Source organism: Rattus rattus, chromosome 7, assembly GCF_011064425.1.
Source record: "Rattus rattus isolate New Zealand chromosome 7, Rrattus_CSIRO_v1, whole genome shotgun sequence".
NCBI classification, from domain to species: Eukaryota; Metazoa; Chordata; class Mammalia; order Rodentia; family Muridae; genus Rattus; species Rattus rattus.
The window spans coordinates 95,976,167-96,238,734 of NC_046160.1; the positions used below are offsets into that span (position 1 = coordinate 95,976,167).

At 45.1% G+C, this 262,568-nt stretch overlaps 1 protein-coding gene across 1 annotated transcript; it reads left to right on the forward strand.

Moving 5' to 3' along the window:
* The first annotated feature begins 77,454 nt into the window (after positions 1–77,454).
* Pcnx1 (pecanex 1) lies at positions 77,455–211,628 on the forward strand. The gene is given in 38 exon segments (XM_032908069.1): positions 77,455–77,632; positions 108,811–109,019; positions 118,894–118,999; positions 124,713–124,758; positions 125,523–125,612; positions 130,816–132,528; positions 141,243–141,375; positions 146,513–146,697; positions 158,912–159,002; positions 160,355–160,412; positions 162,126–162,328; positions 164,591–164,744; positions 167,789–167,821; positions 170,541–170,712; positions 171,194–171,304; positions 173,845–173,936; positions 175,496–175,553; positions 175,556–175,604; positions 175,916–176,021; positions 178,608–178,700; positions 182,451–182,601; positions 184,391–184,532; positions 185,700–185,877; positions 186,541–186,649; positions 187,291–187,420; positions 190,722–190,780; positions 193,157–193,372; positions 194,206–194,459; positions 195,902–196,132; positions 198,074–198,174; positions 199,139–199,289; positions 201,068–201,298; positions 202,298–202,372; positions 202,375–202,574; positions 204,198–204,403; positions 205,716–206,158; positions 206,548–206,688; positions 206,825–211,628. Coding segments are annotated over 38 exon segments (7,014 nt in total). The 5' UTR covers positions 77,455–77,479; the 3' UTR covers positions 206,966–211,628.
* The last annotated feature ends 50,940 nt before the right edge of the window (positions 211,629–262,568 follow it).

Here is a 262,568-nt window from a genome sequence, read left to right on the forward strand (position 1 = left end):
GAAGGTGAGACCGAGTGTGGGTCCGAGAGGGCTGCAGAGCCCTGTCTTTGTCTGCGCCGGTTGGTCCTACGGGCTGCGCCAGTTCCCGGTTCAGATGACCAAGCTCTTGGATCTGCTGTTCCCCTGGTCAGCCCTGGGGACCAGCCTATGTACCCTGCCGCCGCAACGCACACTGACACTCCGGAACCTTATGGCTTGGAATGGAAGAACTCTTTCGATTGCTCTGCTGGCCTTTATGAAGACTGTGTTCATCTTTGTAAGAGGAGGCTCCTGGCCATTGTTATTAGAATTACGAAAGGGGAGGTCACCTAGTGGTGCTTCCGCAGGCTAGGGAAGTCGTGCGGAACCAGCTAGTCTGCGCTTGCCTTGTGGAGCTGGCTGTATCTAGGACCCTGGTGACAGGCTACACAGATCCCATCAAGGACTAAAGCAGAGTAAAGGCGGGTGCTGCTTGCCACTCTTGGGCAAGGACTGACCTACGCTGTGTCCTTTTGTTATCTCCCCCACCCTCAACCCCACCCCCGCCAAGATTGAGGAAGAGCAAAAAGACCTTAACCTCTCTTACATGCTTTGAAGCCTGTCATAGCAATGGCTTCCATATTTCAAAACAGCCATGGTATCTACCAAACCTTTTCCAAGACAGGAATAGATGTGATTTGTTTATCAAGAATTAGTGTTTCACTGTTTATTTGTTCATTTGTGGTTTTGAAGCAAGATCTTACTGGGTAGCCCAGGCTGGCCTCTCACAGTCTCTGGGGATGGAGATCCGGAAGTAAATTCCCTAACATGTTCAAGTTTATAGGAGGGTCTAACACGTTCAGTTCTCGGGAGGGTCAGTAAACTGGAAAAGATGTGCATACGATTCTCTGAGGTTAAGATGAAGCCACTCTACCTGCAAGACGGTGAGAGAAGGAAAAATAATTAGTGTTTTAACAAATATTTTACTTGATAATATTTTCATGTGTGGAAAAGGGAATTTTACAAAGTAGATGCACACACACACACACACACACACACACACACACACACACACACACACACGGCTGTAGGGATAGCTCAGAAGTTGAACGTTGGCTGCTCCTTCAGAGGACCCAGGTTCCGTTCCCATCCCTCACTAAGGCACCTCCTGTAACTTCAGGGGAAATGGCATATTTGCCTGGTCTCTATGGGCACTTGAATGCACATGGCGCTTAGCTCGCTCTCTCTCTCTCTCTCTCTCTCTCTCTCTCTCTCTCTCTCTCTCTCTCACACACACACACACACACACACACACACACACACACACACACACACACAGGCAAAATACTCAAATCATCGAATATTTTTACAAAGAAGAAAGCTAAAAGGAAGGATGTTGCCAGGATCTTCGAGTCGTAGGATTATTGAGCAATTGAAACTTTTTGAATTGATATTTTTCTCCTCTACTCACACATGACCGTTTCCACACACCCCTCCCTACAATCCAGGCTCCCTAAGAATAAAAAACAAAACAAAAACAAAAAACAAAAAAAATAAACAAAACCTAACTCCCTGCTCAATTTAAATATTTAATGCCTCAGCATGTGCTTAGAGCCTCATGAAGAGTTACTCACCAAACATTCCAAAAAGTCGCTCTGTCAATATTTGTTGAATGGATAAGTGCTAAGAATTCAAACTAGGGAAGATCCTTCAGACCACGGTTGCCCGGCAGAGCTTCATGGTAGAAGCAGAAACAGAGCTGGTCCCAGAGAGGTGCGGGGTGGAGCAGAAAAGGACAAGGAACAGAGAGAGGCGTGAGATCATGGGACTGTGAGCCCGTGTTGCTGGCGTGAGAGGATAAGAAAGAATGCTGGAAACGTATTGAGACCGGATTGCAGGAGGCTTGGTAACGATTTGATTCACATTAATAATTATTTAATTGATCATTTGAAATTATTTAATGACAAAGGTGTTTGCCGCAAGGGCAGTAACCGGTCTGACGTGTTCCTTACAGCTGTCCTGGCGTCTCAGAATGCCTGGCACACAGCTAGTCACCTCTCCGGACACAGTCACACCTGACTTGGCTATACGCCTAGGACATCTGGGTTTTGCTTAGCAGACCAAGGTTATCACAAGGCCAAGGGGATGGGTCTGTGGGTAGGGGTGCTTGCTGCACAAACATGAGGACTGAGTTCAAATCCCTAGCAGCGTGTAAAGAGCTGGCTGTGACTGTGTATGCCTGTAACCCCAGCATCGTAGAGCAGACGGGCAGATGCTGAGAGCTCCCTGTCTGGCATTCCTTGCTGAACCACTGGGAGGTACGAGCAGGGCTTTGGGGTCAAATGACTGAGATTTTGTCACCCTTGGGTTCCTCAGCCGGGGGTTGGTGAATGTCAGCCAGAAAAGCAACATTTCCTCTTCCACACCGGAAAGAATAGCATCGGGCAGGAGAAGACAGGTGTCCCTCAGTGAACAGTCGGCAGTCGATTTAGATCAGATCCTGACTGTATCTAGAAAAAAATCTGACCTGTACGAGACAAGGTTTTATTACTTTTTATTAGTTATATATCAATTATATTAAGTATATATGTTTCATTAGATAATTATATATTGTTTCATTAAATAATTATATGTTTCTTTATGACACTTTCATACTTGTATATATTTTTATCATCAATTCCCATTACCCTCTCTTGTTCCCTTCCCACTCCCAACTAGTCTCCCTTCTATATTCACCATTGTCTGTCTGTATGTATGTATGCATGTGTGTGTATATGTGTGGTGTGTGTGTGGTATGGGTATGTGTAGTGTGGGTGTGTGTTGTATGTGTGTATGTGTGTGTGTATGTATGTGGTATACACATGTGTATGGTATGTGTCTATGGTATGTGTGGTGTGTGTGGTGTGTGTGTGTGTGTGGTGTGTGGTATGTGTGTGTGTGTGTGTGTGTGTGTGTGTGTGTGTGTGTGTGTGTGTGTGTGTGTGTGTGTGTGTATGTGTGGTGTGTGTCTATGTGTGTGTGGTGTGTGTGTGTGGTGTGTGTGTGTGTGTGTGTGTGTGTGTGTGTGTGTGTGTGTGGTGTGTGGTGTGTGTGTGTGTGTGTGTGTATGTGTATGGTGTGTGTCTATGATGTGTGTGGTGTGTGTGTGGTGTGTGATGTGTGTGTGTGTGTGTGGTGTGTATGGTGTGTGGTGTGTGTGTATGTAGTGTGTACATGTGTATGGTATGTGTCTATGATGTGTGTGGTGTGTGTGGTGTGTGATGTGTGTGTGTGTGGTGTGTGGTATATGTGTGTGTGGTATGTGTGTGTGTGTAGTGTGGTGTGTGTGTGATGTGTGTGTGTGTGTGTGTGAGCACGTGCACCTGTGTGCGGTGTATGTAGAAGTCAGAGGACAATTTTGTGAAGCCCGTTCTCTCTTTCTGCCTTCCTGTGGGTTCCAGGAATCGAACTCAGGTTCAAATTTGCATAGCTGATTCCTTTACCTACTAAGCCATCTCACCAGCCCTGAAAATGACCTAATTTTGTCTATGGTTAAATTGAACTCTGCTGTGTGCATATCCCACACTTTGTCTATCAGTCCCCCTGTTGGTGGACATGAGGGCTGATTGGTAATTGGCTGTGGTGAATAAGGCCACACCAGACAGGATGTACAAGCTGCCTGCATCGCCAGCTCCACTCTCAGTTCTGAGGGGAGCCTCCATGTTGCCTTCCACAGGGTCTGGGCCAATATCACTCCTGCCAGCAGTGCGTGCGGGGAGAGCGTTTGGATGAGCACCTTGATGCCTAAATCCCTCAGGCAGACATGAACCATTCCTAACACAGTCAATGACAGATCCCTCACTCCCCATGTGTCCTCACCTCGGGGAAGGAGTTCCCAGCTCTGAATTCAGAAACGACTTGAAGCACATGTTTTGAGAGAGTTATGGCAGGGTAATGAACAGAAGTTTGGGGTCATCCAGGCACAGGCTCAGACTGGACAGGAGTCCTGTGAGGCACCTCCCCACTGTTTTCACTGGCAGGTGTAGAACATAGGGTTTCTGTATCAATGGTCCTCAACCTTCTAATGCTGCGACCCTTGAATACATTTCCTCATGTGGTGGTGACCCGCAACTATAAAATTGTTTTTGTTGCTACTTCTTAACTGCAATATTGCTATAGTTGTGAATCATAATGTAAGTATCTATGTTTTCTGATGGCCTTAGGTGACCCTGGTGAAAGGGTTGTTTGACCCCCAAAAGAGTTGAACACAGCTGCTGTAGACGAAGTCTCCACACAGTGCTGAGAAATCTCATTGTGGTTGATAGCGTGTTCCATTTTCTCTGCTGAGAATTAATGTGTTCAAATCATCGACGTGTTAACAAATCTCCCCTTTTCTTCTCCTTTCTCTCCCTGAAGACCTTTGTTTAGAAGAGAGACAGATTACAAGAGCTGTCTCGCTTGCCGCTTCTCCAGAGGGTCCTTTTTTTTTTTTTTTTTTTTATTAACTTGAGTATTTCTTATATACATTTCGAGTGTTATTCCTTTCCAGGTTTCCAGGCAAACATCCCCCTCCCCCTCCCTTCTTTATGGGTATTCCTCCCCATCCTCCCCCCTTGCCGCCTCCCCCAACAATCTAGTTCACTGGGGTTCAGTCTTAGCAGTGATCAGAGCCTTTAATCAAGGAGTGGGCGTCAAACAGAATGTGTGCTTCATCCAGACTCATGATGGAACCAGCCCCTGGGACAGCTCTCTATGAAATGAAATACAAGGCTTGGTAGGACTTCATGTAAGCCCTTCAGTCAAATAGGTCCAACCTATTTGGAGGGAGGGTCTGGGAGAAGGGGTCACCACATAATTAATCAGAAGGAAGAGGTAGTACCTGGGGAAAGAATCACGTAAAGGGAGAACAAGGTCACAGCCAGTCAAAAGTTTAAATTCAATAAATCTAGAGAAAATATATTCCTAATTTTGTGGAAAGTAGTGTTCATCAATATTATTGAAAGAAATATATCTGATTGTGGACTGTAGCTGCCTTCATCTAGATAAGGGGGTTAGAAGTGACCATTTTCCTTGGCCTGCCTTATTTAGTAGTTTCTATGTTAATACCTTCAGCTTTTCTAAGTAGAGAAGAATGTTAGACTCTGAAAAAACGCATACCTACATGATCCCAGTTACATGTGGACTCAGTTCAGTTCCTGAAACAGTATGGAGAACCAGGGAGAGTCTGGTCAGAGCACACACAGTTTCTGTTTAAAAAAGAGAAGAAGAAGAAGAAGAAGAAGAAGAAGAAGAAGGAGGAGAAGGAGAAGGAGAAGAGAAGGAGAAGGAGAAGAGAAGGAGAAGGAGAAGGAGAAGGAGAAGGAGAAGGAGAAGGAGAAGGAGAAGGAGAAGGAGAAGGAGAAGGAGAGGAGAAGAAGAAGAAGAAGAAGAAGAAGAAGAAGAAGAAGAAGAAGAAGAAGAAGAAGAAGAAGAAGAAGAAGAAGAAGAAGAAGAAGAAGAAGAAGAAAAGAAAAAAAAGAGGCAGTCTACTTTGTAGCAGGGTGAATATTAGTTAGTCACACTTATACCTGAAATTGTTGAGTACGTGGTGTCCTTACTAGTGGCAAGAGCGTGCAGCAGAAAATATATTTGCTAATCTGATTTACCCTGTCTACAAATTCTACCAATGGCAGAATATGTTATTCATCCTAAGTATAGAAGTTTTTGTCAATTGAATTTTTAGAGGTGGGGGCTGAAGAGGGAACTCAGAGGTTAAGAGCTCCTGCTATTCTATTGTTAAAGAAAACCAGTCGGGTTCCCAGAACCTAAATCAGAAAGCTCCTGGGCTCACAACTGCCTGTAACGCTGGCTCTGACGCCCTCTTCTGGACATAGCAGGCACTGCACCCTTGCATACACCTTATCCCTGCCACCAAATAATTTTTTAAAAAACTAATAAAATTTAAAGATGCTGGGCATAAGTGGCGCACACCTTTAACCTCGACATTCTCAAAGCAGAGGCAGATGGATCTCTGAGTTTAAGGCCAGCCTAGTCTACATGGAGAGTTCTAGGACAGGAAGGGCTGCACGGAGACACCCAAATAAATAAATGTTTGCTTTGTTTCCTTCCTTCCTTCCTTGAAAAGACAGGCTATCACCAAAAGGAATAATATTTATTATAAAACACTTAAAAGACACGGCAATGTGCACAATATGATCACTAAAGATTAGCGAAAAAATACTGTGTAAGAACATGAATGTATGTGGTACCAAAATCTTAGATTTCTGAATTCAGTGATAGGATGTGAGTGACTTTTTAATTTTGCAAACTTTCCATATAGCTAAAATAACCATGGAAGGCTTGTATAAGTAGGATAATGCGCCACAAAAATCCCTTTTAGTGCTGTGTGTATATACTAAAAGCATTGTCTGCTGGAGAAGAGGCGGGAGAGAGAAAAACAGCCCAGCCAAGAATGACACTAATAGTATTTTACGGTTTTTGTTTTTGTTTTTTTTTTTTTTTTGGTTTAGATTGATTTATTTATTTAATGTATAAACACCCTGTTGCTGTCTTCAGACACACCAGAAGAGGGCATCAGATCTCATTACAGATGGTCGTGAGCCACCATGTGGTTGCTGGGAATTGAACTCAGGACCTCTAGAAGAGCAGTCTGTGCTCTTAACCGCTGAGCCATCGCTCTAGTCCGACACTAATAATATTAAATCAACATTAAAAACCATGGCAAAAGCCACTACTGACTGCAGGCTCACTGGGTGTCACAAACTTTGTTTGTTTGTTTTTTCAACTGATCAGAGATTTAAACTCTCACAGGTGAGCAAAAGGCCCTGGAATCTTGATGCTCCATCCTTTACCTAAGCCTCCCGCCTCATGGAGGGAACGAACACTCTTGGTTGGGCATACAGATGTGTGGGCTGATTTAGGACGGTGTATCATTCATTGTTCATTTGATGCTGAAGTTTTCAGCTTTTCCTCCCTTGATTCTAAATCGCGGTGTTCTGAGGGATGTGGGGCAAGTTTTAGTTTAAACATCAACTTACTGTTTGGTTATGAGATTTACGGTTGCAACATTACTTTAAAAAAAATTATTTGCTATTTAACAACGTAATCTGATGAATCAGCAAGTCTCACAGGTCTCTACGCATTTTAGGGTGGCCACAGCTGTTTCCTAAAGGACCTGGTACGGCAAAACCACGATACTCACAGGAGTGGACGACAGCGCCGCAGTGTGGCGCTGAGGGATATGGCACCTCTCTGGGGTTTTGTCTTCTGGTTTTTCAATTTTAAGTTCTACCACTGACTTCAGCAGTCACTAGGTGGCACCCTTCCGGTTTGTTAGAAATCAAGTTCCAGACAGGCAATCGACGCTGCTGGAGCTTGAACCAAACACTTTGCCTTCACGGCAACTGCAGTTTATCTCCGGTATGCCTGGAGGAACCCTCAGAACCAGATACACAAGTTTTCACGTCCAGAAACCAGAGTCCAGGCAGAGTAAATGACTTGCTAATGTATCCACAGTTAGTTTGAGGTTCCTAATTTTTGTTTTGTTTGTAAGGGTCCATAGTTTGCTGAAGAATGATACCTCAGACTCAAAGAGCATGTAAACGAAAAGAGTGTTTTAGTCTGCAGAAGTCCAGCAGGCTGGGGTCTCCCATTGCCAAGATAGACACCCAAGTGAGCTTGCAGGCCTGATTACATTAGGGAATTTCAGGGTAGGTGACCTCTGTGTTAATCTGTTGGGTCCATCTCTACCCATTTCATTTCCGGGGTATCAGGGCTGGAAACCTGCAGGGGAAGTCTGGAAACTGGTGCTGACCCATTGTCCTTGCCTCAGGCCAGGTGTCAGGGCAGCTTCTGGGGCCTGGACGTGCCTGGACTTGCCCAATTCTTGGAAACAGAGATTTAGGCCTAGTCTCCTTAACTGCCAATCTGAAGCCTGTTATGGAACCAGCTTTGCCTTCTCAGTTTTGTTTCTATTTATCATTTATGTGCTGCTGCACCCATGGGCGGAGGTCAGAGGGCATCCTGCATGAGTCAGCTCTCTCCTGAACTGTGTGAATCTCCTGGGATTCAGCTCAGGTCGTCTGGCTTGGTGACAACTGCCTGTCACGCTGAGTCAGGTCTCTCATTCTTTACTCATTCGTTTACTTACCAGATATTTATACACAGGAATACAGTGGATACGAAAGCACTTGGTTTTAACAATAATGAATAAAACAGTCACACACACACACACACACACACACACACACACACACACACACACGCACGCACGCACACCACAAACAACGCATAAAGCTCATGTTCCAAAGGGAGCCATACAAGACTTAGAGTATGTGAAAAGCAGAGCAAAACTGTGGGGATGGAGAGCATAAAATGTTACCTTTCAGGGTGGCCATAAAAGGCCTCTTGACAAAGCAACCTTAATACAGGCCCCAAAGAACTGAACATGTGGGATAGGTAATTGATTATGTAGGTCTGGAGTTCAGGCAAGGACTGTTGAGTCATAACACTGCCGTCAGGGAAGACTCTGGCTTTGTAAAACTACCATGGGCTCAAGTGGTAAAAAAATAAAGTTTGGATGTTATTGTGTGGTTTTTCCATCCGTCTACCCAATGAAGTGATTTTAAATGTCTCTGCCTCTCTTGGCTGAAACACTTAAAACACACAGGTCTTAGTTACTTTTCCAGTGTGCTGATAAGACACCATGACCAAGGCAAAAGGAAGCATTTATGTGTGGCTCCCAGGTTCAGGGGACTAGAGTCCATGCCGTCATGAAGGGGTGTGGCAGCTGGTACACACAGCCCTGGAGCAGGAGCTGAGAGTTTGTATCTACAAGCTCAACCCCAGTGACACATCTGCTCCAATAAAGGCATGCATCCTTATCCTCCCCAAATAGTTCCACAACGTAGCAACCAAGTATTCAAACAGATGAGCCTGTAGGGACCAGTCTCATCCAAACCATCCCAAAGCGAGTCTCCTAACACCGGCCAGCCTCTCAGGACATTATTCTGTCACCTGGACATCCGGATAGAGCCTGTGGCTTGGTTTCACTAAGGGTGGAGAATGTAAAGACCTGAAGACCCACGTTTCTTCTGTGTTTGCATTCTGTTGGTGTCCAGGTCAGGTGCCATTGCTTCCAATTGTGTAATCTCTTCTCTCCTAGTGTATTACCCAGGGTAGCACAGTGACTTCCAGCTTACTGAGGACCAGGTAGCGGCTAATTGACATATATACCCTCCGTTAGTCTGAAAAGACAGTCAGCTACCACAGGTCTAATAACAACCAGCATTCTAGCAGTTCAGAAAACCCTTCATGGGGCTGGAGAGATGGCTCAGAGGTTAAAAGCACTGTCTGCTCTTCCAGAGGTCATGAGTTCAATTCCCAGCAACCACATGGTGGCTCACAACCATTTATAATGAGATCTGGTGCCCTCTTCTGGCACCTTCTACATGCAGGTGGAATGCTGTATACGTAATAAATAAATCTTAAAAAAAGAAAAGAAAACCATTCATGAACGGTTGCTAAGCAAAAGCATGGGCTCTGGAACCCAGTTGCTGGACTTGACCTGCTCTTTCTAGGTCTTGCTTATGTGCCCTAGAAGGGGTACCTGCCCAGACTCAAGTGTTCCCCACAAAGAATGTGCTGTAGCTTCAACCCCACCCTCACCCCCTTCCGACAACTCACATGTAGGAGACTTACTCCCCATCTGGAGATGAAGGATAAAATAGTTCACTCAGACATTAACGAGCCCCCAAGGGGAGGGGCTTTCCTGTAAAAGCCAGCTCTCTCTGTGTCACATTTACTGTCTTCCCTGTGTGACCGCCTGAGACTCTGCAGTCTCCACAAGTCAGAAAAGTCACCAGATGTGACTCACTCACCAGGAGTTGCCCAATCTTCAGAAACTTGAGCTGACTCAACCTTCATTCTCTATAAATTACCCAGCTTGCAGTGTTTGGTTACAGCAGCAAAAACAAATTACAGGTGTATGCCCTTCAAGAGTGCTCATTTTGTCTTAAGCCAAGCTTTATCATGTGTCTATCAACCACTACCTGCTGCCTTTGTCTTGGTGTAAAAATTTGCCGGAGTTGGTGGGGAATAATAGCAAAATCAACCTTCTAGAGGGCACCCAGTCTGTGTGTCAGGCCAGTACCGAACATGTCACATACTTTTCTGATCACCGATTAAAAGTGGTACACGGAGTGTGATGGTTTGTATATGCTTGGCCTAGGGAGTGGCACTATTTGGAGGTGTGGCCTTGTTGGAGTAGGTGTGGCCTTGTTGAAGGTAGTGTGTAACTGTGGGCGTGGGCTTTAAGACCCTCATCCTAGCTGCCTGGAAGCCAGTCTTCTGATAAAGATGTAGAACTCTCAGCTCCTCCTGCACCATGTCTACCTGCCTGGATGCTGCCATGCTCCTGCCTTGATGATAATGGACTGAACCTCTGAACCTGTAAGCCAGCCCCAATTAAGCGTTGTCTTTATAAGAGTTGCCTTGGTCATGGTGTCTGTTCACAGCAGTAAAACCCTAACTAAGACACAGAGCAACTCAGTAAAAGGAGTATGGGCAGGACCAGAATGGGATCTCAACGATTTCTGACACGTCCTAGGGTTTAGACAAAGGAAGCTTGATCTGCCATAGCTGAGCTCCATGCAAAGTCACCATTTACTCTGGAGGCTCCTTTTAGGACTCCATGTGAATGGGAAGCACTAGATTGTTCTGCGGCCTTTTAACCCAAACCCAGCCAGCCTGGAGGCCAACTGTGGCATCACACCTTCCAACCAGCCTTAACCCCAGAAACAACCCTTCCCTCCCCCAACCCCAAACCTGCAGGACAGTTCACCCCAGTCCCAGCCCTCCCCTTCTACCTTAGAGTCCTCAGCAACTAAATTCTACCAGTGTGGGGACAAGCTGGGACTGGTCAGATCTTGCCTGCCCCTCACACCTTGTACTGACTCATAGAAGGCAGACTAGAGTGTGTGTTTTATTGCCTTTGTGTTTCAAGACCCAAAGCTTCCAAGACCCAGGATGGAACAAGTAGAGTGTCACTTAAAGGGGACAGTTTACTCCCCCATGAGGCTGGAGGGAGGAGGGAGAATGGAACCACAGAGCCAGCTGGCTAAACTTAAGTTCAGCACCCTCCCCTCTTCCTGCTCTTGTTCCTCTTCCTCCTCTTCCTGCTCTTCTTCCTCTTCTTCCTCTTCCTGCTCTTCTTCCTCTTCTTCCTCTTCCCCTTCCCAGCTTCCTCCCTCCCCCAGAACAGCAGCACAGAGCCTGAGCAAACACCCCCCAAAATTTTTGCTTCTGCTGCCCAATGGCCTAATGGACTCTGGGTTGAGAATGCTCACTTTGCAAGCTTGGGGTGTCTTTTGCGTGGGTCCCAGATACATCTAGGTGACTGTCCTGCCCTTCGTTTGGATCACTGGTTGTAAATGTATGTTCTCGTCCCTATCAATAGCCCACGCGGCACACACACTTGCCTCCTGTCACTCCATCTAATTCCACGGCGGCTCTTCTCTTCCCTCCTCTCCTCCCCATAGCTCTTTCCACACAGAGTGAGGAGCTGTAGTAGCTCCTAGGCCCCAGCTGGGTCTAGGTATTCTGTCCTGTTCTGCTAAGGCTTCCTCTCTCATTTTCCTGTCCCTGTCCCTGGGGCTGTGACAGCAGACAGTTGACTGGAGGTGGGGCCAGGGGGCACACAGGAAGTGAGAGACAAAGGAGAAGATAATACAGTAGCAGTTGTTCTCATGAGCCCTCAGCATTACTCACCCTGGTTCCTTCTATTTGTTCTGAGAACGCCAGTCCTGTTTCTCAGAGCTCCGCAAAAGTCTCTATAGTCTGCGTCGGGGTAGAATTACTCCCCATGAGGGGTCCACCACCAGTCTAGGCAGGGGATCTGCTTGGTTGTGAAGCCTTGGCCTCACTCTCGCCTCTCCTCCATTCTGCTTGCATCTTCCCTGCCTCTGCTCCCCTCTTTCTATAATGACACCGAAAGGGCTCGAAACTTCAGGGGCAAATACATTCTAACCCAAATAGGACCTGAGGCGGGGACTCGACATCAGAAAGTGAGACTCAAAGAGAAGACTCTTAGTGGAAGTCAGAGCGCTGCAGAAGATGCCACCCAGACTCGAGTCCCCATCGCAGGGAAAGCATCTCCTTCCTTCAGTTGGTTCCCCATAGCAGGGGAAACTCTCGCTGTGGAGACTGGCACATCTGTAGCACAGGGACTCCCATCCACACCTGCGGTGCAGAGGATTGCACCCCACTCAAGGTCTTGCCAAGCTCTGAAAGAGGGATGTAGAGTGGAGCAAATGTTTCCGGCTACTAGGGAAGAGAAACCCGAGAGTCTGTGATTGCAAAGAGACTTTTTGCTGGGGCCCTGAGATAAGACTCCAAATGCTGCCACAACACCTTTGTCTCCTCATTCCCTCACATCACCCACGTAGTGTTTCCCTGCCTCCTGCAAACACACGGGATCCCACTAAGATGTCAGAGACCTCCTGGGATGATGGTTCCTTAGTTAGGAACCTTGTGGACTCCACTATGTAGCCACTGCATCTTATCTCTTTGACCAGATACCCTGAAGCAAGGCACTTAGTGCCCAGACCTCACTGGATTCACCTGGACAACAAGTTCAATGTAATCAATGCCTAACACAGGCAGAGACTGAAGCAGAGAGATCCAGAGGCAAAGGTAAGTCAGATATGGTCTCCCCCCGCCCAATTCAGGAGGTGGGCGTTAAAAGAAAAATGGAACCTAAGGGGTGGAATAAGGTTGACCTAGAAGGAAAACCTCTGCTAGCTGGACACAGCACAGATCCCTCTAATCCTAGTGTCTGGGGCTTGACTCTGCAAGTCTGAGGCCAGCCTAGGCAACATAGTGCCCAGTCACACACATCAGTGAATATCCGCTTTTCCCACTCCTAGAGGTTACTCCAAGAATCAGATGAAAGGAAGGATAAGTCCTTGTTTGTAAAGCTCTATACAAGTGTAAGCTAATACTATGGCTTCTTTGGGAGACACTGGCTGAGTTATTGGAGCAAATCTCTTTACAAAAAGCAGCTCCCACAGCTGAATCTACAAGGTAACAGAAGTCCCTCCCATCCCTCGGGCGTCATCTTGGCCATTTGGTTAACTGAGCTGAGTGCATGGGGCTGAATCAGGCTGAGCCCCTGGGGGGTCCTTGTTCTGGATTTGGAACAGGATGAAGGGAATCCAATCTCAGTGTGGATGGGATGAAAGTCAAAAAAAGAAAGAAAGAAAGAAAGAGAGAGAGAGAGAGAGAGAGAGAGAGAGAGAGAGAGAGAGAGAGAAAGAGAAAAAAAGCCAGGAGAAGAATAGAACACAGAGGTTCAGAGAGGAAGGGAAACAAGAAGCACAGATTTCCTGGATCTGCCTCATGTCTGCCCCTGCCTGCTACAAACCATACCCCCCAAAGAGGCTGTCTTTGGCTCAGGGCAGCTGTGGTGTGCTTCATGCAGTCCTAACAAAGGATGTGTAATCAGTTTCTAAGCAAACACGTTGAAGCTTACATGGAGCTCAAGAGCTGTGCCACTCAGCCGCTCAAAGACTATCACTGGATGCCATCTGTGTCTAAGCCTTCCATGAGGAAGAAAAGATGGATTCACCCTCAATGGTATAAGCCAGCCCACTGGGTGTCGGCCTTCCAGCTAGCTTGTTCTCAAAGCTCCCCCAAATCACCCAGTTTCGTCCTCAGGAACACTTGGCTGGCACTTGGAGCTCTAACTTGTGCGCATCCCTGAGAACGTCTGTAGCCTCGCATATCATGGTGCTGCTTTGTCCATCGGTGGGTAACAGCCACTCCCACTGTACACGCTTTGGGGGGCCCCCTCATCCTTTTCTGTGTGCTTCAGGCAATGCCCCTACCCTAACCGCAGAGTCAATGCAAGACTCATACAGGTTGGGGATGGAGAGAAGGAGCACTTGCTGATCAGGCACCCACATTGTGTCTCACAGCTGTCATTAGCTCTGACTCTAGGGCACCCGATTACAGGGGTCTCTGTGACCTTAATGGGATGCAGAGATATGAGCTGCTAGAAGCAAGAAGGCAGCTTTGCTCAACGTGACTCCATAGCTGGTGTTGGTTTAAACTGGAGTTCCACTCCACGTGGTTTATTTAGACATATTTAAGCACAGCACATTTGGCGAAAACTATTCTCGTGATAATTAACTCAATCCTATAGTCACAACAAACCACACACAAAACCGAGCTAAATACAGATCAGATATGAAACTGATATAGATATGATATAGAATACAGGTTCTATAGATTGACTGAGACAAACAATTTTGCATTAAAGGTCTAGGGGAGGATCCAGTGCCAGAGAAGTCTCTAGCTACACAGATAGCACAAAGGTCACTAGGTCAGAAAGCATGTCCACTTTCAGCCTTCTAGGCAGAGGACAGGTATTGTATTCCTTCCCTTGAAGGAACAACCCTGTGTGCTTAACATCCCAGGTTTCTCCGGTGCTTATCTGTGAGCACAAAGATAGCTGTACTTCCTATATCTCCCCCTTTTCAGTTTTAAAAGAGATTTTGTGGCTGTAGCAGTATAAGCCAAGGTTGGCTGCCTAGCCTGCATGGCTGGTCTAACATTATAGGCAAGTGTAACAGAATTGTAGGAATACCAGCAGAGGACCAAGGAAAGAGGAAGTCATCTTAATCAAGATGGCCTTCAAAGGTTACTGGAGAGATTGTGTCTTTCTCTTTATGCAGATCATCGATTTGAATATGAGAGAAATATGACACATTAAAGCAGCACATGCCAGAAAGTAAAGTATTTGGATTTTGCACAATCTGAGAATGAACATATAATATAGTCAATAAGCATGATGTCACCATTTGGGGGGTCAATAGTATTGGGTCCTTGTCTCCCCAAGGTCTCAGCTTGATGAATTAAAGTCTTGATGCCTCCCCCAAGTCATCAGCTTCTTCTTCCTCTTGGGATGCCTCCTCTTGGTGTGTTTATTGTCTTTCTTCAGATGCTTCACTGTCCAGTGGTCTCTGGGATGGTGTCTTGGTCAGGTGCATGGGGCAGATATCATCTGGGATTTCTTTCATTTTCCGGAAAGACATGAGTGTAACCCTGCTCTGATGTTTGAAGAACATGAGGCCCTTTCGACTGATTGGTTCCTAGATCTTTCATTTAGCATACACTGTGTCCATGTCTGTGTCTCCTTTAGGGAAAAAATGCTTTCGGGTATCAGAGGAAACATTATCCTTTAAAGTGAAAAAAATTAAAGTAACCATGGCTAAACACCCAAAGCATTGAGCGTTTAGGTGAAGACATAGTCCCCATTTTTATTTTTAAAATTTGTTGTTTAAGTATTTGATGGTGGTGTTCCACACTGTGAGTTGAAAGGGGTTCCAGCAACATGATTAGGATTTTATGAGCTGTAAAAGTTGTTTGCCAGTACAAGCAGGGCCATTACCAGTTTTTCGTTGCAATGGGCATCCTGGAAAGAGAAAGGCATATAATAAACGATGACAGCATTCAAGGTCGTTCTGCAAAAAAGCAACAATCATTTTCTTTTTAAAGCATCCATTGATACAGGAGTATATTTTAAATGTCAAAATTCAGAGATTTGAGTAATATCTGTTTGCCCCAGTAGCATTGGAGTGTAACGCTCAAGGATTCCACCAGCAGGTGGCAGTGAGGGCAAGGAACACGAAGAGCAGGCAAGCTTGTTCCTGAGGAAGAGAATTATCCTTGTAATTTTGTCTTTTGATGAAGAAGTTCACGAGATTTTTAAGTAGCGAGAAATGAAAGTATTAGGGATGAGAAGGAGGCCAGGGTATCTTCTTGAGCAATAGCGGATGTTAACGGGCCTGGCGTATGGGAATGTGCTCAAATATGTGTTAGGAAAAGAATGTTGATATTGTTGTATAGACCCCTGTAGGGACAGAAATAATTGTGAAATAGCATTGATAGTGGGGTTGTGTTTAAGTCTTGCATATCTCTCTCTCTCTCTCTCTCTCTCTCTCTCTCTCTCTCTCTCTCTCTCTCTCTCTCTCTCTCTCTCTCGTTTGTTTTTTCATTTTGGTTTTCCCAGACAGGGTTTCTCTATGTAGCCCTGGCTGTCCCAGAACTGTCTCCGAAGAACAGGCTAGCCTCAAACTCCTCGAGATCTACCTGCCTCTGCCTCTCAAGTTCTAGGATTTAAGGCGTGCACCTCCACTGCCTGGCTTAGTCTTGCAGTTTCTAAAACAGTAACAGTGGGAGCACCAATGGAGAGTGTGCTAAAATATCCAACGGCTGAGAAACATGGAGCAAAAGCTGTTGGTTACAGCAAGTTCAGACTGTTGAGCTGTTCAACCAGGGCTGGGTGTATGTGGAGGGCATGGAATTTGTACATAAAGCATCTGTAACAGCACTAAAAGTGGCCTCTACAGGATGTTTAGATGTAATTTTAAGGAATACTCGTGGGGTATCTTAAAAAATTCTTGAAAGGGGAATCTTTAGGATGATGAATATCTATAGATCCCAAGGAACATGCATGCTACCTGCCGATTGTGATCAACGTGGAACAAATACTCAGCCAGAGTTCTATTTAATGGCACAGTGATTTCTGTAGGCTCTCTACTAACAAGTGGCTCAAGACATCACCTTCCCATCATTATTAAGTCTATAATTTCTCATAAATAGGGAGTTACAGGTCTTTATGGAGAATTACAACATGCGCAAACTTCTATTATACACTGCTGGCTTATGACTCCAGTCGATGATGGGAAAGAAAGAGAGTCATCCTATGAGCCACCTTTACACAGCACCATTATTAAATAAGCCAAACACTCGCTCTGCTTTGGCTAGTGTGTTTCTTACAGAGTTTAACTGAGGCTCTCCAGAAAGTAAATTAAAAAGCAGAGCAAAAGCTTTGGCAGTGTCAGGCAGCTAAGAACACATCCAATTGACGTGGCCGAAAATCTTTTCTAAGTATTTGAGGGTACGTTGCTTGGGAAGATTTAAACTGAGAGGGGATAATGGCAAATTTGTCGTTGAGTGAGAATATATCTTAAATAATTATAAGGGGACTGCTTCTGTCTTTTATCTGGAGTTGCATTTAAGTTTTCTTCTTTTGGTTTATTTACCATGAAAGTTAGGCATCCACTTAAGTATTGATTAGGGGAACATGAGAGGAGAGTGCCATTCATGTAATGAGTGACTAATACCTCAGGAACTGTAATCAGCACCAGCTTAAGTGCCTCATATGCATAGCATTGACATATAGTGGGGCAATGTTTTTATCCCTTGTGGCAAAACGTTTGTTCCACCGGTATAGGGTCTTTGGCTGTTGATTGTTTAAAGTAGAAACAGAGAATGTAAAACTTTTCTTATCATCGGGATATAAAGATAGAGAGAAAAATCCAGTCTTTTTCAAGTCAACTATAACAATGAAGTATCCTTGAGGAATCAATCACATTTCACTTGGAGCCCTGGCTGGGGGTGGAATGGGGGGGGGCATTGTTTTCATAGTAGCATTTATGCCCCTGAGATCCTATAGCAGCTGACATTTTTTTTGTCTTTTTATTTACAAAATTATTTAACGTAATTAATTACAAAAGTAGGGGAATTCCAAGGACTCATTGAAGGTTCTGTATGTCCAAGTTGCAATTGTGCCTGTAATAGAAGCTAGACCTGTCTTCCCCCCACCTCCCACCCCCCACCCCATGAGGGGCCACTGATCAATCCATACTGGGTCAATTTTCCCCTTGATTCTGGGGCTATGGGTTACCCTATTGGGAGTTTAAAAGCTTGCCATCCCTGTCAAATTTGGATCCGTATTCCTTAGCCCAGTGTTTTTCCCTTTTTACATCATGGGCAAAGGCAAACAGCCTTGGGTGGGGGTGGGGAGGGGAGTGCTGGGGGCAGCCTCAGGGCATCTTTGGGAGCCACCCGGCCCCTTAGCACAACTCACCCTGCCAAGATGTGTCCAGAGGGTCCTTTTGGTCCTTCTAAAGAGGGTTCAAGAAATATATCACTGCAGTCCAGATTGCAAAATAACAGACAGGGGCTTTATGCCCCTTCTCATGTGGTCTTTTTACATTAACTCCTATGTGACTCCAATTGTGGACATCAATGGTTCCTTGATGGAACCCCAGGATTGAATGTTACCCTCCCTTGTACAAAGCTGCAGAACAGGTTTTCGTTTGTTGTTTGGTTTTGTTTTTCTGGGGTTTTTTGTTTTTGTTTTTGTTTTGTTTTGTTTTGTTTTTTGGTTTTTTTTTTATGTTTGCTCCCCAAGATCTTAACAGATAGTTCAGATAATTGTATAAAAGGCTTCGCCTAATAGGACTGGGAAAAACCCGTGCTATTTCACTGCCTCACTTACAGTTGTGACTCCTTTGGTTAGAGAATTGAACTCCCACTCTCTGCTTCTACTTAAAGAAAACATTTTCGTGCCTTTTCCAAGGGTCAAGTCCCATGTCGAGCACCAGTCGTGGGGGGCTCTGCAACCCTAATGGGCTACACAGAGATGAACTGCAGGAGGCAGAATGTCGATTTGGCGCTACGTGACTCAGTAGCTGCATTGGCTCAAACTTCTGAAGTTTGACTTTGAGTAGTTTGCTTTAAGCATGTTTAAGCACAGCACAACTTGGTGGAAATGATTCTGGTGACAATTAATTTAATCCTACATGCACAACAAACCACACGTAGATCCCCTAGAGGAACAAAGTAAGCGAAATAAAGATCAGATGTGACTATATTGAAACTCTTTGTAAAGTCCATAAAGCTAGGTTCTATAGATTGAGAAAAACAAATTACAAGAAGGATCTGAGGGAGAATCCAGTGCCAGAAAAGTCTCTGGCAACACGGATAGCACAAAGGTCACTAGGTCAGAAGGCATGTCCACTTTCAGCCTTCTGGGCAGAGAACAGGTATTGTATTCCTTCCCTTGAAGGAACAACCCTGTGTGCTTAACATCCCTGGTTTCCCTGGTGCTTACCTGTGAGAACAAAGACAGCCATGCCTTCTAAGCCCAGTACCTGGAAGGCTGGCCTCCAAGGGTACCAGGCAAGCACATGGCCATATATGCAGATCATACTCATCCACATGAAATGAAAAAAAAAAAAAAAAAAAAAAAGACCCATACTGGTCAACCAAAATTTAGAGGGGATCTAAATCAAGCTGAGCTGAGGGGCAAATATGGAGACCTTTGGAATCGGGCCCCTAAGACAAAATAGCTCCCTTTTCTGGTCTCAGTCGTTCCTTTCAATCTATAGTCATCACTCAAAAAATAAACATCTTTTGACACAGATGAACCAATAAGCTATTTTTAACCTCTACGCATCAAATAAAAATTCTCCCTCATAAGTGAAGAGAGAAGAAGGGAAGGGTGGAAGAGCCACGCTGCATCGTATTCCCCTACCCAAGTTGCCGTCACAGCCAGGCTCCTATTTTAAGACCCCTTAATGGATCTATATTTACCATGTTTTTTACATTTTTATTCATGGGAATTTACACAAGTCATTTGGCTGAAGGCTGAAACTTCTTTCGGGGCAGTGTGTCTGGTATTTGTGCGAAGGCCCCCATCAGCCTTCTCTGCACCTGTTCTCTCTGCTGCCAGGCCACCTGTGCTCATCTCCAAAGGGGGAAAAATCAGAACCCAGATTGCAAAGCTGGACTTAAGCAGACTCAAGCCAGGTATGGTGATGTACACCATAGTCCACCGTCCTGGAGGAGGCCAAGGTGGCCGAACCCAGAGATACACAGTCTGTCCGAGCATTGGAGACTTGGAGAGTGAAAGTAAGGGAGGGAGGGAGAGAGAGGGAGAGAGAAAGGGGGGAAGTAAGAGAGAGGGGGAAAGAGAGAGAGAGGGAGGGAGAGGGAGAAGGGGAGAGACTACTTCAAAACGGCATTGTTGTGTACGCTTGTGATCCATCACTTGGAGTAGATGCAGGAAGATTAGACGTTCAAGGTCATTGTAATAGCCATGGTTCTCTAAAGAAACAAATTGCAGGGGTTGGGGATTTAGCTCAGTGGTAGAGCACTTGCCTAGCAAGCACAAGGCCCTGGGTTGGGTCCTCAGCTCCAAAAAAAAAAAAAGAAAGAAAAGAAAGAAAGAAAAAAGAAGAGAGAGAGAGAGAGAGAGAGAGAGAGAGAAAAGAAAGAAAGAAAGAAAGAAAGAAAGAAAGAAAGAAAGAAAGAAAGAAAAAAAAGGAAAAAAAAAGAAAAGAAATAAATTGCAGAATAGAATGAACATATGGAATTTACTAGAGTGGTTTCTGGCCTTTGGTCTATGGCTGCTCGTAAGGATCCTGTAGTTATTCAGTGGACAAGACAGATGTCTCAGCAGTCCCAGTCTGCTAGAGTCCAGGAAAGTCCTAGAGAGCTGTGGGTTTCAGTCTACATTTTAATATCTAAGAAGCAGGTTCTAACACCAGCGAAGGAGAGATGAACTTGACAGTGAGAGCAAAGGCAAGCAGGCAGAACCCAGAGGCTTCCTCCTTCCATGTCATCTATAAAGGCTGCCACCAGAGAGTGTGTGATTTAGGGTGGCCCTTCTAACCTCAAATGATCCAACCAAGAAGAGTCCTTCACAGGTGTGTCTAGCTGCTTGGGTTTTAGTTAATTCCAGACTTAGTCAAACAACCAAGATAAACCATTACAAGTCATCCTCAAACATGACAAACACAGCCACCTTGAGGTTGAAGGGCCTCCCTTGTTTGATGCTTTTAAGATAGGCTGACAAAGACATAGTGTCACAGCACATACCCAGGCTAGAACATGCCCTGACACAGTATCCTAGGCAGTAGGACATACTGTGGGTGGGGGTCGTGACAAAGCAAGGAGTCTTGGCTCATGCACTACAACCTCAGAATTCCGGAAGCTGAAGTAGGAGAATTGCCACAAGTTCCAGCCCAGCCTGAACTTCAGCACGAGGGCCTGTCTCTAGGGCAAGCAAATACGGCATAACCACTGTTTATTGACCTTTCACACGGTGCCAGCTGCTGTCCTAAGCAAGATACGCAGATGGCCCTTCCCATCAGGCCTTGTAAGATATCGATATGGGGGTAATTAGTGGAGCGTGGACTTAGACACTGAGCCTTCAGCTCCACACTCCACACTTTTCATCAGAGTGAAGAGCCACCATGTATAGGTCAGTTTTCTGTTGCTGCAACAAATAACCTGAGGGGGGAAATGGCATAAAGGAGGAAAGGTTTACTTTGGCTCACGGCTACAGAGGTCTTGGTCTATGACTGGCTTGCTCCATTGGTGTGGGGCTCATGAGGACAGCAGGAAGGCCTGGTAGAGCAGAGCACCCACCTCACAGGAGCCAGGTGAAAGGGGAGGGAACTAAGGACAAGATACCCTGCCAACAGTGAACCCCCACCCCCACCCCGCTTCCACCCAGGTACCAGCTTCCACTGCCTAACATTAATGACGTCAAATTCTGATTCCTACTGTGGTCATAGCCTACATGACACAATCACCCCTCAGTGGGTGGATCTACCAACTAGCTAGCAAGCTTCAAACTGACCCTTTTGGAAGGAAGCATCATCTCCAAACCATAACAGGAATGAAGAAAAAGGCCACTCACCATGCCAGATTTCAGCTCCTGGCTGCTACCACGTGGGGCGGTCATTCCTCCAGACTCCTAGGCTCCTGAAATTCCAACTTGTATCACTTGTAAAGATGATTATTGCTCCCAAGCCCACTCCAGGGATGAGATGCTGGGTCAGGAGAGCTTCTAGCCTTCATTCTGACCATACTGGCCTTTCTAATAGGTGTATTGAGCCAAATTCACCTATTTCTTGCTATAGATTTAGCTTGCCTTTGGGGGAGTCTAGACATCCTTTTCTACCTGCTGGGACAAATCCAGGCATCAGAAAGGATGAATTCATGTTAAACCTCATGTAGGAAGTAGTCTGGTTGTCACCAGTTCCACCTCACTCTCTCCCCAAGTTAATTTACATACCAGAGGAGAAGTCAATCTTAGCCATATAACTTAGCCTGCTTGCTGGACTCCTCCAGGGCAGCGGGCAGTCGCTTGCTTTTACTCTACATAACCTAAGAGCTGACAGTGGGCACTTCTTCAGAACAGGATCTGAGCCCATTCCAGACGGTAGCTCCCACAGAAAGCTCTGTGTAGTGAAATAATTAAATCTCTACCCTGTTTGAGGCCTTCTACTCCAGCTTGGTAGCCGAATGGTCTAATTCATTCAGCTCACGTGCGCACACAGCCCCAGTACTGTGCAGCATCCTCCTAGGAGCCCAAGACAGAAAAGAGATACAGGCAAGTGAAGAGGACAAAGGGCAGCACAGACATCAATCACAGGATGCTCCCAAGATGTCAGGAAGGACACGGGGAGGAGAAGGGGGGAGAACCAGGCATGTGAGGAGAGAGGGGGCAGTCACAAGAAGTCTGGAAACTATCTGCGAGTCATACCCGGCACAGCCTGACAGTGAGTCTATTTAAGGATAGCCCCAACAAAGAAACCTTATTAGCCAAAGCTATCAAAATAGACACACTTACTAAATATGTAGCCAGACTTCTCACTCCCACTGAGCTCCATATAGAAACATCCTACAGAAATAATGTTTTTTAATGTACTCTGAGACACACAGTGACATTCCGGTTTGAAAAGTAAACTAGGCAGGTATAGAGGCATACGGCTGTCACCTCAGCCTTCGGGAGGCTGAGGCAGGAGGATTGTCATAGTAAGGCCCTATCAAAACAAAAGAACAGGGGTGGAAAGTTCACTTAGTGTTTCAGAGCACTTGTTCTTGAAGAGGAACCTAGTTCAATTCCCAGATCCACATGGTGGCTCACAACCATCTGTGATGGGATCTGATGCCCTCTACTGGTGTGTCTGAAGATGTGCTACGGTGTACAGTGTTCTTGAAGAGAAACCTGGTTCAATTTCCAGATCTGCATAGTGGCTCACTGTGAAGTACAGTCCCAGGGGGCTTCTTCTGACCTCTGTTGGCACAACCATACCTGTGGTGCACGTACATGCATGCAGACAAAACACTCATGCACATAAAATAAAAAATACATATAAATAAAATATAAATAAAATGAAGAATGCATCTTTTTTTAAAAGCAAACTAACTGAGGTGCAGATGGCAAGCAATTTGCCCATTATTAGAGAGAGGCGATGAGAATAGAGACACAAGTTCTTAGGCGTCTTCCTGGGAACCTGCCAGCGATTCCACAAATGGCTGGCCCATTTGTTATGTTTCACTGCATACCAGCCTCTCCAAAACTCACTCACCACTTAGAACAATAACCATGCATTTGCTTAGGGCTCTGTACTCCAGGATCACCTGAGTCTCACCCAGCATCCCTCATGTGTCCGATGTCTTCTAGAGCTACTGGGTCAGGGTTATCGAAGGCGCCCTCCCTGACTTGCTGGCCTGAGGGCTTGGCGCTCTCTGACGTCAGCTGCTCTGCTCAGCTGATGTCATTCTATAGCCTGGTTCTGTCTCATGCGGTTGCAGGAGTGAGCCCAGAGGAACTTTTCAGAAGCTACAAGGTCTCTGCCACTCTCCCAGAACATGCTCAGAGGGACAACCCTGTAAGGAAGCCATCCATGGGGCCACAAGGAGGCCTGGAACAAAGACTTTGTTAGACTCTTCAACCTTTTGGACTCTAAAACTGAGAACATTAATTTCTGGGTTTGTTTTTTGTTTGTTTGTTTGGCTTTGTTATTGTTTGAGACAGGGTCTCTCTGTGTAGCCCAGGTTATCTTGCAGCTCACTCCGTAGACCAGGCTGGCTTCAAACTCAAAGAGATCCACCTGCCTCTACCCGAAAGCGCTGGGATCAAAGATGTGCGCCACCACGTCCAGCTGCAGTTTCTCTTTTTTAAGCCACGTGACCTGTGCTATTTTGTTATGGCAGCAACCTATTCAGGCCTGGGCTCTGAAGCTGCTAAAACATTTGTGAATGAGGTTTTGTGTGGAGATGGACTTCCATTTCTTCTGGGATACGTTTATAAAAAAGCGGGATAATCTAGCACATGTGCACCTTTCAGAGAAGTCGACTGATCCTTCCAACCTTTCGTAGCATCAGAGAATGAGCTGTGACCTCATCACCTTGCCAACCTTCCCTTTTCATTGTGGCCGTGCTGCTGACTACATAGTGGGCTTAATTTGCACTTTCCTAACGACTCGTGGTGTCTGTCAGCTTTGCATGCACTTCTGTTTTTCGTCTTCTTCCTACATCCTTTGGTGAACTCTCTGTTCAAATCCTTTGCCCTTTAGATATTGGTTCAGAGTTAATTAAATGTAAATTTGAATAAATGTTCGTGTGGAAATCAAATCCAGAATCTTACTGCCTCTCCAGGTTCAGCAGGCTCAGGAGACCAGAGCTTCTAGAAAGAGGCAGCAGCATGGAAACCTTGGAGGGGATCTGAGGGTGAAGAGAGCATGCGGGTCTGAAGATAACTTCCGGCATCTTCATGCTTTTCTCCAAGCTGACCCCTGAGGCTTTCCTAACGCCCCTGTCACCATGAGCACCAACTTCCTCCAGTTCCTCCGACAGCCCCATCCTTCTGACCCTTGACAATTTCCTGAGCCAGGAGTACATCAGCCTTTGTCCTTCTTCCTGGAAACTCACCAAGCCAGAGCCACTGGTGAACAGAGCCTAGATAAGATTTGGCCCAGCATGTTGTCTGGGAGCATCAAGCAGGGTCTAGGGAGGACCTTGGAAGGGAGGAGGGATGAGGAAGGAATGAGCAGAGATAGGAACCAGCCGGCACCACAACACTGAGGGCTAAAATCAAGGACACTGTGTTCAGCCGTGGAGAGCACCAGGCTGGAGGGAGATAAGCGGGAAACCGTGCCGGCCAGAGCAGAAGAAATGATTAAGGAGCAGGCGGCTGAGTTATGAGGCTGATTTAATAGAATTCACTGAAGCTCATCCATTTAGCAAAATGTCGCTGGAGCTAATTTTCCATCAGAGCCTAAAAGGAAACACTGGTAAAAGATGAAAGCTAGGAGAACGGCATACATAAACGACAGCTTGTCTGGCAGAGATGAGTAAAAAGACCATGTTTTCCGCATTAAGAAGACAGACTTTGATCTGAACATGTCTCTCTGTGTTGTAACAAGCCTCTGGGTGACACTTTTCTATTCTCTTCCACAATCCTCTTTTTTTTTCTTTTTTTTGTCCTCTCTCATACAGTCCTCCCTACCAGCAGCCACCCCTCCCTCCACTCCTCCCAGTTCCTCCCAGCTCCACCCCCATGCCCCGCCCATCCACTGCTCCTCTGTTTCCCTTCAGAAAAGAGCAGCTTTCTATCCATGTCAATCGAACACAGCATAAAACAAAAGATGCAGCAAGACCAGGCACAAACCCTGAAGTCAAAGCTGGAGACGAGGCAACCCAGTAGGAGAAAGGAAAGGGGGTCCCAAAAGCAGGCAAAAGAGTCAGAGATACCCCCATTCCTACTGTTATTGAGTCCCGCAAACACCCCAAGCTAAACGACCACAGCAGAGGACCCAGCGCGGACCCATGAAGCATCCACTGTTGCTGCTTTAGTCCCTGTGGGCCCCTGTGAGTCCTGCTAGTTGATTCTTCTGTTCCACGTCTCTCACCCTTTTTTCCGTTTTAGGTTTGATGGATGCTTAGTTACAGGTGAAGCCTCAGATCTCCGAGTTCTTATCTCTGTACCTTTCAGAGAAATCTTTCTGCCTGAGCCCCGTGCTTGAGTCCTAACATACTCTTTCTGCTCCCCGCAGTTGTCAGCGTCTGAGGTGTATCACAATACCCCGTCCCCCACCCCCACTCCGTTCCTCCTCAAGTCAGGAGCTCAAGAAAGATAATAAACGATCCTAATTTCCCCTCTCAGAGCAATCTCCCAGAGCATCTGGGACATTTCCTCCTCCTTGTTGTTTTTTAATTATTATTCGTTGGAACCACTCTGGGCCAATCACATTGCCTCGGTGAGCACGCTTTGGAGATAACGATTTTGTTAATCTGCCAACTTGGACGAGCCAAGCTGGGCTTTTCTGTGAGGGTGTTTTTGGATCAGCTTTCCATTTAAATTGGTGTACTTTGAGTGGAGCAAATTAGTCTCCAGCCTGTAGTAAGCCTTGCCCCAATCTGTTGAAGGCTCAAGGAGAGCAAAAGGCTACCGTTCCCCGTTCCCCGGGCAAGAGTGGGTCCTCCGCCATACCGCCTCTGAACCTCGTCCAGGTTGCCTGCTCTGGGATCAAAGGCGTGCACCACCACGCCCAGCAGTCTCTTTCTATTTAGTCATTTCTCTCACAGTTAAAAGATCTTATTTGAAAAGAAACCCCAGTGACAATTTCACATGCAATTATCAGCCTTGTCAAGAAGAGATATTTATAAGAGTGTCCACCTCCTCAGCCGATTGCTTTATCACGTGTCTGTCCTTTTACATGTGATACTGGTTACATGTAGTACAAAGGGCTTTTCACCCTGGGACCTTGCCTAGGTTGTTGTTAATGACGTGCTACAGATGACATTTTTTTCACTCAGGAAAGACCATGCAGTTAGAGAGCTGGAGCCTTGGACTTGTGCTGAGAGTCAACCATAGAGCTTGGGAGGAGGGCAGGAGTTAATTACATGACTGGTGTCTGGTGCAACCATGAAGTGAGAAAGTTTAGCCAGTCATACCATCCTGCAGGTGCAGTCATGGAACGGAAGCTAGGCAATATCACTCAGGCCTGGTTAGTGCTTGGGCAGCGGGGACTCTGACAGTGTTGCTCAGCTGGACTTCCTGGCTGAGAGTCAACTGCTGCGAACTGGAGGTTACATCCGTCTGGAATGGGTAGATTAGAGTCCAAATTCTCTGTATGGTGGTACTTAATACCACTGAATTGTATGCTGTAGAACTGTAAACACAATCGCATTCATATGTACCATATTTAAAACCCTACAATCTGCACACATGAATGAATCACAGATACACCCCACTGAGGGCAAGAGTTACAAGGCCAAGCGCTGTACGACGTCCTTGGCGTGGCATGCTAACACAGGTATGTGTTGTGTGATGCTGGTACCTGGGCAAGGGCTGACTATCAAAACAGACTCCCCAGAGTCAGGAGGAGTACGACACTCGTCTGTAGCAAGTACGATTGCTAAAGCTCAGAACTGGAGTGGGAGAGGCCACGCGTAGCCCTGCAGTGACTTGATGTGCTGAGGTGGGTGGGGAGTTACCTAGAGTGGGCTCCCCATTCTCAAAGGAGAAGGGGAGCGAGGAATGGGGGAGAGGTTCTGCCTAAGAGGGTACTGGGAGGAGAGAGGGAGCTGCTATTGAGATGCAAAGTGGATAGAAATTTTAAAAACCCCTCACAACTGTACGCGAAATCAAGTGCGTTTACTATGAATACATTTTACTATAAATAGATCTGCGCTATCCATTTTCAATATCTATAACAGAAGAGCCGAGACACAGATCATTTATTTTAGAGCTTATTTGACTCATAGTTCTGGAGGCTGGAAGTCAAAGAACATGATGTCATATCTGCTCGACTTCTAGCAAGGGCTTCATGACGCTTCAGCTTACGGTGAGAAGAAATGAGACAACCAGAAGCTGTGGAGGAGGGGGAGGGTGTTGGCTAGCTCGTCTGAGGGAGGAGAGTACTGGTCCACTCGTGAAGGCTCCATTTCCAGGACCCAAACATATTCCACATACCCTCCCATTGAACACTGCTGCACCAAGAACACAGGCTGCAAATGCATACACTATCAGGTGGGGTGTGTGTGGGACCTCGAACCACCGGGGTAGAGAGCCTCAGTGAGGAATCCTCTATGTTGTCCGCTGGCGGCGTGTCTGTGAGGAGCTGCCCCAATTAAGTTAATTGATGTGGGAAGATCCAGCCCGCTTTGGGGGGCATTGATTCCTGGACGAGGGGTCCCTAACTGTATGCCGGTGAGCAAGTTGAGCTGGACACCAGCCAGCAAGTGCGTGCACGTGTGTGCGTTCCGTTCTCTCTGCTCTGCACCGTGGATGTGCTGTGGCTTGTTTGAAGTCCCTGCTTTCAGTTCTCCACAATGATGACCTATAGCCTGGACTTGAAGCTGAAATAAACCCTATTCTCTCACAGGCTGCTTTTTGTTAAGGTCCCCCCTAGCCCCCATCACAGCAATAGAAATAAAACTAGGACAGGAGGACTTTTCATTTCAATAGCAAAAATGACGCCTTAATAAAAAAAAAAAACTGTGTGTACGGTGAGTGTGTGTGTGTGTGTGTGTGTGTGTGTGTGTGTGTAGGGGATGGTTCAGTGACTTGAAGTGCTTGTTGCACAAGCCTGATGATCTGAGCTCAGTCCATGGATGCACAGTGGAAGGAAAGAACAGGCCCCCCTCTTCCCTTGCACTCTGACACCACACACCCACTGTTGTCACACACAAATACACACACATACATACATACACACTCACACATACATTCATACGCACATATACACACTCACATACACTCATACACACATATGTTCATACACATACTCACACGTACATTCATACACACATATACACACTCACATACACTCATACTCACACGTACATTCATACACATACTCACACGTACATTCATACACACATATACACACTCATGCATACATTCACACACACTCACATATATACTCTCACACATATGCTCACACACACACACACACATATGTTACTGGCCTCTGAAACACTACGCTTGTCCTCTACAGCAATATATATTAGCTAATATGAGGGAAGGGTAAAGATAAGAGATATGAAGAATTGAAAAATCACAGTGTTTGATTAAATGTCATCATCATCATCACCACTACCACATCATTATCAACCTCAACCTGTCACTACAGTCTCATGATTTGTCCCTCCTGGTTGTCCTCTCCTGCCTTAGTCCCCACTTAGTCAAGCATGTTGAGTCATCTACACTGTCACTCACCCAGAGGATGTCAAGGTTGGTGCCGTGGTAGCACCTGTGACACTCTTCATGATGATGTCAGAGAAGAGCTGGCTCTGTGCAGAGGCTGCGTAAGGGGCCTCCCTCTTGAGCAGCTCTCTATGCTGGTCTTGGGCTGACTCCATTAGTAATGGTGATATTGCATAAGAACCTGTCATACTTTTAGGGACCCAGGAAATACTTTTAATTTCTTCTAAAAAGTGGAAGAAAGGCATCCACTTTCGAGAGCAAAAATAAAGTTTAGTAGGTACTATATTTCAGATATTGAGTGCTTCCCTAGGCCTAAGTGCTAAAGGTTTGCTCTCTACATTGAAGATGGAAAAAGGGTAAGACTTTGAGATGGAGGGTCTGATAGGAGGTCCTTAGGTCACTGGAATTTACCCTTGGAGAGGAGAGTGGGACCACAGCCTGCTCCGTGGTTCATGACATGAATAGTTTTGCTTCACCACATACATACTCCCACCGCATTGTCTGACTTGATACAAACCAAGACATATCTGGGAAGAGGGAATCTTTTTTTTTTCTCCATCTTTATTAAATTGGGTATTTCTTATTTACATTTCAATTGTTATTCCCTTTCCCTGTTTCCAGGCCAACATCCCCCTAACCCCTTCCCCTCTCCTTCTATATAGGTGTTCCCCTCCCCATCCTGCCCCCATTACTGCCCTCCCCCCAACAATCACATTCACTGGGGGTCCAGCCTTGGCAATACCAAGGATTCCCTTTCCACTGGTGCCCTTACTAGGCTATTCATTGCTACCTATGCAGTTGGAGCCCAGGGTCAGTCCATGTATGGTCTTTGGGTAGTGGCTTAGTCCCTGGAAGCTCTGGTTGGTTGGCACTGTTGTTCATATGGGGTCTCAAGCCCCTTCAAGCTCTTCCAGTCCTTTCTCTGATTCCTTCAGTGGGGGTCCTATTCTCAGTTCAGTGGTTTGCTACTGGCATTCGCTTAGGTATTTGCCATATTCTAGCTGTGTCTCTCAGGAGAGATCTACATCCGGTTCCTGTCAGCCTGCACTTCTTTGCTTCATCCATCTTATCTAGTTTGGTGGCTGTGTATGTATGGGCCACATGTGGGGCAGGCTCTGAATGGGTGTTCCTTCAGCCTCTGTTCTAAACTTTGCCTCCCTATTCCCTCCCAAGGGTATTCTTGGGGAAGAGGGAATCTTAATTGAGAAAAATGTCCCCATAAAACTAGCCTGTAGGCAAGCCTGTAGACATCTTTTGATGGATGACTGATGTGTGAAGTCCCAGCCTGCTCTGGGCAGTACCATTACAAGGGTGATATAAAAAAACAGGCTGAGTGAGGAGTTGTCAGCAGTAAACAGGACCCCTCCATGCCTCAGCTTCAGGTTTGGACTCCAAGGTTTCTGCCTTGGGCTCCTTGTGTGCACACAATTCCTTCCGTGGTGGGCTGTGATGTGCCTGGAAATGGAATGAACCCTTTCCTCTCCGGTTGGCTTAGGGTCGTGATCCCCGAGACACCATTATACCATGCTGTCTAATCTCAAGCTCAAAGATCATGGACTGGCATGCCCAAACTGTAAGCCCAAAGCGGACCTTTTATCTTTATAATCTGATGACTCTATGCACTTTGTTATAGTAACTGGAAGTTGACTCTGATAATATGTAATATAACTGTATTCACCTTTGTACAAATGTGGTTATAAAATGCATGTTTAAAACTATTTCATGTTGTGGTTCCATGTCCTCTGCGTTCTCCTTCTCTGGGTGTCCAGATGATGAAGCACATCTGGAAGGATGAAGCAGAGTCCTAAAAGGGCAGGATTCTAGTCTGACTGGGAGCAGGTGAAGGCGGGAGGAAGGCATCTCCCCTTCTCCAGTGATCTTCAATAAAACAGCTCTCAGAGGCATTCTTAGCTTGTGCGTATACCTTCGTTCGGCGTGGGCTTGAACACGTACACTTTTTTCAGGGTGACCCAAGGGTTATGTGGTTTAGGGGGAGGAGGTGAGAATGTCCAGGGTGGATAAAGGTCACTGGCTAACGTTTTAAGGTTACCGAGATGCCTCAGGAGTATGGGGAGGCATTCCAGAAATCTCCTCAGGTGCAGGACTATGTGCCATTTTTCAGGTAGACGATGCGGAGGGTCTGGGATCCCTCAGAGAATAGGCAGCCCCGCGGACAAAGGGAGTCTGAAGCTTTGTACTCAGCTCAGGGCTGTCTGGTCATGTCAGACTTCAACCTTAGCAGCAGGACTTCCCAACATTGTATATGTGGAAGAAGGGCTCCAAACCACAAATGTACCCCAGGTTCTTTTAAAATCATAACACAGTTCTTCCTAAAGCAGCTCTCTGTGTGTCTGTAGCTTACAAAACCTCTCTGAAATAACTAGGTCAGCTTTTAGCTGTCTACCATTCAGTCAGAAGGGGCCAAACCTGATCAGACAGTGCTGCTCTGGCCTCTCCATAGCCTCCCACTCCCACCCCACGATTCCTCTAGACTTCTCAGATTTTAAAGCGAAACTCGAGCCAGCAGACAAATGATTCTCTCCATGCACTCCTTGCTTTTAGCTGAGATGTTGCTATACCTACAGCCTTTCAGCTTGAAGTCTTATACCGAAATTAAATACAATTATTTAATTAAATTAGTGCAGTGTTTTCCTCTGATTCTCCTGATTCAGAAAATGATTCTATTAATGTTAATAACCACACCCTTTCTCTCCTAATTTAAATCCAAATACTAGTCATTTCTCCAAGTGGCCTGACCCAGTCACTTGCTTGGGACCAGTATGCACAGAAGCCTAGGGGAGGTATGTAAGGCTTGGGGTTTCCTAACATCCATAGAGAAGGAAAAAAAAGGAGAGAGAGAGAGAGAGAGAGAGAGAGAGAGAGAGAGAGAGAGAGAGGAGAGAGAGGAGGAAGAGGGAGAAAGAGGAGAAAGAAAAAGAAAAAAAAGAAAGAAAGAGAGAGGGAGGGAGAAAGAAAGAACAGAAGAGAGAGAGAAAGAGAGAAATAAAGGAGGGAGGGAGAAGGAGAAAGGAAAGAAGAAAGGAAGGAAGGAACAAGAAGGGAGGAAGGTAGAGGGAGGGAGGAAGGGAGGGAGAGGGAGACAGAAGAAGAAAGGATTCTCCTGTGTCAGGTGGAGACCCCTGAGCTAATTGTGGAGAGACTCAAGGCAGGGTCCAAGCAGAGTCAGGAGTGAAGAGATGACTAGATCTTCCTCTTCCCCAGGGAGGGCAGCCATAGGCAGCAAGTTGGGTCCTAGGAAAAGCTGATGGGAAACAGGACAAACAGACTGAGTTCTTTCCTGCTCAGGATGGTAATTCTAAGGCCGTGAAGACTGTATCAGAGAGGCTCCCCCATCACACCCAACACGTCACATGACCTGATAGAGGAGCAACAGTGGGCAAGTGAGACACTAGTTTAATTAGTCTTCTTGTTGCTATGACAGAATACTAGGCAGAAACGGTGTCAGATTCATTTTGGCTCTTGGTGCAGGAGAGGGTTCGATGAAGATTGTGGCAGCAGGAGCCTGAGGCTGGGGCTTCTCACATCCTAACAGATCAGAAACAGTGGCGAGGATGCTGACAGCTGGCTTCCTCCTCCTCCTCCTCCCTTTTGATATAGCCTGGGATCCCAGCATATGGGATGATGTCGCCCACATTCCGGGTGGAGTTTCCCCTCCCACTTAATCCTCCCTGGAAAGAGACACCGCCACACTCAAATACACTCAAAGGTGTTTTGACACGTTTGAGTTTAACACTAACACTCTAGGTGTGTCTTAATGCAGTCAAGTTAACAACTGCCATTGCAGGCAACTATTAGCTACCTTAGCTCAGGAGCTCCCTCTTCACCAAAATACCAGACTCTCCTAAGAGAAGGCACCCTGTTGGAGATGAAATGGTCCTTGGCCTTCTCAAGAAGTAGCCCCTGTTTTGCCCATCTTCATATATAAGGAATAATGTGGATACATAATCCACTAAAACCTCACGGAGTTCTGGTGGCTCTTTGAACAATTAGTCACCAAACACAAGTCAAGTGAATGCGTTTGCTCTGAAAGTTAGAGCACAGCACACCAGGCTCCATCTGAAGAGCAGAGCCTTGCTTTAAATGATTAAAATCTAGCAGGGGATTGTAGGCGACAAGGCAGGGGTAGCATTTCTCCACCATTTTCACCCAATGATGGAAGTCTACTGAGATTAGTAAGACCAGCTACAGGCCAAGGGTAATCTGGGAACTCAGAGTGCTGGTTCCAACTGGTTGTGACTGCGTGAGTGCTGTCACTGTTTGAGCTTTGGTCTCTGCACTGGAGCCATTAGGACTGTGTTGGAGTCCACCTACTCCATTGTGTTATCTTCCTGGGTCTGTTTCATGAAGTACTCATAAACTGGGTGGCTTAGCCAGCAGACAGTTTACTGTACCTTGTACTTCTGGAGATTACAAGTCTGAAACCAAGATGTGTTAGGGTTGCTCTCTCCCAAGGACCTTGAAAACCTGTTTCTTGCCCTTTGCTGGTCCCTAAAGCCTTGGAAATTCCTTAACTTGTAGAGATGAACATCTTTGCCTATGACTTCATGTTGCTGTCCCTCTGCATAAATCTTTTGCTTTTTTTTTTTTTTTTTTTTTTGTAAAGACGCCATTTGTATAGGATTGATGGCAGCCCTGGTGATCTCATCATGACCTAATTATCTATAAAAATACCATGTTCACTGTCTCATTCATTTTTATGGTATGCGTATGGGCGTTCTTGGCTGCATGTATGCCTGTGTACCATGTGTGTGCAGTGCCTGAAGAGGCCAGAAAGAGGTGTTAGATCCTTTGGCAAGTGTTTGCAAGCCACCATGTGGGTGCTGGGAGGCAAACTTGGTTTCTCTGGAAGAGCAGCCAGTGCTCTTAGCCACTGAGCCATCTCTCCAGACCCAAAAATATAATTCTCAAATATGGAGACATTCATAGGTTCTGAGGATTAAGACTTCAACATCAAAAAAAAAAAAAGACTTCAACATCTTCTTTTTTCCTTGAAACAAGGTTTTTCTGTGTAGACCTGGCTGTCTGGGAACTCAGAGATCCAACTGCCTCTGTTTCCCTAGTACAGGGATTAAAGGCCTGGGCCACCACTGCCTGGTGAGACTTCAACATCTTTTAATAGGAACAACATTCAATTAATATATTAATTTTCAAGAGAGAAGGGAAGGGAGGAGGGGGGCATGATCCCACATGTACCTTGAACCACCTATAAGAAGAAGGACCATGGGTGGGAACCCTAAGAGCTGTTCTGTATGGCACATGTATATAGCCAGTAGAGCGGTGTTTCTCAACCTGAGGATCACAACCCCTCTAAGGATCTAACAACCCTTTCATGGGAGCTGCATATCAGAAATCCCGCTTATGAAAGTATTTATATGCTCTCTTCCAGCTGAGCAAGATGCCTAAAGGAAAGGAGGCCAAGGGGAAGAAGGTGGCCCTGGCCCCTGCTGTCAAGAAACAGGAGGCCAAAAAGGTGGTCAATCCTTTGTTTGAGAAAAGGCCCAAGAACTTCGGCATTGGGCAGGGCATCCACCCCAAAAGAGATCTCACACGCTTCATCAAATGGCCCCGCTACATCAGGCTGCAGCGGCAAAGAGCCATTCTCTATAAGCGGCTCACAGTACCTCCTGTCATTAACCAGTTCACCCAGGCCCTGGACAGGCAAACAGCGACTCAGCTGCTTAAGCTCGCCCACAAGTACAGGCCAGAGACAAAGCAGGAGAAGAAGCAATGGCCCGCACTGAGAAGAAAGCTGCTGGCAAAGGGGGTGTCCCAACTAAGAGACCACCTGTCCTCCGAGCAGGGGTCAATACAGTCACCACCTTGGAGAACAAGAAGGCTCAGCTGTCCATGATGTAGACCCCATTGGGCTGGTGGTTTTCCTGCCTGACCAGTGTCGAAAGATGGGGGTCCCCTACTGCATCATCAAGGGAAAGGCCAGGTTGGGGCACCGGGTCCACGGGAAGACATGCACCACTGTTGCCTTCACACAGGTTAACCCGGAAGACAAGGGTGCTCTGGCTAAGCCGGTGGACACTATTAGGACCAATTATAATGACAGATCTGACGAGATCTGCCACTGGGGAGGTAATGTTCTGTGTCCTAAGTCTGTGGCTTGCATTGCCAACTGGAAAAGGCAAAGTCTAAAGAACTTGCCACTAAACTGGATTAAATGTACAGTAAGTTTTCTGTACATAAATATAATTACAAAATTAAAAAAAGAAGAAAGTATTTATATTACGATTCATAACAGTAGCAAAATTACGGTTATGAAGTAGCAGCAAAATAGTTTTATGGTTGGAGATCACCACGACATGGCTGTATTGAGGGGTCACAGCCTTAGGAAGGTTGAGAGCCACTGTAGTAGAGGGAGACTCTCCTGAGGACCCTTCACAATGCAAGGCATACGAATGCAGGAGCGCAGAGGCAGGCACACACGGGACTGTTTGTCCTGTGCATGTAAATAGGCAGCAATACTCAAGCACTTAAACCCACACTTTCATACTAGAGAAGCCAAAGTTTTGTTCATTCATTAACAGGCTCCTTCTGTCTACAAAACCCATCTTGATTTTGCCCGGTGGGTGAAAATGGTAATCACGTTGGCTTGCCCAATCCCACAGACCCCTTTCGTGAGCTGTTTGTTCAAACCAGCACCCAGAGAATGTTCTGGGTCCTGACCAAAGGTCAACTCCCTCTCTGCCTCTGCCTTTCCCCTGGGCTTTACCATTGCCTCCTTGGCTCAGTGCTGTGTGAGTTTGTCACGTCTCCCTGCCTTAACCATATGATCTCCGAGGAGAAAAGCAACGTCTTTGGTAGCAACCTGTATAACAATGAAAAAAAAAATCCTCCCAGGAAGACTTGGGACAGATGGGAGCCAAACCATTTCCTTCAGTCCCTGAGCACATTGTTTCTCCCCAGTGACTTCTGTGATCCAGAAAGAGCTTCAAATTCCAGGAAGACAGTGTTCTGATCCAATCCCTCCCCCACATTTACCCTTTTGTTTTGCTTTCTGGAGATAGGAAGGGAGTTGGGGGGAGATCCTTGAAACACTGCCAGATACAGTATTCCCAAGCGTGTGCGAACGGAGGTGTGAGTCCTGCAATCTTTTTGTTGTTGCTGTTGTTGCTGTTTTTGTTTGTTTTTATTGGAAGAAAGGAAAGAGGAAAACTAAGAGACTTTTAAGATGATGGAACTGGGTGTGGAGAAGAATCCAGGTCAGTGGAGTAAAGCTGCACAGAGGAAAGGAGGCAGAATGAAAGCATTGCTCGAGCAATGAAAAATGCTGCTTCCCCCCTGCTTAGCTCACTGGTCGCTCACTTAGTGTGAGCCAGGCAGTTGGTCAAGTTCAATGTTTCATTGGACCATTCTCAGCTGACTCTGACCTAATTAAAGGAGATCGTGATGTATAAAAATGATACCACATAGTGAGGATGCTACTAAAAAAAAAAATCATTTACTCTTGCAATTTGTGACCGCTAAAATATATCTAAACAGCGTGTCAATTTACAACACGGTCTTTCGATTGCCTTTTGAGAGACACTCTGGCTTTCTTCATTCCCTGCTGTGTCTGGCTAACTGGTTTTTATGGGTGGAATACCTTCTGTTTGGGGCTAACTGCAAGCATCCTCAAGAGATGAAAACGTACAAAGGATGTTAGTCTTTGTGACTATCCCTGATGGGTCACCATGGTTGGCTATTTCTCTATATCGAAGACCACAACTTCAGTAGGGGGAGGGGAACGTCTTCTTGCAGCCTCAGCCTGGCCCTTCTGCTCACCCCATGTGCTTGGGTTTACACAGTTGCATGTTCTTTTCTGGCCTTTCTGGCACTCTTATAAGATTAGCCTTTGAACAACTTAGTAAGTTGTCCGGTGTGAGTGTACTCTGTACTTCCAAGAGGTGTCCTGCCTATTACAACACATGTAGTCTCCTAAGTGTCACCCGACTGAACGGTCTGGTCTCCTTGAAGCCTTGCATTTGTAACTCATACTGTTGATGACTTGAGGGGAAACTCTTTTTCTTGGTCTGTCTCCTCTTTCCAAAGTCATACATCCAGACCCACTTAGAGAATCACACAAGAGTCTACCCATTTATACAGAGCTTGAAGACTTATATGGGGGTCTATCTGGTCACATATGAGACTATTTAACAATGGGTGATCACTATTATTGCCCAGTACCTCCATTGAATGAAATTTTGCTGAGTACAGTGAGTGATGGGATGAAATAGGTGGTTTAGAGCCTAACTGTCCCAGACATGCCTCTTGTCAATACAACTTGCTAGTTGAGTCCCAAGAGGAAAGCTAAGGAAAATCCCAAGTGCCAGTGAATAAACAATGCATTTAAGAGAGAAACATAAAAGGTGACCACAATTACTTCCACCCTTTGGCTGAGTGGTTCGTGGTAATTCCTAAGTTCCATTGATATTGAAATTTAACTTCCCAACTCTGCCAAAAAAGCAAGGATCATAATGCAGAACTCAGGGCTCAAGTTGCTTTGCTCTTTGTGTGTGTGTGTGTGTGTGTGTGTGTGTGTGTGTGTGTGTGTGTGTGTTCTAGATAAAGGCACTAGTTATCTTCGTGGAGCAGACGAAAGCGGTCTCCAGCATCCCAGCAAGGCAGGCTTGTATGGATTGAAAGACACTTCTAGGGAAGAGGAGAAGGGCGTCCTATTAGACACTGGGCTCAGAGTGTCTTTGGGTTGTGATTCAGTGTGTTCAGGCAATGGGCCAAACCTATGTGCCTGCCTGGATGTTGCAAAGAATCACCACAGGATGGCTGGGATTCTGACACTCTCTTCAAAGGGTTGACACGAACTACTCCAAAAAGAACACACAGATACACAGACACACAGACACACAGACACACACACACACACACACACACACACACACACAACCTAGCATTCAGCATAGAGCTGGCACTGTGCACATTTTCTTTTACTGGAATTTACAACCTGTGTACAGTTGAGACTGTGTTTTTGTCTTTAATTTGTGGAATCATTATGGTTACCTTTCTGCTAGTTGTCATACCAACTGTGTCAATGGCTCCAAAAGGCTTGTTTTCTACCTCCCTCCCCTGCTGAGGCCTTGCATCCATGACAAATATGAAGGGGACCTGACAACAATCATTATACCACATGGTATAATAGAGTTACAGTACAGAAACATTTAAGTTGTTTCAACTCAACTATATGCTCAGCAAAAGAATATATACATGTAGCTGTAACCCCCCACCCCATTCCTACAATATGGCCCTTAAATTCAAGCCAATGACTTCATCTGGTTCTCAACCAAAGAAACAGCCTGGGCCATCTGTTAAAGTTTAGAGGGAGAGCTGGCTGTGCTGAATTTACTGAGATGGCACGGAATGCATAAATCGGTGTGATCTGTGCCATGTGGGTGATACAAAGGGTTCCAGTGACTCTTTTTCTATACATAAGTATCACCATCCATGTTGACTTTAGAAGCCAAACTAAGCTTAGTTTCACATCGGTCCATGTACACTTTACTGTGTGTCTTTCGACTCGACAGACTCTGAGGGTCTATGAAGAATGCAAGGACTGTTTACACAGGGTTGTAACCATAAATCTGTGTGTAATCTTGCTCCTTTCCAATCAATTCCTTCTGCCAAATATTTCCAATTGTTTAGTTAAAAAATACATCACTTCCTGATTCTCTGGGACCCACTGGGACCTTGGCTCAAATCTAGGAACACTAGAATGAATAAGGCTTGATATTCGGTCTTCTTGTGGAGCTCACGTAGGTAATCTGAAACATTGATCAGTTGGTCACAAGAATTCATACAGTCATCATTCAATAAATATTAATATTAAAAGCCAACCATGTGATAAGACATATTAGAGGTATTGGGGTGACATATTAAAAACTTCAAAAACCATATTATAGAAGATTTATGAAAGACAGATGAATATGTAAACCACATTGTAGATACTCACAAATCCTGAGGGGAGAACACTAAATTAAAAAGGTTATTTTAGGCCGGGGCAGCCATCTTCCAGTAACTTGCCAAAATGACGAACACAAAAGGAAAGAGGAGAGGTACTTGGTATATGTTCTCTAGGCCTTTTAGGAAACATGAAGTCGTTCCTTTGGCCACATACATGTGAATCTACAAGAAGGGTGATTGATATTGTAGACATCAAGGGAATGGGCACTGTTCAAAAAGGAATGCCCCATAAGTGTTACCACGGCAAAACCGGAAGAGTCTACAATGTCACTCAGCATGCCGTGGGCATCATGGTAAACAAGCAAGTTAAAGGCAAGATTCTGGCCAAGAGGATCAATGTGCGGATTGAGCACATCAAGCACTCAAAGAGCAGAGACAGCTTCCTGAAGCGGGTGAAGGAAAACTATCAGAAGAAAAAGGAAGCCAAAGAAAGGGCACCTGGGTTCCGCTTTGAGCGCCAGCCTCGCCACCAGAGAAGCCCACTGTGAGGACTAACGGAAGGAGCCTGGCTGCTGGAGCCCTCCATACGATTCATGGTCTAATGGACACAAAGGAAATAAGGGACCTGGACTGCAAAAAAAAAAAAAAAGTGATTTTAGGGACTGAAAAGAGGGCACAGCTGTTAAGAGCTCATGCTGCCCTTCCAGGGGAACAGGTTCAGTTCCCAGCACCCAGCAGTGACTAACAACTGCCTCTAATTCTAGTTCCAGGGGACCTGACATCTTTTTCTGGCCTCCCCAGACACAAGGTACATGTTGTGAACATGTATGCATGCAGACACTCACACATATGCACAAATAAAGGTAGAAATTAAAAGGAGATTGAAAATGGTACAAGGATGGTTTATTTTGGATAGGAAGGCCCGAAAGCCTCTCTCGAGATGGAGGGCTGGTTTTGTTGTTGCTATTGCTGCTTTGCTTGTTTTGTTGCTCTTCATGTTTTTTCTTGTTGTAGCCTTTTTTGCTTTACTGTTGTTTATTTGCTTGTTAAGACAGGATCTTGCTGTGTAACCCAAGCAGGCCTGGATTCATGATCTTCCTGCTTCCTGCTCCCTAGTGCTGGGACTATAGGCAAGAACTCCTATCTCCCAGAAGCAGTTACTCTTACAAGTAAAAGCCTGAAGGAAGGGACTCCTTCAGCCCTGTGGCTATCAAAAACATCCAGGAAAAGAAGGCAGTCAGTGGAAACTCACCAGTACTTAGCATGGAGGGAATGTGTAACCAAGGTTGGATGATTCAGATTCAGTGGTGGGGGGAGGAAGGGTAAGGGGGAGAGAACTGGCTCTTCTGGGGCTGTAAAAGGAGAACACAGAGGGGCCTTAAGTAAGGGATCAAATAATCTGTCCCATGTATTCAACCCATCACACTCACTGCCAGAAACGAGGGGCAGAAGTCAAGTTTCAAGGAGAAGGCTGTCACAATAACTCAGGCAAAATGTGACGGTGGCGCAAGCAAATGGAGTGATAAGATGTGGGTGATTAATGGCTATGTTTTGAAAGTGGAGTGGACAGGCCTTGCCAATAAATTAAAAATGAACAAGGGGTGGGAGAGGATCACCACAGATGCCATCAAGAAATCTGCCGTTGGGGCTGGGGATTTAGCTCAGTGGTAGAGCGCTTACCTAGGAAGTGCAAGGCCCTGGGTTCGGTCCCCAGCTCCGAAAAAAAAACAAAAAAAAAAAAAAAAAAAAAAAAAGAAATCTGCCGTTGAAGAATAAAGGAGCCGGTTCCAGAGGCAGAATGAACTGGGCTGGGCCTATAGTAGCCTGAACTAATACCGTGGACAGTCTATCAGACTGTGGCATAGGTGGGGTGGGGTTCAGAGGTGTGGACTGGAAAGCCACGAGAATAGAAGTGGTACTTAGAGGTCTGAACCTGAATGAAACCCCAAGAGACAGGGCACAGAGAGAAAGTCCAAGATTGAATAGGGGTGGGTAACGCTTAGGGACCTAGAGGTAGGATGAGAAGCCAGTGAAATAATGCCGAGAAGCATAGCTGGGAAGGTAGAAATAAAACCACGGGACTCCCTCAAGGCTAAGAGTAAAGAGTCTATTAGAAAGGAGACATTGATTACTGGCCAAGTTTTCATTAGATCTACTTGGAAAGGCCTATGGTTCCAAGAAAGTGTGTCATGGGTGACTCAATTTAGATGGAAGACCCATGGGACTGATGTTTAAGTTGAAGGTTAAAGGATGAAGGCCAGTGCTGCTCACCCACCTGGTCTACTTCCTCACCTCATGCCAGCAGTGTCTCTGGTCAGCTGTACATACAGTCTGCCTATGGATCTATAAGCGGCCATCTTCGTCACATGTACCATCTCAGAGAGCAGAGCAAGGAAGAAGCTTGGAAGACAGCCCTAAACACGAATGGACGTTCAGCCTGGCATTTTCCGGTGGAACGGGAAAAACAGCCTTTCCCATCCTGGCATGTGGGCACTTACCTGGGAGATGACGCAAGGGAATTGCAACTCTGAGGTCAGCTGGAGCTGCAGAGTGGGACCGTCTTAAAAATACAGGAAAGGAAAAAAGAAACACTCAACCCCTTTCAACCTGAGAGTCACTGAGATATGACTTCCGGCAGTATCCATTTGTCCCCTCAACCTCATTCAGGGGCTCCTCCTGTGGTTGGCTGAACACCCTAGCCAGCAGTGAGCAGACCTAGATGCTACCAGTAGTTGGGGTCACTATTTGGACTGAGTACTTCCACATTCTCAATGTTGTATTCAATAGTGGAATAAAAGCCACATAGACTGTGAAGTAACACGGAAAATATATACTGATGTGCACACACACACACACACACACACACACACACACACACATGCCAGAATAAAGCTACAAGGGAGTAGTGAGCATGTGAATGGCATACACCAAGGCCCTCAGGTTCCTGTCTGGGCCTCTTTTTGAGGTCTAAGGATAGGAATAGTTTGGGTGTCTCTCTATTCTCTCCGATAGGCCATGCAATCATTTCTCTACATGTCCCTTCCTGTAACATGCATTTAGGTATGATACATAGGAACTTCTTCCTAAAAGTTCACTAAATAATAAAGTCTTGTCTTATTGCTCATGCATCCATCTCAAAGCAGTTCAAGCTAGCTATGCCTTTCCATCTTTCTACCCAGACGTGACACGAGTAAGATTCTATAGGATCTGTCAGAGTTAAACTGTCCCTGGGGAGGAAAAAAGTTCCTCCGTTATTTAGAGAGGAGTGTTTGTGTGTGTGTGTGTGTGTGTGTGTGTGTGTGTGTGTGTGTGTGTGTGTGTGTGTATAGAGAGGTGTGTGTGTGTATATTAGAGAGGAGTGTGTGTGTCTATTTAGAAAGGGGTGTGTGTGTGTGTGTGTGTGTGTGTGTGTGTGTGTCTTAGTGTGAGTATCTATGTGTGTCTTGTGTTACTGAGCACATTGTTTAAAGATGATATGTACACAACACACATAGGTAAGGGGTCTCTGCCAAGTGCATTATTACTAAAAGATGATTGTATACGACCCAAGTAGAATCCAAAGTAGGATTTCAACTGTTACTTATGCTCGTAGCTTCACAGGTGCTGCAAGCTGGACTCAGTTTTCTCTAGACAAGAGACCAAGAAGCTAAGAGAGGAAAGAATACTCAAAGGCAAGTTACACAAGATAAATGGATAGAGACACTCTCCAAGTCTGCACCCATGGCTGCTAGTATAAGGAAAGGATACCTGGGTACCATTTCAACCCCCAGAAGAAATCAAAATCAATGATGCTGACACGGGTGGTTGGGTTAAGAAGGGGCTTTATGTACCTTCTGTGGACAGGACTACTAAGTTAGAAGATGCCATGACACACTCTGCAAAAAGGAACATTCTAGATTGAAAAATGTCAAAGTGGCCATCAGTCCCTTTGGAAAAGCTTGCATATTACCAATGATCAAAGAGAAACGAGAAGTTTTCACAGCCATGTTCAAAATGGTACAAATACCAAGAGGTTGAAGCAACCCAAATGAGGTCTATACATATAATGGAAAATTATTCCAATTTAAAAGTAGGAAAAACCTATAGCATGCTCTACTAAGGCTAAACCTTGAAGACTGTATGCTAAGCAAAATGAGTCTGTGTGTGTGTGTGTGTGTGTGTGTGTGTGTGTGTGTGTGTGTGTGTGTGTGTACATTTGCTTGCTCCCATATATGGGTGTATAGACAGGTCTGAGGTTGAAGTTGGTTTTTTCCTCAACAACTTCTGCATAGTTCTTTTCTTGTGACAGAGACTCACTGAACCTAGAGATTACAATTGTCTAGAGAGCTGTCCAGGAAGCCCCAGGGCTCTGCTCATCTCTGTCTCTCCAATGCTGTGTATTGCAGGCACGCATAGGCACAGCTGGCTCTCCACAAAATGCTGCAGATTGGAACTCAGTTCCTCCACTTGTTCTGAGCCATCGCCCCAGCCCCTGGTTTTGTTTTTGAGCTAAGATCTTAATGTAACCCAGTCTGGGTTTGACCAACTGTGAAGATGAAGCTGGCCTTAAACCCTTGATCCTCCTGCCTCTACCTCCCAAGTGCTGAGATTTCAGGCACATCCTACTATGCCTGACTTAGCTTACTTTTGAGGGTCATGAAGTCCCAAAAGATAAAGATTTTTTTGTACAAATCTGGAAAAGCTCACCTTGATCACTGAAGGCATTGGCTTGCTGTGAAATGCATATGTAAACCAATAGGACTCCCACGTTATTCTATCCATATTCTTCTCGAGAGCATGTGGAGAATGTCTTCTTTCCATCTGTGTTAGAAATACGGCTTCCCTCCAATCTCAACCCTCTAACTATTTTAGAATTTGAAAGACCAGGGTTGTGGTGTAACACAGTCAGTCTCTGATTCCCGATCACTGGCTACTTGATAGTTGCGTAGCTGTCTAATTGCTATTAGAGAGAAGCTATGCTGGGAAGAGGAGAAACAGCAGGCACGAGGAAGTTCCCGTATGAAGCATTGCTGGCTATTGTTCTAATCCATGTAGATAGAGGACATTTTTCACCTGGACTCTAGGCAGAACTGAGACATGAAAGACAGGAACAGAGTTCAAGATGTAGCTCTGTGATAGAGTACTGGTCTACCACATACAAGGTTCTGCCCTTGAATCCTAATGGCCCCTATATACATACACAGGACAGAAAGTGTAGCAATCTTTTGACAGTTTGTCAAGTGTTGTAGAGTCTATTATTTACCCACTGGTTTTCTTTAACTCTGCAATGGTGTGTAGTGAGAATTTTTGAGTTCTGGTTTCTTTGAAAAACACAGAAATAGGGGTTGGGGATTTAGCTCAGTGGTAGAGCGCTTGCCTAGGAAGCGCAAGGCCCTGGGTTCGGTCCCCAGCTCCGAAAAAAAGAACCAAAAAAAAACAAAAAACAAAAAAAACACAGAAATATTATAAGAATACATTTTTATTTTAATCCCAGGTGTGGAATGTGGGGCTGCTTCAGATTGTCACAGCAGCTGGCTATGATTTGCCTCACGCTCTGGCAAGGCCATGGTTTTGCCAGCTGAAGTTCAGAGAGCATATAAATGCTAGGCCCTGAGAGGCATGTGGGTTGTTGGTTGGTTGCTGTTGGTCATGGTTTGATAAGTAGTCATGGGTAAAGGAGAAAGAAGAAGAAATTAGATATCCTGAGAGTAAACGTCAAACTCGTCCCAAGGAACAAGAGGTCCCAATCAACAGGAAGTAGTCTAATGATAATGACCCTTTCCATTCTATCTTGTTTTTCTCTCCTATCTACTGTTAGGGGTTAGAAGGGTGGAAGAAAGAAGGCTGGTTACTATGCTGTCTTAGGCCTTTCCTCACTGAGTACATACCTAACAGAAGGAAACTTAAGGGAGTGAGAGGATTCTGTGGCTCCTCATTGAAAGGACTACAGTTCACTATGGCTAGGATGGCATGGCAGCCAGTGGCTTGGTCCTTGAGGCTAAGTGGGATGCAGAGAGTATGAATAATATCAGTGTTCATCTGGCATCATCCCAACTGTCTGGGCCCCTAACTCCAAGGATGACATCACCTATTATTATAGTTAGGGGTTTTATTGTTGTGAAGAGACAGCATGACCAAGGCAACTCTTATAAAGGAAAACATTTAATTGAGGCTGACTTACAGGTTCAGTCCATTATCATCAAGGCAGAAGCATGGTAGCATCCAGAGGTGCTAGAGAAGGGCCTGAGTGTTCTATGTCTTCTTCCAAAGGCAAACAGGAGAAAACTAATTTCCAGGCAGCTAGGAGAAAGCTCTCTCGAAGCCCACCCCCACAGGGGTGCACTTCCTCCAACAAGGCCACACCTCCTAATAGAGCCATTCCTGGGGCCAAACATATTCAAACCACCATACCTATATTCAAGGTAAGTCTTTTCTTCTCAGGTAACCCTCCCAAAAATGTCCTCATAGATACATCAAGAGGTGAGTATCCTAAGTAATTCCAAGTCCAATCAAGTTGATGAACATAGTTATCACCATAGGCTATGTGTTCTTCAAATCAAACAACATGGCTGACACCCATCCATAAAACAGCATATATTTCCTGTTGTGCTGTTCCCTCCAAAGGTGGTAGGTTTGGTCTGCTTCAACTTCTTCTATTTCATAACCTGAGACACTTACAGGTGGCTGGCTAGGGTCAAGAGAGCAGCTGTAGCTCTACAGTGAAAGCAGGGTTGCCACATTCTGGAACTGAAGCCATAGTCTTGATCTCATCAGAAACTACACTAACTAACTGAACACACAAGGCCAAGATGAAGTTAGAAATAGCTGAGAGTTTCTTTACCCAGAACAGAACATTCATTTTTCCTGCATATGTCCCACATATGTGTGCCTCTCAACTGGTTTTGTGCATTTCCATCTCTGCCTTAATTCTATTCATATAGCATCCTTTAAATACTTTAATTAAAACGAAGAGAAGCAGAGAAACTAAAATGGTTCTATTCCATTCCTCAGTAAAATGTTGAATCCACATACTTCCATTCCGCTTTTTCCCTAGCATCTCTAACTCTGGAATATGGCAGGACAGAGGAGGATGAAGGTGTGGTTCCATTAAGAGAGAATGAATAGAGAAGAAAATGTAGGGGAGATGGCTGTAGGTATAAAGTGCTTGCCCCATGAGCATGGACTTTGGATTCCCAGAACCCGCTTGAAAATCAGACAAACATGGCTGCCACTTGTAAAACTTGCCAACCATCATTTTGGCAGGCAAAGATGGGATTCTCAGGACAGAATGGATATAGACTCTCTAAGAATCTGCAAGCTGTGAGTACAGCAAGAAACCCTGTCTTGATTAATGAGTGGAGAGCAATTGATAGAGACAGCCCACACACAGTAGAATGTGCACACACACACACACACACACACACACACACACACACACACACACACACACACATTACACAGGCAGCTGTTATTGGTGTAGACCCACACTACTTTAAAACTCTCAGGAAAACAGACATTATGGTTCCTGTGATTGAGTGGTGAGAGATAGAAGCTTTTAGAAAAAAATGAAGCAATGGTTTAAAAGTCACCGCTGTGGCTCCAAGTAAGAATTCCCAGACAAGAAATCCAGTTCTAGATTCTACATTCTACCATGTTTTCTTATTTACGTATTCATGTATGTATGCACTTATTTGTTTGTTCATTTATTAGCACTTGGGGTTGAATCTTAGGTATGCTAAGCACATGCTCTACCACAGAGCTTTGCCACAGTCCTCAGATACTACATACTTAATTTCTATTGCATGGCTTTCTTGAACTCAGAAAAGGGTAAGGAATAAGAAAGGAGAAAGGTAGCGATAAGAAAATTGAGAGTTGAATAAGAGAACAAGAAGGAAGGAACTCAAGTTGGTTCTGCAACTCGGTATGATGAACACTGCCTTCAAAACAGGAGTACCTGCTCAACACATGTTCCGTTTGTTTGTTTGTTTGTTTGTTTGTTTGTTTACTTTTATCTCACTTCATTGATTGCCTTCTTTTATTTCTCTATCTTTGAAATACTACCTAACAGGCATGTGTTCAGTAAGCTCTACTGACCAAGCAGTAGATTGGCACAAGAGCCACTCAGGCCAGCGGGGGATTGCAAGAACTGTGGCACTGAGACTTCGGGATTTCATGCTTTCGACTGTTTACTGCTTGTCTCAAATGGTAAGGCATCAAAACCCAGTCCTTAGCAGACGTTGACTCCATACACTGTTTCCTATGAGTCCAGGCAGATCCACATAAAGGGGTTCTGCCACAAACCCAAGGTGGAGTCCCATTCCCATCCCAGCTGCCTGAATTAGGCAGCCCCAGACTGACAGGACCAGTGAGTCACAAACATGGTATTGTGGAACACTTGGCTGATGGTGGTTGAGAAGGTTCAAAAACTGCAGAAGCTGGCAGGCTCACTGGAGGAAGTGTGTCACTGGGGTTTGCCCTGAGGCTTTACAGCTCAGCCCTGCTTCTTGTTCTCTTGTTTTCCTGATTGCTGATGCAGCATGAACCACTGGGCTTGTGCTCCCTGCACTACCTCATTCCTGCCATGATGGACTGCATCCCTTTTGGAACTATCTGCCAGAATAAACCCTTTCTCCTCTAAGTTGCTTTGGTCACATACTTTGTCATAGTAATATCTGAAATAACTAAAGCACATGGGTTGTTCTAGACACTTCTGGAAAATATGTTTACCCGCCTTTGAGAAAGGACTATGTGAGAGTTTTATTCAACTGTAAATAATTTTTTTTTAAAAAATTGTCATTTGCAGGGAAATATGTAGAACTAGAGCTAAATCACGTTAAGCAAAATAAGCCAGTCTTTAAAAGGCAAATAACGGGGTTGGGGATTTAGCTCAGTGGTAGAGCACTTGCCTAGTAAGCGCAAGGCCCTGGGTTCGGTCCCCAGCTCCGGAAAAAAAGAAAAGAAAAAATAAATAAATAAAATAAAAAGGCAAATAACACATTATCTTCCCTTGAAGTGGAACCCAGATTTAAAACAAACAAACAAAAAACAAAAAAACTAAGATGATATAAAAGGGGGAAGATTTAGGAATAGAAAGGGGATCAGCAGGAGGCAGGGTAGAGTGGGGAAGGGTAATGAGAGGGTGAATACAACCAAAATATATACATGTGTAGAAATGTCACGATAAAAACAATTATTTTGCGCTATTAATACATACAGACAAAAGGTGAATGGGAAAACAAACAAAGAGAAAGCCACAGGGCTCCAGTAGAAGAGGAGAAAAAAGCAATCACCTTAATAACTGGCAGACGCCTTCCAAATCCAGGAGGCTTTCCCCAGGATGAGGGCAGCACTGGAGCTGACACAGCGGAGACCTGGAGAAGGCCATTGGCGCCAACGATTTGGGAGTATCCAATCACTTTCTAATAGATTTTGAGCCCTGCGCCACAGAAGGAAGTTGCTACCCATTCCTGTAAGCTTGGCCAAAAGCCAAGACCATAGATGTAGAGGTGACGCAGTACCATGTTTTGCTGGATGGTCACGCTCTCTGTCTTGGTTAGGGTTTCTATCACTGTGATAAAACACTATGCCCCAAAGCAACTCAGGGATGAAGGGGTTTATTTTATCTTAAAACTCCCAAGTTGTGCTTGCTCACCAAGGGAAGCAAAGGCAAGGAATCAAGGGAGGAACTCAGAGGCAGGAACTCAAACAGAAGCTCTGGGGTAACACTCGCATGGGTGGCTAAGCCTCCTTCCAGCTGCCCCTGAGTAGCACCAGCACCAGCAGACTGGCATCTCCCACATCAAATATTAATTTAAAAAATGTCCTATGAACTTGCATACAGGTAATATGATAGAGGCATTTTCTCAGTTAAAGTTCCCTCTCCCCAGACAACTCTAACTTGGGCCAAATTGACAAAGCAAACAAGCAAACAAAGAAACAATAACAACAATCAGAAAATGGCCAAAATGCCCTTAAATATTTATTTATTTATTTTAAGAAGTAGGGTTTTTTGTTTGTTTTTAGAGTTTATTTATTTTATGCATGAGTACACTGTCGCTGCCTTCAGACACACCAGAAGAGGGCATTAGATCCCATTACAGACGGTTGTGAGCCACCACGCGGTTGCTGGGAATTGAATTCAGGACCTCAGGAAGAGGTGCTCTTAATCGCTGAGCCTCTTCTCTGGCCCCTAAATATTTATTTTTAAGCCTACAGATTTGTGCTACTTACAACTTGAGCAGAGAAGCTTGATTTTTACAACCGGTAATAGTTAAGGCAGAGACCCACACATAATCAATGCTGAGAACAAGGGACTGAGGTCTCAGCTCTAAATAGGATATCTGTAACCAACCCTTCCCTAAAGCCGAGGGAATATCAAGGAAGACGGCTAGGAAAAAATGTAAGAAAGAATTAGGAGATGGGGAGGAGGGCTATGAAGTGCTATCTTATGGGCTGGCATGACACTGAGGTCATGAACTCACAGCAGCCATGACTGTCTGCCTGAGACAGGCGGAAGATCGGACGAGTCCTTACCCTAGCATGGACAGAGTAAGGCCTCATGGGGCCCGACCTGTAGCTGAAGAGCTATTAGCAGTTGATGCCTGCTGGGTCATTATTCCTTGAGCACCCGGCCATTGGTAGGCTGTCCATGTTCCAGTGGATGACCATATACCCATGTATACGCAGGCACACATGAGGAACTAATTTCGACTTGGTGGTTTTTAAAAAAAGAGGAAGGAGAGGAGATGGAATTAGGAGGGGAAAGTGTTCCATTGTGTGCTTGCTAGGTTTAAGGTTGTTTTTTGTTCGGTTGGTGTTTGAGTTTTTTTGTTGGTTGTTGTTGTTGTGGTGGTGGTGGTGGTGGTGGTGGTGGTGGTGTTTGTCAGCTTAACCTGAGCTAGAGTCATTTTGGAAGAGGGCACATTAACTGCTGTGTTGTCTCCATCAGATAGCCTATAGGCAAGTCTGCGTGGCATTCAAATAAATAAATACACACAGGGAAAGGACACTGGAAGTGCCAAACCCCGGCTTCCTGTACTTAAGCCAATGAGTGTATTTATGGTGGTAGCTAGTTTTGAGATTGTGTCAGATCATCTGCTACCTACGCTCCCCAGTGTTCTACTGCTAAGGCTTGCGCACGAGCAGCCTGCTGAGATCCCCGGTGTGGCTCACTCCTTCCAGTTCTTCCTCGATGTGATTTCGACAGCTGTTCTCCGGAACGATTGGGCTCCCTCTCGCCATGGTTCCCGCGCTGTCAAACCCTACACAGGAACTCAGCGTCTATCAACTCCCATCCAGTCACCCAGCCAGCTGATGGATCAGTGGATTCGTATCAAGCCCTCGATGAGAGGAAGGCATTTTGTCAGGAACTATAAGATTATCAAAACGAGGGTGGGATGGGGGAGAAACCATCCAAATCCCAAAAGACATATAGCTCTGGAAGGAGAGAGAAATGTGCACCTCTTGGTCTGTGACGCAGTGCGTGGAGCGATTGTCCCTGGAGAAACAAGGATAAAGTACCACAGCAGCAGAACAACAAAGCACGAGGTCCACTTGGAAAGATTGAGGCCATTTCTGTAGAGAAGATGCATTTTGAAACCCCTCTTGGACGATGTAGAACCATTGCAGAGAAATGGGAGAATTAGCATTCTTGGCAGAGCGGGACAGAAGCTAAGGCAGAGCAGAAAATCACCAAGAGCAGATGGAAGACTTCTGGGCGGGAAAATAGAGCTGGAATTGGAAGGGTCATAGAAGCCAGATGGGGAGGGGTGATTATAATTGCAGGTCAAAGCATCATTCTGAGAGCAATGGGATGGGTCCGGGCAATTGGAGTTTTGAGAGAAAGAGAAGCATAAAAAGAAAGCACAGAAGGAGCAGAGAGGCACCAGGAGCAGGAGGTCTGCAATCATGAGCTAGGGCGGGAGATATATATGACCCTCTTTGTGAGATGGGTAGGTCTAGAAAGAGAGCCCACACACACACACACACACACACACACACACACACACACACACACACGTACGCACGCATCACAGTGGGGAGGAGACAGACACACAGACATCTCAGCTCATATGTTTGAACACGTAGTCTCCAACTGTTTGAGGTGACTCTAACAGTGGTTCCCAACCTGTGCATCCAGACCCTTCTGGCTGGTGAGATGGCCCAAGACCATCAGAAAACATGGATATTTGCATTACGATTCATAATAGTAGCAAAAACATAATTTTATGGTTGGGGGTCTCCACAACATGAGGGGACTGCATGAGGAAGGTTAGGAACCACTGCACAGAGCCTTTAAGATCTGAGGGTTGGCAGGGTGGGAGGAGGTCACCAGGAATTCTGCTGCACTTCCCAACGGATCGTGTAGACCCTACTTTAAACCATGAGCCCACATCACCTTTTACCACTTTAGCTGCCTCTGCCAACTATTTCATCATAGCAGCGAGCACAGCAATTGCTGCTGATGGTTAACTTTAGGTTCTGCATAACTAGGCTAAGAAATATCTGGAAGCCAGGAATCTCTCTGTTTAGACACAGAGGTGTCTCCAGAGGAGGTTAGCATGTGAGTTTGAATAGTCAAGGTGAGGAGGACGGACCTACAGTGTAGGTAGACACACGGAGAGCAAGCACTGACGGTGAGCTGGTACCTTACCCGGACGCTCGAGACCTGCTCATCTCTGCCTTGGCCATCAGAACCCAAGCTTGGCAGGCTTTGGGCGTATTCTTGAGAACCCTGTTGCAGGTACTTAGAATTGAGGCTTCAAACCAAGAGTCACACTTTCCCTTTCCTTTCTTTGCATAGTTTTGGGCTTGAACTGAGTCATGCTTCCGGCATTTCAGGGAGTGAGCCTGCAGGGGACCTCTCAGCCCCCCTTTACTGCACTAGGCAATTCCTTAATAATCTTCCTTTCAAAATATCGACCTGTGTAACCCTGACTAGAGCAGGCATTCTCAGACTCTGGGAGCTCCAGGTTATGCCTTATTGGTTAGACACAGATATTTTGTTGCTGTTTTGTTTTGTTTTGTTTTGTTTTGTTTTGTTTTGTTTTGTTTGAGACAGAATTTCTCTGTGTAGCCTTGGCTGTCCTGGAAGTCACTCTGTAGACCAGGCTGGCCTCAAACTCATGGGCATCTGCCTTACCTCTGCTTCCCCAGTGCTGGGATTAAAGACGTGCGGCCACCATCACTCAGGCGGCATTGATAGTCTTGTGGGCAGTGAGATTGGGAAATTTCTGCCTCAGAACAGGGTGAGTGATACATGTATCCAGGAGCAGACAGGTGGAGGTAGTGCAGTCCTGGGGGGGAAGGGCAGGAGACGATAACTCAAGGGCTGACTGGGCAGTGGCCTCTAAGGCCTACTTCAAAACAAAACAAAACAAAACTATGAGGGAAGATGATGGGGATAACAGAGAGGAACACGGCCTCAGAGTTAAGGAGACTTGGGTTGAATCCAAGGCTATTTATCTGCTGTGTAAGCTTGGGCGAACCACTTAACCTCTCTGGGCCCTCAGTTTTCCATGACTAAAAAGGAGAATAATGCCTATTTCCTGGAGTTGTTACAAGGACCGTAAATAATGCATAAGCAGTGCCTGGCACTTTGGGACAGTCCGTAAAAGAGAACTGCTGTCATTACCCACGTCATCTTTGTCATTTGTATTGAACCACAGAGATGGCACTGGCTCGGGGGAGAGAGAGAGAGAGAGAGAGAATGATGAAAAAGCCACAGGAACGTTGCTGAGAACAGGAAAGCCAGGAGGGGGAGCTGAGCCTCCCCAGAAGGGATCATAGATGCCATTGCATAAGTCATTTGGAATTGTCAGCCTCGGGGCCTATTCTCATCCTTGGTGACACAAAGACCCACGTCACTGCCTTCTCCATCATTAAAGCAAAACAAACAAGTGAGACAAAAATGGGATCTCAAGTTTCTGTGAAACCAGCCACATGGCTCCCCCTCCCCTAGCTAATCCCTTCATTTTTTTTTCTATGGTGAAGATGTCATTGGAGGTCAGGGACACATGCCACCCGCCCTAGCTTCACAGTCTTCTCTGTGGTCGAAGGACAGAACTCATTAGCTAAGTGGGGTCAAGCCCAGTAGAGTTAATGCTGACAGGGGACATGGGGTATGAGGTACAGGTGCCTCTGACGGCAATACGTGACTGACCCTGTCTGGTGTTAGAGATGGCTTCCGGGGGGTGGTACACTAAGTTCACAACCTTCTGTGGTCCCCGAGGAGTCAGTATCAGTGTGGGGACGGGGACCCAGATGAAGAGGCTGACTAGAGCCTTCCGGCTCCCAACTGGTGTGGCTGGCCTACTCCTTTGATGTTTAATTGACCTTGTTATTATCGCCCAATCCAATAATACCCACGTGTTCCAGAGTATTCATGGTAGTAATACCCGCATGGTGTGAAGTCTTCACTCAGGGCTAGGCTAACATGTTGCTCTGCAGAGCCCCTCCCCCAATCCCGTGCGGTCCAGGGTTGCCTGCTGTGTTTTAGTAGAAGTTCGGCGAGGCCCAGGAATTTGTCTCGAGTCACACAGCTCATAGAACGCGGATGCCAGGCCAGAAACTTGGGTTCTGCTGAGCCGAGAGCTTCAGCTGTGACTTAGATGCTGGTTTTTCTTCCCGAGCTTTACCATGAATGCGGGCCACCAGGAACTCTCTTGGAGTGCAGGCTTTGCTTCAGTACATCCAGATGCAGACTGAGGTCCACCATTTCTGATGACTTACTGTGCCCGGTGGGTGCCGACGACCCATGGCCCGTCCTTTGAGTAGCAAGGGGCCTGTCCGGTAGGTTTGCTCCACAGCGATGGGCAGGCTTCTCTTTAAAGAATGGTTCGGTCTTAGTTGGGGATTTAGCTCAGTGGTAGAGCGCTTGCCTAGCAAGCACAAGGCCCTAGGTACGTCCTCAGCTCCGAGAAAAAAAAAAAAAAAAAAGAACTCCTTTGCAGGGAGACATTTAAGAATGGTTTGGTCTTTTTAGACAAAGGTTTAAAACAAAACAAAACAAAAAAAAAAACATTTATGGTGTGTAGGAAGTAGGAATGTCATTTAGTGGTAGGGTACTTGCCTAAGGTGGTGAGGTATTGGACCCAAGCACAGAGAAAGGAGGAGGAGACAGAGGAGGGAGAGGAGGAGGAGGAGAAGGAGGAGGAGGTGGAGGAGGAGGAGGAGGAGGAGGAGGAGGAGGAGGAGGAGGAGGAGGAGGAGGAGGAGGAAGAGAAGGCATTTAGAAATTGTGGGTTCTAGTTCCACGCTGAGTAACAAATTACCACGAATTTAGCACCTTCAATAACACCCATGTATTTTTCTCACAGTTTTTCCACAAAAACCATGGCAACCCGGAGACCCAGCACTCTGCTTCATGTTTTCAAAGGCTGAATGAAAGTGTGTCAGTCTCAATCAATCTCTCTCTCTCTCTCTCTCTCTCTCTCTTTCTCTCTCTCTCTCTCTCTCTCTCTCTCTCTCTCTCTCTCTCTCTGTCTCCCTCTGTCTCTCTCTGTGTCTCTGTCTCTGTCTCTGTCTCTGTCTCTGTCTCTCTCTCTCTCTCTCTCTCTCTCTCTCCTTCCCTCTCTGTTTGTCAGTCCCTCTGTCTGTCTGTCTATCTGTCTCTGTCTCTGTCTCTGTCTCTCTGTCTCTCTCTGTCTCTCTCTGTCTCTCTCTGTCTCTCTCTGTCTCTCTCTGTCTCTGTCTCTGTCTCTCTCTCTCTCTCTCTGTGTGTGTGTGTGTGTGTGTGTGTGTGTGTGTGTGTGTGTATGTGTGTTAGACAGTCTCAGACTGGCCTCAAACCCAGCAGCCTCCTGCCTCTGCCTCCCAAGTGATAGAAATGGAGGGATGTGTGTCAACCTCTTTGGCTGTGTTCTCTCTGGAACCTTTGTCCAAATTTCTTCAGATTGTCCCAAATTCAGTTCCACGCTAGCATCAAGGTGTACTTCCCGGCAAATGATCCACCACGGAGCATCCATTCTTAGCTCCTAGCCTGGCCCATTTCTTGTCACATTTCTTCTAGCTTTGATATGGAGAATCTTTCTTCTGTTGAATTCCTCTTGGTTAGGTCAAGTCCAAATCCATCCAGTCTCCCCATGTTAACAGATTTGAGAACTCATTTATATGTGTGTCTTCTCAACCAACGCCATGGCAGTATTTGACTGAATGCTTGCAAGAGGCTCCTGAGCTGCCAGGCGAGGCATCACAGCCTCTCCCAGAATCCTGTCTGCATCAAGCATTCTCAGCTGAGCTGTTACCTACTGATCGACATTGTTAGAGTTGTGGAAACGGAGACTATATGAGCTGACCCACTTCTGTTTTCATGAACACTCATTTGCTGGAAGCCAAGCCTTCGGTGTACAATTTGCCGATTGTGGTTTCAAAATAAAACCAGATTGCCAATTTCCAGCAAATCCAGCTGTGCCCCCTTTTTTGTTGCTTGTATAAATTGAAAGTGTAAAACTGCCACTGATCCATAGTTCACTTGGGGCTCTTCACGGAATCGTTAGCAAGGTCCTTGGAAAAAGTGCCCGGATGCAAGCATGTTCAAAAGAAGCCAGTTCTTCATACTCAGAGATGCTCACAGATGCTCACACATGACCACACACACACGGAGGCTAAGTTCTGAAGAAAGAGAGCTTAGAATACCTTAATGTTAAGTACTGAACTAAGATGAGAAGAATGAAGTCCACCTCTTCTGACTTGTAGCCCTTTTTCTTCTGGTGCACACCCTACGGTTATGTGGTTTTTAAAAGAGCCCAGCGTAACCCAGGTGGTGGTGGTCTATGCCTCTAATCGCAGCACTCGGGAGGATCTCTGTGAGTTTGAGGCCAGCCTGGTCTATAGAGCAAGTTCTAGGATAGCCAGGGCTACACAGAGAAACCCTGTCTCAAAATAACAAGAATAAATAATCAGTACCCTGTAGTTCCTCCAGTCCCTGGACTCCAAGAGAAGTAGGAGAATGAAACCTGAGGCAGTGGAGGAGGGGAGGCATCCCCAGGGACTTTTATATTTGGGGAGAATTCTTTTCTGCCCAGTCAGAGCCAAGAGAGAATCAATACGCCCCTCCCTGCTGGTGCTGGATTTCAGAAGGGAGGCGATGTTAGTCCACTCACTGTAACAGAGCATTACGGACTGCACTATACACAACAGGAATTTATCTCCTTTGTTCTGGTGGCTGAGACATCTAAGATCAAATCGCCAGTAAATACAGCATCTGGCAAGGGTCTAGCTCCTGGGAGAACAGACAACTCTTTTCACATGCGGCAAGGGCAGTGGGATTTGCTGGGTCTTTTCAAGATGGGCATTAATCCCACGAAGGACAGCCTCAACTTTATGATCAACATCACTTCAGAAGGCCAAATTCTGAATATGGTCACATTTAGAATTCGATTTCGACATATGAATTTGGGGAGACTGGCATTTAGCCCGTGGCAGGTGCCCATCGGTTGGTAGAGCTAAGTATGACACAAGACTGGTTAGAGTAGCTCAATGCCGTTTTCCTTTTCACTTGTATTCGCTTTGAAAACCACTACTTCTTATTCATTCTTCAATGATTTCATACATATCATACACATGGTAGGGCGTATGAAAGAGAAATGCCCCCGATAGGCTTAGACATTTAAACACTTGGTCCCAAACCCAATCTGGGAGGTTTAGGGGGGACAGCAGCATTTAGAAGTTACCGCTTCCAGTTTGTTTTTTGGTTTGTTTTTTTTTTTCTCTGCTTCCTGATTGTGTTTAAGAGGTGAGCCACCATGCCTGCCACTTGCTACCAAGCCTCCCTGTGACGACAGAATCCTATCCCTCTGGAATTATGAGCCCGAGTAAACGTTTCCTTCTCTAAGGTGCTTCTAGTCATGGTGTTTCCTCATAGCAATGAAAAATAGCGAACACACACGCACACACACACGCACACACGCACACACACGCACGCACACACACACACACACCACTATATCTTGATAATATCCATCCATTCCCTCTCCAATGATCCTCAGACATGTCCCACCTTCACGTCTTCTGAGACTCCCCATCCCCCAGCGGCCACCAATTGCCAGTAGCTCTTCAGCTACCTTGTAAGCCCCTCCAGCCCTGCTCCCATGCTGGATTTACTGAGTGGCTTGATTGTGTGCAGATCACTGCAGCTGCTGTGAGCTCACGAACGTGGCAGCCATGTTACACCCAGAAGTCAGCATTCTGTAGCACTTCACATGCCTTCTGGTTCTAACATTTCCCCATGTCTTCTGCAATGATCCCTAAACTCCATGGCATTGGTATAGACGCCGCATTTAGAGCTGATCACTCCCAGCCACTTATCCTCAGCGCTTGACTGGTTATGAGGCTCTATACTAACTGTTGCCCACTGCAAAAAAGATGTTTCTCCGGTCAGGGTTGAGAATGACCCAGATCTGTTGCAGGGTCGTTTATTACACTATGAACCCTGAGATTGTGTCGTTTATTGAAACAAACAAAAACAACTGTTTCTAGTTGTGGTGTGTCCCTTAGCACCCAACTTTAATCCCTCTGTCTGGAGTACAGACATGCCCTTAGGACACACCTTTAGTCTCAAACAGTGGAGGTGAAGTTAGTTTGTAGAAGGACGCACCCATGTTTGCAAGTGATGCCTAATTGAGTGGCAGTCAAAGTGATGAAACAGAGAAAGGTTTGACAGAATAGGATATGCCCAACTCTGACGAGGGAGAGGCTACATAAGAAGGGACAGTGTAGAGGGAGAGAAGGAGGCCATTTTACTGGGACAGTTATAGAGAGACGAGTTGCAGAGAGGGGACAAGCTAGACGCAGGTGAAGACAGAATGAGCCAGCGAATGAGGAGCCGCCAGAATTAGAACAGATTGCCAAAGTTAGTGTTAGGTCCATCAGAGCGAATCAGTCAGAGGCCCAGGGAGAAGACAGATTGACTCAGTCAGCTCGGAGAAGAGTTTGAGCCAGAATGGTGAGTTGAATCAGCCAGCCAGGGATCATCAGAAAGGACAAGAAAGGGATGAGCTCATTCAGCAGCAAGTCTCAGAGGCTGAAAACATTCTAGGTCTAGATTAAATCATATGGAGGCTAAAAGCTTCTGGGACTCGGCCTGTGTTAGCAGACAGAAGCAGCAAATTGCAGAGACATCAGTTACATCGAGTGAATAAAAGTTGCTGTTACTCAGGTCCATGAGGATAAACATAAACTCTTAGAAGGTGATTTGACAACATGGCTCTGAGAGACCAGATTTCGGGTTCAGACTCCATCTTATGAGCACCTGACTTAGAGTTGACTTGGAGTTACCAAGCAAGCCGGCACCTAGCACCAGTTTCCAGTTCGCTTCCCAACGAGCTGGTGCCTGGCACTAGTTTCCGGGTTCCAAGCCCGCCCCTGGCACTTCACTTCCTAACAACCACCAATCAGGAGGAAAGCAGAAGTTAAGTTTATGGTTTGGCTCCCAGCACCAGACAATTATGTTAAAGGGCAACAAAATTCCAAAATTCCCCCCAATCAGATGTGTGCCAGGCTAGAAACTCCCTTGCTTACTGACCTTTTCCCATAAAACCTTGTCCTGCTGAGATCTCATCCTATTGTGTCAGAGACCGGGGTATGGCCCAAGCATTGGGCCTGGCTCCTTGGTGGTCTTTTAGGGTTCACAAAACAGGCACAGCAGTTGCCCCTGGAGCCTGTGATCTATGGCTTTTGACCAGGTTTACATTAGACACGGATTCCAGCCATGTAACTGGCTTTAAACCCAACCAGAAAGCAGTGGTTCACTTCTGTGGCTGAACAGCTGCGGTACTGGACCTGTGACCTTACCTGGAAGGTCAGTATTGCAGCATGCAGGGGTCCACTTCTGGGTACGACTGGTGACTTTTCTCCCTGAGCAACAGGAATTGCACCTTGAATTCAGCACTATAGCCAGCAGGGGAGGGAGGTTCCATTTCAGTTCTAACTGGATTTCTCTGTGTCCTACAACCAGCGTGGGCTGTGTCTTCAGCAAGGCGTCTTACTGCCTAGTTATAGTGGGCAAGCCACAGCAATGGCAACAGCTTGTGTTGTTTGAGGGACCTCTGGAGTCTCTGTGACCAGTGACTCAGAGGTTATCGTACACCCCGTACTAAGATTTTAGTTTAATTTCCCCATGCCTCCATACATCTGAGAAAAGCATCTACCACCGGTGTAGAGTACAAGAGGCTCAAATGTCTCCTTCTAAAAAAAAATATGCTTTTAAATCAGCTTACAGAGTAGTGGGCTTCCTTCCATAAGGCCTTCTCATATTTTCTTTTTTTTTTTTTTTCTTTTTTTTTTTTTTGGAGCTGGGGACCGAACCCAGGGCCTTGGCGCTTCCTAGGCAAGCGCCTACCACTGAGCTAAATCCCAACCCCTGTCTCATATTTTCTTAATTGCAGTTAGCCACCCCACTCCTGTGGGGCAGTGAGAGACACCCTGGTTCCCGGTTGAGGACATTTGAAGCCCCGGTGAACCTGAAAGGGACGGTAGGTATTTTGCCTGACTCCCAAAAAAACCAAGCTGGTCACTAGCCCGCAGCCCTCCATAGATTCGTTGTCATCAGCCACGTAAGGGCAATGCCCCAAGTCCCTTTACAGGTAGAGGATGTGAGCCATGGTCACATAGGCTCAAGACAGATCTCCATTATAATGAGGTACCTAAAAGACTGGAGGCTTAGCCAATGAATTTCCCTTCCCAGACACTCTTCCCTACAAAAGGTATTTAATCTCAGGCCCACTCTGAGAAGTGGGGTACAGTTTTACTCACCCACCTTCTGCCATGATAATAAATGCCTTGAAACCATGGACTGCCTTTTTTCGTCGGGATCTGCTATGGGGAGCTACAGAGAAGGCCTTTGTCTACAGAGCCACGGTCTAATCTCCTGAAGAAAGACTCCCTGCGCTCCCAGAGGTGCCCATCACTAAACTTGACATCGACCAAGCCAAGGACTATCCCTGTGAGACCAGCCAGAGCATCCCCCTCCTTCCCTCGGTAGGCCAGGGCTACACACAGCACCGCGCGCCCCCCCCCCCCCATTCTCAGCTCTTGTGCAGCATCCTAACGGTGCCTGGATACCCAAGAGTCTGAGAACCAGACTGGCCCGGCCTCCTTGCAGGCCCAGGGACCCCAAAGCCAGCTCCGGCCGTGTCCCACGCCTCAGACCGTGCTTCCCCACCCCTGGAGCAGTGTCCAGCAGCTTCCCACAGCCTGACACCTGCCTAGCGGCAGTGGCATGGGGTAAGCGCGGTCAACTTCTTGCATCCTGCCACCTCGAGAGGCCTGAGCCTTGTGGCGGAGGGGACATTGGACCCCACTAACCTACACATCCCCCACCTGACCTCCTCATCTTTCCCATACTCTTGCCAGTATATGTGAGTTTGTTTGTATCTCTAAAGCACTATAGCAAGACTACGACACATGATCTTCTTAGCCCCTCATCATATAGAGCACCGTGAAATCACTGTGGTAGTAAAAGCCAGGTGTCCATTGCAACTTGGAATTGTGGGTATTGTAGTATGCAGGGGGACTGCTTGCAATGCTGCCTCCTCCAGAGCTTGACAGGCACAGCTAAGCTGACTGCCCTTCATGACATTCTTTTTTGGCAACACAAACAGGTTCTGCGTTGCATTTTTAGTCCCATGCATCATTTTGGAAATATGAATCACAAGAAGCTGCACATGGCTGCTGTGCCTGAAGAGACTTGTCTTACCACCCCTCCTATTTCAGCATCGATAAAATGACGCTGTCATTCCAGCTCGGGGGCATTCTGATTGTCCCAGACAGAGCTCAGAGTTAGCTAATCACACTGTGCACCCTCCGTGTGTGTGTGTGTGTGTGTGTGTGTGTGTGTGTGCGTGCGTGCGCGCGCGCGCGCGCGCATGTGTGTGTGTGGTGCGCTTGTTCAGTCTTTCTGGGTGTAGAAAGGGAATTGTCTCAGCTTTTCGACGGATAAGTGCATTTCGATGGCATCTGATTACTAAGCTGAAACTTCCTATAAAGACATCATGGCAATTTACTGACAGAGAATTCCTCACCAAAGGCATCATTAGCAAAATCCCCGAGCCAGGAAGTTCTAAATAGAAGCGTGATTGTAGGGTAAGTAAAGTTGAGAGTAGGAACAAAATAAGATGGTTTGTGTGAATGACCTGTAGGACCCTCTGTGATTTAAAAAAAAAAAAATTCCAAGCTTAGCTTTGGGAGTGCTTGAAAATGATACTAAATGGCTGAAACAGAAGAACATTCATTCTAGAAGGAACGGATGAGCTCATTCGTGACTACGGGCATGTGTGCCTGCTGCTTCCTCTAACATCAAGGGGAGTTATTTTTCAAAACCTCAGAACGAAAGCTCAGGTGGACGGCAGAATGGAAAGGACTCAGAGAACTGCCAGAAACCCGGAGGAGCAAGGCAGGCATTCCCAGAAGGTCTTGGCAGACAGAGGAACCGGCCAGCTCCCGGTGCCAGCCAGAGTGAGAGATGAACTGTGCTGGGTGGAGCCCAGTTGGCCCAGTGCTGAGGTCTGGGAAGCACTGAAATCCACATGGGCGACTCTGGGGGTGATGGGAGCTGGGGTGGGGTCCTCTCACCTGCAGGGTGAGGTGCAGAGCAGAATTGGTGTTGGTAAGAAGATTAAATGGAACAAGAGACTAGCATCGGGCTGTTAGGGAGTTGATCATCAGGTATTAGATGCCTTCGGGAACCAGGGCACAGGTTTATATAGGTCTAATAGCAAACAAGGCTGGCTTGATGCTGTGCTTTAAGAATTCTTAATTTATTTTAATTTAATTTTTTTTTTTTTTTTTTTTGGAGCTGGGGACCGAACCCAGGGCCTTGCGCTTCCTAGGCAAGCGCTCTACCACTGAGCTAAATCCCCAACCCCTTAATTTAAATTTTAATTATTGCTTTATTTAAGTGTTTATTAGTAAATATTCTATTAGTCTATTTTCTTATAATTATATTATTTTGATAAGTAAATGATTTATTAATGAAATAATCTAATTAATTATCTTAAATTAAGGATCCTTAAATTCTCCCAGGCTATAGACATACTCAAGAGGATAAAAGGCACCCAACTAGACTAATCGCCAAATTCTAGAACTAGGCAACTGATTCTGAGCAGTTTTGAGTGTTGATCGTGTCCTCAAAGAGTTAATAACCTACCTGAGAAGGAAAGATCAGAACACGTGAAACAGAAAAGTATCTGTATAACTCTATTGTATTAGTGTGTTACATATAGAAGTTGCAGGTGGAAAGAAAGAAAGAAAGAAAGAAAGAAAGAAAGAAAGAAAGAGGGAGGGAGGGAGGGAAGGAGGGAGGGAGGAGGAGAGGCTGGAGAGAAAGGCCCTGAGAGAAGAAAGCAAGATTAGCCTGTACAAGGCTTTAAATTTAATTCCTAGCATTGAAGAGGGGCTGGGAGAGGGAAGCATGCGCTAGGAAAATCAAGGAAGGCCTCATGGAAGAGGAGGTCAGGACGATGGTTTGGATTCTTTACGCTAAGAGCATATTGAGTGTGTGTGGGAGATATTCGAGGAGAAAGAGTAAAGTTGCACTGAGTTCTTTTGTATTTTGCTATCTAAGCAGGATTGAGTGACTCGGAGGGTGGAGCAGCTAGTGAGCCCTTAGAATGCAGAGGAAATGGAGTGGGCTTGATAAGAGTCGGGCGGTTAGGGCGAGCGAGCGCAGAGGAAGTTCCCAGCCTTTCTCTGCGGTTAAGAGTAGCTTTCAGTCCCTGGGTAATCTGGTCTTGATTTAGAGGAAGGACAGTTTCAAGTACTCTCTTGGGGGCATTTTCTCTCTGTGCTCACTGCTGGTTCTTCCCACTCAGCACACCCATGTCTTTTTTCCGTCCCACGTCCTCAGCGACTAGAATTGAATCGAACGTTCCTCTTAATGAAAACCCTCCGGGTCTCAAGCCTTAGTCGATCCCCTCCCCCACATGTGACATAACCCGTACTCAATCTGTGGCGGCAGCTCCAGAGCCCACCTCTTGACAGCACAGGTCATCTGCTTCGCCCAGTTAGGGCGCTTTTCACCATCGCGGTGATTACTCTGTATCGAGGAGAGGAGGATGAGCCAACTCAGCATATTTCTCTACCTCCCTGACTTTTACTGCGGAAAGGGGGTGGGGCGAGGGGGGAGTTTGAACTTGCTTTATTAACCTTGACAGTCGCCTCTCCCAGTCTGCTGTTGCTTAAGGAACTCCTAATGGTTAATGTCAGATCGCAGGCTCCTCCTGGCCTGTAATGCTGGGGAAAGAAGTAGTGTCAGAGCCTTGGCTCCTAGCTGTGGTTTTATTCGGCAGGAGCTGAGAGAAATCCGAGCTGGGCTAAGCCCTTTCTTTCAGTGGCAGCTTAAGTAGACCTGACATTTGGGTCGGGGAAAAGTCTAGCATTGTCTCGGTTTCCAGAAAAGACAAGTTTGACCTTAAAAAAAAAAAAAAAGTAGTGGATGTGTCGGGCACCTGAGGCCCTTTCCTCCCGCACCCTCTGGACCATCCCTGTAGACCTGGAAGTCCTGTAAGGTAATGATAATGGCAGAGACTGACAAGTGTCTGACAATGTATAGTCCGTGCTTCAGACAGCCTTAAATCCCCTCCCCCCACTCCCTTCCCTTCCCTTCCCTCCCATACCCACCCCACCCCTGAGATAAGAGATTACCTTATTATGCATCCGGAGGCGAAAGATGCCTCTCTGTAAACAATAGTCAAAGAATTGAACAGTGTCTGTGCACAGGCCACGACCCTTCTCAAGGAACTAGATTCTCTTACATTGTTTGCCACACATTTGCAGGATGTTACATAATTGGGGATCGCTAACAAACAGCTCAGATTTGACGGAGCAACACCTTAGAATCATAAACTGGGACAGGCAGTGTGTCTTTCCTGTTTCCATATTCATGCATATGTCTAGAGCAGGGAGACTGAGTTAGATTGCAGTTAGCGCCTGGGGGAACTCCATCTAGCTATATCATCTGTACCATAGCACGAAGGGCCATGGATGGCAGAAGCAGTAATGGCTGTCCTGATCACAAGTTACTGGCACATAGTACTGAATGAGCGTTTGCTTGCAACACAGTGTATATATATATATATATATATATATATATATATATATATATATATATATATATATGCATATATATATGGTCAACTCTTACTGTTGTTCAAGCGGATCTGGAACAAGGAAACAGCCAACTCTTAAGACTGGACAAACATCCCATACCCACTTCTCTAGGTTCCCTAAAGACACGTTGCCCCAAAGCAAGCAGGAAGTAGTCAGAGATCACAACGACCCTATTCCTGCTCCACCATCGCCTTTCTAATTTTTCTTTTTTTAATTAAACCAAACCGGGGAATGTTGGTATTCTGTCTAAGCTCCACCCCCCTCGGCTACCTGCAGTAGCCAGGTATGCTCCGCCCCACAGTTGCCTGGCAACAGCCAGCTATGCCTGACTATAAAAGGGGCTGCTTGCCCACTCCTTGCTCTCTTTGCTCTTCTCCATTCTCGTGCCCTCTTTCCCTTCTCCACATGCCCATGGCCGGCCTCCTTTACTTATCCTCCCCTTCTACTCTTCTCTCATTAAACCTCTCCACATGGAACCATGTTGGTTTGGTGTGTTCTGTCTGGACGTGGGCCAAGATTTAAACCCCAACAGTGTGGGTCTCTCATTTCAGCATCCAAGTAGCTGAGACCATAGATTAACCTGAACCACTCCCCCCAGCTCCCCATTCTTGTATGTACATCGTTTAAAACTGCAGTATGAGCTGGTCATGGTGGCGCATGTCTTTTATCCCAGCACTCAGGAGGCAGAGACAGGTGGATCTCTTCATTCGAGGCCAGTCTGGTCTACAGAGCTAGTTCTAGGACAGATAGGGTTACACAGAAAAACCATGTCTCAAAAAAACCAAAACCAAAGCAAAAAACTAAAACCAACCAAACAAAAGATTTCACTATACTTGGAAAATGATACTCTCTCTCTCTCTCTCTCTCTCTCTCTCTCTCTCTCTCTCTCTCTCTCATCTATTTATCTATGCACTATTATTGCACAGATTCTGTAAAAAGATTCTTAAACAACTCCTGGCTAGTCCCAGAAGTTTAGAGGTAGAATTAAGATAGCAGAAACCCTGGAAATACTTCAGCTAGGCCATTTAACAAAATCGCACCATTGCTTTTCTTTTAGGTTTAAAGGGGCGCATTTCAAGGGCCACGGATATAGCTGAGGCAGAGCCCTTGCCCAGCATTCACAAGGTCCCAAGTCAGATCCCCAGCACAGCTAAGGGAGATTGGAAAAGGGTGAGTTTTATGTAAGAGCACGGGATGAGTACACACTGAGTAAAAGCATTTATCTGCTCCAGAGGTTCCTGTCTGGGAGGGAGAGGGAAGCACACTTTTGCCCCTGCCCTGTGAGGATGCTCAGAAATGACAAAACATATTAAAAAAAATATTTGTGCATGCATGTGTGTGTATCTGTCTGTCTGTCTGTCTGACTTCTGGGTATCTGTATCAGTCTGTCTGTCTGTCTGACTTCTGGGTATCTGTATCAGTCTGTCTGTCTGTGTCTATCTGTGTGCTTGGCACATACATGTCTGTGGGTCTCTCAGAGGCTAGAGCCCTAAAGCTAAAATTACAGGTAATTCTGAGTCACCTGACTTGGTGCTGGGAACCAAACTCCTTCTGCAAGAGCAACAAGCGCTCATAATGACTGGGCAGTTTCTTCAACCCTCTGAAGGATAATTGATGACTGGGATGGGTTCAGTCACTGGGAGCACTCACTGGACCTGCAAAGGACCTGAATACAGTTTCCTTCTGTACCTGTCAGGTAGCTCACAACCATCTATGACTCAAGCCCCTGAGGACCTGACTCTCTCTTCTGCCCCCCTTGGGCATTCACCCACACACGGATACATGCATAGGAATAAAAATAGTTCTTTTTGAAAAATAATACAATCTTTTATTTTAAAAGGTATTTGTTTTTCGCAAGCGGGTCTGGTGTGCCCTAGCGTCTTGTGGGCATCGGTGTGGCATCTTGTAGGAAGGGTCCGGAGGTGCTGCTAAACAACACACAAGACAGTCTCCTTCCCCTACACTGAGTCATTTGGCTCCCAATGACGTTAGAGCTAAGGCTGAGAAACTGTTCTATGCTGACACTAAAGTCTGAAGATTTAATCACAGAAGAGAGGGGGCTGTTATTAAAACCCAGACAGCCCTAAGTCCTTTGGGAGCCAGTTCTGCTGGAGCCCACAGCCCTGGGTGGACAATTAGTGCCCGTGGTGGTGGCTTCCAGTGACTTGCTTTCACGGTGGGCTAGATGTTCTGTTGGCCACATTCACTGCTCCTGTCTGCTCCCAGCTGTTGAGCTCAGGTCTGTACCTGCCCTGCCTTCCAGGACCACTCTGTCCCTAACTTGAGGACCAGTTCTCTTTCCTCCTCCTAGAAAACCATCTCCTTATTGTGGGGGTGCATGGTTTGCACTGACAGTCCGGTGTTATTTTCCAATTGATTAGGTCTTATTCACCATGGGAAGAATTTAGCTGTCCCTTTCAAGCTGCCAGATTTCCTCATCCCATTCTTTGTCAGATTCTTATAACCCTCACTTTGAACAGCCAGCTGAAACCTTGTTTCTCTTTGCTTGTTCTTGGTGGGATGAGAACAGGGTTACTCAAATAGGAACACCAAAGTGTTTTCCGGAAACAACTGCAATCACAATACAAAACAAAAGCCACGACCTACCAGGTGAAGTGTTTTCTCAAGGACGGAAGTGACCACCCCGGTTGATTTACATAGAATTTCTTTTCTTCTCAACACACTGGGAAGAAATACTGTAGCTCTTTGGAGCTGTGGGGGTGGAGTTAGATGGCATGGGATGTCAATCCTCCTTCTCCCTTCTCCATTATCCATATACCGACAGATGTATGGATTTAGAATGTCTCCAAAGGTCCACATGTAAAGCCAGGTCCCCAGGGCAGTGTGGCAAAGGAGGGTTATGGAATCTTTCAAAGGTGGGGCCCATGGGAGAGCTCTAGTTGTTGGTGTGCTTTGAGGGAGTAGGATCCTAGCCCTCTCCCGACTCTCTTTTGAGCTAAACAGTTTTTCTGTCTGCCATGTTCCCCACCCCCCCTTTGTGTGGTGTGTGTGTGTGTGTGTGTGTGTGTGTGTGTGTGTGTGTGTGTGTGTGTGTGTGTGTGTGTGTGTGTGTGCTGATTTACTCTATAGTCAGTCTCAAAGTACCCAGGCCAATTAGATACTCTCAAACTGTGGCCAGAAAACGAAACAACAAAAACAAAACAACCCCCTTTTTCTCTTTGTAAGTTAGCTATTTCAGGTATTTGGCCAAGGTAAACAAACCTTTTTACTCTTTATAAATCACTAACCTCAAGTCTTTGTTATAGTAAAGGAACCCTGACTAACCCAGCGCATGGCCTGAGGTGAGTTACTTGGTTCTTAGATTCTTCGCTAATACAGCGAGGAAATTAAGAACTCTCTTCACAGAGCTGTTGTGAGGAGTGAAGAACAGTAACACATGTGAGGGGCTTTAGTTCAGGGGCTGACACTGGCTGTTGCTCCACAAGCAGGATTAAAGGGTAGGACATACCGACCGAGAGACTGCTCACAGGAAAACATGCAATGGACCCGTTCCAATGGGAGGGGTGAGCATGTTCAGTTATAGGGATTCTAGGCAGACAAAGAGTTTCTGCCCTTAAAGAATTCTTGCCTTCTGGGAAAGACAGAAAGTAAACAAATAATTGTAATGGAATGTGACAGTCCCACGGAAATCTGCTCATACTTGTCAAAAGGTTTTACTCGGTGGTGACTATGACATCCAGTTGCTGTGGATAAAGATCAGCTTCTGTCCCACTAGAGACGGATAATGCACATTATAATCTCATAGCGAACGGGAGTTACATAAGTGGCCCCTGGGGTTTGGATTTGCCTAGTCCCACTGCCAGGGTTCACAGCTTACAGACTCAAAATGGGTCTCTGTCCTGGCTCTGTACAACTGGGTTCCCCTCTCTGGGGAGGTCTTAGAAACAGCTTTGCGTCCCTCGGTGGGATTAGAATAGTGTCTCGTCAACATGACTGACTGATGTGAGCTGTACAATGGTCACTCAAACTGAACAGGGAAGAGCGCACGAGGCCTCAACCCTACAGGAGGAACTACAGACCACTGAGGAGACCTGGGAGTGGGACAGGCGGTATCCCCAGAGAAAAGCACACTGATTAGTCGACTAGGGTCAAACGGGTTATACATGTGTGCAGTGACAATTACTGAAGAAAGAGGCCGTGGATTTGAAGAGTGGGGAGGGGTATAGAGGAGGGTTGGAGGGGAGAAATGGGAAGGGGAAATGTACTTATACTATAACCTCTAAAAGATCTGCTAGGGGCCGAGGATTGTATGTGTGTGTTGGGTGTGGTGGGGGACATGCTGGTGGATGGGTCCTGAGTTACAGTTAGACGTATCTGGTTCTGGTAGTGTATACGAGAGTGCCTATGATAACAATAAGTTACATGTTTCAAAACTGTAAAAGAGGACTTTCATTATAAAGCAATGATGAATGTTTGAGGAGATGGCCATGTTTAATCTGATTTAGACATTATGCAATATGCTTATAAACCAAAACGTCACAATATGCGGGACATGGTGGCAAACACCTTTGATCACAGCACATAGGGGGGAGGGGGGAGCAGAGGCAGAAGAATCTCTGAGTTTGGAATCCCTGTGAGTTCAAATCCAGCCTGGTCCTCATAGTAAGATGCTGTCTCAAAAAAATCACAATACCACATTAGCGTGTATATATTTTTTGTTTTAATGTATCAGTTAAGTACATGAAAATGCAAAAAAATCTTATTATAAAAATTAAGCTTAGAAGGAAATCTATGAACAGGGTCACAAGGCAAACCATAAACTGGGTGGATATTTGCAGCCCTCCTGCAGGCCAGAACCCGAAATATCAGAAAGCAAAAGTTTAATTCAGTAGAAGAGGAGGCAATGGCTCTGAACAGACAGGGCCTGAGGGTGAAGGGCAATGGTTTCTCGGTGCATGAGAACAGCTCGGCCTTGCTCACAAGAGGGAAAATTTGAATTAGAGATATCAGATTTTGATGATCGAATTATTGACGATCCAAAAATCTGACAAGCTTTGTTGACAATGGGTCTGAAATGAATATTTTCAAAGCCTGCCAATGGGAGCATACGCTGCTTCGGAAGCTGGAGAAAGCTGGCATGGACTGGCTGTGAGGGATTTATACATCAGTGAGGTCTCCCTGTCCCCCACCCCCACAGGCTTGTGCTTTGAACATGTAGGCTCCCAACTGGTGTCGCTTATGGAGCTTCTGATGCCTGAAGCACAGCAATCACAGGTGGGCTGGCCTTTCCGTCTCCTGATCTGCTAACCGGAGGGGCCTTCCCAGCACCCTCCTGCCACACCTTCACTGTGACAGACTGAAACCCTGAACCAGAACGACACAGCCTTGCTCCTTGTAGCTGTTTGCCACCTCTACATCAGAGCAACAAGGAGAGTAACTAATGTACCCAGTGTTATCCATTACATCAGCGAGTGTGTGTGTGTGTGTGTGTGTGTGTGTGTGTGTGTGTGTGGTGTTATTTTCCCCTTTGTTTATTGATTCATTGCTTGGATGGCTAGGGTTAACGGTAAGGAGAAATTGTACTGTCTGCCCTTTTTATTTTTATTGAGTCCTTAATTATGTAAAGCAATCAATTGCATATTAAAACTTTAAAAACTGACATTAAAAAGTAATAATAGACCAAATACTGTTAAGGGCATTATGTAGACATATATGTGTAGCATGTTTTTATGAAGTCCAGGTCTCTGAATCTCCGTGATTGGGTGTCTGTCTATTCAACATCCATTCTTCCTCTCAGATTCCTAACATGATCCAATTTTCCTGTAGACATTTTCCCATCTCAACAGATTTTCTATGCCTAAATCCCCATCTGGAAAAGACAAGCCTAAGGGTGATTCCATGTTCCTGCCCAGTAATTGGTTTATGAACATAGGCCAAACTCAGTCAGAGTACATCAGTGCCCAGAAGAGAAGCTGGCTCAGAAATCATCACAAGACCAAAAGTATGGCAAGGACTTAAGAAATGTCTTTGCTTATAAGTGAACTTCTGCTCAGTGCACCTCTGGGTGAAACCGAGAATGGGAGCAACCAGTTTGCTTCTATCAAGGAAGCAGTCCAAGGTCACGGCCAACACGAAGACCTTCTCAGGGTTCTTCAGCCACCGTGGAGAGCTGCTTAACTAACCTGCCTCCAAAGCCTGAAGGCCTCGTGGACATCCTGCCAAGGACTGGATAGTCCGTTACTTACAGCTGCAGGCTAGTACCCATGAAGCACAGAGAACGTTGCCAAGACTCTAAAAGAAACACATGGGCAAGTCAGAAGGAAAAAATGTCCCCTGAAGTTTTTCAGACTGAGCAAACTGCCAAAGCACATGGCATGTGTTGACATAAAAAAATTTCCAAATCAGACACTGCATTCCACCAAGAATATGGTTCAGAGCAGAAGGGGAGAGGGTGCTGAGACGGAGGACTAAGACATCAACAGTAGTTGTAACTGGGTAGGGGGCCTACTGGCCAAGTGATAACTTTTCTGTATCTTTCTCATATAAAATATAAACATATGTTTATTTAAAAAAAAAAAGACCAATCAGATGCAAATCAGTAGAGAGCCTGGCCCAAGCACACACCCAGGAAGTTACTTCAGTTTTTCAAAAGACAGACCTGGGGCTGGGGTGTGTGTGGATGGGTGATGGACCTTTTGACAGGAATTCACAAGGCTCTGGGTTTATTCCAAGCGCTGGGAAAAAATAAACACATAAGTTAAATGTCGATTAAAAAGAAAATCTTCTAAAGGTTGGAAGTTTAGTAACTCCTTCCCATTCCTGAGGGGGAAAACAAAAACAATCAAGCAAAGCCAACCCAACTGGAACAGACTATGGCTATGGAACAGGAAGCAGAGGTCACGTTTGTGTTCCTCAGACAATGATTTGGGGAATATTTTGAGGTGTCCTATTTCTAGTCATCTCTTGAGGGTTTGCTTTCACTGGCTGTTACAAGGCTGAGGGTCACTATCTGGGTCAGACTGGGAGGCCACAGTACCTCTTAGACCAGACAGGACCACGGAGATGAATGATGGAGATGCCCTCTGCCCGTTAACCCATCGATAAGCTTTGATGAGTAGGGAGAAAGTAAGCATCGAGTAGAGGAGACTGGGGACAGAGGTGCGCAGGCAGGACTGGAAACCTGACGACCAGTGATGTTCCCAAGGCTGAGGATAAACATGGCGGGGATTGGGCAGCACCTTCTGGATGTGGAGTTTAGAATATAACTGGTGATGTGGGCGACAGCGGGGACACACCACTGAGTGGGAAAGGTCCTGGGTTCCATCACCAGCACAGTAAAAATCACATCCATGCACATGACTATGAAATAGGTCTCTATACCAATTCTCTAATTTGAGAGCACCTAACATTGTCTTGGCATTTCTAATGCCCCACAGATAGATTGGAACTAGAGTTCTGTGGGCTTTTAAAAAAGATTTATATTCATTTTTGTGTGTAAATGGCCTGCCTGTCTGCATGTATACATGTGTCCCATGTACATGACTGGTATTGAGGGACCAGAGTTGCAGACACAGTCAGCTGTAAACTGCAATAAAGATGCCGGGAACTGAACCTGGGTCACCTAGAAGGGCAGCACCCTTAACCTCTGACCCAACCCCTCGGGCCCAGAAGTCTGTGGTTTTAGTGGAAGGTCTTGATTTGAGTGGTTTGTAGACTACAACAGTGAGAAATACTTGCCACAGGGCTCAAGCCCATAATGAATTTAAAGGATGTAATGCAGAGAAAGGGAGAAAACCAGAGGGCGGGACGTTTGTTTATTTTTGTTTTGCTCTCCACATGATTTTGAGAGATTTTATTCCATACATATCACTCTCCTAGAACATATATCAAGAAGAGGCACGATTGGTACACAGAAGCTATGTTATCGTTGGTGAAATCTTAGTAACAAGGAAAATAATACCCCATCCAAATCTCAAAATTCAACCCAAATGACATGAGAGATGCATTCCCACGAACTGCTAAGGGCGCCACTTCAAAAGCTGTAAAAGTATCTCCATGGCTATGCCTTTTTATCCTGGAGATTTTCATTTTTCTTGTGGGGGGGGGCGTGTAAACAAAAGTCCTGCCACCAAAACTCTACACAATGAGTCTGCGGGACTTAATACCCAAGACTCTTCAGCCCTGTGTGGTTTCACTCACTTGGGGCTAGGACTAATTTAGAATTGGGCAGAAGGTGGATGGAGCCCAGGTTCATCCGACTGCACACACTGTGATCTTTCCACTATGAACACTATGGTCCCTCCAAGGAATGTTCCTGGCACTCCTTGACCAGGGAGCCAGATAGCTGGCTTCCAAGATGACAACTCCGTTGCTTCTGCCAAGCTCCTGAACAGGGCAGGTGATCCACACAGCACCGGTGGCTACTAGCAGGTGGCCGGGCTCTTTGGAGACCATCCTCGACACCAGTTGGCTTAGTAAGTCCTGCTGGAATTATGCCTGAGACAGAAGGGTAAATAGCTCTTTAATGTGATATAGAACTAAACTACCAGAGGGATCTTTTAAAGATGAAAAACAAGTGCTCATATTGTTTCTAATTTAGGAATTCCCAATATTTGGGGAGTTTCACAACAGCCTACGTACTTCCCTTTTCCTGCTCTGGAAGTGTTGGATGTGAATTAAAGGAAAGTGAGGGCTATTTCCCCTCAATAACACAAAACCATAGTGAGAATTGCTGGGGTGGTTAGTCTCAAATAAAACGTGCCTTTTTCTTTCTTGTGACAGAGTCTCATTCTGTAGACCAAGCTGGCCTCAAACTTAGAGATCCACCTGCCTCTGCCTGAGTTTTGTGATAAGAGGTGTGTACCACTGGGCCTGGCTAAAATTTGTCCTAAAGTACATATTCTGTGGGACTGAAGGTCTAAGACAGACTGACTGAACTGTGATTTCCAAGAATGGTCATCTTCTGGGTAGTAAGAAAACTACTTCTTGGGGCTGTAGAGATGACTCAGTGGTTAAGAGCACAGGCTGCTCTTCCTGAGGTCCTGGGTTCAATTCCTAGCAACTACATGGTGGCTCACAACCATCTGTAATGAGATCTGATGCCCTCTTTTGGTGTGTCCTAAGAGAACAACAGTGTACTCAGATAAAATAAATAAATCTTAATAAAAATAAAAAAACCCCACTTTTAGTTTACTGAACTCCATATCCAGACACTGGTGTTTCTCATTACATTATGTACAGTTTGGGGACTCTTCCCCTCCCTGCTTTTGACATTTATTTGCTATATAAATAGATATAAAGTGGCACATGGCAAATAGCTAAAAAGTGAACCAGGGTTATCTGGGGCACTTCTCTTCCAAATTCTCTTCAATCTTTATCTCATAGTTTTTCCTTTTTTGAACTGATCTCCTAAAACTGCTGGACTGTTTTTAAATACAGAAGTACCAAATAAATGGCTTAAAAAATAGATCTACGTACTTGATTGGGAAGTCGCTTGCCCTTGTGCTTTCTGCAGCCCGTCTACACCAAGTGCACTGATCTGTAACAGCTTTCTGATGGGCACTGGCACCTGGCCTCACTGGGAAGCACCTTGCCACCAAGAAGGACGGTTGTTTAGAGGCATAGAAAGTAGCAGACAATTAAGTGCTAAGTGAGTAGGACTTATAAGCAGGTTGGCTAGGCTGTTCCAGAGAGAGAGAGAGAGAGAGAGAGAGAGAGAGAGAGAGAGAGAGAGACAGAGGGACAGAGGGATAGTGTTTGAAACAGTCTTCACATGTTTTAGAAGCGGATAAAGCCTAACAATTTCTAGCTAGAGTGTCCATAAGAGCACATAGGCAGGTTGATAACTGTGTGGGCTGATAAACATACAAGTATATATATGCTGCCATCTACCAATAAAAAGGCTCCCTGCTGGGGAGCAGAGGCAGTTAAATGGAGGAGACTATTCAGGTTAATAGGGGGCCTTGAAAACTCAGCTAAGGACCAGTGCCTTTACTCTCTAGGTTACTGGAGGGAATTAAAGGCTTTTAAGAATAGATTAGTGAAATTAATTTGCCAGTAGAAGGTACAAGGTTTTGAAGGGGGGAGACTGGTGGCAAGAGGCTATTCTATTAGGTAGGAGCTGCTGACAGCGTCCACCAGGAGGCTTGATTTGGCAACAGAATGGGAGTGGGCAGGGGAGGGTCCAAGTCTGAGCAAGTAAGTAAATGTTGGTTTCGCTGAGAGAGAGAAGAGGATCTGGTCTCAGAAGAGACTTTTGGGTTGGGTAGTTGGCAAGACCCATGGGCCTTAGAGGGAATGCCACCTAACAGACAGGGCTGTGTCATGGATGTCTCTGTGGCAGGTGGGCTTGGATGGTGGCATTAGATGGTTTCCAGTGTTCAGATTTTCTCCTTTTACGAACAAGAAAGCATCTGCTGTGGCTGTTCCCGGTCCTCAAGGGGTCTGTGAGCCAGTCAGGAAACATCTTTTTAATAGGATTAGCTGAAGAAGAGCCAATGTCAGGTGGTGGCTTGGCAGTATATCATGGCTGCTGACTCTGACATGTTAAGTATAACATTATTGATGACTTTTGTGCCTGGCTGAGAGTGTTAACATTTAGCAAATTAGATGCTTTCATTTTTTTGTCTTGCTCTTACGTTTTATGAGTATGACACAGTGTGTAACCTGGGCAAACCATTTAACCTCTCTGTGCCCCTGTGGACAGCATAGGAATGCGTGGGAGCACTTACAAACGTTTTGAAAGCTACAAGATGAAAAGCCTGTAAGATCCGCCCCTTCCTCCAGTGACGGAGTCTGTCATCTGGGAAGGTCAGCCTTTTCTAGGCCATCTTTCAACCGCTAGTTCTTTTGCATTTTTCTAAAATGCTTCTACTGGTTCAGGGTGTAAGAGGCAGCTTCTTTTTGCCCTCTTTAACTTTCTGGCCCTGCCCATCGGGCTGGCCCCCTTTCACTTAGAGACTATCATTGTGTAACTCCCATCTTTTGGTTCTGGGATTAAGCCCAGGAGTATTGGAAGGGAATTAGGGTTTTACATTAACACCCAGGGGCCTCAACATAAGGCATCCACACTCAGTGTGAGGATTTGTCCCAGTTCTAGGCAGTAAGCTACTTTTCCTGTAAAAGTATCCATCAAATCTGGCCTCTGGATACTTGCTTTGTTCTCTTGGGTCACCAGAATTGTCCCGGTACCGAAACTTAAGGCCATGAATTTAGACCTGGAAAACCTTAGGCAAGGCGGGAGCCGTGCAATAAGCAACACATTTTTCACATCCGTGCCATAAAATTCCCTCCTTCTTGCCTGTCCCTTGAGTTTTCCAGGCTACCTTGCAGCTGTCCATCAGCTTCTCACACCGTGGAGACCCTGCTGCCGGCTGTCTCAGCTTGCTGTGGCTTGGTTCTAGACCCACCACGTCGCACTCTTTTCTGGTCTAGCTAGGTCTGCTTCCCATCCCATGGATGCATCTAGTTCTCCACCCCATTTCTCCCAGTCAGCCTCACTGAATGACAGCCCATCTTTTCCTATGTATTAAACCACAGTGGACGTTTGCTGGCATGGAAACTGATGTGCTAATGGAATTTTATCCTGGTTTACATCTCCCTTTGTGTTGGAAAGCTTGGGACCACTTCCAGTTTCTCAAGAGAGCCTTCCTGTCTCCTTCAGGAGACACAAAAGAAAACTCCGACCGCGTGTCTTGTGCCTGTCAATCAAGCCCTGAGATCACTATTTTAATTGTAATATTGCATTATTTAAATCTTGAATTTGTTTTTAGGCATACATGGAAAATATATGTTGATGTGAATTTATTCACACACCCTTTAAAGTTCTTTGAACTCGGATTGCTTTGTGATTACATAACAGAGTGGTGTTCTTCCTACCTGGAAGGCTCTCACAATCTCTGGAGGGCTTGTTAAAACTTGCTGGGTTCTCCCACCCCACCACCCCCAGTTTCCCTAGAGAGTTAATGTGAGAATTTCCATTTCTAGGTCACTTTGAGGTGATGACCCCCCATCACCTTTGACAACAGCTGACCCTATCTTTAAGCCTGAAGGCCCCACCTGAGTTCTGAGTAGATATGAAAAGCTCGTTCATGCAGCTAGGATGAATGCTGACTTCAGAGTGTCCTACCACTTATTACTTATGAGAACCTGGGTAATCAGTTTGAGTGGCAGAGCCCTCATTGATAAAAATAAGGACAACCCTGGCTGTGCCTCAAAGGAGTGTTGTGGAGGGTAAGTGGAACAGGTGTGAACATAACCAACTAACTATACAGTGGCATGACACCCGGAGGCATTGCAATGGGTCACTTGCTTCCCTCATTAATTATAGCAACTTTAATCTGGGAAAATAGAGTATGTTTATTGCTACAATAAACTCAACCTTCAAACCCTTAAAAAAAAGCCATCCAGTGAGATCAGACATACTTCAGAAACATTACACAGGGCCAAGAACGATTCCCAGTTTTCACAGCTATAAAAAGAGGAGTACAAGACCCCATTCAAAGTTTGGGTGGAGTCAGGAATCTTTCAACTTCGCTGAGATTGGCCCATTGATAAAAAATGGTTACTGGTTGCACCACATGAAAAAGAAAAGTTGCGGTGCATGAATAACTCGTTCGTGTCATACTTTTTTATCTCTTGCAACTTGTATTAATGTATGCCTATCTGGAAGCAGTAAATGCTCCAGTTCTTTTTTTTTTTTTGTTCTTTTTTTCGGAGCTGGGGATTGAACCCAAGGCCTTGCGCTTCCTAGGCAAGCGCTCTACCACTGAGCTAAATCCCCAACCCTAATGCTCCAGTTCTTGATGTCACCTTTTTTCTCTCACCCAAACTGCCTCGGCCCAACCAAAGGGCTAACTAACACAGTTCCTGCTCAAATTGTGTACATTGTGACTTTTCAACTCTGCTTTAATTCTTCCAGTCCTGCAGTGTCAATCTCAGACAGTTTACCCCAAAATGTTTTTACTTGTTTTGTCTTGGCCAAATGCCACAAATGCCAGCCCCAGGAAGGTCTAGCAATTCAGAGTCTGGAAGAGTGTTCCCCTTTAATGAGCTTGCCTGGGTCGGTCATATCCGGTGCAGTGCGGTCCCCAGTCGCGTAGCCCCACTCCTCCCCAGCCCACCCCACCCTACCCCACCCTACCCCACCCTACCCCACTCCACCCTACCCCACCCTACCCCCCCCCTCACGCCCGCCAGAGGCGGCGTCTGTGCTTCTCCCGGGCGCCAACAGGAGGCGCTCGCAGGGCCGAGGTACTGCGCGTACCCGTGGGGACCGCTTCGCGGGCGGAGGGAGCGGGAGGAGGAGCCGGAGGGGGCGCGGCTTCCTGCGCGTCCTCCTGGGCGCCCGCTCGCCTGCTCCGCCGGGCCGGGGCCGGGGCTGGCGGCCGGCGGGGGTCGCGGCGGCGGAGGCGGCGGCGGAGGCGGCAGCGCTGGCGGGCCGGGCTCGGGCTCAGAGCTCGGAGACAAGATGGCGGCGGCGCTCCGGAGTCCGGCCTCCTCCTCCTCCTCGCCGCTCTCCGCCCCGCCGCTCGCCGCCTCCTCCTCCGCCGTCTCCTCCTCCTCGTGCAGCAGCACCAGCGAGCGCCGCGGCGCCGGGCCGCTCTCCCGGAGCTCGGGAGGGGGCTAGACCGGTCCGCGGGCGCGCAGGCGACGAGGCCGAAGCTGGGGCCGGGGCGGGGACGGCGGCGGCGGCGGCGGCGACGCCGGGTGGGGATGGGGTCGCAGACGCTGCAGATCCTCCGGCAGGGGGTGTGGGCCGCGCTCAGCGGCGGCTGGTACTACGACCCACACCAGGCCACCTTCGTGAACGCGCTCCACCTCTACCTGTGGCTCTTTCTGCTCGGCCTGCCCTTCACGCTTTACATGGTGAGTGGGGGCGGGGACACGCTGAGGACGCTCGGCGGGTCCTCGGGGGTCCGGGGGTCGCGCCCCTGTCCTCCCCGCGTCCAGCGGTCCCGGAGGCGGGCGGACGCTCCCCTCCCCCGCCCGCTCCGCTCTCGGCCCTGGATTTCCAGTATTTTCAGCACCTCCCTTCTCACCGGTCCCCAGCTGGGTCCCGCTTCCTAGCGCCTGGTGTGCGGGTCTGCGTAACCGGCGCCCGAGGCCTTCCCTCGGGGTCCCCGGTCCTCTCCGGGCCTCGGCTACCTACCTCCCGCTCCCCGGGGGCATCCCCGCCCGCACCTCGGTCTCCGGCTGTGCGGAGCCCGGGGGAGGCCGTGCGTGCTCCGGTTGGAGCGGAGTCGCGGGGTGTCCCGGCTTGTACTCGCTTCCCGTGTTGGGGGAAACCCGGGGTGGCTCGTGCCTCTGCAAACCGTTGGTCGGTTGGGTGCGGGTTCCTTTCGGTTCAGCCCCGCGACTAGGGGCCGTGGTGTTGTCAGGCTAGCGCTGTGCACAGGGAGCGGGGAGGTACGGGAACCTGGCTGGCATTTAACCCGTTTGTTTGCGTTGCTTCAAGGCCTTTGACTGGCAGGGAAAAGGAGAGTGCCGCCTGTTGCTTGGTGCACTAGGGCCAGTTTCTCTAAAGTGTTTTTGGTGTTCCCAGTTAGTTTCCTTCTATAGCTAAGGCTGGCCTGAGATTCACAGGCCTCAGGAGTGTTTTAGAGGATGTGTTCCTGAAAGATGTTTGCACATTTCTTAAAAAAATAAAAGAAAAGCAAAGCACCGTATTTTAGGGTGGGACATTTGGGGAAACTGAGCTTTCAAGGAGTTTCTGCTAACTTCGTGGTTCTTCAGGAGGCTAGAACAAAGGTGCTGGATTATTAAATCCCGGAATAGGAGTATGAGAAGTACCACAAGTTAGGAGCCAATTCGCCTCTTTTCTCAGTATCACTAATTGGCAGAAACATGCCTTGGGGGATGGTGTGTGTGTGCGCTAAATGTCACATTGTCAAGCAGGGTCTGATTTCTCATGGAAATGTGTTAGGAGGGACTTACACCAGCTTAAAGGAGCTTTTTTGCTTTTTTTTTTTTTTTTAAATGCTGCTTTATTATGGGACTTGTTCTGTCTTGTCAGATTCTGAAAATCTATCATCAAATGTTATCATTTCAATCCATTGTGGCCGTTCCGGTTCACTTTGCACCAGCGTCCCTTTCCAGGAGTATGGTGTCCTTAACGAGCAGCTTCATGGCTTTGGTGGTGAGCGTCTTCAGGCTCACCAGCTTTCAGTCGCCTTCCTGTGTTCAGGCAGGATTGTCCATTTAGGACTAAATGATTGTCGGGAGGTCGGGATTTGTTGCTCTGTGCCATATAAGGTTTGGGTCTAAGCCTCTTTGTGGAATTAACACCACTGAAGACTTTAGAGGAAGGGAAAAGCCATGTATTGAATTACCTGGGAGTTTATTCAGCAAACTCGATTCTCAGATATTTGAGTGTCCACTGTGCACTAGGTACTTTCTTTGCCAGGTTCTGGGAATATAAAAGTGCCTCACTTCAACAAATGGCAACTCCACTCTTCCCGAAGCTCGTAGGTTTCTCTTTCTCTTCACTCCCAGTCCACGTACAAAGCTGATGCATTCTGTCTTTAAAACCTGACAGCAGTCCATCATCCCCCAGAGTCAGTCCTGGTCCAAGCCTCCCTGTCCTGCTGGGTGTTTGTTGGGGAAGGAGGTGGGTGGGGTGGTGGTGGGGGAGGTGAGGATGGCAGTGGTGGTGGTGGTGTTTGTAGAGACTTGCTGTTTCAGAGGATTCTTTCAGATCTGTGACCCTTCTGCTTAGACCAGCCTCCGCCCTGCCCCTTCCCTGCCCCTTTCTATGCTCAGTTCGACTGCAGCAGTCTTCCCAGCAGCTGATATGTCATCACTGTGCCCTAGGCTGGTGTGCTTGCCCTTCCTACTCTTGTCAGGGGGACTCTCCTCCCTTGTCAGATGATTGTGTAGCCAGCTTTGGCTAGGTTATTTCAAGTTTCTGGCATGTGAGACTTTCCCTGGTGAGTATTGAAGCAGCCTCTGAACTCTTCTTCCTGCTTTCTCAACCACAGTTTCTGCTGGCTGATCCACTCACTTACTTGCTGTTTTTGTCGCCCTGTTGCACTGCGGAAAGCTAATAATAGACTTGAAGCTCTGACCAGGCAGGGGTTTCTTTCTGTTCATTGCTATAGTCTAAGGACTTGGAGCAGTGCCAGACACAGGGTACCGAGACGTTAGACAGATGACTAGAAATGGATAAGATTCACTTTCTCCTGTCAGGGAAGTTAGAGCTAGCCTGAGGGTAAGCAGCAGCTAGCTGAGAGCCATAGGGATGATGAATGACAGGGGTCATGTCGGGGGTTAGCCAAGGAGTGCAGCATTTCAGGAAAGAGCACGCCAGTGCTGTAGTATCGATAGACAGCGTGACATCTATATCCAAACGAAAGCAAAGGCTCTCCTTCTGCATCCAGACCTCACCCATGGTTATCATTCACGTGTTCTTCCAATGATAGCTGCAGGTGACGGCGACTTTACTGAGTACAGGCTCTTAGCCCAGTTAAGTACCCTCCTGTGGCTGAGCTGTTGTCACTTGTTTTATTACCTTAGGCAGATCTATGAACTGGGATTTATACACGACATTTTGAAGCCAAAGTCACCATAGGCATGGGTGTACTCATGTACACACACACACACACACACACACACACGAACACACACACACACACACACACGTTTTGTTTCCCAGCTTTTATAGGTCTTCAAAGGTTTCTGCTATTAAAGTTCTAAATAGTCTAAACCAAGAAGAAAAGCTTCCCACTTAACTGATTATCTTTTATTTTTCTTGTTAACTCCATTTACATCATTCTAGTTGTTAATGCACGTGACTTACCATTTTTTGCGATAGATTAGCTTTTTCTTTCTTTTTTTTTTGATGAAAAGTTCACTGGGATGGGTGTTATCTTGGTTTTTGGATCTTGGCTTTGCTGTTATTTGTGTTCTTGGGGGCAAAATTACCTTCCTGAACCTTGATTTGCTCATGTGTAACATATTTCATGAGTATTTTGCAAGGAAATATTTATGAAATAGATTATTCACTTTCAGAGTACCCTTCAGTGAATGCCATTTTAAAGAATGTCTAATTAGAATTTTCTCTGTAATGTTACATGCCGAGAAGAGATTAGATAGCCCTGAATTTATTGAGTGAAACTATTATTCTTTTTTTTTTTTAAAGATTTATTTATTTATTATATACAAGTACACTGTAGCTGTCTTCAGACACACCAGAAGAGGGCATCAGATCTCATTACAGATGGTTGTGAGCCACCATGTGGTTGCTGAGATTTGAACTCAGGACCTCTGGAAGAGGAGTTGGTGCTCTTAACCACTGAGCCATTGCTCTAGCCCGAAACCATTATTCTAACATATTGTTTAATATACAGTCTTTGTCTATAAAGAATTACAAGTCTAGATGATGAAATTTATTAAAATGTATTTACATTAAGATGGCTGAGGGCAAAATGTTTATTTAACATATATGAGGCTCTGGGTACAATTCTGGGCACCTGTCTTTCTCCAGTTTGTATAAATAAGAGGTTCTCAGACTCTAATTGACATCAAAAATTACTTGACAGTGTTAAAAATGCGTACATGTACAGACTTGTGGTTCAGAACATCTGTAGTATGGTTCATTCATTGTATACTATGTGCTAGGTAAGTTCAAAGAACTTGATCAGTGTACCCATAATTCCTAGCCTGGTCTTCTAAACTGGTACCTACATGTCTTCATGACTGTCTTGAGACATCTAAGAAAAATAATGTCTAAAACCATTCTGAAGGGCCTTAGAGATGGCTCAGTGGCTAAGAGCACTGGCTGTTCTTCCAGAGGGCCTGTGTTCAGTTTCTTACACCTTTGCGGCAGTTCACAACTGTCTGTAACTCCAATGCCAGGGCACCTGGTGCCCCTTCCTGGGCATCTAAGGGCACAAGCCACACAAGTGATGTACAGAAAAATGCTCAGGCAAGGCAGTCATACACATAACATTAAGAAGAAAACTATTCTGAAGTATAAATGGATGCCCCCATTCTAAAACAGACAAGTGAACTGATGGGAGGAGGAGAAGCCTTTCTGCATTGTTGTGTATTGGTTAATGGTGTGATAGACATTGACCATTCCCCTGCTCTTGCTATAGACGCGCGCGCGCGCACACACACACACACACACACACACACACACACACACACACACACACACACAACCATGCCTGATGTCAAGAGTAGCTCAGCTCTTCCTTTTACTTCCTGCCCCAGACCGTTTTGTCTGCACTGCTGTGTTAGCCACACTCCTAGTCTTTGGCATCTATTCTTACCTCTTTACAACTCTTAGCGCAAGCAGATTTACATCAGTTGGTGCCACCCACCTTTTGTATTTAATAGGTTTAAATTTTTTTCATACAATACAATATCCTCCTCCATTTTCTTACTCACCCAAGTAAATGTTCTTTCTCTCTCAAACAAAATACCCCTGCCCCACAAACCCAAACCAAGCAAACACCCTCCCTCAAAGACAAAAATACCAATGTAGGGGAATGGTTGTGATGCTTTGATTGGGAATCTGTCCATATGCTAAAGTCATTGTCCCCTAGTTGGTTCTTGATCGATCAGTAAAGAGGCCAGTGGCTGGGCAGAAAGAGACTCCCACAGGCTAGGAGAGAGGCAGGGAAGAGAATAGAGATAGTTGGGAGAGATGAACAGTCTGAGAGCCGCAGAGCTGCATCTTCCAGAATGTAGGTGGGAGGGGGAAGTGCCAATGGAAGGGCAGCCCGGGCATCTGAGCTGAGGGCAGATTTGGTGGTGTTGAGCTAGGAGTAAAGGTAAGGGGCAACAGGTGTTGAGCTTGGAGTCAAGAGAAGGGCACGCTAGCCTCAGAGGCTTAGAAGAGCCCAGCCACTGAGCCAGTAAGGCGGGTCAAAAGTGAGCTGACGTGTAGAGAGCTAATGTGTGTGTTTTTCATCTGTGGATTCAAGAGAATGGGTGGATGGCTGGTAGCATGGTCTGCCCAGGAGCATTAAAGTGGGGGTAGTAAAAACTACACGTTACATACCAAAACAAGGAAAACATACACACAGAAAACATGGAGTCCATTTTGTGAGTTTGGGGCCTGCTGTGGAGTGTGGTTGATACACTCAGTGTCACTTCATTGATGAAAACGGATTTCTTTCTCTCCCAACAAGTATCAATAACAGATTGCTTCTTGGTTAGGGGTAGGACTTGATGCCCTCTACTCCTTCTCAGTGCTCAGATTTTGTCTAGTTGAAACTTGTGCAGGTCTTTTGTGTGCTGTCATGGTCTCTGAGTTCATATGTACATCAGTTTGTTATGCCTGGAAGGCTTTCCTTAGAGTTATCCATAACCTCTAGGTCTTACGGTCTTCCTGCCTCCACTTGGGCAAAGATCTCTGAAGGGAGGAGTTTGATAAAGACATCTCATTTAGGCTCTGCTCCAAAGATTCTCCTTCCCACGTTGCCCACTTGTGGGTCTCTATTAATTATCACTCACTGTAAGAGCACGTTTCTCCTGTGAGGGCTTAGCAGTGATGCGCTGGTCTGTTGTTACAGCAGTACACCATTAGGAATCATTTTATTTCTATGTTCACTGAACAGAATAATAGTAGTAGGTTTTCTCCTAGGGCCTATGATCTATTTAGTTTCAGGATCTTGGCCACTTGTGCAGTATCAGGTATGAGTTCCATATTAAGGAATGGGCCTTAAATCCACTTTTCTTTAAAAAGTGGTTGGTTACTTCCATTACGGTTGTGCCACTATTGTGCCAGGACAGCTTGCAGACAGGCTGTCATTGTAGGACCCTGGGTTTGTACCTGGATGATACTGATGGTCACTTTTCTCCTCCTTCCGGCACTATGAAGTTAGTCAGTAGAAGGGAAACTACTAGTTGGGCACCAGCTCACTTTCTCCATGTTCCGTGGATAAGAAACAGGTTTCTTCAACAGTAGGGTCTTACCAGGTTGTGAAGGGTACCAATAACATTGGTTCTGTGTGATCCCGTTGGCCAGTGACTTAAGATGTAACCCATTCCTGGTTCTGACGGTTTTGCTTGGTAGTATAAGCTGTCTGGTTTTACTAGTAAGGGGGCATAATTGTCTTCCCCATTGAATGGTAACGTCATTAAGATTCCTTTCATGTGTGTTTTAGGAAGTTTCCACAGTTTAGGCTTCCTGTAACTTTTCAAGGTTAGTGCTAGTTGTCTTTTCTCACACGCAGTTCTTTACCCTCTCCTTTATGTCCCCATTCAATCCTCCTGTTCTGGTGTATCTCTTTATAGCACTCTTCTATTTTCCTTCCTTGGAAGACCCTCTGCTTCCTGTTCCTTTCTACCTGCGTAACCTTGTTATTTGGATCAAAACACACCCATCTAAAGTTTAAAAGCTAGCACTCATGAGAAAACATGTGTGTCCGTACTTCTGGGTCTGAGTCTCCATACCTGGTCTGTCTGTCTGTACAGCTACAGAGTGTGGAAACCAGTGTGGGGATCCACTACATCCAGTGCTTTGATCCACTTCAAGATCAGCTTTACCACTGGGTAGACACCCAAGCAGGGACTCCGCCTTACTACAGAGATCTTTGTTCGTCTGTGTTCATTGCTGCTTTATTCATACCAACCAGGAATTGGAACCAGCCTGGATGCCCATCTACTGATGAATGGATAATGAAAATGTGGTCTGTTCACACAATGGGATATTACCCAGCTGTTAAGAAAACTGTAGTCATGAATTCGCAGGGAAATGGGTGGAGCTAGAAGCAATCACGTCTCCCTTTTATTATCTTTGCATGTAGAGTTTAGGATAAAAATCAAGCATCTTTACCAAGGCTACATTAAAGCCATTTCTGCCTTTACTTCTGGGTTGTGCAGTTCACCACTGTGCCTGAGCCACGCGGCCTCCTTTCTTTCAGTTCAGCCTGATAAACTGCTTGCTCTTGAGGGAGCTTTGCACCTGTTGTGTCTTCTCAAAGGAGACTCTGCCTTCCCTCCTGTTCTCAGGCTGACTGTCCTAAGTGTCATCTCACAGAGGCCTAACCCCATAACTGCAAACAGCATCTGTCTTAGTGTCATCGCTTCACCTTGTCAGCTTCTTTCATGGTGCTTCACAACCATGTCTTTGTCTCTTTCTTTGCATGCTCACCGTCTGTACTGCTGTACTGTCGTAGCGCTTACAAGCTCAGTGAGGGTAGGGTCGGGTGTGCTGGTACATTATTGTCTGCTCTGGATGAGTGTTTGTTGATTGAAAACTGTGTTACATATATGAACCTTCTTTAGGTTGAACACCAAAACTGACCTGGAATAGTTGAGTGCAGAGTGCTGTAGGAGGCTGCATCGTGAGCAGAGTCACGTGTAGAGTTGGTTTCAGTGGCTGCAAGTTAAGAATCAAATGCCAGAATGACTCCAGAAAAGCTTGTAAGTCACTCAGTACAGCAACATGTGCGGGTCTCGTGTGTGCAGCCTTGTATATGTATGTAGCAATATGTAAAGTAATGTATGCTAAGTACTCTGTGGAATAATTATCATAAATTAAATGTTCTTAGAAAATTTATGGCTTTGACTCTTTCCTAGTTGCCACTATTATTCATTTTTGTGGTTTATCCTTACCTGTAGAGTGAAAGTTTCCTTGAAACCCTCAAGCCCTGAGTCCAAAGATTCAGAAATTTTAAAGACTAGCAAAACCCATCCAGTAGTTTTCTTAAGATCGGTTCCTTTAGAACCTTAGCTAGCAGGGGCTGAGGATGTAACTCACTGAGCAGTCTTCTTATGGAATCCACATAAGCCAGACCTGGGGTTACAAGACTGTAATCTAACATTCAGGAGGTAGAGGCAGAGGCAGGAGGATCTCCTGTTTAGGGTCATCCTCAACTACATAGAGCCTATACCACATGAGTCCCTGCCTCAAAATTAATTACAGCTTCAAAGGCTTAGTCCATTATTATCCTGGCAGGGGACATGCTGGCAGGCACGGCAGGCTTGGTCCTGGAGAAGGAGGTGAGGGTAATCTCTTGATCCAAGGCAAAGAGCAGTAAGACTGGGCCTGGCTTGGGCTTTTGAAGCCTCAAAGCCCACCCCCAGTGACACACCTCCAATATCGTGGCCACATCTCCAACCCTTTTACCGGTCAGCCCTACACTCTGGTGATTAGCATCTGAATACATGAGCATTTGGAGGCCATTCTTCTTTTCTTTTCTTTTTGTTGTTTTTGTTTGGGTTTTGAGGCAGGGTTTCTCAGTGTAGCCCTTGCTGTCCTAGAACTCCCTATTGAGACCAAGCTGGCCTCAAACTTAGAGATCTGCCTATCTCTGCCTTCCAAGTGCTGGGAACAAAGGCTTGGGTTACCACTGCCTGAGTAAAAGGGACAAAGTTTGAATGTCAAAACGTGACCAGAAAACAAGCCACTACACTTACTCTGTATGTCTTGACCAGGTACAGACACAGGGATGTACGGAGAAAGTCATGACACTGAAATCCAGAGTCCAGATAGACGCAGTTAACTTCTTCTATATAAATATCCTCATTAGTAAATGCCAGACATTTTAACTTTTAAGTCAGTGAAGCCACAGACTTCCTGGTTAAATCTGTGCTCATAGGCTGGAAGAGAAATAGAAACTCCACTAGTTTCCAACAGTGAAATGGTTTTATGACTTACAGAGGTTTCAGAAATACTGGAAAGCATTTCATCCTTCACCGAACATAGTTGAACTAAGATAACCACCTCCCTCTGACTCCCGAGTGCTGTGATCAAAGGCCTGTGACAACACCGCCCATCGAAATGACTCCTTAATAGTGCTGAGAGAAATTACAATATGGTATGTGGAGTGGGACAACCCTTTTCTTGATTATAGGCTACATACTTTATTTTCATTTTTTAGCTCTAACATTTTTTTTGAATTAAGGGGCTGGAGAGATGGCTCAGTGGTTAAGATCTCCTCCAGAGATCCTGAGTTCAAATCCCAGTAACCACGTGGTGGCTCACAACCATCTGTAATTAGATCTGGTGCCCCCTTCTGGCTACAAGTGTACATTCAGGTAAAACATACATCATAAATAAATAAATCTTTAAAAAGAAAAAGGAAAAAAAAGAGCCAGGCAGTGGTGTGGTGGCTCACGGGCTCAGGAGGCGGAGATGGAACTCTGTGAGTTTGAGGTCAGCCTGGTCTACAGAGTTCAGGACAACCAGGGTTATACAGAGTTCACTTTACATCACAGCTTCCTTCTCCTCCCAGTCCCACCCTCATAAACCCCTCCTCAAATTATCCCCTCTTCTTCTCAGAGAAGCCCCCGCCCCCAGTGTGTACCAACTTGCCCTGGCACATCAAGGCACAGCAGGCCTAAATGCATCCTCTCCCACTGAGGCCAGACAAGGCAGCCCAGCCAGGGGAAAGAGATCCAGAGGCAGGCAGCAGAGTTAGGGACAGCGTCTGCTCCGGTTGTTAGGGGACCCACATGAAGACAAAGCTCCACATCTACTGCAAATGTGTAGGAGGTCACATGTTAGCTTTTTAAACCACTTTAGGGTGAATATTGTCGTAGTTGAATATTGTAGCCTTTTGGTCTAAATTCCTACAAATAGGTAAGGGCGAATGCTGGTGGAGGAGGGGCTAAAAGCTGAGGTTCACAAGGTAGGATCCCTCTCACAGTGAGTAAACCTGCCTGAAGGGCAGGGTGTTCCGTGGTGAGTGCGGGAGGCGGGGTGGAGGTGTCCAGGTCTGCGAGAGCTGCCTACGCAGTGCTTTCTCCCGTGAGTTGACGATGGATGTGGGATTGTGAGCAGGGTTGAGGGCATCTTTGAGACTGGGGAACTTGAGTTCAGAATGTTGAACAGGAATTTTCAGGAGAGAAATGTAGGGTGAATATTTATTTAAAGTTATTCACATAGATACTGTGTTGTAGGGAGATCCTAAAACTGATTAAGAAATAAATATCCTTGAACAGAGCTCCAAAACCCAGTAACATCTAAAAATGGGTGAGAAAGATAATAATTGCAGGAAAATAAAGAGGAAGAGAGATAAAAGAAAGAATATTTCGAAAAGGAGAGAGTGATGGGAATTTGCCAAGTTGTGCTCCCAAAGGCTAATGGCTGACCTAGGTCTCTATCAGCTGTGTTGAGTGTGGCCTTGTATGCCCTTCTTGCCCCCACTCAGCTCTTTCCAGTACAGGCGGCATTCAATGGAATAGTAAACAAAATATTTCAGTAACATTTTTGTCTTTGATAATAGCAAGAGTTGTTTTTTAAAGCACTATTTAATTCAAATTTAGTCCTAATTAAAGCTTTGTGCTGCACTGATATGCAGCACACAGCAACTTTGATCTGGTTTTCTCCTGGTTTTGTACTCAGATGATTCCGGGACAAGACTCCCTCATTATATTATTTGGTTTTGTTAAGTCAGATGATTTTCCCTGACTCTTGAGTGTGGCTGGGGAAGGTGAGAAGGATGGATAGATAGATGTGCTTGACACGTGGGTACAGAGTAGCCGGGAAAGCCAAGAACTCAGCAAACATTCTGTAGACTTCCCATTGCCTTTATAAATTACATAGGTGAGCTTTGCTATAGCACAGTGGAGTGAGTGTTGGGATTCTGGTTCTCTCGGGTGCCTCTGTAAAGTTGGGGTGTGCCTGCGAGTTCTGTGGTAGAACGGGGAAGCTGTGGGCACTCCTCTTAGAACTCCTGATGCCAGGCTCTAACTTTGTGTCAAGATAAGAAAGAAAAGAAAACCCAGGGAAAGAAGCCATTTCCTTTTTGAGGTTTTCTGGCAGGGTGAAAGAAAGTTCCATTCTGTAGAGCTTTGTGTACACCAGGTGGAACCCTGAGAGCCAGCCGATTTGCAAGCAGCCAGGAAACCTAGTCACAATTTGAGAAGCCTGAATTAGGAGCCGCCCCACTTCCTTTTCCTCCCTCTCCCTCTTGTTACTGCGCTGTCTAGACACAAACTAAACAGGTCCAGCCACCTGCTACTCCTCCTTAGAACTTCTTATTTTGGCATAGCTTAGGGTTACAGAAAAGTTACAGGACACTCTCTATAGGGTCATAGAAAAGTTACGGGACAGCACACTCTCTATAGGGTCATAGAAAAGTTATAGGTCAGCGCACTCTCTGTGTACCTTTCCCAGCTAACTGTTTACCAAATGCTTTATGACCACAGTGTACTTATCAAGAAAAGGCTTTAGCATTGGTTCTGGGTGTTAATGGACCACTCACTCTGTGTAGATTTTGCCAGTTGCCTTTTCTACTCCAGGACTGGTCCCAGACCTCTGTGCTATGTCATCTTTAACTTGGTTTTTCCCTCTCTTTCCTCACTGACAGGCTGGGGTTATAGTCTTTGAGGATTTGTATAATTTATAATAATTTTCCAAATGATCTTTTTAGAGATGTTTATATCTGTGATGGGTACATTTCAAGTGGACAGATAGAATATTCTGAACATTTTTGAATAGGGTACTACTATCCTGTAGTACTGGGCTACTTGAAAACAGATATTTACCATATGCAGAAGACTCCAAAATGAAAAGTCTTGACACCCTATTCCTGGCAGAATGGGCACCTGTGTCTTCGTATGTAAAGTCTGGCTTCTTAATTTATAAAATTAAAGGTGATGAGCCTAGGGAATGTCCTAGTGTCCTGGAGGGTTCTCTTCTAGGCTGTTTCCTGCAGGCTTAGTCTCCATGCTAGGGTAACCATACATGCAGGACAGGCGCTATGTGCCTTATGCTGGATCTTGTGCTTTGCTCTTTGTGCTGTTTGGTTTCCTAACCTTCCTACCAGGCAGATGGATCTGTTCTGAAGAAAAGATTGTTCATTAAACGAGTCTATGCGTTTGAGTATAATGTTTTACAGTTGTCCAGTATTTTATTGTTAAGTGTTCAGCAAGGCACTTTTTAAACCTGAGAAGATGATAGTGCTGTAAGGGTACCATCTTGGAGAAGTGTCGGAGGCGGTGATGAGAGCAGACTGGGAAGTGCAGACGAGCCAGCTACCATGTGCACTCAGCCCTGGCTTTCCATATGCTGGTTGTGCTGTGTTAAACCTTAAGCATCTCTGACCTCATGCCGAGGCAGGAGGAGCTTGGCAGGTGGTAAATAGAGGTTCGAAAACCTGTTTTTGGCATTTTAGTAACGTGAAATCCTCAATTTGAAGATGCTTTGAGAAGACAAGAAAAAGTATAGCTAATCTGCAAAGATTATATGTTCTATTATCAGAAAGACATTTGAGTTTGTCCACTATGGGCACGGGGATATGGAAACACATGTGCTATGGAAAAATAAGCTCAGTCTTATGTTCCTACCATCTTAGAGATTTTCAGATGAACAGGGAGTTACAGAATAGTACATGTTCACTCAGGTCTCCATCTAGATTCCATGTGGGCTTTGAAAAACCCTGGTTACTTGGACTGTACGGCCAGTTTCCACACATGGCATCTCACAGGACTCACTGGAAAGTGTGCTGCCCCGACACTCACCCTTGAGCTCAGACCTGGAGCCATCTCTTTAGTCCTGTTTACAACTGACATTTTAAAAGTCTAGGCCAGCTAAACTATTCTATTCCACAGGTTTGTTTTAATTGTGCCTCTCCCCTCAGTCTCTAGAGTTCCTGTAAACTTCAGCCATATTTTATTGTCCAGAGTTACAGTTGGAGAATTATCATTTGTAATGTAATTCTCATTCATTGTAGATTTATCGTCTGCCTTTGATTTAGTGATCTTTCTCTATCAGGGTCAAATGCTACAGTGTTTTGTGCATTATGCTTGTCAGCGTCACTTGAGATCTGAGTGTCCTTGCTTTCCTTCCTTAGATAGGTCTAGGTAAATTCCCACAGCCTAGCCACTCTGGTTGCATGCCCTGCCCTTCGTCCCTGTGAGAGCGACACCTGTACCCAGCACAGCTAGAGTGGGGCCATCGCTGGCATAGGCAGACTGTTCTTCTGGCTCCTTTCAGATGAGCCCACTCATCTGCCTTAGAAGAGTCTGGAGCTTTGTGGCTGTTGTTGTGACATTTAGTTTATTATGATCTACTTGAGCGTTGCTGGCCTGTGGCACAGGACACAGTCTCTGTACAGTTTCTCATAGCTTAGAGCCGTCAATAGTGTAAAACAAAATTGTAACTAGGAAATAACTTATCTGAGTGTTGTTTTTCTCCACCTCAGTGTATCAGTCTCTGGAGGACAATCCTGGGTATATGTCTTTTGAAAAATGCCAAAACAAAACCCCTACGTACACACAGCAGCAAAGCCCTTGTGTGACCGTAGAGAATACTCGCCTACCCTGGGAAGTCTTAGTCCTTGTGAGTGCTTCCTGCTTAGTTCCACTTTAACTTTTTTTTTTTTTTTTTTTTTTAATTCTTTTTTTCGGAGCTGGGGACCGAACCCAGGGCCTTGCGCTTCCTAGGCAAGCACTCTACCACTGAGCCAAATCCCCAACCCCTCCACTTTAACTTTAATGCGTGTGTGTGCATATGACATAGTGCATGTGGAGGTCAGCAGACAACTTTATGGAGTTCTTTTCCTTCTCTCTTCCGCTCTCCCTTTTTTTCTGTTTGATAGAGGCTCACTCTCTGTAGCTCAGGCTGGCTTAGTATTTGCTCTGCAGACTTGGCTGGCTTCAGAGGTCTGTCTGCCTCTGTCTCCCAGTGCTGTATTACAGGCCCAGCTTTTGCCTTTTGTGCTTACTTGATTCTAGAGATTATTTTGGGTTCTCAGGCTTGGTGACATTCACCTGTTGAGCCATCTTGCTAACCCCAATTTTCACTTCTTTGGTTATCCTGTTTTTGTTTTTCCATAATTGCTACACATCTCTATTAAATAACATTGGAGATAGGGACACTTTTGTCTTGTTTCTTACCACAACAGGAAGTTTTGTATTTTAAAGGGAATTCTAACATTTTGTTTGAACTATTCCTTCCTTACTGAATTACAGAGTCATCAGTTTTCTACTTGCTTCGCAGTCTCAGGCTAATGTTAGGTGTACGGTTGGGTTCTACCAGTCTTAGCTATGGAGTCTATTTTTAAGTTCCTGTTCAGTATCTCTAAACCACGTGTGGTAGAGGTCTGTTTGCTGGTCCTTGTCATGTCACTCTGAGTGTAAACATTATTGAAAACATAAATCTTTATTATGCTGTTGTGTACCCATGCACTGTTCTTTCAGGTTTTCTAGTGTAAGCCTCAGCACAGCCTGCTAGGAGTTAGATGGCTGGTACAGGCTTTCAGAGCGCCTCTGCCTTAGTAAGTCTTCTTTCTACGCCAGGACTCCCACCATGGCCACCTCGAGTCCTTCTGTCATATATAAAATCCTGCGTGATGCTCCTTACTCGTGCTCCTGATGCCAGCCTGTGACTGGATGGAATGATCGGAAGGCCCCTGGTTGTTTGCAGTCTATGTTCTGAATCTAGAGCTCTCAGAGCTGCCGTTCCATCACCATCTGTGTGTCTATCCTTAATTCCGGCTTTGCCTCTTGACTAGCATATTATGTGGATAGTGCGGGAGTCCATTTGTAGACTGCACTGCTCTCCTGGGCTTTAGTTATGGCCTCATACACTTACAGTGAGATCGTTCGTCTCACTGATCATCTGGGATGGGGGTTAGCCGTGTTCTGTGACACTTTATAAATGGAGTTATTAAACTTTAATGTCCTTTCACTTACTGGTCTAATGTGGGTCTTTCCCTGCTGTGTTTAGACTAGTTATGAACTCCTCTGTCCACTGCTGCCATCATTGCGCCTGCTCCTTCAGCCCAGCTACAGAGATGCAGTGTTGTGTGTATCCTGTCAGCTCAGTTTGATACACACAAGGTCAGAATTGCCAGTGCTTACACGTAAGTGGCAACACCTAGCTGTGTGTCTCCAGATAGGAGCTTTTGGAAAAGATTTTAACATGATTTTGGTATGGGGAGTGTCACGGCTTCTGCTGGATACATGCTTAGGACAGTGTTCAGCATCCTGTAATACAGAGGACACCACCCCATACCAGAGGTCATGTGAATGAAAGTGTCAGCAGTGCTAGAGCATTGCCAGATATGGCTATCAAGAGAGCAAAAATCAGTTCTTGGGTGTGTGTATGTGTGTGTGTGTGTGTGTGTGTGCGTGCGTGTGTGACATAGATCTTAGTGTTTTTTAAGTATAAAGTACAGAGAGATGTATGCACAGTACATACAGATATACAAGCATATAGTGGTACAGAGAGATGTATGCACAGTACATACAGATATACAAGCATATAGTGGTACAGAGAGATGTATGCACAGTACATACAGATATACAAGCATATATGTGGTACAGAGAGATGTATGCACAGTACATACAGATATACAAGCATATAGTGATACAGAGATGTATGCACAGTACATACAGATATACAAGCATATATGTGGTACAGAGAGATGTATGCACAGTACATACAGATATACAAGCATATTTGTGGTACAGAGAGATGTATGCACAGTACATACAGATATACAAGCATATATGTGGTATTAGAATTTCAAGGGGCCAACGTGATGGCAGAAGAAAATGTCTAAAAGGTTGGTTTGTTTGTTTGGTTGGTTGGTTTGTTGTTTGTTTGGTTGTTTGGTTGGTTGGTTGTTTGTTTGTTTGAGACAGGGTTTCTCTGTGCAACACAGCTCTGGCTTTATTGGAGCCTGTTCTGTAGACCAGGTTGGTCTTGAATTCACAGAAATCCACCTGCCTCTGACTCCTAAGTGCTGAAATTAAAGTCATGTGTTACCGTCACCTGACTTTTTTATTATTATTTTGGTCTAAAAGGTTTTTTAGAAGAGCTTTACTAGGGGAAAAAAAAGGGTTTAAAAACCCTGTCTTGGTAGACCATCCAGTTGGTGGTTAAAAACTCAGGTGCGATAGGTCAGTGTTGGTGGCTCAGTGGGTAAACACTGCCAACCAAGTCTAATGACCTGGGTTTGATTCCTGGGCCCATGAGGTGGAACAGGAGAACTGAGACTTGCAGGTTGTCCTGTAGCCTCCTATGTGAACATTGTAAGTAAATAAATATGATCAAAAAAAAAAAAATCTTGGGCTTTAGAGACAGACTGGATATAATCCTGTCCTTGTCTTTTTACTGGTTATGGGCAAATGATTTTATAGCCTGAGTTTGCTATCTGTAAAATTGGAGATAATAGCACTACTTTCTTCAAAGGATTATCCTGAAATAAAACACCAGATTAGTCATCATAAGGGCTCCAGGGTAGGACAGCTTGTGTTTATTACTGTGTAAGCAACCCTTAGAGAAGTGCCTGAGACTAACGTGTGCCCAGGGATAACGGGTGCACCAATCACAGGGTGAGGCATGGAGCATGTCCAGGTTTCTCTAATGGGAACTTGCAGCAGTGAGTATGCCACGCCATAGCTTCATTCCTCCCACCCCCTGGGTAGGCAGTTCCACGTGTAACTCCCTTTAAATCTGGTATGTGATACCTTGTCCGTGTTAGTACTTCCTCTTAAACTAGACCTGGAATATGGGGTAACATCATTCTACTGCAGACAGACTGAGTGAGTTTCGGACAGATGTGCTATAAAGAAGATAAATGGGTTCTGGTCATAGTCTTAGGAGTGCTAATGTACTTCTGATTTATGAATCTTACTGGCTTTCATTTTGTGTTAGAATTTTAGCTTACAGTCTACTTCACTGAATTTTAATGAAGCAAGAATATAATCAAATAACTCGATAATCTTTGTTAATATTTTAAATTATTTCTACTCAATAGAGTTTGGATTTTTTAATGTAATTGTAAAAATTAATTTATCATAACTTGCAGTCCTCTGATGTCATTCGTGCATGATTGCGTAGTGTGTTTATAAGAACATACTTATACTTCTGTCTGAAAGCAGGCTCTCATTTTATATGCATAAAATAAGCCAGTTACAATGTAAATAATACGAATGGCATGTTTTGAGGGATAGGAACCAGAGGACCTGGCTGCCATCAATGTTATGTTGACAGAGTGTTAATGAATGAATCTCTCTTACTCTAAGTCCTGAAAAATTGTTTCTGTTGAATACATCAGCAACTGGTGTGAAGTTGTTGAAGTCAGACTTTATGAAATAGCTTCTGGTCCTTTTATTTGCCATGTGGAAATTCAGTCTTGATTTATCTAGGGATTTACTTAGACTGCTGCTGCTGCTGCAGGAGTGATGACTGTGCCGTTATGTCGTCCTGATTTACAGAAGGAGGCAGTCATGAAGAAGAGTCTTAGTGTAGGACACCCCCACACTCTTTCCAGATGGTTAGGTTTGCTCAGAGACCCACCCGGATGTAAATCAGAACATTACTGAACCTCCTGAGTTGCTTCTCACAGAACAGTTCTCAGGCCTGAGTTCGGGATTGATGTGGTGTAGTCTCTGAATGTTACCCATGAACGATAGCTACAAAGGGTCCGCGTTCTCAGGCTCTCTTGGATGCATGGATACCTTTACCTTACGGTTTTATTTGCTCAGTTGTAACTCTCAGATGTGTCAGCTACTTGGAGTTACTCTAGGTTTGCTAGGGCTTCAGGACCGTCTCATCAGAAACCACTTCAGTTCAGAAAGGATTTTGAGTCACTGATCCCATTACTAAGTTTATGCTGTTGGGCTTGTGCACTTACAGGCTTCTTAGTGATAGTCGATCTTGAAAAAGGATCCCACAATGTGGTGCTGCAGCCTTTGACAAACCTTTTTAGATTGGAATTGTTTGGAGGCCTTTGGAAATACTCGCAAGTTATTTATTGTTCTTTGTTCTCTGTAATAATTTAAAGATAGTTTTGGAAACAGGAGAAGATGTGCTGTGAAAAAAGTGTTCCACTCTCCGCCCTCTAGCTATGATCTTGCAGAATTTTACTTCTCATCTGTCATGTTAACCACACAGTTGTCCCTTGGTATTCTCATCTGTCATATTAACCACACAGTTGTCCCTTGGTATTCTTATGGGATTGGTTCCAGGACCTTTCTGTGCCCAGCACCCTTTCCCCTATATGAAGTATTGTAATGTTTGTATACTGTAAGACTGCATCATATACCATAACCTTGGGCTTTTTTATCTGCGCCCAAGTTTCCAGATAACAACTCAGGCTTATTTATGAATAAATGCCCAGGCCTTAAGCTTGGGTGCCTGTAACTTATATAACCCATTTAAACTATTCTTTGCCACAAGGTACTTACCTCTCCTCAGTTTCATGTGTCCAGTTTCCTCAGAGTCCAGGGCAAATCTTTTCACCTCTGACTACTCACAGATTTCTGATCTCTCTGCCAAATGTCTCCCCTTCTAGCCCTGCCAGTCACTAATAGACCATTAGATTTTTATTGGCAGGTGATGCTTCCTTCCACACAGTACACAAAAGATCCCTACATCTCCCCCTTTTGGTCCAATATCCATGTTGGAGGGTTTCTTTCTCCAGCATGAATAAACTGTACAATAAGAACAATTATGAAAACTGTCAGGTGAGAATACATTCACAGTATCCACCCATACGCATTTGGCAACTTTGGAGAAAGTGCTCTGTTATCTAGGTGAGTTCAGACATTTATCAACCTACTTTCAACTACTTTTGACCTAAGAACATTTTCCTAAATCCTAAACAACTCCAGCTTGTATGTGAGACTAACAGTATGTTAAAGATGTTTTATTAGTAAAGGCTCCTCACAGTAACCCCATTCTACTTCAAAGAAGATGAGATTTTTTCTGTCTTGTCCTCACTCCCATTGGAGACCCGAGCATGCAGGAGGCAGTGCAGGCCAGCCACTCCCAGGACTGTAGAAATGACAGGAAGGACTGGCCGCCTCCACAGGCCCTTCCCTCAAATCTTTTTGAGTTGTTGGGACATCATCTTCAGCCTTCTCGCCAAAACATTTGACAGACTTTTCTGTGAAGGAGGAATTATGAAAGTCTGCTTATTTTGGCCTTGCAAAGCCCCGCAGCCGACTTCTTCTGAATCCTGCTTGTCCACAGAGTGGACAGCGTGCTGTCATCAGTTGAAATAGCAGCAGTTCCTTGCCCAGTGGCTAGCTTGCCACTTTTGAAGCAAACTTCATATGGAGGTTCTTCGATGCTCATCTTTTATTATTACTTAATTTTTTTATTTACACCCCAAATGTTGGCCCTCCTCCCAGTCCCCGCTCGCAGGGTTTCTCCTCCTCCTTTCATCATGTCCTTTGAAGTGGGATGGGGTTGCTGTCAGCCGCTGATGTGTCTCACTGTCCAAAGAGCAAGCCTTTATAAAACATCTTTAAATGCCATAGTCTATAGATCTGTGAGGTTTTTAAAGACCATCATCTATCTATAGTGTATCTGAATTGCTGTTTCTAGCTATTTACTATTTGTTCAACCTAGGAAGCATATTTTTGTAACTAAATTAGATTTGTAATTGAATTTAGATGACTATGGTCATCCAAAATGACCATAAGTTGGTTGACTAACTACTAACTTCAATTTCTTCATTATCCTTCACAGTTTGTAATAGCAGCTTTCAAAAGGACTACAACTTAACATTGTATTTTTTTAAGAATTACACAGGCACAATCCCTTAAAGAAGAGTAGAGAAATAAGATAGAGGTCCTCTTCGAATCTGAAGGCACCTCATGTGCATCTCGTAATTTCCTTTCTACCAGAGCCAATTCATTATCAGCCTCAGCTGATAATTTTCTTGGACTATTTAAGTCTTATTACCTTGTACGGTTTGAAATAAATTACTTAGCTCTTGAGTAGTTAATCCAGTTGTGGGTTTTAACCTCTCGAAGAGGCCAATTTGGAGGCCAAGATTTTGGTTAGATTATGGTTATATCTGCTCCAGTGTCTACTAAACCTTCATTTTCATTATTACTTATAAATAACTTTAGTTTTGGTCTCTGATCATCTATAGAAGTTTGCCAAAATACTTGTTTCTAGGTCCCTTCTGGGTTTTTGTTTTATCAGTAGAAACTGCTCTTACTTTTGATAGCTGGTGTTTTGGTGTCTGTTTTCAGGGCAGTATTGCTTAAGTGTTTTGCAGATGAGTTCCTCTGATGACCTAAGACGGCTGATCTGGATTTGATAGTGGGGGCTGAAAAAGGACCCCCCCCCGGGTGTTTCCCAACAAGGGGTTATCCTTTCTCTTTCTTGTTGATCAACTTTCATTAACCCAGTGTTGGCCCTGGTTTCACCTTCTACATATTCCAGAAGGCATAGGCCTGCTCTCAAAATTACTTAGGTTCTTTCTATAATTCTTTGTTAAATGACCTTGTTCACCACAGTTAAGACATTTGAGAGTTTGGGTTTTTCTCAAAACCTTTAGCTCTCATTTCTCTATTAAAGTCAAATGATGAGATCTGTTATCAGTCATATTTCTAATCCGCCCATCAGTTGTGCCCATCTTACCTATAAGGCCCGATGATCCTCTTGCACTCAGCATTAGCATTTTTATTAAGATTTATTTATTTCTTTTATGTATGTGAGTACATTGTCATGATGTCTTCACACGCACCAGTAGAGGGCATGAGATCCCATTACAGATGGTTGTGAGCCACCATGTGGTTGCTGGGATTTGAACTCTGGACCCCTGGAAGAGCGAGCAGTCAATGCTCTTAACCGCTGAGCCATCTCTCCAGCCCTAGCATTTGCATTTTTAAAAGTTAAAGATTCAGTTACTGCTTTCATAGCTTCTGGATCTATAAATTCCTTCTATTTACACCTGCGCTCAGTCTTGATAAAAAGTTGGTGAATGTTTCTTTTGAATAATCTGAGCAAATAGTTCGTCTTTCTCCTGTTTCTTCAGTCTTGTCCCAGTCGTTAAAGCTGCCACATGCCGAGGTGGCTTCGTCACATATCACTTGCATCTGTACCTCAGCATGGAGACCCTCACCTAATAGCTGATCTTGAGAATTATTGATACCTCTAGCCCGTTTTCTGTTCATCTCTCAGTCCTCTTCTCTCCACGGTGAACGCCATTGTGACTGTGGACCAGGTTAATGTTGCTCTTTTCATTGTTCCAGTCTGGGGGATTAGTCTACTTTGAATCACCCAAGAATTTAACATCTGCTTTTTGAATAGTTTTTTGAATCTGGCATGTGTATCTACAGGATGCCATCCACATTCTTCATACTCTAGGTTTCCAGCATCTGCTGACATTCGTTGTACAGTAATCGGATAAGCTAATATTGGTTTTCTAACAACCTTTGGCTGACTTTCCTGATATTTATTAAATGGTGGTTCAAACGGCTCTGGCCTTGTTCCCTCTATCTCTAGTATCTTCCTCAATTTTATTTATAATTTTTCTAATTTTTCTTCTAAGGCCTGTCATCGTCATTCATATTTCTCTTTTCCTTGTATCTCTACTATCTTAGTATCTTCTTCATTTTTATTTGTACTTTTTTCTAACTTTTCTTCTTAGACTTGTTTCCATTTTTCACATTTCTCTTTTTCTTGTATCTCCAAAATCTTTCTTTGAGAAGATACAAGAAGCTATCATGGCTATCAAGATTGGAATAATGACTAGCATTCTCAATTTCAGTTAGGTAATTTATCTACTTCTCTTTTGTTTCTATCTTTAAGCCTTTGACTTTTCTCTCAGAGTGCCAATGCATCTGCCAAATGTCCCACCTTCTAATCTGCAGCTAGAGATATAAATATTTTATGGAGTAGCATAAGTATGGGGTACAAACATAAGATAGTAGCTGGTACTCCTAATAATTCATTTGAATTAGAGAAAAAATTGAGAATTAAAACTATTTGTTAATTTGTTGCCTTTATGGAAGATGTTTTCTAAGTTCTTTAGAATTTCCTAGCCAGGCCTGTCTCTGATGTTAATCTGACCTATTGTGTGGTTTGACTTAGACCATTTTCCCTTATGGCAAAGTATGCTTGAACCTCAACATTGGGCCAGTGTTTGTCTTTTGCCTGTGTAGTGTCATGGTTGGAGGAAAACATCTAACTAGAATGCTTTACTCAACCCCCAGAAGAGAGGCTGGCAAGAGGGCCAGGTCCCCAGGGTCACGCCTGCTGCTCTCAGGACCTTTTCTCCGTCCCTTGGAGGCAGCATATGTGTGACGGTTGGAAGGCCCCTTGAAAACGTCTTACCTCAGCTCCCTCTCGTCTTGTTTTCTACCTTTGCAGGCGATGTTTCCTGAGCCTCCCTCCAACAGTCTTTCCTTTAACCAGGACCAGAGGTGGTCTAGCTGTGAACCTGAGTTGCACACATTGCAGGCTTCTCTTTTCTGCCCTTCTTGTGAGTGAGTCGAAAGTGACACAGTGGTGGCATACACCTCCCCCAGCCGCATAGCTCCAGGCACGCAGTAGATGGAGCACAGGATTCTTCCCGCCCAGCACAGTTCTAGGTGCCCAGGAAAAAGTAGAAGACACAGCTAAGTGCCCACTTGTTTGAGCATATGAGTTTGTGACAGTGCTGTTTCGGGGGACTGTGCTGGACAAACACTACTAATACACTGCGTTCCAGTTCTCTTGACTCGAGAAAGGATCTCACTGGGTGGTTTGAGCTGGTCATGATCTCACAGTAGTCTAGACAGGCCTTGAGTTTGTGATCCTCTAGCTGGCCTTAACAGGCCAGGCATGGTGAATTTTTAACTTTTATTCCTCTTTCTACAAGAGGTTGGCAAAACTGACAGAACTTTAAAGCCAAGAAAAAAAGTTGAGTTTTCATTTTCAGATATTCTAGTGATGGTGTAGATACCATCACAGACACAGTGGCCTTTGGCTGGTCATAGCCAGGGGTCTCACAAAAATGTATGGACTTAACAGGAATAATCTGGGTTGATCTAGTATTTTTGAATCTAGAGGCAACAGTATTCATTAACTTTTTATAGCAGATACTACATACAATGTGTCACAAGACAATAAAGTGCAGCCTAGGCTGTGTCCGTTTTATTTATCAGCTTGCAAGTTACAGTTAAACATGCCAAGAACAATATCTAGTTAAGGGAGAAGAGAAATGTGAACTTTGGAATATTTATTTTGAAAAGCTAACATTAATGTTCTTTTTTTAACTTCATAATATAATCTCTTATACATTATTTTTTTAGGAGATAAAACTTGGTCTTCGTGTTTTTATCTATTTTTTTCATTTTCTTTTGTTGTATTGTTTCTATCCCTTGCTCATTGTCTGTTTAAAAACGGTTAAGTAGTGATACAGGGCATGGGACCTTTTAGTGATTCTGGGGAGCTGGTCATACTCAAGAATACCAAGGGGGTTGGGGATTTAGCTCAGCGGTAGAGTGCTTGCCTAGCATGCGCAAGGCCCTGGGTTCGGTCCCCAACTCCGAAAAAAAAAAAAAAAAAAAGAATACCAAGGCAGTGTTTTCTGGTATACATTGATAAATCTTCCCATTGAAGGGGAAGATACCAGAAGAGAGGCATGTCTGTAATTACAGCTTTCTGTAGATATGCTGAGTACTCTGGCCAGGAAATGTTTTATAATTACCTCCCAAAATTACTGAAAGTCCTTCACCCAGAGACTAACCAAGATAAGCTCTACAGAGTTTTGCTGTCACGGGACAGGGTAAGCGTGCCTTCTCTTTAGGAGCACTCGTCCATCACAGAAGAGCAGTTCCCGGCAGCTGCTTTGCTATGCAGTTGGGTGGAACTGGTGTTATGGAAGCTCGGGGTTTATATTCAGCAGGTCAGGGAGGAGTGCTGGTGCGCGCGCTGCTCGGGGTCTCTGTTGGTCAGAGAAGGGAACAGACCATGCTACCCGGGAGTCTCCAGGTACATGTGGTTCAGGCAGGCTTTCTTCCTCTTCCTAAACGCCACCGTGCCCAGCTAGTTCTTAACCTTGTTGCATGGTTGAAAAGAATCCAAAGTGCTATTTTGTGACATGAAGCTCATATGAAATCCACATTTCATTGACTGTAGGAGGTTCACTGTAACACATTGTGCTTGAATACCAGCCTGCAGCCATTCTTGTTGATGACAGCAGAGTGAGCATTCTAGCAGGTCATCTGGAGATAGAAATTACTTCTTTACTTCTGGGGCTTTACACACACACACACACACACACACACACACACACACACACACACACACACACACACACACGCAGTCTGCTGATGGTCACAACTAGAAAGGAGTATGTGGGAGTGTTCTGAGGCTGCCTGTGGTTAACTGTATTGTACCATATGACAGAAATTAGCCAGAGGAGAGGATTTTGAATACTTTCACCACAAAGAAGTGGTGTTTGAGATAGTGAATAACATAAATTTCTTGAGTTGATCAGTGCATAGTATGTAAATATATCTAAATGTTGCACTGTGATCCACAAAAAATGGACAGTTACTGTCAGTAAGATGTTTTAAAAACTTTTTTTTAATGCTGACTCTTGACTCTAGAGCCAAATTACCTTTTAATGTCCTGAGATCAAACAACTAACTTCTTTGTACCTCAGCTTTTCTGTCTGTAAAATAGGGGACTAGTAGAGACAACCTCAAGAACTGGCCAAGGGTTAATTGAGTTGCTGGTACATAAAGCACTTGGAAATGCACACCACACACAGCAGCTTAGATGTTTGTTATCCCTCCGACATAGGTTGGCAGAGGGGCACTGAAGTCCTGTCAGTGGGTGGAGAGTGGAGAGTGCCTGGAAATGCACTGAGGAGAGGTGCACATGGGCAGTAAGCACACATCTCTGCTTCGGTTCAGAAGGAGCTGCTGCCTCTCATCCAGAAGCTGACTTCACCACGCAGTGTGCCGGGCCTGGGGGAGAGTCACTCGCTTGATGTTTGGAACTGGAATATAAGGGTATATCACAACTAGTAGTGCTACTCTGGACATTTCTGTGATGCCAACTGGCTTCTCCAAGTTTCCGAATGTCAGGAATATCTTAGAAAGTGTGCATTATATTGTGAGTGGCTCTGTCTCAGCTCCTGGTTCTAAGCATTTCTTTCTTTTCTTTGCTCATTGGAGAAAGGATAGAACAAAATATTCATCGGTTTACCTCCCTCCTGTCTGTCTCTCTTTGGCTTTGGCTTTGGCTTTGGTGTGTGTGTGTGTGTGTGTGTGTGTGTGTGTGTGTGTGTGTGTGTGTGTGTGTGTGTGTGTGTGTGTGTGAAGGAATATGTTGATGTCAGGTGTCCTCATTTTCTCTCTACGCTGTGTGTGTGTGTGTGTGTGTGTGTGTGTGTGTGTGTGTGTGTGTGTGTGTGTGTGAAGGAATATGTTGATGTCAGGTGTCCTCATTTTCTCTCTACCGCATATACCCAGACAGGGACTCGCATGTAAGCCCAGACAGGGACTCGCATGTAAGGCCAGAGCCCTCCTCCCTGTCTTCCTTTCCTTTCCTAAGTTGCAAAATGTACCATATTTCTGTATATGCAGCACAATTTAGTACATGAAGAAAAATACTCTATTACACTAATGATCAATGTCCCCTGGTTTCCACTTGGCATATAGTTGAAATTTTGGCAAATAATCTACCTATTAAAACAAATCAATAAAAAAAAACCCCTACAGGAATCAGACTAACAGTTATCTCCAAACAGTCAAGTTTTTCTCTTCAGCAGTCAAATCAGCATCTGTGAATGGTGGAACAAAATGCAAATCTGACAGCGATACTCATTTAGAAGATAAGTTTGTTTCCAAGTATAAAGACTAACTTTGCATGCCCCAGACCTGCGTGCTCACCGCTGCATACTGGATACCATGGAGGTCACATTCTTTTCTGTAGAACACCCACAGTCTGAATGAACATGATCTCTCAGGCCTGACTGCAGCCATGACCCTCTTTCTGAAGATCCTTTTGTGAGGCCACTCCTTTGCCCCCACAATGGTGTTTTGGCGGGAGTTGGCAGACTCTTGGTTGTAATCTTCACAGTTCCAAACGTCTTGGCTGAACCGAAGTGTAACATCCTATGTAAAAAGATGTTCTCAGGGTATGAAGACCTTCCTGCACGTTGTATGCTGCACCCATTGATTCTTGTGGGAGTGAAAACTTTTTCTCTTTCATGTATGGGAAACAAAACTTCCTTCCTGTCTTTGATGTGTGTCTACATTTACATAACAAGCAAACTGGCTATTACTGTATTTTTCCTGTTCTAGCCAAAAGAATGTAGACATTCTTCGAGTACATTAAACAGTTCTAATGAATTGTGTCCCTCAGTGTCATCCTTAGGACTAGAGAACTTAAACTACATGCCAGCAGTCAGTCTCTACCTTTATGATAGTCAGACAACCAGTGTGGAAGGAAATTGATACAACTTGCAATGGCTTCCTTTGTGCCTCTCAGGATCAGGAGCGATAGAAGCATAGTTAAATTGGCAGAGAAGGGACATTACCCTTGACTTCACTCACCCTGCTCCTGTTTCTCTGGACAGGTGTCAGGGCAGTGACTGAAGCCAGAGTGACCTAGGCAGGCCTGTGGGTGTGGGGCTCTTGATCAAGGGTTGTGCAGGACAGTGGTCCCCTAGGTACAGGGCCTGCCAGGCTCTGCTCTGACTCGTTCTCCAGCTTGCCTTCTTTTCATGAAGTAACTTGATTTTAACCAGAACAGCTCCTCCAGTGCAAATGTTAATGCACTGGTGTCCTTGCAGGGGCTCCTGGGGTGCTGCTGAGATGACCTGGGAGGAGCAGCAGCAGCAGCAGCCTGGCCCCTCCACATGGCCGCAGAGCCCAAGGCTCCTCACGGCCACCTTGCTACCTGGGTTCCCTGGAAGCTTGGATACCACCCAGAGTGTTGAAGACTTGGCCTCCTTATCTTGTAAAAGAAATGGGAGCCATCTTTTGAGTGTATAGTACCATAGATTCACTACCATTTCAGGTCTAGATGTCAACAACTGTCTGAAAATATTGAATGAGGAACTGCAGAACTAGCTTTCCAGTGAAGCACTGTTGTGAGTAGGTGCCATTGTGCCTGGGAAGGGCATCATCGTTTTGCACATGTATATCACTGTATACTGTGCTCACCAGTCAGTCTGTGTTGGTCTTGGTTTCCACCCCACTGTGGCTAGAATGCCACAGTGTGTTCAGTGCCTTCTGTTTTAACTAATAAGCCTGCCCCGTCTAGTTCTATGTTAACTTGACACAAGCTGAGTCATCTGAAAGGGGGGAACCTCAGTGGGGAAGATGCCCCGTAAGATCCAGCCGTAGGGCATTCTCTTAATGAGTGACTGATGTGGGCGGGCCCAGCCCTTCGTGGGTGGTGCTGTCCTGAGCTGGTGCTCCTGGGTGCTATAAGAAAGCAGGATGAACAAGCCAGTAAGCCTCTGCCATCGGCTCCTGTCTCCAGGTTCCTGCCCTGTTTGGAGTTCCTGTCCTACCTTCCTGTCCTTCAGTGATGAACAGTATTGAGGAGGTGTAAGTCAGATAAAGCCTTTTCTTCTCAACTTGCTTTTTGGTCATGGTGTCTTTTCACAGCACTAGTAATCCTAAGACGGCCCAGAGCTCCAGTGTAGTAGTGGTGGTGACTCAGATAAACTGGAGGGACGGTGTAAGTTGCTTTTTGAAGGTGAAAAGCTGAAAGTTCTTAAAATGCACATGCTGACTGTTAACCTCATCCTGTGCCTGGTTTATAAGGTAAATCTCTCGTCTGTGTAGGAAAGCACATGTGCATATGGTTTGGGTTTGGTGCTGTTTACATCTGGGAGCTATGCAATGTGTTGTCTCCCCATGCATGAGTAGACTGCTATTCAGTGGTGTTAAAGATTGCACAATAGATGTCCAGCATTTCCTCATCTTCCAGGTATTAGGCAACACCTTTTTCCTCTACCACCCTTGTCGCCACCCTTACATAACTGCTATTCTACTTCTTGTTTGGTGAGTTTGGTTGTTTAGATACCTCATGTACGTGAATTCATAAAAATATCTTTATTTTGATATTGTCTTATTTCACTTAGCAGAATGTTCTCAAGGCTCACGAGTGTTGTGTATGACAGAATTTCTTTGCTTTTTGATGCAGAGTACCCTTTCACTGTGTGAATATACATGTTATCATTCATCCACTGATAGACATGTGGGTTGTTTGTACACAAATAAATGTAAATGATGTCGCTAAGTACACGTGTGTGGGATACCTCTTTGAGATCCTTTTTCAGTTCTTTTGAGTGTATCAATTTTTAACTTCCTGAAAAGCATCATTTTATATAGGTGCGCATGTATATGATGGTTGCATGGGGTGCACATGCAGAAGTCAGAGGACAGCATCTTTCATGGGTTCAGAGGTTGAACTCAAGTCACTGTGTTCACACAGCAAGCATCTTTTCCTCCTGAGCCACCTTGTCCCATTTTAACTCTGAGAAATTGTCATAGTATTCTCGTGGGCTGAAGCCTTCGCTCTTTCCACCAGCCACGTCCACTGTCCGGCCGCGTTGTCAGGGCTGCCCTCAGATCCCTGATCCTCCTTTTGTCTCTCAGACATTGAGAATGGTTTTTTTTGTTTTTGTTTTGTAGAGTTGCCATTGTTTAGGTCAGATGGTGTTGAGCTGTGGTTTAGTACGTATTTCTGTCCCTCCAGCCTTTAAGAGGCATGCCAGTGATGTACCTGCTGTTCTGTTACCTTAAACCACACTGCTGGTTCTGCTAGCACTGCTTTGCATACCTGAGCATTACTGTACAATAACAGATCTCAGGGATCGCAAAACCAACTAATTAACATGGCGGGGAAGGCACCCCCCCAGCTTGCCTTCTGTCACTCTCTTCCCTTGCAGGTTTGTACCGTGTGAAACAGACAGTCGTTAAGACCCACTGTCTGAGATGGCGCAGAGCTGCTTAGAGCTTTGATGGTACCTCAGGCCTTTGTCCTGGGCAGTCAGTCAGCTGTGACCTTTATGGGTGTTGATAAGGACCTTGTCTGTCCACTAGTAGGCGCCAGCCGCTGCTACCTTTCACCTCTGCTGTCCACTGCTTATCGTTTCCTAAAGAGAAAGTCAGTTTTCTGTGCAGCCGTTTACACCTGTGGACCGGCTCCTACGACAGTAGGGCAGACTGAGCTTTACCACCCAGGAACAGCGCCTATGCTCAATCAGTTACACCAGTGACTTTGTTGTTAGCTTAGGAAACACTCACAGTAAAATACTGTAACTTGAAGTTGAGGCTGTAGGGCAGAACTGTGGTGACCTCAGTAGTTACCTTCCACCAAGATGAAAATGGATAGAATCTGCTATGTCAGACAACACACAAACCATACTGTAAACACGAGAATAAGAAATTATAGCTTGCACATTACTTTTTCTTACAGAGAGCCTAGTTTCCCTGGACTTGATGCTTATTGCTAATTAGACTTCTGAGGGATTCTTCCTGAGAACATAGTATGTATATCTATTATAATTCAGTCTTCAAACAGGGAGCTGAAGAGATAGCCAAGTCCATAATGTGCCTGCTGTATGAGCCTGAGGAGTTGTGTTTGGATTCCCCAGTGCTCAAGCTGGGGGTGTTACCTCCACCAGGGGAGGACCAGCAGAGACACATGGGTCCCTGGAGCCTGTTGGTCAGCCAGTCTGTCACTGAGCTCCAGGTTCAGGGAGAGACCTTGTCCTGAAAAGTAAGGTAAAAAGTGACTTAGGAAGACCCCTCTGGCCTGCACATGCATGCACACATGTGCACTGGCACACATGTGGATACTCAACATATGCACCACACACACACATGCAAATACAGTTTCTCTTACCTTTTTACAGTATAATCCATAAAAACCTTTACAGTTGGTTTGTGTGTGCTTGGTTTAGGTGTTTGCCCTGTAAAGCAGACAGCATTTGTAATTTTCTGGTAGTCTAGTGAGTCAAAATTGTAGACAAGATTGATGGTCGCTTAAGACTTCAGCTAATGTGGCCAGCTGTCCAGGGATCAGAGAGTTTCCCAGGCAGCAAAGCGAGTGGAGGAAAGGGAGGTTCACTGCTGTGCGCATCGGCCCAGTATGTCTGCACCTCCACCCACTTTAGGAGCTTAAGTGAAGCTTAGAGGGTGGCTGCCTCTGTCCCTGGAAGGCTTGGGACTGACACGGGTAGGGCTTCAGGATGCAAAAATAAATGAGCAGTTTTGTAATTTGAGTAGAAAAAAACAGTTGTCATTGACCTAACACGACTTCCAGTGTGAAGGATCACTTTGAATTTCTTAATGCAAAACTCACGTCGGCCTTTCTGTGACTAGTGTGTTTTCTTTAGTCAGGCCCTCACCTTTAGCAGCTTCGTTTACACTGTTCTTAGCAGTATTTTGGGGTGTGAAGATTGGCATTTATTTAGATGAGTTTTGAGTGTCGCTAATCTTAACGATTCAAATTCCATTTGTTTGTGAGCATTTCTGTGGGATTTGTCTGACCTCAGTGCTGGCTAGTTCCCTCTGTCCCCTGATGTAGTCAGCCACTTTAGAGCTTAGTATGGACTGCCAGGTCAGGATGGGGCTGACCTATTCCGCAGTGACTGTTTGGAAATGGAGCTGGTGTGTGCTCTATGTATGACATGCGGTGAGATAGCTATGTGACAGCCTTTAATGGTAAGAATTGTTAAGGTGGGCAATCTTGACTAAGTCTCTCAAATGAGTGTATTTCAGTATCCTATCAGGAATTGGACCTTTTGCAAATTCGCCCAATGTTCAGCTAGTCTTTGTGTGTGTGTCTCTGTTTCTGAGTGTTTATATCACTTTCTATGTTTCTATCTCTGTGTTTATATTAGAGGCTCTCCCCCGTCACTCACTCACTCTATCTGTCTGTATGTCTGTCTGTCTTCTATATGGAGTATAAACAGGGACTGTATTTGCGTCACAACCATGACTTGCTCGCCGCTCACATCTCACATACAGAGATACAGAGTGATGTGATACCTTAGTTCAGTTTGGAACACAGGCCTTTTTTTTTTTTTGCTACAGGCTTTGCGTGCCCTACACAGTTGATTTTTTTTAAATTTTGTAGTAGTCATAGTAGTGAAGTTATTTTCAATAATTTTTTAACCAGTCCAGTTCAATTGTTATTTCCACCAGCAGTCAAAAGAAGAATTGACATATTACATATTCTTTCCATGCGTAGTCTTAACTAAACCATATTTGAGGTGTGCAGCAGCCACATGTTTGGCCTCTGTTGTGGGTGGTGCAGCCTAGTATTGGTACAGTTGCTTCTTGCATAACTTAGTTAGGGACAGATTTCTAGAGTGGAGTAAAATGTAAACTATTCTAAAATATATATATATATTTCCTTTCTCTTAAAGGCCCTTCCTTCTTCGATGATTATAGTAGCAGTTTATTGTCCTGTGGTAGCTGCTGTTTTCATTGTTCTGAAGATGGTCAACTATCGCCTACACAGAGCATTGGATGCTGGAGAAGTGGTGGATAGAAGTGCAAATGAGTTCACAGACCAGCGCGCCAAGGCTGAACAAGGCAACTGTTCAACAAGGAGGAAAGACAGCAATGGTCCTAGGTAAGAGACCTTGTAGGTGTGGCTTGCCCTGTAGATGTAAGTGACAGTATCTATACTGTGTCTGAGGTGAGGAGATGAGTGTAGGACGTAGGTCACAGTATGTGGGCAGGGATTTGTTTGCTGTCCTGACTGTTTCCTTGTTAAGGTTTGAGGCAGCGTTAGTCTGCCAGTGAATGCACATTGCTAACTGCAAGCTGTAGTCTTAGAATAGCAGACAGTGACTAGCACGCTTGGAGGACTGGATCAGTACTCACGACCTCATCCCTGAACAACTTAAGACAACAGTGCTCTGTCATAGAGGTCCACAAAGACCGAGGCACAGGAAATCGTAACTGAGAAAAAGTTATCATGGCCTGTAAACCTCAGCATCAAAGCAGTTTACACATGCAGACGCCAGACAGGGTGGCATGTAGCCTGTCATCCTAGCAGATTAGAGCAGGAGGGTCACATGGTCCATGCTGCCCTAGTCTCATACGGAGATTCTCTCTGGAAAAAGGAAGAAAAGTACATACAGCACTAACATGTATATACAGCTTAAGCACATTTCATATTTGATATAATCTGCATTTTCTACTTAGCCTGTTGTAAATATCTTTTGATTTTATATTTCAAGTATCCCTCTGTTGCTTAGTTACTCTGTAGCATGTTTCCTTGTCTCTACCAACTTTGCGTTTTTGACAGAAGGATGTAATTTATCTATAGAGCCAAGTTTCTTGAGTTCTTACAAAGTGATGCACACCACTAATGTAAATCTCATAGACACTTCTTGTGAGACAGGATGTGTGGAAGTTCATTTGGTCCTTAAAGAGATGCTGCCATCATCCATGGTATACAGCTGTGGGGCTGAGTAATAACCCAAGGCCTCGAACTGGAGTCTGCGTCCAGCAAACTCAGCATGACATGGGTGATTTCAGATATAGTGAGGACAGACAGAACAGTAATAGACACCATATCAGTGTATGCCTCGCACTCACTGAAAGCCTTAGTGTATATCTTTCTCCTCACCCGTTGTGCACTTACCTCATTGGTTTGCTGAGCAAGCATTTTACTCTTGTAATAATTTTGCTCACTTTGGTAATCACAGACTGCCATTATTTTCTTTAAGTATCCATTTGCATCTGCAAGCTTCTTTGAATTGGGGCCCTTGATTTCCTGTAAACTGTTCTCAGCTCTTAGATTAGTGTTTGGTACTGACAGTTACTCAGTAAATATTTGAAGTAGTAGAAGTATTTTACTGTGATATTTTTAATGACATAAACAGCATTGTATAGATGTAATGTAATTTAATTTCTGTTTTAAGAGGAATTATTTATTCACTTATTGTATACATATATGTCTGTGCATCCTGTGCCTGCATGGTGCCTTTGGAAGCCGGAAGGCATCATTTCTCTGGAACTGGAATTACACACAGTTGTGAGCTGCCATGTGGGTGCTGGGAACCAAATCGGGGTTCCCTGCAAGCTGTGCTCTTACCTCTAGCTGTCTCTCCAGCCTCCTATTTTTAGTTACATTATTATTTCAAATTTAAATTTTATTGTGAGAAAGATACCCATGGTACTTATTTTAAATTATTAGAGTTTTAATCTTATCAGAAGTATAATTACTGGAAGGGCTACGCTGACTTGTGCACTGTAAGCCACAGAAACTCAACTCTGTCTACAGAACGGAATGGCTCATCTGCATGTACCTGCTACTTGCCTTCTTGTGTCTACTGTGAATCCCTAGGTCACTTCTGACACCGAACACAGTGTGACTGACATGCACAGGGTTATCTATTGTTTAGGGAGTAAGAAGAAAAACATCTACGCGTATTTAGTGCAGACATAAATTTTTTTCTCTTTCTAAACACTTTTGATCTACAGTTGGGTAAATCACTGGATTCGGAGCATGCAGCTGTGGAGACCAAGTGTATCCACGTCGGGTTCTGTCCCTTATTTCCTGCACACTCTTTTACACATGTGTGTGAGTCCTCCTCAGTGTCCTACCCTCGGTATCTATCACTTGGCTAACTCTGATTGCATACATTTTGGTAATGTGTACTTGCTTATTCGCCAAGATATTTTCCATTGGAATTTTGATGACAATTATATTAAGTTTTAAGAAATTAAACCTTTGAAATAGAAAATCTTCAAGATTGTAGTCGAGATTTTATTTTTCATCATACAAGAGTATAAACCTCAGAGTCCTTCACATTCCTTCAGTTTGTTACTTTTGTAAAGCTTTTTCCTCTGATGATGTTTCGAGGGTCTTCTGGCGCACTTGTGTATAACTAGCATATGCAAGCTGCTTCCTAGGGTATCTGAGCTCATTTTACTGGGTAATTCCAAGCTATTTGCAACAATGATTTTTACCAGTTAATTTTTAAAGTCCTTGTTGTTTAATGGTCATATGAACATTTGATACTGGTAAAAATTTAACTTTCAGCCAGACATAGTGGTACATACCTGTAATCCTAGCACCCGGTAGGCTGGGGCAGGAGGATTTCTGTGAATTTGAGCTCAACCCGGCTGCAGAGTAAAACCATAATAAAAGGTGAACAGCACTTTGCCGTTCAGGAGTCTGACCTGAGCTTTGCTGTGCCTTGGGTTGAGGAGTCTGACCTGAGCTTCACTGTGCCTTGGGTTACTTCCTCATTGCTCACACAGGGGCGCCAGTCATCATCTTTCTACTGCCCATTCCTGACGTGTGAAGCTGTCTTTCTTGTTGACTAAGAGAAATTGTTCATTTATTTATGCCACTGTTTTATTACATATGGTAAGGCATCTCTGATTTTCCTATTTTTCTTTCCTTAAGATTTCCTTAGGATTGTTAAATTTTGTTGTTGTTTTGAGATGGGATCTTAAGTTACAAAGGCTGTCCGTGAAACATAGGTGAAGGTGACCTTGAGCTCTTGATCCTTCTGCCTCCAACACAGGGTGCTGGGCTTAGAGGCAAGTATATGACATTTGGCTTAATTATTATACTTCTTAAGATTTACGTGGTTTTGTTTTGTTGATTCTGGGGACCGAATCCAGGAACTTAGAAATGCCAGGAATGAATGTTGTCATCTGCTGAGCTGTATCTTTAAGCCATTCTTGGATTTAATAAACTAAAATTGTAATTACTGCTGCTGCTGCTCCTGTTGTTGTTGTTGTTGTTATTATTATTATTATTATTATTATTTAATTGACAGTTTTGTGTCTTCCAAAAGTATTCCCTGTATAGGCATCTGATACTCTTCTGTACTTTTTAACACTTTATTTTTGAGTTTTGGTTTTATCTCAATTATTTCAGTCCATAATTGCCTCTTTTTGTTGGCAGCCACCGTATTCCCTCTCTTAGAAATGGAATTCCATACACAGCAGCATGTTCCTGGATGTCCTTCCTGTGGTACTGATCCAGTTGCCTGTGCCTCGTGTTCTGCAATGCAGAAGCTTTATGTCTGGCTCCTGACAGCCTTGTTCACGTCAGGAGGACTGTAGACATCTTGGCTGCTCTTTGTTCTTTGAATCAGACTTTTTTTTTTTTTTTTTTTTTTATGGGAATTGCTTTGAAAATATAGATTCTTCTTCGGAGTCTATATTTCTTTATAGTACTTCAATTCTCATTTATTTTATCTTTCAAAATTCCTTTAGGTTTTTATTTCTCCATTTAAAAATAAATTTATTAAATTATTTCAGTTTTCTACTTCAAGCTTTAAATTTTTGCTATCTTATTTCTCTCTTAAATGTAGCCATTTTCAACAATCGAAATGTAAATAAGAAATACCCAAGTTAATAAAGATGGGGAAAAAAAAGAACACTCAGGTCAAGAAAAAAAAAAGTAGCCATTTTCATTGTATCCAGAAATCTATTAAACTTGCTTACCAATGGTGTACATTGTGTAATTTGTTTTCCTATGCGATAGCAGTTTTTTTTCTTTCTTTCTACCCTACTTCTTGTTTAACTGGGTTTTATTGACTGTGGCTTTTAGCACCTGCTTAAATTGAAATAGAACTGGAGTGCATCTTCATCTTTTCGTTTTTTAAAAATATTTTTAAATTAAAATAGAAGTATGTCACTTCCTATCCTTCCCTCCCTTTCCTTACTCTAAGTCCTCCCAGGTACCCACCTCCAACTCTTCCTATGTTGTCCTCTCAAATTGCCCTCTCCCTTTTCTTTATTATTGTCTCATATATATCAGAATATGTATATGTATACAATACATAAATACAGCCTGAGTCAGTTTTGTTATTGGTGTGTCTGAGTTTAGGGCTGATCACTTAGAATCCAACAGTTAATCCCTGGGAAAAGCTAATGTTCTTTTTCCCAACAGTCATTAGTTGCTTGTAGTTCTTTCTCTATGATGTCCCCCCTTCCAAGTTAGCATGGTCATTGAGACCACCATTGTTCAGGTCTTGTTCATGCAGCCATTTCAGTGTCTCATAGCTGACTTACTGGTTTCTGCCTACTACATTCTTTCTGCCCTCTTTTCCTTGCTGTTCCCTGCATCACAGATGCAGGGGCTGTGATGTTGAAGTATCCATTGAGGATGGGCTCCCCAGGATCAGTTGATCTCGGCATTGCATCCAGTTCTGGTTTTCTGTTGTGGTTTCCATTTCTCTATAAAGAGAAACTTCTTTGCTGAGGGGTGGTAACTACACTCACATGCAAAGATTTGGAACTAGGAACTGCAAGTGAGAGAGAATATGCAGTGTTTGTCTTTCTGGGTCTGAGTTTTCTCATTCAGTACAATCTTTTCTAGGTTCATACATTTAGTTATATATTTCATGATTTCATTCTTTGTAACCGAGTAATATTGTTTCTTTGTGTATCTCATTTTTATTACCCATTCATTGGTTGGTGGACATTGGTTGCCATTGTGAAGAGAACATCAGTGAACATGGATGAGGAAGAATCTGTGGCCTGGGATGTTGAGTGCTTTGGGCTATTCGAGTAGCTGCATAGTTGGTCAGAGGGGAGATGTACTTCTGGTGTTTGGGGCTGCTTCTTTGTTCGATGTTGCTGTTGAGATTTCTGCTTGAGGCTTTTGTTTGTGCGTCTCCTTTTTTCAGTCTCCCACTGGTGAGTCTCGCATTCCGTTCTGAGGGAAACAGTCAGGACTACAGAGTTTCTATCTAGAGCCAGCCGCTGTGTGTGGCACCATGCGTAGGGCATCAGTTTACTGTGTGTGTCTCCTGGAGCCTTTGGTTTTTCAGTGCCCTCTTTTGTGTGACATAGCAATTCAAAACTATTTAAATCTTAAAGAGGTAGAATGTTTAATGCTTGTATTGTATTTTTAAATTGTTATAAGAGGAAGTTGATAAGTTGAATTTAAGGATTTGGGTGATAATATTCTGGAGACAGACTACATTTTCTGTTAGCAGTAATACTTGTTAATACCATGAACCAAAGCGCCATTTAATCTATATGGAGCTGGATTTCAGGCTAAGGTTTCTAAGAGGGATCTACTCTGCTTAGGGACATTAAAAAAAACTATTCCTGTTTTTATTGGCACAATTATAATCTAGAGTACAGTTATAAACTTAGTGTTATGAGAGTGTTAGAGTGTTTTGACCAAAGCCTGGGCCTCAGTAGTTGATATGATACTAATGATCCAAAACCTAGTTTGTGATGCCTCCTCTACTCATATTAGACAACTTCTGCTTCTCTGTCTTTCTCTATACTCTTGTTTCGTGTTTTGTTTTTTAAACAGATGGGGAAACTAAGGCATAAAAGTAGAGGTTTCCAGAACTTGGTCATTGCTGACTGCAGTAAACCACTGTGCTTCAAGAACAGTTATAAATTGCTCTACCTGACAGGGTTTGTCCTGTGTTCTCCATTGCTAAACCTGGCCAGTCTCGGTAATAGGGCAAGCTATTACCGAGCTTATTAGTGTGTTACAGTGTACTTGCAGGGAGGGCAGACTGACAGACATTTTATTAGAGGACTTTTAAAATAAAGTGGTGTTGCTTCTCTCTCTCTCTTTCCTTTTTTTTCCTTTTTAGCATTGTCCATTTTTGTTTCTCGAATACTTCCTTTCTCATGCCTCTGTACTGACAAGGAACCAGACAGTGTTCATTCTAGATCGTTGTTCCTCATCTGGGGTGACTCTGGCCCTGGGCATCTGGCAGTTGTCTGAGACGTCCGACTTTTCACACCTAGGATGTACTGCTTGGTATTTGTGGAGAGATAAAGGACCAGACATGCTGCCAGCCATCGTGCACAGGCCCTGCAGTCATGAATTACAGAGCCCCAAGTGTAGACAGGGATGGAGTGAAGAAACCTGCGCTAAAAAGTGGTGAGAAGTTGGACCAGACAGTACGTGGATGTCCGTTGTTGAAAGACAGTGCGGTTTCCTAGAAAGAGCATGCGTGGCTTTAAGTTGTGCAGACCTGGCATTCAAACTTACCTGTGTCGAGTGCATAGCTAATAAAGGACAGATTCTCTCACTGTAGCTCCCCAGGGCACAGATTCTCTCACTGTAGCTCCCCAGGGCACAGTCTCAGCTTGTTTACTTTGAGACTTCTTGCTAGAGTTTGCCTCTTGTAATAGTTCACTTTTTTACTTGTAAAACGAGAATAGTAGCACTTACAGATTTTAAGGTGGTTTTCTCAGAAACACAAACAAATCAAGTACTCATAAGACTAGGTTATAATCACTTAGATTATGACCACTTGGATTTTTTTTTTTTAATCAGGAAAGGTATATGAAAGTGAACAAAATTGTCTCGCCTCTGACTGACTAAACATGTCTGTCCATATGGTGAGATACTTGGCCACAGGTATGAGTGAGGTGTGGCCTGCTACAATGTGGTTGGCTCTGGCTTGTGTTACATTGCGGGAAGGGAGCCATTTCAAGCCATTACGTGTTACATATGATCTGAAATGCCCAAGGTGGGCACCTGTAGAGACAGAAAGGAGGTTAGTCTTTCCCAGTGTAGGAGGATGGACAAAAAAGAGAAGTGCAACAGGTAAAGTGTTTGTTTTTGAAGTACTAGAAGTATTCCAGAATTGAGTATCATGATGGCTTCATAACTTTATGAATATACAGAAACACTGAATTGCACAGTGTGAGTGGATATGCTCCATGGTATATAAATATATATACACATTAATGTATATACACATACATGTACAGACATTCAAAGCAAGATGAGGGTTTCCATCCTTCCTCTGGCATAGAGTTTTGTCCTTTATTGTCACTTTGCCCTGCGTCTTTTGGTGCCTGAGGGGCTGACTGAGAGGGTCCATTCTAGTAACATTGCTGGGTGCTTCCCATACAGGCTCAGTGTGAAGATGCTGCATATTACATACTCTTCTTGATGTAGCCTGTATTGCTGCTGTGAGTTAGTGCTGAACAGCTAACACACTGGAGCATATCTTTTCTCACGTGGGCACTAATAGACTTGACTGGCTATGAACTCAGTAACTAGTTTCTAGGATGCTGTATTTATGTAGATACATAGAAAATTAGAAAGTTATTTCTTAGTGGCCTAACTTCATTAAGCTAACCAGAACTTTATAGTCTAAGACCTTTAGTAATAGAAAGTGTCCTAGTTAGGGTTTTAATGCTGTGTAGAGACACCATGACCATGGCAGTTTTTATAAAAGAAAACATTTAATTGGGGCTGGCTTACAGTTTCAGAGGTTCAGTCCATTATCATCATGGCAGGAAGCATGGCAGCATCTAGGCAGGCCTGGTGCAGGAGGAACTGAGAGGTTTTTTTTTTTGTTTTTTTTTAAATCTCACTTCACATCCCTATCACAGCCTCCTCCCCACTCTCTTCCAAGCCCTTACAGATCCGTGCCCCCATTGCCCCCTTCCCTTCTCCTGAGAGAAGGAGAACTCCCTTTGGGTACCACTCCACCTTGGGACATCTAGTCCCAGCAGGTCTAGGTACATCCTCTCCCACTGAGGGCCAAACAGGCTGTCCAGGTAGAGGGAAGGGGATCCATTCACAGGGAACAGAGTCCGAGACACCTCCTGTTCCACTTGTCAGGGAAACAAACTGCACATTTGCTACAAATGTGTAAGGGGGGTTCTAAGTCCAGTTCTTGCATGTTGGACCCAGACGGTGGCCACTATCATCCTGGTCTCAATGTCTGAAGCAGCTCTAAGCTTGGAGAGATGGCCCGCAGCTAAGACCACTGACTGTTCCTTCAGAGGATTCGGGGTTGGTTCCCAGCATGCACATGGCAGTTCACAACCACCTGTAACTCTAGTTCTGGGTGACATGATGCCTTCTGGTCTCTGCAGACACCAGGCACAGGCCTGCTACACAGACATGTGCACAGGTACAACATTCACACCCACAAAATTAAGGTTAAGAAAAAAAAAGATAAACAGATACAGAGAAAAATTTTTTTCAACCGTGGGTCTCCTGGCCTAATCCATAGTAGTCTGAACTGGGCTAACTCCCTTTCTCTAAAACTACTTACTCTCCTTGGCCAGAACTGGGCTGTGTTGATGGTCTTTGGCAGATACAGCCCTGTGTGTTGGAGTCAACATAATCTAAATCTTGTGAGAGTTTGAGGTGAGGTGATTAGATCACTGGAAAAATTTGGGCCTACTCTTCTTGTTAACTCAGGGATTGGTAAGATGGTGGGTGACTCTACATGAAAACAAGTAATCTCCTGGCCTTTGGTTTTCTAAGACTGTTGTTATTCTATACATCCCTTTATTCTATACATCCCTTTATTCTATACATCCCTTTATTCTATACATCCCTTTATTATATACATACATCACTTTATAGTCAGGCTTCTACTTCACTAAACACAAATCTTTGTTTTTATTTTGTTTTGGCTTTACTTATTTTTTTCTTTTTTCTTTATTTACTTACTTATTTTTAATTTTTACTTATTTTTTTTTTTTTTTTTTTTTTTTTTTTTCGAGCTGGGGACCGAACCCAGGGCCTTGCGCTTCCTAGGCAAGCGCTCTACCACTGAGCTAAATCCCCAACCCTTTACTTATTTTTTGAGGCAGAGTCTCTACGTAGTCCTTGGTGTTCTGGGACTTAGTATACAGACCAGACTGATCACTAATTCTCAGTGATCCACCTGCCTCTGCCTCTGCCTCTGCCTCTGCCTCTGCCTCTGCCTCTGCCTCTGCCTCTGCCTCTGCCTCTGCCTCTGCCTCTGCCTCTGCCTCTGCCCCTCTGCCTCTCTGCCCCTCTGCCCCTCTGCCTCTCTGCCCTCTGCCTCTCTGCCTCTCTGCCTCTCTGCCTCTCTGCCTCTCTGCCTCTCTGCCTCTCTGCCTCTCTGACTTTGCACTGTTGAAATAAAGGTGTGTACCACTATGCCCAGCAACAGACAAATCTAAAAGCACTGGTTTCTTATAAAACCACAGCTGATGAGTCTTCCTGGCATGTTTACCTCTGTCATACAGTTAGTGTGATGGATCTCCTGGGGACACCAGCTAGCGTGACATCTGACTGTTTTCAGTTGGCCTCTTCCACTTGCTCTTGGCAAACAAATGGCAACCACTTCTTTGCAAGGGCGGTTTTATGGCATGGGCCATCAACTGTGACTTTCTGTAATTAAGGCCAGTTTCTCATTGGGTTTTATGTGGACAGTTTGAGATAGGAGTTTTGAGTTCCTCCAGACTGATGTGGTTATTAGACTGTTCCAACTCTCAGGTTTACAAACTAATCCTCAATCTGTTTATTTTACTCTTTGAAAAAACAGGAGCTCTGTTGCTCTCAGCAGAAGCAGGCGGATCTCTGTGAGTTTGAGGCTAGCCTGGTCTACGTAAGTTCTAGAATAGACAGAGTTGTGTAGAGACACTGTCTCAAAGACAACAAAAAAGAAAAATCAGGACCTCTTGGTTTTATTGAAAACAAGATAGAACCAAACGAAGGAGATGTCAGTGACAGTCGATGACAGTTGCTCTCTTTTTCCCATTTTCCTGCACAGTGATCCTGGTGGAGGGATTGAGATGTCAGAATTCATTCGAGAGGCCACACCTCCGGTTGGCTGCAGTTCAAGAAATTCTTATGCTGGTCTAGACCCAAGCAACCAGGTAGGCGTGTACTATTGTGCTGTGCCTCATTCCCTCTTTCTGGTGCTAGTGCTACCCAGTCCCACACTCAGAGCTATCAGTCATGGCTCGCTCTCTGACGACATTGGTGATTGATGTATACCATCTGTATTTGTTATTCTTTTTTAATTTGATTTGTATGGGTAACTGTGTGTGCCTCCTACCTGTAGAGTTGAGAAGAGGGCATCAGATCCTTTGAAACTGGAGATGGTTGTGTGCCACTGCGTAGTGCTGGGACTCGAACCCAGGTCCTCTGTGTAAGTGTTGCAGCTCTGAAGGGAAAGGCTTCCCCACAGACGAGTCACAGCTCTGCTCCGAGAGGTAACCTGGCAGTCGGAAGCCAAGGAGTGCCACAAAGCCACATTATATAACAAACCTCACACGAGATATTTATTGTGGGAGTTGGGGAAGACCCAGGACAGTTTGGGCGAGAAGCAGCAGGAAACTGAATTGAAGGCAAGGTTTACATAGGGCTTTTTGGGGCTGGGGCCGGGGGTGTCCCTTTCCAGGGTGGAGCTTTTCAGGGTGAGGATTGTTGGAACTTCAAGTCTTGAACCTGGGACAAGCATAAGGATCAGTGGGATTCTGTTTTCTTGGACCCAGGGTTGGGATCAAGTCAGGTCAGGGTGTTCTTTCCCTGGCCCTTTTACCCTGTACTGTGGAAAGGCAGAGACCCTACCACAGGGTCTCTTACTCTTCTTATTCACATTGCTGATATGTGTTTGCTGAATGTTCACCACATGCTGTCCTCCTACCCTTTCCTAGTCCGTATTAGAAACAAGGTGTCTGTGTGGATAAAAAGTAACAGTAACGTACCCCAGGTCTCACTCAGTGCTAGACGTGGAAGGTAAACCTACGGCTAAGAGTTATAATGTATTTCTGTTGTATCACTTTTATTCTCGGAATGCAGCTCTGCAGGCGTTCTCTCAGACAAGGCTGTGGCCTGCTGTATGTCCAACCCCAGCTCCGCCCTCTCTTCTGTCCTGAACATGCCTGCACTAGGTCCTCACTGCACAGTTCTTCCCCGATTGCTCTCTCAGCGCTCCCCTGAGTGAAGGAAACTGCAAGGAACTTGGAACGTACCTAGGACTTTATGTGTAATTGTGGGGTTTCCTGGTCACTCTGTCAGTCCTTGCATTTTGAAGGAAAGAGCTGATTTTCAGCAGAGTCTAGTGGAGAGCTCACTTCCTAAGTCTCATTCCCACATCCCTGCTGTCAGTTCCTATGGTCACGTTCATAGCCGTGGGTTGAGAACACTCCTCTTCCCCCACCTCTCCCATCCCAGGGAAAGACCTAGTTTTCATTCCTGCCCTACTTTAGCTCTTCTTGAAACCACCCCCAAATCCTCAGTATTTTCAGATCCTATGGTGTTGGCCCTTTTTGCAGACAGTGCACTTCTATTTATTGCAGCTTAGTTTCTGGTGTATGACGTGTGGTGAGTTTTAAACCTCTAGCGTAGACTTTTCTCTCTCCACTCATATGCTGCCTGTGCGTGCCTGACTTTCAGTTTGCAGTTGCTAATACTTTTATGTGAATGGATAATAAAGTTTTACAGATAGAATTGAACTCAACCCCTCACTTAACAGTAGCTGGCCTGGTTCTCTGGATGCTCTCTCTTACAATACTCATAGTATCATGGTATTGATAGCCAAACACTGAGAACAACAGTACCACAATCTGTGAACCAGGGTCTTGTTCTGTAATACATGTTCATACATTTGCTCCAAGTTTAAGCAAATCTTTAGTAACAGTTTTTGTTGCAAAACTGTTGTGCATTATAGAACAAAGAGGGTGTTAAAGTTAAGCACTTTCCATCCTCTATGGAATGGGGAAATTTGGTATAACAAAACAAAAAATCCAGGACCAACCATTCAAGGAAGTCTGTGTTTCCATGGTAATGAGAGTGAGTGGTACCTTAAAGTGTCAGGTTGTGCAGTATTGGTTTGCACCAATGCTCTGCTCCTCAGCTTCCTGTCCTTGGTTGTCTTCATGCATTCCATGGTTTCTTTTCATAGAACAACCGAGTCCTCAATCACTGTGACCATTGTAACATTCCTGCTTGACCCCAGCCTTCTTACTAATGCAGGCAACAGCAGGTTAGCCCTGGGAATTAATCCTACATTCCTACTAGTGTTTGGAAAGCCATACTTAATTTATTATGATTATTTTTAAAATTTAAAATTTAAAGAATTTAAATTCAGAAGGACAGACCAAAGGACATAGCAGGTACCAGTCACCTTTGGATGCCTGCCTTCAGTGTCATTTGGTTGATCTGTAATACCTGTAAACATTTGGTCTAGGATCATGACTTGGTCAAGGATGGTGTCTTAGTCTTACTGTTAAAGAGATTGTGACCCAAGTAACCATTGTCATTGTTTTACAGAATATAATTAAAACATGCGTGCATATCATACCATGAACATACCATATACAATTACATTTTTCTTAAGTGGTAGTTATAACATTAAAACTGGGAAATACTTTTTCCTCATTGGTATTTTTACTGTTTGTAATGTTTGTGGTGTGTTATTTTTACCTTTTAGAGAAGCTAAAGTGAAAAGGGTGACTTAGGGCATTTGTATCTGCACTGAATATGTATGTATGCAACTGATATGTATGGATACACTCCTTGTTTGTTGTGTAGCCCTCGGACATGTCATGATTATTCCCATGACTGTCAAGGTGGAGTTACCATGCCTTCCCTTCAGCTCCTTCTAGCCCGCTCCTTCCCACCCTTGCTCCTTTATGCCTTAGTCATTTCTCCCACCCCCACCCCATCTGTACTCCTTCTGGCCTGCACTCCCCCCTGGCCTGCACTCCCCCCTGGCCTGTACTCTCTGCTGTCCTGCATTCCCCCCTGATGTTCATCCCCCCAACACTGACTTTCATCCCCCCATCTTGGCCTGCACTCCCCCCTGGCCTGCACTCCCCATTCTGTTTGTCTCTGGTCTTCTTCGAAATAATTTAGTGCTTGTAAATATTTGAGGTAAATATTTGGTCTAGCATGGTGACTTGGTCAGGGATGGTGACTTATTCTTACCCTCAAAGAGATTGTGACCCTAGTAACCATTGTCATGTGATCTGTTACTAAGGAACTAATACAAAATCTTTTCACAAAGTCATCGTTGACTTCAAAATGGCCCAGAAAAAGGGCTGACTTCAGAGGAAGAATAGTTAATCCCAGCTAGAGAGAAAGGCAGGGCTGCAGTGTAGGACGCGGCTTTGCCTGACAGCCTCAGTTTTTGCTATGGGGCTTACCATAGGGAAAAACACAGGACTGTTTATGTAAGTCATTTAAAGGAAAAAACTTCACTTCTAAGTGGAGGAGTTACCACCATTTTCCTTATTTTTTTTTCACTTTTACAAAATTTAATAAAAAAGAGTTAAAGAAGAAAATTAAACCTTTCGTGATGTTATACATAGTAAAAACTTTTAAAGATAGTGAAGTCACTATGTGTCCTCTTTCTGTTGGTCATGTCACAAATGTCATGAGCTCTTCTGCAGTGATAGTTCTGTGATTTATATTATTAATTATCTTGTATACAAGTAGTTATGATTCTTTGATTTTGGAAAGGGGTTTGATGGAAAAAAGCATTAAGAATCAATATCTGTGGTATCTATTAAGACCTCTTTTATCGGTAGACAATAGATTACTCATCCCAGAGGGATTTAGAGAAGTGGGATTGGTGTTTGCTGTGTGGGTCTGGAGGCAGCTGTGTGCTGGCTGGCATTCTCTGTCCTCTAGGCTTGTCTGTGAGGCCCTGGGGTGGGCAGAGAGCTTCGTTGTGATGCTGTGGGAGAGTTAGGACGTAAGTGGGGTGGGGCAAAGGCTTCTCTGTCTGGACCTGCAAGAGGCATTTCACTAACATCCAGTCATCAGAACTACTAGGTCCTGTAGCCCCCTCAAGATGGTGCTGGGGTCCACTTCTCATAGATCAAAAGACATGGAGCCACATCTGTACAAAGTGCGAAGCTTGGCCAAGAGGGAAAGGGAAACATTTGAGGATTGTGAGCAAATAACTCAAACTCATATTCAAATAGTTTGTTTTGTAAGTTTATATTCCCAGAAGAGTATCCATTAAGTGATGTTTGTATTTGCTTGTTTAAAAGTTTGATATAAGAAGTTACTATGTGTTTGTATTTCTAGTAGACAAATAATATTTCCCCCAGTAGCTTGCCTACCTGTTCAGTAGGTGTTTTAAGAATGGAATTTTGCCAGTAAAAAATTAGGGGCTTATTCATTTTCTATTATTACTTATTTTTAATTTTGGAAATAGTTTCTCACTGTAAAGCCAGGCCGATCTCAAACTTGAAATCTTATCACCTCAGCCTCCCATATGCTAGAACTATGGGCTGTCAACACTATGCCTTGCAACAGTTCCCTGTCAGGGGCAGTATGTGAATGCCTGATGGCTACTTAAAGCAGATGCTAAAAACCCTGAGAGAGTCAGCTTCACAGTCAGCCCTAAGACATTACAAAGCTTAGTGTGAATGTGTTTTATGTGTTGTGAGCATGTGCATGAGTGCATGCATTTGTTGTGTGTGTGCATGCAAGTGGCTGCCCGATGAGTTCCAGGGATCTGCCTTTTCCACCCACTTAACGGTGGACTTGCAGAAGCCACCACTGTTTTACTGGGTGCTAGAGATCCAGTCAGATCCTCCTACTGGCAAAGCAAGCTTTGACTGACAGTCTTCTCTCCAGCCCTCGAAGCTTAGTTTTTATTGGTAACATCGAGTTTATTACTTTTACCTATGTGTATTTTTGTTTTCTTTTTCATTGACAAGTTCCTTACATATCACATTGCTTTTGCGGTAGCAGTTAATGAATGGCCTTCCGGATTAGTTTAGCCCTCCTGCTCTGCAAGTGGAACACTCATAACATTCACCTGTCTTCTGAGCTTGTCCTTTGTACACTGTGGCTGCAGTGATTTTATGAAGGGAGAGGTTCAGTAAAATAAGTATCATATGATTTAAGTTTTATTTGCAATGCTGAATGCAAGAAACTGTCTTCTTTGAGTCCATTGAGAAACTTCCTGGAAGAGTTTCTGCAGCTTGCCTCTTTAGCTGGCAGACTCATGCTGGGTTTTGTTTTCTTACTGTATTTGTGGAATTTGTGGTATTTATTTATATGGTTGTGTAACTGATGTGTGTTAACATTTAGGAAAATGTTAGACCATCTTGAATATAAACTTTAAAGGCTCATCAGTTACAATTACAGTTTGTGCTAAGAATTCCTTTTTTTGATTTTTATTATTTTTAAATGTTCTAACCAGCAAAAAAAAGTTCTTCACGTCTTAGAACTAAGAATAGTAAGACTTGACGTTGTACTCTGTGTCATGTTAGTATATTTTGTCCCCTCAAACTTTGTTGTTTTCTGCCCTACGAAGTCTTTGTTTATTTCCCACAGACTTGCGTGTGGCTTTGCTTATGGTTTACAGCACAACATGCCATGATGTAATGTAAATGATGATGATAACTCCTCAGGGCGCTTGCGGCAAGTGTTTGCCCAGGGGCTCCATCAGTCTTGAGCATCCTGAGGGCGTAGCACGTGCTCAGCAAACAGCTGTGTGCCTCTGGTGGCACGTGCTGATGAAAGGGACTGATAGCGTGCCACAGAAGATGATTTTGACAGTCTTGTGCTTTGGATTAGTGGTGACTTGAGGCTGTGTGTTAATTCTTTTTTTTTTGCTTTCAGATTGGCTCTGGATCATCTCGACTTGGAACAGCAGCAACTATTAAAGGTAGCCTTACTGAGCACTGACTATCCATCCCTCTCTTAAAGACAGCATTCCACTAAATCCATCAGGGCATAACGTGATCTTATTAAATCGCCTCATTTAACTTGTGTTATCCATTTATCATTAAGTATCTCAGATATTTGAACATTTTGTATTATTTACAAGTTTTGATTTATTGGAAACCTTTTGGCATATGGGAGATGTTTTCCAAGTATGGGTGCAGCTTGTGAAAAACTAGTTTGCTGTGGAAGTTTTTTTTGTTTTTTTTTTTCCGGAGCTGGGGACCGAACCCAGGGCCTTGAGCTTGCTAGGCAAGCGCTCTACCACTGAGCTAAATCCCCAACCCCTGCTGTGGAAGTTTTAAAAGTGATCGTAATTTAGACATTGAAAGAGAACTTTCTCTTTCTGCCTATTCACCTACAGTAAGTGTACCTTTCTGCTGTGCAGCTCAGGGTTTCTAACCTTCCTGGGGGTGTTCCCCTCTATTCAGTCTTGTTAAAATAATAGGCATTTCTTTTTAGAATCTGTTTTTTTTTTTTTTTAAGCTAACACAAACTATCCCTTATTATGTGTGTTCTGTGCTCTGTTGTTATGTTACTGTTGTGTTCTCCCATGGTCCATCCTACTTAGTAAGGAGTTCAGTGCACTCTGCACACAGTGAGTAGTTGCTGGCGTGCCGACCTGCCTTAGGTGACAGACCCCTCATTCTGCCCCTCTGCTGTGCCTCTGCTTCAGTGTCATGCCTTGTGTGTTTGTCTGCATTGTAGGAGACACGGACACCGCTAAGACCTCTGATGACATAAGTTTGAGTCTGGGCCAGAGCTCTAGTCTTTGTAAAGAAGGAAGTGAAGAACAAGGTAAGCAGTGTGTTACAGTGACGTTCTACCTTGTACTGTGTGGCCATTGGAGGAGTGCCTCACTCACACTTAACAGAAGTGTTTTCTTAGTAATTTTCTACACAGTCTGTTGCTCTGTAGCTCTGGCAGATCTGTAACTCACTGAGTAGCTCAGGCTGGCCTCTAAATCTTAGGTGGTTGGTCCTCCGGCCTCTGCTCTAAGTGCTGGGTCACAGGCACCCCGACACCATGCCTGGCTGTATGCGGTCACTTGCCGGAAACAGTGGTAATGTCGCTGTTTATCATTATCTTGTCATTGTAAAATTGCTTCTGAGGACCCCCCCACCCCCACCCCCAGGACTCTAAACAGACTGCATGGTGTGGATTTCATGTTCCTTCTTTTAAATTAAAGGTAAATCAGTTACTTTCCTATTGCAGTATTCATTTCTATAATCTGTACCACTGTGATGTCTTGACAGCTAGGTCACAGTCTTAGAGTGCTGAGCCTGTTTGCATTCAGGAGTCATACTTTGTTATCTTACTGTGTATCTAAACAACACTAAGCAAGGCTTTTGTTTGTTTGTTTTATGATAATCTGATAGGTTGAGATTCATACACATACAGTTCTACCGTGCGTGGCAGGTATAGTTTAGATCATGTCTGGAATTCACTTGGCATAGACTGTTGTCTGGCTTAGGAGTCCACGTGCTTGTGTTTGCAAAGGCCTAGGTAGCTCTGCAGCTCATGTGTCCCCTCGGTACCCAGCTCTGTTGTTATGGAGGAGGAGAAAGTGGACATGGTTGGACTACACTGACATGAGTGCTTTATAAGAGTGGCCAGCCTGGATCCCACAGTTCTTGGCTTTGTGGTCTCCTCCGTGGGGCTATTGTCTTCGTGTGCATTTACCCGGCTATCACATCAGGCTGCTGTTACTTCACAGGTGAGCCCCTTAGCACGTAAAAGGGAGAGGGCTGCAGGAAACTCACCCACAGTCACTCAAACTGCTATACTCCTTTAAGGTAGTTAAAAAAATGCTTATTGTATGTGGATATGGATGTGGGTGCGCGGGTGTGGGTGTGGGGGGGAGAGAGAGAGAGAGACACAGAGAGAGAGAGAGAGAGAGAGAGAGAGAGAGAGAGAGAGAGAGAGAACAACTGAACTCAAGAGCAAGCACTGTTGATGCAGGAGCCATCTCTCTGGTCTCTTCAGTAGTTTTTTTAACTTGGATTTTATCTGTTGTCATTATGTGCACGGCACTGTTTAAGTATTGGAAACTAATCAGTGAACATTTTGTGCCCTCTTATGGCTTTCAGGGTCTCAATAAGGAGATGTATTACTGAACCAGTTATAAGAGTAAAGAGAGATGGAGACTAGGAAATGGTGGGGTTGGGGAAATAGTAATCTTAAATAGAGTGGTTTTTTACCTAGGGCGGAGCCCTAAAGAGAGCCCCTTCTCTGCAGGGGGAACAGCAGAGGCAGGAGCTGTAAAGTAGGAGCACAGCTGTCAGGGTTGAGAACCAGAATGTGTGGGTGGATAAACGTCTCAGGTCATTTTTAAAGGTACTTGCTCTAATTCTTAGGAAGATGGACTGAGTGGATGCTGAAGTCGAGAGGTCATTTAGAGGGCCATTGTCAGCATCAGGGTCGTAAGACATGGTCTGTTCTCTCTCTCTCTCTCTCTCTCTCTCTCTCTCTCTCTCTCTCTCTCTCTCTCTCTCTGTGTGTGTGTGTGTGTGTGTGTGTGTGTGTGTGTGTCTGTACTAATAAGATGTTGTTAGTGGATTATAAATTTTCAATAGTATTATTTTGGGATGGACACCAGGGAAGATGGGTGTCCTTTCTAAATTAGAGACAGGAGAGGATGGAGGCTTGGTGCAAAGTCCAGTCAGGGCCATTTGGGGTCTATGTAGTATGCGCTTCTTTGGGACCTCAAAGCAGCCATGAGAAGAGGGGAGTCAGGTTACATGTCTGTTAGACGTTCAGGAGTTGTCGGTGTGAATACCAAGCAAGCAGCCAGCAGATCAAATGTGGGTCAGAGCTGTGCATGCAGGCTCACACCTAAAACTTTACGAATCCAAGGCCAACCTGGGGCAGCAAAATGGCAAAGTGAGTTCCAAGCCAGACTCCACTGTAGAGTGAGACCTTTCTCAAGCAAAAACAAAAAAAAAAACAAAACAAAAACCCCACCACCAACAAAAACCAGCAAAGCAAAACAAAGTGCCAAAGCACACACTGAGTTGAGTTCTTCTGAAATTGGTAAACTAATGGGGCAGTTCTGTAAGGTTAGCTAGCACAGGTTTTCCACGGTCCTGGCTGTGGTTTGTCACCACCTAGTGGCAAGTGTTTGCGCTGCTGAAATACTGTTTAGGACCGCCTTGGTCTCAGGTGCCTGGTTCACAGGTTGGTACTTGGTAAGAGTCTGGATGCTTAATAGAACTAAGCATGTGGAATTCACTGTGATTCTTCACTTCAAGGAGGAGATTTTGCCAGTGTCTTTGCTCTGTCCCACTCATGTCTTCCTTGTCTAAAATCTGAATTCTAGCTCACCCCCATGCAAATACAGGCTTAAGGAATACTCGGACAACAGTCCAGGTGTTTCTGAGTGTTTTTCCTGGTGCCAGGAAGCTGAGAGAGATTTGAGGAAGTATAGGTGGGAAACTGAAACATCTCAGGCCTCGGCCCTGAAGTTTAGACTGAATAGAAGAAACAGCTGCTGTGTCAAGAGAAACTCTGAGCCTGCTAGATGCCAGCATGCTGGAGGAAGGCTCGCCTCTGTCAGTACTGCTGCTCGCAAAGGACTTGAGGATGCAGCTTGGCCATTGCTTGTAGCAGTGAAGATGCTGCTTACCCTGACGTCGTTTTAATGGAGTGGTGTCAGAGCCTGTTAAGCTGGGGGTGTGTGGAGAGTGCCTGCCCAGAGTGTGCATGTGCTAAGGCCTTTAGTTCAGTCTGCAGCACCACTCAGCAAAACACAAACAAAAAGCCCCGAAGAATTGTTTGAGAGAAAAGCAGACTCCTGATTATAAACTACACTTTTAATAAATTCTTGCAAAGGACAAGAGGACTAACATAGTAACTAGCAAAAGACATGAAAGATGGGGGAGGGGGAGTCTATATTTTAAGAGAAATAATAGCATGTGTCTATCACTGGTAGAGACAACTTAAGACAGAAGCCCAGAACACACTTCTGGTTTATACGTAAGCCTGGTTGGCTGGTAGCTTAGGCAAGCGTCCGGTGTGAGGAATGAAGTGGTCACACTTCTGCCACTGAGAACATCTGTAACTTTGCGTCCTGTTATTTTTCATTATGATTCAGCTGTCATACTGTAAAACTCTCCCTTCTAGCTGAAGCGCTTTTTGGTACACACACAAGATTGTAGTCCTGTGATCAGATCTTTCGTTACCACAGAAGAAGCCTGCACCTGCTGCCATCCCTCTGTGCGTCTTCAGCCTGACAGCCTCTGGTTGTTCTTGCTGTGGAAATAAGAAGGCCTGAGTTCATTCTCCGGTGTAAAACCATGGGATGTGGCAGTGCACACCTGTGCTCTTGGGGAAACAGAAAAAAACCAACTGCGAGAGCCTGCTCCCCAAGCAGGCTAACCAAGTCAGTGAGCTCCAGGTTCAGTGACAGACCCTGTCTCAGAAAGTGAGGGGGACACCCGCCTCAGCTGTGCCTCCACATGTGCACACACCATGCCCCACCCTGCCCCACAGGTCTTGGAGGAAAGCTGGCTTTGTGTATTAATATTTTTAAAAATTCACTGTTTATTAAATTGTTCCTTCTTCATATGTATGGCTGCTTTTCTTGCATGCATGTCTGTGTATTGCATGTTTGGTCAGAAGAAGGCATCAGACCCTTGAAACTGATTACAGATGTCAGGAGCCTCTGTGTGAGTGCTGGGGGTTAAGTCCAGGTCACCTGAAAGAGCAGCCAGTGCTCTACTGCTGAGCCATCTCTCTAGCCTGAGCATTAGCATTTAAAACTCCCATTTCTTAATAGATGTGTATACACACGCACACACACGCACGCACGCACGCACGCACGGTCTGTCCAGTTGTGCTGTTCTAATATAATTGCAGGTGTCTGTCCATTCAATGGAGCACCCTCCTAGGGCACCCTAAACTGACTCTTCCTCCCTCAGACACATCACCATATGGCGCATCTCCTCAGAGTGGGGCATGTGAGCTGCTGTCATTGTGTGACTGTCACAAACCAGGAGATATCTTGCATCATTAAGTTGTATCTCGTTTGAGCATTGATTTAACACTTTGATTCTGTTGTTTGTTTCTTCCTACTCTAGGTTATAACTTTTTAATTTATGTGACTGATGAGCATGATGGTGCTTGTGTGTGTGTGTGTGTGTGTGTGTGTGTGTGTGTGTGTGTGTGTGTGTAATGTGGACACACATGTGCTATGATGTCGTGTGGAGGCTGTGTAGTGTTAGTCTCTTCCTCCCTCTTCATGCTCCTGGCGTGTACTCAAGTGGCCAGGCTTGTGCAGTAAGAACTTAGCCCACTACGGCATTTTGGAGGCCCCATTCTAGGTTTTTGTTTGTTTGTAAAATAATCTTATTAGTGTTTCAAAAGAATTAAAGTATTTCCTTAGGCACAATAGTGACAATTACTATTAATTTTGTTTTTGAAATACATATATTATATATGTAGATAAATTCAGTATTTCCTGCCTGCTACTTGATAAGTTTGGTCACACATCTTTTAGATGAAGAAACAAAGGCTCATTATTGTAACCCAAGGTTACCTATCTGTAAGTTAGAAATAGAACTTGCGGCAGGCTGTGGGGGCACACACCTGAAGTTGCAGACTTGGGGTGCTGAGACAGGAGTTCAAGGCTAGCCTAGGTTAACTACAGAGACCCTGTTCTAAAGCGAGGGAGGGAAGGAAGAGGGGAGAACAGACACGCACAGAGAAAGAGAGGCAGGTAGACATGCGCGTGCACGCACTCACACACACATGCACACACGCACTCTGGAACTTTTTCTGAAGCCTTTGAAAGAACTCAAATGATTTGAAAGTTCAGTTAGGATGGGTTCTTTGTGCAGTTTTGAAACAGAAACCAGCTCTCTGGGTTGACTAATCAGCTTGTCCAACGCTCTGCTTGAGGATTGCTTACACTTACCTCTATACACTGTGAGTTCTTTTCTGTCTTAACTCGTAGAGAAGCGGTGTGTATCTGTATTAACATCTTTAACTGTGTTTGTCGCAGATTTGGCAACTGATCGCAAGCTCTTCCGCCTGGTCTCCAATGACTCCTTCGTTTCTATTCAGCCATCCTTGTCCTCTTGTGGACAGGACTTACCAAGGGACTTCAGTGACAAAGTGAGCCTGCCAAGCCATAGCCAGCACCACCGTGTTGATCAGTCACTGTGCAGTGCCTGTGACACAGAAGTGGCTTCTCTTGTACCTTTACATTCACACTCTTATAGGAAGGAGCACCGGCCACGAGGAGTGCCACGCACTTCCAGCTCTGCCGTGGCTTTCCCTGACGCCTCACTGAGTGGCCTCCCTCTTTACCAACAGCAGCAGAGACGGGGGTTAGACCCAGTTACTGAGTTAGACTCATCTAAGCCTCACTCAGGCACCAGAGAGTCCTTAGTGGGGCAGTCCTGCCCTCCTGCACAATCTCAGCCTGCCGCTGACCGGAGAAAAAGTTACTCTCAGCCACCCACCAAGTGTGGGAAGAGCAGGGCGTTGAATGCTGAAAAGAGTGTGGACAGCCTCAGGAGCCTGAGCACGCGGAGCAGTGGGTCCACAGAGAGCTACTGCAGCGGGACCGACAGGGACACCAACAGTACTCTCAGCAGCTACAAAAGCGAGCAGACCAGCTCCACTCACATAGAGAGCATCTTGTCTGAGCACGATGAGTCTCCTAAAGTGGGAGACAAGAGTGCCCGGAAGGAGGGCTGTGCCGAGTCAGCGGAAGAGAGGTGCCACGGGGCCACTGACCGAAGGACTAGCAGTGACAAGACTGCCCTAGAGGGGAGCACACCTGCTGGGCCTCCTGAGGCCCCAGATGCTCAGGCATCTGAGGAGAAGCCTGACCAGGTTGCTCCCAGCAGCTCTGCATCAGAAGATGCCAATAAAAACCCCCATGCGAACGAGTTCACTGTCCCCGGGGACAGGCCGCCTGAGCAAAGTGCAGAGAGCAAAGAGGAGCAGGGCGAGAAGCCCAGCCTTTCCACAGACTCCAAAGTTTGTAAAGACGATGGTGGGAAGCAGAAGGAAGGAGACGTCCGACCCAAATCCTCCAGCTTAATCCACCGGACAACTTCTGCCCATAAGCCAGGCAGGAGGCGCACAGGAAAGAAACGGGCCAGCAGTTTTGACTCCAGTCGCCATAGGGACTATGTTTCCTTTCGAGGAGTTTCTGGAACCAAGCCGCACAGTGCTATATTTTGTCATGACGAGGACTCTAGTGATCAAAGCGACTTGAGCAGAGCACCCAGTGTTCATTCTGCTCACCATTTCAGCAGTGATAGCTCTTCCAGTGCCACTTCTCATTCCTGCCAGTCTCCTGAGGGCAAATACAGTGCCCTCAAGACAAAACATGGCCATAAGGACCGGGGCACAGACTCAGACCACACTCACAGAGCTCATGCAGGCCCTGAGGGAACAGCCAAAAAGAGGGCATCTCGGAGGACTTCCAGCACACATAGCGCCAAGACACGGGCTCGGGTTTTGAGCTTGGATAGTGGCACTGTGGCCTGTTTGAATGACTCAAACAGGCTGCTGGCACCGGACAGCATAAAGCCCTTAACCACTTCAAAGTCAGATCTTGAGGCCAAAGAGGGAGAGGTGCTGGATGAGCTGTCTTTGCTCGGCCGGGCTTCCCAGTTAGAGACGGTCACACGGTCCAGGAATAGTTTGCCAAGCCAGGTTGCATTTCCTGAAGGGGAGGAGCAAGATGCAGCCACTGGAGGTGAGTAAGCTGTGGCACGACTATGGATTGACACTGATGCTCACAATAGTCTACTAGAACCTTCAGAGAGCACGGTTTCTCTGTGCCAGGAAAGCACACTTCTTTCAGTGAACATGGTGGTCTCCAATGGTCCAGCTGTCTTGCTGGACACATCAGCTTATTCTTGACTGCCTCCCTTTTCTAAGCTAGTTGTGCTAGTGATCACGCAGTTACTTCTCATCCTCTCACAACTGCAGTAGGGTGGCCAGCCACTCACAGCCATGACTCACAGTGAGCTGCTGAGCTTCAGAGGCGGACGCTCACCCGTCACGAGACTTCCAAACGCTACTGTAGCTCCAGCGTGGACTCAGATAGCCAGTTCTTATCTATTTCTCTGCTTTTCTCTCAGTTCAAGCTTTAGATATTAAGAAAAAAAATTCCTATAATTTCACACTGTCCTTTAAAGTTAAACTCACTAGAAGTTTATAGTTTATATTAATTAGCATTTTATCTTGTGTTTATTTGTTTTTTAATTTTTGAGACAGGATCTCAATGTGTAGCCCTGGTTGGCCTGGGACTCATTACATAGACCAGATTGTCTTCAAACTCAGAGATCTGTCAGCCTCTGCCTCCCAAGTGCTGGGATTAAAGGAGTGCAGCATCCCATCTGGCCATATTAGCATTTTTAATCCATTAATAGTCGTCATGGTATCCCTGGTGATGGTGTTTGGGTAAAGTAATAACTTCGTGATTCCATGATTTGGGGGGAATTGTACTGAGTTGGGTAGGTGGTGTAGTACTGTGTCAGTGTGTAATGGGCCATTTTTTGAAGGTGTTTTCCCATTTTATCCTACCCAGGCAGGTTGCCTGTTTTGCTAGAATGAGAATGAGGCCTCCTGATGTTGGCACACAGGTGTCTGTGATATAAAGGTTGTTGTCATTTGCTGTGGTAAAGTTCTGTCTATGCAGACATTTTCAAACATGTCCACACTTATCTCAAAACAATTCCAGACTCATCGAGACTATTTCCAAGGTCATATTGTGGAAATGTTCTTCCTGGTTTTGGTAAGGTTCTGACAAAAATTAACTTGTATTGGGAATGTAAAGAAATTAATTTTAGTGGTGAAGAAGCTGCCAAGGTAGTCTTCTAACCTATATGTTAGAGATGAGAGTTGTGGCCACTTGGTAGTTCTAGGAGTTTTTGACCTGGATATCATTCTCTATTTGTAATAGATCTGAAAGACTATAAAGGTTCCTCAGAGAAACCCTGTTGTGTGTTTCTGTTTATGGTGTCAAGGAATCCATTAGGTTTTAAAAGATAGCTTAATTCTTTAAGTTAGCCAAATACAATTCTAGACTGACTGTGCTTAGGCATGTGCTCTAAGTATTGTTGTAATAAACGTTATCGCCACAATGTGAGTGTTGTGTCTGTGCAGGATGTGCTGTGGTGAGTCTGTCTCCGCACATTTGGGTCATATCCTTCCACAGCAGATGTGGCTTTTCCTCTTTTGTTTTGTTTGGTGGTTTCACAAAGTGCACGGGAAGAAGTATTTGCTTTTTCATGCAGTTCTATGACCGTGTAAGTCCTCATACTTCCAGAGTTCAGATGTTTTTGTTTATATCTTTTAAAATATCCTTTAAAGATTAATAATAAAACAGTGAACTAAATTTTAAAAATCTCAGTTTAGTTCAAGAAATTCCCTAGTATGTGGAAGTTGAAAAGACTTTTGTCAACAGAGGGTCCTGCTATGTTTTCTTCTATTTGTTTTCATTGGCTTAGAGTGAAAATCAGAACAAAACAAATGACTTAGATGTATTGGAGATTATGTCGTTTCCATTACACCTCAGTACGGAGGTTTGCTGTGCTTTGGTTGAACTTCCAGAAAGCTGGAAGTAGCCGATTTAAAACGGACAGGATTTCAGTGCCTGTGGTGTGGGCATCATTGTTACAGTCTGTTCTGGCAGTTCAAGAGTGATTGTCTGGGCTGTCCATTCTGTCATGTCTGTTGTCCTCCAGAAACATGACAACACACTCTGCCACTGCCACACCACATAAACACACACACACGCACACACACACACACACAGGCGCTCTCGCTCTTGCACGATCTCTCTCTCTCTCTCTCTCTCTCTCTCTCTCTCTCTCTCTCTCTCTCTCTCCTTGCTTGGACATAAAACCATGAGTAAATTCTAATCCCAGTGGATTTGGTAGTATTGATAAGTTCTTTAAAAGTTTACTCCATTATTATGGTGAATGGTGTTAGTAGGTAATAGGATACAATTTTGAAAGTGTACTTGGAAGTTTTATAATAAAATGACCAACAGTAGAGCTGATGTAGCCCAGAACTCACATGCCTATTAGTCTACAGGTTCCACTGTAGTAGATGTTACCCTCAGAGATCCAGTTATCTTCATTAGGTCTCTGCGCTATCATTTGAGGATGCAGTGGCCACAGTACCTGTGTTACAGTGACAGAAAAAGGGGTTCAAATGTGATGCCTCCGACGGTTCAAATGTGATGCCTCCGACACGCTTAGCATGTGGTAGATGTGTAATAGTGCTGCTGCATTTGGGAAGCAGGCCAGTTTGCTGTGCTACAGAGATGTGTCCTGCCCTGTGTAACCCTGCTAGTACAGTTGAATACAAGGATGTAGGGATCTGTTGAAATAAATTAGAGATGTGAAACTTGACAATAGTAACAACACAAATGATACCCGTATCTTCAATTTCCTACTCAGTGCTAACAGAATGATGTTTTTAGTAGCCTATCTGTTAATGTAGTTTGGCCTTTTTGGCAGAGACGTGCCGTATAACTTACTTATGGTATGCAGCCGTACCACGGTGGTTTGCTCACTGAAATCTGTGGCCTGGGTGCCAGGCAAGCACCCTGCTGTGGCCCGGCGTCACCAGCTTGCTGTGTTTGCTCTAAGACCTCCGACTCTTAATCGAGTGCTTTGTGCAGTGTCAAGTCTTACTAATAATTGTCTGCAATTGCTTAGGTAAAAAATTTTAAATTCATACCAAAATTTTTTTATTGGCATCTTGCTTTGTACTTAATTTTTATAATTATAAGGCATATCTCTATTGCTAATATTTTAAAAATAAAAACACATACATAAGAGTTTTTAAGTCCTGCATTTTATTTCATGTGTATGAACTTAGAGAAATCCCTGGAGCTGAGCTCTCAGAACTGAACTCTGGTCCCCTGCAGCAAGCACTCTGAACCGCTGAGCCACCCTCCACCCCGTCATCGAGTCTCGGCAGCGTTTCATCTATCCAGTTATGTTTGCTTGGCTGCTGAGAGTATGGACAATAGCAGTGAGAACGTGCAAACACTGCCACTCAACACAGCCGCTGGTCTTGTTGTCCACTGTTTGTTGACTTATTGGAAGCAGAGTGGCCACTTAGAGTGTTGGCACAGATGGGACTGCTTTCATCAGAATTGAATTGTTCTGCGGACTCCATGCACATGACGAGTGTAAGCTTTCATTTCTCAGAGCAGGATCTTCCCAGAAATACCATGGTTTGCAGTGTCCTTGACTGATAGGTAAAGAAAAGAAAAGATGTTTGGATAAAGTGAGTTTCCATGTCTAGACCAAAATATTGTTTTGTTTTTAGAATTCATGTTTCAGAATTTCTTTTCGTCTTTCAGAATTTTTGCACAATAATTTTATTGCCCATTTCATTTTTTTTAAAAAAAGATTTCTTTATTTACTTAATGTATGTGAATGTACTCTTTCAGACACACCAGAAAATGTATCAGATCCCATTATGGATGGTTGTGAGCCACCATGTGGTTGCTGGGAATTGAACTCAGGACCTCTGGAAGAGCAGTCAGTGCTCTTAACCGCTGAGCCATCTCTCCAGCCCCCTATCCCCTGCCATTTCTTTATATGATAATTTTATCCTTAAGTAAAAGAGTTTGACCTTAAACTATCTTAGTATATTCTTGAGTGTTTGTACATGTCTTGGTTTTATAGATTATAAATACTTACTTTGTACTTTAGTCATAGTTTTCATTTTCTCGTAGCATATTGTTGCCTGCATTTGAGGAATTTTATTTTCAGTGTTTCCCTTAGATATATTCATTTTTTTCTAGAATGAAGTGAACTGTTTTCTTGAAGTTTCTAATCATCTCAGTGTTTACTTTTTTCAACAATTTATCAAGTTAAATTTTATTTTATTTATTTATTATACATAAGTACACTGTAGCTGTCTTCAGACACTCCAGAAGAGGGCATCAGATCCCGTACAGATGGCTGTGAGCCACCATGTGGTTGCTGGGAATTGAACTCAGGACCTCTGGAAGAGCAGTCAGTGCTCTTAACTGCTGAGCCATCTCTCCAGTACATGTTTTGACTTTTTAAGCAGCAACTGAGGTACTGCCAAGAGGCCAGCTACAACAGAAGTAACTTTTTTTTTTTTTTTTTTAAGGTGAACAGGGACTGGGACAGGAACCCCTTAGTCTAAGCCAGTTTCAAACTTGCTATGCACCTGACAATAACCTTAACTTCTGACCATTCTGCTCCCATTTCTTGACTTGCTTATGTGGTACTGGGGATCGAACATGGGCTTCATACGTGCAGGGCCACACTCTGTCAACTGACCTGCATTATCCTAGCCTGTGCATACGCTCAGAATCCACAAGCTGCATGAGTAAAACAGTCTATAGAAAACCTCTTTACCTAGTTACACTCAGAACTTTCCAGCTTTTGAGATTGCTTTTGGATACCTTTTGCCTTCTCTCCTTCAGAATCTTCTGTTTGGATCGTTTGTTGTTGCCATCTTTAAAGCCAGCTGATAGTGTTTAGTTCACTGGTAAAACATAAAGTGCTGTGCCAAACCGTTCCATATCAGATGTGACTCTCTAAGATAGATGAGAAGTAACCCTTTTGTCTGATTTTGTATTACTGAATGGCTCTCCATTATGAGACGACATCACAGTAGGATGGCTCTCCACATGTCTTACTGTTATGGATCACATTTAGCATAGACTTCATCAAGAGGCCACATTGCCCAAGTGCGATAGCACTCGTATCCCTGTGCTTTGGAGGTGGAAACGTAGGAATGTGCGTTTGAGGCCAGCTTCTGCTACCTGAGATACGTCTCAAACAAGGGGAGGGGCATACACGGGGGAGATTATCATAAATTGTCCCTTCTAAAGACATTTTAATGTGAATAAGGAAGTCATTAGAAAATCAAGACTTGTGATAAAACATACTTAAATTAAAATATATCCCTAAAATTTTTATATGTCTTATAGTTTTAATTACTGGAATGCTTCTGAATTTTTCTACTTTACCCACATATGCATACAAATTAGTTCTGCCTAGAGTGCTAAGTTTTTCACTGTTTACATTTCATAGACTTAAGATTCGAATAATTTACTTATTTATTTGCTAGAAGATAGTTTTATGCAATGCTAAAGTACAAACATCCATAGATTTTTGTAACATTTTTTCCCTCCCCTCTGGTGTCCTAATTTTAAAAAGAAGAAACTTTTCCCCCACGGACTAGGATTTGATTCCCCAGAGGCTTCCTCCTGTTATTTTTAAAATGTTCTCTCTCTTGTAAACTTGAATGATTCAGAAATGGCTGGGGGACTACTTATTAGGTAAAGGGCTTGCGGAGAAAACACAAGGACCTAAGTTCAGATCCTCAGTGCCTATGTAAGAGTGGAATGCTGTGGTGTACAGGGTTGTGGTGATAGCTAGGTCTGGGGGTCTTCTGGCTGTCTGGCTAGTCAAGTCGTGAGCTCCCTGTTAAGTAAATGTCCTATCTCAGAAAGCAAGGCGGCGGCGGAGGAAGCATTTAACATTGGCCTCTTAACCTTCTGGACCTCTTGCCGCTAAGAATGCATGCTTGGGTGACTACACTTGACCATAGGTGCGCACACACACACACACGCACACGCGCGCGCACACACACACACACACAGAGTATGCCTCAGTTGTCTTTAGTTTACCTTTGGTGTGGTTAAAGTGTGTGTAACTGTGCTTAGAAGAGTCTACTTTAAGCTTTAAAGGTGCCCTGAGCACCTTTGGCTCCCGTACAACTACTCACTTAAGCCTCGGTCTTAAGCACAGGCATTCTGTACAAGAAGCACATTCCTTGGACAGCTTCGCTTAGTCGTATTTACTATGACCATAGATTAAAGCACCTTGCTTTTAGGTGCATGTGTGGTCCTAGCTGTTGTTACGGCAGTTGTTACATAGAACATTCTGAAAATCCCTGTAACAATAGGTTGTGAAGCCCATTTCTGAGTAAAATATATGTAGTGAGTGTAACATTCGGTAGATGCCTAATCTCTCATCTTGATACGTTTTCAGGGAGGGGTTGGAGCAGTGGCTCTGAGAGGTTAGGAGCACACAGTACTCCTGCAGAGGACCAGCGTGTTTCTCAGCACTCCAGCTCACGGGAATCCGAAACTGACTTCTGGCCTCTATTGGGTACCTACACCAATGTGCACATTCCAACACAAGCATACGCACGTACACATAATTAAAAGGAATAAGTGATTTATCTAAGTTTTACAGATTAAAATATGAATGTGTAAAATTAGTTAAAGGTGTCTATTTTTAAGAAGCCAAAGTATATTGTGATTATTATTTTATATGAAAGGTTTGCCTGAATCTGTGTGCTGTGCGTGTGCCTAGTATCTGCAGAGGCCAGATGAAGTCATCAGTTCCCCTGAAACTAGAGCTGTAGACATGGTTCTGAGTCGCTGTGGACGCTGGGAGTCAGACCCAGGTGCTCTGGAAGAGTAGCAGTGCTCTCGGACCCATCTCTCCAACACAGCCAACAGGTCTTTTTTTTTTTAATTGATTGAAAATGGGCACTCCATATCTTTTTGTTTGAATGGTGTTCTGTTGTGTTCTGTTCTGTTGTGTTCTGTTCTGTTTCTTGTCTTTCTTCAAGTCTTAGCTCTTCTGTAAAAGTAACACCACTAAGTTTTCAATAGAAACAGATTAATAAAGAAAACCATTTCTCTTTTCCTGTTTTCGTAGTCAATGATCACATGCTGCTGTCCCAGAGTTAGCTCATAAATTTTGTCTGGGTTTAATTTTCTTTCTATTTGCAACAGAACAGAGCGCGTTTGAAGGTTCTATAATGAAGTTGCTTCAACCAGTAAAATTGATTATAATAGTTTGCTGTAAGTGATGGTCGGTTTTAAAAAAAATAGGATGTAGTTTAAACTGTTGAATAGAAATTTTTAGTATAGTAGTTTACAAGGTAGCTCTTGAGTTCCCAGCTAGTAATTGTACTGTAAGCTGGCTCACCTCCTCAGGCGTCACTTCATTGCGGGCCTGCCTTCCCGGCCTGGTTTGGTCTTAACCTGGTCCCTGTCCTGCCTCGTGTTTCTCTGATGGTGCAGACTGGGTTTCCATTTCATGGAGGTTGTGGTTGTCAGCAGTCAGAGTGTGCTCTGCAGATCTGCATCTGCTGTCTGCCGTGTGGCAGTGCTCTGTGTTGGAGTTGGCTAGCAGTGGTCGCACTCACACCATGTTACTACTGAGTGTTCGGATGTGGCTCAGGAATGAATAGCCGAATTTTTGTTTCCATTAATATAAAATTAAATAGCCACTCCTGCCTAGTTAGTAACTACTGCATTGTATGTGATTTTTTTTTTCACATACAAACAACTTTTCCACATTAAAAGTCCTTTTATGTCTGGAAACAGTGTGAACTTCTTTTTTATGTAGTTTACTCATATGTAGCATGAAAACATCCTTTCTCAAAGTCCAGAGATTCCCAGAATACCTAGATTACTGGGGAGGATCAGGTGTTCATGTTCAGGTCTGGAAATCACTTCGTGTATCTGCCTCCTGGGGTTGAGTTGAGTGGAAGCATGGCCTTAAAGTCTGTAAATAGAGTTTTGGTGAAGCATTTTTCAGTTGAGATATGTCTGTTACCGTGAATGTTTGACACACTGGCTCTGCCACCTTGCCGTCAGTGACAGAACTGTAGCCTGGGCGCTGGAGGGGCAGCGTACTCACTACCCCCTCCTTGGCGTCGACAGTTCTGCAGTAAGATTGTCAAACGCTTTTTACCCTCCTGGCGATAGATACAGAGGTGCTACTTCAGTAGAAACATACTTTGAGTTTTGGAGTTTGCTCTTTTCCTGGGTGAGCGACAGACAGTAGACTGCTGGTTCAGTCTTGGGCTGCAGCAGCCACAGGTCACAGCTCCCAGTCAGCCTTGAGGGGGACTGGAGCCCTCTGTGGTACACCGTGCTGAGCCCAGTGCTCTGTGTGTTAGTGTACTTCTGACCCTTGGTGCTTTAAACTAACGATGGTTGATGGTTGGGCCCCGTCCACGTCAGGGGTTATCTGTGTGTTGCTGCTGCTTTTACTAGTCTCCCAAGGAAAGAAGCAAGTGTTCCATGCCAGTCGGGAAACCAGCAACTTTTAAAAGGCCGACTTAATTAAGGGGAAAATGGAGATATGCCAAAAATAAAGAGGCTTTTAGAAAACATTTAAAGCAGCAGTGATCTCAGAATAGGAAGTCGGGGATGAAGAGAAGTTGGTGAGGTTCGGGAATAGATGTAAAATGTTGCTTTCCAAAAATCTGACTTTGGAGAAAGGGCACACACATGCTTGCGTATACTCCCCAGTGTGACAGAAGACCAAGTGGTCCTTTTCCTGCGAGGGTGGGCAGTCCAGAACCAGACGGGCTCGGCTGCTATTTTCATCTCTGACCTAGGCTCCTGTTTGACCTAAGTCTGTCTTGCTGCAGCAGCACAGGCCAGCGAGGAGGCAGTGGCCTTTCGCCGGGAACGCAGCACATTTAGGCGCCAGGCAGTACGGCGCCGGCACAATGCAGGGAGTAACCCTACCCCTCCTACCTTGCTCATCGGACCACCCCTAAGGTACGGTATTTTACAATTCCACCAAGTTCGGCATGCATGCGGTGAACCTTCTGACCCGGGAAAGCTTTGCAAGAAGCTTGCTTTTCTTTCTTTCTTTCTCTCCTGTGTGTGTATCTTCAGTTCTGTTAGGTTTCCTCTGCATGCGCCCGTGAGCCTTGCATTAGCATGCCTTATGTTGCACTGTTTAACAAAGCTGACAGACTGACTTTGCCCAGTTTGTAAGTTGCAAAAGCACATTAGCGACAATAGAAGTGAAAACATACCTGTTAAGTTAGATTTATTATGTTTCCTACTCTAAAATAATTATATTAATGCAATGCCTTTACAGTGTTAAGTATGAACAGTTACAGAACAAGTGGTGACCTTATTGAGAAGTAGAAATCAGATCTCACTGTATGAAGTCAGTTTGAGTAGCCCATGTCACTAGAAGAGTCCATTTATTTATTTATACTGTAAAATTGGAACCAAGTAATGGATACAAACAGAATTTTATTTATGTAAAGTATGGTCAGATATATACCTGTTTACATGTAGAGATGTGTGGAATTTCTCAACCTCTATCGTGTACTTAAAGCATTTCATTTTCCAATATTCTCAACCTAGAGAATATGCATTTATGATCTAGAAGATAATCTCCATTTTTAAGTATTTAGAGTCCATGTTTTGATTTAGAACTATGAAGACCTTCTCAAAAGACTTGTGCTTTACTTAAAAGGACAAACATGAATATCACACCCTGTGTGTGCTTATGCAGTACGCACATCTCGCAGTGTGGAAGTTGTTTTCATGCCACGTTCTAATGCGAACTTCCCAGCCTTGTAAGGAAGCTTCTGGAAGACAAAAACATTCCCCCTTCCCTTCTCAAACCTGATTTTCAGAATAGCAAAATCCTATTTTAAAATTCCCTTTATACCCCCTGCGACTTAAAACGCTTTGTTTCCTTTGTTGTTGAGCTGTACAGTAGACCAGGAATTTCATGTTCATTTCCTAGTTTCTTAAATAATATACAACTTGATAAAACACATGTAGATAGTGCTAATAGTTAAAGCATAAAGGAATGTAGCCAATTTAAAGATACATTTGTTGGAGAAACTTTTGTGGGCCTTCCGCTGCTGTGTCCTCTCCCTCCTTTCCTGCCCGCAGGACTTTTCTTCCTGCTGGTGAAGGTGGGGCACAGAGCCGTGTGCAGGGCCGGATGTGCATCGCCCACTCGGCTCTTTCTAACCTCCTCTGCCCTTGCATAGCGCCTGCTGGAGACAGTGCCTTTGCCTCCCTGCTCCCTCTGTTTTCCTTTCATAAACAGCTTTAGCTGTTTGCTCTTCAATTTTTCATTCTTTGCCATGAATGTGCCTTCTGAGTCTCACTTGCCCAACAAATGTGGACAGGGTAGGCTTCGTCCTCGGCCTGGTGGAGTGCTAGAGTCCCCCTTCCAACTCCAGCCATCACGCAGGACTCTCCTGCCTCTCTAGGGTTGAATAGTTGAGAACTTACTTCTAAGGGCTTTCGTTTGGCTGCTTGAAAGTCACCTTCCAGTGGCGTGCAGGTCTTGTTGAGACTCCAGAGAATCTCCAGTACCAAACTTGCATGCGTCTGTATGGATGGACCTTATTATGGGGGAGACAAAAGTAGAATGGAGCTGTGAAGAGTTAGGAGAAATACCAACTTAGTAAATGACCCTGCAATTGGAAACTTCCTCAGTAAAGCTACTTTACAGTGTGCACAACTGAATAATAATGTTATCCTTAATAAGTAGACACTAGAATGGCTATTGAAACTTTGGGAAAACCTTTTGTCAAAAATGACTAGAGCAGGTGTGGCACTGCCTTCACCACAGTTGCTATGTAAATACCAGCCCAGTCTTCTGTAATCGCTCCCCTTATCCAGGGGTGGGGTGGAAGTTGTCTACAAGTCCATACAGCACCTTGAAACCATGGCTAAGACAGAACCGTGTGTGTAATACACCCCCCCTCCCAGCCATCCCCCCCAGCCTCCAGCCCCTCCCCGCTTTGATTCCCTCTTATGGTGCAGTGTGATCTATAAATTCAGCAAGAAATGAACAACAATAACTACTAACAAAATAGAGAAATCAGCTATATTAAAGAATTAAACAGTATGAATGTTTATTTCTGAATTTTTCAACTTAATGTTTTTGGATTGCTGTTGACTGTAGGTAGACAGAATCAAAGAAAGCAAAAGTTCAGAAAAAGAGACTATGCTAGGTCATTATAAACATTGGTAATCTAACCACTCTAAAAGTAATGCGATAAAATGTATATGTACAGGAATTAGGATTAAATGAGCAACGTTTTTACAAAGAGAGTTTGTATGCTTATTCAGATCTTATTATAATAAGCTCCTTAAGAATTATTTAAAATTTTTTAATTAAAATAGCTTTATAGGTAGGTTTTATGGGCCCTAGTTAATTCTTCTTAGTGACTAGAGCTAATAAAAAAAAGACAAATGTTAAAAACTCTTTATAATATAAAGTTTGCTATTTATTACCATATTGTCATATTTCCAAGGCTTTGGAAGGCAGAGTAGACGGAAGTCATCTTATCTTGGTGAAGATCAACCACTTTAGTGTATCTCTAGCTTCATCTAAAATGTGAGGTTAAACGATCTATAATAAAATGAGGTTACTCTCAGTTTTGAGAATATGTGGTTAGAAATCCATGGGGTCATTTTGTGTTCGGATGAATTTTTTTTCCTCTGGAACCTGCATATTCTTTGGCATAATGTAGTAATACTCTGAGAATTTACATTTTAGTCGGAGAGACACTAAGGTAACTGACAGTGTAAGGTAGAATTGTCAGGCACTACCTTGGTGTATCGAGGAGGGGATGGCCAAGACCAGCTCTGTGTCTGCATTTAAATCCGTATGCCTCCTTGCCAGCCCATATGACAGACTTAGATTTCCTTTTACTGTGTGATAAAGGATTTACTACTGTAAAAAAGAAAAGAAGAGGAAGGAAGAAAAAAGTTGTATTCACAGCATGGCCATGATAGCATCCCTTTGGGGATCTGACTCTTGGCCGTGTGCTAAGAGCCAGCTTTCCCTGTTGCTCATGAGGGCTTTGACAGCAGGAAGTGAGGGTATAAATGCTTGTTAGCGTCTTTTGGTGTTTAAAATGCCATAGTTACAACAATAGATTTTGAATAATTTATTTGGGAGTGGACTTTCATACATTGCTTTATTTTGAAAACATTGTATATTTGGATAGACATTGTGCATTGGTAGTTTGACGACTAGAACATCTTCAGATATGTTCACATTAAAGTGTGGCTAGTTTTCATGTGATCTTTCTTTCGACTTTAAGTGAAAAAAGACTGATAGAAAATTTAGAGTACAATTAATTTTTTTGGTTGAGTTATAAGCTGAAAGTCCATAGTATTTTAATGGGATTTTCTTCTTGTGTGAAACCTGTTCCTTTTGATGAGGTTCATGGATAAGTTTAGATGCTGCTGATGAAGAGGGACACATCAGCCATGTATAGAAAATGAAACTGTTTAATTAACAAGGTCAGCTTTTTTTCTTTTTTAAGTCTGTAGTGCTGGAGATGAGCCTACGGTTTGACACGTGTGGGCAGAGGCTCTGCCACTGAGCTGCGTAACCAATCTCATGACCTCCCTGTCTGATAGCTGCTGGGAAAATATTCTAAGGAAACTGCTAAGTGGCTAAGTGAGCCAGCGTGAACAACAGCCGTGTGCAGGCTTGCTCCTTAGAACGTGGCTTCTCAGTGGCTGAGTCAGACCTGCAGCAAACATGCTAATGTAGGCCTTTGTGACAGAACTGGTCGGCAGTACATGCTGTCCTGTTTGGCAAGCACTCACTATTAGCAGCTGACCACTTTGGTGGCTACTAACTGTGATGTGTGGTGATTGTACCTGAAACACAGTTGGCACGAGTGAAGAAGTAGAATTTAAAGATCCCAGGGACGATGGCTGTGTCAGTGTAGTTTACAGTATATGATTGCTGTAGACAGCCTTCACCTCAGTCAGCCAGCAGTGTCTAGGGCTTTGATTGTAGTGGATTCAAGGGTCAGAGCCTTAGGAAATGACATTGTTAGAAATGCTAAGCTAAGCAAGACCTCCTTGGGTAGCGTTCTTTTTGCTCTAGTGCCTAGTTATGTTAGGGACAGCCTCTGGAACTGCTCAGAGTACACTTACATTCACAGAGGGAAACACTGCTGGGGCATTGTGTGTAGAAAGATGTATGACAGTTAAAACATTTCAGGAATTTCATCAGCTTAAGTTAGAGTAAATCTTGTATTACTAATGTTAATAATGGAATTCATAGTATCTTAAGTAATCATAAAAGTAAATGAGTAAATAATATAGGAAAATTAGTTTTATAAATGATAAAATAAATTTATACTAACAAAATACTAACTTTTAAATTTTATAAAATTTATGAAACTACTAGAATATCTTTGAGAAATTAAGTGTCCCAGTTGTTAAGATTTTCTAAAATAATGGATACTTGTTAATGAGATTACAATATGGTCTGGGAAAGAATGTAACAGTTGGTGATGAGAACATGGTTTTTAGGTATGTTTGTGTGTTACACATGTACCCTTATTCTAGAATATGGGAGCTATTATAAGTAGTAATTTATAAAGCCGTGTTTCACTCAGCTGAGTCTTGTGTTTTGGTTCTTTTGCGTTAGTGTGTGGTATTCTTTGTTTACTGTTATATTTGGTTGATTTGATAGAGATTCTTTGGTTTTCACAATGTGTAGAAACCATTTGATTGATCTGAATCTGAGATCTTAGAACGTTAGAGGGAAAGCCGCAGTTATTACAAGGTAAGGTGTAGGAGCCCAGCACCGAGCCACATCTCTTGCGCACACTCCGGGCTCCCTGCTCTCTCTTCTTCACTCTGGAATCTAGTCCGTTTGAGCTGGAACAAAGCTGAGATTGACAGTTAACCTCTATACTGAGTATTTCCTGCTCTCCTCTGTGAATCAGATGGGTAAGGACAAGAACAACTGTAAACTGTAATTGTACAAAGCTTCTTGGCTCTTAGGTTATTTGAAAAAGTGTCATTTTTGAAATCAGTGTTCTGTATTGCTTTCACTCTAGCTATTGTTTTCTCTTTTCTTCCCTGTAATGTCTCCCCAATCCATGTTCTCTCCTAGCCTTCAAGATGGTCAGCAAGGCCAGCAGTCCACAGCCCAGGTCAAAGTCCAGTCCCGCCCCCCATCCCAGGCTGCAGTGCTCAGTGCTAGTGCCTCCTTGCTGGTGAGAAAAGGGAGTGTCCACTTAGACGCCTCACATGACCATGCATCTGCTGTAGGCGGTAGCAGTTTGCACGATGAACTTGGTATGCAGGCCTGTTGTAATTTTGATTTGGAAACTTGTAATTGGCAGCAAGTGGGTAACAGTGATTGCATTCGTCTCTGAGATGGCTTTATTTTGGAGCTCTGCATCAGGGCACTGTTTTATTCCGTCTGTTTGCCCTGAGTTTACGAGAATGAATTGCTTTTTCTTGTTGTATTCTCTTTACTTTTATTATACTTTTTATTTTGAGCATATCTATCACTAATAGGCAGCTAATGTGCTAATAACTGTTCCTTGTAACTAATATTGTCTTATGATAATTTGAGTGTTTCTATTATTCCCAGGAATACCATGTGGGAAAATAAGAATTTTTGGGTGGTTTTTGAGACAATCTTAATTTTTAAAAGTCATTTGAATATGTTATGCACAGGAATGCTCTCTAATAGGTTTAAAAGTATCCTACATTTTACAGTATGTCCATCTCTTGCCATAGGATTTATTATAATCCTAAACGTAATGTTCTTAGGACAGCATGGCTCTACTTGTGGCTGATAACTTTATAAAATATTTCATTATCTTCTAAGATAACTATAAATTGTGCAAGTTAGTGTTTAGGAGTTCGGCATGTTCCAATTGCACCCTCAGCAGTAGCAAATGCACCAGAAGATATGGCTTGCACACTGGCATATTGGCTCCTTCAAAGCTTCTGTTCCTTTGTGCAGATGTGTGTGTGTGTGCATGCGTGTGCACTAGCGTACCCACCCACCATGTGCACATGCACATATCTGCAGAAGCCACAGGAAGATACTAGGTGGCTTATTTTTCAAGGCAGAATCTCTCACTGAACTCCTGCTGGGTGATTTGTCCATCTGGATGGCCAGGGAATTCCAGGGACCTGTGTGTTCCCTCCCTCCCCAGCTCCGAGGTTGTATGTGCAAACCTTTCCTGGCTTTTTTCTTGGGCACTGAAGATCCAGTGCCAAGTCCTCAGCTTGTGAAGTAAAACCCTCTACTGACTGAATCCATGTTCCCAGCTCACACACTTGGATTCCTATTTCTCTGTAAGACACAAGTTTCCTGCGCTCAGATTCACAGTGGCTTAAGTTAATAAAGAAAATCTTGTTTAAATTAATCTAATAAAAATCTTGGTATTAAGACTCACTTGAAAGCCTTTACTCATTCTGATCTGATTGATCCCTGTTCCGTGGGCTTTTCTCTTATGAAGGGGACTGTCCAGTTTATGTGTTGGTTGGAGGAATATATGGCAATAAGGAACCAAAAATTAGGTTTACCAAAACTTGGTATGCTATGTACTCATTGACTTCCTTTCCATTTTGTAAAACTCGGGACTATAGAGTGGTGTTAATAAATAGGTAAATATGAACTGCAGCGTTTCAGAAACTGCAAAATGACCGTCTGGAATAGCTAGAGCACTGGCACGTCTCCAGGCGGTTCCTCAATGCAGTGAGAAAACAGTACAGCACTAGGTGCAGAGGCCTTTCCTTCTGAGCTTGTGATTTGAGAGGTAAGAAAGTCTCATAAGGAAGGTATTTGAGTAAAATAAAGTAGAATTCAGTTCTACTTAGAGTAAGTGCACGAGCGGAGGACTGGGCCTTGGATCCTTGGTGACCGAGAAAAAAGCCAGGCGAGGTTTGCACATAGAACCTCAGAGCTGCACATAGATCCTTAGCTACTTGACTGGCTTCAGTTGGTGGGTTTTAATGCAGATGTAATCCATGTTATAAGAGTGATTCCAATACCGTGGAAGCCAAGATTCTGGTAAGAAAGGGTTGGTGACTCTGCAAGAATAGCGTGCTGGCCACGCAGCAGCCTGTGGGTTGGCTCGTGTAGAGAGCTTCATTTCCAACAGTTCAATTTGAACTGTTTCAGTGTTAGACTAACAGACCAGGCATAAAATTAAACTGTTGATAATTTTTTCGAATAAGAATTCATTGCTACAATAGAAACCAAGTGGGGCTTGTGAGATGGCTCAGCTGGTAAAGGGGCCTCCTGTCACTGCTGGCAATCCTGAGACCCAAAAAGAGAACTGATTCTTTATACAAAACTCATGCGTGCGCACACGCACATATACACTCATACACAAGTAAAAATGTTAAAAAGAGGAAAGGTAAAAATGCTCCCTAAAAATATGGCCTGTTTACAATGGTTTACTTTTTTTCTAATTTAGTTAGTTTTATTGAAAAAGTTTTCCCATATGATTTTTACATGCAATAATATATACATATGTATAATATACTTATAAAAACATACATGTAAATGTACATATACACATATCCATATATTTGTACACATTTATTTAACATGTGTATTGTTAATAATTTTAGAAACTGAATCATAAGCAATATAACTTAAAGGAGAAATTTAGGATATTGCCTTTCTTATAGAATTCATTTCTGTGCAAGTTTAGTAAAGTGCTTTAAGGGTTCAAATGATGTAATTATTGCTGGATACATTTTGAACATAACATCGTTTTAAAGATTCATTTCATTTTTAAGTATGTATATGTGTGTGGTTCTGTGTGTATGTATGTGCACTTCAGTGCAAGTGAACTTTGAGGCCAGAGGTGTTATCTTCCCAGCTGTGGGACTCTGGTGATCTAGGGCAGGTTGTTTCCTCTCCCTAGGCACCAGTTCCCTCATTTATCAAAGGCGACAACACTAATGCCCGTTCCCAGGCTTAGTGCAAGGATTGTGTTATTAAATGTCCCAGTGCATGGCATTAGGGTGTTTACTAGATAAATGACCATTGTTAGTACTGGTTAATAAAATAACACTAGGTTATAATTCATTTAATCTGTTGAATAAGCTCATTAAGATATGTCCTCACACTTCTATCGGAATAAACCCTTTGCTGAAGTCTCTTTACATGAGCCTGTGTACAGCAGCTCTTAATTCTTCAGGATTAGAATTGGAGTAGAAATCGGCCCAGGACAGTGAACATCCCTGTAACTTTGTGAACATCTTTATCTCCTGCTCTTAATTACTCTAGTAAGGAGAGCTCAAACATTGTTTATATTTTATCTGGCAGGTTGGGGACAAGAAACTCATCTAACCTTCTTATTTCCTAGATAGAATTTAGAAGTTATCATTGTTGCCATAGAAAAGCTACAGAATAATGTTTTACATAGTTTTGGGTACCTGAATTGCTCCATGAATTTCACAGAAGATCCAAGGGCTGTCTCTTAGGAACATGTTGTGAAGAAGCCATTAACCTGTAGGGCCAGATGATCTGCTCTCTAATTAAACATTCTTAAGACTGAAGTTGAGCGTGAGTTGGATTCCTGGGTGACATCCCACAATCAGTGCCTAAAATGCTGATACTCCTGTTTTTCTCTAAGGGTGGCATGGGAGCCATTTCTTCCCACAGAGAGCCTCGCTCTTGTGTTTTCTGCTTGAATCTTCCTAGGTTGTTGAAATTTCCCAGAAGACAGGGAAAGAGGGAGAATCCGAGTCAGAGACACTCCAGTCTTGATGTTCCCACTAGTGACTTGGAAATAATGTACCTTTCACTTTCTTCTGCCTCCCCACCATGGCCTAACCATGGTTGCTGAGCGACGCTGAGCTGAGGAGAGCAGCTGCTTGGTTAGGGAGTGCAGCATCGTGAGAGGGTGGGTCCTGGAGCTCGCTCTTCTGCCTTTGGCACAGCAAGATGACATCGGCACCGATAGACGGAAGACCACTGACCCACTAGAAAAGCGTCTACGTGGGGATGGAAGTCAGGGAGTTGGGGGACAGGAAAGGGTGAGGGATGATGGTCACCCCAAACCAAATATCTATGAAAACACAAATAAAGATACATTTTAAAAAGAAATATTAATGTCAAATCTGAAGCTCGCTCATGATTCTTAGAATTGGGAATTAGAAACAAGCTTGAGAATTCCTTTCATCTGTTGAAAGTGTAGAGTTCATGGCAGAGCTCTGAGAAATGGGTGACTAAACAGGAATTCATGTTTGGTAGGGCACGTTAGCATCACAGACCAAAGTGTCCGTGTATCTGTACCTCTAGGTTTTATATACATAAATTTTAATGCACTTAGTCACTTAGTACTGTTCATAATTTTGAAAAATTGTAGAAAGGCCTTTGAAGTACTCATTATGAGAGAACCACTTAGAGCTAATAGCTTACGTAATCCAAGTCATAAATCATAAGAGTTGATGTATCGAAGAGAGGCTGGTGAGATGGCTTAGTCATTATGAGTGCTGGCTGCTCTTCCAGAGGACTCAGGTTCAATTCCCAGCACCCACTGTGGCTCTCAGCCAACCACTCATAACTTCAATTCCAAGGGATCCAATGCCTCTCCTGGCATCCTAGGGCATGAGGCATCATGCATACATGTGAGCAAAACATGCATACACATAAAATTTTAAAGAGGCTGATGATATTCAGAACTCGGTCCCTCTGTACTGGCGGACATGTGTGTATAGCTGCATATGCTCGTAGAGGCTCAAGACCAACATAGGCGTCTATTTTCTACTGTAGCTTTGAGACTGGTTCTCTCATACTGAACCTGGAGGTCATGGTCTGACTAGACTGACTGGCCAGAGAGCCTCTGCTTGCATGCCATCCTCCTGTCTCTACCCCCTGGGATCACAGGGACATACCACCGTGTCCCAGTTTCACGTGGGTGCTGGGGACCTGTCCTCAGGCCCACATGCTTGTTCAGCAAGCCCTTTATCTCCTGCACTGTCTCCAGCCCACAGGTCTGCTCTGTGGACAGCGAGAAGCTCGTTAAGGGAGGAGCAGTTTCAGACCAGTGCGTCAGAGGAGACTGGTCGCGTGTCTTGGGCCAAAGTGTATATAGCAAACCCGTTTGAAGGAACAGAAGATGCTCTTGGCACTGTGTCTTGGGGGCGCTGGCAACAAGTCCTCACTCTGTGTACTCTGAATGTTCTGAGTTGGTTTTTTTTTTTTTTTAATTAAATAATAGCAAACCCCTGTGTCATTCCCCATTGTCTAGGTGGGATCCTGTGGGGGTTTCACTGAGAATACACTCCCACACTCATCCATCTACTCAGACTCACCTGCATAGTCTTGCTTTCTTAAAAACCTAATTTTCCCTCAGTTTTATGAATGTATCATGCAGTTACGGTAAATGTCATCCATGTAACATGTACAATCCACTCACTGAGTTTTATCAGGTGATGTTCTGCAGGTGAGAGAGAACTAGAGCATTTCTGTCCCCTTCAGAAGATGCCATGTGTGACCCAGTCCAGTCCTTCCCTCTTCTGGTGTTGAGAATTTACCACTTTACATTCTTCTGACACAACTTCCCCTTCATAAAACAAATGTCTTATTTTACTATTGACAATTGAAAGGTTACAAATAAATTTCCAATGTGAACATAAAACTTTCTAGTGCTGTGAAGAATGGTTTTGAGGAAGTGTGAAAAGCTGGGGACCGGGCAGCCAGCGTCTACAGATCTTAGACATCGAAGGCCCTTGATGAAATGTTCCATCATCATCTGCAGGGACCACTGTGGAAGTTACTCTTCTTCACCTGTACAGTGCATGCTGAGACACATGCTTACACATACATCTGGCATGTGCCAGCTGCATGCAGTGCCATGCTAGGTGCTCTGGAGGCATGAACAAGCCTTTAAAAGCAGCGATGCTTTAATCCTCACTTGTTCTAAGTAACTTTGTAAAAAAGAATCAGTTAAAGTGTGTCCATTTTTCTTTTTCTTTTCTTTTTGACCTCTGGAAAAAAACAGTTAGCATTAGGCTATTCGAGCTTTAATAAAAAATGAAGTTCACATGGGCATGCTGGTAGACGTCTGTAGTCTCAGTTACTTACAAAGCTAACATGGGAAGGTCACTTGAGCCCTTGAATTTGAGGATAAAAACATCTCAGGCTGAGGTCAGTCTAACGGACAGTGTCTTTTGTCAGTAGCGAGGCAAGAACTGGGGGATGTAGCTCCAGGCGAGTAGCCCCCTGGGCTCTGCGTGAGCCGTTGTGTCCCATTGCCTTCTGGCAGTTTCCTGCTTGACATAAGTTACTGCATCCCCAGACATCACTCTGTTCTGTCCCTGAAGTCGCCCCTCTTCTGGAAGCAGATCCGATGGGCCATGTGTGTGTCCTCTTATGCTGAGGTCCCCAGGAAGCATCTATTGGTATTCATCTTGTTATGTTAGTTTGTTCTTGAAACTACTCATTGTAGTACTGAGAGCATATTGTGTATGGTGTATCGATGGGCACTTGGTAATTTCTAGTTTATGGACATTGTAAACAAATGTTTGATCGGGTTCTGTGTTTTGTGCTGTTAGCGATTGAAATAAAGGTGTTGAGTATGACAGGCAAATACTCCACTGCCATTGAATCTGTCTCAACCCTAATTATTATTTTTTAATTAGAGCTAGGGAGATGACTAGGTGGGTAAGAGTATTTGCTGTGTAAGCACAAGGACCCTGAGTTCAAATCCCCAGCACCCATGTGAAAAGCTAAATGGGGCCACATGTAACCCCAGGACTGTGGGAGGCAGACAGGAGGGTCACTGGGGTTAGTTACTGGCCTAGTTCCAGGTTCAGTGAGGGGCCCTGTCTCAAAGGAATAGGGCAGAGAGTAATATAGCAGAACACCTGATGTCCTCCTGTAGCTTACACCACACACAGCCCAGCAGCACCAATAGCAACAAAGCAGTTCTGTATCCTTGCCAGTGTCTTGCTGTTGTTGGCCTGTTTTTAACCTTGATGTCATCTTACTGTGGCTGAAGTGTGGGTATCCTGTGTGACTGTGGATGGCAGGCATCTCCTGACTGGGGGCATACACCACACATATCCCAGTATGTGCCTCATTTTTCAAAACTAGGTTGGTGGCCCTCATAGTGGTTAGGGATAAGGGTCTCTTGTTATTTTAGATTTGACTCACTTGTCAAGTTGTAGGTGTCTCCTCCTGTCACGTAGCTTGCCCTTTAGTTTACTTGACCACTCCACGAGTCATAAATACCACCAGAGTGCTTGCCCCTCTGAACTAATGCATGAGTCGGCAATGGCACAAGAGCAGTTTGAGCGTGTGTGTGTCCCTTACAAGGTTCAGCTGACTTGGGGATGAAGGAGCAAGATGAGACAAGTTGGAACCAAGCAGGTTTGGGGGTGGTGGCTTTCAATAAAACACATCAGGTACATCCCTGTGCAATCTAGTGTCTTCCACAGGCCCTTTTAAACAGGCTTCTCACATCTGCCCTCTTTGTCACACTCCTAAAGCCCTCACAGGGTTGTGTGGAGGACAGGCTGGTTCTGAACAGTTAAACTTACAAAATGTCCTCTTCTGACTTCCATAAGCACTTCACTCAAGTGTCCAAGCCCACAGTCAGCACACACACGTACACATCATCATTGAAAACTTTCTTAAAAGAATTAAGTTTAGGGGGTTTTAGTAGCCTGAGACTCTGGAGGAGCACAGGTTAGCAGACTACAGCTGTGGGCTGGACCAGCTTGACACTTAACTTTATAAACAAACAAAGGAAATGTGTTTTGTGGGGGCTTTACGTTGCAATGACAGACCTGAACATTGCATGGCAAGTGTTTACGGCTCTGGTTGGCAGTGTGACTGGGGGAAGGGCCTGAGAATGAGGCAGACTAAATACAGCCTCCGGCAGTAGCCAGCCTTGTTCAGAGCATTTGACAGTTCTTTCTCCGAGGGTTAAGAGCACTCACGTGAATGCAGCGTACATGCACCAGGGCAAGCCACAGACGTGGCAGAACCATGCTTTTTTTCTTAAAGGCATATAAACAAATGACTGACTAGTTGTAGTGAATAATCTGCAGTAAGCTCCTGTCTGCCACTCCTGGGAAGGCCAAGAAAGCACATCTCACGTCTTTGAAGAAACTGAGGTCACAAAACGTTTGTCTTGCTTTCTTGGAGTTTTCTCACAGGCATACAGAGTTCTCTTAGCGCACTCCATTCCTGGGCCGTGTTCTGACAGTAACATATCAGGACCACAAAGCTTGAGGTGTTTATTATCTGGTTCCTCAGAGGACGTTTGCTGGCTCCTGGTATGGGGAGAAAGAAGTCCATTAGCCTGAAATGCAGTGAGTCATTTCTGTCTGGATGAAAACTCAGGTTACCTCAGAGACTTAAGAGCCACCATTCATGGCAGTAAGGAGATCTCTCCATTGAGTCAGAGCTGAGGATCATTAAGCCTTCGCTCATACAGGTATAATACAGTCATGGTGAGATGGAGCAGGATACTTAACGGACCAGATGTAAGCATTAGTACTTAAGAGTATGTGGTTTTCTAAGTCTTCTGAAACTACTTACATAACCACCCTGCATGTATCTCAGCTCCTGGAGCCCTTCTCTACTCTAAGAGTAATACTTCATAAGCAGGGAGCTCCAATAAGGCACCGTACCAGGCTCAGACTTGGAAGACCCAGAGGACAAGTAGGCTTAAAATCCAACAGGAAGGGTTCAGGAAAATAAAAGGTCTTTTGTTGGTGGTCACTGGAGGATTAAAGAGATCTGTCCTAGTAGGCTCCTCCTTCCAGAACATGCAGGCAGGTAAAGGGAGCAGCAAGGGTATCCTAGGAGTTTAGAAGGTGAGAGTCTGTGCTGAGTACCTTGTGGTGAGCCCTGTCCAGATGGACGAAGTTGGAGCGCTCCCTTACTGCCCCACGTCCGGAAGTGTCATGTCTGCTCTTAGAACACCCACTCTGCACTTCCGGCTGTCCACTGTTGGCGGTTCACATTCTGCCCTAAGGCTGCTGTGAGACTTTCCTACTCAGGAAGATAGTACATGATTAACAGGTTGAGTTCTTGTTGGCAGTAGTATTAATTGTTAGATGTTCATTGATGACAAATGCTAGCTGCATTAACTTTTCTTTTGTTCTTAGAAATTGCCTTGCAGATGATAGTTTTTTTTTTTTTTTTTTTGGTTCTTTTTTTTGAACTGGGACGAACCTTAGGCCTTGCGCTTCCCTAGGCAAGCGCTCTACCACTGTAAACAAGCGCTCTACCACTGACTAAATCCCAGCCCCAGATGATAGTTTATAAGTCAGAAATTCCAGTTGTCATGTTTGTTTGGTCATAAGTTGTTTTTTTTTTTTTTTTTTTTTTTTTTTTTACTCCTGACTGACCCTTTCAGACATGGCTAATTATGAACTGGCAGTGGATTCCTGATTCGTTTACAGTTTTTCAAATGGGGCAGGCGTACTCATGGAAGATTTGTCTTTTCCCTGGCTTACGTCCATTCTGTAAGAAGGAATGTCAATTTGAGGGCTTTAACATGCTATGTATTAAATGGAAGCATAAGAACATTTTGAGTTTAGAGTATGGATTTGAATATTCCGATTGTTATAAACACTGGTAGCGTAGAGTTCTGTTTTAGTTTAGGGGATAGATTTTCCTTTGCTAGATTATCAGATTGATGCAGTGCAGTGTTCCTACGGTTTTCACTGAGACCTTAAGCTCTGTGTCTTCTTCCCGGTGTGTTTATCTTGTGAAGGAAGTGAAGGACTGCAGCTGTCACTTGCTCTGTGCACAGAGTGAGTGCAGGGCATGTGCTGTGCAGTGAAGCAGGAAAGGCACCATGCATGTGGGTTCCATGACTTGCTGTGATGTGTCCCACTTTACTCTAAGAACCTGAACACACCTTAAACTTTCTGGAGGGGAGGCAGACACGGAGCTTCTCAGAATCACAGTACTGTTGGAGACATGCCCGTTCAGTGGTCTCATTTCTGAGACTTGTTTTTGTTTAAATATCTAACTTTCATTACTCTATTTTTAATTAAAATTGTTCTATCATTTTGTTCTTTCCATTCCCCTCCCAACCCCTCCCACATATCACCCCTCCCACCAAATTCACCTTTGGCCTCTTTTCCTTTAACTGTTGTTACATATATGTATATCCTGACCAAATGGTATTACTTTTTAAGTCATTGGTTTATATAGAGTCATTCAGAGTTACAATTTTAAGTGCCAAAATGCTGAAATTTCCAAGTTCTAGAAAAGTTGATCTTATATTCTTTGGTTAAAATGAAGTCATTTTTATATTTTTAAAATTAAATACCTACACATAAAGGATGGCATAAAAAATGAATTCATGTTCATCACTGTTGCATTCGAAAGTTACAGAGACAGCATCTTTCAGTTCCAGCCTGTGTAGAGATAGTGTTGTAAATGTATGGAGAAGACAACGTTACTGGAACTCTCTGTAAAGCCTGCAGTGATTTGAACTGTTAAGTACAAAATTAACAGAGATCTGAAATATGTGCACATTGTGCCTTGGGACAGTGTAGACGTTCCTCTCCTATTGAACCCTCTCCTGTTGAACGTGACACCCAGTGTAGACGTTCCTCTCCTGTTGAACGTGACACCCAGTGTAGACGTTCCTCTCCTGTTGAACGTGACACCCAGTGTAGACGTTCCTCTCCTGTTGAACCCTCTCCTGTTGAACGTGACACCCAGTGTAGACGTTCCTCTCCTGTTGAACGTGGCAAACAGCTTATTTTTTCCAATAGCAATTTCTGCAACCCACTCTACTATACTTGGGGGAATTTCCAGTAGGAAGTAAGCAGATTGACAGCTTTATTGTCCCAGTTGTGGCCGCTAGTTGGGTTTTTTAAATATTTGGGACTGACTGAAGCAAGAGATTGAGCAGTCTTTGAAAATCCACATACTTCATAGTTTACCCTTTAAAAGTAAGAAATAACACACAGGCAGAGAATGTTTCTCTTTTTATGTTTGCTCTAATAGTTAAAATACTGGGACTTGTCACTAGCTCCGTATTGCCCCTTCACTCAGAATGTAGGGAGTTAATTCCCTCTGTCTTTGTTGAAGTGACTATTTCATAGACCTATTTATTTGACTTATCCTAGTATGTTATTGTGACAGACAATACAATGGTAGAGTAAAATTTTACATATTTTATCTTGCGGCCAGTAGAATGTAATAAAGCAATCTTATTTACTACTTGGGATGGGGTCCTGTTAAAAATTCAATTATAGTTAAAATGTTCTGGAAGTCTTTAAGAGTCTTGATATTGAGTGCCAGTAATCAGAACTCAGTGTATACTATGTGTATATATGAAACTGTGAAAACAATTTTAGATTACACTGTTTAAAGATTGTTCATGTTTAGGACTAGGATGTAGCAGAGTCCAGCATTTGTCTAGTGTGCACAAAGCTCTGGGTTGTAGCCCCAGCACTGTGAAAACTGGGTATAGAGGCACATGCCTGTGGACATTAGAGAAGAGCAAAACGGAAATTCCAGGTCATCTTTGACTAAATAGGGAGTTCAAGGCCAGCCTCGATAAGAGACCGTAGAATCTCAGTTATTCCAGCTTCTAAAACAAACCCTCATGAAGTCTCAACTCCTTGACAAGACCATGTAGTTGCCAAATTATATACCTTATCTTGTTGGCTTCATAAAAATGTATGTTGGTTTATTTATGTGCCCTCCATCATAGTTAGGCTTCCATACATCCTTAGGAAGGCATTTCAAGTGGGGTCTGGGTTTTAAAATTTCATTAATAGGAACTGGCTTACACAGTAGAGTTTGTTTTAAGACAACTGGGCTTTTGTGCTATTATTTCCTTGTTGTATTCATTTTACTTATTTTCCTCGTACTTTTCAAATATAGAGAGGAATTATTCTAGACTGTGCCATCACAGTCAGGTGGCATTGAGTAGGGTACTGTGGCATAGGCCATACCGTGCCATCATTGTGGGTAACGGCTTTGCAGCAGGGGCTGCTGGGAAGGGGCATGGGACTGAGTAGAGCTTCTGAGAGCTAGGTTTTAATTCTTGTGTGTTTAGCTAGTTTGATTTTTAATCCCTTTAGATTTTATAGAGCTATAAAATTGTCACTCCAAAATGTTTACACAACTCCTGTGGAAATATTGTATAACTAGTGATGTTAATAATTAGCACCAATATTAACTTCCTTTGAGCCATTTTGACTTTTCATTTCTTCTGAGCAAAATAAAAATAATAATTTTGTTGTTGTAAAGTTTGAACTGTCTCAACCTTTAAGCAGTTTGGCATAGCACCACTCATGTCAAGGTGGATTTGAAACATTCGGTCCTTTGTCCTATGATTATCTAAGTTGAGGAGAAGAAGGGAGTCAACTCAAACCTCCTCCTGAATACTGATCACGTACGCTGCCATTTTACCCCAGGTCCTTCTCAAGTGCATGGAGACTGTGGTTTTAAGATGGGTTAGAGGAGTTTTGTAATGTAAAACATTAGGAAATTAAGAAAACTGACTCTCCTAGTGACTCCTTTTAAAACTTGTTCATTTGCTAGGTAAGTTCTCATCCACGCTCTATGAGACGGGGGGCTGTGACATGTCACTTGTGAACTTTGAACCAGCAGCAAGAAGAGCGTCCAATATCTGGTAGGTGTAGAGATGTCAAACCGTGTGACTCAGTGTTTAAGGTTTACCTTGTGAGATGTAGAAGCTTGTTTTAAAACTTAATTTTTTCTAATGGATAAAAACACTATACACACTGCTATTGCATGCCTTGATATTTTTAGAAGATTATACATGCTGTGGAATGGCTACACTTACCCTGGTCAGATGAGTTGTCTTGTTGTGAGAGCAGTACTGTCCACTCTCGCTCATTTTCAGACATAAAGTGAATTGTTACTAACTGTAAGCTCGCCTGCGAAATAGACAGTTATTTTAAAAATGTTTATATCAAGTTTAATACTTATAATGCATTCATTTCTACAGAATTAAGGATGGTTTTTGTTTGATTTTTCTGTTTTGTTGTGGGGAAAGTGTTTTTTTTTTTTAAGAATATAAGTTATTCTGTACTTAAAAATTAAGTAAAAATCTTCATTAAACCTTATGGGATAGAGTTTGACCAGTTCCAGATTAACTAGATATCCAATGTCCTCTTTATATTATATGATATAAAAAGAAATATATTAATCTATTAATATATTAGTAAGAAAAATAGCTACAGTGAAGTTTAGATTCACAAGTTAGTTTTCTTCCATTAAATAATTTTGTTAAAAATTCTAGGAAAAAAACAAATAAATTAGATATTTAAATCATATACTCTTTTATAGTATAAAGTATACTGATTTTTTTCTTAAAGAAATAGCCTTATTAATTCAATTCCCACTGTTGCTTTGAAATCCATGATTAATTAGTTTACTTTGTCACAATAGCCATTTGATTCTTTCATAGGACTCCCCCCATGGGCTGTACGTATCTGTTAACGTAACTTCGGCAGTTCACATATTTTCTCTAGTGCCTTTTAAACCAGTGGAACTTACAGTACTCAGGTTAACTGCTGATCTAGTCTTATCTCAGAATCTACCCTGGCAGAAATTCCTAAGTGAAAGGTTAGTGATTCTGTGATGATAGAAAAGTGGGGTTGGGGGTTTCCCCCAAGGAACTCAGCAGGAGGGTGGTCCCTTGCACTGTGACTGTGATAGTCTCAAGTTCTGAAATCCAAGCAACCATATCGGTCCTTGTCAGTCTGTTTCGTATCGTAGATTAAGTTTATTTTGTCCGTACTGTTCCAGTCAGCTCAGTAGGCAGGCTGAACTTAGGCACTAACACAGAGCTCTGGGTCATAACTTAGGGGAATGAAGACCTGCTCTTTGGTATTTACATGGAAGTGAAGCTAGTCTCAACCCTGTCCAGTTGTTAATTGAATTTAAAAACCAACCAGACAAACAAAACACTGTTTGACCAGCTATTTACTCCCTAAAGTCTTTTTCATTTTATTTTAGTGACACAGATTCTCATGTATCAAGTTCTACCTCAGTTCGATTTTATCCACATGATATGGTAAGCTTTTTAATTTTTATAGAGTGATACATTTTTAGATTCAATCTGAATAGTTCATTTATATAGATGCCCATAAAATCACTCAAAGTAATGAAATCACAAAATGTTGCTCTTTTTGGAAACTGGGACAAAATCCCCTTTGTTTTGTCTCCATGGATCTTGTGCCCTCACAGACTTGAGTTGGCCCTGTGTGTATGTGTGAGCCAAAGGTACATTGCTTTATATTAAGCAGGTTTGAAAAGGACCGCTTACCATTGTCTGATTGTGCCGTGCTCTTTCTTCTTGTCTGTCTCTCTGTTTTCTTAATCGTTCATTTTATGTGTTCATGAGAACATGTGCACATGTGGAGGTCGGCCACAACTCAAGGAGTTGGTCCTGGAGATCACACTCAGGCTTGGCGGCAGGTACCGTAACCTGCCGAGCCATCTGCTGTGCTGTTCGGCAGTCTCACACTGAACGGAGGGTTTGATGTTGTTTAAAAACTATCTGTTGACTGTTCACTCACTTCCTGACGACTGTGTGTGCTGAGAGAAAACTGAGTAACGGCATGATTACATGAGACTGTGCTGTATACAGCTGACAGAATGGGGATCTTAAAACACTGCTTTTGACATGACGATGCCTGTGATTTAAGTTGGAAAGCATAAAGTAGAATCCTTGTTGGTGACGTGGATGGCTTTTGTGTGAAGCGTTCTGTCCAATGGCTGTCCAGTGGCTCCTTGAAGATGAGTGTGAGCAGCTTTAAGACTGGGGTGTGAAGAGGCGTGGAGCGGCGGTTCCCGCCAGTGGATATCTGGCTGCATCTGGAAACGTGTGTGTTGACACAACCGGAGGAATGCCGCTGTAAATAGGAGACGGGACAAGGGGTGCCGAGAGTCAGTCTGCAGTGTTGGGCACAGCCCCTATGTGAACATTATCTTGCCAAAAACATCTATAGAGCTAGAATTGTGAGACGCTAGGATAGACGATAAGAAAACGTTTGGAGAAGTATCAATCAATATTTAAACATCAAGACCAGCAATTTTGTCTTGACTGTTCCATGTGGTTTGGGATAGTAAAGGCTTTGCCTTCTAGAAGCAGGAAAGATGACGGTACTATTGTCTCCACTCTCATTGGCTGAGGAATGGAGACTGCAGAATACTGAGTGCTGGCTTCCCCTTTGCTGCGGCAAGGCCAGCACATTTGACAGAAGGAAGGGAGGGCAACTGCAGAACTGGTGAATAGAAAAATTAAAGTTACAAAATTAATAGTTTGTACTGTGCTGTGTAGCTTCAGGTGAGGAGCCTGCTAGTACAAAAGGGGCATTAAAAACAAATGCCCACCATGGGACTGACTGTGGGGGGTGAGAGGTAAGGGCTCAGATTTAAATTGGCAGTATGGTTCATACCTTAATGACAAAGGGACTTAAATAGGACAGAAGAGGAGGCCCCAGTGACCCTCAGAAAGGGCAGTTGCTGACCTCACCAGCCTAACATCTTTTAACACCTTAAGGTCGGTTGACCAGATTTGATTTGATTTGATTTGATTTGTTGCCTGTTGTTACCTTCTGTCGATTGTAAGCATCAGGGAGTTTTCACAAGGAATGAACTCCTTGGGAAAAATAGAGAATTAGGAGCTTAAGTAATTTACTAGCTGAGAAACTTTGAGTCCTAATTTGATTAAGAGTATGTAACCCTTTCAGTTCCAGCAAGCTTTTAGCTTTCTCTCCCACAGATTCGGTTGAATAGATTGCTGACCATTGACACAGATCTGTTGGAGCAGCAGGACATTGACCTAAGCCCTGACTTGGCAGCCACTTATGGTCCCACTGAAGAAGCTGCCCAAAAAGTGAAGCACTATTACCGCTTTTGGATCCTACCCCAGCTCTGGATTGGCATTAACTTTGACAGACTCACTCTGTTGGCGCTGTTTGATAGGTAAGATCGGAGCATGGTTTTAAAGACGTGGAGAAAAGATTCTTAAACTGAATTCTTCCTAATTAGCTATTCATGTTTTCACCCGAGAATCATGTTGTAAAATGCTTTCTATTTTCGTCCTCTTGAGATCAGACTTACAGTAACTTTTAAACATTAATTCTCTCAAACCCATTAACCGCTCGCTCTTTCCATAACGATATGTGTTTATTATTAATGTGAGTTGATTCTTAGAAGAGTTTGTGGAGTGTTTTATGATCTTACGGTTATAGGTGCTGTGATCCCAAATATACAGGTTGGTGGAGGAAGCCTGTCCCCTGTCCTTTACCAGTAGAGGCTTAGTGGTAGGCCTATTTGTTTATTACAGACTTGCTGACCAGCAACTGCTTCCAGTCAACAAGTAGAAACACTGCTGGATTTACCGTCACTATACACAAGCAGAGGCAGACAGAACCGTGGAGAAAAGTCAGTAGAAGACAGCCTGAGGGGCGGATAGTGCACATCCTAAATCATAACTCTGTGTGTTTCGAGTTCCTAGTTTTGTGACTCAGGAAGGGAGAACATAGAATTCAGTATATATCTTGGGATACAGTGGTGAAACTGAGGGTCCTGGAGTCCGTAGTCTAGAATACCATAGAAGGAAGCTGTTTGGGAGCAATGGAGATGTGTAGCGGGCTTTCCTATGCTCAGCTGACCAAGACTGGTTCCTGTATCTGAACAGCTGTCTGCTTAGGAAGACCTTGCTTTAAAAGTGTGGCAGCATTAGCTTCCTGTGCATGCTTCAGACCTACTAAACAAATCATAAAAGCAAGACCCCAAGGATCGAAGTAGCATAACAGATTCAAGATTAATAGAAACCCAGAAATACGTCCCACCCAGCAAGTAGTGAGTGACGACTGGCATCTGCTCAGCTTTGCAGAGTGAGAAAATAGAACACACGGGAAAAGGAATAAATTAAGACCAACCTATAATCTGTAGGGATGCTAACTATGAGCGGATATTACTTTAAAATAATTAGAACTGTATTCTGTTTATTTGAAAAATTAAGTGGAGACATGAAAGATAGAAATACACACCCCAAATCCTACTTAGGAGCTGACTATTGCGGTGTCACCATTGGAATCTGGACTGGGTTGGATACTGGTAGTCAGGCCTCAGGAGGAAAGGTGAGTGAAGCCATAGGCACGTCAGGAGGACCACGCAGGGCGACGCAGTGGAAGAGCATCAAACCAGTGGGTGTGCCGTGGAGCAACTTCAAGAGACAAAGCGTGAAGAAGTGGTGGTGGAAACTGTGTTTTATATGAAAGCTCTCAGTGCACAGTGAGGAAACCAGGGTAACGTGAGCAGACGCAGTGGGAGGAGCACCCTGCCCACGGCATGGCTTGCTCAAGGCCAGTGAGGAAGACCTCAGGTCTCTGGTTCACTTCTGCACCAGGAAGCCAAACACAGAAGCGCTTATCCTGACACAACAAGAAAACAGAAACCAAGGGGACAAGAGGCTGCATCTTGGGGAGCAGCAGTGATGAGGAGGAGACACCGATGAACTGTGAGGTGTGATGTCACTACCAACCCCTCGGGAATGAAAGAGCGTAAAAACAGTGCCAACAGCTTTGTGACATTCAGTTGACAGCAGACAAATGGAAAAGGCAACGTCCTTAAAAGACATAATTATCATAGATCCAGCTAAATAAGTGGGAACCACCATTCGGAACTTTTCTAAGAGAATGCTCCAGGCCCAAGAGTTATTTAAATACTATGCAAATCACTGACGCGGAGGCCTGCCACTGAAATAGCAGATTTCTGTATGCAAAAAATAAATTTTGAATCTCTACCTTGGATTATATCACAAAAGCTAAATCGCAATCAGTCATAAGCATAAACATGGAACATGAGACCGCAAAATACATGAAACAAAAGACTTGTCCCTGAGGCTATAGAAAACTTTCAGCTTTGGCAGAAAACAGGAGGAATAAAAAGCTGATGATATTTGGATTCATCTACATAGAAAATGTTGCAAAAGCTAAAGGCGAGCATGTGTTCACCTTACAGCAGGATGAGGGTGGGCAAGAGTCATGGTGTCACAGGGCAGCTGTGTAATCATGTCCATAGATGGTAGGGTTTTTTTTTCCATTACAATCTGAAATGTTATTCAGACCAGGCATCCAAACTGAACCCTAGCAGGCCTCATAGAGATGCCTTCCATTTTTCAGTCTGATGAATTTCTTGTATTCATGACAGACCTGCTTATTAATTTTCCATCTACAGAAACCGTGAGATCCTGGAGAATATATTAGCTGTTGTCCTGGCTATTCTTGTGGCTTTTTTGGGATCCATCCTTCTCATCCAAGGCTTCTTCAGAGATATCTGGGTGTTCCAGTTCTGCCTGGTGATAGCTAGCTGTCAGTACTCACTGCTCAAGGTACCACTGTCTCTGCCTTCCGTGCTGTGTTTAAGGCCACCAACTTGCCACAGGATGATAACTTTTGGTTTATTTTCCATGGAGGTTTACATTGGATGATGTAGGGTCCAAGGCAGGGTATAAACTTTAAAAAGTAATAGTATGTAAATTGAATTTACTAAAAACTAATTCTTTAAAAGTGATTGTTAAAATAAGAATTTGCAGAGCTGGAGAAATGGCTCAGCGGTTAAGAGCTTTGACTGCTCTTCCAGAGGTCATGAGTTCAATCCCCAGCAACCACATGGAGTCTCACAGCCATCTGTAATGGGATCTGATGCCCTTTTCTGGTGTGTCTGAAGACAGCAACAGTGTAGTCATATACATGGGGGTAGAGGGGTGGGGGAGGAGGATCTTTTTTAAAAAATAAGAATTTTTGTTCTTGAGATTTATTTTGGTTTAATTTATCAGCGTTAAGCTTTCTTTTCCCACCTTTGAGCCTTCTGTATTATGGATGAGATTTATTAAATTTTTCATTGGTGGATAACATATTGTCAAAAAGTAGAGATAGTTTTTATTCTTAGGGGACATCAAAAAGAGAATATTGATGTCCCTGTGGTACTGACTGAATTAAATTAATTAACAAATTAACTAATTAAATAGATTAGCGGTTAAGAAGTACCTGTCTTGTCAGTTTTAAGCATTTTAGGAAATGGGAGAATCCACCATGTCGTCTGATGTCTGACCGAACTGCCTAAAACCGGTGCAGGCTGTTAACAGGGTGCTTCCTTCTTTCAGCCAGCATGTCTGACTCTGCGTAGGTTATTTCCTTTAGCTGTGTGGAACCCTCCCCAGGCTGGGAGCCGCTGCTTCAGTTCTGTTGGTGCTCTCGGCTGGTTTGATTTTTCTGTCTGATTATAGCTAACATCCGAAGAAAACCATGTAGGTTATCGCTGTTTCTGAATTGCCAGCCCCATTTTCTGTTGTCATTAACATCTATTAATTCTGTCCTCCATTGCCACATCCTCACTGCCACATCTCACTGTGACTGTGCAGCCGTGGTGGCTGTTGCTTCTCATACGACGCATTTGTTGTTGCTTCTTTACTCCAGTGTGCTGACTTCGTGAGAACTCCCGTGGGCCTTGTCTGCCCTCCTCTGGGTTATATGATTGCCGGGGAAGCAGCTTTTTTTTGCTTTAGTTGACACTCCATTGTTTGAGTTATGTCCTGATTTAGATGTGAAGGCTTCACATCCATTGCAGGCTTTAGTCCTGTTAGATACTAACAGACATGGTTGAGATAGCGTTTACCACCCCTGGTTGAAAGTGTTCTTTTCCGGTCTCTTTGCTTTCACAGGAGGAGACATTTCAAGTTCTTTCCTTCCTCCTCCAATAACAGTAGTTAACTCTCTGATTAAATTGTGGACAAGTTAAAGTTGCTGCTCCTGAGACTTGACTTTTCTTCAGTTACTTTATCCCTGTCACCCTCATCTGTAGGAGCTCGTTTTCTGGCTCTAGCGTCCCTCACTCCATTAATTCCAGGCTTTGTTTTTTAAGTAGCTGACTAGAAAAATAGTAATGCCATAAACAGAAAAGGGAAGCAGGAGTTAGGGCTTCAGAAGACTTGCGGTTAACAACTGAAAAATCACCCAGGCTCATATGCAGCCAAGGGCCAGATGCCAGATGGCAGACTGAGCATGCTTGGTGCAGTGTGTGGTCGTGACTGCTAATACACCAGCCTGGAAGGGAGGAGCTAGCTTCTCTGATTTGAGAAGGAGCTATATGGTGACACTAGGACGTGTTCACAGGCTTTCACCACGTTCCCCTTGACTATTTTGGTGTGCCCGGCAGATAGTAAGTTCAGCCACCACACCTCACTAGGACTTAGAAGCTCACCCACGTTCCTATGTGTCTCCTGAGTACCATATCCTACAAATGGTTTGCATGTAGTAAAGAGCCCGGCAGAAAGACTGACCCATCTACTGAACACCATCTCAAAGCACTAAGCTGGGTAGTTGCAAGTTATTAACTGGCCAAAATAAGTAAAAATGGAGGGCAGTGTGCACTGAGTTTACTATTTTGGTGAGACACTTCCTAGAGCTGGTGCTTCATGTTTGGAATTAATGTTTATAATTTCTTGATTGGGAGACATTTGCTAAACGCACTTAGAAAGCATTTTAAAAGTGACAAATGATTTTGATAGTGACAAAAAAGAACTACAAGCGACTAAGAAATGCTGAGAGTGGGGAAAGACCCTCCCGGGGAAGAACCTCTGACTAGTGATTGAATAACAAGCGGTCAGCCCTGAAATCAAACACACATGTAAATTACACACACATGTGCATGTAACAGAAAATCTAAAAGGCCATGAATATGAAAGAGAGCAAGGAAGGGTATGTGGTAGGAGTTGGAGGAAGGAAAGGAAAGAGAGAAAGGTATAAACTCAAAAAGTAAAAGAATTTAGAACGAGCTAGATGCATGCACACATGCTTTTACTCATCCATGAGGAATGAATTGATGGTGGCAGATCTTTTTTAAGTTTGAGGCCAGCCTGATTTACAGTGAGTTCTTGGACAGCCGGGGTTAGAAGAGACCCTGTCTCCAAAGAAAGAAAGAAATTAAATGTCATTCATTTTACAGAAAAATAGATGGAACTGGATCACCAATGTTAATAAACCAAACTCAGATAAATATTACAGGTTTTATCTCGTATTCATAAAATATTTGTTTGTACACACATATAGTTAGACACATATGTATAGTTGGATAACACGTATAAATATAGACACGTAGTTAGACACACACACATAATTGGATACATACATGTCTACAGTTAGGTACCCAAGACACACATGTAGAGCTGTGTATTTATTAGATGTGTAGGCAGGAAGGGCAGCACCAAGAAGGGAGCAGGGTGAGCGTGAGGGATGAAGACCTGGCAATGTGCTCTAAGGAAGTGAATATCTGAAATGGGGCCCACAGCTTGTGCACTTAACTAAACAATGAAAAGTTGCTTGTGAAATTCCTGGATACTTGAGTAAAATAATGTATTTTTCTGTTCATTTCTAGAGTGTTCAGCCTGATTCTTCCTCTCCCAGACATGTAAGTCTCCTGAAAGGACTGTAAGTTTCATCTCCTTGGCACCTAACCAAAGCCCATAGTTTCTCCTGGTGTGCACAGGTTGAATTGTGTTTGTATTTATTGTCTCATCTAAGCGTTGACACACTGTGTAGGTTGATTTATGAGCACAAAAGGAAGCGACACTGTGCTGACAGATTTGGAATACAGGCTGGAGTGAGCAGCGTAATTCATTTTTTGGCAGCCTGCTTCAAGAGCGTCCGGCAGACGTAATCCACATCAGCTGATTGTGCTTGCTAAGATTTGAAAACAGTGAATACGTGTCGGAAATAGAATTCTAAGACTTTTGTGCTAAGTAATGAGGTACAGTCCTTGCTAATGAGCCTCTGTCTGCTGGGCAGATAGCGTGATCCAGGTCTGGATTGGACGGCTCATTGTTTAATAGAGAGGTGAAAGGTCTTCTCTGTCCAGTAGAGCAGAGCAGGGTCCTGTGCTCACACCTGTTATCCCAGCATAGGAGGCTGAAGGCAGAGGCTTCTGGGCGTTCACAGCCAGCCAGAGCTATGTAAGTTCCAGGCCAGTGTGGGCCAGAGTGGCATCCTGTTTTGTTTTTAATAAACAAACAAATAAACTAGTTTAAAACAATAAGCTTCAAGAATAACGTTTAGTGGAGTTTTCATCCCTGATTGTAATAATTTTATCCTTATACTGAAATAGTTAATGTGACTAGAACAGAAAGTAAATCACACAAGACGTTTGGCTGATGTTTGTCATCTATGAGGATAGATACTTTTGGAGGATAATGACATTTTGATGCATTGCTGTGTGACTGAACTCTTGATGTGGTTTCTGGCTTGCAGAAGAGTAATCAAGGGCAGTAGAAGAAAGAAACCCAGATTCCAGGGTTAAACCCTCACCTGCGAGTCAGGCACCCCTCTGGTCTCTCGAGTGTCTCTATACCTAATGTCTCTGTGCCTCTAGTACTTCAGCCTGTTTCCTCAGAGCATTTGTGCATTCATGAACTATGACTGTCAAAGTTAGGACATCAGCCCTAGCATGATGCTCCTGTCCAGTCTAGAGGTGTTTCTCAGGTCAGCTCTGTTCACTTAGCTGACAGGAGAGGCTTCCTCATCTGCTCTCTTAACTCTCTTTTAACCTGGAGTGGTTCCTGTGTATTTATTTTTCTTGATGGTCAAATTGTTTATGGGTCTAGGGCAGTTATGCCATAGACAATCTCCCAGTTCGTGTTGGATGTTTCTTTGTTGGGAGAGGTCAGTGTATTTGGGCAGTGGGAGTACCCTGCAGGCATCACACTCTGGTGGTGTGAACTCTGATCTTTAGGTGAGAGCGCAGCTTGAGTTTTCCTTGGATCTGCAGTGTTAACGTTTGGCTGGACAAGCTTGGGTGGAGGCTGGAGATGCCATGTGTATTGTGGGAGCTTCTGACTTTTCTCCCAGGCAGATGCTAGTGTCACTGCCACCTGGACGAATGTGTTTGCAACTGTCAGATGTCCTCGGGGAAGCCAAGCACCCTTTGTTCAGAACGTCTTTTCTACTCTAATGTCATTTTTCCTCTTGCAGTTTTAAGTCTCGATTTGGAAAAACTTGACTTTGTATGCATATCTTAGTGTTTTACAGACTTCCACTAACTTTAGTGTCTACGGGTTACTTGCCTAAATCAGTGCATTGATTTTGTAGTTCCAGTATTCTGATAACTAGTTTCTTACTGAAAGGAATAGTTTTCTCTTCTGTCTTAGCTGATTATTTGTGGTATTGATAATGAATTCAGGACTGTGCATGTGAGACAATTTTACCACTACTGGACTGTGCCCCAGCTCTTTCTCTGTCTCTATGTTCACATGTTTATGTACAGCTGTGTGCACGTGCATGCGTGTGATCTGTGCATCTGTGCACACGAGGGTTGTAGCACAGTGGACTATCGTATGTACTTGCTTTGATACTTAGCCTTCACGTGGCCATTCGAAGCCTGTCGGATGCTTTCGTGTCCTTTAGATATAACCTCGTTAGCTTTCAGTGCAGTGCTTCTCAATCTTCCTCAAGCTGAGACCCTTTAATACAGTTCCTTATGGTGTGGTGACCTTCAACCATAAATTTTTTTTTGCCATTTCATAACTGTTAATTTTGCTACTGTTATGGATCATAATGTAAATATCTGTGGTTTTCGATGACCTGTGAAAAGGTCAGTCAACCCCCAACAGGGTAGTGACCCACAGGTTGAGAATGATTGCTTTAATGGCTGGTATGATCCAGAGTGAATTCCTACCTTCCTACTGGCCTCCATTACCTTGTCTTTCCTGTGAAATCCCAGCTCTTTTTTTTTTTTTTTTTTTTTTTTTGTGAATAGTATTCATCAACCAAGATCAAGATGATCTAGTAACCTTATACTAGAATTTTATGTGTCTAGGTTCTCTCAGTGGGTAAAGATGGGTAACTTGTACATGTATTTTCATATGTATGTATGCGTTCACTTCTCTTGTATCTATTCATATCCCTATTAAAATACTGAATTCACGCTGATAGCTCTGATTCGGGTGGTATCCCAGGGTTCCTTGTATTATCCTCTTTTAGATACTTGTCTCTGACATTTTCTGCAGTCATCAGAAGAAACCTGCCTTTCGTATGGAAATTATTCAGGTCATTAAAACATAAGCTAACAGTGAACTCAGGAGTTAGTTGTGACTCTCAACGAGACTAACCTGACAGTGAAAATGTATTGTTTGCAGGGCCATAATCGCATCATTGCCTACAGCAGACCAGTTTACTTCTGTCTATGTTGTGGTCTCATTTGGCTTCTGGATTATGGCAGCAGAAACCTAACTACAAGCAAGTTCAAGTTGTATGGAATAACCTTCACCAATCCGCTGGTGCTGCTGTCAGCCAGGGACTTGGTCATAGGTGAGTTTCCTGAAGGTATCTCTGATCTTAACAGTAGTGTGTTTGCTGGTCACTGGTAAAGAGATACAGTCAGCTTATTCTGCTTACTGTGGTCTGCCTGAGAAATAGTTAGGGCAACTAAGAATAAAAGGCTAATGTTGAGTAGTGTAGTAATTCTGTTCTTGAAGAGGATGTGGGGTAAAGTTTTTTTTTTTTTAATATACATTTTAGATTCTTGTTATACAAAAAAATGGTTGAAATGATTTTGTTTCTTCTGTGCTGGAAATTGAATGTGGGGCCACTTGTGGGGCAGGTGTTCTGTCACTGAGCTGTACCCCAGCCTCTTAAGATGATTGCTAAGCGTATTCCTAATGGTTTTGGGGGAATTTAATGTCCAGTCATACAGTAGGCAGTGTTAAGTTTGACTTCATTGCTTATGGGCTTTAACTGGGCCGGAGGATGGATGCAGTGGTTTTTAATAAACTTTTCTTTCCTTCCATAGTGTTTACACTCTGTTTCCCAATAGTATTTTTCATTGGTCTCCTGCCTCAGGTGAACACGTTTGTAATGTACCTTTGTGAACAGTTGGATATCCATATCTTTGGTGGGAACGGTGAGTAAATTACAGGTTGCTATAACATAGGCCATGAAGTCATAAACTGAGCATTGCAGTACATCTCCACTTCCTATTTTAAAATTGAAATTGTCAAAGAAAGATGCTTATTTAATCATTGAAGGCAGAAAGGCAGTGAATTGTAGTTAAGGAAAAAGTGAGGTCTGCCATTGTGGTAAAAAGTCCAGGCATTGCAGATTCAATGTATAGGAAGTAACAAATAATTGGCAAAACGAAAGTTGTAGAATACCGGTGCCCCTGCCCTCCATTGCTAGGGGATGTTCCGAGCCCTGGGGCACAGGGACCTGTATGGACTGCATTTCCTGCATCCCTGTGAGAGCAAAACCAGCAACAGGAATCGTGGAGTGGAACAGTTGCAGTTTATCAGCCCGCCTAGCTGAAAGTGCGAGCCTCCAAGGCAGTGGGGAGCTCTGTCTTAAGACGGTAGAATGGCCTGCAGCACCTCCTCTGGCCTGAGCATGTTGTACACATATGTGCATGCACCACACGTCCACCTGCTACACCCAAGTAAAGGTCATGATCCGCGGCACTCCTCTGTTGGCTGGAGTTTTCTATGTAATATTTTTGGACTGTAGCCGACTATTGCTAATGGAGCCTGCAGGAAGGAAAACTGCAGAAACGAAGGGGCAGCTATGAAGCCTTTTTTGTTTTCTTATTTCACTTTACACCCCAGTGTGGGGTCTGTAAGCAGTCACCAGGTGTTCATAACGTCATCTGGGCTGAGCAGGCTGGGGTCTGATTGTCCTTGGAATCTGTACCGAGTGTGCATTCGGCATGTCCATGTACTTAAGGGAGAATTTCAAAGTCAAAGTCAAAAGTATCTTATTAAGTCAGCTTTTAGTAAGATACTTTTGATTTTACTCCCAGGTTTTAGCGTAGAATATGTATACATTCTTTGACAACTTGGAAAATCTGTTTTCTTACCATGCATGTATTTTATCATAAGACAAGCCGCTGCTATCTGAAGACAGTGACTTGAAGAGCTTGGGGGCAGCGCTGTTGACGGCTGCTGCAGTTGAGTCCGCTCATCTTTTAGTATTGTGTGGCACCGAGAGTATACAAACAGGAAATACTTGACAGGAAAGCATAACTTTACATCTATAGTTCATTTTCTTCACACTTCGCAGTGCGAGCCTCATTTACCTTCCCATACAGTTACTGAGTCATCTCTTGAAACAGCGTCGATGGCATGGCTCACTTTTCTGTGTTTTCAATTTGATGTGCATGGGGGAGAGTGTGTGGGTGCACCCTGTGTGCACCGATGCATGCTGAGCTGGAGGAGCGTGATGGCTGCTGCCCTCTCTACCCCCGCCCTGAGTCAGGGTCTCTCGCTGAACTACAAGCTCACACTTTGAACCAGGTTGGCTGGCCAAGGAGCTCTCAGGGCCTGGGTTGCCTCTGTTGCCGCCCCACAATGATAGAATAACAGGCACATGCAGTCAGCCCAGCTTTTTCATGGGTACTGGGGATTTAAACTCACAACCTCAAGCTTGCCGTGTTATCCCTCCAGTTGGGCTGGCATAAATTGTAATAGAAAGTAAAACTTTGCTGTGTTGCCGCATGTTATACTAGCTTTTTTTAATGTTTTTAATGTGTGTAATTTAAAATGGCTGGGGTGTTTTTGATCAGCTCCGCTTACTGAGTAGAAGACCGTGCAGTGTCAGTCAGGACTGTTGCTGGGTATTAGGCTTTGTCATTGTGTGCAGAGGGTTAGGTCTTTGATAGTTTCCTTAGGTCACTGTAAAATTACATTAAGGAACTCTCAGCCGTAATTTTTAGTAACAGATAAGTATCTTAACTATGCTTGCTCCTTATTACGAGTAATCCTGTTGGGTCAGTTGTTGACAATTCTAGTAGTCAGAGTTACACACTTCTGTGTGAATCAGCAAATGGGAATACAGACTTACTGCTGTGAGTAAAGCAAGTTCTTTCCACGTACAAAGATATTTTAAGTGGCTAATTGATACCTCCATTTCAGGCCTTTGCAAAAAGCTTTGTTCTCTGGTACATTTTATTAATGTAAAATACCTTTTTAAAGGGTCATTTTATTTTTAATTATGTGGGCTCAGTGCTGATGGAGGCTGGAGGCGCTGGGTCCCCGGGAGCTGGAGTTAGAGCTGCCTGATCCAGGTGCTGGGAACCAGACTGTACATGAGCAGAACGTGCTCACACAACAGCCAGCGCTGTAGCCCCAGTGTAGAATTTGAAGCTTATTGTAGGTTCACATATTTCTTCAGAGACTTAAAGCAAGACATGATAACTGGATCCCTGTAGCCTGAGCACTTGGGAGGCTAAGACAGGAGGATTGCTGAGAGTGACTGAGCTTAAAGTGAGACCCTGTCTCAACAAAATGTTGGAGCTAGAAGTCTTGTCATGTCAAGTCTTGTGGAAAAGACGCAGTGGCTGCATTGTGAATCACATGACTAGATAAGTGTTGTGCTACTCACTGTGCTTTCCTGTGCATTTGAGTGTTATAGGTGTTTCTAAGATCCCGATTTTCTTCCTCCTCCACCATCTAGCCACCACCAGCCTGCTGGCAGCACTGTACAGTTTCCTGTGCAGCGTTGTGGCTGTCGCCTTGCTGTATGGGTTGTGCTACGGAGCTTTAAGGGTAAGCAACAGACTAGAGTGAGCTGTGTCTGTGTGACTGCTGATTCCCTCTTGCCCTCCCTGATCCACATTATCATTAGCACCCCTTGCCTTCTGATGCTGGTTAATACTCTGTTGTCTCTTACTTTGAGTTTTCAAGCAATTTAATGACCAATCATTATTAAAGGAAGCCTCCTTTCCATACACTAACCTCAAATTACTATTAAAAAGTTTATTAAGACTGGACTTGCCTGGAAGAGAGGTAAGCATGGAGTTACAGAACATGCAATTAAACATCTGTTTCTGGTTAATATATATGTAGCCATTCGTATCAAGATTGATTTACATTTATAAGAACATGCTTTGATTGGGATGTAGCTTAGCGGAAGAGTGTTTTCTAGCATACCCAAGGCCCACAGCTTAGTCTCCAGCAATGCAAAACAAAACAAGTCTAAGGGCGACAGTTGATACGTGCTGGTAGGATGGCCCTGGAGCACACTGTTGGTTTGATTGATGTAGATGTCCTCAAGCCAGGAGCCCAATCACTCAAGCTAGATCCCACCAGTATATTTGGAGAATATCTAGAAAAAAGAGAAGAGGGCTAGGAACAGGGTCTGGCTTGAACCACTGGCTACAGCATGGCACCTACTAGACAATATTGGAAATCCTAGAGTTCAGGAACAGGGAATTTTTAATGTGAACACTTCATTTGTTCTTATTTGTGGGGTGCAGAGGCACATTGTAGTAGTCATAGAGAAAGATTTCTGTTGGAGCTTGTGGTATAAAAGTCATCAACAGAAATGAGTCATAGAAGGAGGCTGCTACTGTGGTTGGTAAGAGAAGTGAGAGCAGGAGCCCCGGAAATGGTGCTGGTCAAGTGTAGACGAAGTGGGGACCCACAGAGGGTAATCAGGCACCTCAGAGTCTGAGAGGGCCTTTTAGACTGTCAGACTTGGCCAAAGTTCTTTCTTTGGCCTTTTGAGGAAGGAAAGTAAAATAACTTAATGTTCAAAAGGAACTAAGGGGTATGTTTTTTGCTGACTGGAACGCAGCTGCAAGGCAGGCTGGCATGATGCGGGGCGTTGTCTAACTCTGGTTTAAAGACCTAAGGGTTGACATACACAAGTGTGAAGAGGGAGGTAAAGTCAGTGCCAGCTGCACACTTAGCACTGCAGACCGTGCCACAGACGACGAGATGACGGCGCCAACCAGGAGGGGTCTTTCCCAATATGAGTAAATGCCAGTACCAAAAGAGGAGCCAAAGAAAGTTAGGACCTGTCCCAGGTCTCCAAAGAAGAACTTTAACGTACTGTATGTGCACTTCGGAGGCAGAGGCGCAGGGTTAGGGGTGCAAACTCAGCTACAGCTACATAGCAAATTCAAGGTCAGCCTGAGCTACATGAGACCCTTTCTCAGATGAAGAAAAAAGGAAAAAAAAGGAATCTAAATTCATTTGGAATAAAGTACAGTTCCTAATATAACTAAGACATTATAAAATATTGATGTAAGAGGATTGGTTATGTGTTAGGTTAATTAAAGGTTACAAGCGTCTTTTTCTCTGGATTTTTTTTTTTTCTTCAGGATTCCTGGGATGGCCAGCACATTCCGGTACTCTTCTCTGTTTTCTGTGGTTTGCTGGTGGCGTATCGTATCACCTCAGCCGACAGAGCAGCGACCCATCTGTACTCTTGTAAGTGAAACCCACTTCTGTTGAACATTTACGTTGGCGTTTCTAATGTCTAGACAGCTCCTCCCCTAGTGCCTGTCAAGTGTTTTGGCCTGCTCTGTCTGGGCTAAACATACATTAACTTTCAGTCATGCTGATTTGCTAGCTGAAGATGTATGTTGTTAAAGATTTCATTTTTACTTTTTTATTTTGTGTGTGTGTATATGTGTGTATGTGGTGTGTGTGTGTGTGTGTATGTGGTATGTGTGGTGTATGCTGATTTATAGGCTTCATATATATTTTCTGCTAAAATACTTTATTTTTTCCAAACAAAGCTCTTTGATACAATCCAAGATTTTTCCAAAAACTGACGAGAAGAACCCAGAAGACCCTCTGTCTGAAGTGAAGGACCCACTGCCAGAGAAGCTTAGCAATTCTGTAGTAAGTGTAGCTTTCTAAACCATGACAGTACTTACGGCAGATGACTGTACTATATGACGGGTACTTTTGAAAGTTTTTAGTAATTGGACAAAATAAGTGTTCTTAAATATAGTTCATATCTAGTTAAGTTTCCTTCATCCAAAAGTCCAGAATAGTCTTGTCTGACTCTAATACTTTCTGAGTCTGACGACATCACACAGGGGAAGACTGCACAGGTCTCATGTGATCAGTCACAGTCCAAGCACAGGCTCCTTACAGTGCTCCCTACTGTCACCTTCAGACTGTTAGCCACACGTGGGAAATGAATATTACTTTTTTTTTTTTTGTTCTTTTTTTCGGAGCTGGGGACCGAACCCAGGGCCTTGTACTTCCTAGGCAAGCGCTCTACCACTGAGCTAAATCCCCAACCCCGAATATTACTTTTTTATGCACACCTCATCTCCTCATAATATGTCATGTTATATATGGAAATATTCTCAAAGTCCCAAAGATCCACAGTCTCACATGCTCCTGGTCCCAAACAGTTTGGAAAGGAGATCATTAGCCTGCACGTGGAAAGTCCTGTCCTCACACGTGGTCTCAATATAGAAGAGTATGCCAAAGGGTTTCGTGTCCAGTAAAATTGTCATTCCGTTGGTCCTAGAAATGTGGGTCCTCCTCAGGGGAGGCAAAGCTCTGAACGGTGACTACAATAGTAGTCTCTCTCTAGCTTCACTTCACTCCCCATGCTTTCAGTTACTGGCAGTCAAATCCAGGCCAAAAGTATGAACTGGAAAATCCCAGAAATAAGTAATCTGTAAGGTTTAAATTGTACAGCACTCTGAGTAGCAGGATGAAATGTTGTGTGTTCCACTCAGACGTAAAACATACCCTTGTTCAGGTTATCTGCTGTGTATGCCACTACCAAGCACTGAGTAACCCGCTCCATTATCTGTGTAGTGAAGTACCATCTGTAGTTTTAGGTATCCATGGAAACCATAGACCTTTACCTACGGGTGAGGGCAGAGTACTGTTTAGACTGTTTCACATAAGTTAGATTGTTATTACTCCTGTTGATTGAAAAACAAGCAAACAAACAAACAAAGCCCTAAGTCATTTGCTTCATTTCTCAAGGGCAATTTAAAAAGTGTGTTTTGTGACCTAGAGAGATGGCTCAGCACTTAAGAGCACTACTGCTCTTGCAGACAACCAGGGTTCCGTTCTCAGCATCCATATGACAGCTTGCAGTTACCTGTAACTCCAGTTCCAGGAGCTCCAACCCCTCCTGGTGTCTGCAGGCATTGCAGACAATTGTAGACAGACGTGTGTATAGGCAAAACACTTGACCGCTCAAGTACGTATGAAACCTTAAAAATGAGGTTTCCATTTCAAAGGAAAGAGCAGTCTTCTAACTTACTGTTCTTACACACATGGGAAATGTAAGAGTATTTATTCCCAGTTCAGTTTAGTGACTCACAATGTCTCTTCAGTAACTTGGAAAGTGAGTTCTAGTTATTCACACCTGTTTCGTAGGACAAAACACACTTCATTTTCTATTTTATTTTAGATTGTTTTGTTGTTGTTGTGCTGGGCATTGAACCCAGGGTCTTAATGCTTGCAAGGCAAAAACTTTACAATTGAAACTATATCTTTAGTCCCTTCATTTTACATTATTTATATCTGAATGATGAACTTACCTAAATATTAATTGAACATAGTGTCTATTTTCAGTAAACATGATTTCACAAATTCTTCAGTAAAGTGGAAGGAACAAACTACCTCAAGATAAAATTGAAGGAACTTCTCTTTTGACTTTAGTTTCTGTCTTTGTGTTAAGCATAATGGGATATTAAAAGTGGCTTATATGTCGGCTGATTAATAGGTGGCCAGGGAGAGCAAGAAGATCCTACTTTTTACTACAGAGTTGAGTATGCTTCCAAAAATTCAAAACCTGAAATGCTCCCAAATCTTCATTCAAAAAAAAAACCCTTGGGTCTTTAGAGCATTTCTGTGTCTGGATTTTTACTTCAGGGAGTCTCATGTAGCTGAGTTCACAAAAGTTCTCCAAAGGCTGAATGGTCCCCACAATTGGAAACTTTTTTGGTTCTCAGTTCAAATAAGTGATCCTTAACCCTGTGAAAACCGTGCATATGAAGTGTGCACGCAGTTTTGATGCCTCAAGGTCGGCTCTTGTCTTTTTTGTCAATAAAAAAAGCAAGTTTACTGACCAACGCGGGGAAATCTTCTAGCAGACTTTCTTTACAGCATTAGACAGGTTGTTTGGGTTCCTACCAGAGAAAGCCCAAGTGTGAGAGAACCGAGGAATAGGTTTATTCTACATAATTATTTTATATGAGAAGGCCCAAAAACTCGCTGAAGTGTATTGGTGCAAAATTATCTCTTAAACTTTACTGATTTGGAAAAGGGAGATTTTTTAAATTGTATTTAAAGAAAAGCATGGTGGCATTTGGGAGGTGGAGGCAGGAGGATTGGACAATAAGTGTGACCCTAATGATGTAACTGTTGGAGTCAGCCTGGACTACATGAGACCTTAGCTCAAAAACAAACAAGTGTGCCATTGCTTAATGATTGCCCTTTGTCCCACAGAGTGAGCGTTTGCAGTCCGACCTGGTAGTGTGTGTCGTTATTGGTGTGCTGTATTTCGCCATCCATGTAAGCACAGTGTTCACAGCGTTGCAGGTAAGGAGTCCTCTGGTTTGGGTCGATAGAAAGTAATGTGTGACATTGTGAGACTGAAACATTTGGGTTTTGGTTTTGGTGTGTGTTTGTTTTTAGTAGTAAGTTTTATTCTTTCACAGTTTCATACGAATATACTATGCGTTCTCGTCATCCCTCCCCAACTTCCCTCCAGCCCCTACCAGTCCTCCCGCAAATATCTTTTCCCTACTCATCATTGATTTTGTGTGTGATCGAACCAGAGCTAGGTTTGGAGCTAATTATGAGAGCCTGGTAGGTCTGTCATGGGGTCACAGCTGAATACTGCGCCTCCACCCTTCTGGAATCTTGGTTGCCACAGTTCAGTAGTGGTTGGGACCCGTGAGTCCTGTCCCCGACCCTAGCTGACTGTTGGGAGAGCCTGCCTTCTGTGGACTCACTGCTAGTGTACCCTGCTGCTCTGAGTCTGTGGTGCACCCTTCTTTGTCCTCTTGGTCACGTGGACTGACTGGTACAGCACGGGAAGCAAATAGAGGTACAGACACTAAGAAGTCAGGGCATGGGGACCATAGATAGCTGTCTGTCCTCTGGCCCTCATGATTTTTGTCCATCCTGTATGCATGATGTGTTTTTTTCTACTGAAGTACCCCAAAGCCTTCCTTGAATGCTGCTGGAGAAGTTGAGTCTTGTCATCCAGGCAGGTTGAGGGATGGGTGAGCAACTCCGCTCGTCATGGGCAGTTCCACATGGGAAGTTCTTCTATCTGAGCACCGCCCAGTCCCCTTGCTTCACATGAAGTTCTTGTGACTACTCCAGTGTTTCCATATGGTGTCACTTCCTTTGGTCTCAAAGATGTCTGAAAATGTTCCTTGTTCTACACATCTTTTATTCTGCACTCTGGTCCCTGGTTCCTTTGGGGAGGTAATACCTGGGGTGTAACACTGCAGGATGACAGTTTCACTCTTCAGCATCTGAAAGGTCTCACAAGGTCTTCTTGGTCCTTGTCTTCTGATGAGAAGTCCTGTGATTGTCCTGCCTGTATCCTCTGGGCGTAGTGCTTCTTCCTCTGCCGCCCTCATCACCAGTAGAGGATCATTTGATTAAAATGGACTGTATGTGCTTTTCCTTCATAGCTCAGGTTCACTTCTCTGATCCATACTTTACCTTAAGTTTGGAGACACTGGGCTCTGAGTCTAGGATTTGTTTTGTTTTATCCTCTTCTCTCTGCTCCACCCACCTCAGTGACTCCAGTCGCACGTGTCCTGTGGTTGCCTGATGCTGTTTATTTTGGTTCTTTTCCTCTGGGTTGATGTTGGGTCTGTTGTCTGTACATCACTAATCTTCTCTTCTGTACTGTCATCTCTCATCAGTCCCATTTAGAGTCCTTCTCATTTCATAATTTATGATTCTCATCTTTAGAAGTCTGTTGTGGCCATTTTTTAAATAGCGTATGCAGTGTTCTGGACATATGGATTTGGCTGTCACTTTGAAGAGCATCCTTATATCTTCAGATCCTAGCATCTGTATCCCTGTGGGTTGATTCTGATTGGCTGACTTTTCTGCCTTTACTCGGAGCTGTGGTGTCCTGATTTTCTGTACCTACAGATTTTTTTTCACAACTTCAGCTGCATATGATTGCTTCCCAATCCCTTACCTTCTAACTCCTCACCCCTCCACCCACCTCCTACCTCACAGATCTCTTGTGCATTCATGTCTACTTGCTTTGCTTTGTGACCCACCAAGATTAACCAGGGCCATCAGTAGGACAGTGGGTTTAAAGCTACCCATTGGAGTGTAGTGGGCTCTCAGCAGAATCTGTTGGCAAACGGCTGTTGAGAGGGACAGAGTAGACTAAATGTCTAAAGGGCTATGGCCCCTTGAGTTAACAGTCCTTCAGTTCTCTCATATTCATAGCCCTTCATCCGATTTTCCAGTGCTTTCTTTCATTTTCCTTGCACACTGCTCCAAGTTTTAGATGGGTGGTGAAGTGACTTGTTTAGAGTTGGGCAAAATCTGTGGCTTGTTTTCTGCATTTTGGGCAGTCTCCAGTCTCTACATTCACACTGTTCATTGCAAAAGCAGACTTCCCTGATTCAGGCTCTTGTCTAAGGTATAAGCTGAGGTATTTAGAAGGCAGTTTGCTGCCATGTCAGCGTAGGTAACCACAGAAATACATTCCCTTCATGGGCCTGCTACCTCCTAGACTTGGGCTGCTAGTCAAGCCAACGGTACCAGACATTGGGTCAGCATAATCTCCCTGCGGTCTTGAATGCATTGAGAGAGCCCTATGGAAAATTTTAAGTGGATGCCAACAATGGAAATTTGCCCTTTTAGATATTAAATTTTGTATTCCCCAGAAGTACTTGAACATTGTCCCTAGATAGTCTTAATCCCTTAGCAGTTTGATCCCCTTGGGTCTTGGTTTTGGTTAAAGCAGTTTATAAGGTGGACAGGGCCAGCTTTAGCAAGAGCACATGTGTGTCTCCTACAGGTAGGGAATGGCACCCTTAGGTGGGCCTCTGTTGGTGTGTATGAACCTTGAGCTTTCCCAGGTCAGCTTGTGGGGGTGCTCTCCCAGTCCTGTGAGAATCCTGTGTGTTTGGTTGTCCCTCCTATGGTTCCTCATAGTTCCTCGTGCGTGTGTGTGTGTGTGTGTTTGTGTGTGTGTGTGTGTGTGTGTGCGTGCGTGCGTGCGTGCGTGCGTGCGTGCGTGTGTGTGTGTGTGTGTGTGTGTGTGTGTGTGTGTGTGTGTGCGTGCGTGTTTCCCATTCCCATGAATACTTGAACAACTGTCTGCAGATCTCAAGGGGTCTCCTCTGTAGTTTCCCTTAGGTTCACAGTCTTTTCTGATGAAGTCTGTCTGTCTGTCCTCCCAGTTCCTAGAGCACCCTCTCTTGGAGCTGTGAGCAGGGCCAGCACAATCCCCTCCTTGGTTCCCTTATTTCTGGGCATAGGCTTATTTCTGTAAATCTTGCCTAATACAAACCACTGACTGGGTCGTGTGTTGTATTCAGTTTTGACTCTTCCCTATGGGAGGGTAAGTCACTGTTACGCCACTTAGCCAGAAGCTAAGGCTCACTTGATTGTTTAATATTTTTATTAATGATATATTTTAATTAATAAATATTTAAATTAATTAATATTTTATTGTTTTTCTTCTTTTCAATTTGGACTTGAACTCTTGAACACTTAGAAATGAATTAAGGGCCAGTGTTCCTCAGGGAACAACTGGACACTCGTTCATGTCTAAGGGGCCCCAGAGTTTTAGATATATGACTTTGGGTATTAATATTGGAAGAAATGGTATTGCTTCCTCCTTCTGTGAATCTAATCATGAAGGACCTGCCTCTGGCAGCACAGCATGCAAAGATAAAAGCGAAGAAGACCCTTCATGCTGTTCCATTCGACTCTTCCTCCCGACTGGCCTAGCTCCTGTCTTTTATCTTCAGTAGGTCAGACACTTGCTCAGACAGTCGTGTAGAACATTCTTGGAGCAGGAAGCATTAGTTCTAGCCACTCTGATTGACTATAGTGTCAGACACCTAGTAGTCACCATGTTTCAGATATGTGTAAGGGCAGTCAGGTAACATCCGGTGGCTTATTTAGACAGAAAAAAAAAAAACCTGCAAATACAGAGACAAACTGTTTGTTTTGGATTCTAAGATTAATTTTATTGTTCCTCATTATTGGGTGAAAAATGAAATCAAAAAAGTGGGAGCCCTGCATGAACCCGGTGGGGCTCCTCAGTTCCTCATACCCTGAACTCTGTTTCAGCCTGCTCTCAAGTACGTGCTGTACGCGCTGGTCGGCTTTGTGGGGCTCGTAACCCATTATGTGTTGCCTCAAGTAAGGAAGCAGCTTCCGTGGCACTGCTTCTCCCGTCCTCTGCTGAAGACAGCCGAGCACAACCAGTACGAAGTCCGAAGTAAGTCTGTCTGTGACACCTTGAGTCTGTCTGTGACACCTTGGTCCTAGGGCTCACGGTTGCATGCCAGCAGGCGAGTTAGGTGACGGCATTGACTCAGACGTTAGCTCATGTTTCTTGCAGTGGATTTGAAGCTTCTGCTTAGGTGTCTCCTGCAGGGCACTGTCTTTGCTAGAAGACCAGCGGCTGGACTCCCAGGCCATCTTCCTGCTCTAACTCTGGCAGACCTGTCGCTGGTGTGTGTGTCTGCAGGTGACTTCTCTGTCTAGCGGTCCCCAATCTATTTTCTCCCTAATCAATATCCAGGCAATTCAGTCCCCATCCCAGTCCTCCACATGAAGGAAGGAAGAAAAGCCTTTGTCCCTTTGGCCACAGGAGACACTGTCCCACTATAGGAACAGTAGTGAAGGCCCTTCCTGTAATCTCTGCTCGGATTTGGGATAAGGAGTGAAATGACAGGAGAGGAGATGGAGACCCGCCCATTCAGCAGCTTCTCCCTTCCACTGTAAACTGTGACTCACTCTTCCTTGTCTGTTGGTCTTGTGACGGGCCATGCTACACACAAGTGACAGAGTTAGCCATGCTTTCCCCCTTGGACTTGAGTGAGCTTCTGTAAAGAGGGTGACTCACGCAGTCATCTGAGTAGGAGTTGATATTTCTGAAGAACACTGAAGCCTTTAGAACTGCAGCAGAGTTGACTCTCTGTGCCCACAGTGGGCCTCTGTGAGGCTGACTGAAGCAGTGCGGTCCCAGTGCTGACCACAGCCTGGACCCTGGACACACGCGCTAATGAGCAAGTGCGGGACAATGCTGCGAGACCTTTCTCAAAAGAAAGGGAAACTAAATGCCACTGTAAGGCCTGCTGTTGGCTGGTTCTCGACATCAGAAAAGTAGCCCAGAGTGACAGGCTCCAGTTCGTTTTCTATGATGAATCATTTCTATTTCTATCACTTTTCTATATAAATAGTACCAAATATATCTATTGTGTTTTTAAAATCGATAGTTTTATTGGTTGTGCACTGCTTTATTTCAATCATTCTAAATTTTTACAGGTTTTGAATTGCTGTAACATTTTTGACTTATTGAAAGTACTGAACTGTAGAACTGAACTGGGTTTTTGGGTTTTTGTTTTTAATTTATACCAATGTTAGAAATGTAAAGACTGCCTGGCAGCATGGTGCACTGTTTTTAGATAGCCGAAGGGCTTGTTGCCTTAGCCACCATCTGTCACTAGTGAGAAAAATGCCTTATAACCCGGGTGACTTGGGCTATGTGTGTGTCCATCTATAGCATGGGCATCCCCAGTGTAAAGCCAGATCTTTCACAGCGCTTACTTATCTAGGATTGAGGCACAGCCCAGAACCCTTAGTAACTTTTTCTATATACAAATATAGAAAATGAGAAAAATTATAGTGAAAAATAAGATCTCAAGACATGAAAATTTTTCTGGAGATGCAGGTCCACAGTGAACAATCGTCTCCTGTGTGTTAAGGCCCTTGCCTGACACACGGCTTCACACAACAGGTTATAGAAGTACAGTTACCAGAAACTGTGTGTGTGCATGTGTGCTTACGCACATGCGTGTGTGCGTGTGTGCGTGTGTGTATGCCTGTGTGTGTGCGTATGTGCAATCACATAAAAGTTGACCATTGAAGTACGGTCTTCTTATGTTTTTGTACTCATGGCATTGAGCTAATTTGAGTCCTGAGTCCATCCTTTCTTCTTACCATGTGCCGACTGCTTTAAGCACTGTATGAATTGTGATCTTCTGGACTTGTTGCCTCATCAGATGCAGCCACCATGATGTGGTTCGAGAAACTTCATGTGTGGCTTCTTTTTGTGGAGAAGAATGTCATCTACCCACTGATTGTCCTCAATGAACTGAGCAGCAGTGCAGACACGATTGCTAGCCCAAAGAAACTAGACACAGAGTGAGTATGCAGTCCTCTGACCCACGTCCTTAGATTAGAACAGTAATGAGCAATGCCTACGTACTCGGGGAAGCATCGAGAACCATTGGTCCAACTGTTTCTGTCACGTGGCATCAGAAGAGGACTGCTCAGGTGAACAGGTCTTTGTCTTACCGTGTTTGGGCATCACTGTATTTTTATTGTTCTTTTTTTAAAGATTTATTTATTTGTTATATATAAGGGCCCTGTAGCTGTCTTCAGACACCAGAAGAGGGCGTCCGATCACATTACACATGGAAGGGCAGTCAGTGCCCTTAACCACTGAGCCGTCTGGGGCCCAGAGGAATTGTAGCTGTTTCTGTCCCGTTACAAATCATTGTCCTTGACCTCTTAATGTCAACCAGTATTTTCTGAGAGGGTGCTTGTGAGGTAAAGTGAGTTTGGGTGCCTGCTAGATGGCTCAGCAGGCAAAGGTTCCCTGCTGCCAACCCTCGTGACATGAGCTCAGTCCCTGGGACCCACACAATGGAGGAAGAGAACCGACTCCAGCGAGTTATTTTCTGACCTCCACACAGGATATGGCAAGTGTGTGCATGCACATGTGGATGCATTTGTGCAAAATAAATGAAAAAACATAATTTTAATATTTTAAGTAAAGTTGGTGTTTAATAGTAGATGGCAGTTTGGGAAGTGGCTGTTGTGTTCCGTGCACATCAGACCGTATAGGTGGTCATTAGCCCACACGGTTATCCTCAGTCTTACTCAGTAGCTTCAGTTCCACGTCAGGGAGTGTCAGTTTCAGAACTTTCCTAGCATGCTTGTTTGTGTAGAAGATAAAGATCATAGTGTGTACTGATAAACAATAAGTATTAGTGCCTTTTACTGTGTCGTATGCTTACATAGAGAATACTGTTACTGCACATCTATTTCCTGAGACAAAGGGGTTACCACTGTGATCTCCTGAGTACTGGGAAACTCAGTGTTGACCTCTGGCTTACACTCGCGCGCACACACACACACACACACACACACACACACACACACACACACACACACAGCTTCTGTACATCAATTCCAGAAGTCTGTCTGGTCTCTATCAAAAGCTTAGCGAGCACATGCTGACCTTGGGGTTGGCGGATGCTGGTGTTTGCCGTGCAAGCTGATGGGCTGTGCCTGTGTCTGCCACAGGTTGGGTGCCTTGATGATCACCATCGCTGGCCTGAAGCTGCTGCGCTCCTCCTTCAGCAGCCCCACGTACCAGTACATCACTGTCATCTTCACTGTGCTCTTTTTCAAGTTTGACTATGAAGCCTTCTCAGAGACGATGCTGCTGGACCTCTTCTTCATGTCTATCCTGTTCAGCAAGGTAAGCCGTCTCCGCACATCTCCCTCTGCAGAAACTCTTGGCTCGCCGATGTGCTTGGCAAGGTTTGTGCTGGTGTTACACTTGACTGCTGGCTGGAGGAATAGTCCTCCTCTCCCAGCAGGGTTTTTTTTTTGGAGCATATTAAACCCAGGAAGCAGTACTTGTCATGTAGTTCATAAGAGCCAAAGTCAGATGAGAGGAATCGCTGTTCAATAGACAGTGGCCACTGTACGATAGTTTCTCCTGGTTCCTTGTGATGTTACATTTGGAACATATTTCCTCCAAAGCATGGAAGTTCAAGGGAAATGTGCCCTGGGATAAAACACACGCATGCATTAGACACCTAGAGTTTCTGTTCAAGGACTGCAGTCTTGTTGCTTCTACCCCTCAGTTTGCCGGCAGTATAGTAATGCTGCGATTGGCCACAAGAGAGCATAGAACTCTCAGAAACACCAATCCATAAGCCCACGTCTACATTAAAACACATCTTCATATTAAATTGATGCCAGTGTTTTGGCAGTTGGTAAACCTTGTCTGGTTATGCGATGGTAAATGACTTCGGTGCCGTTTTCCTGTTAGGAAGAAGACACATCTTACAGGCTGTTTGTCTTCTGGGTGAAGGACCTCAGAGTTTTTCTGACAGCTTTTTCTTTCTTCTCACAGCTCTGGGAACTCCTCTATAAACTGCAGTTCGTGTACACCTACGTCGCTCCCTGGCAGATCACGTGGGGCTCTGCATTCCATGCCTTTGCTCAGCCCTTTGCGGTGCCCCGTATCCTTCAGTACAGTCTGTGGGAATGGCTAGTCATATCCTTGATGGGAGCGTCAGCCTACAGCAGACATGTCGGGGACGGCAGGCTGGCCGAGCCCGCAGGCTGGGAAGGCTACCTGTTCTAATTTAGTTTGTGCAGCCCACAGATGAACCAAGCACAGGCCGAGGTTAAGGCTTTGTAAGAAGTAATGCTATTTTAAACTTTATATTTAAAATGTAAGTACGATTGTTATTAAAGTCTAGGAACTTTTAATGCATTTGGAATGAATGAGCAGAACATTTCCACACCAGTCTTAATTACACTTCTGGGTGAAAGTCTCCACCCTCATGCCTCAGAAGTGCTTTAGTAGCTAGGGGGACTCAGAGACAGACTTTGCGTATTTGCAAATTTTTAAAAAATTGTTATTACGTGTATTAGGTATCTCAGTATCATGTGTTGCACATGTGGAGATGAGAAGACAGTAGAGCAGAGCCAGTTCTCTCCAGTGCCTTTATCTGCAGAGCCTTCTCACTAGGCCCCACATGCTGGGTTTGGCCTTTGTAAAGGTCGCCCTGAGTGCATCAGTCCAAGGCTGACGTGTGCCTTTTCCCTCTTTCCCTCTTCTGTCTGTTGTGTTTGTTCCTTAACCGTTTCCGCATAGACTCAGCTATGCTGTTCGTTCAGGCGGTGGTGTCAGCCTTGTTCTCAACCCCTCTAAACCCCTTCCTGGGGAGCGCCATATTCATCACCTCATATGTTAGGCCTGTCAAGTTCTGGGAGAGAGACTACAAGTGAGTGAATGGAGCACACAGAAGCCAGATTCTGTCTGTTTTACAGGGAAGAACAATCAACGGCATCACATAAAAATTTTTTTGATCATAATTTGATAAAATACTTGTTTTTGCTAAAAATTTACATTTTTAAAAATTGAAGATTATATAAATGGAGTTGAGAAAATTAATCTTTATTTTCTCAATTATTTGTCTGATTGTTAAAAGTATAAACCTAATTATACCCCTGCTTTTTTTTTTTTTTTTTTTTTTTTTTTTTTTGTAATGACATGTCTTGGGGTAGGCGCATCAATAGCATTGTGACTTTTATGTAATTGGGTGTCGCACCATTGTAAGGGCTGTGGTGTGGTAGAGCATGTCTTCCTCAGAAATGTCATAGAATTGTATTTCTAGAGCTGAGCTTCTACAGATTCCTTTGCCTTTTCAGGAAAGAAAGTTTCTGGTAACTTCATCTAAGCACTGTTCTCCTTTGTGCATGAGATTCATTGACCAGCTGTTTAATCCAGTGCTTAGAACAGTCTGAGTAAGGGGACACAAACGTCAATGTGTGTGTTAACGTGTTGATCTGCTGGTGCCTTTCCCTACACTGCTAAGCAGTGACATTTTTATTCAGGAAAATAATGGTCTCGACTTTGACACAGTGAGCTAGCTTGTACACTTGACATCTCTACTTGGCCCTCATCTAAAACTACATGGTGTTTCTGACATTGGTGAATTTCTAGTACTTTCTGTATCCTATTCTTGGCCAACTTCTAGCCTGAAGTTACATTCTGTGATAGCAGTTCCTAACAGTTTGTTTCTGAGGCAGAGTCCACTATGTAGCTCTCTCCTGGAACTCACTATGTAGACTAGGCTGACCTCAAATTCAGATGCCCGTGAGCCAGCACGTGCTGGAAACTGAACTCAGGACATCTGGAAAAACAGCCAGTGTTCTTAACCACTGAGCCATCTCACCAGGCTTGTATCAGTATTCTTAGTACCCTTAAATATACTCAAGATGGGGGCTGGAGAGATGGCTCAGCGGTAAAGAGCACTGGCTGCTCTTCCAGAGGTCCTGGGTTCAATTCCCAACAACCACATGGTGGCTCACAACCATCTGTAATGGGATCTGATGACAGTTACAATGTATTTTTATATTTATATTTTATATTTACAGTGTATATTTATATACATAAAATAAATAAAATACTCAAGATGCCAGAGTATTTAAATAGAGGTTATTAAAGAAACCTATTAAACATTACAAGAAACCTATTAAAAAGTCGTATGTTTAGCCATTTAAAAATAAGAAATATCCACTATGCCCATCATTCCAGAACTAAGACTGAAGCATGAGAATTACAAATTTCAAGTCAGCTTGGGCTAAAATGCAAGATGCTATCTTTTTTTTTTAATGGGGGTTAGGGGGAAAGGGAGAACCATATCCTATATTAGCATAAATATAGCATTTTAAGCTAATAGTATTTCCCACCTACCAGAATTTTAATAGGAAGATTGTAGATTGCATTGTTCGCAGTCTTGCTTGCTAAGAGATGGGTCAGGTCTCCACTTCCTGCTTTTGTATCCACTCTCGTAGAACATTCTGTATCTACTCTTGCAGTATGACATTTTGCTTGAAATGAAGGAAGAAAAATGAACCTCACAGATACACCGTTAAAAAAGAAAGGTTTCTTTTTAATGTGTGTGAGTGTTCTGTCTGCATATTTGCATGTGCCCTGCATATTAACTCATACAGGAGGAATTCAGAAGAGGACATTGGATCCCCTGGAACCAGAGTTAAGGATAGTGAGCCACCATGTGGGCACTGGGAACCCAACCAGGTTCTCTACAGGAGCAGCCAATGCTCCTGATCACTGAGCATATTTTCATAGACTTTTAAAAAGACAGTTGTGGATGTCTTTCTTTGACCCTTCACCAAAGTCAACAAATAATAGGGATAGGTCTGGTGTGGTCTGGTCTGGTCTGGTCTGGTTTGGTTTGGTTTGGTTTGGTTTGGTTGGTTATTTTGGACAGGGTTTCTCGGTGTAGTCCTGGCTGTCCTGACACTCACTCTGTAGACCAGGGTAGCCTGGAACGCTGCCTCACGAGTGCTGGGATTAAAGGCACCACTTCCTGGCAAATAATGGTTTCTTAAAAGCTGGTTGTAGTGTGGGGTCTTAATGTGCACCTGTGGACCTTTAGAAGTGTGTTACAGCTATATTGAATATCCATCTTCTTTGAATGAGAGGGTTTGCTTGTATCTAAGTTTTAGCATTTGTTGGTCATTTCAATAAGTCATGCGTGTTGAGTAAGCTCTCCAAGTACTGATGCAGTAGCTGTACGGCATTTTACAAAGGTGTTCACAGCATCACCAATTCCAAAAAAAGTTGTTAAAGTGTATTGCACTAAGAAGCTGTCACACTCAGAGTTGTGAATATAAGTTTTCCTAAACCTTAAGTTTTTGTTTAAAATTGTGAATTATGTTGCTGAGAACTCCTGCCATACTTCCTTGCAGTGATGGGGTCGAGTCCTTGTGTTGATAAATGCTTGTTAAGCAGCAGATCTGAATCCTCTCATACCTTCTGCACCGTTTGAAGTAACGATGGTTTTTAGCAGGGGAGCCACAGTTCAGCTCCTAATTTGGATCACTGCACAGCCAACCCCTTCCCTCTGGGCCCCACAGCACCGGAGAGTGGGCGCCATGCTCTCTGTGCTGTCTCATTTTGTACATAGGCTGCTAATGTGACCTGCCTCGAGGAATTGAGAATCCAGACTTATAGCTGTGGCATTCTTACTTAGATAAATCAGCTGACTGATGTCACGTCTGTGGCAGTGAAGGAAGATATGGTACTTATTGCCCTGCTCTGGCACCAGCCTTTGAGGGTCATGGTTTCACACTGCCAGTGCAGGCATCGTTGGCCTGGTGAGAAACAGCCAGCAGCAGTGTGGGAGGGCTCTGACCTAGGAGGCTGCAAGTCTCTGTTCTGTGGACCTCGGCGCCCCTGAGCATGTGTAGGTGCTCTTACTTGGGAGAGCTGTGTGCATCCAGTTCTTTGCATCCGGTCAGTCTTTGTTTGCGGTGCGTTCATGCCTGTCTTCTTACACAAGTGAGGAGACGCTTAGGTTTACGTGTTGTGAAGCTATGAAGGAAGAAAATAAATCTGTGTAATCAAATCTGTGTCACCAAGTTGATGATTATCTAGCCATAGTGTGTTCCAAGAGATTTTCCAAAAGAGGTGAGGTTGATCTGTGTCTTTAGTTTCTCTTGCTCTTATTCTTTTAAGTATAAAATACTAAAAAGATTTTATTTTGTTTTCTTCAGCACAAAACGTGTAGACCATTCAAATACCAGATTGGCTTCTCAGCTTGATAGAAATCCAGGTAAGAGTCTATCTGTGAAACAGAGGCAAGCCAGAGGATTTGGTTGTTAGTATGCAGTAGTCAGGTGTGGGTGCACGCACGCGCGCGCACACACACACACACACACACACACACACACACACACACACACACACACGTACGTTCATAGCTTCACTCCCACTTACTATAAATTCTCTAAAAGGAGACAGGCTCTCTCTGTAGCCCAGCCTGGCTTCAAACACGGTGTAGTACAGATTAGCCTTAATTTACTATCTTCCTGCAGATACAAATAAATAATCATTTCTTAAAAATCAGATATCCTTCACTTTTCTATTTCCTTTAGTCACAGTATGTGTGACTTAGAGCATGTCCACCATATATACTCATCCCTTATTAAATGTATCTTAAGAATGCAGATAGAAGTTTTAAGGTGTCATTCAAGGATGGTCCTTACGTGAACTGAGTACAAACTAGACGAAAGCTAGGTAAGAACTTTGAGTGCTCCAACACGTGTCCTTCCCCCATGTGTTAGGTAAATATTCCAACTTAATCTTACTTGATTGTGTGTGAATATCATGGGAGGTTTCTAATTTCCATCCACGATGAGGCTTCAGTGGGTTGAATTTTGGTTGTAGTATCATTATCTGAAGTTTGATTCTTAGCTGACTTAGAAAATCTTATTTTATCACCCTGTTCCTGGGAACCTTGCTGCTCTAACCAAGGAAGACTAACGAATCAGTTAATTAGCTCAGGAAACTATTAATTAACTCCTCCAACAAACATTTCTCCCAAATGGACAGGAATATGTTGCCATTTAACTTAGAAAGTTTTTCAAATGCTCTATCCATCTGAGAATCAAATTGACTTTCAATTATAAAACTGAATTAAAGAGAACTGTTTACTCAACATTAATCCCTGATAGTCTCACAGAGGAAAGAACCCCTCCTCTCCAGTGGGAGCTCATGCAAGCTTAGAGTTCTCTCAGATGCTGTAAGAGCAGGAAGAGACCCTGGGTGAGAATCTGCACACCTCTTTAATGGACAGACAGACGTACAGATAGCGTAATTAGACTCTCATTTCTCATTGTCTTCGTGTGTAGTTAGTGTGAGTTTAAAATAACTCTCGAGCCTTGAACATTTGCCTTCCTCCAGTACTTTGACTACAGCTTAGGGCTGGCTGCTGTGGGTGGGAAGCTTGCAACGGTGGTTGTCTCCTGTGGTCTGTGATGTTCTCCTAATGCTTTTCCTCCAGTATAGCTCATGGCCAGCTCTGCGGGTGCTGCTGTGTCCGCACGCTCAGTTCATGTCTGTTCCGTATAAGCCTTCACAGTGTTTGCACTTCGACTCATTTGTCTTTGTTTTGGATTTGTTTGTTAAAATCTGACACGGTCTTACCAACTTCTTTTATCAGATCATCTTTTTGTTCCCTTGAATTTTGCATTCTGTATAGTTTGGGCGGAAAGGCACGTTGCAATCCTTGAATCATAAACAATTTGAAAGTTCCTAGCGTGCGTCTAGTCAGAACTCCACACTGCACAAATGGGAACCCTCTGAGGAGTATTGATACTTCTCTTCCAAGACTTCCTTTATTTTTAAATGTGTGCGCATGCATGCCTGAGTGTGTGCGCTTGAGCGTGTGCATGTGCACACACGTGGGTACAGATGCTTGTGAACTCCTAGAGCTGGCATTAACTAGTTGTTGAGCTAGCTGCCCGTTACCAGTGCTTGGAATAAAGCGCAGTTTCTCTATAAGAACTATACATGCTTTTAACTGCGGAGCTCTCTCCAGCCCCTTGACTCCTAAATCTTGATTCTGAAGCTTTACTCATTATTTGCTATTATTAATGAGGTTTTTGCTGTGCTGAAAGACCCCAGATGAGCGGGTCACAGTTTCAGACGTGTAAGTCTCAGGTTGTCGGGCACCATGGGCCACGTTCTGTGGGCTTGTGCTAAGGTAGAACCTCAGGACCCAGGAGCACGAGGCAGCAGAGCTCTCTGTGGGCACATTCCCAAGCCGTGCCCTGCTGTTTTTACCTCCTGGTATTGTCCCCAACTGTGCATGAATCTTTGGGGGACATTGTGCATCCAAACCTTGCACAGTTTTCTTTTTATATACAAACTGTAGGTGCATGGTGTATAGTTTTCCGGGTAAATAAATGTAAACATGGCCATAAGAAGAATTGGGTTTTAGGTTTGTTCGTTTAGGTTGTTTTGTCTCACCCTGTAACCCAGGCTGACTCCAAATTTGTGTCACAGTCTCCCTGCCTTTGCTCTTGAGTGCTGGCTTTTTAGTCTACATTATGTTGTCTACCTAAGTTCAGTATTTTTAGTGATCTTGTCCATCAGTACAACAGGTGCTTGAAGTGAACTAATCTTTTCTTAAACTCTCTTCTTATAGGATCAGATGACAACAATCTCAATTCTATCTTCTATGAACATTTGACCAGATCCCTACAGCACAGTCTTTGTGGTGATCTGCTGCTAGGACGGTGGGGGAACTACAGTACTGGAGACTGCTTCATCCTTGCCTCTGACTATCTCAATGCATTGGTCCACCTCATAGAGACAGGCAATGGCCTGGTCACTTTCCAGCTTCGAGGACTTGAATTCCGAGGTAAGCCTCGCGCTCACCTTCAGGTGTGTAGGTGCCTGTGCTGGGGCAGTTGTGTGTGTAAATCCCAGATGAATCGACAGCTGGAGTAGAGCTTAGCTGCTAAGAGCATTGCTGCTCGTCCATAGGACCCAGGCCCTGCTCCCAGCACCCAGACCAGGTGGCCCACAACTCCACTTCCAGGGAATCTGACCCCCTCTTCTGGCCTCCGAGGGCACCCGCATGCATGAGGTGCACATACATGTGCTCGGGGACACACACACATAATAAATGAATCTTTAAAAAATTACAAAATTAGATCTTTGAGATTGTTGCCCCTCCTACCAGTCCTCCACAATTTTATGTGCTGACAAGCCAGTTCTTTCTACACAGAAAAATGTATATTCAAAAAGATACTAACTTAAGTTAGCAAACCCTGCAGACTAACTAGCTGTGCACGAGTAGGAACTTGTTTACGTTCAGTGTCCGTGTGCTGCTGTTTTGGTGGGCGCACATCGTTAGCAGGTGAGCATTTACTCATTTGGGCTGCACCTGGTACTAATGCAGTTGTAAGCCCGTTAAGGTATTTTGGAAATCTGTTAGTCAGAATTAGAGAAATTACTTCATTGCATAACTTCCCAGGCCTTTAGTGTGCAGGAGCACACTGCCGATGAACAGAAAGCCTGCCTGAACTCTGAGTGTGCTGCAGTTTGCTGATGAACGTTCTAAAGTCAGTCAGTCACACTCTCTGAGAACTGTAAAGTGTGTCTCTTCTAACTGTCTGTGCCTGCCCTGCATTCTTTTTCCCAGTTGCTAGCCTTTTGTCATTGTCTGTAACCGCCTTGTCTTTTGTTAAGGTACCTACTGTCAGCAGCGGGAAGTGGAAGCCATCACAGAAGGAGTAGAAGAGGACGAAGGGTTTTGCTGTTGTGAGCCTGGCCATGTTCCTCATGTGCTTTCCTTTAACGCTGCATTTGGCCAGCGCTGGCTGGCATGGGAAGTGGTCGTCACTAAGTACATTCTGGAGGGCTACAGCATCACTGACAACAGTGCCGCGTCCATGCTTCAAGTCTTTGACCTTCGCCGAGTACTTACCACCTACTACGTCAAGGTAAGAGCCTTGACACACTGTCTGCCTGCCTCGCCTCCATGCAGCCAACAGCTTTCGGTTGCCGTTAATAGCTGGCATTCGTTAGGACCATTGAGCAGACACACATGTACACATATGTACATTTGTATTCATTCATTCGTGTGTGCATTCATTTTTGCCATGTTTATAGTATGTGCTTACTAAACATTCTTAACCTCTCAAAATTTGGTTTTTCCTAGTATCCAGAGAGGTCAATCAAAGCACACCCATGGAAATAAAAATACACTCGAACCCCATGAAGGCCTTCTATTTCAGTTTTTTTTTTTTTTTCTTTCGGAGCTGGGGACCGAACCCAGGGCCTTGCGCTTCCTAGGCAAGCGCTCTAACCACTGAGCTAAATCCCCAACCCCAAAGGCCTTCTATTTCATATTCCACGTGTCCCTTGCCTTCTATAGCTGGCATTCGCAGGTTATGGTTTAGGATGTCAAATGCTCACTCACACACATGCACACGTTTGCGTGGCACTCGAGACACTTAAATCTGCAGCCAAGAGTGTTGATAGGTGTTTCCACGACGTTTGAAGGCCATGTTGAGACTGTGACACTGGAGCTCATACTGGCCTAGGGGAGTCCTTTATAGGTGAGGTGAGGTGTTTGTTACTTCTGTAATGGTTTGTTTCATGGAGCCTGGGCAATACTGTTATAGCCCCAGCCACCCTGGAACTTGTTATGTAGACCAGGCTAGCCTGGAATTCTCAGAGACCCAGCTGCTTCTGTTTCTGTTGGGATTAAAGGCATTTCACCAGGCCCAGCAAGGTCAGTATTTTTAAGAAAAATGTTGTGTGGTAAGCCATGATTTGTACATCTGGATATTTTTTTTTCTATTTTATATTGTTTCTACTAAGTTCCAAATTATTTTTATGAACACTTAGCCTTCCGTTTGGTTAAAACCAGGAAGCTAAAAAAGCTTAATTTACAACACTTTCTTAGCTCGTTTGTGTGCCACACCCACATGTTTCTCTGTGCAAGAGTGTGTGTGTGTGTGTGCGCGCGTGTGAGTGAGTGTGTGAGAGTGTGTGTGTGTGCGCGCTCACGCACGCAGGTAAATGTGTGTCTCCCTTATGTTTTTTTCTATCACTTGACCTATGAACACCAAAAGTTTTAATAACTTTGAGGAAATTTTCAAAATAAATATAATAGAGTAGTTTTTCACCTCTTTAAAAATAGCCTGATTCAAAAGCACTGAAGTACTGGATGATGTTTTCGTTTAGGAAGGCTTCAAGTGCTTTCTTGAAATGTTGGTGTAAGACCCTGAGTTAAAATGAAGCATTCTGAATTATATCATCTGTAGGAACAGTGGATGTTCATTTAACAACAGAAATACACTTATTTTGTTTTAATATAATGCTGTTAGAATAAATTTGCATTGTGATTTGACTTGAATTCCCTGTGTCTCTTAATTAGGGCATCATTTATTATGTCACAACCTCCTCCAAGTTGGAGGAGTGGCTGGCTAACGAGACAATGCAGGAGGGATTGCGTCTGTGTGCAGACCGGAACTATGTTGATGTGGACCCAACTTTTAACCCAAACATCGATGAGGACTATGACCACCGGCTGGCAGGCATATCTCGGGAGAGTTTCTGTGTGATTTACCTCAACTGGATAGAGTACTGCTCTTCCCGCAGAGCAAAGGTAGAGCTGGTCCCTAGCCTTTGCAGTTCTCTGAATCAGGTTTTTAACAAAAGGAGGAAACAGCCTGTTAGCTACTGTGCATGGCCTTTCCCTGCCCTTCCTGTGTCCACATCATCTTATCTGTGCCAAGCCAGCTCTGCCAAGGCAGCTGGGAGAGAATGGTCCTCCTTGGTATTGCAGCATCCATCCAGGCAACACGACATACACGAGTTGTGGTTCCACAGTGCTTTCCAAAATCCAGTCCATACGCGCTGCCCACCAGACCTAACTATGTTTGTCCCAAATGCAGGTCTAGACCAGTGCTGTCTCTGAGAACTTCCAGCCGTGACAGATATACCCTCCGCAGTCCAGTGTCATACTGGCTTTAACACTTGAAAAGGGTCCTACGTTTTGCTTAGCTGTGATCGTTGTAATAGCTTGTTTAATTGTGACCACTGTTGGACAGTGCACATCTGGGACATTCTGTGGGATTTAGATAAAAACCAACAGCGCACTTTGGAAGTAAAGATTTTTTTGTCTCTTGCAAAATATTCTGATTCTGTCAATCTAGACCACAAACATAAAGTAGGAATCTCCCTGGTAACTTGAATTCAAGTGGTTACCTCAGGGGCACACATTAGGATAATTTGTCCTACCTGAAGTAAGATAAATTATAAATTTTCCAACTACTATTTCTTCGAGGCTTATCACACTCCCATGCCTCTGGCCAGACTATCAAAACCACAAACCCCAGCACTGTGGCCAGGGCTCACTCCCTCTGTGGCTTCTCTGAAGCTGAGCATCCTGTGTCTGTGGTACCCTGGAGCTAGTATCCATCTTAACAGCCAGTGCCTGCAGAGGTATCGCGCTGGTGGCCTTACTTCCCAACTCCGTCCAGGCATCCTGTCATCTTAGCGTCTTCCATCATGTAGAGTCTGAGTGGTAGCCTTTGAACTGTACACCAGATATGCAACCTGTTCTGATCAGAGCCGCTGTTTTAAAGGAGAAATAGTGGACAGGATCAAATGGCCGTCTGAGATGGGGTGGATCAGAGACAACATTTGAGACTGACTTTCCTTCCAAACTTGTAACAAGCAGGTGGCTTTGTTTTGTTTTTCATACATGGAATATACTTAAGGGCTTTGCATAATGTTTTTATATTTGGTTGAGGGCGGGGTTGGCATATGACCATGTTATAATATCCCTTTTCTGGCTTAGGTAGTGTAGAAGTACACTAGCTTTTCATTCAGAAATGGCCTTCATCCTCAACTCAAGCACCCTCTCTCAGAGGTTACTGGAAGGTTGGACATAGCTTGAGGAAGTTCTTCTGCATGTCCATACAACATATATTCAAAGGCTCACCTTGGGGGCTGGGAACTTGACTCATCAGTTAAACACACTTGCTGTTCTTACAGAGGACCTGAGTTCGGTTCCTAGCACACACATGGTGGCCCACAACCATCCAACTAGTTACGACTAGTTCCAGGGGATTCAACACCCTCTTCAGGCCTCCTCAGGCAAACATGCTCATACACATAAAATAAATACTTTTGAGGCCCACGTCCAATCTGGGTGTTCCCATTCTCTTCAGACGCCCTATCATCCACTCAGCCCCGCAGTGTATTCTACCCATCACAGTCCCTTCAGAACACGGCTCGTAGTGCTGCAGGCATTCTGCTCCTGTAACTCCTTTCCTAGAAGGACCTCTGCCCGAGAAAGGCCTCCAAGCTGTGGAGAAGCGCTCACTCCACGCTAAAGGATGCTCACCAGTGTAGCAAGCCTGTCTCCCACCTCCAGTGTGTCCCCAAGGCAGTGTTACGACAAAAACAAAACAAAAAAAAACCTTTTCTTCCTTCTTTGATTATAAAGTTCAGCTCGTTCTTGTCTCTTACTAATTAATTGGATATTTTCTAGTTTCTTAAATACTTATATAGCTTTCTGACATGTTCTTTATTTTTAAAGCCACTTGATGTGGATAAAGATTCTTCTCTGGTGACTCTTTGTTATGGACTCTGTGTTCTGGGACGAAGAGCTTTGGGAACAGCCTCCCACCATATGTCCAGGTAAGAGGCATCTATCCCTGGTTCCAAGAAGATGTGGGGGAGGAGGGGGCTGGAGACGTGGCTCAGCGGTTAAGAGCACTGGCTGCTCTGCCAGAAGACCTGGGTTCAATTCCCAGCCAACATGGTGGCTCACAACCATCTGTAACTCCAGTTCCAGGGGATCTGATGCCCTCTGTGAGCACCGGGCTGGCCAAGTGCATAGACACACACGCAGGGAATACACACATGCACACAATGTTTTAAGAAGAAAGAGTGTGAGAAGCTCTCTGTGACCTAAACTAATTATGTTTTGTTTAGTTAATTGACTGAATTTTTTTGAACTTTCATTTTGTACTATTTTATGATCATTTCATAAGATTTAATTGGTCTCTGCACATGTATAGTATATTTAATTTTCTCCACTTTTCTACATTTCTTCATAATCTTTGTCTAGATCATTTTTCTAATGTGTGCATTTGAAAGAAATAATTCCTATTTTTAAATGTCTTCTGATTACATGTTTTACATTAGACTCTCTTTAGTTTCCTTGGAATCTTCGGCTCTCTGCCTGCTGTCTGTATGAGCTATTACCATGAGTCCTAAGTGAGGCTCCTAGTGAAACAGGACCTGTCTCCTGCGTCTGGCTTATGAGTTCAGACTTTAGTTCCTGGATTCTTCTTTCAACACACTCTTAGAGCAGTGGTTCTCAACTTTCCTAATGCTGCAGCCCTTTAATACAGTTCCTCATGTTGCAGGGAACCCCCATCATAAGATTATTTTGTTGTTGCTTCATAACTGTCCCTTTGCTGCTGTCATGAGTCATAATGTCAGTGTCTGATATGCAGGACATCTGACCTGTGACCCCAGTGGGTCTCAGCCCACAGATTGAGGTCCGCTGCTCTGGATTCCTGATGCAGAGCGGACGTGAGGTTGAATGTCATGAAGACCATGTCAGAATGTGTGCTCTTTATCTCCAACCTTGCAGTAACCTGGAGTCCTTCCTCTACGGATTGCACGCCCTGTTTAAAGGGGACTTCCGGATTTCTTCAGTCCGAGACGAGTGGATCTTTGCTGACATGGAGCTGCTAAGGAAAGTTGTCGTCCCTGGAATCCGCATGTCCATTAAGCTCCACCAGGTAAGAGACAAACTGGCTGTGTTGTTCAATTCATTTTGGGAGTTTGCTCATACTTTGCCATTGAGTCCATGTTGTGTTTTGGGGACCTTTGTAAAGGCTCTCATCTGAACCAGGGAAGAGCCGTAGTAAAGCATTAAAGCCCAGAAACTTGAACCTGTTCCTCAGCAACATCAGTAATGAGTTTTAATATTAATATTCTTTAATATTTATGACCTACGTGTCAACAGTAGACTGAAAAGGAAGGTCTCTATCCTGAAATGCTTGCTTGAGATAAGTGATTGCAGTGAGCATGGGACAGCTGCAAGCGCTGTGTGACTCCTCAGGAGGGCAGCAAACTGCTGCCTTCTTCTCATTTGCCCAGTGCCTCACTGTAGCAGGGCAGGCTCAGAGAAATGACAAATGTTTCCAAAGCTCTCGACCGTGGGAAAAAGACATTGTGGTTATGTCCTGGCATAGAATACCGTCCCCCACATACAATGTGACGTGTTCCTCAAGTGAGGTAAAATCCTCGTTCTTTGGGACCATTATCAGCAAGGGATGAGTTATTTAAATATGGATTACTGTTTTGAAGATCATAGGAAAAACACTCTTTTGGGGTCAAGTATAATTGTCCTTGTTCAGAGTCGCTTTAGAGTTTTGAGACAAAATTCAATATTTAAAAGAAAAGACAGTGGCAGGTCAGTTGCAGTGGGGGATACTATACTAAGGGACTGACTTTGAGCCTTGTATACTCCCTCAGAGAGAGACAGACAGACAGACACAGACAGGGAGTCTTGTTTGTAAATTAATACAAATTATGTTTATCCCAGCTTCAAATGAATGAGACTCAACCTATGAAGTTTTATTAAGTTCTGCACAGTTACTAAGGAATTACCCATAATCTAGATCTCTAATGCTAGACTGGCTACTTCCCCAGCTGTGCTTCCCAAGTACTTGGTCTCCTGAGTAACTAGCTGCTGCTGACATTCAGGTCTGAGCCATGGCGACTTTGGTATCTGTCTTACACTGTTAACTTGGAGGTCTTGGAGGGATACATAGACTCTTTGTTTTATCCGTGCTTCCTGTCTCAGTCTTGCTGACAGTAAACATCTACTGTCCAACATACAGCTGAGTGGTTATTGAGACAAAGAGGCTCTTCAGAATGGGGCTGGGTATCTGAGCCATGTACAGTCAGTCATATCTGGAGGAGGGGCGAGGGCAGGATAAGTGGAATATTGCCACTACTACAGATGTGTTGCTTTATGAAAAATATACTTAGCTTAGAAAAACACAATACGAAGACCTTTTATTACTCTTCCTTAACATTGTGACAGTGTATGTGGGAGTCAGCTCAGCAGCTCAGGGGGTAAAGGCATTTGCTGCACAAACCTGGAGACATGAGTTCAGTCCCTGGAACCTATATACAGTGAAATAACTCCACAGACTCATGCTATGATCAGTACTTTCTATGATCTTGCACACACAATAATACATTTTAAACATGTATGAATAAAAATTAAAAACAACTTTTAAAGAGATAAAAAGACAATATATAAAACTTCAAAATGATTCTTAGTTATCCAGCTTTAGGGAAGGAGTTTGTTAAAGAGCTCAGCAGCACACAGAGCAGTAGCAAGTCCACCCTAACCTAATTAGTAGAACAGCAATGCTCATATCCACAGTAGCATTCATATGCATAGTAGGAAATCAAACCCTGTGTAAGAATTTTTGCTTATCATCCTAGAAGTTATTTTCCTTTTTTCCAAAAACAAAAAGCCCTCTTGCATTTCTCTGTCTAGGATCATTTCACATCCCCAGATGAGTATGACGACCCCACTGTACTCTATGAAGCCATCGTGTCTCATGAGAAGAACCTCGTGATAGCCCACGAAGGGGACCCTGCATGGCGGAGCGCAGTCCTTGCCAACTCTCCCTCCTTGCTGGCTCTGCGGCATGTCATGGACGATGGCACCAATGAGTACAAGATCATCATGCTCAACCGACGCTACCTGAGCTTCAGGGTCATTAAGGTGAGTCTCGGGTCACACGACGGTGACGTAGACATGAGGCTAGCATCTTAGTCCAGCTGGAACGTGTAACGGCCACCGTCTGTTGAGACCGAGCAGGCTGTGCTTTCGTGGTTCACGAACGCTTGCTTACTTTGCACTAGTTCCCTCCCTCCGCACGTGGTTTTCTTAGATGCTATAACGCCTTTGTTTAGCTTACTTCAGTGTTGGTGGCCTTCTGTCTATTACACATGCAGTCCGGACAGTGCTCCTCTCGAAGCCAGCATTCTGTTGCTTCTGAGGTGCTCACTCTCCTCACTTAAAGGAGAATAACAGAGCGTGTTCTTCATTGTGACTCAACGCTAACTGTAACTGGCGTGTTCCTTAGATCCTCCCTCACTCTGACTCATTCGTGTTCACATATGTGTGCATATGTGTGTGAAAATGTTTCAGGGGTTTAGAAAGTTTAGTTTTTGAAATTTATAGTTTATAATGATTCACTTTTGTCTTTAAACACTTATCGTGAGTGTGTATCTATGCATGTGTGTTTATACGCCATGTGCAGCGTTTACGTGGAAGTCAGGAACAGCTTTCAGATTGCTGCTTGCCTTCCACACAATGTGGGTCCCAGGGGTCCTGCTCAGGCTGCCAGGCTTGGCTTTTGGTGAAGATGACCTTTCCTGCTGAGCAATCTCGTCAGCTGCCTGTCTTGCTCGAATCATTTAATCAACCCCATAATATCAGACATCCTCTCAACATGAAACTTGCGCTGCCTGTCCTTTCCATCAGAGCTGCCTAGCTCACTGGTTTGACGAAAGAAAAGGGACTACGTGTTACTTAGTATTTGTAGACGGTGGAGCGAGAGAAGGCAAACTGTAGGTGCTTAGTATTTACCAGTTGGCTCTCCATGAGGGCCTTGGGTTAACTCCTTTCAAAGGGGGCCTTGCATTCACAGCCTTTCAGTTGTCACCACACTGTCACTGTCTCTACACTCTTCTTCCTGGGCCTTTGCCCACCCCCCAGGTGAATAAGGAGTGTGTCCGAGGCCTCTGGGCAGGGCAGCAGCAGGAGCTTGTTTTTCTCTGAAACCAGAACCCAGAGAGAGAGGCAGCATCCAGAATGCCAAGCAGGCACTGCGGAACATGATAAACTCATCTTGTGATCAGCCTATTGGCTACCCCATCTTCGTGTCGCCCCTTACCACGTCTTATTCTGACAGCCATGACCAGCTCAAAGAAATTCTTGGGGGACCAATCAGCTTGGGAAACATCCGGGACTTCATAGTATCCACCTGGCACAGGTAATGGGGTTGTATTGTTCAGTAGTAGTGTGTCCTGGGCCTTGTCAGCTCACCTAGAAAGCCTGGAGAGAAAATGGAGATGCTGGAGTACAGTGTACACTTGCTCTGCCTGAACACCAGAGGCTAGAAACCAGCTCTTCATCTCCAGAAGCTAAGATAAAGCTAACTGGCCTTGGCTGACCGTGGTGAATCTGATGTATCTGTGGCGACATCAGCAGAATTAACACTCCCTTTGCTCCTCTCCCCATGTTGAATTTCCTCACTCTGCTGCAGCATCTTACTTCTTCCGAGAGAAAAAACATTGGACACCTTGCATGTGGATTACTTCCTCTGCCCTTGCGTTCCTTTCCAGCAGCAGGGAGCATCCACACATCTGGTTGTGCCACTAAGAGTCTTTGTTGCCATTGCAGCAGTCCAGCCATCCCCCAGAGGCCAGTCTGGAGTGCGTTAAGTACCCATGCTGCATCTCCCCTGCCCTTCGTCTGAGAAGCCTGACGAGGGTAGAGCTGCATTAGAGTGTGGCGGACAGTAAGGAGAAGTTACGGAGTATTATAAACCGATTCTCAGTTTCTTACTCATCAAAGCATAAAGAAATGGGGCTATGAACTAAAGCCACAGATTCTTAATGGTGTCTTTAAACGTTCTGAGGACTAGTCAGTGCTTAAAGAATCAGGCTGCTTTACCCTCTAATGGAACGTAAGCCAGGCCAGAGTAACGTTCAGAGAGATTTCATTTTCAGAAACTTGAGTTTCATCCCAGGGAGAAATAGCATATAGGCTTGGTAATGGTTCGCCAGTGAACCAGGGCATTCTTGGGGCAGGGTATCCAGTGGCAACTGTCAGGGAAGCCCTTTGTCTTCCTGGATTTAAAAACAGCAAAACCTAAACCAGGAGAGAAGGCAGAGGCAGCTGTCTAGCAACAGGTACAGCAGTGCCGTTCACAAATCGGGTCTCGGCTTGCTCCGCAGACACTGGCAAGAACTCTGCTGTCAGTGCTCAGTATGGTAGTTCACACCTGTAATCCCAGCATTCAGGAGGCGGAGGCAGGAGGATTGCTGAAATACATACCGAATTCTTGACCACTCTAGGCTACAGAATGAGGGCCTGTCTCATATAACAAAGGTGTTCTTTTGTTTTTTGTTTTTTGTTTTTTGGGGGGGGGAGCAGGAAGTGTTTGTTTGCTTATTTGTTTTTAGGTTTTGAGACAGGGTCTCTCTGTGTAGCTCTGGCTGGCTGTCCTGGAACTCACTGTGGGTCAGGCAAGCCTGGAACTCAGCAAAACAAATGCCTCTGCCTCCTCAGTGCTGGGATTAAAGTGTGAGCCACCAGCTCCCAGCCAAACAGAGATTCCTGACTGCACCTGGGGTCCAAACTGTGTTCTGCACAGCTCTCCATTGTGGTGGCTGGACAGGGAGATGGAGCTATAGAACGGACAGAAGGACTTGAAGCAGTGAGTAGGGTGGGGATTTGCTTCCCAAGCTGTTCTTGGGAAACAGACGTGTTTCCTGATAACTGGTTATACCAGGAAGGCTTTGCAAGGTAGACATTGACGACTCGGAAGAGTAGAGGACCGATTTCAACGTGATGGTGGGCTAAGGCTTTCTGCTTTACAATTTTTCTGCAGGCTAAGGAAAGGCTGTGGAGCCGGCTGTAACAGTGGTGGCAATATTGAAGATTCTGACACTGGAGGTGGAACTTCCTGTCCTGCTAACAGTGCCACCACTGCCAGTGATCCCCACAACAGTGTGCCCCAAGGAAGCACGGGACACCCGGGGCAGGGAGCAGGATCCGGACTCCACCCGCCCACCACATCATATCCTCCAACACTAGGTGACTGGAGACTGGATTCTGTGTTATGTTGGCCCTTTAGCTGTCGGGAGGAAGCCAGTGTATGAGTGTGTGCGTGTGCGTGCAGGCACGTAAAGGAGCGTGGTAGTTAATTATACCGGTGTTTGTTTCAGTCAGTGATGCGTGTGTATAGGTCTGGCGCATGTTTGTGTGCACACCTTTAATGTCAGCACGCAGGAGACAGAGGCAGGCAGCTCTGAGAGTGAAGCCAGCCTGAACCATATAGCGAGTGCCAGGATAGCCAGGACGACCCAGAATAAAAACCCAAAACCCAGATTTCTATTACATTTGTAAGCAAATGATATTCGATTCTTCTGTCTTAACTCTTCTGTTTACACGAGACTGTCAGTCACTTACTACTCTCTTTGGCTACTCCCTTTAAAAATGGACTCCCTGGGACAGACCTTGTAAGTCTCTTGACACCTCACACTAGGAATTTTTAAAGGCAACAAGTTTCTCTCAAATGGGTACTCAGCAGCCAGCCCTTCCACCTGGGAGCTTTGTCATTGTCCTCCCTCTCTCTCTCTCTCTGTCTGTCTTTTTCTCTCTGTCTCTCTGTCTCTGTGTCTCCCCCCCCCTCTCTCTCTGTGTGTGTGTGTGTGTGTGTGTGTGTGTGTGTGTGTGTGTGTGTGCAGAATATTTCCTGTCTGCTCAGCAGTTTCCACAAACCTTGTAGTCACTGTAGCCATCCTGCTGCAGTGCACCTCAGTGTGACCCCCGACCCCCAACCCGTCCCACCCAGCCAGCTGTCATTCTACTCTTGTCCTCTGAGCTTAACTCTTAGGTTCCACTGCATGGGACATCACTCAGTGTTTCTTTCTGAAAGAGTTTATTATTTTCATTGTATGCGTATGAGTGTTTGCCTGCATCTTGTGTTGGGCAGCTCATGTATGTAGTGCCTGCGGAGGTCAGAAGAGGGAGTCCATCCCCTGGAACTGGGGTTACAGATGTGTGAGCCACCTAGAATTTGAATTTTAAAAACTTTAGGAAATATATACATATAGTTTTATGTAAATCTTACAAGAAAATCTTAAGTATTTATTTCTTTTTGGTAACTTAAGAGTTAATGCTAAGGGGTTGGGGATTTAGCTCAGTGGTAGAGTGCTTGCCTAGCAAGCGCAAGGCCCTGGGTTCGGTCCCTAGCTCCGAAAAAAAGAAAAAAGGAAAAAAAAAAGAGTTAATGCTAAGTTCTCTAAGTTTATGGAGTGATAGCTTAGGGAAGACAGTTTTCACAAGCATGAAGGCCAGGCGGAGCTTGTCTCAGTTGATGAGAGCTGTTATTGCTTCCTGCCAGGCACTAGCCACAGTGCCCACTCGGTGCAGTCCAGTCTGGTCAGACAATCACCGGCACGCGCCTCCATGGCCAGCCAATCTTCCTACTGCTACGGCAGCCGGCATTCGTCCCTCCGCATGTCCACCACGGGGTTTGTGCCATGCCGGCGATCCTCTACCAGCCAGATATCACTTCGAAACTTGCCGTCATCCATCCAGTCCCGCCTCTCCATGGTAAACCAGATGGAAGCTGCCAGCCAGGGTGGCATGGGCTGTGTGCAGCATGGCCTGCCCTCCTCCAGCAGCTCCAGCCAAAGCATCCCGGCCTGCAAGCATCACACCCTCGTGGCCTTCCTGGGGGCAGAGGGCGGTCAGAGCGGTGCCACTGAGGCCCAGCCAGGCAACACCTCGAGTCCTGCCACCATTTCACATGCCAGAAAGGGGGAAGTGGTTTACAGGGTCCAGGTGAGCAGGCCAGGGGCCTTCGCCTTTTGTTTGTATGTCAGTCTTGTTGAATGGGGACTCCTGTGTAAGGTTGACTCATTTAGGTGGGGGAGTAGAGCGCTTTGAGATGTAGGGAAGTTCGTTTCTGCCAACCTGAGAACCGAGGCAGCAGCTTTCGTGGCAGGAGGCCTTGTTTCCTACTTGGTGCTGATACAGAGTCATCACAGGACGGCGTCCAAAGGGAATTGACTCAGGGCCGTATAGATTTTCTTTAAATTTCACAGTAAGCGGGGAGAGCTTGCAATGCAGAAAAAGAGAGTCCTATGAGAGAAATTTTGTTTTGTTTTAGCCTTATATTTTTCATTGACAAAGGGAAATGAGTTGGAAATGATCCTCATGTATCTGTTTAGATTGTGGATCTCAGTCAGATTCTGGAAGGGATCAACGTGTCAAAAAGGAAAGAGCTACAGTGGCCTGATGAAGGAATTCGGTTAAAAGCTGGGAGAAACAGCTGGAAAGACTGGAGTCCTCAGGAGGGCATGGAAGGCCATGTAAGTTCTCCCGGTCATCAGACTCACGTACGTTTTAGCTGGTCTGTGTCTCTCTGCCTGAGTGGTTAGCAGAGCTGCACGGGCTTGGGGTGAGGGCAGTCAAGGTCTAACTGTGTGTTTTCTTCTGAGATAATAGGTGGTTCACCGATGGGTGCCTTGCAGCAGAGACCCAAGTACAAGGTCCCACATCGACAAGACAGTGCTTCTTGTCCAGATCGATGATAAATACGTGACTGTAATTGAAACCGGGGTTCTAGAGCTGGGGGCAGAAGTGTGAGCGCGTGCTGCACACCTGGGCTCCTCTCCTGGCTTCTCAGCCCCGGGAGAGAAAGCACGGTTGCCGAAGATCCACCTACGGGGACCGACCGCCTGCCCTTCTCAGCAAAGGCTTGACCAGTGGCTTGGTTAAGCTCCTCTCCACCCTGACTCCTGTCACGGTCGTCATCCTCAAAGCTGAAGTATTTTTTTAAGTTAGCTGCATGAAAGGCAGAGCTGTGGGAGCCTCCGGATGGAAGGCTCTCCATGCATCCATGCTTTGACCCGCGGACTCTCGTCTCTAACTCTAAGCTCATATTTTTCTAATTTCTTTGCCAAAAACAGTTGCCATGGTTTTTGTTGTAGAAAATGAAATCCACTGACCATGATCTTTGCAAACAGACCCATGTGGAAGCGTTGGGTTCGACATGTAACAGTGTAAAGTTTAATGTACAGTGAGAAAGAGGATGGACAGACAGACGTAGGTTTATCTTAGTCCTTGAACACTAAAAACTTTAATGAAAAAAACTGCACTAATTTTTTACAGCAATGCACTAAATCTGAGGTTTCTCAGAACGTTTATTTATATATAAAAATAAAATACCATTATTTAAATTGCCTTCAGGACAAGCCCCTCCCTTTCCTGACGCAGCCAGCAAACCGCTGCTCCTTTTCTGTTAGCGCGCTGGGCGCTGGAGACACTGGCAGCTTCATCCCTCGCCTTTCCCAGAGCTGGGGATCAGTGCATCCACCTGGCGAGGGATCGCCCGTGTGCCACACATGTCCAGCGTGGCAGGTCCTGTCAGGGTTACTTCTGGAACATACTTTTGCTTTTTAAGACGAAGACAAAGGCCCAGGAATTGAAGAAAGGATCAGTTGCCTCTTATTTAAAGAGTTCCTAGCTCTTGACATTACTCACATGAAGTTCAGTTTCACAAGTAAAATGTTTTCAAACAAAATTGTCTATGTGGTCAGTTCTTGATCTGCCATCAATAGCAGCTCTCTGCTCTCTGCTCCTTCCCGCTCTTTCTCCATTACTTGAATTTATTTTCTGTAATGTATAGTGTATACCTGTCTTTAAAATATTTATGACTGTGAAAATGACTTAATTCATATGTTGTCCCATAAATTATATTGGTTTTTTAAAAGAGCATGTATTCAGGAAATATGTACCTTGGATTTACAGTGTGGCTGCGTACAAACTGCAGTTTAGGGTTCATTTGCAACTTTAAGCATTTTTTAATTTGTTTTAAATTCCAAAGAAAATGGCCCACCTCTTCTGAGCACCTGGGGCAGCCGTCTGTCTCCCTGCGGACAGACAGTAGAAGGCAGTAGGTCAGTTCATTCTGATGTCCCATGATTACCCTGTCCAGTTATGACCATTCCAACGTGTGGCTTCTGTATTAGGCCACCCTAATGTCGTATCCTCTGAGGTGAGAGGAGAGAGCTGACGAGGATACAGGCGTCGGGTGTACAGCACTGCAGGAACAAGGAGCACTAACAGCAGGCTAGAGGACCTCTGACAGGATGGCTTCAAGCCCTGTTTGTAGTTCCTTCTGTTACTTTAAAGTCGGTGTTCAGAACCCAATGTGCCTTGTATTGACGTTTCCATAGACTTCTAACTTTGCAGACTTTATCCTTTAAAAATATTTGTCAAAAGACTTGCTGAATCTTTACAAAAAGGGGCACTTTCTCTTTGTAAATTGACCACTGTAAAGTGTATTTTCCCACTACAGTTACTCTGTCCCAGCCTCTTACTTGGGCAAATCTCTGCTGGCCGGTGTGTTCTGGGGTCTGGCTGTGTTTAACCTTCCCAAAGGACTTGTGCTCCCTGCTGCTTGCTTGTTCCCTGCTCAAAATGAGTCTGCTCTTGCCATGGCCGTTCCCAGGCGGCGAAAGAGAGGGTTTGCCATCTAAGATGGAAAATAATCCATTTCACCAGAGAAAGAATCAGAAGATAAACTGTAGATGACTTGGTCAAAGGGTCAGAGTTCTGTTCATGCCTGATCTCCCTAATAATCGTTAGATGTTATATGCGCTGAAAGGAAGGTTCCATATGTCAGACAGAGCTCTGTATGGAACATGTACAGTGAGTCCTAACTGGGAGAGTTGGACACTTTCCTTGAAACAAGTTATTGTTTGTTACCATATAACTTTATTAAATTTTGAGTTAGGAACCCTAAGAGAAGTCTTGTTTTTAGTTTTTTAGTCTAAAACCAATAACCTTCAAAAAAGAAAGTACTACTTTTCTAATTACAGCAGGAAAGATAATGATAATTAAAGATTTGTGTTTTAAGATTAAGTTTATCATCATTTGTTTTTCTTCAAGTACCCAGTGTTTTGGGTTTTCTGCTTAGCTTTTTCACTAAAATGCAGAATTCCGACATGCTTTAGTCCATAACTACGGGAACTTAAGAGTTCCATAGTTTTGCAGGTAATTTAGAACCGCTCTGTGGCTCCTTGGACGCCGCTGCCTGATCGAGGTCTGTTCTTTGGTTTTCCCCTTTATCTTGCCCCATTGTAGGAGGACAGTGCGGCAGGGGCCTTGTCTTCGGCAACCAAGAAGCAACAACAAAGCAGCCTGTCTGTAGCCCTAAACTAAAAGCTGTTGGTGAACCCTGGGCCCGTGCACCATGTCCACGCAACGCGCTTCACTTTCTCCACAAATGTGGATTAGCACACAGTGGTGCCATGGGAGCTGGGAGGGTAGAGGTGGGGCGGGCAGAGGCTTTACAGAGAAACAGTAATTGCTCTTTAGGCACTCAGGGAAGAGCTCCATCAGCAGCGGAGAAGCCAGATTGCAGGGGTTTTGAATTTTTTTTCAAGTATATTGATAATAGTTAAGGACCGTGAACCAGAAGATAAGGGACAATATATTTCTCTCTTGAAAGGCACATAAAAAATGACTCTGGTACTGAATGTCAAGCAGTGCATGCAGATTCTTACAGAGCAAACCATAGCTCTCACTAAGAACTTTCTGGATTGGTTTATTTTATTTCTCTCTCTCCTCTCAAAATATAAAACACAGCCTCACATTTGAGCAAGAGCCACCTGCCGCTTTACACTGTACAGTTTCCCACCAGCATCCTCCTGCCTCAGCCCAGACTTACCTGATGAGTCTGTCTTGCATCACTCATCAAAAACTGGGTCTTTAGTGTTTGCCCAGTGTCTAAAATCATCCATCTCTTTAGGTAAATTTCAGTCAGCCTTTGTTCTAAATATATGACTTGAAAAAAATTCTTTGAATTCTTTGAAGTTGTGTGTACACTACTGCAGTGTGAACTGTTGTCCAGTGTATCAGTTGCTTTCATATTTAAAGTGCTTTTCTATTAGTATAAGCAAATTTATTTCTGCATTTTTGCCTTTAAAGTCCTTAGTATTCTTTCTCATCTCTTTTTTAATAGCTACATAAAGTTACTTTGGACACAGACCCACTGAACTTTCCACGTGAGATGATCCGTCTCTCCCAGAGGCATTTTCTGAACTCCAAGATGAATGGAGACCGTCAGTTAAAGCTTTAAGTGGTGGGTGTAGCCTGTTGCTGGCCTTGAACTTTGTGTTTCAGGCTTAGATGGATAGTGAGCCTTTCTGATGGGGCAAAGGAGGGATATTAGATACCGCAGTGTATTTAGGTGATAAGAATTTTATACACAGGCTTTTTATTCTAAGTATTTGAAGACCAGCTGTTTTCTTGGTTTCTCTTTTCAAGCCATCTAGTTGTTAGGCACCACCCAGGCAGCCACATTAGGAAGTTGTCACCTATTTACAGGCTGTAATCAGAAAGGAATTGCTTATCAAACAGGTCTGGAAGGATCTAATGTGCTTCAATGCAGATGTCTCTCTTTTGTGATAGAGTCATCTGTCCAGAACTGTCTGGTGAGAATTTCTCTTTCTTGCCTAGAAAGGTGTTCTTTCTGAGTTGGGGCTGAAGTCCATCTCTGAGCTGAACATCCCGATGTGCCCATTTGTGGGCTCAGCATCGAGGTCCGGGAAGTGAAGTCAGGCAGGGTTACACACAGCTTCTGTGCCACACTCATACCTATTATAGCCGTTCCTTTTTCCTGGCTTCAGCTCTGTGCCTGACAGTTTGTGATCCTCTGGAGCCAGTGAGGGGAAGGGGGGGAGGTCCTCTGACAGGCGGTGAGGATGAATCTGTCACCTGCACAGTAGAGGATGTCATGACTGCTCCAGGTGACTCTGGGGTTTGGTGTGCTTGTTACTGAACAAAATTACTTCCTAAGCTTGAGTCTGCAGCCAAAATGACAGGAATGAGAAGGCTCTTTTTGCCTATGCTTTCTTAAAACTGTAGATGAGTAAATTGTCAACATGGATGATGTTAGCCCTCTACAAGCCTGGCATGGAGCTCTGCATGGGGGAAAGGAAGAAGCAGTGTTAGAAATGGTTGTGGGCGACTGTGCCTGTGGAAGGAGAGCGGCTTTCCCTTTTCTCCTCATGGGCTCTGAAAGGTCATTGCCTTTACCAGCATCCAGTATACACCAGAGATAAGGGTATGTGTCCATGCGCGTGTCTGTGAGTGTGTGTGTGAGCGTCACTGTAAACAGCTTGTAAATACTATAGTTGTTTAAAATGGAAAATAAAAGCTGAGAAGTCTTTTGACATATATTGATCAGAAAAAAATACAGTATTGACTGTGGATAAAAACAGGAAATAAATTTTTTCATTTTGCCTTCTGTCTTTTTTTGGGGGGTGGTCAAAATTTTTAAAGAGGATACAGTGTGTTAGTTGTATGTGGCATATTCTTTTTTTTTTTAAAGATTTATTTATTTATCATTATATATAAGTACACTGCAGCTGTCTTCAGATACACCAGAAGAGGGCATCGGCTCTCTTTACAGATGGTTGTGAGCCACCATGTGGTTGCTGGGAATTGAACTCATGACCTCTGGAAGAGAAGTCGGGTGCTCTTAACCGCTGGGCCATCTCTCCAGCCCTGTGTGGCATATTCTTAACTCTCGATTCTGAAGTCATTGTTCTATGCCTGTAATCATGGTGTGTGGCTTACACCAGATAGAAGTGTACTCTAGCAGCACCTCTTGCACAAAAGTATTTCTGCTCTCTGAGTTATATAGTGTGTTAATGGTAGAGCTGTCGGATGCTAGACGTATGTACGTATTCAGTTACACTAAGTTACAGTGCAGAGGAAGGAAGAAACCCCAGTTACTGCACCGGGGCTGCACCCTCACCAACCAGTCTTCACACATCCCTCAAGACGTAAGCGTGCATGGAAAGAATTTGCATGCTCTGGACTATGTCACTAGGCACATCCTATATCATTTTACCTGGTAGTAATCTGGGAGGCAGATTATTTTCTGCATCAGAGTCCCCAACAACTTGTTCTCTCTCTCCCAGGTCACAGTGTTCCATCATAAAGCACAGCACAGATTTGTAGTGACAGGAGCCATGCCAGTTAAGCAAACAGGAAAGGAAGGAAAGGGCTCTCTCAAAGGTCACATTCATCTTGGGGTTAATTCCAAGGGCTGTCAACTTGGATCCCGTGAGACCTTACTCTTTACACTGCAGTTTACTTAGGATTTGTGATCCCAGTGATCCAAAGGTGCTTTACTTGCTGTAACTATGTGGGAGCACCTTCCCCTAAGGTAGGTAAGGTGAGCCCTTTCAGGGTCACCTGAGTGTGGCTTCCTGACTGTTTCGCCAGCACCAGACAATTAGATGCAAGAAGACTGTGGATTACTTTGTAGTGTCTTATCAGGTCGCTAATGATCAGACTTGTGCTGGTTAGGTGTCCAGTGAACTAGTGGTGCTAAAAGGGAAAGTTGGGCTCAGTTCCCTTTGTTTCAGAGTACATTGTGTTGATGCGTAAGTTACTGACCCATATGAGAATACACCAGATCTCTGGGCTCATCTTAAAAACAGGTTTTTATCAGATAAAGTCAGCACCAGGATGGCACTGACACTGCTTTAGGTGAGAGTACTTGCCCTCTTCCTTCTGGCATCTGTCTCTGCTACGCTGACCTTCACCCTGTGAGGGCCGGAGGAAGGCACTGAGCAGAGGACAACGTTGACCAAGCTTGTAGTACATGTTCCCACCAATCCCACGGAAGCCCAGCAGGCCCATGCCTCTTCAGAATTAAACCTTCAGCTACAACATCTGTGGCCAGAGGCTAGAGACGTCTACTCAAGAGAATGAGTTCTGGAAGGGCTGACAACTATATTGCCCAAGGAACACCTACCATTTTCTCATGTTCAGCTCCAGTGCTGGACACAGTCTGTGGACATTAAAGGGTCTTGACTACAGGAACTCAAAACTAAATCAAGAGTCAAGACTCGACTCAATGGGCCTGTGACTAGAAAGACAAGGCAGTCCTGTGGTATGGTGAAGCTGCTTGTAGGCTTTGGAGCTCATAGTTTTCCGTCAGGAAATACCCTTGTTTCTCCTCAAATGAAGCATCTTCCTCTGAGAGGAGGCAAGGACTTATGCCCACTTGCCAGGCCCTGCTCTTCATCAGCGAAGCCACACAGCACTACACAGGACTAGAGAGCTAGATGTGGGCCATTGTAAAGAGCCAGGTAGGGACGTTTCCTACCTTACCTGTGACAGCAGTGTGCTCAGGGCAGCCTTCCCTTCTGTCCCAGAGGAAATGAGAACCCCTAGATCTCAGCCAATGAAATGGCTCTGCTGCGTTCCTGACAGGCTGCCAGGAGATGACAGCCCACATTGGAAAGAAGGTGGGTTGTGCATGCAGAGAACAGTACACTTGGGATGCCTCTTCAGAAGCAGGGTCAAGCGTGAAAACAGCAATCAAGAAAGGGCAAATGGACCCTGGGTAAGTCCCTACCCACAGCTAGTCCTGCCCTGGTCATTACTCCCCAGCTCCTGGACCTGCTTAACACTTGCCCCATTGAGATTCTTTCCCTGGAAAATGTCAGTGTAGGCCCTGCAATCATAAAACTTGACACCAAGACTGAGTATTAAAACGGTATACCAAGCCTTGAAGCCTCAGTTTTGGTACTTCGTCTATTGGTAACAACCAAGAGAGCATTCTAGAACCAGATCCTTGGATGCTCAGGTCCCTGATGTAAAATGGTGTGGTGTTTGCATGCAGTGTTTCCAGTATGCTATCTGTATAGGGATTATTCCCAGGACCATGAACATTCTAAACGTGTAATACTGCTGAGCTTTATATATCCCAGGCCCTCCGTTATGTTTTGTGCCCTCAGGATTACTCAGGATGTGAGAACAACAGGAAACAGTACGTAAGTAGATATTAAGCCACGTTGCTAGAAGTTGGTGACAAGGAGAGAAGTGTGTGTACTGAGTTGGCAAATTCTAGGTGCAGCATCCCAGGATACAGGAGACTTTTCCTCCGTTCTCTGATTCTTCACATAGATACCATGTGCCTTTGTAAGTATGGCTTCCCACAAAGGCCAGGGGAAGCTGAGGACCCTGGGCTCTACTCAGGGATGGGAGTCTCAAAACAGCTCCAGCTGCCTGCTTTTGCCTGGCAGATAAGGGCAAGCTAGATGTAGCAGAGCGAGGGTGGGTGCCAGGCACCAGCTCCTCTGGCAACTTGGGATGAGCAGTGCACCTGGGCGACTCAGTGGTAACTGAAGGCAGCCAGTGCCTCACACACGAACCTTGGTGCTGCCCACACGTCCAGATGGCAGAACCCGTGCCCACTCTGAAGGAATACGTGCACACACTCAATGGAGGGGATGTGTGTACTCAGAAGGGAGGCAGATGCCTGCACATGCACCCCTACCCCCATTCCTGGTGTGAAAGAAATCACATGAGAGTTTGGTACAAAGAGAATTTAGTCCGGCAACCACAGCTGAGGGAATGGAAGATGCCCTGGGGTGAAGGGGATGGCGAAGGAGAAACCACCCCCCTTCACTACCACTACAAGGTAGGTGAGCAGAGTAAATGGGTTGGGGTTGTCAGGAAACTTGAAAACATTCATTTTACTTAGGACATTGGAGTGAATGGTATTGTGGAGACCTACAACGATGGCTGGGACACGGTAGAAGTTAGGGTCTGTGAATTGTGGAACGGTGATACCCCAGACTCAGTATGCAAAAGCAAAGAGTGTCCGTTCCTCCATACTGAAGCGGAAACTTAAGGGTTCTTTGGAAAGTCAGTTTGTGTTGGACGGTGTTTTGCTAGGGGCAAGCACAGGAAGGAGTGTTTTCCTGAAGCAGACACAGGTGACAGGCTAAGGCGGACTCGTGAAGGAAGCTTCCCTGAAACAGACACAGAAGAGAGGATGCTCTGCTAAAGCAAACACATGGAAGCACATGTAATGAAGGATGCTTTGCTAACAACACGCATGTATTGGTCCACCTTACACTGTGTAATTGGGCCGCATTTGTCAGGACTCCATAGAGAGAAACTGGCCAAAAACCTTCTGGTGGTGTGCGGCAGCTGTTGCCACTTCTGTGGACTTGGGCTGATTGGCAGAGTGATGTCAGCTGACACACGATCCATGGAGGACACATGATGTTTGGAGAGAGTATAAATAGAACTTGATGGACAGTGACAGAGGCTGAGCTTGGCTTGTTTACACGGCTAAACACTTACTGATCTCACGTCTTCACTGATTTTCACTTATCTGAGAGAGGCAGTCAAGAACTTCTCCTGGGGTTGGGATTTAGCTCAGTGGTAGAGCACTTGCCTGTAGCAAGCAAAAAGGCCCTGGGTTCAGTCCCCAGCTCCAAAAAAAAAAAAAAAAAAAAAGAACTTCTCCTAGTGTTCATGTTGGCCCTGGCCCTCCTGCTAACTCACGCCAATGCTGGGCAGTGCCACCACTTCTGATTCCTGTTTGCTACCCCAACTCTACTGAACTGGACTGCTGGTGCATCCGTGACATGTCTGCGAATGGATCGAGCTGCCACTGCTGACCTGTAAACTGAACTGCTCATTTCCAGACAACACAGACAGGAGTTGCCCCCAAAGAACCTTTCTAAACAAGTTCACTTCCCCCATACCCTTTCTTTCCCACTACCTCCTTGGGTGGTGGGCTAAAAGGGAAGTTAAAGTACTTAAGAATCATCATTAAGATTAGGGTCAGAAAAAATTAAAGTTACACATACAGTGGCCCAATTCCATCGGGATGGAAGGACTCTGAATTCCCAGATCTAGTTTTAAAGCAAAAAAAGAAAGAAAGAAAGAAAGAAAGAAAGAAAGAAAGAAAGAAAGAAAGAAAGAGAGAGAGAGAGAGAGAGAAAGAGAGAGAGAGAGAAAGAAAAAAAACATTAAGGAGGGACAGGTAGTCTATATCTTATTGGTGGGGGGACTCAGACTTCATGCCTAGGAGGGGTAGCTCTTGACTTCTTGGCCACAAGCTTGGCTAACTGTCCTTTTGCAGGCTGGCGGGTAGTCCTTTTACTGTGGTTGTTCCAATAACTAACTTTGCTCAGTTTTCTGGGAAATAGAAACTCAGGCCTGGTCTTCCAAACTGCTAGTTTGCAACCTGTCATGAAGTTAGCCTGCCTCCAGCCAATTCCTTCCTCAGTATCTTCCTGGACAGAGAAGAAGGCTGGTGGAAGGGGTGTTGTTTCCTGGTACTAAACCCAACCAGCTTTACCTGCACAGTGATGAGTAATTCCCAGCCCCGCAAGCATCTCCTAGGAAAAAGTTGGGGAAATATCTACCCACCCCAATTTATTTTTTTGTTGTTTATGTTTTTTGGTGTTGTTGCAAGAATGTTGTTGTTTTGGGTTTGATGGTTTGTTGTTTGGAAAGGGGTGTTGTTTTGGGTTTTTTTAAAGATCTTATTTTGCTACCCAGGTAAGTCTTGAACTTGTAATCCTCCTGCCTTGTCCTCCAGAGATTACAGTAGTGCATCCCTATGCCCAGCTACACTCCTTCTCTTTAAGACCCCACCCCTGGAGCTGCTAAATCCCCTTGACTGAAATAGAATCCCGTGGCCATATGGATGCTGGGAATATAGTCTTTACTCTGTGTAGCCTATGCCTACTAAAATTCAGGGCCTGCAGGTCTAGAGAGAGCCCAAGGGGCTGATTGCCAGGGACCATTGAGCAGCTCCCAATAAACACACAGGGAGACATATGGGTATCAGGTTGCTAGCTTACATCCTTTGTTGTCTTCAAAGAATCTGACTGACACCTATCAAAAGCAGAATAATTACAGAATGCTTCATTTGTTCTGGGAATTAATATGCAGCAATCAGAAAAAAAGGAAAGAAAGAGAAAAGAAGAAAGAAAGAAAAAGAAATGTGGTGATGGTGGTTATGATGGTGGTGATGGTGGTGGTTGGTGGTGGTGGTGAAGGAGGAGGCTGGAGAGATGTCCCAGTGGTTAGGAGTAACCATTCCAAGGGATCCAAGTTCAGTTCCTAGCACTCCTACCGGGCAGCTCACAATGACCTGTAATTCTAGCTCCAGGAGGTCTGACACCTGAGGGCACCTGCACTCATGTGCACAAAGACACACACAGATATGCACATACACATAATTTAAAAAAATAAATCTTTTTTAAAAAGAATGTGGCCATGCATGTGGGTTCATGGCCAACCTGATCTTTGCAGTGAGCTCCTGACCAGCCAGGCTGTATAATAAGACCATGTATTTAAAAAAAAAAAAAAAAGAAAAGAAAACAAAGGATGTGATGTGGTAGATATTTCTTTGTACTTAAATATTGTATTGGTTTGTGAGAATGGCTACCATAGGCTCATATGTTTGAATACTTGATCCCTAGTTGGTGGAACTGTTTGGAAAGGATTAGGAGGTGTGGCCTTGTTGGAAGAAGTATGTCGCTGGGGGATGGGCTTTGAAGTTTCAAAAGAGTAATGCCATTTCCCTGTGTGCTCTCTGCCTTATACTTATGGTTTTGAAATGTGAGCTCTCCACTGTTCTTGTCACCACGGCTTCGCTCTGCCATCATGGGCTCTGTTAAGGCCTAGATGGAATATTAAGGCCTAGGTAACTGTTACTTAACAAAATGGCCTGCCATTTTGTGCTGTTACTAATATTATAAGGAAACTTTCTCATATGTTGTTTCTGCTGTTACTAGGAAACTTTCTCATGCCCAAGTTGATTACATATCCTGTTATGTTCTGTGCCCTTGGAAACCAGTCATGATAGAAGTCAGTGGAACTGCTTTGTATAGCTATTTACAATAAGCTTGGACCCGAACCAACCACCCAGCAGCACTTCCTGCATCTGTGTATAGCTTTATGTTATTTGCTTTTACAAACTGCCCCCGGGATGAACCCCAACATAAGAGAAACACCTGCACTTATTTAGAATAAGACTTCCATTTTGAGTAGGGTCAAGTAAAGTTTAAGTTCCTAAGACCTCCCTGGGAACTGACATTCCCCTACCTGGTAGAAAGAGACATGTACATGGGTAACTGACACCCTGGTTGGCAAGTTAAGACATGAATGTTAGACAAGTCCCCTGCCACAGTTGAATACCCCAACCAATAAGAGCAGGAAGTGTACAACAAAGGCACGTTCCTAAGCAAATCCAATTGGCGGAATTACCTGGCACCTTTGTAGATCTCAGGCTTATAAAGCCCTATAGGATCCTGACTCAAGGCCACAGTTTAGCTACCAGGTCCAGAACATGGCCCTGATCAATCAGTCTTGGGGTGTGGCATTCAATAAACCATCCCTGTATGACTAAGATTTGTGTTTCAGTGGTTTCTGTGGCAATTCCAAGACCCTACCAGACTCTAACCCTCTGGAACCACAATCCCAATCAAATGCTCCCTTTCATAATTACCTTGATCACGGTGTTTGTCGCAGTAGAAAAGTAAGTGACACAGGTGTCTACGGTGTATGATATGAGGAAGCACAGTGATAAGACTGATTTATAAAGGTTAAAGAGAGAGAGACATGAATGAAGTGCCTAGACAATGGAAGCATACTTCAGAGCAAAATGAAGCCAGCAGGCAGGAAATGTCACCGTCTGTTCCCCGTGTTCCCCCTGGAGTCTTACCAGCTGCAGGCACTACTTTTTAAACTGTAGAATAGATTTTTAGAAAAGGAGGCAGACTTGTAAGCACTCATTTAGGAAAAACTCCCAGTACATATCAAGCAAAAAGCAAGTTTGAAAAATTAGTGGCATGCAAGGGTGTGTCTTTGTGTCTGTGTGTAAGTGCGGAATAACACCTGCGGCCTAGTAGGCCCAGGTATGCGGTCTGCTATTACTTCAGGCCTATAACCTTGTGGGACAGTCTGGAAGCACACAGCAGGCTGTTTACCACAAGATGGAGGCACGCGCAAGGAGGGACGGAGTTGCTGGCAGGAGATGGTGGGTCATGTCAAAGGTGTTCCCTTCTTTGTTCTATATTTGCAGAGCTTTAATTTGTACGGACATGCTTTGATTGCTCGTGTGGTTGAATGGTTTTGGGCTTTGGTAGTGGTAACAGTGGGTTTTGGTTTGGTTTGGTTTGGTTTTAGTTTTGAGATGGTCTCATGCAACCCAAGCTCACTTCAAAATCACTAAGTAGCCAGGGGTGAGTTTGAACTTTTGATCCACCTCTTTCTGCTTCCAGAGTCCTAGAGTGGCAGCCTTATACCACCACATCGGGTTTATGCTGAGGATTGAACCCAGGGCTTCCTGAATATTGAATATTCCTGAGCACTCATTGAGTAAGCTACATCCCCAGCCCTTGTCTTATATTTTAATGAAAAACAAAAAACACCTGATAATGTATGCAAAGCTCATGACATTTCGCATAATTTGGACTCGGTGCATACAGCACAGAGTCTTACTTGCCTCATCACCCTTGGTAGCCATGTATTCCCTAGACATCCAGATAGCCGTCATTTAACCCTGCCTGCATCCCCGGAACTTTGGGTGCTTTTCAGACCCCATACCTTCTTCTGGGCATCCTTTATCACCCTGGCCATGCAGAGTAGGACTCAGCCGCTACCTTCTCTGGCACCACCCTGCCCTGTCACACAGAGCCGAGTTACTGGCTGGCTCTTGCTGAGTCAAGACTGAGTACAAATTGAGAGAATGAGAACATGGAGGGAAAAGACCTAAAACTCCTTATATCAGAGAGATATGAGGAGGGAAACCTACCCTTTAAGTCCCTGATTCCTTGGATGGAAGATAGACTAGCAGTACCAGTTTCCAAGCTGTGAGGCACTAGGAACAATGGTGTGCAGCACCACGTTCCGTCTTGCAGGATAGACATACAGACACATTGCATTTACTGTTCAGACTGCATGGCTGGGAACCTGTCATGGTCACAACGTGGATTGTCTCTTGATGCATCTACTTGAGCACAGTCTTAAAGCGGAATTGGCTGCAGGCGTTGGGCCCACTGCTGTTTCCTTGAGAAGAGGACTTCAGGGTATACATGTTGGCTTGGAGAAGGAACCTGCTGTCAGCCAGGGTCTTCCTAGAATGCAGAATGCCCTATTACTGTTTTCCTCTCTCCTGTCTTATGGGTTTGTGTAAAACTAGAGTTGCATCTGTGAGGCACAGCCTCCTGCTGGTTGCTGTAAGCCCTGTTTATCCTGGTCTTAGAGCTCTCGGAGACATGAAGTGAGGTGGGCACAACTGCACATTTATATGGCCTCCAACAGGGACCCTGGTCAAAGTAGGATGTGTCTCCTACTTGGCTTTCTCCTCATTCCCCTCCCCACGTCTCTCTGTCTGTCTGTCTCTCTGTCTCTGTCTCTCTCTGTGTTTGTCTATCTCTCTGTGTTTGTCTCTCTGTCTATCTGTCTGTCTCTCTCTCTCTTACACACACACACACACACACACACACACACACACACACACACACACGCCTCTTGTCCTTTTCTACTGTGCATTATATTAGATATAAAGTTTCTAGTCTAAGCTACCACATTCTTTCCTTCCCAAGTCCCTGAATTTTGTCTCTATGCTTGTGTTGCTGTTGTTGCTGGTTCCGTTCGTTCTGTTTTGAGACAGTCTCAGGCTGTTAGACAGGAAGCTGCATCCCCAGCCAACTCTGATTTCTGGCCAATGATCTCCTCCTTCCATGGAAGCCATGTTGCTGTCAAGGCTCACTGGCATTCTCCCAGTGATCTATCCCTATTCCAGGAACAACACCGGCCTTGTCTCCTGTGTATATAAAGCACATAATGTGTCTCATATATAAGTAGGGTTCTCAAGTAGGGTTCATAACTGTGGTTGTTTGATTTCTGATTGGCTAAGTCATAAGGCCCCAGATGATGACGGTCCACAGTCTCATCATTAACGCTGAAAGGGCTGGCAGTCAATGTGGTAAAATTGTCCTTGGTAATTGTTGACATTGTCACAGTAAACATGGGGATTACACTGAGACAAACCTGACATGTTACAGGGCCTCATGTGTCAGCACCGCCATTAAGCTGATCTGCAGCTTGCCCTGCATAATGGAGTGGAACAGGGCCATCTTTACAGCCATAGGAAATGGCTGTGGATGCAATTAGAATGCTCTCAAGAGTAGGAAGAGAAGGTGAAAGGTGAGGGGAAGCCTCTGCTTTGAGCAGCCCAGTGACCTCCCTCATCTCAGGTCAAGGAGCCAGATCCCTGGAGAGAGGATGCGGCTGAGACTAAAGACTGGGAAGGGGCTGCAATGGTGGGCAGCACTTCAGCACAGTTAAGACAGGCTTCTCAGGTGAATGCTTGGCCCCAACCCCTCACCCTCCCTATATCCAAACCCTTGCCTTGGCCCAGTGAAAGTCCATTTCTTTTGTCCTTGATCTTGACTGTGTGAATAGAGTTATCAAATGATTCAGTGTTATAAAAATTCCTTCCCTGAGAAGACAGAACAGTCTTCCATCTTCAAGATTTATTTATATGAGTACACTGTAGCTGTCTTCAGACACACCAGAAGAGGGCATCTGATCTCATTGTGAGCCACCATGTGGTTGTTGGGAATTGAACTCAGGACCTCTGGAAGAGCAGTCGGTGCTCTTAACCACTGAGCCATCTCTCCAGCCCCAGTCTTGCATCTTTATGTCCCCCAGACAAAGCAAGTTTCACTCTGGGGAACCAATGAGTATTTTCAGGTTCACTTACAGTACAGTGAGTGGGGAGCTATAGGCAGCAACAGGGATGACCCCAAATTCAGGAAGATCTGCCCTCAGCATGAATGGTGGCCTTCCATGGCTGCACAGACAAAACTTCCCCAGCCTATATACTCCAGCACCTCCCAGACTCCGGGGCCACATGCAATTTAATCCACGTAAGCAGCTGGGAGAACCTCATGTGAGGGTCTGACCCTCTTTCAGTGAGGGAACGTCAGCAGTCCACAGGCCTCCTCCTAACTGCAAGAGGCATCTCTGATCTGATGAAGGCTGCAGCTGTTTCGCTCAGAGGATCAAACTGTACAACACATGAATTGGAGGAAATAGAGTTCCAGAGGCTTTGCTTGGCACTGATTCGTAGGTATTTACATCTGGCAGCCGAGGCTCCAACTGATCACAAAGCAGAGTCACTGCAGCGTCCACTGTGTGAGGCTAAACTGGAAGTGGCATCCAGTTAACCAGAAGACCACAGTGATGAAGGTGACAGGGGAACCTGTGTCTTGCCACTGTCTATAGGATGACCTGCTATGTGCTACTTCAGGGCATAGCCCCATCTTGGTTTTCCTGGTCTGCCCTATGGTGCCAGTGACCAAGAGGACTCTTCCAGCCTCTGAGGCAGGCCTTTCCTCCCTCATGGAGTTGTAGGTAGATGTGTGTACTTGTCTACAGAGCCACTGAGCTCCTATGAGCTTTCCCTTTTGAGAGAAAGTCTTATTTGAAAGGGTGTCTTGTCAGCCATGGTGCTGCCTTAGCATGACAGTCAAGACTCTGAGGCTAGATTCTATCAAAATAAAAAATAAAAAGTTGAGAGAGAGGGGGGGAGAGGGAAGGAGGGAGAAAGGCAGGAAAGGAGGAGGGAGGGAGGGAGGGAGGGAGGGAGGGAGGGAGGGAGGGAGGAGGGAGCATCTGCTATGGATTTTCAGGATGATGTATTTTGCTGTGACCCAGTCTGGGGCGCCAACATCAGCCCTTATTCTGTATGTCACACAAGAGGGACCACAATAGGACTCCAAAAGGACCTTGGCCTCAATTGTCATCGCTTCCACATGACACCTGAACAGCCTGATGTGACCTGTGTCTTCGCCTGCTAGGACAGTGTTCAACCTGGCCTGGGGCCTGCATACAGGAGGCCTTGGGTTCTTTCATTTTTAACACATCATTCACATATTTTGCTGCTGTTTCTTCGATGTGGTTGTCATGCCAAGGCTCTCAAGTTTTTGGGGACTTCTAGCATAAGTCACATGTCACAACAGACCCAGCTGTCCTTAGGAACATATTAAATTAGTGTACATGGGTTTTCCTGTCAGGGCCACTAGTACTGTTGGTTGTCAATCAAAATGTTCTAATACCATTGAGCAATATAATTCTCACATTTGTGTCTCATGATACTTAGAACCCTGTAGTATATAGCCTAGCATGTACAATGTTAAGAAGTTAAAAGTATGGGTTTCAAATGTCAATGCACACATGTTGAAAACTGTATTCAACTCAATCACTAATGGAGAACAAAAGACATGAAAGGTTCAAAGCACATCTGAGGCATTAAGGTTCCTGTCGCCCCAATGTGAATGGACATTCAATACACAGGTCAGAAGGAGATCTTAATGTCCTACACAGCAATGAAAGGCAACTTTTGAGATCATCTTTCTCCTGGACAGGGGCTCTTTGTTTCTACATCTTGGCAAGCTAACACAATTTCACAGTCTGAGCCCTGAATTAATAATAGTTAGTGAGTCAAGCAATAATGCGTTTCCCTAGAAGATCAATTATTCTTGGGCAAGGGATTCCATATTTTGGCACAGTATTAAAAACGACATAAAGTTTGTCCTGTTAACCTTCTTTGAGGCTTTAGGGTAAGGTGTTGTTTCACTGTTTGTTTTTTAATACGTGAAGCTAAAGCTTATAGCTATAGCAGCTGGTCTAGGGTACAGCCTCAGAACCCAGAGGCAGGGAGGGTCAGGCAGGAGCTGGGGAGATGCCATAGAGATGGGGAGATGCTGTGGAGATGAGGAGAAGCTGGAGCGGAGATGGGGAGATGCTGTGGAGATGGGGAGATGCTGTGGAGATGGGGAGATGCTGGAGTGGAGATGGGGAGATGCTGGAGTGGAGATGGGGAGAGGTTGTGGAGATAGGGAGAAGCTTTGGAGATGGGGAGATGCTGTGGAGATGGGAAGATGCTGGAGTGGAGATGGGGAGATGCTGTGGAGATGGGGAGATGCTGTGGAGATGGGGAGATGCTGTGGAGATGGGGAGAAGCTGGAGTGGAGATGGGGAGAAGCTTTGGAGATGGGGAGATGCTGGAGTGGAGATGGGGAGATGCTGTGTAGATGGGGAGAAGCTGGAGTGGAGATGGGGAGATGCTGTGTAGATGGGGAGATGCTGTGGAGATGGGGAGATGCTGTGAAGATGGGGAGATGCTGGAGTGGAGATGGGATGCCAGTGAAGAAGGACCAGACTTCCCAGTTGTCCACAAGTCCTGCTGTGCTTCCTCAAAGTCCGTTTCCTGGCTGATCAGATGCCTGCCTGCTTTCTGCCTGTTGTTTTGTGTTTGGCACCTACACTTATCCAAACACAAGGAGCAGAGCATTATGCCTCTTGACTTAGACCTCTCCACACTTCCCTCAGGCTCCCTTCTGCCACCCACTTCTAGCACAATATCATTGCCCTCTTAGGTGGACTTGCTACTGCCATACTGCAGCACACAGCCATGACAGCTGACTCTCTGGGCTTCATCAAAGACATGTGCAGTAGGCCTCCCTTACACGTGCATAGTAGGTCCTCCTTATTTAGGGTTTCTGTTACCTGCTGCCAACTGTGGTCTGGAAGCACTAAGTGGAAAATTCCAGAAATGAGCAATGTATGCCTTTTATCTTTTTTTATTGAACATTTTCTTTATTTACATTTCAAATGCTATCCCCTTTCCAGGTTTCCCCTCCCCCTTCTTCTATGAGGATGCTCCCCCTCCCACCCTCCCACCCTCCTACCCTCCCACTCCCACTTCACTACTAGCATTCCCCTACACTGGGGAAATCGAGCCTTCACAGAACCAAGGACCTCTCCTCCCATTGATGGCAGACAAGGCCATCCTCTGCTGCATATGCGGCTGGAGCCATGGGTTCCTCCATGTGTACTCTGGTTGGTGGTTTAGTCCCTGGGAGCTCTGGGCGTCTGGTTGGTTGATATTGTTGTTCTTCCTATGGGGTTGCAAACCCCTTCAGCTCCTTCAGTCCTTCCCCTAACTCCTCCATCAGGGTCCCTGTGCTCAGTCCGATGGTTAGCTGCAAGCATCTGCATCTGTATTGGTCCAGCTCTGGCCAAGCCTCTCAGAGGACAACTATATCAGGCTCCTGTCAACAAACACTTCTTGGCCTCAGCAATAGTGACTGGATTTAGTGGCTGCATATGGGATGGATCCCCAGGTGGGGCAGTCTCTGGATGGCCTTTCCTTCAGACTCTTCTCCACTCTTTGTCCCTGCATTTCCTTTAAACAGGAGCAATTCTGGGTTAAAATTTTGGAGATGGGTGGGTGGCCCCATCCCCCAACCGGGGGTCATGCCTAACCTCTGGATATGGTCTCTACAGGTTCTCCCTCCCCTTTGTGTGGGGTATTTCAGCTAATGTCATCCCCATGGGATCCTGGGAGTCTCTTGCTTTCTTGGCATCTGGGACTTTCTGGTGGCTACCCCCAGTACCCCATCCCTCGATGCTACACACGTCTCTTCAATTTCCTGAACCTCTGTACATCTCCCTCGTCTCTTCCCACACCTGACCCTGCCTCCCTCTTTTCTCCTCCCCCTTCTCTCTTCCTCCATGTCCCGCCCCCTCTTCCTCCAGTGATTATTTTGTTCCCTGTTCTAAGTAAGACTGAAGCATCCACTCTTTGGTCTTTCTTCTTCTTGAGCTTCATATGGTCTGTGAGTTGTATCGTGGGTATTCCGAGCTTTTAGCTTGATGTCCACTTAGCAGTGAGTGCACACCATGTGTGATGTCCACTTACCAGTGAGTACACACTTAGCAGTGAGTGCACACCATGTGTGAGCCCCTCTGCTTCTGAAGCTTCACACTGTCCTTCCCAGGACATCCCTTTGCCAATCCATTCACACCATGATGTTACCCACCCATGATGTAAACCAATTAACAGCTATCTCGGCTAGCACATCATCCAAGGCAGTGTGATAGCATAGACTTGTGATCTAGTTGTGCTCTGTGTAGTCTCGCGTTCCTTGTGTTCTATCTAGTCTCCTCATGACCCCTATTCTACTTGATAATGACCTCCAGCCAGGCAAGGTAGCCCACGCCCACAATTGAAGCATAAACCAAGACGGTTTGGGGTCTATCTGGACTGCAAAGGGAGCTCCTTTCTCAAATTAAATTAAAAATAAATAAAACCCTCCCCCAAAAGAAAATGAAGCATTGCTCAAGAGTACTGATACCAGTAGCAGCAGCAGCACAAACTTTCTCTCTTGTCGTTGGTCTCTCCTAGGAACTATTGTTGTTCATCCCTTTGTCCCTTGACTAATGAATACATCAAAGTTGGTCATTAGTATGTCTGAGTAAGAAAAATGCATCATATATATGCATACATACATACATACATACACACACATACATATACATACATACATACATACATACATACATACATACATACATACATGCATGCATGCATGTAGATGGTTTGGTACTGGGGCAGCTTCAGGGGGACCAAACCATCCACTGAGGTCTAGAGCTGGTGGGTGTGGATGTTGAGCACAGACTGAGGCAGTGGACACTGGTTCAGTAGAGCATGTGTTCTCACCAGAACTCCTTTGACCCCCTTTGTCCATCTTCCCCTCGCAAACTCCATCTTCCTTCAGTCCCTCTACACTGACTGCCCTTGACCCACCCTTTGGTCTCAGCTCTCCTGCCATCTCCCCCAGGGGACCTGCTCTTTCCATGATCTCACTCTCTCCCCCCTAGGCGCTCTCTCTGCACCTGGGCCTCTTCTCCACCCCATGTATGTCACATGTCACATATCCTTCACAGAGCCCTGCAGGAGTGTGCTCTGTCGCTGGGCCGCAGGTGCTGAGGACAAGGAGTTCCGAGGCGGCTGCTTCTGCAGGTGGCCGCACACTCTAGCTTGTCTGTTGCTGCATGGTCCCCTCGTACCCCTCCTTCACCCACCACAGGTTTCAGGCCTGGGAGGTGCTGAGCAGAAGATATATGGCCCCTGTCCTCTCCCAACAGTGGGGGTCCACTGTGAACAGCTGACCTCAGCCAGAGTATGACCTCCCACTTCATCAGCAACTCATGAGCTCCTCTTTGGGAGTAGGGGGTGAGGGGCAGAATTGCTGCTTTTGCAGGACCAGAGCTCTGAATCAAAAGAAGCCAGGAGTCCTGTCTTAGTTGCTGTTCTATTGTTGTGAAGAGACACCGTGACCAAGACAACTTAGAAAAAGAAGCATTTAACTGGGGGCTTGCGTACAGTTCCAGAGGGTGAATCTATGGTCACATGGAGCATAGTAGCAGGAAGGTAGGCCCTGGAGCAAAATACATATACATACACATATACACATGTATATATGTATATATATGTGTGTGTGTATGTATTTGTGTATATATAGAGAGAGACAAACAGAGACAGACAGACAGACAAGGCCTGGAGTAAGCTTTTGAAACCCCAAAGCACACACCACCCCACCCCAACCCCCATGATACACACCCTCCAACAAGGTCCTATTTCCCATTCCTTCCTAAACCATCCACCAACAGGGAAACAAACTTTCAAATATATGAGTCTGTGGAGGCCATTCTCATTCAAACCACCACAAATTCTTCAGTATTCTCTCTCTCTCTCTCTCTCTCTCTCTCTCCTCTCTCCTCTCCCTCTCCTCCCTCCCCTCCCCCATCCCCCCCCACCCCCGCCTTCTGCTTGTAAGTAAGTTGTGACTCTCAGCTATTGCTCCAGTGCCCTGCCTGTCTGCCTGCTACCAAACTTCTGCTTCGTGATGATAATAGCTTTGCCCCTGAAACTGTAAGCAACCCCTTCCCCTGGAGGTGCCTGCTCCAGGAGCACCAGTTAAGGTTTTCTAATCAGGGCAGAAAGGTACAACCAGTTCACGGATCAGTGTGAGAACACCAACCCCCAGAGTTTATTAGACACTCGGGATTGAGGGTAGCCCCCTCCCAGATTATACTGTGCATTTGAGAGGCCTCCAGTTATGTACGTGCACTCATGCAGAGGTAGGATCAACGTGAGGCTCGCCTGTGACCACTCAGTGTACCAGCTCTTCCCAGTGTCTGATCCTGCAACACCAGACAGGCAACATGGCAGCAGGTCAAGGCAGAATGTTTGCTGTAGGGAGCACACTTGAAGGCTTGCTGATTATTTTATGCCCAGAAAAAGAATGGGAGAGTGGGGACGGGGGTTCAGCAACTCAGAGCACTTGCTGCATGAGCACAGGAGCCTGAGTTCAGATCCACAGCATCCACTTAAGAAGCCACGTGTGGCTCCTCACTCGTCTAACCCCAGCACTGGGGTAGGCAGGGTTAAGATGGCTGCCGCAGGCTGGCAAACAGTCTAAGTGCAAAGGAGCAAGCCCAGGTTCAGTGAGAGGCCTGCACATGGCCACAGGCACACATGCACACAGGCACTCGCACACGCACACACATACACACATGTACACACACATTCACATGCACAAACGCATGTGCATGCAAGAGGAACAAGTAGTGTAGGAATTCATGCCTCATTTTTATTATCACCTTTTTATTATTCTAAATACTTTTTATCCTCTCCTACATTACATCTAAATTTCCCTACCTCTGCTCTTCCTAGACCCTTCCCACAACTCCCCATTCCCCAAGATTCACTCCCCTCTGTTTCTCTTTTGAGAGAGAGAGAGAGAGAGAGAGAGAGAGAGAGAGAGAGAGAGAGAGAGAGAGAGAGAGAGAGAAGAGAGATCTCCTCCCAGGGATATTAACTGAACATGACATAACCAATTACAGTAAGACTAGGCACAAACAGACACCATGACCAAGGCAACTCTTATAACAACAACATATAATTGGGGCTGGCTTACAGGTTCAGAGGTTCAGTTCATTATCAAGGGAGGAGCATGGCAGCATCCAGGCAGGCATGGTGCAGGAGGAGCAGAGAGTTCTACATCTTGTTCTGAAGGCAAACAGGAGAAGATTGACTTTCAGGCAGCTGGGATGAGAATCTTAAAGCCTACACCCACAGTGACACACCTACTCCAACAAGGCCACACCCCCGAATATGGCTACTCCCTGGGCCAAGCATATACAAACCATCACATTTCACTCCCCGGCCCCCAAAGGCTTGTTCAAATATATGAGTCTATGGTGGCCATTCCTAAACATAGCATAATAAAGTATGTTTAGTGCAACTTCCAAAGTTCCCATAGTCTATAGCAGTTTCAACAATGTTCAAAGTCACTTCTGAGATTCATCCAATCACTTAACTGTAAACCTCAAACCAAGACAGGAAACCAGCAAACTCCAAACTCTGCATCTCCATGTCTGATGACAAAGCAGGCTTTGGTTCTCCATTCCCTTTTCTTTTTCTTTTTTTAAGATTTATTTATTTTATTTAGCGAGTACACTATAGCTGTTTTCAGACACACCAGAAGAGGGCATCAGATCCCATTACAGATGGCTGTGAGCCACCATGTGGTTGCTGGGAATTGAACTCAGGACCTCTGGAAGAGCAGTCAGTGCTCTTAACCACTGAGCCATCTCTCTAGGCCTTCCATTCTGTTTTCATCTTTGTTGACTACAACGAACTTCTTTCCCCTGGGCTGGTTCCACTCCCTGTTGGCAGCTTTCCTTGGCAGAGAGTCCACGATTCTGGCATCTCTAACATCTTGAGGTCTCCAAGACAACTTCAGCTTCACAGCTTCTTATTGCAATGTCTGGGATCCACACACGATCTTCTGGGCTCCTCCAAAGAGGCTAGGGTCACTTCTCCAGTCTGTCCTCTGTAGCACTCTAGGCTCTGGCTGACTCCACTCCACTGCTGCTGCTGTTATTGGTGACCATCCCATGGTGCTGGCATCTCAAATATGATGGTGTCTTCTGCTGCAACCAGGCAACACCAATAGCTTTTTATAGGCTCTGTTCATGGTGCCAAGCCTCAGGTCTTTTGTATGACCCCTTCAGTCCTGGGCCTTCAACTGCACCTGAGGCTGCACCTTCACCAATGGCCTTCCATGGCTTCTCACAGTGCCAAGCTTCAGCTTCACCTTCATGCCTTCAAAACCAGTACCACCTGGGTAATTCTTACAAATTACCAAGTCCACAGCAGCCTGAGGTACACAACCTTGGCTCTCTCTGGAACACAGCTTCTTTGTGCTCTCAGAAAACACTTCCCAGATTTCACTTCAGTGATGCTGGTCTTGTCTTAAACACCGTTAATTTCTTAGCTCCAGCTACCCACCCAGTAGTCCCTTCTATTGACTTTAAAGCCAGAGCCACCTGACTGAAGCTGCCAATTTCTGCTGTTTGCCTGGAACATGACCCCCTTGTTCTATTACATTATCACTAGCTTTCTGTTTTCCAATTCCTTCACCACCTAAGCTTGGCAGTCCTGGAACTTGTTCTGTAGATTATCCTTGGACTCAGAGATCTGCATGGCTGTCTCCTGGGATTAAAGGTGTGTGCCACCACACCTGGACTTAAGGTTTTCTTCACCTAGAATTTGCTCTGTCCCAGGCTGACCTTGAACGCAGAGACCTGCTTGACTTTGTCTCCTGGTATTAAAGGGGGGTATCACCATGCCTAAGGTTTTCATGGCCATTATTCCTCAAGATCTGGATCAAAAGTCTGTGTCTTCCAACCTCAAGATCTGAATCACAAATGTGCCCTCTTTTCTGGATTGTAGTTCCCAACTATTTAACTGCAAAGACAAACAATAAACTTAGCTGGGTGGGATCTTGCCCTGAGATCACCATTCCTTTAATCTCTTTATTTCATTGAACACAGAATTTGGCTTCATTTCAATTCCTGGTGCCCCTTTAATACTTGAATCATATCTTTTATATTTCTAAGCTTCCTATGTTTGTTCAAAATGCTCTTCATGAAACTTAACTGAAAAAGCCAGAGCTGGGGTCAATCTAAGGCCAGTGGGAAAGTTCTCCAAGCACAAAGACCCCCTCCCTTCCAGGGAGTAGTTAGTTCCCAGAGCAACTGCAACCAAACTGTCAAACAAAGCCACCTGTAACTCTCAACCCACCTCCCCTGACTCCCAACTGTCCCCCCTGGAGAGTCCAGAATGGTCCACTGATCATGGGTCAGCTTGGAGGTCACTTTGTCCCATCAATAATACCCTGCCTCATCAATAATACCAATTGTTTGAATTCTGCACCAATTGTTTGCAAGGTATATAACTCCCTGTCAGAGTCTGCACAGGGTTGTCTCTCCTTGAAGTAGGAGGACCCCGACATGTCAGAATTAAACTCCTCTTGCTATTGCATCGATCACTGCCTCTGTGAGTCTCATTCAAGAGGTCCTGGAAGAGGTTCAATTCAGAGCTCACATAACCAAAGAATAGTCTATGCTGGGCATTTCTGAGACTTTCTTTATCAATTAATCTGAGTCTCTTCACCTTAGCCTCAGACAGACTCTTCAGATAAGGGCAAAAAGTAGCCACATTCTTCACCAAAATATCACAAGAACAGTCTCTAGGCCACATATTAAATTTCTTCTCCACTGAAACCTCTAGAGTCAGGCTGCCGTAGTTCAAATCACCCTTAGCAACAAAATCTTTCATATTCCTAGAAGGATGTCCCATTAAGCCCCACTTAAAGCATTCCATTACTTTCCATATCCAAAGTCCCCAGATCCACATTCTTCGAAACAAAAGTATGGTCAGACTTATCACAGCAATACCCAAGTCCCTGGTACCAATTTCAGTCTTAGTTAGGGTTTTACTGCTGTGAAGAGACACCATGACCAGGGCAACTCTTATAAGGACATCATTTAATTGGACCTGGCTTACAGGTTCAGAGGTTCAGTCCCAGGTGGGAAAAATTGAACAGAGGGGTCAAGAGGAAGGCCAAAATAGACCAGCTTCACCACCTGGCATGTCAGCAGTCATGCCCATGCAATGAAGTCTCCACAGAAACTCCAGATGTCATGTCTCAGAGAGCTTTCAAGGCAGCTGTGCATTGGAGGTTCTTGGAGGATGGTATTCCCAGTGGTGACAGAGACGTTCCACCCCATTCCATGACTCTCTCAGTGCACCTCATCTCCTGTAGCCTCTATGGTATCCTTTCTATCTCTATAATATGCTGTAGCTTTCCTTGAGCTCCATGAGTTACTGGAGCAAAAGAATGAAAGCCAAGGAGGTGAGTCAGAGGACTCAAATATGTAGTCAGAAGCATTGATACTACAACCTGAGGCTTCAGACTGGCATTGAAAGTTGGTGACAGATGAACCTTCAATCTTTGGGATCAGGTGCTCTCTCCAAATACCTAGTGTCAGGACCCAGTTAGCAAATACCAGGCTGGTGCCAATGTTTTGTAATTGCTGCTGCCTGCTAGAGCTAGCCTCATACTTTATAGGGTCTCAATCCCTGTATTGATGCAGCTTAGCTTTTCCTAGACATGTGGGATGATGGAGCACAGTTCTTCCTGTACTGTTTCTGTGTTCTTTTGAATGTTGTTGTTGAGACACCGCTTTTATGTAGCCCAGGCTGGCTTTAGACTCAATATGTTGCCAAGGATGATCTTGAACTCCCGATCCTCTAGCCTCTACCTCGGTAGTGCTGGGATTATAGACAGGCATCACGGTGTCCATGTGTGTGCTGCTGAGGACTCAAACTCAGGGCCTTGCACATGCCAGGCAAGCATTCTACCAATTAGGCTACAGCCGCGGCCCTCCACTGGCATTTTGAGGTTACTTCTTTCTAAAGCTTCACTAAGTTAGAGTCTACCTAGCCCAGAACCCACCCTTTTGCACCATCACTTAGTCGTGGTTGGTCTTTTATGGGGTTGTGTGACCATGTCTACATGATCACTACATATGAGTATGTAACAGCATTTCCTTTACACTCTGGAAGCGTGGGTCCATTAGCAGTCAGTCACCCAACAGCCCCAACCTGACAACCACCAAGCCACCTGTACAGATTTGCCTCCTCTGGGTGTCTTGTTAAAATGGCAGCACCCAGTCTGAGTGTCCTTGTATCTGACTCCTCCCACTTAGCAACAGATATTTGAGGCTCCTCCACGGATTGGCACAAGTCAAATCTTCTCCTTTTTGTTGATGTATAGTGCTCCATTGTGTGGACATGCACATCTGGTTTATCCAACTGCTGCAATTCCTGTGGCAGTGAACCAATTTCTTGCATCTGTCTCAGGGACAACATCTGGAACAGCCTCCTTAAAAGTCTGGCTCTCCCTTAAACCTCCACTCGTGAATTATTGCTTACCCTCTTCATATCTATCCATCGCCCTGAGGTTAGCAGCTGTCTCAGGCAGCTGTTAATTCTGAACTGCAAGAGTTCTCACCTTGCCTTTCCAGTTACTCAGTCGATGAATCTGTTGGAAATCAATGAATCTATAACTAGAAAATCTTTATGCTGGTTTCAGTCTGTATAATGGGTGTGATTTTTCTGTTGCTCACTAGTCCTGATCCTGATGAGCAGGCAAATTTTCTGTAACTCCTTGGAACTGGATGGCCCAGAGTCAACAGTACCTTCTCTGTTGGTGAAGGTGGCCACTGGGAGCTGACAGGTCTATGGCTCCAACTGCTTGGGAAAGCTGCCTTAGGGGACAGCTGGCAGGGAGAGCAGAGGTGACATCCCCAAGGAGCATCTGCACAGCCTGGAGGGCTCCCTGTAGAGATTCCTGACGCAGCCTTGCTCTGCCTTCCCTGTCCTGATCACGTGAGCATCTCTCTCTCTCTCTCTCTCTCTCTCTCTCTCTCTCTCTCTCTTTCTCTCTCTCTCTCTCTCCTTCCTCACATGCTGACTTAGTGGAGTTGGGGTGCTATCCTCAAAACCCTAAGAATGGGAAGCAATGTGCTGAGAACTGGGTGTGGCTTGATCTTCCCAGTGCCTATCCTCAGCCCGTTGGCACTGCACCACTTTCTCTGGTTTGTGTCTGGATGACAGAGCCCCCTCCCGGCCACGACCAACTGGAATGGCAGCCCCAAGGCACACCTAGACTGTCACCTGAAGAGGTGTGTATGTGTCATCTCTTCCTGTTGCAAAGATGTGGCTGGAACGAGGGTCTATCTTGGTGGCTACTAAAGGAATCAAACTAGAGGACTCAGACCTGGCCAGTCTCTGTCTTTCCTCACAGACACAGTGGCACTCAGCTCTTCAGGGGAAGCCTGTGTAGCTGAAAGCTCTGCCCAGGAAACTTTCCGCACCCCCACCATGGGGTAGGCTGGGAGGTGTTCTGATGGCTCCACACAAAGAGCAAGCTCAATGCCGATCATGGCCACAGTTGGTAGAATGGATGCGGCTACCTTCTCCACCCAATGGCCTGCACGCTTTACAGATACCTAAATCCTACAGTCCTGCCTGTCACGTGTGGAAACCCTTCCTCTCCCGTGGTGTAGAAAGAGTGCTGCAGCCAGAATCCCGACTGAGTCATCGATCACACCAGAACACACATCCCGGCACATGCTGACTGTGGTACCAAAGACAGAGTGAGTGGTCACCTTTAGTGAATGGTCACCTTCAGTGAATGGTCACCTTTAGTGAGTGGTCACCTTTAGTGAGTGGTCACCTTCAGTGAATGGTCACCTTCAGTGAATGGTCACCTTCAGTGAGTGGTCACCTCTAGTGAGTGGTCACCTTCAGTGAGTGGTCACCTTCAGTGAGTGGTCACCTTTAGTGAGTGGTCACTTTCAGTGAATGGTCACTTTCAGTGAATGGTCACCTTTAGTGAGTGGTCACCTTTAGTGAATGGTCACCACTTGCCGTCCACTAAGCTATGTGCCTCCTGTGCGCTTTAATCCTCATAGCATTGAGAAATAGGTAACCTTTTTTTTTTTTTTTTTTTTTTTTTTGGTTCTTTTTTTTTTCGGAGTTGGGGACCCAACCCAGGGCCTTGCGCTTCCTAGGCAAGCGCTAACCACTGAGCTAAATCCCCAACCCCATAGGTAACCTTTTTAATCAATCTTTTATATTTATATCAGTCTTAGATTTAAAGAGAAATTGCAGAGACAGTGCAAAGTATTCAAAGAAGCCACACAATCAATTTCCACAACCAATTTCTTAGGGACATCTCATGCTACTATGTCACTTGTCACAACTGACCACTCAATATTGATACATCATTATCGGAGGCCCATTATTTCTCCGTATTTCCTCAGTTTGAATAGGGTGCCTTTTTCTTTCTATTCCAGGATCCCACCCAGCCCATCACTTGGCTTTTCAGCTCCTCTTGGTTGCAACAGTCTCTCAGACTTCAATAGTTTTCAATCATGAACTCCTCAGATTTTTGTTTGTTTGTATGTTTTGTTTTTGTTTTCTGGATAGGGTCTCACTTGTAGTTCTAACTCCCTCTGTAGACCAGGCTAGCCTTGAGCTCCCAGAGATCTGCCTGTCTCTGCCTCCTGAGTGCTGGGATTCAAGGCATCAGTCTGCACTCCTGGTGCACTTGTTGTTTTTGAGGTGTTCCAGTCAGGATGTTTCTGTAAAAATGGTCGTGAGCTGTAATTTCACAGCTGTTCCTCTTGTTATTAGAATGGTTGTGTCTGAAACGGGAAGTCTTCAGAGGTGAAGCACCTTCTCGTTGCATCCAGGCAAGAGTACACACTAGGAATATGGTGGTCAATCACTGTGTTTACTGACCTGACCGTATGGCCGAGGAAGTGGGTCTGAGGTCTCCACTTCAGAGTTCTTCCTTCACTCATTCCTTCTGCGCTCCCAAAAGAAGTCATCGTGTATGGTATACCTTTAAAGAGCATCAAGTAATGCTTGACCTTTTGAGGGCAGGAGAATCTGTCTGTCTGTCTGTCCATCCATCCATTTGTCCATCCATCTACTCACCCACCCATCTTCCTTCCTATCTAGCATATCACCTATTAATTGGTCATTGACTCCACTGCTTTTCTATTGCTATAATAACACACCATGACCAATGCAACTTATAAAGAAAGTGCCTTTTTTTAGGTCTTTTTTGGGAGCAGTAGCTGAGACCAGGCTGGGCCATTAACTGCCATGAGGCTGGGGCAGTAGCTGAGATGATGCTCACATCTCATGCCACAAGCATGAGGCAGAGAGAGCTAACTGGGAATGACAAGGGGTTTTTGAAAGCCCAAAGCCCAGTAACCCCAGGGACACAAAACAGTTTCTCCTACTGGGGGGCCGAGCATTCAAATATATGAGCCTATGAGAGTCATTCTCATGTAAGCTACCACAGTCATCTACCACCTAACTTCTATCATCTATCTATCTATCTATCTATCTATCTATCTATCTATCTATCTATCTATCTATTTATCTATCTATCTATAGTTTAGTTTGCTTTTTTCTCAATAGTGACTCACTATATACCTCAGGCTGAACTTGAACTCAAAGTCTTCCTTCTTTTATTTTTCTGATGCTAGGACTATAGATATGTGTTACCATACCTAACAAATGCTTTGGAATTCTTATGTGCATGTATTTGTTTGTTTGCTTGCTTAGTGTGTGTGTGTGTGTGTGTGTGTGTGTGTGTGTGTGTGTGTGTGTGCATGCAGGCATGTGAAAATCAGAACACAACTAGTTTAGGGACATTGGCCTCTCTTCCACCTGCGTGGAACTCTGGAATCTAGCTCAGTCCCTCAGGCTTGGTGGCAAGAGTCTCTACCTACTGAGCCACCTGCCTGTCCCAAGTTTGGAATTCTTTTTATTTTTTTTTCTTAAAGAAGTTATTTCACGAATGTGAGTATTTGACTTCATGGATGTGTATGTACCATGCGTGTGCCTGGTGCCCTCAGCAGAAGGCGAAGATTCCCTGGAACTGGAGTTACAGATGTTGTGAGCCGCCAGGCAGGTCTAGGAATTGGACCTGTGTTCCTTATAAGAGCAGTCGGTGCTCTTAACCACCCTCAATCTGACATTCTTGTACACGGAAAATTTAACCCTTCTTGCCACTTATTGATGCCAGTAACTATTTCTTAATATCAATGTGGACTTGTGGGTGTATGTTTGGTACTCTGGGTCATAATCTAGCATCCCTCCACCCTGTTACGATGATTCCAATGCTGGCTCTTGGGTTTTTCTCTTTCCCTCCTGTGTCCTCTCCCCACCTTTACCATGGACTGGGTATTTTCTCTAAAGTTCTATTTCCTGGTACTTTAAGATGGTCCAGATTCATCTTATATAATTCCTACAGCCCTAGAATCAGCCCTTCCTCCCAGGACCCATGTAGTTCCTTATACTGGGGAAAGTGCTAGAAAGTCTGGGCAAGACGTGTGCTCAGGTGAGTGGAATGCTATTTTGATCCTGCTAGGAAGGAACCAGAATCTTGGGAAGACTAAACAATTGACCAAAGTCCCATAGCTGTTACGTTTACCTTGGCTCATTCTGTTAACAATCGTAATCTGTCTGCTCCTTTCCTCAATTACTAATCTCACACTAACCACAGTGTGTTTCGGGTTGCAGGAAGAGAGAGACCATGTGCACAGTGCCCCCTCCTCCTCGTGAACACTAAAGCACCATAGATGTGAATCGTGTCTATCCTAACCACTGCTTCACGTTCTCTCTGGATAATGGAAAGACTGTGTATACATAGGGTCTCCCAGGCCTTAATCATGTACCATGAGCTGCCAAATCAAATGGAAAGTTGCCCAGCCTCCAGGGTATTCAGGCCCAAGTAGGGCAACAACTATAGAAGAACTGAGTGTTCTCTGAGAGTCTCTGCCAGGACCCCTGCAGCCCTGGGGCATAGAGAGGTCAGCCATCCCAACAGTGTCTATATCTACCAGCTGGTATCCCTCCGCCACGCCATCAGAAGCTACCAATGGGAGGAAAGGAAACTAATTTCTGGAAATTGCCAGAACTTAGCCTATAATGGAAACAGAAGAGCTGAGCTATGAAAGATAGCCAGCCAGAGGCTAAGAAAACTGCAGGCCTCTGTGGAGACCTTTGCTCTTTGCTCCCTTTCCAGACTCTGACAGCTGTCCAAGGTTCATGGCTCAGTGGGGACAGTGAGACTTATGATATGCTGACTTGGGGTCCTTGAGCAAGGTCCCATCTTCAGTCCTTTGCCAATCCTCCTGCAGCCAGGCAGGCCTTCTCCAGAGGGCCATTTCCTTCCGTCTGAAAATTCCCTTTGCATTTGGAGTTTCCCATAGGAGAGGGCCAAGGGAAAACTGTTGTGGCTTATGGCACCAGGAGACTTGGAGTGATTTCTCCTTCTATCCACACCACCCCTGCACTCAGCAGGGTGTCTCATGGCTTTAGGTGCCACAGTGCGGGGCCTGAGAGGCAGCAAGGGCTGCAGGGATTCCGGAGTGCTGTGTCAATCGGTATTTATCACGTATGAGGACAAACAGACCCAAGACTCTGAGCCATGGGTCTTGAGCAGATGGTACAGGAGACTGCTTTGTCCCTTCTCTCGTCCTCTAACAAGAGCGTGGCCCCAAGGAGCAACCCAGCACAGCAAGGCAGGCTCATCAGTGATGTGAGTGACAGGCTGGTTTTCAGGGGACGCCTTGGTCAGAAGATGGCATGTGGGAAGCAACCCCACAGGTGCTCTCTCCAGGAGATTTGGTTCAAGTGCTCACTTTCCTTCTCACTTGGCACTGACTTAGCTCAAAAGGGACCATGAAGCTGCTGTTATGGGAGCTCTGGGGGAGAGGGCAGTCTACTTGGCAGCTTCCCACTCTGCCTAGGCTCTGTCTGGATAGCTCTCCTTTCTTCTTCGTTTGGAATGGATCTGCCTCTGCAGCTGCCTGTACCTATGTTGTCCGACATCCCGGCAGCCATGTTGGCACCCAGCACCCCAGCACTGGCATGGCTCCTGCAGACCTGAGGTTGGAATGCCAAGCACACTGTCGTCCAGCAAGTCACACCCTTGGCTCTCCTGGGGCCTCTCAGTCGGCAGGAAGGACCGAGCAGAACTTGCCTTCTGTCATGCACCAATGCTCTCCTTCCACAAGCGTTTTCTGAAGAGCCCGCCCCATGCCAGGTGCTGTGCTAGGCACTGGGATAGGCACCAATGAGTGTATAGGAATGAAGCCTGGTGTGAGAGTAAGAGGCTACCCAAGAGATGCGTGGAACGGACCCATCCCCTTTCCTCAGCCCCAGCTCCCGACCCCCAAATCCCTCTTCCACAACATTTCCCCCCCAGGGACTATCCTTCCAAGTCTGGCAATCAATCAGTGACAGGAGAGAGTTGGCTGTGGCCAGCAGCCAGCTCTTGTGGTACTGAGGATTACAGAGCCATACAGCTCCGTTCTTGCTTCCAATATGGTGCCAGCCGCCGCCTGCCACATGTTCTGTGGCATCAGACTATGGTGGTGCAGCTGAGAAAGTAAGGAGGGGTCCTGGGGATGAGATTGGAGAAGAATCCAGCCAAACCTGCAGTCTTTAGGATGAGGTGAGGATATGCTAGGTCTCCTGGAGGGGCCTTTATGTTCTGAGCACGGGAGCCAGACTCGGAGCGAGAGAATAGTGCAGGCCAACAGGGGGCCAGTGCTGGGCTGCTGCAGAAGGGAAGGCTCGTATGTGAACAGTGACACCAGGCATGAGGATGAACCAACACCTGGAAACACAGAGACGCTGTCCAAAACCCTCTGTTGCCATCTAAACCCTCCAATCTGCGACTCCCTTCATCAATTTTAAGAACACTTCCCCATTCCCCTCCCTAAGAAATAGAAATTGATTTTTAGATGATAGACTATTAGTGTGTGGTTGTTTGCTCCCGAGAGTAACTGTGCTTCATTGTACACAGCAAGCCTGAAGCCTGGGCTTCGGGAATTAATGAATTCAAGCCCTTGAACATCCTCTGGGAGCTATAAAGTGCTCTAGTGAGGCACATTGCCATAATCACATTTCTCTACAAGACCAGTTGCCCAAGGACTCACTCTCAGTGACCAGAACCTGAATGTCCATCACATCAGTAAATGTATGATTTCTCTTTTCATCCTATATACTCACTTTTGTATCTAGTTCTATATTTTCAGAAAGTTTCCAAAGAGTTTGAGGACTCTATAAGGGTTGGACCTTCCTGGAGGGCAATTTAATAAGAGTGCATTGAGGTAAGTAAAAGTATAAGTCAATGGCTCTATTGAAAATAATCAGAGCCACATAGGGACCTAGGAAGAAACAGTGTGTTGGTGGTCTAGTCCTCCCAGGGCTGCCCAGGCATTCGTCAACCAGCCTGATGAGTCAGATCAGCTGCAAGGGTCACAACCCTGGTGGCCTTGGCCTGGAGCTTTGGAAACTTTGGAGAGTCCAAGCAGAGGTAGGGTACTCAAGGACTGGCTCTGTCTGGAGTCAGAACCGGGCTCTTCATGCTGCCTGGCTTGTACTGCCCGCTCCTCATGGTGTTAATAGCATAGGTGGCCAGGCTTGGCACTACCTCCTGTTCCCCGATCCTTCACTCCAAGGAAGGGCGGTGGGGAGGCCAGGCAGCCTCTACTCTCTGGGCTCTGAAATGGGTGCTAGGCTTCTCCTGCTGGTTTTTATTTTACTTCTACGATTTTTTTTTTTCCTTTAGAGTATTTTTAGTTCACAGGACAAATGAAAGTAAGATACAAAGATTTCTCACAAACCTCTTGTCCCCACATAGACGACCTCCCACCACGTCCCGCCAGTGGGGCATTTGCTGATGTATCCTTATCCTTAAGGGCTGTTTTCCTCAGGGCTCCTTCTCCAGGATACGCTGTGTGTGGAGGCCCCACTTTCGGTAAATATCACTTTCTCTCTGAATTTACTCTGCAGTGATCCAGGGAGATCTAGTCAGGGTTGCACCTCCCAGTCAGTCAGGACTCTAAGATACAACCTTGTCTGCAGACCAGAGCTGTCCTCTCCAGCCCCATCCTGTCCCCCAGTTTGGACTGAACAGTGGATAAGGAGCCAGGCTTGCTTCCAGGAACTTAGACACAGGTGACTGCCCCAGGGGACACAGGTGACTGTCACAGGGGCTTGGAATGCTGTCCTACAGGTCTCAGCACAGAGGGAGGCTACTGCTAAGAGTAGGGCTGGCAGCTTTCCTCTGACACGTAAGGGTGTCTCTCATCTGCATCGCAAAGAATTCTGCCAGAGCCTTGAAGATGGAAATGAGAAGACTAGGTCCAAGGACTTTTGGGCAGAGGCAGGGCTGGCCTTGACTGAGTAATGAGAGAGGGGGATGGGAATAAAGTGACTGGGCTGATGGCCACTGGGGGAATACTGCCCATTCAGATTCATCAAGCAGTGAATGCTAGAGCTTTGCGGTGAATGTCAATTCCTCAATGAAGCAACATCCCCATTCAAAAAAAGCAAGGGCTCAACGAGGTAGCAGTTTCTCTCTTCTGAAAGCCAGTTCCAGGTGGACCGCTGAGCTCCGTGGAGTCACCAAAGGCTTTCATCACTGTCACCATCTGTGTTTCCAAAAGTGAGCCACTGAACCCCAGGGCCAGCCCGTGGAAAGGAGCCGCGAAGTTCGGAGCCGGCACGCTGGGCAGCGTCCGCAGAGCTGCACCTGGGCATGGTGTCCACAGCTTCCGCCCGCGTTCAGTCGGCCACACCCCTCTGTCAAATGAACTGTCGCTCTCCCGCGGTGAAGGATGGAACGGGTTTGGGTGGCAGTTGTTAATCAGTTTCTACAGTGGCTACATTAATTCACACAAGGGTCGCTTTCCCTCACACCTTTATGGACGTTTGTGTGTGTGTGTGTTTGTTTGTTTGTTTATATCCTTGGCAATAGCCATTCTGACCAGGGTGAGGTGAATTCCTCTTTTTTTTTTTTTAAGATTTATTTTTCATTACGTGATTTATGCGTATGTGTATGTGTCCGTGTGAAGGTATGACGTGCCAGTGTGCGGGTGCTGATGGAGGCCCAAAGAGGACAAGAAATCCCCTGGAGCTGGAGTCACTCACTGGAAATTGTGAGTGGCCCAGTATGGGTGCTGGAAACAAAACCCATACTGAAAGAGCGGCAATCTTCTTACCCACCGAGCCCGCCCCCAGCTCTCCAGGGTAGTTTTGATTTGCGTTTCCCTAACGACTACAGGAGTTGGGTTATTTTTTCATATAATTATTGGCAATTTGAACTTCTTTTGTTCCTTTGCCCACTTATTGATTTGTTGTTGTTATTTATATATTTATATATTATATATGTTTTTAGCTCTTTATATATCCTGGATGTGATTGCCTGTCAGATAGGTAGGTAGAAAGCAGGTTTTCTGATTCTGTGTAGCCTCTTTGCCCTGTTAATTGTCTCTGTGAAGAACTTTTAATTGGATGAGGTCCCATCGACAATTCTTGCTATAGTTTCTTAAAAATTGGAGCACTGTTCAGGGAAGATGCTGCCTATTTTTATATCTTGAAAGATTTCTCTTATGTATGAGAGAGAGAGAGAGAGAGAGAGAGAGAGAGAGAGAGAGAGAGAGAGAGAGAGAGAGAGAATCTTTTTACATGTTGATATCCAGAAACCACCTATTAAAGGGGGTTCTAGCCAATGTCTGATTTCGGCACCTTCATCCTCAATCAGGTAACTACTACAGATGGACGTTTGTTTCCGGATCCCCTACCGTTGATCTATCCTGCCTATTGATTCTATTGGCATTATGCTGGTTTTATATACCATGGTGTATTTGAAACTGGGTATCGTGATATAGTTTCTCTTTGTCAGGCTTGCACTGGCTACTCAGGCTCTTGGTTATTTTGGGATCTGTCTGTCCCTTCATGTACATCTGACATATTTAATAAATTAGGGCTTCAACAATATAGGGTGCACATATATTTACAGTTACATCTTCCTGGTGGGTTATTCCTGGGTTGCTTCTGACATACCTTGACTCAGAGTACACTTTGGTGAATGGGCATAAGCCACTCCAGCTTGCTACTGAATTCACTCTGCGTGAGATACGGTCTCCTATCCCTTCCCTCTCGGTTTGTATGCCAGGTGGGAACGTCTCTTGTTGCGTTTTGTTTTTCGATCCAGCCTGCCAGGGAATCTTTAAGTCAGAGAATTAGCTAGTTCCATTTAACTAACGGTTTTGAAATTCATCCTTGTGGCTATCATGAGGAGTTTATTCATTTGATTACTGCTGCGTAGAATTTCGACATATGAAAACCATGTGTTGTTTACCATTCAGCTTGTGTCCACTTCTGGGCTATTAGCAAGACAGAGGCTACTGACTGTGTCTCTGTATTAGAAAGGGATTCCATTGGCATGTGTATAAACTTATTAATATGATTTTATATGCATCTATAGTTCTCATTAACATGTGGTATCTGGAGAAACTGGATGTCAACATGTAAAAGATTCTCTCATATATATACACACATATATATATACATATATATATACATATATACACATATATATACATATACATACACACACACACACACACACACAATCTTTCTCAACTAATTCCTGGAGTGGATCTGCCATGTCAGAAATGTTAGAAATTGTTGCACCGTGTTCCAACATTCACTCCAGCACTTTGTGTTGCCGCTCAGCCATATTCTAATTTAGCCAATCACTCAATAGTAAGGAGCCATCCCACTTTCAGGACATTGGTACAGCAATTCTGCCTTTACCCTAACACAAGAGACAGGGAAAGGCGTGTGCTTAAAGAACTCTATTCATTTCGTGTCCTCATGCAGCCAAGTGATGGGCTCTATGAGGAGCCCTGGGCAGGCAACACTGGTTAAATCTCAAGAGCAGAGAGCTCTGTGCTATTTCCCAGATGCTTTTGTGCAATGTTTCATTCCATTCTCAGAGCAGCTCCAGGGGACTTACGTGTTTTATTTACTTTTAATGAGAGAGGCCTAGAGGGGTGGAAAAATGCTCCAGCAAGATAAAGTGGGGCCAGGGGTTGAGTTCCGCAGTCTGAGCCTGGTGCTCAGACTTTCACCGAGAGCCATGTGCCAGGCAGAAGCTCTGGCAAATGTTGAGTGACCAACGCTAGTGGCCAGCACAGAGACCACCATCACCGCTTCTCTGTGGCAAGCATTTAAGAGAGCGCCACCACCCACTCCTGTGAGTGAGTCCTGCCGAGGGTGTAAGGTTCTGGTTCTGGTAATTAACAGCGTCCTGTTGCGGCTCACCCACAAGGCGCCCACCCACAAGGCACGCTCCGTGTGACAGCTCACAGGTACTCTGGGTTCATGCAGACACAGAATTCTCTCAGAGGTCACAGAGAAAGCACAAAGCAAGGCAACCCAAGGGGTCAGGAAGAGGAGGTCAGAGGAGGTGGCATTGTGGAAGCGGGGATCTAGAGAGTTTTGACAACCGTCGACAGACAGAACTTGAAGGCTTGTGTGTGACTGTCGGGGGTGGAGAGAACCATCGCCCCTGGGGACCTTCTGATGAGACACACCAGTTTCTGTCACAGAGACTGCGTAAGTCTCCCGTTGGGGCTGGTGACCAGTTCACTTATCACCTGGGAAGCTGCTGGCTCTCACTTAAACTGTTGTGGCATTCCAAGGGAGCCAGAGCTTCCCACAATCCTCTCTGCCGGCAGCTCACCAGGCTGGCCCTGCTCTGCAGGGATAGGTTCCTGAGGAAAGGTCCTGGCCAGAGAGGCAGATGGGCTGTTTTATCAGCTGCCACATTGAGTTATTTTAGTTTTTTTTATGTTGTTTCAGCTAAGCCCTATCATTCTAGGGTGACACTGTCCTGTGGTGGTGATGGTGGTGGTGGTGGTGATGGTGATGGTGGTGGTGGTGGTGATGGTGGTGATGGTGATGGTGGTGGTGGTGGTGGTGGTGATGGTGGTGGTGGTGGTGATGATGGTGATGGTGGTGGTGGTGATGGTGATGGTGGTGATGGTGATGGTGGTGATGGTGGAGGTGGTGATGGTGGTGGAGGTGATGGTGGTGATGGTAGAAGTGATGGTGGTGGTGGTGGTGGTGGTGGTGATGGTGGTGTTGGTGATGGTGGTGGTGATGGTGGTGATGATGATGGTGGTGGTGATGGTTGTGATGATGTTAGTGGTGATGGTGATGGTGGTGATAGTGGTGGTGATGATGGAGGTGGTGATGGTGGTGATGATAATGGTGGTGGTGATGGTGGTGGTGGTGGTGGTGGTGGTGATGGTGATGGTGGTGGTGATGGTGGTGGTGGTGGTGATGGTGGTGGTGGTGGTGGTGGTGGTGAAATGTTCTGTAATCCACTCTGCTCAGTATGACAACCACTAGTTCCCATATAGCTATCATATATTTCAAACATAGTGAGTGCCACTGGGAGACTGATTTAACTTTTGGTTAGTATACATAGCAGCTAGTGGCCACCATGTTGGGCAGGGCTAGAGAATCTCGGGTGGAAGGCAGGCCCACACCACTGAGCCCACACACAAACAGGCTCTCAACTCTTACACGGCACTTCTCAGGACCCTGTGATACAGGGATGCAGACAACGCTTTGTGAGGATGGACGAGCAAACAGAATCTCCCATTAACGTGTGTGGAGCGCTACTCACCCTGGAGTTCATTATCAGAGGCAGATGGTCAGCCATCTTGCATGTGAAAAGAGGAAAGGGCTCTCTGAAAGCTGAAACTACATCTCAGAGTACCTGCTTTAATCAACTCCATTTTAAATAAGGCTCTACCTTCCTTCCTCCTAAGACTATCAGGTTTCATCTTTTTTCCCCCTTTTGAGACCGGGTTTCTCTGTGTAGCCCTGGCTGTCCTGGAACTCACTCTATAGACCAGGCTGGCCTTGAACTCAGAGATCCGCCTGCTTTTGTCTCCCAAGCGGTGGGATTAAAGGTGCCCATGCTCCTCTACTGCCCAGTGGCACAAAGCTTTTTTTATTCAGAATAATAATGATTTCCTTTCATTGAGACCTGTGGTGTGTCACTCCCTTAACCTAAATAATCTTCACTACCCACGACAACACCTCAAGGGAGTTATGGAGGCCATTTGTACTGCGATGACTGAAGTAGACAGAATTGGCCTCAAGGGTAGTAGGTAGCTTCACAGTGGTGGGGTTTTTTTGTTTGTTTGTTTGGTTTGGCTTTTTGTTTTGTTTTGTTTTCATTTGTTTGTTTTTGTTTTGGTTTTGGTTTTGGTTCTTCATATTCCAAGCTGTCCCATCCTTTGGAACACAGAGAAGTGACAGCTCAAACACCCATGGTTACAAAAGATAGCTGAACATTGGCCCTGATCATGTTTTGGTAGGGAGAGCTGGTGCTTTAATTTAGACACTTTCCAGGGGAGACTCTGCGGGCAGACTGTGCTAGCTTCCAGACACCAGTTAACACTGCTTGCCCGTAACATGGCTTCCAGGGAAGGGTTGGGATGAGATTTATTGTGACTCTATTGATTGGGTGAGAAGTTCCGGAATGGAGACAAAGTCACATGGTTACCTGAGCAACCTGGTACCATTTTGGTTGATTTGGATTTTCCTAACCCTGTGGTAAGGACTGTAATTGTACCCCCTCCTCCCCACCCCACCTCCCTCCCTCCACCCCATCCCCCAGCTGCTCTTTTTCAGAAGCCATGGGGAAACTGTATGACCTGTGGCCAGGCCTCCCCTGTTCCCTTCCCTTTCTCTCGCTGTCAGACTTTTTCAAGGAACGTCGGCACACTTTCTCCACAAACTCGTCCCTGCCTCCCCCATCTTTTAATTTGTTCCTGATTGCTCATTACAAGGCTGGGATGCAGGAGAGGGAACAATGATCCTTGTTAGCAATGCTGGGCTCTGTGCTCACTGCTTCAGACCCAGTGAGAAGGAGGAGGACCCCAGGAAGCCTCAGACATTTGGTTGCTGCCTGTACCTTGGAGGTACCTCTGGCTTTGGTGCTAACGAGGCTTTTACTCATGTCCTTGGAGGTCACAAACAGAGTGTTTACAGCTGTCTCTTGCTGACAAGCTCAAAAACACTGGGGCACAGAGCCCTTAGGTAGCCACTTAGGGACCTAACAGGGCTTTCTCTGAGCTGTGGGGATGGGAATATATCTCTATAATGTGCTTCACGAAACAAAGATGACCCACTGCAGGGGGTGGGGAGTTGTCTAAATGTTAAGTATGCTCTGCTGGATTTGCAGAGATGGCCCAGTGGCTGTTGACATTCCTTCTACACTCTGCCCAACAGTTAGTTACCTAGCAACAGCCAGGTAGGCCTGGCTTGCTATAAAAGGGACTGTTTGGTCTCTCTGACTCTCTGCCACTTCTCTCCCCCTCACCCCTTTCTCCCCCCTCCCCATATTCCCTGCCAGTCTCTTCTCTTTCTATCTCTGTCCTTCTCTGTCCCCTCTCTTTCTCTGCCTCTACTCCCTTCTCAACTCCCCTTTCCATGTCCCCAAATAAATTCTATTCTATACTAGAGTCATTGGATGGCTGGTACCCAGAAGGGGAGGACGCCTCAGCATGGGCCTGTGAGGTACCCTTCCCACCGCACCACACCACACTCTGTAAAACACATCAGTGGCTGCTGAATGAGGCAGCAGAGAGCACCCGTGTATAAGGCTTCGTGTGTCATCATGACTTTCAAGCAAACTGTGAAGGCAGGGATCCAATCATGCACAGAAGTGCACCAGCTCAAGTCTGGGTAGCTGAGGGCCTTCTGTGGTGCGAATGTTAAATAAAGACCGAGATGTGGTACCTGAGGCATCTAAGGCCTGGGAAGCCAGGTAAGGATCTGAGCTTTCTCCCAGGAACCTTGAGAGCCAGTGGAGGGTTCCAACTCAAACCAAATCTGTTTTTGCCTCAAAGGTTATCAGAGATGACAAGAAGGGTGAAAAGAGGTTGGACAAGAAGACAAGGAGGAAGGAAAGTTTGCAGATTTCCTAAGAGGCTAGGAGCTCTAGTGAGCAGAGAGTGAGACAGTTTGTGCTGAGAAGAGGTGATCCACCAGGCACCCACATTCCTGTCCCTGTGACCACTGGTGTGTGTTGATCTAGCAGTCTCCCCATGACATCCCTAGGAGGGGAGCTGGGCAGGTTCCATAGCTCACTCTGAGCTCCACACTCTGTCATTTGCTCTCCCTGTCCCTCAACTCCCCCACCCCCACCCCCAGCTCTCTGTAATTTGGCTTTCACCCCAGGAACTACTCAAACAGCTCCTTTGATTACCAAAGATCTAAATTGCCTAGGTCCTCCTCCTCAGCCTGCAAACACCTCCCTGTGTGTTCTACAGAGCCTTGCGATGGAAATGGGGACCTAGATCCAGCACAGAGCCTTGTGATGGAAATGGGGACCTAGATCCAGCACAGAGCCTTGTGATGGAAATGGGGACCTAGATCCAGCAATGGGGGGGGGGAGGCCAAGTAGAAATGCATCTGCAGTCTAACCCATGGAATCAGTGCGGGCCTTAGCAAGAGGCATAGTTCTGGCTGCCCATATTCAGGGAATGTGACCTCCTTTACTTTGTCACATTGAGGAGTAAGGGCTGCTACCTTCCTAGGGAAGACCAGCCCCCAAGCCTTGATGACTGTCAGGACACTGGGGTTTCCCACTCAAGGTAGATCCTAAAGGATGAGGAGGTCAGGATTGAGGACAACAAGCCAAGCACCATGGGATAGAAGTATGTCTCACATTGAATTTGGGATTTCCCTGGTCATAGGCAGCCCTATTCAGAATCTATTTGGAGCTGGGAAGGTGGCTTAGTTGGTAATATGTTATGTGTGCAGACATAAAGACCTGAGTCCCTAGCACCCATAGAAGAACTAGGTGGCAATAGTGCTTCTCTATAATCCCAGCACTGCAGGGAGAAAAGAGTTCAGGCCCAGAGAACCTGCCTCAAAAACTAGCGTGTAGAGTTGACACCTGATGTTAACCTCTGGCCTCTACACACATGTGACACACACACACACACACACACACACACACACACAATTGATATGAGGTGAGACTTGAAGGTCTAAAGAGCTAAGCTGGAAGTAGGGAATCTGGGCTACTTCAAGGCCCACACAGCAGGGTTAGTGAGCAGGTGAATGGTTGACTCAGGCAGCGTGCTGCAGATGCTGGAACTGCCTTGTGCTTCATTCGTTGGCTTGTTTAATCCCATCCTGTCATGGTTCATCAAGGGCTTGAGGAGCACCAGCCTGCTCCTTAGTGCAATATAGGCCCTACTGGACTACCAGAGAAGGCTAATGGTCTCTGGAAATCTGTGTGTTTCTTGAAAGAGGCTTAAATAATGGATAGAGCAATGGACATCACCTCAGCCACCTCAGCCACAGTCCCATGAGTATGCTCACAATCTGACTTTTCTTCTATTGCTTCTGTTGTTTTTCGATCCCCACAGGCAGAGTCTGACTGACATGTGTGCCCTCCCTCGTTCTGAAGCATCTCCCTGTGCATCACGACCATTCTTCTCTGTCCCCACCCTGCTGACCACGATTTCTCTGCCTTCTGCCGGTCCAACTTTCCTTCCTTTGAACACTGTGTCTGCCTTTGGTTGTTTTTCAAGTACTTTTTTAGTTTATGGCCTTTTCTTTCTAGAGTTTTATGTTCACTGAGTGTGGCGGCACACGACTTTAATCCCAGCACTTGGGAAGCAGAGTCAGACAGATCTCTGAATTTAAGGCCTGCCAGTGCTACTGTGAGATTTGAATGGGAATGGCTCCCCCAGGTTCATATATTTGCATACTCAGCCCCCATTGGTGAATTGGAAAGATTGGGGTGTGTTCTTGTTGTCACTTGGGGTAGGCTTTGAGGTTTCAAAAGCCCACATATTAGGCCCAGTGTCGCCCTCCCTCTGCCTGCTGCCATTGGATCTCCAGCATCATGCATGCTATCATGCCCCCCACCATGATGATAACAGACTAACCCTCTGAAACTGTAAGCCAGCCCCCACTTAAATGCTTCCTGTCATAAGAGCTGCTTTGGCTGTGGTGTCTCCTCACAGCATTAGAACAGTGCCTAAGGCACCTACATAGTGAGACCTTGTCCCAACCAAACCAACCAAATAAACAAACAGGAAGTATCTTAGGTTCTACTGTCTAAGCTCGGTGGGTACCCGTGTGTCCGCTCCTAAAAAAACAAAAACGGTCTCTCTGTGGCTTTGTGGGAGGCACTGGGTAAGGGGGTCTCTAAGCCACTACAGCAGATCTGTGTTCATAAGGCTGCAGTGCAGATGACCAGCCCAAACCTCAGTGAGCCTCAAACCTGAATGAGTTCATCCTCCATAAACACGCTCCACTCCTGCTTCCAGTTTGGAAACTACATTAACCCTATCGGTATCTCCACCTGCCCGATCCCAAACATAAGTCTTAATCTCCCTCCATCTTGCCCTCTTGTCTAAGTCTGGTATTTAACCCATTACAAACTACTATGGTTTTTTTTCCAAACCTTTTTTGAAAATACTTTACTTTTCTGTACTTTGTGTGCATGTGTGCACGTGGGGGGCCAGAAGAGGGCAGCAGATCACCTAAAACAGGAGTTAACAGACCATTATGAGCTGCCCAATACGGGTGCTAGGAACTGAACTCAGGTCCTCCCCTGGAGCACCAAGCATTCTTAATGTCTGGGGCATCTCTCCAGCTCTCCCAGCCGATTATTCTGTTATTGTCCAGCACGCACATCTTCGCACCAGTTAAGACTAGTTGAAGTCTCTGTTGCTTTTAGTAAGTTTTGTTTGTTTAGGGCTTTGTTGTTTGTTTCTTGTGTTGTTTTTGTTTTATTTTAGACAGTGTCTCTTGGATCACAGCCAGCCGTGCATTCACTGGGTAGCTGAGGTTGACTTTGAACTGCTAATCCTTTCCCCTTTAACTCCTGAGTGCTGGGCTCGCAGGCCTGAGCCTCCATGCCTAGTCCACCTTCTCCTTCACGGCTCTATTTTCCGGATCTGTACTGGGAGCCCACGATTCTGACACTAGCTGTCTTAGGGTTTTACTGCTGTGAGGAGACACCATGACCAAGGCAACTCTTATAAGGACAGTATTTAGTTGGAGCTGGCTTACGGGTTCAGAGGGTCAGTCCATTGTCATCAAGGTGGGAGCATGGCAGCGTCCAGGAAGGCATGGTGCAGGAGGAGCTGAGAGTTCTACATCTTCATCTGAAGGCTGCCAGCAGATCCTTCCAGGTAGATAGGATGAGGGTCTTAAAGCTCACATCCACAGTGATACACCTACTCCAACAAGGCCACAACTCCTAATACTACCACTCCCTGGACCAAGCATATACAAACCATCACACTTAGCCCTTCTGCTCGTTTCTCTGTGAGAGATCCTGAGTCACATGGAGCCCTCACAGAGCTGAGGACTCCTCTTCCCAGCTCCACCATCCTCAAAGCAGTCAGGCTTGGGCTGTTTGCTGTGCTTACAAGCACTGTCTGGATCACAAGTCTCTGCTTATTCCTCATCTAAGCATCTATGAGTATGTCAGGAGCCACACACTCCAGACAGCCGATCCTGGGTCTCTCTGTGCCCAAGTGCTTCAGGGAGTAAATGCCACCACCCAGGAGAAGGGTCCGAAAGCTGGCTCACTGAGCAATGGAGGTACATCTTTGGGGTAGGGCCAGGTATCTGGAAGTAACTAGGGTCTGTCTGCCTCGGTGCAAACCCGGCCCTTGCCTTTCTGGTTTGCAATTTTGGCTCCTGTTCACTCTTTCCTGCTGCCACATGATTAAGCTTTGGCAACTCGTGATGACAGGCTCCCACCTCCCCCTCCCTCCCACCTCCCTCTCCCCCTCCCTCTCCCCTCCACCTTCCCTTCCTCTCCCTCTCCCTTCCACCTGCCCTTCCCTCCCTCCCACCTCCCCTCCCTCCCCCACACCCACAAGAATTCTTACCTTCTTGCTCAGCCCAGTGCTGACAGCTATCACTTTCACCCTGTTCTGGCCTCTCTTCAAGTTCAGCTCTTCTCTAGCTTCTCGTTCCTACTGTGCCAACTGAAAGTAAAGTAGACACTGAGCCGTGTGTGTGTGTGTGTGTGTGTGTGTGTGTGTGTGTGTGTGTGTGTGTGTGTGTGTGTGTGTGTGTGTGTGTGTGTGTGTGTGTGTGTGTGTGTGTGTGTGTGTGTGTGTGTGTGTGTGTGTGTGTGTGTGTGTGTGTGTAGTGTGTGTGTGTGTGTGTGTGTGTGTGTGTGTGTGTGCAGTGTGCTGTGTGTGGAGTGTATATGTGTGGTGTATGTGTGTGTGTGGTGGTGGTGGTGTGTGAGTGTGTGGTATGGTGTATGTGTGCTGTGTTTGTATGGTGTGTGTGTGATGTGTGTATATGTGTGAGGTGTGCTCTCTGTGTGTGTGTGTTGTGTATACGTGTGTTGTGTGCAGTGTGCTGTGTGTGTGTGGTGTGGGGTGTGCATGTGTGTGAATGTATGTGTGCAGTATGCTGTGTGCATGTGTGTGCAGCATGCTGTGTGTGTGGTATGGGCTGTGCTGTGTGCATGTGTGTATACAGTGTTTGTGTGTGGGGTGGGGTGTGCATGTGTGTGTATGAATGTGTGCAGTGTGCTGTGTGGATGTGTGTGTGTGTAGGGTGTGTGGAGAGTGTGTGTGTGTGTGTGTGTGTGTGTGTGGGGGTGGGGGTGTGTGTGTGTGCAGTGTGCGGTGTGCATGTGTGTGTACAGTGTACTGTGCTCTGTGTGTGTGTGTGTGTGTGTGTGTGTGGGTGTGTGTGTGTGTGTGTGTGTGTGTGTGTGTGTGTGTGTGTGTGTGTGTGTGTGTGTGTGTGTGTGGTGTCCATTCCGGAGCTGAATGGATAACTCCCTGGAGAGACCCATGGTCTCCTGTATCTCTAACATCCATCCACTATTTCATTTGCACACTATAAATGTGTGCTGTCTGTCAAGGATTATGAATTCAGACAGGAAGAAGCAGCCGAGAAGACGCTGCTCCATCTCCTATCCCACCTGTAACTTGTTTCTCCAAGCCTTCAGCCTCCCCAGGTAGCCATGATCCCCACCAACTCCTGCTTCCATCAGATCAGTTAGAGCAGTGGTCCTCAACCTTCCTAACGCTGCAACCGTTCAATACAGCTTCTCATGTTGTGGTGACCCCAACCATAAAATTATTTTGCTAGTTTATAGCTGTAATTCTGCCACTGTTACGAATTGGAATTACTGTATCGCTGTTTTCCTGACTCCTGTGAAAGGATTATTCCACCCCCAAAGGGTCACAACCCAGAGGTTGAAACCACTGAATTGGATAGTGGGTCCAAGTAGTTTATTCCCATGACTAGAGTAGAGACTTGAGGAAACAGATACGATCAAAATTTGGAAGCCGTTCTTGCTGCCATGGTCCATCCTAGAATCTTCACCTGTTTAGGGTGGGAGGGCAGGACAGGGGAGGCAGTAACGTGCTTTAATCAGTCAATTGATTCAAATGTTAATCTCAGTCAGGAACACCCTCAAAGAAATACCTAGACTAGTATTTGACCTAGTGTCTGGGTGTTCAATGGCCGTTCAAACTAACATGTGAAATTAGTCATCATCAGATAGGTCTGGGGCTAGAGAGATGGCTCAGTGGTTAAGAACGCTGACTGCTCTTCCAGAGTCCTAAGTTCAAATCCCAACAACAACATAGTGGCTCACAACCATCTGTAATGGGATCTGATGCCCTCTTCTGGTGTGTCTGAAGACAGAGACAGTGTGCTCATATACATAAATCTTAAAAAAAAAAAAAAAAAAAAAAAAGATAGGTCTGGAGAAATTCCGGAGTCCAGGCAGAGACAAAAAAAAGTTAGTAGTGGCTTAAAATAGGTGGCAGTGGCTGTGGTGGTGTTGGTGGTAAATGTGTAAAAAATAAAAGTCAAATAAAAGTCAAATAAAATGACATGAAAAAAGGAACGCTGGAGCCCATGCCTGGGGAGCAGGGAAGATTTCAAGTAAGAGGACAGGAAAAGGTGGAACATGAGGAGACAGAGTGAGCTGTCATCGAGGCTGGCTACTGGCCATGCTGCTCAGCTGTAGGGTCTGCCTAGCAGGCAGAGCCCCTGGGTTGGATGGCTAACATCACACAGATCAGCCCAAGTCATCCTCAGGTACACGGGAAGTTTGAGATCAGCCTAAGCCACCTGAGGCCTTGTCTCAGAAAGAAAAAGGAAGAGGAAGAAGAGGGAGGAGGGAGGAGGGAGGGGAGGGCAAAAAAGTGAGAGAAAGAAGAAAAGAGGAAGAAATCCTTTACATGCAGGTAAATGGGGCCCAATAGGCAAGGTCCCTAGCTGTGCTCTTGAGGAGCAGGCTGAGGTGGAGAATGTGTTGGGAAAGCTCGCTCGCCTAATCACTGTCTGGGGAAGTCGAGGCAGAGACTCAACGGGCTCAGATGCAGTCTCAACAATGGCTTCAGCTTCAGGGAACTTTGTAGTCACAGCTGTTTAGAGATGGCCTAAGTTGGGGCAAGGGCTCTCTTCTTGACACTCCCACAAAGGCAGCCGTGAGATGTAGGCAGCCGGAGGAAAGCTTCTGAGATACATCGACACAGACATCATTCCAAAATGACTTAGAAGCTCAGAGTGGTCTGCGAATAGCACACCCACCAGCAAGAATCAGTACTGAAAATGGTCCTGAGAGAGGCATCCCAGCATGCACTGCAGGTGAAATAACGCACGACAAAGGCTTCAATGAGTGTTTGACACAAACAGAGAAAGACATCCTGAGATCCAACACTGGGGGGCTCTGTGGGTCACCAGGGCAGTAGACCTAGTCCCCGGGGAGACAGGGACCCTCCAACTACTGTGAGTGATGATGGGCTTCCTATGAGCGAGACTCTGGACACACCATAGGCCCAGCCTGTGGTGAGAAGGTCTGCGGCAGGGATCGAGGTGTAATAAGAAGCACAGGGCAGAGGCCATGGTACCCGAGGGATGGGGAGGAAGAGTCAGGGAAAGAAATGGGTAAAAACGGACAGAAGCAGGGGCCAAGGAGACAGAGTTCGGATTCGGGGTATCCAGTGGGACAGAAACAGAAGAACATATATGGTCATTAAAAGGTAGGAGGCTCATGAGCCCCCATCCCCAACTGAGGTTCTACTGACAGTGACAGCGTCTGGAGGAGGGAAGCCAGTTTCCTCTGGAGTGTGGTTCCTACTAGGGCACCTTGCTTTGGTGGATGCCCCACACCTGGGAGTACTTCCTGGGTCATCTAAAAAGGAAAAGAATAAACACGTGGACTTGGGAGTGAGGGGAAGTGGGTGGGGGCAGGTCTGGGAGGAGTTAGAGGAAAAGGTAGAGAGAGGAATATGATCAAAATACATGACATCCTCTACATATTAAAAAGGGAAATGCGTGCGTGTGTGCGTGCGTGCGAGTGCGCGTCCATGCATGCGTGCGTTCTCCATAAACGTATGGGGTGAGTCAGAAAAGCAACAGGACACGTTTTCGACAGCACTGGGTAGAAATAATGAGAGCCATCCTCACACTCAGCTGCTCCTCTGGGCCGACACTGTGCAGGGCCAGGTGTGTGCTGAACGCCTGTGGTTTTCACAGCAACCCTACAGAGAGCATCATCCCATCCTCCTCTGTGGGACGAATAAACTCAGCTTCAGAGAGTCATAATGTCTCCAAGCGTACCCAGCTGGGAAGCCATGGACGAGATTAGAACCTAATGGGAGCCAAGAGAGACAGGCAGACGATCCAGGGTTCTCTGATAGAAAACCTCCCTCCCCCTCCCCCTTCCTCCCACTCCACCTCCCTCCCACCCATCCTCCCCCTCCTCTGCTCCTCTCTCCCTCCCTCTTTTCCTCCCCCTTCCTTTCTCCCTCCCTCTCCTCCTCCCTCCCACCCTCCCTCCCCCCTCCTCTCTTTGCTGCTTCTCCTCCCCTCTCCCTCCCTGCCTCCCCCTCCATCCTCCCTGGCTCCCTTCTTCCTTCCTCTTTCCATGTGAGAGAGCATAACTATGTTTATGGCTGAGGAGGAGCTGCAGAAGATGAACAATTAGCAGGGGACAACAATGAAGCGAAGACCTGGGAGGGGACTGGCACTTGGTGGAGGGACTGCAAGAGAGGCCAGGCGGTGCGAATCCACCCTTGACCTATCCTCCTCTTCTGAGGGAGGGTCATTGCTGGCTCTCTCCCTAAGGAGGAACTTGGATGGCTGCTGGGGAGAGAACCTAGGGAGTTTTACAGTTACTGCTGGGATCAGTTGCGGAGCCCCAGTTAAGGGGACTTCTGTAGTAATGGCCCAAAGAGCCACTCGTTCAGGGGAGGGCTGCTCTGAAAACCCATGAGGCCAAGTTCTGTTTGCAAGCCTGTAATGGTGGGTTTCCAGGCCCCCTTGGGATGTCTACTGTCTGATAGTAAAGCCAATGGAGACCTGTTCTCCTAGAGTAGGGGGTGAAGGTGCCTGGCTGGAGGCTCCCTGTGGCTCTTGGGGACAGGTTCCCCTACAATAAGCATAAAAGCCCCACAGGTTTCAGAGCGGGGATCCATGTGAACTGATGAGCCTGCGACTGTGTGATATCGACAGACTCTGTGCCTTCTGCTCATCCCTCATAACACATTCCAGTTACTAGAAAGGCCTGTGGTGCTGTCGATCTCCACCGGGGTCTCCAGCCAGCTCCAACACTGAGGACTGCCTTCAGGCAGCGCAGTCCATCACAGTGGCAGAACCCAGAACACATCCGGAGCAGCCTGGCTGACTGGCTGCAGGCAGCTTGTTCCCTGCCCTCTCCAAGGATCTGGGATTTATTTAGCCCGTTTCCGTGGCAGCACTGGTGGCAGCAGCAGCATCTGCTTCCCCACGAGTCTGAATGAATCACGGCCACCCACGCTAACCCTTGGCACAGCACAACCCTGCTGGGGACCACAGATAATAAGGCAGCAGAGAGATGCCATGCGCTTTCCACTGCCTTGTGGCTTTCTGCCTTGGTCAGACTCTGTAAAGACAGTGCACTGGGCAGGGCTCTAAGAAGGACTCACCTACCCAGAAGTCTGGAAGGCTCTCCCAAGAGCTGTTAGATCTGCTTCTGCTAACTTCTGGGTGGTTTACCTTGGGCGCTGCCAGTAGCAGCAAGGCTTCTTAGGAGAGGGCTGTAGGACTTTGGTCTCCAAGTCCTGAGCTCTTAACCATCCAAGTTTCCCACTGTATGATGTTCTCTCCCCAGAGCTGGCTTTGAACCCATATTGACTTCTGAGTTCTCTGGCTCTCAGTGCAGCTCTCCCTCTCTGGGGAGCAGCCTCTCAAACTGGATTCTTTCTCAGACTTTCCTCTAAAATGTACCTTCCCTTCATCCTTCTTGGGGTAGGAGCGGGTGTTAGTTCACCCATATCATCAGTGGCTAAAGGAAGCATGAGGCTAATCTTAGAGGTGTGTTCCCCTTACCTTCTGAGCAGGGAAGCATCGCCTTGGAGTTTGCTCAAATCCACATTCCCCACCATATCCCAGTTAAACTACATTGGAAACTCTGGGATGCTGTGACAATCTGTAAATAAGTCTTCGAGGAGACTCCGAGGCAAGGCAGAGTTCGTGGTCTGAAGAAAGGGTAGCGTCCTTGCCTTCTCCATGTGGGGATTTGGTCCATGCTTCTGCATGGGCTCCCAGTACAGCTGCAAACGTCTCTGTTGTGTGTGAGGCACCCTGAGGGAAAGGGGCTTGAGAAGCCAAAGATTCAATTTGTCCTGACTCTGGGCCCAGGAGTCCTCCAATATCTCTTCTCCAGATTACCCAAGTCACATGGAAAGGAACCCGTGTGGTTTTCTTATATGGAAGGACAGTATCTCACCTACTGTGGAAAGGGCCTTGAGGGAAACAGAAAACCCTCTTTGGGAGCGAACAATCTGGCCTTTGAGTATCCCCATGAGCTGACGAGCTCTGCTGGAGGAAAAGGCGCTGGCGAGCCAGGTACCTTCATTCCTCTTGTTAGCTTTGTTTTTGACCTTCACTCCTTGCCCCGTGCTAAGTCTAAGTCACACCTCAGAGAACTTACCAGGGGGGCAAATGATCCCAAAGTCTGAGTGACTTAACAGAGCAAAGGCTTGTGCTGTAAATGCTTCCTGCCCTAAGAGGGCATCTTCTGCCTCATTTAAGCCTTCTCTTTGGAGACATGATGGAGAGCCACCATCTTAAGTTGCTTTTGTCCCCGTAGTAGGGAAGAAACATCAGGCAGGAGTCAGCCAAGGGCCTGGATGTGAATCCCAACACTTTTGCTTCCATCTCGTTGGACAGAATCGATCTCGAACCTTCTTACCTCCAGGGATCAGAAACTGCAGAGGGGAGAAGGATGGTGGCGGGATGTAAGGTTTTACTATGTAAAGACCACTTGGAGTGTGTACATGTTAACCCCGTGTAGCGTTAGCATGAGTGTGTGGGTGTTACGTGCATGTGTACATACTCCTGTGTCTTCTCTACCTCTCACTGAACCTGGAACATGCTAATCCAGCTAGACTGTCAGGCCAGCAAGCCCCAGGGATCCTCGAGTCTGATTCCCCAGCGCTGCAATTGCAGATTCATTATACAATACTGGCTTTTTATCGTGGTGCTAAAGATCTAAACTCAGGCCCTCATGGCTTGCATGCTGTGATGGCTTGCCTAGGGTGTGGCACTATTAGAAGGTGTGGCCTTGTTAGAGGAAGAGGAAGTATGTCACTGTGGGGGTGGGCTTGGAGACCCTCCTCCTAGCTGCCTGAGGATGCCCAGTCTGTTCCTGGCTTCCTTCCGGTGAAAATGTAGAACTCTCAGCTACCCCTGCACCACACCTGCCTGGATGCTGCCATGCTCCTGCCTTGATGATAATGGACTGAACCTCTGAACCTGTAAGCCAGCCCCAATGAAATGTTATCCTTTATAAAACTTGCATTGGTCATGGTGTCTGTTCACAGCAGTAAGACCCTAACTAAGACACATGGCGAATACTCTACCATGGGCGCTATCTTCTCTGTGCTTACATGATCCTTCTTAACACTTGCAGGACATTTACGGAATAAGCATGAGCCATGGGATGGGGAGAGCATTTACAGGGCAACTGTCTTTGTCCCATTCTATTGTGTACCATTAACACTGTACCCAACATGAACAGGGCCTGCTGGCTTCTGTTTAAGCACAGGCAGAGCATGTATATAATCTACATTTTGTATTATTCTTTTTTTTTCTTTTCTTTTTTTTCGGAGCTGGGGACCGAACCCAGGGCCTTGTGCTTGCTAGGCAAGCGCTCTACCACTGAGCTAAATCCCCAACCCCATTTTGTATTATTCTTTGAGATGCTCCCTGCCACATTCCTGGAGTCCACGCACTCGGGAAGCATACCGTGAACGACTGAAAAGGAATAGTTATTAACAGTACCTCCCCTAAGTCCACTGATTTCGGGGAGTTTATTGTGTACTGAGTTAGAAGTTGTTCAAGTAGCTGGACAAAGAGGCTCACACCCACAGTCTGAGCGCTTCGGGGGTTGAGGCATGCGTTCAAGGCCAGCTGGGCTCCAGAATGAGACTGTGTCTCAAAAACAAAACCAAACAAATATGTAAGTGATTATCTGAAATTTGAAAAATATGCCGTACAGGGCAACATGCAGATCAAGTAAAAACCTGGGCCCCAGAGGAGCAAGGGATGGACGGCATCTGACTAAGGATGAGGCCCGGAAGACATCGTGGTTGTTTTCACAAATGCATCGTGGGTCTAAAAGGGTCAGTGGCCTTTCCGACCCAGATGCGGTGAAGCAAGCTGCTGGATCTCTATCCCTGATGTTTTTCTCCTCCCATGCTAATAACTCCCAGAACTGTACATCTACCGTTTACCGTTTTCAGCTGCCTCCCTATGTACCACAGCTCTGTGAGCCCGGCCGCCCGCACCGCCCCAGCACCCAGCCTCGGCATCCAGTCTGCTCTCGCCGTTCCCTTGCCTCTGGTGGAAGATGTGGGATGTGTTTTGTCGAGGGTGGAACATCCAGTTCTCCCTGTCAGACCCTGCCTTCCAGCATTTTCTCACATCCACTCCCTACCTATGCAGGGCCCTGAATGGAGGGCTCTGTTTCTGCAAGGCCATGGGAGGGCCCATCCCAGTAGCCACGGACCAGAAGAGGCAGGGGGCAGAGGAACCAGCACCTTCTTGCCCTGCAGGCAGAAACAGGCACCCTTCCTTTCACCCGAGCGTGCAGTGCAAACACTTACATAAGCCACCCTCCCATCTGGCTTCCAGGGTGCTTTTGAATGGATTCCACCCCAAGCCCATTAATTTTAGGAGGTCCCAAAAACCAGGGCAAAGTTGAGGTTTATCATGTGGAGTCCCCACCGCTTGGATATTGGCACTTCCTGTATTTTTGTCCCCTCCTGATGTCTCCCTCCTCCCCCCCTCACCTACCTTTCTTCCCCTCCCCTGGGTCCTTCTCCACCAAGGTTAGACTCAGCCATAGGCATCTCCTGAGAGCTGGCGCTGTACCAAGCCCATAAAGCCTGAGCCCTAGAAGCTCGCTCTATCCTGGTCTTCCTTCTGCCCTTGCTCTTTCACAGAACAACGGCCTTCCTCGGACTCCTCTGTGCACCCCACAATGAGCTAAGGGTTAACTGGAATTCTTTCCTCTAACTCTCTCTGTCTCTCTGTCTCTCTCTCTCTGTCTCTGTCTCTCTGTCTCTCTCTGTCTCTGTCTCTCTCTGTCTCTGTATCTGTGTCTCTCTGTGTCTCTCTGTGTCTGTGTCTATCTCTCTGTCTCTGTATGTCTCTGCCTCTGCCTCTCTGTCTCTCTGTCTCTCTGTCTCTCTCTCTCTGTGTCTCTCTGTCTCTCTGTCTCTGTCTCTCTGTCTCTGTCTCTGTCTCTCTCTGCCTCTCTGTCTCTGTATCTGTGTCTCTCTGTGTCTCTCTGTGTCTGTGTCTATCTCTCTGTCTCTGTATGTCTGTCTGTCTCTCTCTCTCTCTGCCTCTCTGTCTCTGTATCTGTGTCTCTCTGTGTCTCTCTGTGTCTGTGTCTATCTCTCTGTCTCTGTATGTCTGTCTGTCTGTCTGTCTCTCTCTGCCTCTCTGTCTCTGTCTCTGTGTCTCTCTGTGTCTCTCTGTGTCTGTGTCTGTCTCTCTATCTCTGTCTGTCTGTCTGTCTCTCTCTCTCTGCCTCTCTTATTTGCCTTGTTTTTGTTTGTTGAGATAGAGTCTTACTGTAGCCCAGGTTAGCCTCCCACTTTAGGGACTACCTCAGCCTCCCCACCTTCTAAGTTTTCACCTGGCATTATCATCCCATTCTTATACTCTATCTACCCTATAGAAAATATTATGTTTCACCATGCCTTCTATATTATATGTCATACACTATATATTTTCCCCACATAAGGACATATGGATCAAGAGGTATGTAAATTGTTGGAGCTCACATAGCTGGACCAACCTGAATGCCCCCAGACAGCCTGCTTCTGACACCATTAGTAAAGAGTCTGATCATCTCCCTCAACACGTGCAGCAGCTGACGTCTGCTCTCAGCCTAAATGAGAAAGAAAAGAAGCCTTTAACTCCACACTCCATTTTCCCTTTGAGATCCACGCTTTTTTCAAAATCATAATGTTAAAAAAGATGCATGCTTTTATGCTGTTCATATTTTAATTCTCGCACACAGTGTGGGGTAGCTAGTTGTTTAACGTATGCACTGCTTCACACCTATTTCTTTGAGTTGAGAACCCTTAAAATCCACTCTGCAATTTTCAATTGTATAGACTGCTATTAACTCCGAGTTCCAAAAAAAAAAAAAAAGAACTGAGTGATGGTAAGGACCACGGCGTGTGTGCCTTAGACATCATTATTTTCTCATTTTGGGGGAGTTTGGAAAACGGTGTGACTTTTTGATCATCTCTCCAGTCCATAGAGTATGGAAAGCCTTCTCCCCCATGGCTGTCTCAGGTAGCCCAAGCTGGCCTCAAACTCCCTGTAGAGCCAATGGTGACCTTACATTTCATTTCATTTCGTTTCATTTCATTTCATCTTCCTCCACCCCCTGAGTGCTGGGATCATGGATGTCTACAAACGCATCCGGTTAATTCAGTGCTAGGGACTGAACCCGGAGTGAGGCAAGCTCTCTACCCACTGACCTCCACCCACAACCCTTGATTTCTTTTATTTGAGTGAAGGAAGGCCTCACCTTGTTCCTGCACTTGTCTTGGAACTCACTAGATAACCTGGGCTGGCCTTGAACTGCAGCAATCATCCTGTCCCGCCCGCCTGGTGCTGAGGCTGCTGGTATAAACCACCGTGCCCAGCTGAGAAACCTTTTCTGACATCACTATAAACTGGTGAACTGCCTGTCCCCAAGCCTGTCCCCAAGGACTGAGCTCAGGAGCTCCTGACAGAAAGTATCCAGTCAGTGTCAGCAAACGGGATGGGGATCTGCTGACTCTCACCCACAGCTTTTGTTATTGTGTTTCATTTATTTATTGTTTATTTTTTAGAACTAGATCTTAATGTCATAGTCATAGAAGCCACCAAAATAACATAATGCCTGGTGACAGAAAAATTAAGGTTGAGCTGCAGAAATGTCTCTAGCTAAGATCAGGCATACAAACACGCCTTTTTCCAAGACAAATTCTCTTCTCCACCCCCAGCTAGTGCATGCTTCCCGGCTACCTCCCCACACACTTCCGCCCACAGGAATGACAACTACAGAACCATCAGCCTTTTGTATAACATGAGCCTTCTTCATGGCCCCACTACTTGTCACCAGAGACCCAGTTGTCACCAGAGAGAGGCCTT